We start from the raw sequence: 250,603 nt of genomic DNA on the forward strand, positions 1-250,603 counted from the left end.
GTCTTAATGCTCCACACAACTGCCCACCCTGTTGGATGTACTAAGCCCTCAGCCTTGAACCAGTTTCTGCATGCGTGTGGTAGCCCTAGAAATGTAAATGACAAAGGAAGAAAGAGAACGAAACAAACAAGATTTTCAACATATTACAAAAATGGACAGTCAAATTTTGGACCTTCCAGACGTGGCCACTTATTTTTGTCCTTCATGCCAAGATTTTCAAGAGGGCCTAGAAATTTGAGATGCCTTCATTTGCAGGTGCCCACCTTGAAGTCTCTTAGAAGGATTTGATTTTTCCCCCCCACCTTCCATAAAATCAGGCCCCTTTTAAGGCATCTGAGGCTGAGCAACCCAAACTGAAGCAGTGAAAAGTCACCATTCACTTTTGAAAACATATCCTTCTCTCTGTTCCCAGAGTGCTGCACATTTTGTCAGTTTTAAAATCCCACTAATGTTTCCGTGCTTATTTCTGCGAAACAAAACTAGTCTAACTATGGAATTAATTTGACAATTTTATTAAAACCTTGGTTTCCATTCAGTACAAAATTCTTTAGAAAATGCATATTACACTGCATAATTTCATAGGCATGGGTAAGTAGCTCCTTGAAAACTATATATATAGGATTAATAGCACACAGTTATATAAGTGGATATAGTCTTGTTAATCTCTGCAATATATACAAACTACCTTTACACATACAAATAATATATATATATATATTTATTTATTTACAGCTAATAAATAACATTCATGCTAAATCATGTGTCTTCATGTGTAGAAACTTTCCCTGCTGGGCATTCATGTGCTGCATGTATTATTAGTGCCCATACTAAAAGTATATGTGCCCTCACATATTTTCTTGCCAAAGAGGTCATCTTTCAGGAAAAGCAATGTCAACCGGGAAGACGAATCATTTTGTTTTATTACTTTGAGAGGACTTGAATGATATGCTCAATACTCCCCCAACACTTACCTTCTCTCTGCCACACTGAGCTGGGTTAAAGCATCAAATATGAGCACCTTTTGAGTTGTTGGCATATTGCACTGGGTTAGCGCTGTGTACACCTGATCTGCTAATGGTGCATTGCTTGAAAAATAACATACAGACAGGAGTAGGTTTGTGTCGGATTACTTGGCAGAAATGCCACCTTCACCATATGCTTTGCAATACATGCAAGGATTATGAAAAACTGACTACGCAATCCTAGTCTAGCTCAGTAGTTCCTCCCCAGTTTTGGATTTATGGTTTAATGAGAAAAGGCTAGGGATGGTGTCTTGGCATTAAAATAAATATACAGTGTTTATAACAAAAAAATAGCCTTCGGTTTTACTGTGCTTGTGTGTGTTATGGCCACTGTCATTCAAATGATCTCAGAGCATTGTGTTTTGTGAACTGTGCTGTCAGGTTCCTTGCATGGCCTGGTGGAGGGGGGGTGCTAAAACAGTGGGGTAAGGAGCCCAAAGTGGGTTGTGATACTGTTTCAATGGGATTGCCAAGGCTGGAGTTAGATTTGTTGGGACCCAGCACCTCACCTAAAACCTGAACCCCACCACTCAGACTTTGACTGCAGCTCTGGATGATAATGCTCCTGTTACAGGCCCCATGCTCGGGGGCTGAAGGCTTTGGCCCCCTTGCCCAGCGTGGTGGGGCTTGAGTTTTGGCTTTGCCCTGCCTCTCCCAACCCTTTTCTGCTGGCAGGGCTCAGGCTTTGGTTCCTCTCCTGGGATAATTTAGTATCAGAAGGGGATTGCATGCAATGAAATGTGATAATCTCCGGCCTACGTACCACACCTACTGCAATTTGCAACACTTCAGACTGCCTTGCTCAACACGAGGAGTCTATTTCAAAAGTATGGCCCCTTATTTTGAAATTAAAAGCAGCACATCCATGCTGCCACGCTTGTTTTTTTTTTTTTCAAAATAATGGGCCTTATTTCAAAATAGACTCCAAATGTTGACCAGGGCCATAAGGGGTAATGCTTATTTTGAAATAAATTATTTCAAAATAGTAGTGGCATGGACACGCTATTTGGATTTATTTATTTCAGGAGTTATTAACTCGATTTTAAAAACAACAAGGAGTCCTGCGGCACTTTATAGACTCACAGATATTTTGGAGCATAAGCTTTCGTGGGCAAAGATCCACTTCGTCAGATGCATCTGATGAAGCAGGTCTTTGCCCACGAAAGCTTATGCTCCAAAATATCTGTGAGTCTGTAAGGTGCCACAGGCCTTGTTGTTTTTGAAGATACAGACTAACTCAGCTACCCCTCTGCTACTAACTCGGTTTTAGTTAATTCCAAATAGTTTCCTAGTGCAGACATGGTCATGTAAAATCTTACAGGTCACTGCTTCTACCCCTATGTCCCAGACAAGTAAAAAACAGAAGACTTTGGAGCCAAGCATACGAGCAAAGGGAGGGAGACCACAACCTGTCCATTTTCATGTGTAGACAATACAGGCAAACATGAGGCTGGTCCTGCTGTGGCTCGAATGACTGAAACACTGTGTCAGAGCTCGGTTTTCACCTTGTTTTGTAGGAATGAAAATGGTTGAAAAGAGATGATGAAAATAAGCTTCTTGCAGTTTCCAGCTTGTTGCTTCTTTGGCAGCCCCTACCCTATCACAAAGTCAAAGTTTAGATTGCTTCATCTGAAAAAGAAGTGTCCCAGTCATGTTAAAAATAGCATCATAGGGCAAGGAACAGGCTTGCATCTCCAATGGCTGGAAACAGTGCAGGATGAACTATCTCACAGAGTACAGATTAACAGCTCATAGTTCAGGCTAAGTTGGTAGGCACAGGCTACGTGGTAGAGTTTACCTTAGTACAACGTTTATTATCCAGTTTTCTCTTTCCAGATTCATTTAGACCTGGGCATCTTTTGAGTCCTGGCTTTAGCAAGGGCAGGTGTGGGCTTTCCTGAATGCCAAGTACATGTGTTAAATTGGTATTGGATCATCCTAAGCTGAGGGCAGCAAAAGGTCTTGAAACTCGTTACAAATGGATGTCACCCGACCACAAAAACAGACATCTGGCCAGTTTTAGAAAAAACTTTTAAACGTCACAAATCCAGTTTAAAAAAGCCAAAATGCAGGCCTAGAAATGAGGCTCTTCAATAAATACTAGGCATTTGTTATACAGTACATTATATCAAGCAACCTTGTTACAAGGTGATCTTTTGAGGCAAAATAACTCTTAATTCTTTCTGGCAATTAAGATGTTACACTTTTGCTAGAAGCATTTTAAGGTATTGGGTTAATACGTTCTTTTATAGTTAAGTAACCACTTTGTGTGTCCTGAGACCAAGTCTCCTAGAATAGCTAAGAACAGCAGGCTAAAAGGCCAGCAGTATGGCAGCTGCTAAATATTTCAATGCTGCATTTCAGTTCTGCACACCCAACACAATGGGGATTCTTTTTTCCTCCACAGTGGAAACGTTTCATCCACTTCGTTCTTCAGAAGATTCAGGGCTTGTTGTTCCTTTGAGGGCTCTAAAAGAGAAACAGGAGCAGTTTGTAGCCCAACTTGTGGGACTGTAAAAATTGTAAGCAATGGGTACGTTAGCTGTTCAACCCTTTGATAGCTGTTGGCCACTCATTATTATACACAATCCCTCCCTCCCCCGGCTCTTCCATACTGAAGTACCTTAAATGCTTCAGAGCAAACCAGCACTGCTCGAAGCCCTGCTCTCTCCACTGTTACTCTAGCTATAAAGACTTTCCCATCCATTTCAATGCGGGTTGGACTGGTCAATGCGATCAAAAAGGACCTTAGATTCTGGGAGCCCAAGGCAGACCTGACTGGGACAAGAGTATTGGGAGCTGGAAGTTCGTATTGACTTCAGTGGGGCTTAGACCTGGAGCACAAAAGAGAGGGGCCCACCACCTGCTAAAGGAGAGGACGTGTGACCTCCCCCCATGACTCCTCCCTGCTGTGCGGACCCCATGCTCTCCCTGCCCCACTTTACCCCTCTCTCCTCCCCACTGCTCTGCTGTGGCTCCCCACACCTCCGGCCATGTTCGTCTGGTCTTTCTGGGCAGGGGTGGGGGCAGAGCTGCTCCCAGGGGTTGCCTGGCGCATTCTCGCCGCTGCCACATACTCATGGCTGGCAGACTCTCTGACTCTGCCCTTCCGCTCTCCACCCTGGCCAGCTGCTGTGGGGGACGCTTGTCCCTGTATGCCCCCAACAAGTCACCTGCACCCAGAAGCGAGGATCTGGGGCATCAGCCTGCAGAACTGAGACCTGCATAGGCAGGTGCAGCTGTGAGCCCCGAAAGGAGGTCGTGTATAACCCTTCTCAGCCCGCGGGCCGACCGCTGGCAGGTAGCTGTGGAGCCCGAAGAAAGACAGGCCTGTCTCTAAAGGAACTGCAAAGGGACCTGAATGCAGAAGCGTGCTTGCTGCCTGCCGAGTTAGAGGGCATCCCTGGTGCCCTCCCCAGCCCATCGGGCACAGGAGCCCATCTGTGAGTGCTCCAGAAATGCCTAGTGGGTGCTTAACATCTCCCCCACCTTCCTCCCGCCCCCGCTGGATCAGCAGTTCTGCAGCATGCAGGAGGTGCTGGGAAGGAGGGGAAGGAGCAGGATGGGGTGTGCTTGGGGCAGGGGACAGACTTGGGCAGGAAGATGGGGAGGAAGGGGGCAAGGGTGGAAAAGGGCAGAGTTGGGAGCTTGGGGGAAGATGTGATGTGGGGACAGAGCCTGGGGCTGTTGGGGGAGAGGGTTTAAGCATCCCTGAGGAAAGCTGGAACCTGGCACCTGAGCCCTGATGCGCCAAGTGTAGCTGTGAGCCTGGTAGGACTTTCCACCCCCTGTGCTCAGGGTTCTGCGACTGTACAGGAGAGCAGAGAACTGGGCCCAGCTCTTCAGTCCCTGAGTTACAATAACCTCTAGCAAAGTTCAGCCCCTGGCTGTTTCACGCTGAGCTTTGCGAGAGTCGGCCTGGCAATCACATGGGACACTTTTCTCACAAGATTTTGCCTTCCTGCCTCAGCCAGTCCCAGAAGCAGCCATTGATTTTTCTTCCCAGCCTTATCTGTTCACTACAGCTCTTACCCTGGGTGTCTTTTGTTGGGCTTCTCGGCGCATCGCACAAACACCACGGCCCCCTTCCCTTTCGTGAGGTGCGAAATGCCGTCACGGGAGCAGAACACCATTCTGCAGATCAAATACAAGAGTTGAAAGACAGCTGAGCTGGGACTAGTGCATTCAATGCACTGAGAGTGTAAGGGTGGGCTCGTTTGTTCCTTGAAGACATGAGAAATCAGATCAGGAAGGGCGAGAGCTGGGAGGAACTTTGTAACTGTTTTTTCTGTAATTAAAAGTAGCTTTGGCAACACTAAAACATTTCTCTGCCAATTTTGCCGAGTTTTTAGTTTCAAGCCTCCCTCACTTTGCAACAAGTTTCCATTTCAAATGTTCCTTTAATTTTACCAAATCCAAAAACATTTAAAAGTCTAAACAAAAGGTTTCCCTAAGACTAAACATTTTGTCTGACCCAAAATTTTTTTAAATGCCAACCAACTAAAAAAATCCATTTACCCAGCCCTAACTGTAACACTGATACCCTGGGTGAAAATCACAACCCTTTGTTTTTCGGCGTTACAGTAGTATCGTTGGTAAAAAAAAAAGAAATCTGTGAAATTCCAAACAGCACAACTAATTTCTGCAGAATGTAGGTACAATGAAGCATCTTTGGTAAGGTGACCATCCGTCCTGTTTTTCCCAAGACAGTCCCTTATTTAAGCTGTCTCACAGGCATCTCACCTTTTTTAAGAAAATGGGTAAATTGTCCCTTATTTTGCAGGGCTCCTGCTCCCTGGCACCCTGTATCATGGGGTGGTAGCCTCTCCTGCCAGGGAGCTCCTCCACTGGGTGGCTGCCCTGTTCCCTGAGCTCTGACCTTGTGGCAGCAGGGCCTGCTGCAGGGGAGCTCCTCTGTGGGGCAGCTGCCCCATTCCCCGGCACCCCATGGTGACAGCCTCCACTGTAGGTGAACTCTATAATGTGGCGTCTGCCTCCGCTTATGGGAGGCAGCTCCTGTTGCTAGGGAGCCCCTCCACAGCAGCTGCCTCATTCTCCAGCTTCCCATGCCCCCGAGAGGCAGCTCCTGCTTCATTTTCTGGCCGCACCCCCGGCCAGGAGGCTTTGGAACACCCCTCCCTGTCATGCCTGGTGCCTCCCCATGGGATGCTGCAGAGTCCTGTCCCTGGTGCCTCACCCTGGAGCAGCAGCTCCCATTGCCAAGCAGCCCCAACATGGGACAGCAGCCCCACCCCCACCCCTGGAGGCCAGTGTCCCATATTTGCCATAGGGCAATGCGGTCACCCTAGTCTTTGGTAAAAGCTTGTTAAAAAGCCACTGACTTGTTTCAATGCTACGCTTAGTACTTAGGCTAAAAGTGCTCGATGTACTCCATCTGCATGAGGAGTGTGGCTCCCCGCACAGAAGCCTGTTCGTGCTATAACTTGATGCACTTGAGGGTGGGTGTTTTTAAACACCTTGAGCAAGACGGTTGCGAAAGCAGTAAGGTGACATGTAGACATGTCCTTAGAGTGAAAACTCTGCATGCAGCCAAATTATCCAGTACCTGCACTACCAGGAACCTGGGTTTTGAATCGGGAAAGCAGGGAAAAATTTGGGGAAGCAGGTTTAGCAGAGGTACATAGTACTGAGACGTTTTTTAAATGGCTGTAAGAACTGGACTTCCAGCATGGATTCCTCCCTAGCAGTTTGTACGCATGAATATTCACTTGACTATTGCTTTCACTGAACATTCTTGGTTACAACCTTGCTCCCTGCCTCTTTGTGAATGAAGTTGGTTGCTAATTTCAGCCAAACCCAGCAGATGCATTTCTTGACCCAAAGCGACTTGTTGATGCTTTTTCCCATATTTGTCCAGCTCTCATTCCTGTGTATTTTGATAACCTTAGCACTGTACAGAATTCAGAGCAAGACGCCTTACACTACAAGCAATTGGACAGCTTTCGTCCTTTTTTCAGTTCTGATTTTTTGCCAACAGACTTTGAGTTGTATGAATTTTCCCATTGTTCAAAATGTGAACTGTTTACATGGAGGTATTTCTGCTTCTGAGCTACTCATGAACTCTGCTGTGGGGCTGCGGTATTCATTCACAACAATGTCACATGCTGTTGTTGCTGTGCTCCTAATTGGAGGACTCATGAGCTGTGTTCCCTGAAAGCTGAGCACTTGTGAGGCCGCCCAGGAGAGATGTAGGTGCTTCCCAGCTGATTAATAGAGCACCCACAGCCAGCAGCATATGTTTTTACTGGTGGTGCACATCCCCATATGCCTGGGTGCACATAAAAAAAGTAATTCCACTGTTGCATGGGAAAAATTAAAGGGAACCCTGCTCCCAAACAAATAACTTCCAAGAGGGCCATACCTCCCCCCTACATAAAGGAGGAAGTCTATCCTGTGCCTTGTGCATTCTTTGTGATGAAAGCATTATTTGCACAACTGCTCGAGTGAGAGGGGCTGCAAATACATCCAAGTCACTGATTCGGCAAGGCTCTTAAGCACACGCCTGACTTCAAGCTCATGAATAGTTCTGCTGAAGTCCACAGGGCTGCTCAGATCCCTGACGTTAGCCACACGGCAGAATGGGTGCTGAGTGGAATTTATAGGGCCCAAGTCCCAGAGTCTCTAGTTGCTATGTTCATACACTGCTTAAGTCAGATTTATGGGTCTTTGCATCACTAGAGCAGCACAAAACAACCCAGCGTGTCCCTGAATATCTGACCCCTGGATTTTATTCAGACAAATGCTCCTGATCACTTTCCACCCCCGTGAGGTATCCCAGGAGTGCTGACACACTGGCAACGAAATCTGAATGGCAATTTGTATCATGAGCAGTTTAAAGTGAATTACTTTTTCTGAGTTTCTCCTGCCTTCACTCTGACTCTCTGGATGTCAAAAGTGTAGGAGGTCCACCAGTCTGACCAGCTGAAAATGGATTCTTTCTCCCACTGCAATGTCAGCATGAGGAGGTCTCCAATATTGACTTCTGTGTACACCAGGAAGGAGTAGGTCTTGTTTGTGGAGATTTCAGGTCTATGGAAGGATAAAAAAGGGTTACAGCCGTGAGTAGGCATGATGGGGTGTATCAACCCCACACTGAGTCAGGGCAGGCTAGCCTGGCTCACCTGGCCAAGGAGGCTCTTGCCCTATGGCCTTGCTGAGCGTGCTCCAGCTCCAGGCTTGCTATAAAGGCCTCTGGAGCTACTCAGTTTAGGCTGGCTGCCACAGGGGAAGGAGGTGCCACAGGAGCTCCAGGAGAGGAAGCACTGACAGACCGTGCCATGGGAGCCAGTCAGCCCACAAGAGATTACTGGAGAAGCCCCAGATCAAAACAAAGAGAGGGAGTGGTCCAGGGCCCCCTACCCTCTCATCACCCACTCCGTACGGGGACTGATCCATATTGGTTGGATGCTGACCATAAGGCCATACCACTGTGAGGCTGCAGGGCAAATCAAATTAATTGACTCTGGCTACTAGGCTGCCCTACTCTGCAAAGAGGGCTTTGTATTGACTTTGGCTGCAACCATACGCTGCCCTGGAAAAGATGGAGACTCAGAACAACCCTCACCCCCGCCTTGGCAGTAGGCTTTTGTGTCTTTTCAGAGATGAGCGGGTGCGCTCTGTCTTAGGCCCTCATCCAAGGTCTACTGTAGCCAGTGGCCACCCTTCCATTGACTTGAGCTCTGGTCCTGACAACCCATCCTTACTCCCATCTCTGAGTCATATCTCTTAGTGGTTAGCTCCTATGTGTCTCCCCATGCATGTGGCTTATGACAGACCCATGACGGACCACAAAACTCCATGGAACTTTATGTGGCATTTTGTTGTCCAAGTCTTTGCCTGAGAGCATGAAATCCAGGCTCTGAAATGAGGGGGAAACCGCACCTCTCTTCTGTAGCATCAAATCCAAGCTAGCCTAGAGTAAGCAGAGCTGTCTGTGGCTTCCAACAGAGAGTGCTGCTTAAAGCCTGCTGGGACAACGAGGCCTTGAGTTTCTTTGGCTTGGAGAATTGTTGATTGCAGGGAGTCACAAGCCAGATTTGACATTTCTTGTTCTAATCTTCATTGGTTCAAAGTGGCCTTTATGGAAAGGCCTTTATGGCCTTTATGCCTCAGTATCGCTGGCCTGACAGCTGTTATCTCAACTGGACTTGAAGCAGGGAACCATGAGAGCTCAGAGCCTGCATCTCTACTGCTTGAGCTGGAGAGCCTGGCTCTGTCTACAGGTCTGTCATAGATTCATACCCTTTGTGGTTCCAGCCTATCAGGAGACATATAATACCCCGAGCAGCAGGCTGTACGTGTGCTTGTGTGGATTTCCGTGGATACTCACAGTATCAAAGCAAGGTTCTTGCTCTCATCGGTGGTGCCGTACAAAGAGACCAGGAATGGCTGGTTTGTCTTGGTCACGTTCGCCTGGCCAAAAAAATGGACCTTGACCTGGTAATGAAAGACTGGGTGGAGGGAGAAAGGGAAAGAGGAAATGCATCATCAGCAACAGACTGCACAGAGAGAGAGACATACCAGCAAGCCTGACAGCTTTGCAAAACTCTGAGCCCGACTCTGCCAGCCTGGCTCGTGCCGATGAGCATTTTATGTGAGTCACTCCACAGACACCAAGGAGACGCTCTTGTGCTCCAGATTACTTAAGAGGAGCAAGGGTGACAGAATCAAATACTTCAGGGTTATTCACCACTTGGCGTTTGAAAGGCAATAGAAATTGTTCTCTGGGGCTTCGGGTCTGACTTGGTGTCATTTCCCGGGGAAGGTTCATGCGTCTCGGTGCTGGGACTAACCCTGCACACCCAGTATTGGAAGGGTAGCCGTGTTAGTCTGGATCTGTAACAGCAATGAAGGGTATGGGTGTGCTGGGACTAACCCTGCAAACCCAGATGCAAAGAAATAGGTTTTGCTCACACAAAAAATCCCCATGAAGTTGATTGTAACTGCCCCCAAAAATTCACCACTGTACTAGGAACACCCACAGATTCCAGGCCAGCCATTCTCCCAACAATGGCAATGCCAGAGAAATCGATGGTGGCCTGGACTACAGCTTGTCCTTGATTTACTCCTTCAGCAGTGCAGCTTCTTGCTGCTCCTTACTCAGTGCTCACAGCCATAACAAGGTTCTCTGCATAGGTTACTGTCAAGGCTACTAGCTTCCCTAGTCAGCTATCTACCCTAACAGTTCATTCTGGTGCTGAAAGATTTCCGATTCTTTCCAGCAGTTTCCTTTTCAGACCAGCCACTGTGGCAATTGGGAGAAAAACATGTAGGCCTTACGATAAAAGGCGCTGCCATAGGCCTTACTGTATTGAGTTGAGTGAGTGCATCTCAGAATAAAAAACAAGCAGTCCTGTAGCACCTTACAGACTAGCACATTTATTTATTAGTTAATATGCTTCCATGAAAGCTTGTAACCTAATACATTTGTTAGTCTTTAAGGCACTACAGGACTGTGTGTTCGTGAAACTATAGACTAAGACGGCTACTCCTCTCACCACCACGCTTTGGTTTGCTTTTTGTTTTCTGGTGACAGTAAGAACTGACTTGGAAAAGAGAGAGCTGGGAAAATTCAGAATGTCAGACCATTCCAAGCAACATTACTGACTAGGCACGATAAGCGAGGTTCTTCTGCCTTTGGATGGGATCTCTTTTTACCATATTATTGCTTCAACTTCCCCATCTGCCTCTCCTTAAACTGCAGAGATCTTCAGTAGCTCAACCGCTCCTGGTGTCCATTCGCAAAGATGCAAGGTCATCATTCTCCTCCCACACAACGCAGCATGACCAAAAATCATCTTCCCCCTGTGAAGCAGCTGCCACCTACCTTTATAGGGCATCTGCGAGCGAGTCTTCAAATACATTTTGCTGTTTCTCTTGGCTCTCACTTTGTTGACCGTATAGCCCAGGTTATTGCAGCGGTTCTTCCGACAGCTCAGACACAGCCCCTTCTCGAAGGTCTCCCTGGTGTTGCAGCGATAGGCCACGTTTGGCTTGTCTTTGTACAAGAGGGAGTCGATGAAGAGGTGAATGGAGCGTTCATGAGAGCACTTCACCAGCTGGTCCACATCTTTGGAGGAAGGGAATCAGATAACTCTCACTGTGTGCTCAGGGAATAAAACCATCTATCTGAGACTGTCAAAATGCCTACAGAACACCAGTCCTATTGACATTCAGTGGGACTGATGCTCCAAAGTGGTTCATCTCCACTGGAGCTGGAGGAGTTGTCAGTAGCTTGTGTGGACGTAGGCAGGGTAGTGCTCATGAAGCCAGCTCAGTAAAAGTAGAAGCATACGTGGGACAGGTGGGTTGCTCAAGTATAGTCCCATCCAGGATGCTAGTGTAATCCATACACCTAGGGATGGGGTTTGCTATCCCATGTAGTGGCCCCTAGACCACTTACAGAGAGAGAGAGAGAGAGAGAATGAGTTCCCCCCACAGCCTTAGCTGAGAGCCAGCTGGCTTTTAGCTCAGACTCTAAAAGCTCCTGCTCTAAGTTGCAGAGGTCCCAGGTTGGAGTCTGCATGGCAGCGGTTACACTAGAGCCTTATGTGGCCAGCTAGCCCATCCCAGTGCCAACACACACCAGCTCAGTCAAAGCTGGCCTGTGTACAAACTGGGACTCACACTTCCAGTGACAGGGTAGCCCCGCCCATGGGTTCTCTTGAAAGTCCCATTCCCTGATCCAACCACGGTTCCCTCCAATTTTTTCCATCCATGTGTGGAATAAATTTTGTTCCGTGTACCGACGCACACGTGCACCACCACATGCTGCCAGCTGGAGGCACTCTGCCAATCAGCTGGGCAGCACCTGAATCTCTCTCGAGCACTCAGCTTACAGGGAGCTCTGGCCCCCACCCAATAACCCTGGGAGAGATGTTAATCTTCTCCCTCCAAACAAGCCTTACCTCCAAGGCCTTTTTCTGCAATGAGGCGCAGGGCTTCACCGAGGTTACAACCTGGCTGGAAGCCACCTCCGTTTGGGTAGATGTCAATATGTCCAACAGGCTTCTGTATCCCAATGCTGCGATCGGGAGTCCCCCGGGTGTAGGTGTGCAGGACATCAACAAAAGCAGCATCATCCGGGGAGAGGCGTGTGGTGGCTTCAGCATATTCAAAGTTAGGTCCAGCGGGATCTAAACCTTCATGGGAGTGAAAAACCCAAACCAAGGGATGAAACTGGTGCCATCTGCGTGCAGTCCCCAAGCGCTGGGAAGCCTTAGTTTAAATGGTTTTGTTTCCCTTATCACCAGAGGTGGAAAAAGTACCCAGAAAGTTACTTGAGTAAAAGTGCAGCTGCTTTCACTTCTGGGTACAGGAGTACAATAAAGATGTGATATGTGTGTGTGTGCGCATGCAGCTGTACGTTTACTCAGGCAGTTTTCTGGAGGGACACCAGTGACTTGTACTTAAGTACACTCCCCCCCCCAAGCAGCTGTACTTTTACTCAAGTAACTTTTGGAGTACTTTTTCCACCTCTGCTTGTTACCTCCTCAAATACATTAATGAACGCACACATGCATGTACGCCAAAGCATTAAACACAGGCATTAAAACTTCATTATGCAGAATATGGTGTATATGAAAGACTTGTAAAGAAATGACAGTTTAACTTGCATGTGGTTGAATCATTTATAGCTGGTGGAGGGGAAAAAGACTCTTCCCAAAATGTTTTCCCATTTTTTCAACCATTTGAAATTTTGATTTAAAAAAACCCACCAAAAACAAAATGTCAAAACTTTGAAACATTTCAACCAGTTCAACTGCTGGCACAAAAACTGCTGAGGGGGAGGACGAGCAATAAGAAAAATCATTGCGGGTGTTCCTGATTTTTTTAAAGAAATTTCAAAGCTGTATCAATTTCAAAACTGAAAAAAGTGACTTGCTCTAACAGTAAATAAAAACGTCAATTGTGGCATGTGGACAAACAACAGCCATCCATTTTTCTTACTGGGCCCTTCCCATAACCCAATGGCAAAGGCATCTAAACCAGATTGTTAAACTTGGTAGGGCAGTTCTAAGTTTTATTCAAGGGATCTGCCCCGAATGTGAACACCCAGGTTAGCCTCACCTATGTGTGAGCAACACCACTGCAGTTCTCTACCCAAGTTACTTTGTCTTCCTGGTGTGATGCTGCTAGGGGACCAGATAGCAAGTATAAAAAATTGCAAAGGGGGGGGGGAGTAACAGGCGCCAAAAGGGCTTGTCTATACTTAACGGGAGATCGACCCATTCAGGGTCAATCTTCAGGAGTTCGATCTTGAGCACCTGGTACAGATGCACGAAATCAGTCTCTCTGGGGTCAGCAGTCAACCCCTGTACTCTTCTGATCATGAGGAGTAAAGGAAGCCAGCGGGAGAAATGCTCCCATTGACCTTCCTCAGTGAGGACAGACTTTACAGCCGACTGCAGATACATTGATTCTAGCTATGCAGCTATCATAGCTAGAATTGCATCTCTGCAGTCGACTGAAAAAGAAAATCCCCAGACAGCAGGATAAAATGGGGGCATCTGGTCATCCTGTGTGTAACACTCAGATGGGGGAACATTAGGAGTTCGGGGAGCATATCCCAGGATTCTTTGCGGAGCAATGAATTGATCTGCTCTACAATTCTCTCCTAGTGAATTGTGAGCAGTTTTGTTCTGCCTTTCAGGGCGTAAGTCTGTGTGTGTTGGTGAAAGAAGGGAGAAGGGAATTGTGGGAAGGCTCCGGAGGACTATCCACACTTCAGAGATTTGACCTGTGCTCTTGCCTACAAGGTGGATGGGCCACCAACACAAGTCTATCCTGGCACTTGTGATCGAGCCAATAGAGAAGCAACCTGTGTTTAAAACAGCACAAAACTCTGCTGACACAGATTTGTGGGCAGGAGGTTGGGGGCAATATCAAAGTGAAGAGTCTGAGGGGCAAACGGGGTGTTTTCCTTGCTTTATAGGTCAAAGTCCACTCAGTGCTGTCATCGCACACAACAACAACAACAGGCCTAGCAATGCAACAATAAAAGACATAAAATGAACACACAGTCACCACTGCTGAAACCAAAGTACAATTCCCGCTAGGAGAGGAACAGGGACCCCTGGCCTCGCTTTGTGAGCCCAGAGAGAGAGAGAGGGGAGCTGGCCTTTTCTTACCAGTGATCCTGTTAATCTTCTTTTTGGTCAGACTCCCCGCAATCCCAGCAGCATGGGCACCGAGGCTGTATCCCAGCAAATGGAGATTGTTGAGTGGGTAACCGAACTGCTCCTGTGGAAGAGTTTGTTGGGGGGGGGGGGACGTTAAATTTCAAGGGTGCAAGACCAAAACAAGACGGAAAAATTATCTGTAAAAATTGCAAGTTCCTGTGAGCCTACTCAGTCCTTGGCTGAAGACTGTAGGGATTGACGTTTATTTCAGTGGAGACGGGATTAGAGGCTGTGTAGAAGATTAAGGGCAGATTTGCAGGGTTACACTAGATGGCCTTTGCAGCCCCTCGTAACTTGAAGGGACAAGGGGCAGACAGACTCCCACTGAAAGCCATGGGGATTTGGACACTTCATTCCCACTTGTGCTTTTGAATATCTTCCAAAGAAAGTTAACACTGAACAAAGCTGTCCTCAGATTTGCTGCTCGTCCGAATCACAGCCCTGTCCTGCGATCATAGCAGCATTGTTTCTGTGCCATGTTTTCTGGTGCTGTGTCCAGGCTAGGGTCACCTGTCCCTGGTGAGGGGTTCCCAGTTGGCACTTGGAAGGCTGTTCTGCAGTTTAAGAGATGTCAACGCTAAGAAATGTCTCCTGCTGTTTGTCCGAGCTCTTCCTTTTCTTATTACCGTCCCCCAGCCGCCCCACTAAAATAACAAACCCCTCTCTTCGGCCATTCAGACATTTGCAGACAACTGTCATACAAGAACAATGAACTGCTGAGTCTAAGATCTCAGTGGGCTTCAAACAAGTGTTGGAGGGATTTTCAGAAGCACATGATATTGGCCACTGATATCAGTGGGAGCAGAGCAGGCCAGCTTTTGAACTCTGAGTGTGTCTGAAGCCCCTAGGCTGAGGAGCAGAATTAACCTATGGGGATACTGAGATCTTAACCCAGCCTCCCAACTGTCTTTTGCTAGGGTTTTACTGTGTGCTGGCTAAAGGGATGTAAAAACACCCTTTTTCCTCAGTGAAGCCATCTCTAGATTATGAGACCACACAAACATGCAGAAAGGATTCCGATATTTTATGTATATAAATTCTAACGCTTCAGGCCCTAATCTGATCACTGACAGATGGGACATAGAACAAGATTCCCCTAAGGTCACGTTCCATGTTCCCTCTACCTTCTTTCCATCTGTGGGCAGAATAAATTTTATGCGCACTGAGGCAAGGGCAGAGGTGCACCGCCAATAGAAACACCAGCTGCCCCCATGGGCAGCTGTGGGTGCTCTGCTAATGTGCTGGGCATCACATGAATCTCTCCTGGGCGGCCACCCAAGCGCTCAGCTTACAGGAGCATTAGTCATGTTATTACTTAATTATCTAACTATGGAGTCACTTGCCCCTTCTCCCAATACGTTATATTGACCACCATCAAACAAGATGCAGAGCAGTAAATCAGTATTGCTCAGGGAATCGGTATGCCCCATTCTCCTTCAACCACCAGCCAACCTCTTGGACTTCATTGTGTGCTGGTGTTGCTGAGCAACTATAGAACTCAGACCTAAGTGTAAACTTAGGCACCTAACTCTAGACCATTGGTTTGCTCCAATCTCAGTTAAGAACACAAGCACGGCCATACTGGGTCAGACCAAAGGTCCATCTAGCCCAGTGTCCTGTCTGTCGACAGTGGTCAATGCCAGGTGTCCCAGAGGAAATGAACAGAAGAGGAGATCATTAAGTGATCCCTCCTCTGCCATCCATTCCCAGCTTCTGACAAACTGAGGCTATGGGCACCATTCCTGCTCATCTTGGCTAATTGCCACCGATGGACATCTCCTCCGTGAAATTATCTAGTTCTTTGTCTAAGTCTGTTTATAGTCTTGGTCTTCACAATATCCTCTAAGCAAGAAGTTCCAGAGGTTGACTGTGCAGTGTGTGTGTTTGTTTTAAACCTGCTACTCATTAATTTCATTTGCTGACCCCTAGTTCTTGTGTTATGGGAACAATTAAATGACTTATTTACTTACTCCACACCAGTCATGATTTTATAGTCCTCTGTCATATCGCTCCTTAGGAAAAGAGGAGACTAAGCTGAAAATTCCCTGTCTTTTTAATCTCCCCTCGCACAAGAGCCATTCCAAACCCCTAATCATTTTTGTTGCCCTTTTCTGAACTTTTTCCAATGCCAAGATGTCCTTTTTGAGATGAGGTGTCCATATCTGAATGCCCTATTCAAGATGCGAACGCACCATGGATTTATATAGCTGCAATAAGATATTCCCTGTCTTATTCTCTATCCCTTTTTACAATTGATTCGTACATGTTCCTCTCACCATGTGCCCTACCTTAGCTGCCTTCTTGGAAAGATATACCTAAATTCTTATAGCTTTCCCTGATAATCCTAATAATTTCCCTCCAGCCCTTTCCATTCCTCTCTGAATTACATTTGGTTCATTGGAATCTTTCCAGGATTGAAGCAACTACAAATCAACACACTGACTCTGCAGTGATCTGTCCAAATCAGTTCAGATGTACGTGTATGTGTGCAACATGGAACATGTGTCTAGTTTTCCCTCTAGCATTCAGATTAAAGCTTTGGATAGAAAAATCACACATTTTGTGAATGTCCTTTCCTCTGGAAAGAAGGCTAAACTGGCGACAGAAGCAAACTGTATTCTAACTCTGAGCACCTATACAACTCACAGAATCTAGCCCTCTGTACAAGTACTTACCTCCAACCAGTCAAGAAATATTGCTACATCCTTGCCCACCAGCTTAGTGTAGGCAGCAGATACCGGATAATGCTGCTGGGCACGACTTAACCAATCTACGACGATGACGTTAGAGTCAGGTTCTCTCTTATATAGAGCATCCACCAGCTTTGGGACCCAGCTCTCATACATCCCAGTTACCTGAAAAAAGATTTCAGGTTACTGTTTGTATTGCAGTAGCACCTGGAAGCCTCAGTGGAGGTGACAGCTGCACTTGGTTAGATGCTGCACATGCCAGGTTCACACATCATGGACCGTGCAATCTGGTTTCTTTCTGTGAAATCTGGTGTTTCGTGTGCTTCTGCCAGTAAGGTATAGATTTCAGGGGGAGAGCAGAGTTTTTCTAATTGGGGAAGCTGACCCCAGAGGGAGTCAAGATATTGCCACCCTTACTTCTGCACTGCCTTCAAAGCTGGGTGGCTGGAAGGTGGAGGATGTTGGCTGGGTGCCCAACTCTACCACCAGCCTCTTGCCAGAAGCAATGCAACAGTAAGGGTAGCAGTCCCACAACCCCCTCAATAAACCCCCCCCACCAACAACTCCTCTTTGGGTCAAGACCTCTACAATTAAAGTAGCATGAAATTTCAGAGTTAAATACCTGAAATAATGACATTTACTCTTTTAAAAATCCTACAGCTGTGAAATTGACCAAAATGGACCGTGCTTTTGGCAAGGGAGGCAAAGGGGGCAGTTGCCCCTGGGTCTGGCTTTTCAAAGGAGCCTGGAGCTCCAGCCACTGCTACTTTGGCATCCGGTGCCCAGGGCCCCTTTGAAATGCCACAGCAATGCTGCTCCATCACTCTGTGTGGCTGTGAGGCCGATTGGGAGAGCAGCACCGTGGTCCCAGCAGCCCCAAGGCTGACTACCCTTGGCCACGCCTCTTCTGCCTTTGGCTACGCCCCTTCTGGGGCATAGAGCTGGCCCCTCTTCCCACTTTGCCCATAGGGTGGCTGTTGGCTCCCTGAGATCTCTACCCATAGCGAGAAAGAGCTACCACCCACACCCCTAATCCCAGTGCTAAAGGAGCCATCCAGTGGGGGGGACATAAAACCTTTTTATTGTAAACCTACTTCTGCCATAGGCTAAAGTCTCAGAAATATGGAGCCCTGCAAATTCCCAGATATCTGCTTTATATCTGCACCCGCAAGTGTGAAAGCAGATTCCTGCGGCGCACTTTTACAGATATGGCTACCGGTACAAATTTTTCCTCTGTGCAGGACTTTGCAGAAATGCATTTCACTGGGGGCACTGAAATGCACCAGGCTTATGCAAGTAACTCATTGCAGGGCCTGACACTGTAATTGCTCTGTGGGTGGAACTCCCACTAAGGCATTGTTCTGAGTGCAGCTCAGCTGCAGGAGAAGGTTCCTCTCACCGTCCATCCGTGGATGACCACAAAGGTTTTACTGGTGTGGTTGAAGTTGCACAGTGCCAGGGTGTCAGCTTGACCAGGGACCAAGTAGCAATTGTCGTCGTCAGGTTCATTAGCTGTCCTTAGTGCGAATTTACTTTCAATCCCTTCAAAGTCTCTCTTTGTTTCAGTGGTGCTTCCTGTAGCCGAGACAGAAAATTGGGAATAGGTATCAGCATGTTCTGGTTTAGGCAGATGCGTAATAGAAAATTTAAGCATGATAGACCTAAAGAGGTCAGAAAAGCAGGTGAAATCAATTCCATCCTCCTCTACAGCCCATTTCACTGCCAGAACAATGACAGTAGCATCTGGCCAATTATAGGAGTTTATTTTCGGTGTTTACTTTCAGAGACAATATAAAACTAGTGCATCTGTAAAGCAATTAGCATTGGATCATGGAGAACTGTCCGAGGGTTTCAAAACTGGGGGTAGGGAGAGAAGATACACACATATCTCTGAGATCTGGAAGGGACCTTGGGAGGTCATTTAGTCCAGTCCCTGCCTCCTTGGCAGGACCAAGCACTATCCCTGACATCTATTTGCCCCAATACCTAAATGGCCTCCTCAAGGATTGAGCTCACAACCCAGGGTTTAGCAGGCCAATGCAGAAGTCCCTGAGTTCCTAATACACTTGATATTATTGCTGATGTCTTCCCCATAATTTCAGCTTTAATGAAAATCACTTAAACAATAACAAATTATGATTCTTCAGTAATTCACTTATTCTTTTAGGTAGCGTGGGAGTCTGGGTTTGTTCTGACAAAAAAAAAGAAAAAGAAAAAGGAGAAAAAAAAGTAAGTGAGAAGGTCAGAAGCCTGGGGATTTAAACTGAGCTAACCAAACAGTAGTCCATGTTTCAAAGCCAATATTGCGTCAGACCATCTGATAACCAACTTTCTAAGACAAAGCAGCTCTCTCTCGCTCTCTCTCTCTCTCTAGCACTGTATCCACACTAGTGAAGGAGAAAGGACATATTGGTAATGACACAGCATGTGGGATACTGTGCCTGCAAAGATCAGATCTTTCTTGGAAAAATGCCTCCGCTTTTAGAATAAAAATATAACCTGGCTTTCATTTTATAACAAGAAGGAGGAGGAAAATGAGTGCCATGTGGATTTCACACTCAGTGCAGTATAAAAATCACACACTTTTATCATAGTAATTTCCTATGTTTGGAATTGTCTCCTAAAAAACTGCAACCTTATACAGGTTGAACTTCTCTGGTTCAGCACCCTTGGGGCCTGACTGGTGCTGAAGCAGAGAATTTGCCAGTCCACAGGAGGTCAGTGTTGCCTAGCAGCATTACCAACACTTCTACTGCTTACTGGGCTCTTAGAAGACGTTCAGGGGTAAATTACAGCTAAATAACAACACAGAACGCTGAGAGCCAGGACTGGGGGTTGTAAACAAACTTTATGGGACCACAGGAAACTTGGCCACACCCTGTAAGTGGAAATCCAGCTAGCTAAAAATCATGCTTGACTATGGATGTTGCCAAGCCACAGAGTGCCAGAGCAGAGAGGGTCAAGGCCCTTTTAAAGCCCTGATGTACCCAGGCCATCCTTATTCAGCAAAACACTTCAGCTTTACTGAACAGAGATGTACCCAGGCCTGTGCGTAAATGCTTTGCTGAACGGGGGCCTTAGTTGGGAAATTCCCTTTTAGCAAATATTGATTTCTCCTTATCTGAACGCAGAGAAGCTAATACTGCTGTCAGTTCTATTTACCAGCCTGCTTACTGGCACCACGTGCAGCAGGATTTCACAGAGTTCTTGGAATATAATCATGACCAGTACAGGGAACGCAAAGATACAAAGTATGACATTTTTTGCAAGACACATGCAAAGTATGGCTGGTTTTTGTTTGCTTGCTTGTTTGATTTTTTTCCTTGACAGAAAGTTCTTTTTCTTGAAAGAAGATGTTAAGAATTTGAAACTTTTTCTTGCCTGGTGTCTATATTTTTCACTATTGTCATTCCGTGAATTTCATGTATTACATAGGTAATTTCATAGGTGCTTCACTAATTTAAAACCCAGTCTGTTGTGTTCAGTCAAATTGCCTTATTTGGCAAGGTTATTAAGCAAGTGACTAACTTTAGCCCTTGAGTAGTTGTATTAAAGTTAATGGGATTCCTTGTGTGCTTAAAGTTATAGCTGTGTTTAAAATAGCTTCTTGAACAGAAGCCTAACTTGTTAATATTTGTACGTGTCCTGAAATCCAGTGACTAGTGTTGCTGTGGGTGTTAGCATACAGCATCACAAATAAATGGGGATACAGAAGTACTAGTTGTATGGGTAAAAGCACATTCTTGCCAGTATAACTATCTACACTAGAGTGCTTGTCGCTTGGATACGGGCATTAAAAGTCAAATGCCAAACTGACACTGCAATTTCACTAAAAGTTGCTTGTGTAGATGTGGTTTTTATCTATTACTGATAAATTGCCCCATTGGGAATTTTTTGGTTTTTGCATGTACAGCTCATTCAGAACTAGACTTTTGCACCACAAATGTTAATTATCTCTCCAATCCATTACCTGTATCTGAAAATGTCCTTAGAGTAACTATGCGGTCATGTTTCTCCCTTTTTTAACCCCCTCTTCAGCCTAGGAAAAGAGAACCCCAAAGGTTGAACTGCTCTTAGTTAAACATCACTGTTTCACTTTCCCCTTGCTGACAAATCAGTAAAGCCTTACAAAGAAATAGAAGCTGCTTTCAACTCTGAAACGCACAAGCACTTCTCAAAAACTTTGCATATGTAAATTTCCTATTTTATCTAGGAAGGTAAACAAGCATACTCGACCTGCATTCCCTTTATACTCTATTTTCTTTGTACAGGTTGAACTTCCCTAATCCGGCACTCTCTTGCTTTGCAACATCCATAAACTGGCATGATCTTAGTTAGTCTGATGACCATTTGTGATGGGTGTGCTTAAGTTTCCCATGGTACCTTAAAGTTTGTTTACCGCCACCAGTCCTGGCTCTGTGTTCTGTGCAGTTATTTAGATGCACTTTACCTCTACATGTCTTTGAAGAGCTCAGCAAGCAATGGAAGCATTGGTAATGCTGCTAGATGGTACTGACCTCCCATGGTCCGGCAAATTTGTTCAGCACTGGTCAGGTTCTGAGGGTGCCGAATTATAGAGGTTTAACCTGTATTTAGCTTCCACATGGCAACTCCATACTGCATTAAGACTATTTGATAGTTATCCAAAATATAGATCGAACTTGCACCTGCTTACAAGTTCGTCCTTTCTGGAACACAGGCTATTTGTGAGTAGCTGAGAATATACCCTCTGCAACATATTTTAATGTATTCCCTCATCAACATGCTCTCTGTGATCCTGGGCTGACACAGCACTGCATGGAACCGGGGTGTCCAAACAGTTCTTGGCTGTAGCAAACTAGCCCCATTATTTTGAAAATATATTTATTGTACAAGCCAACTAGCCACACTCAGCTGGCCAAGTAGCCACCTGATGCTAGTGGCTAGTATGTTGGACACCCCAGGCATGGAATATCCCCTCATTGGTAATATACGTCCTTCCCAGAGATGCTCTTATGCTGAAGCATATATGATTATTAATGAGTTCAGCTTGCATTTCTATAATACCTTTCACTGGAGGAGCACAGGGTGCTTTGTAAACATTCATGAATCTCATAAACAACTTTATAAATAGGGACCATTTCAACCCCCCCACACCGAGCTGCAGCTGCCTCTGCACCCACATGGCCCACGTACCCATGCAAAGCGACATGCCTCTGGTGAGAGGAACTGATGAGAGGTTACGGTGTCCAGCTGAAATTGCAGGGGGAGATCTAAGCAGTCAAAACGAACAGCGATTCAGCTAAATGGCCAGCACTAGCAACCCTGTAGTTACCATAAGTGCTGGAGTCTTTTCAACGGCCACTAATATTCAGCATCTCCAGCGGCAAGGTGCATCCTTGGACTCTAGATCTTTACTTACTCAGAGCATATTAGGTATGTGTGAGTCACCAGTAATTACTTCCTGCATTACTGAGGTAGTCACGAGAGGTCTCCCTGACTTTCTTTGGCATGCAAAATCTGATTAGATCACAGCATAAGATAATTTGGCTGCATCTCACATCATAAAACTAGAATCCCCTACAATACAATTCTTTATCCCTCCTTACCATTTAGAAACTTGCATGGGTGTTGTCATTCACACACACCGGGCACACTCAGAATCACAGAAATATAGGATGCACAAGATCTCAAAAGCTTCACATCCAGCCCTCACGCCCTACTGAGACAAGACTAAGCATATCTAATTAGCCATTAGTCTTAAAAACCTCCAGTGAAGCAAATTCCCAACCTTCCTTGGTAACCTATTCCAGTACTTGACTATCCTTATAGTTAGAAAGTTGTTCCTAACTTCTACACTAAATCTCTGCTGATGAAGAGTGCTTACATACATACAGACTACACAATGCTTTTAAAATAACAGAGACTAAAAGTAGGCCCATCTAAGACATGTTATTAAACAGCCACGAACTGCAAGTTCAGAATTTAACAATTTGTCAGTTCAATCTGTGCCCTTGCAACCTGTGGAACTCCTGGCCAGAGGATGTTGTGAAAACCAGGACGTGAACAGGGTTCAAAAAAGAGCTAGATAAATTCATGGAGGATAGGGCCATCGATGGCTATTAGCCAGGGTGGGTAGGAATGGTGTCCCTCACTTCTGTCAGAAGCTGGGAATGGGTAAAAGGGGAGGGATCACTTGATGATTACCTATTCTGTTCACTCCCTCCGGGGTGCCTGGCATTGGCCGCTTTCAGAAGACAGGATCTGGGCTAAATGGACCTTTGGTCTGACCCAGTGTGATTGTTCTCATGTTGTTCTCTTGTTCAAAGGATAAAAACAGTGTATTTGTTTCATGCCAGCAGAAATTAATTTGAAATAATTACACCTTTTCCTGAAAGTATCATGGTTGTAGGGCTAAGAAAATGTCATCACATAACTTTTAGTTTAACATCTATAAATGTACTGCAAAGAAATTCAGATGTAGGCTTATAACCACTGAATTCTTACACAGAGCCAGAAAAAAATGTTGTTTTTTCTATCCATAAACTCACATCAGTTTAATTAAAGGTTGGTTTTAAAAAACAATTAGCTAAACTGCTGCACCCCCCAAGATATTATTGGTGTTCAGTGGTTTATATCAGTTTAGCTGAATTTGGCACAGAAGGGGCATAAACTGAAACTGATAGAAATTAGGTTTCAATCAAATGAAGTATCCACATAGAAATTTTCAACCAATTAAAGGTGAAAGGATGCAGCTTTGTGTTTAGACAAGGCCTGATAGTGACTAGTGACTTAAGTGCTCTTTAAACCCAAAATTATTCCATTTTCAAAAATAATATTTGCTGTGGTCCAGATTCAGCAAGGTATAAAAGCATGTATGCTGCTCCAAACACATTAATAATATCATTACAGTCAGTCTTGCAGTACCTTTCTGGTGCATATTTTAAAGCCAACACTGTTACAAAATATTATCTTCCAGCCTTCATTGTCTGTGTAGGGCTGGCAAGATGCAGTAAAAAGAAACCCAATTTTCTTGCCTTGCAATTCACTCTGGGCTTTTGATTGTACACTATTTACCTTAATACTTGTCTGAGAGCCAATTAAAATAGTGTAATCTACAATGTTTTCCTTACTTTATTTTTGAAATTAAAGGAAGCGGAAGTGTTACGAATAACAGACCCAGTGCAGACAGCATAGAAAGAACTTACTTTTCTGATACTGCCCCAACAACAGTGCACACTTATGGTTTTGTCCTGAGTCTCACAATACGGTAGTTGGTGTTTCTCTTAAAGCCCTGGGGCTGGAATAAGAAAGCTACAAGAAAATCTTCATTTTCCTTTTTTAAAAAGGTTACATTTCTAGCGCTCTTGGCTAGGGGGGGAGAAATCTAGAAAAAATGAAAGGTGTGTGCCCTGATTGCACAGCATCCATCAGCAAAATCAATATTTATTCATTTTTTTAAAGCACTCCTTGTGATTATTATATCAATCTCATGATTTTTTGAGGCTTCACTTGTGATTTTTAACCCCTGGCGATGTCAGCAGTGATAGTAAGCAGTTATTTGGCTGATGTTCAGGCCTGATGCAGTGCTCAGTGAAGCTGGTGAAAGGACTCCCACTGATTTCTAGGAATATTGAAATAAGCCCTGTGAAACTATAGAATCCATAGGAGAAGATTGAAACATTTTGCACCTGAGCCTGTTCCCAAGAGCAAAATTACTATTGTCTTTGGTGGCAGCAATGACGTGCCCTTCATTGAACAGTGTCCGTTGAGTTGAGAAGTGAATATGGAGCAATTTGAACTGCCTTGTATAGGTGCTAGTTTATAAATATAAATCATTCACTTACAAATCAATGGATATGAACTGTGGCTTAAGGAAGGAATCTCAGATAAACAAGACTCTCATCATTTGCCATGTTGTGTACACACATGTGGAAATTCAAATTGCTAGACCCTTAAAACATCATGGCCCAGCTCCACTGACCTCAACGCACAGATGCTCAAATATTTACACAAACAACAGGGAGAGTTCTGGTGAGATAACTAGTCCTACCGCTGATAAAGCACAATAGAACATCATGTATCAGTCACCTTGAATGCCCCAATTTACCCCCACTCCCTGACCAAGTAAAGGTTTGTCACTCAGCCATGTGCCGTGCCTTTGTGCAGATTGAATACAAACATCACCCTGCTTGACTGGATCGGAACGAGTGGTTAAAACAATAAAATAAAATCACCCGGTTGGTTATGACTCCACGAAACACCCCATAAGCAGCTATTGTTTTACTGACTTGGTTCATTTATCCCACTCGTGAGGCATAAACTTTATTACAAGAATCTTGCAATAAATCATATACGGACTAACGTGCTGCCCTGGCCCAGCACTCTACAGCGCTCAGCGAGACTCCCTGTGGACACAAATGTCTGCACACGTGCTGGCACAGAGCCTGTGGAATGACTGTGTCTCTCACATGCATGGGCGCACTGGTGAAGTGACATATTGGGACCACTTTCCCATCTTTAAGCAGCTGTGGAGCTTCTCCTCTACCTTGGAGGACGGTCTGCAGAGCTCAGTGGTTGTAGAACCCCAAAACACTGTCAAGAGTCACTCTTCCAGATGGTGCTAAGACGACTCAGCGCAGTGGTGGGCAATCTTCTACACGCATACTAGGGCCCTAAGGGAGTCTACCTATAGTGTCCCAAATAAGAGATTCTGCCACACATAATATACCTTGCAGGGTCCTATGACTGCACTGTGCAGTTAGTTCTGCAATATGCCATCTTGCTGGAAAGATTATCCAGCAGCAGCTCTGGCAGAGCACAGCATTTGCAAGTAATATTAAAAGCTGGGGGCCAAATGCCATTGTTTACACGTGTAAAGCTGGTGTAATTCCTTTGACTGATATGGAGTTGTGCTGGTAAAATTGACATCGACGTTTAGCCTTGTAACGATAATGTTCCCTGGAACGGCTTTGTGTTCTGTTTATTAAGGATTCAGACATTTCCCGGCACCCAGATCCTGCCTTCCCCTGCTTCTAAAACGCCCATTGACTTCGGGAGGGGTTAAAGCAGCGCTGTGTCACCCTCGTGGCCTGCTAGATAGGAGGTGTTCTCACAAGTGGTTCCCACACCTTCCATTTTTAGGGAGAACTAACGCATTAAGTAGATAGTTTTCATTGCTACAGCCACTTCCTTGCTTGGAAGCCTATGTTGGCAAGTTTACTCTGGGAGAGGAAAGACTTTTCTGTCATGTCTGTCACTAAGCTATTGTGACGGAGACTGGGGGAGGAGGGGTAGCCCAGACAGAGGAGGGTGCTGCCTTCCCAAACTGCCTCACCTGGCCCTGCCTGAGTGGCCCAGGTCTCCTCCTCCTGCCTGCTATTGCAGAGCCAAAAGCTAGGGTGGGTAGGCTAGTGCCCTCCTCCAGCTGGGGAGGGTGAGGGAACTTCTTGGTTAGGGGTCCAGCTGGCAGGCAGGGGCCTTGCTCCCAGCTCTTCTCTCTGGTGCTCCAGGAGGCTAGGGCTGTACTGGCTGCTGGAGCCCAGAGCCAGTTGTAGCTATATCACCTGTGCTGCCCCCTGGAGCTTTAAATTAGGTTTTAATTGGAGATACACATCTCCTAGGAGAGAAAGGGACCTCTGGAGGTCATCCAGGACAGTGAAGCACCATCCCTGGCATCCATTTTCCCCAATCGGCCTCCTCAAGGGTTGAGCTCATAACCCCAGGTTTAGCAGGCCAATGCTCAAACCACTGAACTAGACTTTGGCTAGTAGTATTAGCTTTGAAACTATCCCAGGCTGGGGGTGCTGCCCTGTGGCAGGGGGCAAGGGTCAGTGGCCACATTGTGTGAGGCAGGTGGTATAAAAGGCCACGGGCAGGGGCTGCCCTCTGGTGGGCACAGCAGGCGCAGGGCCATGGGCAGAAAGGCAGGGCTGTGGGCTTGCCTCCCCAAGCAGTGGGCTCACCTATGGCCCATGATGGGGGTGACATTTTTGGCTTGTGAGATGAAGGTTAGTCAACTGAAGAGCAGTACTTAACTGGCAGCACACCTCAGATGGTGCCAATCCACAGCTGGAGTTTTCTGTGAACCTTCCAACCAGCTGTTGCCTAGAAAGGACTGAGCTGTGCATGGGCAGGTGCTTAGCTCAAGTGACAAACTCCATCTTGGGACACACTTTTACACAGCGGGAACAATGGGATTCCCTCCACGTGGGCAGGAGTATAAAGAGGGCCCTGGGGGTTCCTCCGTTTTGTCTTCATTCCAGCTCATCACCTCAGAAAGACACCTGCTATGAACTGGGCTTGAAAGGACTGATTACCTAACAGCCTAAGAGCAGACGTATTCCAGAGACTTGATCAAAGACATGAGTTATTCCATCTCTGCCTGCACCAAGAATTGGTGGATATAATTTATTTCTTTTAGCAATTTTAACTCTCACCCTTTTCTTTTTTCATTTATTAATCGACTATTAGGCTACGTCTCCACTACAGCGGTCCTTCGAAAGAAGTTCTGCCATAAGAACTTTTCCGAAAACACTTCTTTCGAAAGAGCATATCCACGCGCAAAAAAGTGGATTGAAAAAATCGACTGGCACTTTCAACAGAGATGGTCCACACAGCCCCCGCTCTTTTGAAAGAATGGGCCGGGGACCAAAAGATCTGGTGCCTGGAGGTCTGTTCTTTTGGAAAAAGGGGCCCCAAGGCATGTCTACACTTTTTTTTCCCCCCGAAAGAAGTTTGGGAAAAGGCGTGGTTCCTCATCTGGGAGAGGAAGAGAGCCACTGGAAAAAGTGCTGCATTCATCTGATTCAATATCGAAAGAATGCATTTTCTGAGTAGACACTCAGTGGAATTTTTCGATAGGGCCCCGGCTTTTTCAAAAAACTCACTGGTGTAGACGTAGCCTTAGATTATTAGATTCTAAAAGATGAGCAACAGCATGCTTTGTGGGTAAGATCTGAGGTACAAGTGGACCTGGGAATGTGGCTGGGCCTTTAGGATCGGAAGAAGCTATTCTGATTTGGTGAGATTGGTTTTCATAACCTCCCATCTGTATAAGGAGGGATACTGATCATGGCACAGAAGAACCGGAGTGTCTGATGGGATTGCTTGTGAGACTTCTCGCTAGCCAGTGGCGCAAACAGAAGGGTTCTGTGTGACTGGTTTAGAGTGACTGCTATAGTGGAGCACCCCCAGTCTTGGGCTGGAAGAAGCCCTGTCTCTAAGCTGTTCACCATGAACAGAGACTCTTAGCAGTGTCCCAGAAGCCTCTTGCTTTACAATGGGTGCCCTAGAATAACCATCAGTAGACTGAGATTACCTTCAAAATAAGACTATACTCCTTTCACTGTGGCGTCACCCTAACACTCCATCCTTCCTTGTTCCTGCTTCCCTATGAAGTATGGTCAATAGTGAGAAAAAATACCAACCCAGGCCCCCAGACTGGGGCCTCGGTCATAGGTAGTTACCAATTCAGCTTCACTGGGTGGTTGCAACACCTGCGTCCAAAAGTTTTTCTAACGGCTCAGACTTTTCTAGTGCCTTTATGCCTCTCCCACCTCCGACAGGAGTCAGTTGCAAGTTTCTCTGCTTATTGAAAAATGTGCATTTTTGTGGATTAGCAAAGCAAAAATTAGTGAAATTCTACTTTTCTCTAGGTGATGTGCATGTCCATTCCATAGTGTGTGACTGACACACATCCATGGTGTGATTGTAACATTCGTCTTCAAACTTTCCTCTAATTGCCGCATCTTGGTAAAGGCCTCAGTTACAACACAAACGCTTTATTATTCCATGTTGCAACCAGTTTTTGTTTTTATATGCAATGTTCCAGCTTTACCTGTTGTGCAACTGGATGGCCCACTTGGCCCATGTGACAACACACAGCAACCAGAAGCCAGCTCCTGGGAGGTAAAGAGCAACTCCTGGCTCCTGTCACCTACAGCTGCACATGGGAGTTGCTGTTATCACTAAAGGAGCAATCAGATGCCATATTGCTCACCGAAACAACCACCCCAGAGCGCTGCTTGTTTGCAGGCCAGAACTAATTGCAAGTAGCTGTGTTTTAATGATGGAGACAACATTAGGGGCCCAATGTGGCTCTGCAGCACCCAGATGTGCTGCTCAGGGGCTGGATCCAGCTCATCAAGACCCAGATGCAAAGGTGCAAATAGTAGGGGTGCTGCAGCACCCTCAGGGTTTGCACCTGCCTTTCCCACCCCCAGGGTCGGCCCGCTGCCAGCTCCACCAGCCTTTGTGGAGTCCCTCTGGCTTTGCTACCTCTGGAGTCCCATTTCCTGCCATCCGTGGGGGCTCTGCAGCCTGCCAGCTCCTGGGTCCATCAGCCTTCAGCCTGGCTATGTTGCTAGCTGTCCCAGAACAGATTTACTGGACATCATTTGCTGGCCGAGAGAGGTGGCAACTATAGGTGTGGCCCCAGTGACAGGTGGTGGGAGGGGGATGCAGCTCAGCATCTTAAAAATAGTTTCGAGAGCCACTGCCTGTGTGCACTGCCCAGGGGCCTGATCCAGCTCTGCAGCCCCCGGTGCACTGCTCAGGGGCCTGATCCAGCTCTGCAGCAGCCAGTGCGCTGCCCAGGGCCCGATCCAGCTCTGCAGTAGCCGGTGTGCTGCCCAGGGCCCGATCCAGCTCTGTAGCCCCCAGTGTGCTGCTCAGGGGCCCGATCCAGCTCTGCAGCAGGCAGTGCGCTGCCGGGGGCCCGATCCAGCTCTGCAGCCCCCGGTGCGCTGCCCGGGGCCCCGATTCTCTCCTCTCCGGAGCCAGCCGCGCGGGAGAAGCGCAGGACCGCGCGGAGGGGGCTGGGCCCTGTGCAGCGGCCGGGGTCGCACGGGCAGCGGCGGGGGGCAGTGCGGGAGGCCCAGGCAGCCCGGCCCGCCCCAGGGCGCAGCGCCCCGGCGGAGGAAGGGGCCGAGCTGCCGCAGGGACTTCCCCGGGCTGCGCCCGCGCTGCTGACCTTGGCGCGCGTTCCAGGCATTCCGCGCCGCGCCCCGCTCCCCGCCCCCAGCGCGCCCCTCGGGCTCCCCGCCTGCGGTGCAGCCAAGCCTGGCCCCCTGCTGCCTCACGGCCTCCGCCTGCCCGCCCTACAGCCTCCCCGTGCACTGCCCGGCTCCCTCCTCTCCCCCAACCTGCTCTTGTCTGCCCCATAGCGTCCTCTGTGCATGCCCGAACCCCTCGCTGCCTGCCCCATAGCACCCCCTGTGCATGCCCCAGCCCCCTCCAGCCTGCGCAAAAGCAACCCTTGTGCATGCCCCAGCCCCCTTCTGCCTGCCCCATAGCACCCCCTGTGCATGCCCCAGCCCCACCAGCCTGCCCCATAGCAACCCCTGTGCATGCCCCAGCCCCCAGCTGCCTGCCCCACAGCAACCCCTGTGCATGCCCCAGCCCCCTTCTGCCTGCCCCAGCTCCCTCCTGCGTGCCCCATAACATTCCCTGTGCATGCCCCAGACGCCTCCTGCCTGCCCCATAGCATCCTCTGTGCATGCCCCAGCCCCCCGCTGCCTGCCCCATAGCATCCCCTGGGCGTGCCCCAACCTGCTCCTGCCTGCCCCACAGCATCCCCATGCATGACCCAGATGCCTCCTGCCTGCCCCATGGCATCCCCATGCATGCCCTGTAGTATCCCCATGCATGTCCCAGCCCCCAGCTGCCTGCCCCATAGCATCCCCTGTGCATGCCCCAACCTGCTCCTGCCTGCCCCATAGTGTCCCCGTGCATGCCCCAAATCCCTCCTGCCTGCCCCATAGCATCTCCTGTGCATGCCCCAGCCCCCTGCTGCCTGCCCCACCACCTGCCCTTGCTTGCCTCCCACACACAGTATTTCTGCCTGCTCAGAGCCTCCCCTCTGTGCGCCTCCAACCACCACTTTTGTACATGCCCTGATGCGTATCTTCCTTCCAGTGCGTGCACCCTACATCCCCCTGCATCACGCCGGTCACACAGCTGGGTGCCACCTGACGCGCCCCAGCCCCTCTGCCCCTCCTGACCCACACATCCCCAGTAGCCACCTGTGCGTGCCCCCAGCACCTACGTCTTGTCTGCACCAGGCACATTGTTACTGTGACACCCCTTCTGGCTCCACCTGTGCACGTCCCCACCAGCCCCCCCAGGCTTGTGCTCATCACCAGCAGCCCCCACCCCCGGTGACAGTCACAAACAGGCATTCAGTTGACGTTTGCCAAGAGACACTGTCCGGCACCTTCCCCTGTTTCTCTCACGCCCAGGTCTCGAACTTACTTGGGACAGTGACTTGTGTCGTGGCAGTGGCTGCACAGGGAGCTGTGAGGTAGAGAAGCCACAGGCCCAGGGCTGCCAGCAGTGCTCCCCTTGCCATCTCAGCAGATGTCTCCCTGTCCCAGTGTCCAGAGGAAATCAAGCCAGGACAGTTTGTGCAGCCTGCGGCTCCGTGCAAAGTTTCCCTGAAGTTAAGTGCAAAAAGTGCCAGCAGGTCTGCTGAAGGCGGAGGAGGAACCCCCCTTCTGTCACTGCTTCAGGCCCTTATGTGAATGGAAATATGCAAATAACCCTCACCACCTATTGGCTATAAAATCATAAGAGAGGAGGGGCCCCACACTCATTCCAAATACCAGCTCTGCCTCTCCCCTGCAAGGCGATGGGAAGCGTGAGCACGGTTCCAGAGCCAGAGTTCAGCTGCCGCTTACTATGCCTTTGCTTATACCGATTGCTGGGGGGCTTCCTGCCTGAGGACTAGCACTTTTCCCTCATGCACATTTAGTTTGCAAACGCAAACCCTGGCACAGAGCTCAGCGTCAGCTGGGGAGCTCAGTGTTTAAAACCTTCACAGTGAGATCCTCAGACTCAGGCACCCAGCACAAGAGAGGGAAACATGAGACAGCACCTAGCCAGCAGGAGAGCCTGTCCAGAGTTCGGGCTGGGCTGCAGTTTAATTTGGATTAATAATGCCCTATGTGGACAGTCTGATTCTGGAACAAGCATGGCCCTGTTCCTGTTAGCTTAGTCCACTTCCAAAGCTTTTTTTAAATCCATAAATAAAGCTCTATGTAGGTAAATGCATCTATGCACACACCCACAAATGCATTAAAAGCATGGTACGGTTGCAAAGTCTTGGCCTTGTAAATTAGGAAATGTTTAAATTGAGGCTGCCCATGAAACCATTAATCATCTTCCTTGTATGTACGTGTGCATTATGGTACCGGCTTTAATTACATGTGAGCATACCGTTTTCTCCCTCCTGCAAAAGAATCTTAGTGTGCATGAAGAGCAGGGTGAGCATTTTCTAACGTCTAGGTGCTTGACTTTGCATTCTCAAATGTAGGAGGGCTTGCGGGTGGCATTTCTTAGTGTTCTGTGTGTTTAAAAAACAAACTGGGAAAACAGAAATCCCATCACCCTCCTCCCCCTGGCCCCTCTTCTTGGGCCATGCCTTCATGCTGTTGGATAGCTCTGCTGGACTCTTGAGAACACAGTGGAGTTGGTCTCGCTCTCTTCCCGGTTCCAGTGCCTGGCACTACAGGGATTACAAGGAACATCCTGTTCAGTCCCCTGCAGTCCTTGGCCGGAGCATGCTCGTTGTAGACAGAATCTTGGGAGAATTTAGTTGTTAAACCCTAAGCAGTCTCTGCGAAAACAAAAAAGCAGTCCTGGAGCACTTTAAAGACCGTCCGTCCCACAAAAGCTCATCACCTAATCAATTATTTTGTTAGTCTTCCAAGTGCTACATGACTGCTGGTTTGTTATGGTGGCATACAGACTAATGCAGCTAACTCACTGCCACTAGTTTCACTAAGTATGTGCAAATGGAGCTGTTTCAAAGGCTTATCTAACATGGTCAAAATTGGGTGGTTTTTAACAGGAACTGCAAAAGGTGCATGCTGGCACCAGTGGCCACTCAGCAACTTGCCAAGTCCCTGCTGTAAAGCACAGGGGTGTTAGAGCTTGTTGGCAGAAGGGTTGAAAGCTTTTATTTTCATGGTGACAACTATCAGAGGGATGGCCCTGTTAGTCTGTGTCCACAAAACCAATGTGGCACCTTATAGAGTAACAGATTTAGTGGCACGTAAGCTTTTGTGGGCAAAGACCCGCTTTGTCAGAGGCATAAAAATAAATCTGTTGATCTATAGCAGCGGGTCCCAACCTTTCTGAGATGGTGACCCATTTTGACAATTTTGTGAGCCAAGGCCATTCAAAATTGGGCGGGGAAGGTTCTCCCCTGGGAAAATATCTTTGTAAATTTTAGGTTGGACAACAGGACAAAGTTCCTAACTGCCAGGGTGGTCAAACAGTGGAATAAGTTGCCTAGGGAGGTTGTGGAATCTCCATCGCTGGAGATATTTAAGAACAGGTTAGACAGATGTCTATCAGGGGTGGTTTAGACAGTGCTTGGTCCTGCCACTGGGGCAGGGGGCTGGACACGATGGCGTCTCGAGGTCCCTTCCAGTCCTAGCGCTCTATGATTAAAATGATTCCCCCCACCCCCAGGCTTAAACCCCTTGCAGTCCCAAACCGCCCCCACCCTTCTACCTCACACAGTCACCACTGCTGGCCTCCTGCCGCTCCTTTGCCAGGCTGCCACCACCTCCTCCTCCGCACGGCTCCCCCCCACACCTCCTCCCCCCTTCCCCCACCTGCAGCACAGGCAGTTCCCTGACCTGCCACGCTGAAATGGGACTCAATGGAACTGGTTTAATGGCTGTATCCCTCCTGCCAGCCGTTAAACCAATTATGCTGATTTCCATTGCAGTGTGGCAGGGCAGGGGCTGTGAGCTGAAGGAGTGAGCAGCGGCAGCAGTGAAAGCTGCAAATGGCTCTTTTGAAGAGCCACATGTGGCTTGGAGCCGTCCAGCTGGCAACCCTTAGAACATCTAATGGTGACCCATGTTTGGGTCCTGACCCAGAGGTAGGGAATCCCTGATCTATAGGTACCGCAAGGACCTCTTGTTTTTATCTTAATCTGGCCAAAACAACCCATTTGTCCCTCATCTAATTCCTGCAAACAGCTGAATTGTATTAGACACAACTCCCCCCTCCTTCCCACCCCCTGCAAAAAAAGAAGCTTGAGGTGACCTCTGGCATTGAAAATTTCAGCCCAAATGGTTAAAGCTTCGCAAAATGATAAGTAACTTAGAACCAAGCTGTTCTAATGGAAAACGTGAGAGATGAGTTGCATTGGGGATGTTAACAGCCCCTTCTAGACTAGCGAGCTGCACAGGTGCAGCCCTACCTGTTCCCAAAATAACTCCAGCAATTACCTGTGTTGGGAAGGAAGCTGTTTAATATGTTTTTAAGGTGCTTGTTATGTAGCAAACTGAAATGAAGAGGCCAAGCCCTACCCACATCGTGACCCAGCACTTCAGAGACTATCAGCAAGTGCTGCACAGAGACGGAGTCTTCTCCTGAAGAGAGTTGGTCCTTGGGTGTGTGTGCTCAGTGGCTGGCACATCTTGTAAATATCAGCCCCACAACCTAGAGCGCTGCCCCTCACAGTGGAGCACAATCTAGGATGTTACAAAGGAATGGATCGTTGGAATCAATTTCTCCCCTTTGCTGCTGCCTGGGCCCTTTTTTAGTAGAATGGAGACTCTCAAATGCCATGCAAGATCCCCTCCTGCTTACGAAATGCAAGTGGGGGGATAATACCAACTTCTCGAAATGTGAACCAACAAGTCAGCCCAATTGCCAGAAAGGCTGAAGTATGTGAGATGTGACAAAGGAAGACCACATTTCTGAACTCTAAATGGTTTGCAGTGGTGCTGGACTTACCGTGTACGTTCCCCTGGAGTGCCAGGTTTTCCCTGGAGAGACAGATACGTGGTGTCCGATTGAGAAGAATTCAGGTGTAGACCTAACTAGTCTCAGTCTAACTACGTGTTGCATTGAACCTGGGAACTTCTTAAAGGAAATGAAGTTATGGAGGAAACTCTAGCTAAAACAAACTGATTTTGAGTGCTGGCGCATGCAGTAATGGGTGGAAGGTAAATAAATTTCTCCACAATACCCACAGTGCTATTGCTAACAAGAAAGAAAGTGTGGTGAAATGGACTTGCTCAGACACTGGCACTGCAAAATGATGCTGCTAATTGCACCAAGAAACAAGCCAGCAGCAATGGCATGCTTTCCCAGGATGGGCCTGCTGCGGTCACCCCTTCTTCTGAGGTAAGCACGTCAACATCAATGGATGTAGGCCTGATTCACACCACAGGAACTGAGGGGAGGAGGAGATTCAAATTATTTTATTTCTGCTTTTGTAGATGCCCCAAGGCAGACTTAAACCTGGGACCTTTGCAGCTTAGGGCAGGCACCTCTACAGCTTGAGGTAAAAGCCACCTGGTGCTCAGCTTAGGCTGTGCAGGATACTTAGTCTTTCTCTATGAAGTGGCCTAGGCACCACAACATGGGACAGTTAACCACACATAGGTGTGCGGGTCACACTTTGGTACAACACTGACACTACCAGACCTGGAAACGTCAGGGTAAAGTTTAACAGATTGAAAGAAAGTAACACTCACTTTTTAGTATTGTCACACTTGTTTGGGAAATGTGCTGATGTCTTGTCCCCTGCTCCATTCATACACACTTTTCCATTCACTTTTTAACACGTCTCCCCACCTTTTTCAAACCAAATGAGTGAGCAGTGTGATCTTCTGCCCTTTCTCAGCTTTTCTACCTGTCTCTCCTTTTGCCCATTGAGGGAGGAGGGAGTTAAAAAAGTAAAAGAAGGAAGAAATGAGAAGAGAGTGGATTTTCCCCCTATTTCAAGACAAGTTTCAATTAAAATAATTTAAACATTTTCATTTTCAAAAACTATATTTTATTGACATCAATTTTTTTCCTGAAAATGTTCTTTTTTTATGAAATCCCATTTTGGAGGCTAAAAGATTTCCACCAGTCTGTTCCCAGTCCTGTACCGCATTTCTTTTATTGAAGCAACAGCATAAAAGTCAGATTGCTTAGAACAGGGCCTCCTGCTGCTGAGTCCTGCTTGCCAAGGAAAGAGAGACTGTAACCTTGTGATGTGCCCTGCAGAAGGAGCAGCACATTCTTGGAGCACAAAGGAAGGGATGACTTCCCATCAGCGTGCTCCTTCAGCTGTCTCCTTGATGCACAGGCAAAGAAATCTGCTCTGGCCCTTTTCTTGCTTACCCTAAATCCTAGCAAACTTGGGGTGACTGGTATATAGCGAGGGGCAGAGCCACTCCCCACCCACGTCAGTAGGGAATCTATATAGCCAAGGAATCTATTTTCCACCTTATGCTCACGTTGCTTTCCACAGCATGTTGAATGATCACAAAGGAATAACAGGCCCCCTCTTGTCCCCGTATTTCCCTACGTGCGTGATCTGACCCTGAGTAAATGGCTGCTGTAAAACTCAAATTACACATCATTCAAATTACTGCTGTGCTGCGCTGCAGTTTCTTTCAGTCATCTCCCATTGCAGCTCACATGACCTGTGTCTACATTTGAGTTTTGTCATAACTCAAGGAGCGTCTACACACATAAAGGCAGCATCTACATTTGCATTCCTTTCGAAAGAGGCATGCAAATGAGGGAAATCAAAAATGCAAATGAGATGCAGATTTACATAGCTAGCATCTCATTTGCATATTCTTTCAAAAGAGCTTCTTTTTAAAGAAGAAAAGCCTTGTAGATGCAGCTCTCTGGAGAGTAAACCCCATCTTCAAAACAACCCATCTTCCTTTTTTTATGGGAAGAAGGGTTCTTTCGAAGATGGGGTTTCCTTTCGAAAGAGCCGTGCCTACACTGCTTTTCTTCTTTCGAAAGAATATGCAAAAGAGGTGCCCGATATGTAAATCTGCACCTCATTTGCACGACTCTTTCAAAAGAGGAGTGCGAGTGTAGATGCAGCCAAAGCATTCTGTCGACAGTCTCCACAGAACCCTGCATTTGTCTCAACAGTGCTCTCCCTCGACACTCTGAGGAACAAACACACACTCAGGCGACATCTACACTAGCCCAAATCTTCGAAATGGCCATTCCCAAGATTACTAACAAGGCGCTGAAATGCATATTCAGCACCTCATTAGCATGCCGCTGGCCGCAGCACGTCAAAATTGCCGCGGCTCATGGGGGGGGGGGGGGGGGGGGGCCTGCTCCTTTTCGAAAGGACCCCGGGAACGTTGAAAACAGGGCCTGTCAGGGCGGGTTGCAGTTTCCAGCTGGTGTTGTAGGTACATGCACTCTGCCGGCAGATGCTTCTCCTGCAGCCGTAGCCATCCCCTCTTGGTGCCTGTCGCGCCCACAGCGAGACACGCTCCCCTCAGGCAGCAAGCGGCCAGCTCTGGCGTTAAAGCGGCTCACGCCCGGCTGTGGGCAAGCGTCCCCCGCTTCACAATGCCGCTGCAGCTCCGGGCTGCCAGCTCCAGCCAGCCACCGCCACCCAGCCGCCGTGCAAGGGCGCCCACGTGGCTGGGGGCGGGGGGCGGGGAGTGGGCGTGGAGGCCGAATCTCCCGTCCCATTGGCTGCCGCGCTGGGCTGGCCGGCGGGTGCCGGTCGCAGGCGGTGCTGTGGGAGGAGCGATGCCCGGGGGCGCTGCTGCAGGAGGTCGCACGCGTGCAAGGCCGGGGAGGCGCCCACGCGCAGGCGGGAGCGCAGTGACCCCCCTCGCAGGGCTTTGGCCCGGGTGCCAGCTGCGCCGGCGGTGTCTGCGCCACGGGAATTGGGCCGCTCCCGCTGCCTCTTGTCCGCTCCCCAGCGGCGTGAGGCGCGCGCGGGGCGGCCTCGCCAGGGGGGAGCTGCAGGGGCGGTGCTGGCTGCCGGGGCGGGAAGGCGGAGTTACTGCCTTGCTGAGCAGCACTCCGGGAAGATACCCCCCCCCCCCCCCCCCGCACTTCCCTTATCTCTGTGCTCTGCAGCTGCGGCCAGAGCTCAGGCGCCCTCTGCGTTTGCCGGCGGACTCTGAAGAGATCAGTGCATGGTGCAGGTCACAGTTTGAACTGCTAGTGTATTACACGCTCACACGCACACTCATGCGTCTGGCGCAGCGGGTGTTTGCCCACGAAAGCTTCTGCTCCAAAATACCTGTTAGTCTGTAAGGCGCCACAGGGCTTGTTGTTTTCCAAGATACAGAGTAACAGGGCGACCTCTAACATAAGAACATAAGAATGGCCATACTGGGTCAGACCAAAGGTCCATCAAGCCCAGCATCCCATCTGCCGACAGTGGCCAATGCCAGGTGCCCCAGAGAAGGAGAACAGAAGACAAGTGATTTATCTCCTGCCATCCATCTCCTGCCCTTGTTATGAAGGCTAGGGCACCATACTCTCTGATACTTGTCTGGTACCTCTCTGATACTTGTCGGGTAAACACAGGCCCCCTTTCCTTCACGGGCCTCTGCCTTTCTTGAACCAAGACCTCCTGGGCTGGCATTTTCTATGCTTGGTCGCAGCCCAAAGGTGTGTTTTTGGGAAGGTTTGGCTCAAGCTGACACAGCTGCTTTGGAGTTATCCAAGCACAACTGAAGCCTCCTCTGCCCCATGTTTTGAGTAAGGGAACTTCCAAACTGCACAGGTACTTCGAAGTGCCCGCGGCTACGCTGTTTCCTGGCGCTTCCAAGTTATCAACTTTGAAGTTTGCACCGGCAAAATTATGCTAATGAGGCGCTGCTTATGCAGCACAGCACCTCATTGCTATTCACTGATCAGGCTCGTTTACATGCCCCCTTTGAAGGAGAGGGCTACAGGACAATTAATATCCTCTCCACCTCTCGCCCCCTTCTTTCTGTCTTATTTGATTTGTCAGTTTTTATTTTAGTTTTTTTCTGTTTGGTCCTCTGTACTTATAAATGTCAGTCTGTATTGGAAATGAAATTGATTTGAAGAAGTGGCTCTGTCCCACGAAAACTCATCACCAAATAAATCATTTTGTTAGTCTTGAAAGTGCTACATTTCTGCTGCTTTGTTTTGTTGGAGTACAGACTAACATGGCTACCTCTCTGTTACCTTCCAGAACAGTTTATTTTGAAATAGCATCTCTTCCCTGTCTATACAGCCCCTATTCCAAACTATTTTTGTCGGAACAGGCACTATTTGTCATAGAATGAGGTTCACAGAATTCAAAATAAGCCATCTGTTATTTCAAAATTATTTTGCAATAGTGGTTTTGCTGTGTAGACACTCAGGAAGTTATTCTGGAATACAGTAAAACCCCGATTGACATGGTTTTGATTTATGCGTTACTTGGATTAACGCAAGTGGAAATCAGCAAGTGGAGTTGGCCAGGTGGTGTGGCACTCTGCCTGCTGGCTCCAGTCTCTGGCTCCCCCAGCTGGGGGAAGCTGGGGAGCAGCCATGCCACTGTGCCAGTCTGCTCCCCACCACCCCCAGCCACTTCACAGGAGCCAGGAAACGGACCAGCGCAGCAGTACAGCGCTGGTCAGTTTCCTGGCTGGAGAGAGTGGGGGGCAACTGGGAGCCTGGTGCAGCAGCGCTGATCAGTTTCCGGCTCCCCTCCACAGGCAGGAGCCAGGAAACTGACCAGTGCTGCTGCCCCTGACTCTGGCCTCCATGCCACTCATGGGAGCATGGAGCCAGGTGCAGCCAGAAGGGGAGACCCATCCCAACTTACACAAATTTTGACTTATGAGTGGTTGCCCAGGCACGCAACCTATGTGTAAGTCGCGTGTTTAGTTTAGCGGCCATTATTCTGAAATCTCTTTGCTGTGTAGACATACCGTAAGTGGGCTGACTGGACGTTCTCTGTTAGTAGTGAGTTCCAATTCAAGCATTTTAGTGATCACGCTGCAGTCACCAAATCTTTGTCAACATTGTCTTGATTTTTTAAGTCCCCAAGAGCTCAGATCTCCTACTGAGGGTTTTCAATCATCAAACGTTAAGTAACTGTGGTCTTAGGCTTATATCATAGTGCCCAACTTTACCTTCCCATACATGTGTACAGCTCTTATTGCGTGCTTGACGGCCATGGGAATTGGGCTCACATGTCCAGTGGTGGTCGTTTGTGTTTATTCATGAGCCTGAAGCTGCGTAGATGGAAAGTTGATGAATGAAAATGGCTATTCTTGCAAATTTTCCTGTTTACTCACTATCCAGTGCAGCCAAGGTAATAGCCGGACCCGTGTTCATAAAGAACCCATTCAAAGCTTCTCTAAGAGGTTTAGAATTCTGTAAAGCTGAAACTCCAGGAGCTGCGTCAGATAATAGGTATTTTTGGTAGTCTGGTTTGTGCAGCAGCTGATAACATTGTAACTCGCCATACTGTGACATAAATTTGACTAAGGAAACAGGGAAATAGTTTGGTTTGTTTCAAATTATTATTCTCGGGTGTGCGGGTGGATTTCAAGAATTTAGTTTGAGAATCGGTGGCAAGCGGGTTTTACTCTAGTTGTTCTGACATCATAAGAATTCCGGGAAAGCTGATTCTTAAGCAAGATAGATTTTTGTTTTTCAAAAGTATTTCTCCAAAAGTTTTCCAGGATCATAATCTTTATTGAATGCTCCATTGTGCCCCATTGTTCTTGGGGCTGTACAAAAATATGACCAAAAGGACAGTCTCTGGGCCAAAAAGCTTAGGAATATAAACGCAGACAAAAATGAGGAGAAAAGCTTCTCGCACTTGAATGGTTTCAAGAGGCAGAACAGGCTGACATTGTCATTAGATGTTAGACAGTTTGAAAGGCGTAGTGGTGGTGTTTTAATTTAGATGGAATAAATGAGCCCAAAGGTGTTAAAATGACTGAAGTTGTCCAGCATTAAATAGATTGTAGGCAAAGTTCAAGGACTGGTATAAAGAGCTCATAGCCTGCTTTGTATCATGGCAAATACCTGGTTTGTTTAACCTTTTATTATAGATACAGAAAGGAAGGAAAACAGTCAAAGCCTTTGAAATGTAAAATATTAAATGAGACTTGAGTGTTCTGATGCCATCGCTTGGTCCCTTTCTGGAACAAGCTGGAGAAAACATTTAAGAGGAACCCTCCTCCCCCCTTTAGTTTTTAGATGGTACTATGGATGGTAAAAATGGTCTTTTTGTGGAAAAGAAAAAAAAGGCTTGCCTATAGCCAGGCAAGGGTAGAATCACAATCTCTGACACCTCTCCATTTTTTAGATCATGGAGGGGGCAAGAGAGGCTAATTCTCCCAGGTGCTGCTGGGTGTAGCAGCAAGGGTCCCTGATTTTTTTCCATCCATGTGTGGGATAAATTTTATGTACACCAAGGCATGTGCAGATGTGAACCACCCTAGAAGCACACACTGCCAGCTATGGGCACTCTGTTAATTAGCTGGGCTGCACCTGAAGCTCTTGTGGGTGACCGCCCAAACATTCAGCTTGCAGGCAACTTAGTGGTCCACCCTGACCACCCTAATACTAGGTCAGTGGAGGAGTGGAGATAAGAGCTCCAGACTCAGCATGGGAGTCAGGCTTTCTCCTTGTCCTCTGTAGCAAAGAACTAAGGGTATGTCCAGCCCTGAAGGAAAAAAATGCACTAAAATGGAGTCACAGTGGTCCGTACAAGTTGAGAATTTCAAGGGAAAACTAGGACAGGTTGGAGATTCCCCTTCCCACTGATTTTCAATAGTTAATTGGGTTTTTGACAGTTTAGCTGTTTTGTTTTTGTTTTGTGTGTTGCATGTGTGTGTTGTGTGTGGGTGAAATGTCTGCTTTTTTCTGACAATTTCAATATTTCATTGAAAATCCCAATGTCCAAAAAACCCCAAAGTGTTCCAGTTTTAGCTGGAATAGTTCAGTTTTCGCCCCCGATGAGGAATTTACTGGCATAACAAATTGCATAGGGTGCTACTGTGCTGATTGTATTAGTCATCATCAGATTAAATTATTTGACCTGCTGCTTTCTTAATTAACATACACTTCCGTCTGCTGCACTCAAGCGCCTGGGAATGGGGAGAAATCCATTCGAGCTTACTGTGAAATCGGCAGGACCTTGGCTACACGACTGATTTATAGGCCCAGAATTATTGCACCCAGGGCCAGGCAGAGAGAAAAATTGGGACAACCTGCAGGGTGGCTAGAGATGCAGAAGAGAATTGGAGGGGTTGAGTTATCAGGGGAGATGAAGAGAGCTCATGACTCAAACATGTCTAGCTTGACCCAGGGGTGTCTCAGGACATGTATCAGAGCTAAGGCCGAGGAAGGCTGTACGCAAGAAGGGAGAGGAATTGTTTCGGGTGAAATGGAGGGACGTGACAAACTGTGATAGGACTGTCTTAATGAAGGGAAAAGAGTGGGTGATCATCAGTTTAACTCTTGGGATAGTTCAGTTTAGACCGGACGAATGCTGGATACTGTGCCTTGGGGGAGCACGTGTACATTGGCCTCTAGGAGAGTGTCAGGGTGAGGCCTCCTAGTTCTTGTCCATGTCTGTAAGAACATATGGGAGTTGTATTAGGTCAGACCAAAGATCCATCTAGCCCAATATCCTGCCTTCTGACAGTGGCTGATCCCAGCCGCAGAGAGAGGACAGAAAAAGTAATCACCAAGGCCGTGTCTACACTAGCCCCAAACTTCGAAATGGCCATGCAAATGGCCATTTCGAAGTTTACTAATGAAGCGCTGAAATACATATTCAGCGCCTCATTAGCATGCGGGCGGCCGCGGCACTTCGAAATTGACGCAGCTCCCCGCCGCGCGGCTCATCCTGACGGGGCTCCTTTTCGGAAGGACCCCGCCTACTTCGAAGTCCCCTTATTCCCATCTGCTCATAGCCATCCATGGACTTATCCTCTATGAACTTACCTACCTTTTTATGAACCCGGTTATAGTTTTGGCCTTTATAACATCCCGTGTCAATGAGTTCCACAGGTTGATGGTGCGCTGTGTGACTCAGTACTTTGTTTTCAATCAGCTCCCTATGAACATCATTTGGTGACCCCTGAGTTCTTCCTCCACAACAGTTATGATTTTGTAGCCTGTTATCCTATTCCCCTTAGTCATCTCTTGTCCATAATGAAAATTCTCTCCTCCTGTCATATTTGTTCTCCTTCTCTGTACTGGCTACAAGTCTGATAGAGGAGTTTGAGATGGGGCGATCGGCACTGCAGGCGACATTGAAGCAGTGAGCAGATCGTGGATTTAGAGTGGCACTGTGCTATTTTCTATCTTATTAGCTGGCCATTTCCTCGTGGTTCCTGACATTCAGTTAGCTTCTTGGACTGCTGCTGCACACTGAGCACTATTCACAGTGCCCCCAAGAGCTCTAAGTCAGAGTACCATAATTCTGTATGTATCATTGGAATTTCATTCTCTTATGTGCATTGATGCTCATTGATGCTGGTGAGAGGAAGAAAGCAACAGCAGCAGCCGCACCGGCAGAGCCAGGACAATTCCCTTGCCCCCACTGTGAACGCCCATGCCGTTCAAAGCTGGGACTCCTCAGCCACATGCGAGTCCAAAACCGATGAGCTTGTGCGAGCTCAAGACGTCATCGTCGGACACGACAGACTCCATATAGACACGTGCATTACAAATTTCATATGGCATTTTGTTACCCTCTCCCCCCAGTTTATGAGATCCCTTGGTAACTCTTTGCAGTCTGCATTGGCAGGAATTCTCTTGAACGAGTCTGTAGGTATGTCTACACCACCGTTATTCTGACATGACAATCCTAGGAGCCACACGATGCAACTGCTGTTTCGAAATAGCAGCTGGGTTATTTTGAAATAAATAAACCTCGTTCCAGCTGTGTCTACACGAGCCCCTTCCTTTTGGAAGGGGCATGGTAATGAGTGAGGTCGGAAGATGGTAATGAGGTGCTGCTATGATTATGCGGTGCCTCATTAGCATAATGACCGCTGCGGTGATTTGAAAGTGCTACTTTCGAATTGCGCTCTGCCCAGGTAGACAGGAGCCTTTTGAAAGGACTCCCCGGCCTTTGAAAGCCCCTTATTTCTATTTGGTTTTAGGAAGAAGGACCTTTCAAAGACTGGGAGGTCCATTCAAAAGGCCCCCACCTACACGGGCAGCGCGTGATTCGAAAGCAGCACTTTTGAATCGCCATGGCCGCCATTATACTCAAGATGTTCATTAGCATCTTCCTATCTTACCCCTTCCCATGCCCCTTCTGAAAGGAAGGGGCTAGTGTCAACGTAGCCTCCAAGCGGAATAGTGCCTATTTCGAAATAGCTATTATGAAATAGGGGCTGTGTAGACAGGATACAGCCTGTTTCGAAAGGAGCCATAGTGCATCCAATGCCTCTATTTCGAAATAGGCTCTGTTGTGTGTAGCTGCTCTGTTCTGAAATAGCTGAGAGCTATTTTGAAATGCATGTTGTGTGCAGCAGTCTTATTTCACAATAAACTATTCCGGAATTGTTCTTCCAGAATAGCTTATTTGGAAATAAGGCTGCTGTGTAGACATACTCAGTCCTCTGGAAATCTTGTCACTTCAGTCTTTACTTTTTCCTGGATCATTTATGACTATGTCAAACATCCGGGGCATGAGGGGCACCACCATTTACTGCTCTCTGTTCTGAAAACCCACTGTTTATTCCAAATCTTTGTTCCCTGCCTTCTAAGCAGTTACCAATGCGTGAGTGGAGCTTCCTTCTTGTCCCGTGACTTCTTACTTTCCTGAGAGCCTTTGGTGAGGGACCTTGTCAAAGCCATTCTGAAAGTCCAAGTCCACTGGCTCACCCTTATCCACATTTGAGGACCTTCCCTCCCCCAAAGAATTTCCCTAGGTGAGTGAGGTGCGAGTTCCTTTTACAGAGAACGTTGAGTTGTGTTTGTTCTCAACGTTGCATTGAGAGGTGACAATTCCTTTTACAGAAGTTGCATTCTGTTGCGTTCTTCCCAACGAATCGTGTCTATATATGCATTCTCTTCATTAGTATAATTTCGATCAATTTGCTTTGTACTGAAGTTCAGCTTATCAGCCTGTAAGTGCCAAGGCCAGCTCTGGAGCCTTCTAATAACAGCTGTCATGTTAGCTAGCCTCCTGTCCGCTGGCGTCATAGTGTTGCAGTTTCCTACCTGCATTCCTTCCAACTCCAGGGGTGACTCCTACCTGGTCCTGGGGACTGTTTCATTTATCAGTTTGTCCCAAACGTGCCTGGTCTGACCCCTCCGGCTGGGACAGTTCCTCAGATTCGTTACCTGAAAAACTGGCTCAGACGTGGGCCTCTCTCGCACATCCGCTGCAGAGGAGACTGATGCAAACCATTAATTTCACTTCCCCACAATGGCCTTAGTCTTGAATGCCCGGTTAGGACGTACATTGTCCCCTGGCCCCACTGATTGTTTGGCAGGTTTCCTGCTGCTTGTGCACAGCAATAACACTTGCTGTTAGGTTTTGCGTCTTTGGTGAGTTTCTCGTCCATTATTTTCCGGTTTCCGTAATTATACTTTTACACATGATTTGTCAGGGTGCCGGGGCACTCTGAGTAGGGACTGAGGAGCTTCAGCAGACCTGGGGGAGCATCCAAGGCTGGGTAGCAGAGGGCCGTAGGTATGGTTAGGGGACCGTGGCAAACAGGCCGGTGGAGGCACCTAGGGCTGGTGTAGCAGGCTGGGGTTGTGGAACTGAGGGCAGGAGTAGCAGGAGCTGTAGGAAGGCACTGAGGGGCATTGGCAGAGCTGGTGGGGAGGTGCCCAGGGCTGGTGGAGGCGGGGAAAGACTAAGGGTAGAGGCTGGTGGAGAGCCCAGGCCTGGGATAGTTGGCTGGGACTGTGAGGGACATTGCTAGGGAGTGAGGTGGGCTGCAGGTAGGCACTGAGGGGCATCAGTGGACCTGGGGTGAGGTACCCGGACTGGGCTAATGGGGGGAACCGTGTGCAGGGACAGAGATGCACTGACTGAGTTGGGGATGTGGGCAGTAGAAGGGTCCGAGGCTGAAACTGCAGGAGGCTGGTGGCCAGGCCCGAGGCATTGGATACCCACACACCCAAGCTGGGCGGCTTTCAGTTCCTTCCCTTCGCATGAAGCATCACATTGAACAATTGGCGTGAATAATCGGCAGGGGAGGGGGTTTCCAGCATCCCTGCTCAGCCCCAGCCCTTAGAGCCAGGTGCTGCATGGCTGGATGGGATGTCTTTCCCCCACACAGCGCCTGATTGAGACAGCTGTGCCCCGAGCCCCTCTAGGCCGGGAACCCCAGAGGGCTGAGGTGCTGCTAGCCCTGCGGGGCTAAGTGGACCTCTTTTGCAGAGTGGTTTGTCACAGTCCCCTGCCTGTTGGGTGTCTGAGCTGCAGGGCCCATTCCAGGAGAAGGTGGCCTCGTGGAGGGACCCCTGCTGGCTGCCGGACACCAGGCGTGTTGAGTGGGGGGAGGCCTTTCCTAATTCCCCTCTCCAGGACTACGAGTAGGCTATGGGCTCGCACAGCCACCAACCCCACCGAGCTCCAAGCTCAGCATGAGGTTTGAGTGGGCGGCAGTGCAGGGACACCCTTCCAAGCGCTGTGTGGAGTCCAGGGCCTGGGGGGCAATCGAGCAGGTTGGTACGGGCCCAGCCTGGTTGGGGGCATTCACATGAGTGTGTGTGGGGCAGGGTTGGTCAGGGTGGGGGGTGGAACTGTCTCTGTGGCCCACAGGCTGAGCCAGCTCTCTGCTTCTTCCTTGTTCTCAAGCCCAGGACTGGGCAGGCACCCCGCAGAGCATCCTGGGAGATGAGGTCCTGTCCCTGACTGACGGCTCCATCTCCACGGTGAGCAGAGGGAGCGCCAGTGTCAGGCCCCAAGCCCTGCCGCCCATGCCAACTTCTGTCTGGGCAGCCCTTTGAGGTGGGGCCCTGGCGCCAGCTTCCGAGCAGGCCCTGCCAGGGGGATGGTGTTTGGGCCGTGAGGCACTGGGGCACGGGTCTGTCTTTCCTGAGGGATGGCAGCCACATATTAAGCCTCAAAAATGCTGCCGTGACATGGGTCAGGGGCATCTGAGGTTCACTCCACCTATTAGAGATCTGTGATTGCTTCTGGTGTCCAACCCAACGCTACTTAGCGGCGTGGGAGTATTGTCTCCTGCGGAACTTCCAGGTGGCATTAGCACAGGTGGAACTGCAATAAGAAACGGGCTCAGGAAGCCCCTTGCAGGGCAGAACGACAACGGTGTTGCCAAAGTTACGAACAAAGCTACGTCCCCTCTTGTGCCAGCAAAGGGCCGTCTGACTGTACACGGGCACATATGCACGTACGAGGCCTTAGGTAGAGTCCTCCGATGCTAACTAAACTGGAGTTCAATCAAGACACCAGCTGCTACCAGTGTTCCCTGTAAGCTGAGTGCTTGGGTGGCGACCCCGGACAGTAGCAGCGTCACCCCGCCGATGAGCAGCACGTTAAGCGTGCCCACAGGCAGCCGGCTGTGTTTCTGCGAGGGAGGGGATTGCCGGCCATTCGGACGTTCTGGCACGATGGTCTGGAGCGGCAGCGTGCTCGAGGAAGCCCTGTTCCTTTTTGTTTCAGTTCCCAGCTGTAACTGCAAAGTCAAATGATTGTTCTCAGCCCTCTCGTATTGTTACGGGTGTTATTAGCGTCCCGCTGCTACGCAGCTTGGCCGAGGCGCTGAAGAGCTGCAGGACTCGAGGCTGAAGGTGCCTGTGCTTGTGCTGAGATCTCATATAGTAACTCGCGCCTCCCCCCACCCACCCACCCCTTCCACCTCATTTTTGCCTGCTAGGGACTGGGCTGCACAAGGTGTGCTGAGACCACAGTGCTCACCCCTCCTGTCTGCTGACTCAGGGTTTTGGCTGTTAGAGGCTGGAAACAATGGGACGACTCAGGCACCGAGAACTGAACGTGGCCCTTAAGTGCTGTGCTGGCTCAGGGATGGTACGCTGGAGCTAAACCAGCGTAAAGCTGCAGCGGCTCAGCAGGGCCTCAGGCCTTTTCCCCTCCATCCTCATAACAGCTGCATGTACCCTTGGCGTGCAGAGGGCGTGGTCTGACTCCTTGGCCTGTGGGGCCCCTTCTTCCACAAGCAAGAAGTAGCAGCACCAGCTGAGCACTTACGCAACCCACTGGTGCCCTACTTAAACACCCTGACGACAGGCTTTGTGTTTCCAGCATCGTCCCCAGCGAGCACCTGGGCCTGGAATGCCTGGTGCGGGCCGGACTCCACAGGCAGACCAGGGGCTTGCCAAGTGCAGCTGACAGGAGGAGGAGTGCAGGGGTCGGCACTGTGGGCCTAGACCTTCGATCCAGCGAGAGCTTTCCCTCGCTCCTAGCACGCATCACTTCAAATCGATGCAGGCCCGTGACGTCAGCCCCCTCTTGGGGAATAATGGCTGATGACACCTGTTCTCTATCAAGGGCAGATTTACCATTGGGACAGTTGCTCCCTGGCTCAAGGCCCCAGCTCCGAAGGTCCCTGTTAAATGATGGGGAGCCCAGGCATCCTTCAAGCTGTAGTTCCAGGGCCAGTTGCCTGCCTGGAGAGCCGGCCCTGGAGCATAGAAGGGACTAGTTTTCCCAGCATCCTGCTGGCCCCTAACAACAGGAAAGGAAGCTGTGAGGCATGCTGGGAACGGAGAGCTGGCTGCTACAAGGGGCTGGTGCGACTGGCGAGCAGGCGGCTTTGGCGCAGATCTCACTCTCAGGCTTGGCCTGCACTAGGGAGTTGAGGTGATTGCAAATGCAGTAGGGTCTCAACATTCACGAATGGCCTCACTTCCCTGGGTCCCAGGGCCAGGAGTGCCGGTGGTTGCCACGGCTTCCCCGGGGCCCCAGGCAGGGAGCACCTGTGCTTACCGTTTCCTGGGGCTCTTAGCCCGCCCCCTACAGTCACAAAAACCAGCACGCGCAACGGTTCTGAACACAGACCGCTGGTGCCTGTCGAGACCCTGCTGTGCACAGTTCTCTCTCGGGCAGCTGCAGAGCTGGAAGCAACTTATCTTCAATCCACTTACCCGGCCGTCCACACACAAGGTGGTGGACAGGAGACTTCCTCCCATCCACCTCCCCCGGCCCCCCGCACAACTGAGCAGTGCAGGGTTTGACTGCCCATCCAGAGAGTCAGTTTTGCGCATCTCCACTAGTGCACAAAATCAAACGCTGGAAGCCTGATCCTGACCGGGTCGATCTTTCCGGGCTGTCTACACTAGGGATGTCTACACTAAGGTTAGGGATGCTGGTGGCAAGAAGAAGAAGTCCACCCAAGAAGAGTCGGGTGGACTGAGTGGACAGTGCGTCCCTGTTTGGAGCTTAACAAAGACAAGTAAGGGAGGGAAGACTCGACTCGAAAGCCTGGCCTGCTTTAGGTAGAGTGCGAAGCACATGGGAGGGTCTACCTCTCTTTCCACAGCCCCAGAGCAGACATGGGTTATGCCTTTCCAGAGTTCTTTAATACTCAGCTAGGGAGTCTGGTCCTTGCCTTCCCCCCCGAAAAGGAGCGCACCTGTTGGCTTTGGGCGGCTGTTACAGCAGTGCTCCAGAATCAAATACTGCTGCGCTGGGATTTGTTGCAGAAGAAATGGGATAAAATTGAGCAACAAATGTGGGCATCTCCCCAGCGCTGACTGAGGCAGGAGTTTCAACCGTCATGACCAAGGTTTCTTTCTTTCTTTCTTTCTTTCTTTCTAAGTTCTTTTAAAAAGAAGACAGTGATGTTGCCTGGGTGATTTCCCCACAGAAACAAAGGGCGGAACAAAAGAACAAAGGCCCCTCGTTTTCTTCATTACGTGGGACGGTTTGACGATATGGATCCAGATCTCCTCTGCTCCCACAAACTGAAAAGCGTTCCCTTTTACTGGGTGCTGCGGGAGGGATTTGTCAGGAGTGGTCGGGTAGCCGCTGGCTGTGGAACGCTGTTGAGCTGAGCCCAGAACCATGTACAGTGACGGGTGAAATGGGGTGCGCCTGGAGACGTGCCTACAGAATGTCTGGATGAGGAAGGAGATAAATCTGTGGGGAGATTGCCAAGAAATTTCTGCTCGCTGCAGACACTGGTAAGCCCATATGGGTGCACGGCTCAGTGATAAAACCCTGGGGCCGAGGAAGTTGTGTCTAGCGTACACGCAGTCGTGCAGAGGTGCGTGATCACGATGGAAGACGTTGCTGAGCTTCAGTGCCAGAGATACCACGCCAGGCCCACACTGGGAAGGGGCTGATAATTGCTACATGGGAGCCCACAAATATGGTTGGCCTCAGGCTCACCAAAGCTTAATGCGGCCCTGTTCTGTATCAGTCTGACTCCCTGATGTGGTTTATTTTCGCTCCCCATGATCTAAAGCAAGAAGGAGGCTGTTCGGCAAGACAGTAGCACGCCCATTATTTGGCCTGTCCCAGAAATCCTTGTGTTTTGGGTTCAGAGCCAGTGCTACAAGGCGAGCTGCACCCTGGCGAGCTGGAGCAGATTCACAGCTAAAGGCCCCTACTCGGGCCCACCAACAGGGTGGGGCAAAGGGGACTTTTGCCTGGGGGCCTGGTGTTTCAAAGGGGCATGGAGCTGTGGCAGCAGCTTGAGCTCTGGCGCCCTTTGAACTGCGACAGCAGTGTTGTGCCACACAGCTGTGGGACGTGGAAGGGAGCAAAGGGCTGACTGCCCTAGGCCCCACCCTTTCCTCCTGAAGCCCCGCCCCTTCTTTCATAAGCCCCTCCCCTTTCAGGCAGGCCCACCCTTAGAACAAAGACCTTTTGGAGAACCTCTGCTCCCATGGTGCAGAGCCAGACCACCCCCTCCCCACCTTGCCCCAGGGCCCGTAGTGGTTGTCAAGCCCTGCTTCTCCCCACTACAGGCCAACACCTAAGCACTGAGGGCTATTCAGCAAAGCACTTGGAGCGTGTACAACATCTGTTCACTTAAAGTTAAGCAGCTGCTCCAGGTGAGTGCCTTGATCCAGGCTATATAGGCTCTACACAGAGTTGGGCTCCTTAAGGGATGGTCAGGGAGGAACCATGCGCTCACTCTCCCTGACTAGCACCCTCCCGTCTCTGGAGAACTTGTACTCACTAATGCCCACAGCTTTCAGAGCAGGGCTGTGCCATGGAGAGCCAGCAGCCTTGCTGCCTTTCTACCCCCAGGCTTTTCTGCGGCTCCCGGGACAGCCGAGAACCTGCTATTCCATGCAGTGTGTCCATCCCCACGTCAGCAACTTTTGGCCAGTGCTTGCAGAGTTCCTCCTCTCTGGGGGCAGAATTTGGCCATCAGTCATAGTCAAATGCACAATTAGTGAGGATCCTAATGAACACTGAAAACACGGGCAGTTGTTTCCCTTGGCAAACTAACAGGGTCCAATCAAGTGGCATGGAGAAACAATCAACTGGATGACTTGGTTATGGGCTGCTGCCCCTCCAGTGACCCTCTGAGTGGCACCTGGCAAGACCGGAGGCCCAGCTCACAAACGTATGGGAACTGAGCGCCCTAATCCCCAAGGCAACTTGAACAAGCTCAAGCCTTGCTGTTCTGCACCATGAACAGGCAACATTACTGTGACAAGGTAAACCAAGCGCCATCGTAACCCAAACACCTCGTGAGTCTGGTGTTCTGTCTCGTCTAATGTCACTGAGACCATTTAGCAAGCCATTAGTGCATCTGGTCTACAGCCTTAACTAAAGGCTCCTGCATTAAGCTCTGGGCATGCCAGGTGAATCCTGCCTGCTGACACCCAGGGTCTGTCTGCATTACACCTGCTCAGGCCAAGACTATAAGTGTTAGCTAAGAACTGAACAACTCATAGTTGTAACCTATCTTGAACCAAACTGTCTGTCTTATAAGAACTAATATAGGCAAGTGCAACACTCATCCCTAGTGCCTGCAGCTTGAGGCAAATGAGCAGTCTCGAAAATGCAAAATGGCTGCTTATTTGCATCCTAGTGGCTCATTTGCATATTCAGAGCAGAAAACAAGCAATGAAGATGTGGTTCTGCCAGCAAAAACCCCCTTTGTTGGCAGCCCCTTATCCCTGTTTTTTCCAGGGATAAGATGCTCATGACAGAGGGAGTTTTTGCCAAGAGAACCAAGTCTTCACTGCTTGTTTTCTGCTGTGAATATGCAAATGAGCCTCTTGGATATGCAAATGAGCAGTCATTTCTCATTTTCAAGACTACTCATTTGCCTCAAGCTGCTGGCACTAGGGGTGAGTGTAGCACGAGCCTTAGCGGTGAGCCTATGAAATGATTGTAAGTGGCTGCCTGCGTTGCTCTTACTGCAGTTTCTGTAGCCCATGCTTCCTGGGAAATTATGTTTGTTTTACCAGCATATTGGGCTGCATTGGTAGGAGCATTGCCAGCCGATCAAGGGAAGTGATTATTCCCCTTTATGCAGAACTGGGCTTATTTAGTCTGCAGAAGAGAGGAGTGAGGGGGGACTCGATAGAAGCTTTCTACTACAGAAAGGAGGCTCCAAAAAGATGGAGCCAGGCTATTTTTAATGGTGGCAGATGACAGAACAAGGAGAAATGGTCTCAAGTTGCAGTGCAGCAGGTCTAGGATGGATATTAGGAAAAATTATCTCACTGGGAGGGTGGTGAAGCACTGGAATGGGTTGACTAAGGGTTGTAGAATCTCCAGCTGTAGAGGTCTCCATGACCTGGCTTGACAAAGTTCTGGGTGGGACGATTTAGGTGGGGATGGCCCTGCATTGAGCAGGGGGTTGGACGAGTTGACTGCCTGGGGTCTCTACGAACTCTAATCGATGATTCTGTAATTGTAAAAGTGCCTGCTCTGAACTTGTGAAGCCAGATGAGAAGAGCGGGTCTCTACCTATCCAGGAGCATGCTCAAAAGTTACAACAAAAGCTTTGCAGATTGTCCCCTCCATCAATCGAGATGTATGGGCAGGAGGACTGGTCCCATCAGTTTGCGTGCTGGAAGAGGGACATAAAGAAAGCTAACATGGCACTGTTTCATCTCTTTGCTCTTTGGCCTTGCACTCGGGCTAGAGCTAAGGAGCAAAATGCAGCCAGTCCCTGGTCAACCTGGGATAAGCTATGAAAAAACATTCCATGCTGACCACTTAGGACATTTCCATCACGTTTTGACTCACCAATGGAAGCTCATTTGTGTACAGATGCTTGCTTGCTTTTACCTGCAAACAAGGTGCATTTCCTTTTCCCGGTTAATAAACCTTGAGCTTGTTTGTTACAGGATTGGCTCCAGGCGTTGTTTTTGGTATCAAAACAAAAAGCAGTCAAGTAGCACTTTAAAGACTAGCAAAATAGTTTATTAGGTGAGCTTTCGTGGGACAGACCCACTTCTTCAGACCATAGGCAGACCAGAACAGACTCAATATTTAAGACACAGAAAACCAAAAACAGTAAGCAAGGAGGACAAATCAGAAAAAGATAATCAAGGTGAGCAAATCAGAGAGTGGAGGGGTGGGGGGGAAGGTCAAGAATTAGATTGAGCCAAGTATGCAGACGAGCCCCTATAGTGACTCAGAAAGTTCCCATCACGATTTAAACCATGTGTTAATGTGCTGAATTAGAATATAAAAGTCAGCTCATCCACTTCTCTTTCCAAAACGGTGTGATAATTCCTCTTCAGTAACACACATACCTTTAGGTCATTGACAGAATGCCCCATTCCATTAAAATGTTGACTAACTGGTTTGTGGATCTGGAGTGTTTTGATGTCTGTTTTGTGCCCGTTGACCCTTTGTCTAAGGGAGTTAGAAGTCTGTCCAATATACAAAGCATCTGGTCATTGTTGGCACATGATGGCATATATGATGTTAGTAGAGGAGCATGAGAAAGTGCCCGTGATTCTGTGAGTAACCTGGTTAGGTCCAGTGATGGTATTTCCAGAGAAGATATGTGGACAAAGCTGGCAGCGGGCTTTGTTGCAGGGAAAGGTTCCAGGACTGGTGTTCCTGGGGTATAGACTGTGGCTGTTAGTGAGGATCCTCATGAGGTTGGGAGGTTGTCTGTAGGAGAGAACAGGCATGTCACCCAGGGCCTTCTGGAGTGTGGCATCCTGATTAAGAATAGGTTGTAGGTCTTTAATAATTCGTTGCAGTGGTCTGAGTTGGGGGCTGTAGGTGATGACCAGTGGTGTTCTGTTCTTGGCTTTTTTGGGCCGATCTTGGAGTAGCTGGTCTCTGGGTATTCGTCTGGCCCTGTCGATTTGTTTTTTTACTTCTCCTGGTGGGTAATTCAGGTTTATGAATATTTGGTAAAGTTCTTGTAGTTTTTGGTCTCTGTCAGTTGGATCAGAGCAAATGCGATTATACCTAAGAGCTTGACTGTAAGCAATGGATCTAGTCACGTGCGCAGGATGGAAACTAGAAGGGTATAGATAAGTATAGCGATCAGTAGGTTTTCGGTACAGTGTGGTACTGATCAGGCCATTCTTGATTAGTACTGTCGTGTCCAGGAAACGTATCTCTTGCGTGTTGTAATCGAGGCATAAGTTGATGGTGGGGTGTAGATTGTTAAAGTAAAGTGACCTGGAGCAAGCGATTGGTGTCTTGGACTAGCAGAAACATGAATGTTTGTGATTTTTGGTGTGACATGGCTGGCAAGCCGGATTGGCCTGCCCAAAGTAATGGCCTGGGTCACCATGGTAAGCCTGTTGTAGCAACCTAGGTGCTGGTGACATTGCATTCAAGACCCTACCCCAAGTTTGAATCATGTGTCCTGCTTTTGAGAGGCTGCCCTGAAGTGGGCGCTGTCCACCATGAATTGCTTATACAGCACAGCTGCTACATTTAAGCATGAACAGGCTGCAGTCTGCTACAGTGGAATCACACCACAAGGTTTTTGTTTTTCAATTCTGTACTGTACGTGAGCTCCGAGGACACGGCATTCAAAGGCCACCCAGGAGGTGAACATTCCATTCTGAGCTTTCCATGCTCTAGGCTAAGAACCCAAGGACACCTCTGCTGCTTTGACTGCGGCGGGGCTAAATACTGACTAAGGAAAATTGGCTTGGCAGCACAAGGCTATGTATCACTCGCAACACAGAGAACGCTGGACGGCTATTTATCTTAGATGGTTTAGACGCAACAAATCCCATCTCCTGGCAGGAGGTCGACTAAATGACCCACATTGTCCCTTCTAACCCTGTGGTTTTATGCTATGGTAAGGAGCCCATTGCCTGCTGCTCACATAAGAAGAAACAAACAAATATCCATGCCGCAGCTAGACGGTTGGCTAGGACGCTGTGGAAATGCAGGAGGGAACAACATTAATCATGTCATTAAGGAAACTAGACGGGATGCAGACCTGAGTCATTCATCCTTAGCGTACCGTTAGCGGAAAGACTCCAGTTCAGCCCAGTACAGGGTTAAACCACAGTTCAAGTCCTGAACTACCGTGTTCATTTCTTTTTCTTTATTGAAATAAAACCCTCGTGTGGAAGCAGAGACATGGTTGGTGCCTGTGTCTTTCTGCCAGGAAAGGTTGTGTTTGTCACCCAGCCTGCTCCAGCCAGCCATTACTGTGTTTATCAATGTACGTCCAGGGCACTTGGCGTGTGGGATGAGTGCTATTTGGTGGAGAAATCCAAGCAAACAGCCAAGCTGTGCCTGGCCACAAAGGAGGGGTTCCTCACACAGTCTCCTGTGACCTACCTTCAAAGCGGGAAAGGCTAACCAGACCCCACGGCCCCACTGCTGCTGGTATCATGGCAGTTGACTAGCCAGGATCAGGACAGCAGCACAAGACCCTCAATAGCCCAGGCCTTGTCTGTCTCAGAGCACATCACTGAGCCGTACAGCTGTGTTAGCTCTTCAGCAGGAGAAGGCTCCCTGGGAGCAACAGTGCGGTTTTTGGGTAGCGAGGCCCCATGTGGGAAAGACGTCCCCTCAGAATGGGCTCTGACCACCTTCCTTGAGGATGTGCCTTCGTGCTGGGACAACAGGAGCGCGGTGAATATAACTGGCATTGGCTGATGTGCAGAATGAATTAACTGTGAGCGTGCAAATGTCACTTCCATTGCAGCTTAATCCTCCGATACCCGAGTTTTGTAGGCACTCCTCTCCAAGGTACTGCAGACCTGCTTCCCCCATGGTTATTCTGGGACCTGTTCTGACTGGAGATCGCATGAATCACAAGCCCTGGCTGCCTTCAAATGTGTGTGATATGCTGATTTAATGCATGTGATCAAGTCTCCTTCTAATGGCTAGCCCCAGCAAAAGGTTTATAGATACAGCTCATTGCATGGTCTTGCATGAAGGAAAGAACAGACATCTAAATCAGTCCTGTTCTCCCCCCAGTTTCATTTCCCACAGGGGAAAGTGCCCTTTGGTCTCATAGTATATGGACTGATCAAGATTTTAACACCAGATTATAAAAGGAGACATCTGAATCAGAAATCATTTGCAAGTTTGATACCTTTTACCAGGGACTCAGCAAGGATCTCAATTATCTTACACATTACAAGGACAGTTTCCCCACCTTTGATATGCACAGGGATAGCAGACATCCCACTTAATTTACTCTTCCCAGGGCTCTCTCGCTCGCTCTCTCTCCGCTTCCGCTCCCAACTCCTTCATTTTTATTTTTTCTATTTAGCTGATTCCTCAGTCTTCTCTCAGTTCTGCTCCTGAATCTGAAGAAGTGGGTCTTGCCCATGAAAGCTCATTCCCTACTAAATAAAATTGTTAGTCTTTAAGGTGCTACAGGACTGCTTGCTTAGCTATTCAATAGCAACCTCTCTTGTGAACAGACCCAGTTTTTGAGCCGGATTGCCTGGAAAATGCCAGAGATAGGCACAAAGCACAAGGAGTTGCCACAGTAGCAACAGATGAATTTGTTCTCAATACTTTGTTATACTAAACGGCACCTTAACCTGGTCTTGCAACCCCGGTGGATGACGAAAAGCTGTCCCTAAATTGGCCTGCTGCCCTCGCTCATCTAAAGAGATCACAGAAGGCCAACTCCCATTTTGCTAGTTTCAGTCCTCCATAAAAGGCAGCTTGTGCTGCAAGAAAACAACTTCTTTCTCCAGCTGTCTGTGGGCGTTACGTGTTGTGAAATTATATTTCACCTGCAGCCAAATGAGCCAAGGCTGCAATCGCTTCAGATCTCGTAAGTTAGGTGGCGCTAGGTCTGCACAATAATTAACTGAGAGCCTCTCAGGGGAAACTGAGCTGGTGCCAAAAGCAGCCTTGTGACTGAAGCAGGTGGCACTCTGTCCCTGCGCTCTGTGAATGACCCAGCATTGCTTTCGTAGCCATGTCTTGCGGGAGGTTTGGTCTCGCAGGTGATGCAGTAAAGAAAACAAACAGACTCTTGCGTGGAGCTTTGTCGCTTGTGCTTAAATGTGGCACGTGGACGTTTGGTTCTGCAGGCTCGGATTCTCTCCCTGCTACGTCTCATTCGGGGGAGCTTTTCCAAGAGCACTCAGCACTGGCTTAGCTCTGTTCTCCTTGGAGTCAGTGAACTTTGAGGGGCAGCTGGACATCACGCACCATTTTCCCCAAAGCCTTCTAGTGCTGTTCCTCCCAGTTAAACAGCAGCAGAACGTCACTGTTACAAGGTAGATCTACACTACCGCAGTAAGTCAACTAAAGTTGCACATCTCCAGCGAGGTGAATGACATCTCTTAGCTTGACTACCTGCTTGGCTACACTGGGTGGAGTTAATGGGCGACACCCTCCCATCCCCTTACCTTACTCTCCTCCGCCAGGCCAGAGAATTGAAGTTGACCGCTGAGTCATCTGCATTTGATTAGGCAGATTTTCCATACACCTGCTGAATCGACCCCTGGTACATTGATCACCGGTGTGTCAATCCTGGCTGGAGCCTCAGACCCAAGGAGAGTTCAGCGAGGAGAACATGAGGAACCTGAGCCCCAAAAGAAAAGCAGGGATGAAGCAGTGGTGGTCAGGGACCCTGTTTGCCAAACAGAGTTGCCCCATTGGCCCACTGCTGGCGTCATTAGTTTGGACTCCCTATGGGAGCAAATAATGGTAACAAGTTGATCTCAGGACCAACATTCCCTCTAATCTCTTCCATCCATGTGCAGAATAAATTTTATGTATGTTGAGGCATGTGCGAATGTGCACCACTGGTAGGAACAAAACTCTTGGCAGTGGGTGTGCTGCTCATCAGCTGGGTGGCATTTTGGTTTCTCCTGCAGAGCTACACAAGCACCAAACACTGCTCAGGACTCCAGTGGGACTGAGCAAATAAGCCTCCTCTAGCCCCCAGTGAGGCAGCCCCAGCAGTGTGTAGCCTCTGAGACTCTAGGCTGGAGCAAGCAACAGCAAGTGTGGGTCCTGGCCCAAGAGGCAGGGCGAGACAAGCAGTCAGTTTATGGCCCATGGCTGGCACAGAGTAAACCAACAGTAGCCACACCTGGTGGCAGGGGAAATGGGGTGGGAGCAGCTGGGCCCAACCCTGCACCACTGGATTCCAACCTAGGGCCCTATGAAGCTGGGGAATTCTCTTTAAGTACTGACTTCTCCTACCAGAGGTACTCCACGATTGGGGCACCCACCAAAAGAGCAGTGGGTGGTTAGCATCCATTGGCAGCCCGTTTCCCCTTCCACCCCCCCCCACCTGACATGGCCCCACCAATCAACGCCTTCCCCTCCCTCTTAGTGCTTCCCACGCACCACAATCAGCTGTCCTGTGGCATGCAGGAGGTGCTGGGAGGGAAAGGGAAGAGCAGGCCAGGGCATGGCTCAGGGAAAAGGCGGGTGAAAGGGAGAGTGGGAGAGGGAGGAGATGGGGGGTGGGGCTCGGAGGGAGGGGATGAGGCCTGGGTGTTGGAGCAGACCAGGGGCCAGATGCAGTATTCCTTCTAATTGCTTTCCCATCCATGTGTGGAATAAATTTTATTATGTGCACTGAGGTGTGTGCAGATGTACACCACCACAAAAACACAGGTTGCCAGCTGTGGGCGCTCTGCTAATCAGCTGGGAGGCACCTGAATCTCTCCTGGGTGACCGCCCAAGTGCACAGCTTACAGGAACACTGGCGGGAAGAGGGTTGGAGCTTGGGTTTGGTGGGGGCAGGTCTGAGGCAGAGAAGGCGCTGCCTATCCCCGAAGCCTGGAGGAAGCCAGTGCCTGTCTACTACAGCCTACCATAAGGTGCCTCTCAGGCCTCTCCCCCCGGCTGGCAGCCATTCTGCATCCCCCTCAATCTCTGCAGTCATGTGCAGCACAGTCCGGCCCTGGTTCCCACCATTTCGAGCCTCTCAGCAGGACCTACAACACGTCCTTCCTCCTCTTCAGCCAGCCCAGACTGAGCCGGGCTTCCTCCCTTCATCTTTCCCTGCTACCTGGCGTAAGCGCAAGGGGGCTGAGGGGCCATGACCTCAGGCCCACAGCCATTAATGCATTCCCTTTGGCCCTGTGCATGGTTGCTATATTACAGCGCTGTGTGGTGAGGTCACTAAGCCCTTGGCAACGGCCATGTAATTAGGCTAGGTGAGGAGGCCAATTTCAGGGTCATCGTGCATTTTTACACCTGGCCCTACTGGGCTGTCTGCAAGGACTGTAAGGAGCTGAAAGGCAGCAGCGCCTGAGTTGTCGGGAGCCTTGCAATTGTTCTTCAAACTTGCCCTCTAGCCAAACCTAAGCAGCTGCCCCACAAACAAGAGAGAGAATTTTTCTTGCAGTGTGTGTGTGTGTTCTTGATACTCCGTACAACACATAAACCTAGAGCCAAATGTGGTTACTGAGGGTGGACCACAAGTAACAATCTGTGTAATTGGATTAACTTTGCCTCCGATCAACTTTCTTTTCCATCACCAGTTGTGCCTCCAGTTTGCCTGGGCTGTGTTTTCGTTAGCTGCTCAGCCCGCTTCGAAAACCAGCTGTTCGTCGCTGGTGTCCTCTGCAGGGGCAGCACACAAAAAAAATCTGAAGAGACCCAGCCCTTGAAAACAGCAGCTTCATAAAAACTGTGCCTCAGACATCCTTGGTGTTGCAAAGATAAATGGTTCTGACAGAGGGTCAAATTTGCATCTATCTAGGATTCAAAGTATGGCTTAGTGCAGTGTCCCCTCTATTTTTTTCCATCCATGGGCAGAATAAATTTTGCTGTATGCACCAAGGTATGTGTGAATGTGCACCAGCTGCAGAAATATGCTGCCAGCTATGGGCTCTCTGCTAATCATCTGGGTGACATCTGAATCTCTCCTGGGTGGCTGCCCAAGTGTCCAGCTTACAGGGAGCACTAGTCAAGCAAATGGGCCCCTGGGGATCTGAAGTCAAAAGACCTGGGCTTAATTCCTGGCTCAATCAGAGACTTCCTTCCAAGTCATACCTGTAAAATGGGAGTAGTAATCTCTACTTGACTGTCCTGGCAGGTCTATGCTACCCTGGAAGAGCACCTCCCCTCCTGCTCAAGTCGATCTCTGGGGTTCGATTCTCTGCGTCCAACAGAGACACACGAAATTGACCTCTCAGGGATCGCAGTCAACCCCTGTACTCCTTGCAAGACACCAGCAATAAGAGTGATCGATGGGAGAAACTCTCGCTCCGACCTTCCCCAGTACAGACAGACAAGTTAGCTGAGTGCAGAACGGCTGATTTTAGGTATGCAATTGCTGTAGCTAGCACTGCATATTTGAGTTGACTTTCTTCGCCTAGTGTGGACGTAGTCTTAGAGTGCAGCCAGTGAGCGCTGTACAAGTGTATCCAGAGATTCCGTGCCCCCGCCCCCCCCGAGCAGCACTTTTATTGAAGACTTTTCCCTTCTGGCTCAGTGAGGATGCTCAGAATTGTATTTGTCATGCGCGATTTGACAATGGGGTTGAAAAGATGTTAGGCATTTATTTGTGGTTTACCTTTGTGCTACTTACCTTTGTTCTCATATTTAGGATTACCTCTGCTCCCAGCTAATGGTCAAGAAAAACATAACACCTATTATTAGCAATAATAAGGCAAGTGCATATACCATGCCAAGTTCAGCTTGTGGCCATACCCAATTCTAAGTAAAGAAGACAAATGTAGATGTATGCCAACAGTGAAAGCTTTCAATGTCTGTTGGAGAAATCTCTCCATGCCACGTGTAAACGTATAATTAGCCAGGCCAAAAATGAATGTGAAGAGCAGCTAGCAAAGTGGCAATGCAATGCATGCTTTAAGTGAATCAGAAGCAGGAAGTTTGCCAAACAATCAGCGGGGCTACTGCATGATGGAGTTACTAACGGCGCACGCACGCAAGGAAAACAGGGCCCTTGCAGATAAGCTAAATGGATTCTTTGCATCAGCTTTCACTGCAGAGGATGTGAGGGAAAGTTCATGCCTGAGCCATTCTTTTTTGGGGACAAATCTGAGGACCTGTGCCAGAATGGGCTGCCAGTAGAGGAGGTTTTGGAACAAATTGTTAAATTAAACAGTATTAAGGCCCCAGGGCCGCATGGGAGTCACCCAAGAGTTATGAAAGAAATCAGATATGAAATTGCAGAACTATGGTATATAATTTATTACTTAAATCAACTTTTGTACCAGATGACCGGAGGGTAGCTAGTTTAACATTAGAGTTTTGTTTTTTGTTTTTTTTTTAAAGGCTCCTTGGAGTTGCAAAGATAACTGGCTCAGATCTTGGCAATTACAGGCTAGTAAGCCAAACTTCCATATCAGGAGAATTGGATGAAACTACAGTAAAAAATACAATATTCAGACACACAGATGAACACTGTTGGGGAAGAGGGAACATGGCTTTTGCAAAGAGAAATCGTACCTCACCCACCCTTTCCAATTCTGCAGGAGGTCAAGGGTGATTCAGTAATGTAGTGTAGTCGGACTTTCAGAAACCGTATTATAAGGTTCTTCACCAAAGGCTCAAAAGCAAAGAAAACTCTCGTGGGATAAGAGGGACGGTCTTCTCATGGAGCAGTAACTGGTTAAAAACTAGGAAACAAAGAATAGGAATAAGTCATTTTTCAAACTGGAGAGGTAAATAAAGATACAGCCATGGGATCTGTACTGGGACCAGTCCTATTCAGCCTATTCAGAAATAATCTGGAGAAAAGGTAAACAGTGAGGTGCTGGAAGTTGCAGACTATACAGAGTGGCTCAAGTTAGTTTAATCCAAAGCAGACTGTGAAGAGTTACAAAGGGATCTCACAAAAGTAGGTGACTAGGCAACAAAATGACAGATGAAATTTGATACTGATAGGTACCAATTAATGTGCATTAGACAGCATAATTGCAGTTATGCATACAAAATGAGGGGATATAAATTAGCTGTGATCTCTCATGAAAGAGATCGTGGAGTCATTGTGGATAATTTTCAAAAAGCGTCTGCCCAGCGTGCAGCGGTGGTGTTCAGAAAAGCAAATAGTCAGCCTGGAAGCATTAGAAATGGGCTAGTTAATAAGAGAGAAAATATTATAATGCCACTGTATAAATCCATGGTACGCCCACATCTTGAATCCTGTTTGCAGTTTTGCTCATCCCATCTCACAGAATTGGGGAAAGGAGAGAGAAGGGCAAAAAATGTGATTAAGGGTATCAAACAGCTTCATTATGAGAACTTAAAAAGACAGGGATTTTTTTGCCTTGGAAAACAGATTAGTAATGGGGGATATGGTAGAGGTCTATAAGAGCATGAATGATTTGGGGAAAGTGAATGTGAGCTACCCCTCGCGTAACACAAGAACTGGGGGGAGGGGAGGTCACCCAATGAAATGAATAGCAGCAGGTTGAAAACAAAAAGGGGAAGTACTTCTTCCCACACCTCACAGTCACCCTGTAGGACTCAGAGCCAAGGGGTGTCGTCAAGGCCAAAACTACAATGGGGGTCAGAAAAGAATACGCTCAGTTCACAGAAAACAGGTCCATCAATGACCATGGATGCAGCCGCGTGCTCTGTGCGTCTGAAGCCTTTGACTGCCAGAAGCTGGGGCTGGATCACTGGATGACTGGCTTGTTCTGTTCATTCCCTCTGGGGCACCTGGCATTGGCCACTGTTGGCAGACAGGACCCTGGGCCAGATGGCCCTTTGGTTAGGTCTAGGGGTGGTTGCACAGGCCAGTTGTTTGCAATACAACACAGAGAGGATGGCAGGGCTCATTGCAAAGACAGATAAGTCCAGGAACAGCTTCGGCAGCCTTCTCATACCCACACAATGTAGGTTCTCTCCGCGACCATCTGCACCCGGCCAATGCAGCTGCCCAGCAGGACCTCTGTGATTTTACGGACCACAGTATTTATTTGGTCTCTTGCACCCGGGGTTCCATACTGCACTTCTCCAGGGAATAGCTGAGATATTGGGCATGGCTGCGGCAGCCCTGGGGAAGCTTGTGAGACCCTGTGCTAGGAGCTGGGACGGACAGAGTTGCCGAAGCAGAACACCGCAGCAGTGAGAGAGTAAACAATGCCACCTGCCGGCACTGCAGGGAAGGATGAAAGGCCTTAGCAGCTGGACGCCCCAAAGGAAAGGCTGCCCGCATGCTTGTAGGTAGCGCCAGAGCATCTTACTTGCAGTGCACGTGACTGGGACGTCAGTGCTGAGTTTCCCTTGGGTGTTATTAGCTCACAGGAGCTTGGCTGGGAACGCTTCCAGGCTGGCATTAGCGGAGGTGGTAGCTACACTTACAAGCAGGCCCGCCGGAGGGGCAGGCACGCTGTGGTTTGGATGGGACTGAGAGCTGGCTGCCCCTAGCCCCTCCCCTTCCACCCAAGGCTCCACCCCTTTTGGGTGTGCAGAGCTAGCCCCGCCCCCTTGCCTGGTGTGGCAGTCAGCTCCCCCGCACAGTGGCACCAATGTAGGCATGTCACACTGGGAGGGGGGGCAGTGGTGCCAAGCAATGCTGAGGTGCCCAGGGTGAGTTTGGGGGGCGGGTGTCTAGCGCATTTGGCCTTCAGCATCCCAGGAATGCAGCACTGAGCTCCCCCCACTAGCCCCCCACAGCTGCGCGTAGCAGCTCTGCTGCACCAATCCTCAGGGGCCTGGGGCAATGCCCCCTCCTGCTGGCAGGCCTTCGGCCACGAGCGAGCAATCCTATCCACACCATAAAACCAGCTCAGCGAGCAGTGGTGGGAACACCATTTCCTGCTGGCATAGCGCTTATGCCTGCAAAATCACTGTTGCATATGTGTGTGTGTGTGTGTGTGTGTGTGTGTGTGTGTTCATACCGCCGAGCAGTTTTGCTCACAAAAATGTTAGCGTAGACATAACATGGCTCCAGCAGTGGTACTTATCTAGGCCCCCATTACTACAGCATGAGTGCTGTGTGATCGCCAACATAGCTCGTCTCACTGTCTCCTAGGAGGCATGCAGTGATCTTATCCCCATTGTACAGACAGGAAAACTGAGGCCCAGAAAGCCTAAGTATACCTCTGCACAGCTGCTGGGAGTGTGCTTCTTCATGTGGGCAGGCAGGTGCATTAAACTAGCCTGGCCACAAAAGCATGGGCTAGCAACCCTGGTATGTAGTCGAAGGCTCAGGCAGGGTTGGGCTTGGTAGCGAGCCTGAGCTACTGTCAGTGCTGGTGCAGGACCACTGCTCGTTAACGCATGTGCCTGCTCTGAGGAAGCATCCTTCCCCTTGCAGTGTCACTTCACTGCATCACCATCACATGTCCCCTAACTCCCCAGCCCCGCCCCAACTACTCCAGTCACACGACCTCAGAGAGGGCAGCAGAGCAGGGAGCTAACCTGGGTCGCCGAGCTGCTGGGCCAGTACTACTGCACCATCCTTCCCAGGCTGCTGAATGGCAAGAATAGGCAGGTTTAGACTTCGCAGCTCAGCCTTACAAAGTGCATAGGTGATGCACTGGGGTGGAAGGGGGGGGTGGTCCTTAGGCGGAGACCGAAAGTGTCTGATGGCCAAAGGCCGGACTCTGCAAACCTTTCTTGTGTGTAAACTCAGTGCTTCAGAGTTGCTACTTGCATGAGTAAAGCCAGCACATCATGCAGGTAAGTGACGACAGGCTCAGGCCTCGATTTTAGAAAGGGGACTAAGCGGAGATTTGATGAGGCGTAGAAAATAACAAAAGGCCTGGAGCTGTACAGCTGAGTAACTCTATTAGCCCTTTCACAGACCACAGGACAAATTGACTCATTTGCATGCAAGCAATAAATGTAGAATGTATAGGAGGAAGCCTTTAATAAGCTGTATCACTAAGCCAGGAAGTCACTATTCCAGGAGATCATTGAGGCAAGTCACGCAGTAATTTTTTTTTCCCCGCAAAGGCTCTCTCCGTTTATGTAAAAGCAGGTCTGGGCCTGCACAAATGGTAGGCAGGGCCAAACAGAAAAGGGGGGATTTCAAAGGCACTCAGTATTTAGTCTAGTTCTGAGGTTTTTTTTAACCACTGACTTCAACAGGAGCAGAGGGTAGGGTCTCCTGCTTCAGAACAGCTCTGAGTCCACTAGTTATGCTTAAAAAGCCAGTTCGCCACTTGACCTAGGACTGCAAAGTGTGCCTGGTGTACTGCAGGTTTGGCCGTGTTTGATAGAGGTAGGTGAAAGCTGAAGTGCAGCCAAGGTTGGCTACGTCTACACTACAGCGAGCCTTTGAAAGCAGATCTTCTGGAAGATCCCTTCTGAAAAACCCTTTTGAAAGCTCGCGTCCACACGCAAAAAGCAGATCGAAAGAGCAATCCACTCTCTCAATAGAGCGCATCCGCACAGCCCCCGCTCTTTCAAAAGAGTGGCACCTAAGGAACCCCTGAGTGCACCGCAAGAGCGCGTTTCGAGTGTAGCCGTGCTGCAGGATTTTTTGGTTAAAGGCCAGGCTTGTCCGAAAAAACTTGCTGGTGGAGCTGCAGCTGTTTTCTTGAGCCACAGGAGTTTCTGACCAGGCCAGAAATAAGTGGAGTTTTTGCCAGGTTTGAAAGCTGGCTTGCTGCTTCTCTGCAGCAGGACTTTGGCTTCACACGAGGCACCAGCGTTTTCTGTGCCTGAACTGTTTTCTGGGGGACACATTTGCCCTTGGGCTGGTATCATGTTGCCTGTAGCACAGACAATCCAGCACACGGGATCTCCTATTAGATCAGAATAAAGCTACTCAGAAAATGTATTGTCTCGAAAAATGCCGATTTTTGATGTTTTCATTTCAGAGTTTGAAGCAGGACCCATTTCTCAACAGTTTCCATTAATTTGGGGGCAGGGGCAGGTTAATCTTTTAACCAGCAACATTTCCAATTAACAGAATTATCCAGCAGCCCAAAACCAGGCATGTAGATGCTATACCAAACCTGTTGGTATCAGTGGCTCGTCTATCCTCCCAGGAAGCCATGTGAAAATGCGAAGGACCAATGATCTTTTCTGGAGGTAGGGAACTACTAAAGAACCACAGGAGGTTCAAAAAAGAGCAATGATAATGATCAAGGGCCTGCAAAAACGGTTACGTTATTCTATGATTTAAAAATGGGACTTTTAAATTACATAGAGAAATAAGCTGAACTTGATAGCACTGTATCAGATAATATATGACCTAGAGAGGACAGCTCAGGAGACTTTGTTTGTCCTGTCTGATAACACAAGAACGAAGGGCTAGACGATTAAATGAATAAAAAGAAGGCAGATTCCAAACTGATGAAAGGGGTATTGGCCCAACTGTGGAGCTCACAGCCACAGGAACTCATTGAGACCAAGAGCAAGAAAGAGTCACAGAAAGAATCGGCCACTGGCATTGATAGCATGAACACCCGGAGTTATGATTTACTACGCCAACATTTTGGAAGGGATATTAAAGCTCGTGCTTCAAGGCGAAGTCTACCTCTGCCTATTCAATCCCCTCCTGATTTCTAATGTTGGGAGCTGTTTGTCTAGGGCACCTGATGAGACTGTGCAAAGAACCTGTGTGGGGGAATGTTTCAAGTGGAAAAGCCATTGCACAGGGGCAGTTCCACTCTCTCAGCCGCAGAAGCCTGGTTCAGGTGGTATGAAAAGTCATCACGGTGGGGACCTCCTCGGCTGCAGTGGATGGCCATGCCATCTTGGGTGCCTTCTCACGCCCTTTGCTCTCCACAGAGCGTTGCAGAACTGCCTTCCTGGTCGTTGGATCTTGCTGTTGAGCTCATCCGCCAGGGCCAACTTTGCATGCTGGGATAGGCAATTCCCTGTCTCACTGCAGGTTTCAGACCTTCTGGCTACCATCACCTGGTTTAGCCCCACTGTTGGAGCAGTTTGTCAGGGGGTAGCCACTGCATGCTACAGCTTCTTGGAGCCACAGGTGAAAGGTGGGTGCCAGGTGGGGAACCGAAAGTGCACGAACTGCCCTGAAGAGATACGACAAGTCCCCACACCAGAGGTGCGACCCCCACCCCCGCGGACACAGGCTACACCAGCCTCTGCTCACCTGGGGCTGGCCACTGTCAGCGACAAGTTACTGGCTAGATGAACCTGGGGGCTGACAATTCCTGTTTCTAGCTGTCATTACCCATCCCTGGGGATGTGGCAGGCTGAGGCCATGCAGCTGTTTAACCACTTTTAAAATCGAGGATGATACGGTGGGAAAGGAATTTCTGCTTCCAAAGCCAGGCCCGGGAGCTGGCTTGTTCACTGCTGGAAGAGCCACCCCTTCGGCTCCTGGGAGAAGCTGCTGTTCTCTGGTTTTGACCTTCTATGCCCGGTGCCTCTGGGCAGCACTTTGCTCCTGCTCGTGGATTCCAGCGCATACCCTGCTGGATTGGAAGTTCAGGATTCACAGCTCAGGCCGCTGGGGGGCTGTGTCACTCCCTCAGGCCCATTGATGGGGGAGCAGGGGGTAGTTGCCCCGGACCTGGCAGGGCTGCTCTGTCTGTGCATGGCTGTGGGGTTGGGGGCTCAGTGACATGGTCTTGGTGGTGCTGAGACTCAACTACCCTTGGCCTTGCCGCGGACCTGGGCCCTCCTCCCACCTTGTCCCGGGGCCCTTCAGGGCCACGGCCGGCCCTTGGGTGTCTTGCAGTGTCTTGCTGGAGTAGCTCCCCTTTGGGCTGCTCACAAACAGCCTTCCAGCATTCAAGGCACATCCTGAGTGTGCGCGTGTGACTGCAGCCTGACAGCCCTGCTCGGGTTACGCTCTGGCTCTGACCCACCTTGGTTATCTTTACAGAGTGAGCCCAGCACACCCCAAGGGTGGATTTTCCCTAGGAAATGTCTGCTGTGGAGTGTCCACCCCTCTCCTGGCTGGTACAGACATTTAAGTGCATTACTCCTTTAAGGGACCAATACACCATTTTTACCTGCAAAGGGAGATTTTAAAGCGAGGACAAGAAACGGGGCATGAAAGTCAGACATAGTTATGAGACAAACAAAGTCACATGCCTACTTCCTTTGTCTTTTCAGGTGCCGGGACTGCAGGGCCACCAACGCAGGAGGGGTGGGGGGGTTGAGAGAAAGATGAACAAAGGAGGCAATTGCCTCTGGGTCCCTTTGAAGTGCAGTGCTGCTGCATGTGATTGGGGGCGGGGGCTGATGCCCTAAGCCCCGCCCCTCCTGTCCTTGGCCCCACCCCTTTCAGGCCACAGAACCAGCCCCCCCCGGCCCAACACACACCTTGCCCAACAGTGGCAGCTGTTGGCAGGAATGAGTGAGTGGAATAGGCATAGGAAGAGAGACAGAGTGGTGCCTGGCTGCTGCTGTTTCTCCTTTTTATAGTTTCAATCCCCCTCTTGAAAAGCATTTCCAGCTGCGAGCCTGAAGCCAAAGCGTCTCTGGGGCAGGCTATTCCCTGCTGGGGATTTTGTTTCACCTGTCTGAACTTCCTGCGTCTCCCCTTCCTGTTTGATGTCTCTGACGTCTGCGTTAATACAATGTAAGCGGAGTGCACGGTCCTTTCGCTAGGACCAGCCTGTTTGCCAACTTCTGTGTAGGCAGGGCTGTACGGTTTGCAACTTGTGTTACCACCACCACACCAGGTTAGTACTGGCAAACATCACACACGCAGCTCCCACGTATATTTCATCAGTACAAAGATGATCAGCAAATTATGAATGTGCAGATGATACCTTACAAGGCCTAGGTTGTACAATGACCACTACAGTCGTCGGTCGGGTGACCCCACGGGGATATTTGCTGTCACACACTGGCAGATTGGAAATTCAGCAAGCCCCGCTAAGCTTCCCCACCGACTTGCTGAGCGTCCTGTCTGCACCAGCTATGGGGCAGGACACGTATGGGGCAGTTCCAGAGCCCATCAAAGGCGCTCTGCCACTCAAAGGGACAGGCTGCACATATCGGTCTCTTTCTGTTCTCGGGCAGCGTGACATGCTCAGCAGTGGCAGTTACACAGCACAAGCGCTCTGCATCCTAATGACAGTCTTTGGTTTGCACAGAGATCCCGCTACACTCGCCGCCCTCTGCCTGTTGTTTCTGGATCACAGATCCGACCTGGTAACGATGGAAACCAGAGGCCGCTGCACTGAGGTTGTGCTGTGTCACTGCAGCTCACTTCGCCAGCCCGCTTTCCAGTAGAGAGCTTGCCAGCCTGCCTGGGCTTGCAGGCCCCTCTCCGCCGGGGGGGGTGGGGGTCGCGTACCCAGAGGGCGGGAGCTGGTATTCTGGGGATGCCGGTTTCTTCCAGAGAGAGACAAATCAGCAAGCTTTGGGGAAGGTTTTTCTCTGCAAATAACCACCCCACTCAAGCCCCTCACTTGTCCATCCACGTATGCCAACCAGCCACGCGTACCTGCTTCATCACAGCATCTGGAGGAGCGGGTTGACAGAGCAGCGTTCAGTGAGTCACACATCACCCACTCAGAGGTGTTACATGTGCAAGGAGCAGCCCACTTCACGGGGGTGCTGTTGGGGTCCCCTCCTGGGCCGTGTCTTGCAAGGGGTCCAAGGAGAAGCAACTAGAAGGATGAAACACAGTGAACTCTCCTGGGGAAAAGGAAGGTGCAGGGCAAGGAAAGTGAACCGACCAGAAAACGGACACACAGAGCACATGTCTGCTTCAGGGCAGAACGTAATCTTGCTGCGCTCACTCACTGAAAGTAAGGCGGGAGGGGGGTCGTAGCGGTAAGACGCCTTTTGCAAAGCATGCTGGGAATGGGAGGAGTCTGATGACTTATAAAACACTCAGAAGTCCTGTGGCCCTTTATCGACTCCCAGATCTTTTGGAGCATAAGCTTTCGTGGGCACAGACCGGCTTTGTCAGATGCCTGCGGGTCTTTGCCCAGGGAAGCTTATGCTCCAAAATAGCTGTGAGTCGATAAGGCGCCACAGGACTTCTTGTTGTTTTTGAAGACACAGACTAACTCGGCTGCCCCTCTGATACTTATAAAGCACTGGCTCTTGTAAGGCAGCCAGCGTGAGGGAACGTTGTGCTGGGCAAGGAGGGCTAGGGAGCCAGCCAGCCAGCCCCTGGTCATGGCCCACCGGCTGTGTGAAGAGAGGCTGGGGAGAAGGTGCTGGATTTGAGATGTACAGCACAAAGACTGAGGCCAGGCACCTTAAAGAGACCATGGACTGGCCCTGGGCACAGGGAGTGCTGAAAACTAAGGGGGCGAGTGCACTGAATGCTGCTGCTAGCCCTGGTTGCTGGTAACGCACTTACCACACACCTGCTGCCGTTCGCCCACGCACATAATAACATGCCCCCAACCTAGGGCTGGCGGGATGGCTGCCATCTTTGGCTGATGCCGCAGGGGGTTCGCTGAGGGCTAAAAGCCTGAGTTGCTATTGCTGGCGATGAGGCCCTCGCCCTGGGCCTGTAAGAGACTTCATCCCCGCCTCAGACGCGGGTGTAGAGGTGCCAGAGTTTTAGCTGGGGCAGGCACAGCCACATCTCTGCTTGTGTTGTGCCAGCCTGTGGCTTTGCAGGAGTCCTTGTGGGAGAGGGCGAATAGCAACAGGCCATTTTCCTCATGTCAGACCCAGCCTGGCCCAGTTCCCCAATTCATAAACTGCTCCCTAGCACAGGGGCTGCTCAGCGTTTGTCACCTCCTACCCGCTTGGGTGGCACAGCCTGAAGTGGTGCAATGGGGCCCTTGCTGCCGCCTTCCTTTTGGGCTGCTGCTGGGGTGTGCTCAGCAGATTCCCTCCCCCTGCCCCCACACACACAATCACAGTCCTCTATGTGGATGGGTGGGAGGTGACCCTTTGCTCCTCTGGGACCTACTCTGGCCCAACCTAAAGGCCAGGCTCATCCACGCAGGAAGGCCCTAGCATGGGTGAGAGGGTCATAGCAGGGGGCAGAGCCCTGGGGTACCTCTAGGTGTGTGCCACACCCTGGATTGCCTTAATCTCGTCGCCATGCATAAGTATCTCACACCAGGTGTGTGCAAAATGTCACATCACCTGCTAAAGATGAGGCCAGGGCGGGAGCCTATCGCAGGATAAGGGAGAAGGAGGCAGATCAGCTGCTGATGTAAATCAGAATTAAAGCCATTGGGGTTACACCGATTCACACCTGCTGAGGTTCTGGTCCAGCACCACTCAATTCAGGCATTCTTCATTGCAGGTTAGTAAACTGATTGTTTAATTCAATGAGCGCAGCCAAGTGACGCCCTTGTTCAAAGCCCATTAATATTTCGCGAGGCCAGACACTGCTGACATCAGTAAGGTAGGGGAGCGTGCTGTTAGCAGGCGCTTAATTCGTTCAGCGCTTCAGACGTGTATTTGCCCTCTGTCAATGATAATTAATTGCAGAAGAAGCAACAACAACAACAAGGAAAACAAAGCACAGATGGCTGTAACGGTGAAGCTATAGCTCATTCTGGATGCAGGATGCAGGAAAGCTGTTAGATGCAGCGCCTCAAAGGCGCTTAGGCAATAGGTGTTCAGCCTCAAACATCTGGGAAGATCTTGGCCTTAAGTTACTGAGGTCACTGAAGTTAAAGAGAGGCAGGCTGGTCCAATGGTGAGGGTGGTAGGCTAGGACTGGGCAGAACTGGCTTCAATGCCTTGTGGCATCACAGACAGCCTGTGGAAACTTGGAGAGGTCACTTTGCCTCTGTGTGTTCCAGGTCCACATCTGTCCAGTGGGGATAACAGCACTGCCCCCCGCCCCCGCCCGCCCAGGGATGCTGTGAGAGTGACGATAGCGAGAGGCTCAGTCGCCATGGGAACAGGGGCCAGACTCGGACCTTAGCTAACACCCTAACGTGAGGCCTCTCTGAACAGCTCGGGCTTTGCTCAAAGCAGAGCCCCAGTGCCCTATGCCGTCACACACGTCCTCCTGCCTGGCTGGAGGGAGCCAACTTTTCGGTGGACATGTTTTAATCAGAACATAATGAAGGTATTTGTCTGAATTACAATAGGTTCTGATACGCAGAACAAAGGCCCCAGCTCGATGGTAATTGAGTTGGCTTGTGTTGCCCTGAAGGGAGGAATAAAGCTTCCCAGCCTTCTGCAATACGCCAGGTCAATTTCCAGCACTGTCTGCTTTCTTCAAGCCATTGGTGGGGCTCCCAGGCCCATGCTACTGTCTAGCTTACGTGCAAAACTTCTGCTGTTTCTTCCAAACAGTGCCACCTGCCAGCCATCTGTTGGCAATACCGCCTGGCTATGGCCTCAAAGTCCGACTAGCAGTCACGGGACAGCTGGCCGCCTTGGGCCACAAGTTTGTTGGTTTGCCCCTTGGTGGGTAGCCTGTTGGCCACCCTGGCCCACTCCAGCACATACAGAAATGTTTGATGAGCTCTGTCCTGTTTAGGGCTGTGCTATTGATTTTAAGGGTGGAGGGGAGGGAAGGATGAATTGCCGTATGTCAGGGATAGGCTGGAAAAGCTTTTGTTTGCTTTCTCCGTGCTGTTCTTTTTGGGGCGAGCTACCTCTTGAAAGCTCTGCCTGGGCCAGTGAACAGAAAGCTGGACTGGGACTCAGGACGCTGGTTCTTTTCAGCACTATGCTGACTACATGCTGGCACTTCACCTCTGTGTGCCTCAGTTTCTCTCCCTGAGGCATGGCTCTCTCTATGTGTATATACATCGGCCCACACAAAATAAATAACTACAGCACTTCTCTTTCATAAAGGAGGACAGTATTGTCCCCCCAACCTTACTGATGGGGAAACTGAGGCATGGAACAGTGAAAGGACTCACACAAGGCTGTCCAGCAGGGCAGTAGCAGAGCTGGGACTAGAATCCATGTCTGCTGAGTCCCTGTCCAGGTAGTCGCTAGCCCATATGGCCTCTCCTACCAGATCACATTATTCCTTCTGGCTTTAAATCAGTGCTTCCCCGATGGCGCTCCGCAGGACCCCGGCGGTTCCAGAAAATGAAAAAAAAAGGTTCCATGGGGCAATTCCTCTGGGCTCCCTGCCCTGCCGCCACTGAACAGGAGAACTAAATGTTATTGGTTTCATGGCCGGTGGGGCGTCAGGAGGGGGCCGGCCATTAAACCAACTGAATTTAGGTCATTATTTCAGCAGTGGCAGGCCACAGAGAGCCCCTCACGCACCCTGCTACCAGAGCATCCACACTCCTCCAGTGGGCGTAGCTCAGCTCATCCCCACCAGTGGACCATGCATGCCCAGATGCATGCGCCTGCCCAGAGGTGGCTGCCCAACCAGCACCAGATGGGTTAGTCCTGGGGGCTGCTTTGGGGCTGAGAGGTTAAGCCTGGGAATGTGGGGGGTTGGGTTTGGGGCTGAGAAAGATTAAACCTGGGAGGGTGGGGGCAGGTTTTCAGCACGGGGGTAAAGATTGGGGCCAGGGGGTATCTTTGGGGGCTGAGGTGGGTAAAGCCTGGAGATGGGGATGGCTTTGGGGCCCATGGAGGGTAGCGCCTCATAATGGGGCTCTGCAAAAATCTTTTAAGTTTAAAAGGGTTCTGAGGCCAAATAAAATTGGCAAACACTGCCTTAAATGTAGGACTAATTCTTGCTTCCGTCTATCACTGACAGCCCTTTCGTTGCAGATATTCCTCTTAGAACCTGCTCTTGGGAGGCATCTCTTGCTGCTACTGTAATGCAAATAGCCGGTAACTCAGCTGTTACCTGCACATAACCTTATGCCAGCTCCACTGATCATTTTACCACCGTGTGTGTTTGATAGTTCATGCCACGTGGGAAATAAAAAAGGTTTGAGTCTGGTGCAAGCATTGGACCTTGAGAAAAGTAACAAGACGTGGGTTGACACTGAGTGTCACATTTCCCAACTAGTCCCCACCACCACCACCCCGCTCCTCTGTAAATCTTTAATAATCCAAACTGAATTTTCCCGCTTTGACCGCAGAACGGGAGAAAGTACAGGAACCCCAACCCCAGCTACACCAGAAAAACCTGACAACAGCAAAGCAAGAGAAAACACTATTTTGCAGCACCCCCAGCCATTCAAACTGGGAAGAGACCACGTCTTGCTAATCCAGCAGTAAGCCCAATTCCATTTGCCTGAGGTCTCCTTTGTAACATAGGAGCAACAAGAAGAAGCAGCCAGCCCTGAAGCTGTTTTCTTCATCTCTCTCTGCCAGGGACTTTAGTGAGGCTTCAATAAAAATTGAATAGTCTTTTGTATCAACCCTCGCTTGGCTGTCTCCAAGGTTGTAACTGGGGGGATAGGGGATGAAGAAGGATGCTAGCATCTCTTCCAGTGAGAGCCTCCAGAATCGGAGCCTTCATGGTTGTGCGGGTTGGTGGGAAGCCTGAGAATGTGGTAGATGGATGTGGTGACTCTTTCCTGCCCCCAAGATGACAACCCAGCCGTTCGGAGCTGACTGCTGAAACATTACCCGTTTCCCTGCTCAGAAAAGCAGGGAAGAGAGAAAGTATCACAGCTTGAAGGGCTGCCCAAGCCCCTTTAAGGGGTGTCTCATGTTGGTGCCATGACTGGTGGAGTGCATTAGTAGGAGCATTCCTAGCAGATCTAGGGAAGTGTTTATTCCTCTTTATTCAACACTGGTGAGACCACGGCTGGAATAGTGCATCAAATCCTGGGGCCCCCATTACAGAAAGGAGGAAGATGCATTGGACAGAGTCCAGCGAAGGGCAACAAAAATGATTAGGAAGCTGGAGCACATGACTTATGAAGAGCTGTTGAGGAATTTAGGCTTATTTAGTCTACAGAAGAGAAGAGCAAGGGGGAGATTTACTAGCAGCCTTCAACAACCTGAAGTGGGATTAGAGAGATGCTTTTTTCAGTGGTGACAGGTGACAGAATGATGAGCAATGGTCTCAAGTTGCAGAGGGAGAAGTCTAGGTTGGATGTTAGGAAAACTATTCAACCAGGAGGGTGATGAAGGCTGGAATGGGTTGTCCAGACAGGGGGTGGCATCTCCATCCCTAAGGGCTTTTAAAGACCCAGCTTGACAAAGCCCTGACTGGGATGATTTAGCTGGGACTGGTCCTGCTTTGAGCAGAGGGTTGGACTTGATGACCTCATACAGTCTCTTCCAACCTTATGAATCTATGAGTGGGAACTGGGAAATAGAATCCAACCCCAACAAGCCGAACAGACAATCCAAGCCTACCGAGGAGGAACCATGCTCGTGGAATCTGGCCGAGGTATTCAAGACTGGATGTCTCTTTAGAAGATATTCTTTAGCCAAGCACACCTTATTGGGCTCTGCAGGAGGATAATGGAAACGTAACTGCCCTGTGCTTTGCAGGAGTCTAATGACGTGATCGAACGGTTCCTGCTGGCCTTAAAACCTAGGAAGCTAGGAAAAGCAGGAAGGGATTGGTTTGCCTGTGGAGCTTGGTAGAGTCCCACCACAACCAGTGACTCCTTTGGCTATTCCCCTTAGGCTCTTTCAGTCTCGTCAGGGGATTGCTGAGTCCTACAACGCCATGGCGTTTGTGTAGGTTTCATTCCTTGGGGCCCTTCTTTTCTGGAGCACCGAGAGCTTTGGCTGCAGTTCCACTCATTGGCTTTAATTCTAATGCACTTTTTGCGCCTCTGTTCTTGGAGGAGCAGGAGCTCATTCTGGCTCGAGCCCCAGAGCACGAAGGAAAGGACACCTTCAGCTAATTTACATCTAAGCGAGCATTTGTCAGAGCACAAAATAAAGGGCTTACTGTGCAAAATGGCTGCGGCAGCAGCACTAATCAATACGTGTTTGATGGATTGCCTGCCAGGAATCTCTCAGGCACCTCAATTCCGCGGCTCGGCTTTTGCTTGCTCACTGCTTAACAAAATAAATAGCGATGAGGCAAGGTATTTCGCTTAACGCTGCAGCTCAGGATCAGAGCTGTTTAAAATGCAGTGTGGGTTCCACACCCCCTCTTACTTATGTGCAAAGAATATTGAATTCTGAGTTTTTCAGTGGTGCAGACATAGGGCGTGAATGTTAACTACTTCACAAGGGGCTACCCTTTCTTCAGGATCAAGACATACACTCAAAATAGGTGGCCTCTATTTTTTTTTTCTTTTTTTGTTAGTTCCCCCTGAAACAGAAACCCTGTCCTGGAAGAAAGAATTAAGATTTTATGTGAAGCAACTGGCATTAACTTGGAGTTCCACATCCTTGTCTTTCTTCTCTGACATACAGTGTGGCAGAACTCACCCCCTCTGCTCCTGAGCAGAGCCAGCTGTTAATTGGCGTGAACGCCAAGGCATACCGGAAGTTCGCAGCTCCCAGCTCGGTCAGGTCTCCACCTGCAGATCTCAAATGGGCCAGTCTCCTGGTAGGGCTTGTGTCCCATTGGGAAAACAAGGGAGCTGTTGGGCGTGCCCGTGGGGGAGGTGAGCTCTTCGGACAAGCTGGCTCTGACTGCACTGCTGAACACTTCCGAAGACGGCTCATAGACTAATGACAGGGCAGACTTAAAAGCAGGGGATGCATAGCAACAAAACGCCACAGTTTCTCCCTCAAATATCATCCGGTTCCATTGGGCCGCCCCTTCTCCTCCGGAATACCCCACAACAGAGCTCAGAGAATCACACAGGAAATGAGCAGTGCCGGGGGGCTCATTTCCCTGTGGGGAATGAAATCTCCCGGAGCATCTGTTTTAGTGCGACTTAGGCTGTTAATTTGCAATGGACTCACTCACACGGGTGCGAAAGAGCCTTCGCAGCTGCCAGGTGAGGCTCACTGGGGCCCTCCCTTGTTCTCAGTCACGCTGTCCTCCTGTCCCGATTCTGCCCCAGCCACCCCACAAAGTCACGGCTCCCATGCCGTCTCCTCTGGCTGCGTCATAGAAGCAGAGAACCCCCGGGCTGGAAGAGACCTCGGGAGACGAGTTCACACCTATACCAGGGCACGCTCCTGTTCTGTGTAGACGAGAACGAGCCAGCGCTGATTCATTCTCACCGTTCCCACGCACTCCATTTTGCCCGGCCCATTCAGAATTGAACCCTTGAGAAGTTAGGATTGCCAGCTGTAAAGACGTAGCTGATTGGTGGGGTGAGGTTTTTCTCGCTGCTGTGTTTGACCTTGTGCGAGGCTGATTCTTCTGTATCATTTCTCTCCTTTTCATTGCCACCGCAGGCCCCGGGGCAAAAAAGGAGGCGGGGAGCTGGCTTCATGCCCCCGGAAAGGGCGGGGGCAATGGATGAAGGGCAGGGCCAAAAGGAGGAAGGGGCGGGCCAAGTGTAGTCCCCTTTCGTGCGGCCAGGATCATAGCACTGAGCCACCTCTGCAGTCACATGGAGAAGTGGAGCAGTGCTACCAGCACTTGAAAGGGCCTGGAGCCCTGGGTCCCCTTGAAAGGCCAGGCCGTGGGGGCAGCTGCCTTCTTTGCCCCCACTGTAAGCTGGACTTCATGTAAGCCAGCTTCTTCTTTGCCATCACTCACCTCTTCACGTGAGACACGTCCGTCTATAGCATCACTCTTCTGTATGCTGTCAGGAAACCGTGACGATGCTCCAGCCCTTACCTCACATTTCCATTCTTTGTCCTCACCGAAAGCTGCTCAGTCCTTGGTAATAGGACCGCCATGGCTTCCATTTCACTCCTCAATTTCGTCACTCTCAACCGCCCAATGCCTGGTCCATGGTGTTCAGTTTCAGATATTTCCCCATCAGATTTTCCCCTTACTGAAAACAAGATTGAAGTTGAGCTTTTTGCTTTAGAAGAAGCTGCTGAAGGCTTCTTTTATTTTCTATGGTGGAAAACAGACATCAACAGGGAGAGAAAAACGTTTATGTTCCACAGGCTTAGAAAGTCATCAGATGTTAGTGTTACACTGCTAGACAGAGATTCAGAAGCATCTTATTAAGGACATCCTTTTCTGGTTGCTCCTTATTTTTAGTCTTAAAAGACAAATATACCTTTACAATTACACAATAAAACAACATTTGCAATATCTCAGTTGCGTTTGCACTTCATTCTTATATCTCATTGACTGACCGGCGATGCCCCACCCCTGATGTGCCTATGAGGCACACTGATAACATTCTAGGAGGTTCAAGGAAAATGTAGCTCTCAGAAAGTCTAGAAGGGCCCCCCAGATTCTACAACGCTCCAGAATAGTTGTGAAGATTAGAGAAAAAATGAATCCACACACGGAACACCTGGAACATTTCATTTCCAACACGCTCTTTTCCCTGCGGCTGCTAACAGAAATACTCCAGCACTCTCCCATGCCCCCTAAAGGAAGCAAAGCAACTTGCCCAAGGTCACACAGCAGATAAGTGGCAAAGCCGGGAATAGCACGTAGCTTTCCTGATACCCAGACTGGTGCTCAAGGCACTAGGTGCTAGTAAGAGCTACAGCAGCTTGCTGAATATTTCCTTTTTCACATATGTCAGCCTCTCACCCAACGCAGCCGTGACGACACCATCTGTCGCTCTCTGGTCTGCTTTATACCATACAGCTGCTTGCCGCCTAGAGAAGAGCTCAACTGTGGATGTTTTAGCAGAAACGTCACTTGCTGCGGGCGTGATCTTTGCAGCCATTGAGGCCGTCTGGCCAGACCAGCACAAGGTGCTGCAGGGTGCCAGCTCAGAATTCATCATGAGCTGTCAAGCAGAACTGCAAAGGGAAGAGCAGCTCTGGGGGCACATTTCTAGACCGTGAGAAATAGCCCTAAGTCCGGGGAGCAGGAGCAGAGGGGAATCCCCTGTATAGCTCCTCAGACACCAGTGACTGGAACAGCTGCAGAGGGAGGCGTGGGGAGGTGGGGGATGAGCCAGTGGAAAACAGGACTTTGGAGGGAAGTTGGAATCGGGAATGGGGATTTGGAAGAAACCAAATCTGGAGGAGATGTGAGCCTGAGCAACCGGAATCAAATAGAATCAGCGCTTTTCTGGTGAAGAAAGAGGAGCTGGTACTCAGCCGGCTCCTCCCCAGCAAATCCCAGTCCTGGCTCTCGGTGTTCGGTGCTGTTATTTAGCTGTATTGTACCCCTACATGTTGTCTAAGAGCCCAGTGAGCAGTAGATGTGTCGGTAATGTGCTAGACAATATTTAATATGGAGATATACCTACCTGCCTCAAAGAGCGGGAAGAGACCTTCAGAGGTCATCATGTCCAGACGCCGGCCCTCACAGCAGGACCTGTTACCAGCCCTAGTAGATTATTTTACATCTATTTGCCCTAGACCGCTAAATTGCCCCCTCCAGGATTGAACTCACAACCCTGGGGTTAACAGGCCAATGCCCAAACCACTGAGCTATCCCAGCAAAATTTGGTTGAGTGGCCCCCAGTCAGGTCCTAAGGGTGCTGGATGAGAGAGGTTTAACCTGTGGTGATAAGCAAAGCACAATAATTGATTCCTACCCCTACCACATTGTGACCCTATGACTCTGCTAGCAAGGAGCCAGAAATACCAGGAGCTAAAATAATTTAAAGTTTCCTCATATCTGTCCCAGACCTTGGCACGAAGGATAAAAATGAGGCCAGACTTTTACCTTAAGGTCTCAGACAGGCATTTGGGCCAATGGATACTTGCTGGAGAAAGACAGAAGAAAGATTACACTTCAGTTGGAGGGGATCTGAATGGACGAAGCGGAGAAAGAACTATTCATCGTCGAGCTACCGACAGAAAAAACAGTTACTCACTTTCTCGTAACTGTTGTTCTTTGAGCTGTGTTGCTCTTGCCCATTCCTATGAGGTGGCAAGTACTGCAGGCACAGTCATTAGAAGGATTTTTCCTGCTTAGCAGAGCCTGTTGGGTTGGCTGTGGAGGCCCTGGAGTGGCACCTTCATGTCATTTGATATAGGTCCCTGCCAACTAATGTTCCTCCTTGTCATTTCCATCCCTGTGTGGAATAAATTTTGTGTGCATTGAGGTATGTGTGAATGTGCACCATCAGTAGAAACAAAAGTCACCATGAGCATGAGACTCACCAGCTGGGGGGCATCTGAATCTCTCCCGAGCAGCTGCACAAGCAAACTGCTTACAGGGAACACTGCTGGTAATGCAGAGCCTCCTTGATGCCTGCTTGCTGGCTACACCAACAGAGAGGAAGGCGGGTGGGTAATGGAATGGACATGAACCACATGCCCTGAAGAACATCAGTTACGAGAAGGCAACTAACAGGTTCTTTTTTTCTTCACATAGAATGCTAGGACTGGGTGGGACCTTGAGAAGTCATCGAGTCCAGCCCCCTGCTCTCCTGGCAGGGCCAGGTACTGTCTAGACCATCCCTGTTAGACATTTACCTAACTTGTTCTTAAATAGCTCCAGAGATGGAGATGCCACAACCTCCCTTGGCAACTTATTCCAGTGTTTGACCACCCTGACAATTCGGCACTTTTTCCTAATGTCCAACCTAAACCTCCCTGGCTGCAGTTTAAGCCCATTGCTTCTTGTTCTATCCTCAGCGGCCAAGAAGAACAATAGCCAATGAGCTGATGCCCAAGCTCTAGGTGGTAGGCTCAGCATTATGGTGCCTGAGCACTACTCTGCCAAACTCTCCATCACCATGGGTGCGCGGGATGATGGTGTAATGAGCTGAACATGTTCAACGAGAACCAAGTTGCTACCCTGCATATTGCTTCTGTTGGTGCCTGGGCCTGGAATGAGGCCTGGCCTTTGTGGAGTGTGGCCATGAGTGCTGGGATTTTGGCCGGCCCATAGCATGTGCAGTTGCTGGACATGATCCCGGAAGATGCGCTTGGTGAGGAGACCAGGGGCCTTTTCATCCATTCTGCCACTGCCACAAGCAACTTCCTGACGGGCTTAGTGTGCTCAATGCAGAAGTTTAGTATCTGCAGGTGGCCAGTGACCACAGCCTCAGCTTGGGGCTACTGGCCTGAGGCTTAGGATAGACAGCTGTGACTGTGTCTAATCTGCAGCTGTAGCCGTTCCAGATCCTTATGGAACTGGCCGACCAGCGGGTTGGGGAAGACGGAGCAGCCAGACGCTCCCGTACGAGAGGGCAGCAGGATGTGCTTTTCCAGAGGACGCTACCAGGCCTTGTTGTTCCAAGTGCAGAAGGTTATTCTAGGAGGAGAAGCGTAGGCACCTGTAGTCGGGGCAACACGTGGAGGGGCACATGTCCCCGAATGCCATGGGTTGGAGGGTCCAGGAGCTGACCAGGCACCTGGGCACCGTGGCGAGACTAGCCGTGGAGGGGGCCTGACACCCGCAGCAGGGGTCTGGTCCTCCAGCACTCGGCGGAAGCAGCCCAGGAAGTGGAGCAACACCGCCCCAGCTTGCTCTGCTCTCTCGGGGGAGGGGGCGGGACTGCTCCCACCCTCACCAGTGGGAAGTGGCGCGAAGCAGCTGGGGGAGCAGAGAGAGCTGGACCTGCATGGCTCAGCGTTGCTCTGCTGGACCTGCACTGCTCTCCACTGCTGCTGGTGCATGAGAGGGGGCTGTCCTCCGGCTGCACACCCAGCCCCTCTGGGCTGCATGGGGTGGGGGAAAAGGAGTGGTGGGGGGAGGAGCCAGGGGAGAGGATGGAGCAGACAGGAAGGGCTTATTTTAGTCCTTCCCCAGCCTGTGGGGTTATGATATTAGGAGGAATTCTGGGTCAATGTGAGGGAGCCAATCTTGGGCAAATCACGTAAAACTGGGCCAATTACAGCCCTGGGTGGATTTTCCTTCTCAACAAGGCAAAGCAAACCAGCCACAACAGTACCTCTGCCAGCCCCACTGGCCAGCCAGAAGCTACCCAAGCAAACCCACAGATTCCCCAGCTGCTCCTAATGCCCCAGCCAGCAGCCCTCCTGCTCAGGTGAGGGGCTATGAAAGCCTTTTTCATCAAATCCCCACAGATTCTTACGGCCCCCCAAAGGGTCTAGTCACATCCTCAGGCCAACGTATACTTAGATCTTACCCAAAACAGCAGGCTGTGCCAAACCTTTGGACTCGAACATCTAGAGGTTTATTAAGAAAGAACAGGGCGAGGGAGAAATTGGTGACAGTGATACATTACATGCATAGATTACAGCTGTTGATGCAGGATACAGCTGATGGGATATACTGCTTTCTTGAGAGGCTCTGAAAATTAATCCTTCTGACATGATGGGCCCCGGTCCGCACAGGCTTAATTCATGAGGATGGAGAACAAAGCTGGCCTGCCAGGGCCATCTTATAGCTTGCCAAGTGGTGGGAAAAAATTCCTTACTTCTTCCATAGGCAATGGTGTATCACCTGGCCAGGTAGCTTGCTGCAGCATTCTGCCATTGGCTGCATCCCAGATAACAAGTCCCAGATTCCTGAGATGTGTATTTGATGTCTCAGTTTTTGTCTGCCATCCTGGCTGGGAGCAGACCACGCCCTCCATTGGGAACCCTCTGCTCTAAAACATTTCTAATACAGCTCGGGGGCCAATGTCTGTAACTTGACAAACAAACATGGCACAGATATACAAGTAGCATAACCAGATTCGGGGCATTACCAGCTTGCGTTAGACACCTCACTTGGCTCAAGATTTGATGCAAACTAGGACAATGGTCATAGAAATGGTTTCATAATTATTTAAAAAAACCCAGTAATGTCACAGGGATGTCATGTGGCCACTGCCTGCCCCCCTCGTATCACCCTTCACCAGTCGCCCCCGCCTGTCGTGGAGAAGTGTGATGCTAATCACACCGGCAAGTAAACCTTTTCCACTTTGTTAGACAAAGGGCCCTAGTGGAGGGTTTCCTGCTGCCTAGGAAGACCTTCCTTTCCCATTCCAAAAACAGGCACTCCATGTGGGTCAGCCTTGAAGATTTCAGGCCATGAGGTGAAGAGACAGGAGGGCTGGGTGGCGAAGCTGACTGTGGTCCTGAGAGAGCAGGGCCAGGAGGAGTGGCAACGTGATTGGGGCATTCACGAACAGCTCCAGGAGGATGATGTGACAGCGATGTCAAGACCACACTGCTGTCACCGGACTGATCTCTGCAGACGTTGTGTAGGACTGCATGCACGGGAGGGCTTGGGAGAAGGGCATACAACAGGCAGCCTCCCGGGGGGGCGGGGGGGTGGAGCACGAATGTGTTTGTGGCTGAGCCTGGGCTGTGGTTCTCAAAGGAGAACACTGGGCACTTTCTCTTGCCCTGGGCGGCCAAGAGATTGACCTGGGGGACCCCCCCCCACCTTTAGAAGGTAGAATGTACGACGTTCCGCTGGATGGACCACTCGTATGCATGGAAGGGTCTGCTGAGGGGTGTTCTGGACTTCTGGCATATGTGACACCTCCGGGTGGATGGAGTAGGCTGTGCAGAAGCCCCATGGCTGGAGAGCTGCCCTGCATAAGGAGGAGGAATACGCCCCACCCTGTTTGTTGATGTATAACATGGCAGTGGTGTTGTCCATCATAACTGCCATGCCCTGGCCTTGCCTCTGGGTCTGGAAGGTTTGCCATGCCCTGGAGCTCAAGGTGGAAGGGGACTGGGGAAAGCCCAGCTCCCAAACCTGATCTGTCACTATATCCACGAACTAGTCTACTAAGAACTCAATTACAGCTACCAGAAAGTTTGCTAAGGGAAGCACTCACTAGCCAAGCAACCGCCGTTCCAACAACTGTCACTGGCGGTAAGCAGGTGCTGGGTCTTCAGGGATTTAAGCCAGTGCCATTAAGGCACCACTCCAGGGGGCTCCACCGCTGACCCGATGGGAGCTGTGAGGTGGAAAAAAACCTTCCAATGACCTTGCATGCGATGTGCACCACTAATTGGAATCAATCTGAGCAACCACTGGATGAAAAATCAGACCTCTTAGCAATTGGACCTGTCACAATGCTCTCTGGGGCCCTTTTCCAAATACATCCTCCTAGGACTGAAGGAACAGCTCAAAACAAATGGGGGGCTATGTCCAGACCTGGCACATGGATGAACCTGGACCTAATCATTCACCGAGTCAGATTCTCAGCTGGTACCAACTGGTGCCGCTTCACTGACTTTTAGGTCCTTCATCTGACTTCGCTGGAGTCCGGGCTTCTAAGGCCATAGGTTTGTTTTTGTTTTTGAACGACTTCGACATACATGACTCAGGAGATGGAAATTCAGGTTGATATTTAAAGCTGTCAATTTCAAGCCATTAGACAGCCTTCATGAGTCAGACACCACGCCTTGGCTTCATCACAGTCGTGATGCAAAGCCAAGCACACATGCACGTGAAGCCAGCCCCAAAAGCTTGTATAGGAGGCCACGAGATGTTGCTTGCAAATCCAGCAGATTAATAGTTATTGCTAGTTAATGGATATGGATGAATGTGCAGACAGGTCCCTGACCGGGAGAGTTTATAATCGAAACACTGCAGGGGAGATTTGCCAAAGCACCCAAGGTGGCCTAACTCAGCTCCCAGCAAAATCAAACCCACAGATTTCAGTGGGAAGAGGAGGCTAACGAAGGCCTTTCATCTGAGAAGGGCGCTGTACTGTCTAGCTTTAGAGATGGGCCAAGTGCCAAGGCAGTTCTGAGACGGCGGAGTGTGGAGACAGGTGAATGGTCCAAGCCTGGGGTGTCGAGGCTGGTCTCTTCCAGTCAGATGCTAGGACCAGAGCCTCTTCCCTTGCCAGGCACAAAGAAATCGATTCTCAGCGCTCCGTGTGCCATTCCACTCTCCCGCCCAACACTGAGGGTGAAGGCAGCAGGATCATAGAATCCTAGGGCTGGAAGGGACCTCAGGAGGTCATCTAGTCCAGCCCCCTGCCCAAAGGGGCCTGACCTACACCAGTGCAGTCAGGGAACTTAAAACGACTGAGGTAAAGGAATAACGTGAAAACGCGCCACACCCCTGTGAGACACCCCCCCACCCCGAAGTAAAGTACCTTAGGCTCTTATATGTTAAGCTCGCTCTGATGTAGACCAGGCCCGTGACACAGGTCTATAGTGATATAAGCACCTTGCTCAGAGGGCGTGAAAAATCTACCCCGAGTGACGCGGTTTTACCAGCCTAACCCCTGGTGTAGACAGCGCTGCGTGGAGAGGCGCTCTCCTGCCAACATTGCTACTGCTTCTTGGGGAGGTGGAGTAGTTATACTGATGGGAGGAGCTTGCCCATTGGCACAGTAATGCTGCAGGTGACCACAAACCTGTACAGCAGGGCTAGGCCACCAGCAGGGCTGTAAAAGTTCCTTCACTTCAGTGGGACACAGCAGCCCACAGGGGTCCCTCCTGCAGCCCCATGTCTGCCCCCCCTTCCTATGCATCCAGAGCCCCACACTTCACTATTCTTCCCCCCCCCCCCCACCAGCACTTCCAGAGCATATGACTGGATCACTTGAATCGCTCTGTGTCCGCCCCTCTCTGGAATCCTGCGACTCAGCTGTTCACAGCGTTCCAGCTCCGGGAGGGAGGCGGAGGAATGGGAAGGGACTGCAGATCAGGCACTTCGTGGTGCCAACAGAAGTGTTAGGAGAGAAAGGGAAATGTGGGGCTTCAGTGCCCCCCTGTGCGAAAGGCATGCGGGGGGAGGGAGGCAGCTGGGGGGTCTATGGCCATTGCTTGCTCACTGCTGCTGTAGAGTGAAGCTTAAGTGAACTCAGGCCACTTTGCTTCTGAGTTAAAGTATTCACACCGGGGCTTATCGGGCTTTAACATTACGCCGCTTGTTAATCTGTCTTAACTTTCCTGGGCTACTCGCTGTAGATAAGCCCAAGGAAAAAAAAACAAGGGCAAAGATGAACAAGCTACATGCACCCATTGCAGAGCAACTGCTGCCAACCCTGAGGGGCAGGTAGATCCCTTGAGAACAAAGCAGCTCTCCTATGTTTTCATGGGGGTGGATAAGAAGCCTTCCTAAAAGGATTGCTGGAAGTGTCACATTGCAGGCAGTGTTACTATAGCTGTGGAGGTCCCTGGTTAAGAGAGAGACAAGCTGGTAGAGTACAACATTCTGGGGTGCAAACGAGACCAGTGGGGGGCTGGGTCACCTGTGCCCTACAATATGAGGTGCCCCACAATGCTTTGTTGCCCTAGCTACCAACCTGACCCCCTCACAAACAGCTAACCAGCCTGCATGTCTCCCACTGTGTGTGCATAGCCCCAGCCTAGAGCAGCTGCTGTGACCTCAGCAGGCTGTCAAGAACATACCAGTCACCCTCTGGCTTTCAAGTTACTATGTGCAGGGGGACACCAGCCCAGTCCCAGTTCTTACCTGTAAAATGCATTATGCACTGTTCATCCCTTTCCTGCATAGGCCAGATATGTTGGGGGTGGGGATCAAAATAATACAGTCTTCTACCTTAGATGGAGCTCACAACACTGGATTGGTTTTGATTAAAGAATAAAATTAGTACACTTAACTACTAAGAAGTAGGTGGTGAGTGAGTACAAATTATGAGGCATGATAGTCAGAAATGGTTACAAGAAAAGTAAAGCTATAAAGTTTCCGAAACAAACTAAGACCCCATAAGAGGCAAAGGCCCTTACCAAATGTTCCTAGTTAACGCTGCCGCTGACCGAGCTCTCGGGACAGGCTCGGCTCTCAAAGGCCAGTGGCAGAAAGACAGAGATGAGTGTGGAAGAGGAACCTGGGGTGTCTTTGCCCCTCATTTTATAGCTCAGTCATCACCTTCCAGGCTCATCTTTTGAAAGCGTTGTGCTGGCTTCCTTTGAGGAAGAAGACCGAGAGGTCAAGTAGGGAGCGATCACTTTGTGAAAAGCACCCCCCCGGCTGTATGGCAGTCTCCTCCTGGACACCTGTTCCCTCTGTGGTGCGAGGTAGACCCTGGCACACATCTATCTCAAGTGTGCCAGGCTGCAGCCCCTCTTCCGGCTCCTTCAGAACCTCTTGTTGAGGTTGTGGCTGCACTTTGCCCCACACCTTCTCATCCTCGCACACCCCATCTGTGGCCCCACTAAGTTGCGGGACCTCCTCATCAGCCTCCTCCTGGCTACAGCTAAGGTGGCCATCTATAACACCAGGGAGAGGAGGCTGGCCGAGGGCGGGGCGTGTCTGCGACTGTGGGGCCTATTTCTGTTCCGCCCTCCGAGCATGAATCCAGGCAAAGTTCCTCTGGGCAGCATCCACTGGCTCCCTCGACACCTTCGAGGAGCAGTGGGCATTGTCTGGGGTTCTCTGCTCAGTATCCCCCTTTGGCTCCTTCCTTTTGACCTTCACACCCGTCCCTGTTCTTTTTTCAGTTGTCCCCCATACTTACTTGGGCACCATGTTATTTTAATGGATTTCCCTCCCCCCACACACAAGGGGGATTGGTCCCAGTAGGAACTGAAGGGGTGGTTTTGTCCTTTATCATTTTCCTGTGTGATGTCATTTGAGACTTATTTTTTCTAGTGAGTGGTTTCACCCACATAGCTGCCATTGGGGTATTCAGTGGACTGGATGAGATGAAATGTATCTTGTGATAGGGATGTGTAGGACTCATGGTTCCTAAAAGGTGGTTTATGTGTGTGGGGGTTGGGGGAGAAGGGGTTTGATCATTGTAGCAGTGGAGATTTATGTCTGCAGGTTTTGCATCTGTTCTTCTGGTGGGTCTGGTGCTGCTGTGAGTTGGTGTGTCCTGGTCTGTGGGGGACATGGTTCTGTTGATGAGTTGGCGAGATTGTGGGGCTGTTGGAAGGCCAAAGGAGGGATTCGGGAACCACTTCTTTTACTATGGTGTCCCCATGCATATGGGCTGTACATGTTTCAGATTCCAGAGGGAGGCAGCAGGTGACGGGCTCTGTGGTCAGTGAGGAAGTTATCTCTGGACTGAAGCAGGTTCTCTCAAGGTATTTGTCCCAAATAACAGAGTACAGACCTGAAGTATGACTGGAGGAGGAGTTAATGGGCCTCTTTGCCTGGAACAAATGCTTGAAATACGTGTGAACTACTTAAGCCAAACAATCTGTTCCATCTCGCAACCCATGTACCTTTCCCCAGCCTAGAGAAGAGTCCTGTATTGCTCAAAAGCTCATCTCTCTCACCCACAGACGTTGGCCTGATAAAAGATTTACCTCACTCCTCTGTCTCTAGCCGCTTCCACCAGCAGATTGACTATCAAGCTGTTGTCTTACAGATGTCCCCTCATCCCCCTTCCCCACCCAGTGCTGGGGTTTCTCAGCCGCTGTTGTGTAGGCCTGGTGTGGGCCTCTCTACAGCTCAACCCCTCATGGTGGTTTACATGTTCACTATGTGCCTGTTCACAGAAGTGGGTTGTTTAGCTCAGCAGCAGCCTTGCTGGGTTTGAATCCAAAGCTCAGAGGTTCTGTCCCTTCAGCTGCCCCAACGGGGACATTTTTCCACTCAGCCTGAAGAGAAATTACAGAAACGCAGCAACGAAAACTCAGCCCCCGAGCGGTTTCGCTCTACCTGCACTTCAGTCCCCAGCCTCTTTCTGCCCACACAGCCTAATCAGCCTGCCACAGAGCCTGGCTCCCCGCCGGCCGGAATTGGATTCTGCCAGCTTGTCCTTAAGAGCAGCTGTGCACGGGCGCTCCAGAGAAAGAGCGTTTCTCTCTTTTTTTTGTTTTTGTTTTTGTTTTTGTTTTCTGTTTTTCAGAAACACTTACAAGCGCTAAGTGCCACCCACTCCTCAGGAATCTCAGTTGCCTGAGAAACATGACGTGGGCATTGCTGTGGTAACTGACGTTCGCTTCTTCGCCTGCCTCCTATCGGCTCAAGCCCCCTCACACCAGTCCCAACCCACTGCCCAAGCTGGCGGGTTAGGCTGGGCCCTCCCCTCTGGAGCACTCCTCTCTCCCTTCAGGAAAATCCCTGGGGAAGTGGCTGAGGGAGGACAGCAGCTAGACCTGACCGAGCTGGCCCAGCTACTCTGGTATCAGGGCAGCACGGAGCTCAGCCTTTGAGAGCAGACAGATGGGAATCCTTTCCAGGAACCATGGGCATCATGGCACTTAGGATCTGCAGGCTTATTAGACCGACAGCAATATTCTCTGCGCCTGCTCACGGCAGCTGCACTGCTCTCCGTCAAGGGCTGGCTCTACACCACATTTCCAGGTAGAGCTGTCAGCTGCTTTCCCAGTGCTTTCTCTAGGTAGGCATAGCTAGAACTGCTCTGCCAGGCAAATGGGTGCTCTTTGCACCATTGCTGAACAATGGAATTTGTTCAGGTGTTCTTAAAAATAGCCACCGTCCAGCAGAGACCAAGTATGCACAAGCTTAGCTGCCACGGTGAATGAATCCCACTAGCACAGCAGGTCTGAGCTTTCAGGGGAGATTGATAGTTGTTTTCTGGAGATGACATGTTTTTGCAGGCTTTGAGATTTACTTATTTATTTTTTTAAGATGGTATCTGCAGCTATTCTGATTGCACAGACTTCCACATAAACCGTTTCACATTACGGTGACAATGCTCAGCTCACTCTCCCAGACAACACTGCTCAGCTGCTTCTAATGTGGCTTAACATGAATGGCCAACAAAAGGCACCTGCCTGACCCTAGATCTGCCCTGCCAATTTTCAAAGCCCGGCTGCAGAACATGGAGGTGTCAAAATAGGGTGAGAAGAATGTTTACAACGCGAAGTGGTAGGTAACTTTCCAAGCAGAATGGCTGATCTCCCCTCCCAGCCCACCATGAAAAGCCCTTTTTATTTCCCCTGGGCTAGCATGCTGGTTTTTTCCAGATCTTAACTGCATAACTTGTTTGGTGGCCTGCCATGCTTGCCATTTCCAGTACTGTAGTGTTGAATTTTCTCTCCTCCAGACTCAATGCATTCTCATTGGAATGAGTCGTTTTTCTTGCTGTCTCTCCCCCGCCCCAGCCCCGAAGAGGACTGTTGTGAGAAAGACATGAAAAGTCATTCTTCTGCTCTACTCTTCACAGATCAGCCCTCAACTGGAGTACTGTGTCCAGTTCTGGGCCCCACATTTCAGGAAATGTGAAAAATCTGGAAAAGGTGGAAAGATCAACCAAAATGATGAAAGGGCTAGAAAATATGACCCATGAGATTAAGAAGAACGGGGTTTGTTTAGTTTGGAAAAGAGAAGACTGAGAGGGGACCTGATAGCATTCAAGTACCTGAAAGGGTGTGACAAGGAGGAGGGAGATGCCAGGCCAAGAAGCAACGGGCTTAAATTGCAGCAAGCAAGGTTTAGGTTGGACATTAGGAAACATTCCAAATGGTCAGAGTGGTTAAACACTGGTGTAAATTGCCTCAGGAGGTTGTAGAATCTCCATCATTGGACATGTTCAAGAACAGGTTAGATAAATATGTAACACGGATGATTTAGACGGTCCTGGTCCTGCCGTGAGGGTGGGGAGGCTGGACTTGCTGTCCTTTTCAGGTCCCTTCCAGTTCCAGTGTTCTGTGATTTCAAGAGGAAGTGTAGCATGCCGAGCAATATTTCTGATTTCTCTCCGAATCCTCCAGCATTCTCCCCAGTGGATTTTTAACTCCTCCGCCACAGAGGCTGCACTTCCAAACCCAAGCATACTAACATACTCATGTACTTCTGCATGTGCCTGACCTACATGTCCAAATATACCCTGATTTAAGCTAGCAGAGGCACATTACTAGCTACATGTGTTTCCAGACGTCAGCTTACATGTACCCGGTTGTGTACTTTTGTCATTCTGCGAGGAGCATACACAAGCACTTACACATATGCCCTGTAAACTGGAGTTGTAATGCCACTGTACTTGTGGTCACCCCTTCTAAGCTCTTGCACAATCTGCACACTTCCCCCTAAGCTCCATTATTGGTTGTCCTAAGGCATGCTCCATTTCTGATCACCAAAACCTTACTGGTGCTTGAGTTTCTCTGTTGAGAGATGGTCATCTTGTTATTGAGGCCTTCTCCCCATGCAAAGCAGCAATAGCAAGGATTTCAGCGCTAAGGAGAAAGACTACTATGGAGCTTTTCGCAAATAGGAGAGCTCCACCCTAGTTGAGAAGCTGAAGCAAAACCCATGAAAGTCAATGGCAGTCACTCCATTAATGGTAGTGTACCTTAGCTTAGGCTGGAAAGGAGGTCAGCAGTAATTCTTCCAATAACTGCAAAGAAACACGACAATGACCGTGACTCTTACCAGCAGCCATCCAAACTTCACAATATCTCAAACAACTGTTTCCATCGTTGAGTGGCTAGATGAGGACATACTATTACACAGCTCCATGCCAGGTTGGCCTGTGTGCCTCTAGGGGTATGGCTAGGTTCAAGAGATAGGTCAGCAAAAGATATGCAAACAGCGCAAAATATTTGCATGTCTCCTGCTGATAGTTCTGTCGGGAGAGGCTTCATGACATTTGGCCCGTCTACAGGGAGCCATATGTTGGGAAAGCCCCCACTGCTGACACTTACCTTCTGCCTCATGGAATGAGGATGACTGGGACATCAGCAGAGGGCTCCTGAAGTGGCAGGCATCTTTTGGGTGACCTCTGGTCTCCCAACAGAAGCCTGCAATCTAGACATAGCCTATGTGGGTGGTATGCTGATTCCATTAGAGATTTAAGTTCTTTGGGGCATGGACCACCTCTTTGTCCTGTGTTTGTACAGCTCCTAGCACAATGGAATGTTGGGCCATAACTATGGCTCCTGGGTGATATAATACACAATAACACATAAACGACAACAAGGGTTTAGATGTAGGCGTACACTCACCTTCATGCTCAGACGATTGCCCCCGTCACTGGATTCTTCACATATGGGCTGACCAGATTTGGAGCAGCTGTGGTTCTCATGCAGCAGTGGCTTTGGGTTTTTCACCTGCTCTTTTCCAACCTCTCTTGCTGCAGTGTGTCTTAGGACCCTGCCAGGGAACATATACCTGTCTGTCTTCTGGTTTGCAGGTGACAGCAGCTGCTTTGGACATTTTGGTTTGATGTAATGCATTGTGAAACATGGGCTTTGATTAAGGGCTGAAAGGGGACAGAAGAAAAATGCTCCTCAGTGAAGCCTGTGTCATCGGGAAAAGCTAAACGGAAGGAGTTGTCAATAGCACGGACAGTAGCATTCAAAGGTGAGTAGAGTACTTCCAGAACAGCTAAAACATTCACCTGTGCATATGGGAGGCACTTAATAAATCTTGACTACGGGCCCGTCGTATTTGGTCCTTTATACAAGAAGAAATTAACACACCATGTGCTAGAATTAATGATTACTTATTTTCAAATTGTCAGCTCCTCCCTGACTGGCAATACCGCAGCAGAGCCCGGTTGTCCTCGATCCAGAGCGTTAAGGGTGGTCCCCAGATAATGTGGACATCCAGGTATTGGCACTGTAATACTTAACAGAGTTGTAGACTTTAAGGCAGAGATGGCAACCTAGGCTGGTGAGAGGGCCACACAAGTGGCTCTCCTTCATCTCAAGTGGGTGAAGAGGAAGGGCATGGCTCTCACCGTCAACGCTGGGTGCAATCAGCACGCACCTCCCCTCACGTGCCAGTGCTTTATGTGAGTGTCACTTGAGGTGTACGAGTAGGAAAAACCACCACAGACAGAATCCAGTGGAATCTGGCAACCCTGTCTCTGTACAATGGTAAACAAGATATCTCATGGGCCCAATGGGCCTCAGGCTGCACACCACCGCTCCTTAGGCTTGACCTCCGGTATGTGACCAGACCCCAACACCACCCAGCACCAGCATGCTAAACCCAACAACCGAACTGAGACCAAACCAGTCCCCAGACCACCAGAGACTAGACTTTTATGTGCCACAGGCAAAGAATAGGAGGAAGTGAGGTTCACCAGGATCTGAGGCTCCTGCAATGGCAACGCCATGATTAAGTGAGATGTACCCAGATAAGCCTGGCACATGACCTGCACCTACACACTGCAGAGAAAGGCCCCCACCCTCCCCACCTCCTCAATGTCACTGCCAGCCTGACCTGGGAGAAACTTCTTCTCTGCCCCATATAGGATGGTTAGACTCTTGGCACGTGAGCAAGAACCAAGCACCTGAGACAGAACTCTCTGGGCCACCTTAGACTCCTGGCCGGCCCTCCCCACCCTCTCACCCCGGGCTCTGGCCATCCCTGATGCTTCAGAGGAAAGACAGAAAAGTCCCCTTCCCCCAGAGCATGAGCTTTACCAAGGTAAGACATAAACTGGAAAAAAGGCCCAGGGTGAGCTCTACCTTCTAGCATCACGAGCATTTACTCTCTCTCCCGCAGCTGATGGAAGTCGTTTGCGCACACAGCTCCTCTTGGGTGACTGTTCCAGAGCATCACCCCTCTGATGGTTAGAAACCTTACATCCAGCCTGAATTTGTTCACGGCCGGTTCCTGTCGGTTTGTTCTCATATCAACCTCTTCCTTCAGCTTAAGCTTTCACCTCTGGGATAGCTATGCCACTAATGTATTTATAGAGAGCAAACAGATCTTCTGCTTTTTGCTAGACCAAACAAGCCAAGCTCTTCCAGTCTCATGAAATAGGACTTCCACTCCCCTGATCTTCCAAGTAGCTCTTCTCATTTAAATTAACCTCTTCCAGTTTAAACTAATCTTTCTTTAACATGGGTGAACAAGATTGTACATGTTATGCCAGATGAGGTCTTCCCCATGCCTTATATAATGGCTTTAGTGCTTCTCTCTCTCAAATGGGCACATCACACCTACTACCTCCAATGAATACATCTTCAGCAGGTGGACGATTGACCTGGTCAGAGTTGATCTTCTGGGATTAGTTGATTCTAGCTACTCAATTGCTGTAGCTAGAATTGTCTCATGACAATCAGTTCTAGTGTACCAATGGCCTAAGATTGTATTTCTCTTCTGCACAGCTTCATCACACTGGCAGCTCAGAGTCAACCCCCACACACCCAGGTCTGTCGCCTCCTCAGTTGCTTCCAGCTGAGGAGCGCCCCCCTCTCCCCCCAGCATGTAGCAGAAAATCTTGTAATTAGACACTAAGTGCCTGATCTCGCAATTTGTGCTATTGAATTTCATGCCCCTTCTGTCACTCTTGTCTTTGTGGTTCTCCAGATCTTCCCATACCCTAGTCCAATCCTGCTCTGTACTGACACCACCTCGCAGCTTTCTATCAGCACATTTCATTAGCACACTCCAGTTTCTGTGTTGAGGCCATTATTCCAAAGACTGATTAAGAGGGGTCCTGCTTGTCTAAATCCAAGTGCCGCATCTCTCACTTGAGAGAATTGCTGCAAGGAATAAAACAATAACCCACCAACATGGGCCAACGTGCAAAGAAATCTTGTTATGACAGCGCTGTGTGGGTGCTGTTTGAAAAAGGACGGGTGGTTTTTATTATTGCCTCGGCACATTTCAAACGTCCCGAATTTTAAGATTCCTCTATGCTTCCCGCACTGTTTGGGCCCCCTGCGTGCTCTGTGCCGACTCCATGCTCGCGTATGTCCTCCCTGTGTTACATCTGCATGTCCCACCACACCCTGGGACCTCCCCGCTTCTTCCCCCTAGGAGATTCTCCCATTCCATGACCTGGCAGCACAATTCCACCCTCCCTCCATGTGTTCTGGAGTCCCCTAACCTCAGCCCACGCCCCTCCCAGTTTCTTAGCCCCTCCAGCCTTTGTCCCTCTGGGTTTGCTCCTTGCCCCCTTCCCCAGGCTCTCAACTTCTGCCCAACAGCAGCAGGTGCGTGGAGCCAGCAGCTACGCAATGTACTGTGTGCCACTTATCACTTTCCAAGGACGAGGTAGGGAGGGCTGACAAGCCCAGCCGTTAGCTGCACGCTCCTTTGGACATTAGAATGCAGTATGCATGGAGCAGGGCCACCTGAATGGAGTGAGGCCCGGGCGTGGCCTGTGAATACAGAGGTTGCTGCTGCTAAATGGGCAAGAACAGAGGGCATCTTCCTCCACGTCAGACGCCTTCTTAGCTCATCCGCTGGCTACAACAGGCAGTTGAGACCGTCACCTCTTTGGGCCAAGGAGCGGGCTCTATAGCACCTGCTACAATGGGGCTCTGACCTGGCTGAGACCTCTAAGTGCTAGCGTCAGTGGGGTCGACAGGCACCGCAGGCCCCAGGGCAAGGTGTGGGTGGGGCCAGCCCTGTGCCCTGGAGGGGGCGGGGGGCCTCCGGAAGAAGGGGGCAGGGCCTCAGGGGAAGGGGTGGAGCCTCGGGGAAGTGGGCAGGTCCTTGGGAGGAAGGGGAGGGGCTGAGGCCAGTCAGCTCTTAGCACCGCCCAGGAAATGGTGCTGGCCCCCCCAGTGCTCCCAGTGGCAATTTAAGAGGCCCGGGGCTCCAGCCGTTGCCACTGTCACAGTAGCAGCAACAGCAACTGGGAGCTCCAGCTCCCTTTGAATTGTCAGGCCCAGCGCAATTGTCCTCAGCGGCGGCCTGGCTGGTGCAATACACATAGTAAAGCCACACAGCTTAATGAAAGCGCAGGCAAGGCCAGCAGCTGAAATACATTTGGTTTATTTCTTTCTAAAGTTTGTACATATACATATATCATATACACGTGTGAAACCCGTCACTGCTGAGTTTGGTTTCAGCCACAAAAGAATCATCCAGCAGGCTGCAGTCCCATGGGTGCCCCACAGCACGACGATCCCGCCGGATAAAACACAGAGGGACAAGAGTTATAATCGTCAACGCGTACACAAGAGAGAACTATATCTCACAGTTTCAATACATCAGAGGCAAATTATTTGTCTGCTTACTCCAGCAATGCTCAAGGAGAGGGAACTACTTATAGAAGGTCACCTCGAAGGAAAAACAACGCCATGTAAACTTTATTTCAAAAAATATTATTTCGGGGACAGTCTATCCCCACGAGTCCTTCCCCGGGGAGACAGGACATTCTGTAAGTGCCTTCATCTAACAGCAAGTAACGATCATTCGAGTACCTGTCACACAGACTTAAGCAGGACACCCAGGGGCATCCCACGGTACCGTAAGAAAACAGCGAGGGCCCCGACTCAGGACAGCAGCTCTAGCTGGGGGTGCACGTGATTAAGTCCCATGGATCTCAGTGGTACTTAAGCACTTGCTGAAATGCTTTCGTGATCTGAGACTCAACCAGGTCTGCACATCTCGAGCTCTTTGACCACAGAGAGGTTGTTCCCGGCCTCTGTATAGTCCCATACAGAGCAATTTACCCCCGGCGGGCTGAGCCAGCGTGGACTTTGACCAAGGGCCAGAGCAGCAGGAGTTAGTCAGTGAAGGGCTGGGGAGAACGTCAGCGCTGCTCCCTCTCAGCGCGGCCCTCCAGAGAGCAGTGGGAATTAGGGATGTAAAATCCTGTTTATTGGTTAACCGGTTCCAAGCGGGGAGGGGCGGCTGGGGAGGAGAGGCCCTCCTGCCACGGCCATGTCCACGGGCTGCTGTAGTGGCCACACTCAGGGCGCACCGGGAACTGGGGCTGCTCCAGCCCCACCTAAGTGCTCCTGCCCATGACACTGCTGTGGGCGTAGGCACTCGAGCATGGCCAGAGCAGCCTCTGCCCATGGCGGGGGGGGGGGGGGGCCACGCCAGCCCACCTAGGCTGCAGCAGCTTCCCCAGCGACTCGCCCCCCCCCACCTCCCCCCGGGCTGCCGCAGACGGGGCTGGTCGGCTCTGGCTGGAGTGTTCCCGTCCACTGCGGCCCTGAGGGCTGGAGCGCCCCCTGTCCAGGGTGGGCGAGGGGCTGTTCCGCCCCATACCTGTTAGCCAGTTCAACTCTAACATGCCTAGCGGGAACGGACTGCACAACGTCCCATGTAAACAACCCCCCTGGGGTCTCAACAGCGGAAGGAAAACGAGTGAGATTGCAAAGGGAAGGTTCCTGGACTAGCAAAGAGCACAGGAGGTTACCGCTGAGCTGTACCCGGGGGTTCTCGCGGCCCGGCCCTGCTTGTCACTGGCCGCCGCGGAGCACTATGACGAGAAGCTCTGAGCTACATGCAGGAGGGAGTGTAGCTGCGCAGGGGCGGCACTCCTGATGGGTGTTCCCTGACATGCGGGGGCAGTAGGCTGCCACGGAAAGGTCACATGCCCACACGAGCAGCCCACGGTAAGGCCTGAGAACTCACCGCAAGGTCTCAGGTGTAACCGCACGGGAATGTGGGGTAAGGGGAAACTCCCCAATGGCAATCGCTGCAGGAGGCTGCCGAGCCACCCTCTGCCACCACATTGGGGCAGATGCCAAAGAAACATCAGGACACTGATATGGGGAGCCAGGATCGTGGTCGGTCCGACCAAAGTCGATGGGATCTTCCCGTGATTATATCCTGGCCTGCAGTCTATGCCACTAAGTTTTCACTCCTCCTGAGGTCCCTTCCTGCCCTATGATTCTATGCAAGTTTTCTCACGCTGCTCCAGCACTTAGGCCTGTCTTCACTGAGCATGCTCACGTGCTTAAAGTTAAGCACATGCTTAAAGTTAAACACGTGCTTAAGTGCTTTGTCACTCACGGCAGAATCTATTCCTACTTCCCCATCCCGCTGCCACTGGCTTCACCTGGGTCGCTCTAATATTGTACAAATTGCAACACTGACATTGATATCATTCTGCAGACTCAACAGGTTTTCTGCCTGTGTATTTAATTGGACTACAATCCCTCGACTGTTGCATCCTTTCCCAAGGAAACCTCGGGGCATCACGCAAAATGCTCACAGCGGCCTCTTCTTGTAACTTGCCAACCCCATGGATTCTTGCGCATATTTTTTGCAGTTGCAAAAGAACATCCTGACCACGCCTGGAAAACCACGACGACCCGGGCTAATGTTTGCAAAAGTGCCTCAGTTCCCTCAATGCTGCAGTCCCGTAATATTTAACTTCCCGAGAGAGGAAGGCGTTTTTGAAAATGTTGCCACACATGGATTATTCACAAAACAAGGCCCAGGTTTCTTTAAACAGCGGGACCCTTACATTAGGCTCTCCCGCAGGTAACAGTGAAAGTGCTCAGTAATGGTCTAACTTCGGTCCCTCTGAAGACAATGGATGACCAACTGCAGCAGAGTTAGCCCATGTGGAGTGCTTTGTACAATCCCACCCCATCATTGCTCTTTATTCTCCCAAATAAAATATTTTCAAGTGTCCTGAGCACCCACAACTTCTGCAGAACATAGAGCGGCAAGGCCAGATTAAGAAAAACACTACATCTGCAAAAGCATTTAGGAACTGTTTAACTGGCTAATCCAATCACTGTCCTGCTGTTTATAGCTGTCAGAACTGTCTGGTCAAAAAACAAAGAGCCAGAAAAGAATACCCTTTGTAGTGTTTGATCACAGAAGCTATACAATGCATAAGAACCGCACGCGCATACACACACACACACTGCTTAAACACACTCAGCAGATACTGTACAGTCACTTAAACTTTGTGAGATAAGCAGTAACCTCAACACTTTACAGCTGCCACGAAATTCTTGTTCTGTATCCAGGACACTGGATTTCATCAAGTTACACGGTGCCACCAGATCCGCCCCACAAGATGTACTAATTACAAGGGAACACACACACGCACGCACGCACACACACACACACAAATGGTCGCATTTCTAGACGACAGGTTTTTGGAAGTTTATTGGACTGTGGCTGGGCTTTTCAAAAGTAGGCAAGTGACTCTGGATGAAAATCAGGGAGGCTTGGGCTTAAGCCCCTTTCCAAGACTCTCCTGACTTTTAAAGCGATGCAGGCTGGATTTCAAGACTCAACCTTTTTTTCAGCAGGTGGTGTCATCAGATGAAGGCACCAAGTCAAATGAAATTCCCATAACTAGGCTGGCTGCTGTGATGACGCACCTGGGATTCATTTGGCCCACTGGGGAACTGAAAATCACACCCGCGCTTCTGAAATGTGCCCAATAAAAGGCCTGGTTCATCTCCCCCTTACAGAAGCAGTAAAACCACTCTGTCTCCAGAGAGCTACTATTAATTAGCAATGGACTAAGCGAGAGGAGAATGCTACCCTTTTTCTTCATCTATTACACCCTTAGAACATAATTAAGCCTCATGTTGCCAACCCCACGCTTCCTACGTTGCACAACTTAAAATGTTGTTCTATCTGCCAACTTCTCCACAGACGTCGAAGAGCAGATGCTATGGGGGTGTGTGTGTGATTATTAATAATTTTATATTTTTTATAAAATATACTAACTTTACAGGTGGGATTTTCGAAAGCACACTGTGTTGGTCTGTGCCGGCTTACACAGTCTCTTTGGAGCGTTTCCACCTACTCCATCAACTAATCTATGGTGTGTTATTATAAATAATCAAATCTAAACCTCAGTGCCGTCAACAAAACAAATGAACATGTTACATTTTATGGCACAGGAGCCTTACTTCTTTCATTATTTATTCCTCAGCTAATGAGCAACGTTCAATCATTTGCAATACAAGTCAGAATCATATGCCTGCAAGATTTCTCCACTCCACTTTTCCCTTGTTCTTATTAACTCACGGCACTGGATGAGAAGTGCTCTAGTGTGTTCAAAAAGAGCCTGGGAATTATAAAACTGCTTGCTTATGTAGCACTTTTCACCAGTTGATCTCAAAGCATTTCACACAGGAGGTCCCTGTTGCACAGCAGGGGAAACTGAGGCATTGTGCAGTGAAGTGACTTGCCCAAGGTCACCTGGCAGACCAGTGGCAGAGCTGGATCTTGAGTCTATATCCAGGGCCCTTTCCAGTAGGCCACAAATTGCTACTTAGCATAGTTACAGTAGCTCTGGCTCCTGTTTCAAATACTCTAAGGACTTCAAGGCAAAAGGGAAGGTAGCAAGAAGCATGAATGGGCAGAAGCAACATTTGCCATGAATGAGAAGTAGCCATGGAAACGACTTCTTTTCTTCTCTAGTTTTCTTCATATTCCCACGGGGAGTGGCTGCGAGAGCTGAGCAAGCCTAGGAGCGTGAGAGGCAGGATTCCCAGGTGAGCCCAGACCACATGCCTCAGAATGGTGCTAGGAGAACCACCAGGAGATGCAGGTGCCAAGCTGCAGGGGTAACACTGGGCAAATGCTGATGTGGGCAGCAGCCCAGTAGGGGTCGCTGCTGGGCAAGTCACTGATGCTCAGAAGAAGAGCCCCAAGAATTCTGGATCTGACAACCTGGCTGATCTGTCCTTCGGCACCAGCTTCTCTCTTTAGATGGGCCTGGGCGTCCCATGCATGCTGGTTCCTGGAAGTTGCAACGTGCCTCTCTGCTTCCTCACCAGATATAACCTCCAAGCCCCCTTGACCGCCTGGGTACCGCCTGCCCCAGGAAAGGGCGAGGCCTGGGGACGAGAAACCAGGGGAAACGCCTTGTTTGCTCTGACTCTGGAATGAGGGTGCAGGATGGCTTGATCTGTGTGGTGTATAGGGCGAGCCTGTACCCTGGAGCCTGGGACTCACTCACTCTCCTGGATGGGAGTGTGATGGAAAACGCAGCATTGCACTGCAGAGAGAATGAGTCCGCCCCCCCGGGCTCCAAAGGGGAGTTCCTCAACTTCACCAGCACCAGCCTGGGGCCTCCCCACGCAGCAGGTCCTCATGTGGAGGGATGTTAAACAGACCAGTCAGGAACATTGCACCACTGGCAGGAGAGCAGCAGAACCAGCCCCTGGTGGATGATGGACTGAGGCAGAGGATGTGTGCACCATGATGGGCGAAGAGGAGAAGCCAAGAGACCTTAACCCTGGTAGAGTCCATGGAAACGCAAGAGATGTAAAGAGTGAACACGGAGCCTCTGCTGCTCTGGAGAGAAAAGCTTCTTCCCCTTCTAAGTGTCACTCGCCTGTGCAAAATCCCAGAGGTTTAGCAAAGGCCTTTGAGGCTTTTGCTCTCTCGGGCCTGAATCCCAAGGCCCCTTGTGTGACGCTGACACGGCGCTCATCAAAGGGGCGAGAGGCCCGTAATGGCTCGCACTACGGGCACTCGAGGAGAAACGGTGAGTCGCCTGCTCAGTGCAACCTTGTATTGCCCTGGGGACACATGGACCACATGCACTGCTGCTCCAAGGACGAGGACCCCGGTGGTCCTGGGAAAATCCTTTTCACAATCTCCAAATTCTCAAGAGTCCATGACTCCGAGTTTCAATGAAAACAGTGTCCACAACTCAGCCACATTACCCCCCACCTACTGATGGTAACGGAGCAAACAATGTACAAACCAGTTGGCCTGGATGGAGGTTGGCCACTTCCCCTCAGCCCCCAGCCCACACACACACAACAGCCCAGGGAGTCTCTGTCACCACCTACTGCCTCATCCCCTGCACCAAACCCCAGAGGCCGCTCCGTTTGCATCGCAGGATTTGGGTCCTGGGATAAGATTTTGCCCCTTTGGCGGCTGTGGGTTGTGAGGGGCAGTTTGTGAACTGAGGAGGGAGCCCGAGGCAAGGGCTGGTTTTGCTTCTCTGTCCTTGTCCCCCACAAAGCTGGAGGGTGGGAAGTTCAGCTCCAAGGGGCGATGGAGCAGCACCCGTTCCCTGAAGCCGAGCCTGCCGCTTGGGTGCGAGGCGGGAGGGAAAGGGCTGTTCTGAGGTTGGATGGGTGGAGGAAGAGGAGGGACAGGCACCTCCACAGGAAGCAGATACCCAGCTTCCCACAGAGGCATAATGACCATGGGAGACTCTTCAGCCGTCTGCTGGCCAACAGGCCCCAGCAGGTGCCCCCTCCCTGGTTCAGAGCGGCTAGTCTAGCCCGTGGAGCGTAGCCCCTGAGCTGCCCAGCCCCACTCCCAACGCCATCGCTCAGCGACCCCACTGACGTCCAGGACAGACAGGCCTGAACTACGGCATCAGGATTAGAGCCTGCGGGAGAGAAGCCTGCGCGAAACTCGCGTGGGGGCAACAGGTCCTGCACGTGCAGAAACACAGTGTGGGAGACCCTCTAAAGGGGCAAGAGCCGACCCAAAGTGGACGGACAGCCTGGCACCTCTCTGCAGGGAGCAAGGTAGCCCCTCGGAGGGGAGCGCAAAGGGTTAAACAGGATTGTTCTGAGCACAAAGCACATCCCAAAGCCCCTGCATGAGGCTGACACTCTCAGCCACGGCTGCCAGGAGCTCTGAGCAACGGGTTGCCGTCGGAAGGCGACTTCCCGGTCAGATCCAATTTCGACCTTGGGCTGATTCACCCCTTCTCTGGGCCAGCGCTCTAAAGCCATGGCAACTACCCCGGCTGTCACATCACCCCACCGGGGGAGCGTATCCTCATGTGATTCAGGTAAAGCCACCACGCTGCTTTCTGTGCCACGTCCTCTCCCTGCGGCCAGCACAAGGGAAATGCTTGGGAAGGCGTTGTGTCGCCAGAGGCTCCCCACGCCCTAGTGATTCCTGGTAATCTCCCCTCAGAACCTATGCAGCTGGTGTAATTTACAGCAGCCTCTAGGCTGCTCTAACTTGCACCAGGAGCCCAGCCCGGCACACAGTGGGCCAAGAGAAGAGAAACACATAAGTGGGTTTAAAAAGTCAGCTTTGCACTCTTCTCCCTCTTGAGCTGCCATGGTTCTTGCTCGCACCCTGGGGCTTGGACACCTATACTGTGTAATCACACATTTATCTTCTCTTTGAAAAGGGGCTGGAAAGCAGGGCACTTGGAAAATGTGCAACACATCCCAGGCGAGATTCTTGGGAGGGCCGGGTTTGCGTGAAATGACACACCACCAGTCAACGCTTCAATACGGATTTCCACCTTCTCAGAACCTGCCCACCCTCTCTGCTACACTGGAACATTAAAAACAAACCGAGCTGCAATATCAGGCAGTCCTCTGACCCTGCTTAGGGAGGTCTGTGGAGTTTTGACCCTGACATCAGCGGCAGCAGGATCTGCCTTTGTGTCTTCTCTGTACTTGTCTCAGCAAAACCCACTGAAGGGCGTGGCGACAGGCCAGCTGTAAAGGGACACAGCCCGGAGTGGGAATTTCACACAATACTGGAGCCTCACAAGTTCACTCATCTGCACGCCTCAGAACTCTCGCAAAAAGCAGGTGGAGCTCCGTGGCACTTTAACAGCTGACAACTGCAAGGAAACCCCATTCTACTAAGACAGGAGAAGTAATGCAAAATCTACAGCAATCCATTTACAAGTGCACTCTGGAGTAGCGTAATAAATATTTAAAACTAAACCGTGTTCAAAAAATAAATAAAAGGCATTTTGAGATTCCCTTGTCTTTGACTTTTCAAACAGCTTGAAATTCACTCATCTGCTAGGAGTTCCCCAGCGGAGAGCACCAATTAGCCAGCTTCTGCTGCGCAGACTGACAAACCCATCGTAGGGGAAAACTTCAGCGCGTGACTGGGTGATCAACAATTCAAATACCATCCAAGGCCAGCCAGGATCTCTCCAAAGCCAGGGCAAACATTTGCAGAGGTCACTGCTTTGCCTTTTAAACCACCGCACTCGATGTAAACGTAACATGCGCGTGGATACCTTGCGTCAGGGTTGGAGTAGAGCCGCACGGCCTTGGGAGTGGAGCAGGAATTAAACTGGGACTCCTCTGGACTGTTCCTGGGAGGAACTGATGTGAAATGATCGCATGACGCAAGGCCATCTCCCTGTGTAATTACATTCAGGAGTCCCGGTATTCCCGCTCTCTCAGTACAACGCAATCCCACGCTCAATGCCTGTAAAAAAAATGACTGCTGCACCATGAACTGCTGCAGGATGGCTAGGCCCAGTAGTCCAGAACAGTTTAATGTCTACAACCAATCAGTCCCTGGCCTCTTTGTTGGGCTTCTCTGCTGTGTGCTTTCTGCAGTGAGGGTCTTGGTGACGTAAGCACCTGCTCCGGAAGGAACTGGACTTGAGATGCCTGGACGTTTCTTCTAGACCACCGACTGCAGCGTAGATTGCCCTGGGCTGTCCTTGTGTATTCAGGACCAGATCCCCCAGATAAGTGGTGCTGTCGTAGGCACAAGCTGGGTGGGTGGGCACTGGGAAGAAGCTAAGGTGCATCATACTCACTTTCTTGCTTGTCAAATGGTGGCCCTTGGGGTGAGTACAGACAATCTCAGGGCTGCTTTAACTGATGCCTGGATGTCTGCAGCCCGAAAGGGCCATTCCAGCAGCTGGGAAAAGCGGAGGGATACAGATTTCCTGGCCAAGTCCCTTTTTCCCCCACTATTGCATTAAGCCCCAGAGTCACCAGGAGGTCTGTTCCGACATGCCCTTCCAAAATACCTGTCAGGAATTCAAGGGGTAGTTTCGGAGGGTTCTTTTCCAAAGAGAAGAGGAGAACACCTCTGCCGAGAGCAGAGACGCTGCGGGATACCTGTGCCTACCAGAAATAAATCAAAATTCTGCAGGGAAACTGCAGCTGCACAATGCCTGTTAAGACGCTATAGAACAGCAATGCAAGAGCGCATTGTTGAGAAATACTGTACAGGGGATTTCCTATCACACACAGGCAACATTCACTTTAAGCTGAGCACTGGGCAGCCGCCCAGAAGAAATTCAAACCTCACCCAGCTGATTAGCAAAGCGCCCACAACGGGCAGTGTGTGCTTCTCCTGGTGGTGCACATACGCACATGCCTCGGTGCACAGAACAAAATTTATTCTGCCCATGGATGGGGAAAAAAAAAATCAGCGGGGACTCTGTGCGTAGCCAGCAGCTGCCATCTACAACAGCCTATTGCTTAATGAGATGGAAGAGTAAAATTCATTGTGACTGAGTCAATCAGCAAGAGAGACGTGGCTTTGCACATCCGCCCTCGCTTCCCCACAGAATTGTCACTTGAAAAAAAACCTGATTCTAATTCTGTCTGCCCAGCATTCCCAGAGACTTTCATTCTTTAGTCCCTTGGCATGTGTAGGTCCAGCGTTAATCCAGTACCCTACCTGTTTATACGGCTCCCATCACTGTAGTACCAGTACCAGCATGTTTCACATCACTGGAGGACCTGCAGTGTCAGAATGTAACTAACCTCCTGCAGGGATCTGTCAGCTCCATCTTTGCAACTGTGCTATAATGCATTTCTCATCCCTGCAGCTAGCATTCATTACGCTGCAGGGCTCGTCCAGTTACTTTTCCCACTGCAACAAGAAAGGTCACAGGTGACTTGAGATGAAACTCACGCGCCAATGGGAGAGGCTAGAAGGGGGAGGAGACGTGAAATAAATCAACAAGTCCTACTCCCACCCCTTTAAAAAAAAAAGAGGTGCTTCAATGGCTAGATGATAAATTAACAAGGCAAAGCAAATCAGGAGCAAAGGCGGCTCCTACAATCTGTACAGAAACAACCAAACATACAATAGGAAATGTCACTACCACCCCATTCAGGCTGACGCACTGATTTGTTTTTCTCAATGACAGGCTAGCAAAGGGACATTTGGACCAATGGTGTTTGCTGCATGGCTGTTTCTCCAGCTGTCCGGGCTGTCTAAGTGACCTTCTGCTTGATGCTGGGTGTTTCCGGTCTGTGGTCCTTCCTCTCGGAGACGTTTCGCTTCACCTTGACGCTTACTGGAGACTCCTGATTTAACGAGGGGCTCGAATGGGATTTCTTCAGTCCTGGCCCATCGTTTTCGCTGCTGCTCAGCAGCTCCTTTCCCCCTTCTTTCAGCAGGGCGATGTAAATCTCATAGCGAATTTTCTGGAAAAGGAACAAAGGAATGGATCAGGTGGTGTGAACTTCTCCAGACTCTGATGGGCAGGAAATCCACATGGGTATTCTGATGGACCCCTTGAAATCTAGGAGTCTAATATGCACGGGGACAACAGTGCCTAATATAAAGTCCTCCCCCATGCACATCTTTGCTTGGTACCTGATTGCCCTCAGCCAGTAAGAATGCAGGGAGGTTTGCGTAACTGATGATGGCAGTTTCTGACATGCTGAGCTGTACCTTACATGTGTGCCCTAAAGCCCTACTCCACCAGCAGAGCTAATTACATGGGACTCCTCTTGCCACATGTATACCTACGGCTCAGCAGTCCACAGCAGTGGCTTTCAACCTCTCTTCATTTGTTGATCCTGTGGTCTATGAAGAAAGGCTGAAAGCATTGGGCTTGTTCAGTTTGGAAAAGAGAAGATTAAGGGGGGACGCGATAGGGTTTCCAGGTATCTAAAAGGGCGTCATAAGGAGGAGGGAGAAAACTTGTTCTTCTTGGCCTCTGAGGATAGAACAAGAAGCAATGGGCTTAAACTGCAGCAAGGGAGGTTTAGGTTCGACACTAGGAAAAAGTTCCGAACTGTCAGGGTGGTCAAACACTGGAATAAATTGCCCAGGGAGGTTGTGGAATCTCCATCACTGGAGATATTTAAGAACAGGTTAGATAAGTGTCTATCAGGGATGGTTTAGATAGTACTTGGTCCTGCCATTGGGGCAGGGGGCTGGACTCGATGGCCTCTCAAGGTCCCTTCCTGTCCTGGTATTCTACGATTCTATCCCTAAAAAGATTTCACCTGTAGCTATGGAGCCCTTTGGGAATGTTAGGGATGGTCTGTAGCATGGTTCCCTCTGATTTTTCCACAGAATAAATTTTGTTATGTGCACCCAGACGTGCACCACCCTAGAAACATATGCTGCCAACTGTGGGCTCACTTTATATCAGCTGGGAGCATGTGACTCTCTCCTGGGTGGCCGCCTGAGCACTCAGCTTACAGGGAACGCTGGTCTGTAGACTTACAAGGGGCTGCAGCCCGTCTTCCTTGTGAGCTGTGTGCTTCTGCGGCCACTCAGAAGAGATTCAAATGTTGCCCAGCTGATTATCAGAGCGCCTGCAGCACGACTGGTGGTGCACATTTTCACATGCATCAGTGCACATCACAAAATTTATTCTGCACATGGAAGGGAAAGACCAGAGGGAACTTTGGCTGCCTCGCATAGGTTGAAAACCATTGGTCCAAAGGGACCAGTGAAATCCTTCTGCTTAGCTGGGCCAATGTCCTCAGAGCTTTTCAAATTTCTGTGGCCACAACTAAACTGGCCACCGTGGACTCTGCTCTCCGTATCCCAGCCCGCGTGATCCTAGCTAGGAAAACACTGATTCGCACTGCATGCACAGAATCACACAGCAAAGCAGGTGGGTGGGACAACCATCATCCTTCTACACCGCAGCTCTACCCTCCTTGGCCTCCATGAGGGCATTCTGCGAGCCCAGTGTTCAGAAACTGGGCCGCACAGAGAAGAGCTAATCAATAATCCCCATGATGGGGACCCCAAGCTGATCATCTGAGGTCTGCCAGTCTCTGCTCCCTGTCCAGGCAGCAACATTTCTATGTACAGCAGAAGTGACCAGTCCTAGTCTGATCAGTGTCCAGATTAATGTGTTTCCCTTTGTTCCACAGCAGCTCTTGCTTTGCAAGTCACAACACACAAGGCCACAGCAATCACCGGGCATGAACAGGAATTCGCCGGCAGGTGTTCAGCAAAGTTAGCCAGCATGGCTGGTGATGGGAAAGCAGCAAGCTATCCCTCCTCATAGCAGGAACTATAAAGGTGATCACGTGCTTCCCTTGATTATTAATCCACTTTTCTCAGTAATAAAACAATCTCTAAATTACTATGCGCCTGAACGGGCAACGAGGTTTAAAGAGAATTGTCTGGATTTGTGATAAAATGCAAGCAATGAGAATAATGATTTGACTGCCAAAGAGTAAAAATTGCTGGAACTGCTTTGAGGAGGACAAAAGAAGATGAGAGAACGTGACCAGGCTTCCAAAAAGTCCTTTGAGAAACAGAATGTCACTGAGAATGATCACAAAAGAAATCCACTTTACAGTGGAACTCAGAAAGAACAGCCTGCTCAGTTCCATATCGGGAGGTCCGGCTCACTGCTGCAGAGACAAATGAATGAAAGAGGTATCGTGTGCTGCTGAACCAAGGTGAGCCAGTGAGCAGTATTCTGATGACGCACTGTGGAACAAAGGGGTCAGGTTGGCGAGAGGAGGAAATTGTTATTGCCACAAATGCTGGTTCATCGTTAACATTTAACACTACGGAGAACTGCATTAGCTCTGTGTGGTTTAAGATAAACACAGTTTGGGTCACAAACCTAGGCCAATGTTAACCACAGAAATAAAACCCCGGGCTGCATTCCTGCCCTGATTTAAGTCAATGGGAATGTAGCCAATGACTTCAACAGGGCCAGGATCCCACTGCTGCTTGTCTGACTTCTGTCTCAGTGTAAGACATGTATAATAAAGGCTCTCTTTAAAGGTAAACTGTCTACCAGCTCTCTTTTACTGCAATGAGAAGACGGATCCTCAGCTCATGGAAGTAATTAATGTCATTCATTAAAAAAGCCATGTGAGGAAACCTTATCCAGAAAACAAGAATGGTAAAGATGCAAAGGAAAATATTTAGCAGTCTAAAATATCGCAACTTCTCTCTGCCACTTGTGCATAAGGCTTACAAGGCAGTGTTTTCCGTCACAAAGCACACCCTCCTCTGATGCCTGTCCACTGCATCATTCAAAGCCAAAGCCAGTCCAGTCCGTAGCACTGGGGAAACGGCTTTCTTAGCAGTACTGATTTTTGCAGAGAGCACCATGGGGAAAATGCAGGCTGCTGACGGGAAAGAAATTACAAGAGCTGAAGAGAAGAGGAATCTGGACCTCTCCTCCCCTCCTCGGTCAGTTCAGTCACTCCATCACCTTTGCTCCCAAGGATGGAAAAGCCAGAGGAAGATTTTGGCTGCTGGTTTTTCACAGTGATCCCATCCTTGCCACGGCCCACCCCCAATTCTGTGTGTTTTGCGACATCTGGGACAAGCATGAAAACAGCACAGCTTCGCATATTAGCAGGTTAGAAACACCTTCCTCAAGCAGCGGAAGTAGGTGGGATCTCAGAGCAATTTACACAGGCACCTCCACAGCTCACTCATCTCTATTCGTTCGGCAGGATTCAGTTTTCAGTTGAGGTTCTCGCTAAGAAAGAGGCCATTATATGTTGTTATCACAGGGTGGCTGGTCCCCGCAGTTAGACTAGCCAGTTAAGAATGGCCGTAACACAGCCGGGCTTGCAAAAGGCTGCAAGTAGGCTGCAGAGGAGGTAGAGATGAGACAGGCAGAGCCCCAGGAGGGAAGCCACACTGGAGCAGAGCCAGTGCCTGCAGTGAGTCCCAGGAACAAGGTGCTGGGGGCCCAGGGAAGCAGCCCCACCAGAGGGGAGCAGAGCTGGCTGAGGCCAGGAAGCCTGCAGGAGCCAGAGGATGAGAGATTGGAGAGGGATGGCCATGGGACCTCTGACTGAGCACTGAGCTAAGACTGCGTTCTGCCTGTCTGATCACCTCCGTTATGATAATCAACCTCCCTGGGGAGCCGGGCATGAAGCTACATGCTTGGGAGCCGGGGCGAAGCAAAAGCCCTGGTGACAGTTATCTAGACGTGAGCTGGGCCGTCTGTGACGTGCACGGAGGTACGTGACTGTGTCCCTCCGCGCCTTGCTGCTAAAACGTGCTAAATATAAACAGGTGCGGAATGGGGACAAGGAATCTTCCCAAGCCAGAAACACACAGAAGCTCGATTCTCATGACTGCAGTCTGGTCTTCAACACCACAGCCACTGCCTGCCTCTTATCTTCTTCCCTTCCTGCTTTACCTGGTGGTCCCCTGTGCACAGGCCCAAGAGTTTGGATGTGCCGCTACTAAGTTCAGAAGGGCTGTGTCTCCTCTGCTTCCTTCCAGACACACGCATGAATGATTATTACTGTTATTTATATTACAGCAGCCCCCAGGAGTCCCACTTAAGATTGGTGTTGCACTGAACTAGGTTCTCAGCCTGCCCAGGGGGAGCTCATAATTTAAAGAGACAGGAAAGACACAGCGGGGGAAGGAAACATCGTTATTCCTCTTTGTACAGACTGGGCACTTTGGCACAGAGGGGCTAGGTGACTCGCCCAAGGTCACACGGGAAGTATGTGTCAGAGTCAAGAACCGAATTCCAAACTCTTGCGACTCTCCTGCTTGATGAGGTCACAGATGGCTGAAGTCAAAATCTAAAACTGTGTCAAACGCTTGCATCATTCCCAGGCGCAGGGGAAGCTGGGAGTGTAACGACCAACTAGTTTTCATTACATTTGCCATACTAACTGCTTGTCTCGGTCCAGCTGTGAAGTAAGTGTTAAGGAGAGGTAATGTGGGAGGGAGATTCTTGCAGGTATTTACCCACAACCAAAAACCAGAAAGCCCATTTGCCCCATTGGTAACACAGACAGACACACTCTTACTGGCTTCAGGGGTTTGGTAAACACTACGGTAACATTGTTCCTCTTCTGAGTTCTATAGGCAGCACCTGTTTTCGAGAGCTGTGCCCCAGAGAGATCCCTAGCCAGACCTACCGAGTGCTGTCCCCAGACGTACCTCAAACTCCAGATAGTGGTCTTTCAGCTTGTAGTCATCTACTTCCTTGCCCTTCAGTTTCTTGTCTGGCGGGTAGGAGCGGTGCTCGGTGAGCTCGGTGCAGATCTGCTTCAGCTTAGCCTCGTGCGATTTCAGCTGCTCGTCCTTCAGAAACAAATCAGTCAGGGGAGCGTCAGAAGCCCGACGACGCAGGAAGCGAAAAGAAGAAAAAGGCCCCTGCTCCACCCTACGCTGAGCGGCGACTTCTGGCGAGTTGCATAAAAGGCAAATTGTCGCATCTTTAAGCACATGGCTGCGGGCAGGCTGCTGAGGGGGCAAGGGGCGGTTGTCCCAGAGCCCCGCATTACAAAGGGGCCCAAAGCATCAGACACCGAGGCTCCTATTTCAGGAGCGCCAAGCCCCTTTCAAACGCGGACGTTGCCACTCTGCGCGGCTCTCAGACAAGGGGGTGTGGGGGAACAGTGTTGGAGTCTGAGCAGCTCTATGGGCTGACTGCTGCAGGCCCTGCCCCTTTGGGGCACAAAGCCAGCCCCCACCCCCACGCCACTTGCCCTGGGGCCCAGAGAGGCTGTGGGCCCCGCTAGCTCCCTGCAGCTCCCTTGCAGGCCTCCAGAAGAAAAGGCCAGATGCATGTAAGGTCTACAGCACCTCGCACTGCCTCGGACACAAGAGAGAATCGACTCCTCCTCCTCCAGGAGCAGGAGAAGGAAGGGATTTGCTGGCTGCAGCGCACTGCTGAAAATCCAGCCCGAGCACCTTACTAACCCACATGCTAAATTCAGCCTGGGCGATAGTGTTAGTACACGTAAGGGCAGAGTGCGCCCTGCCCCCACCTCACCTACCATCACTGCAATCCGGAAGCCGTTCTTTTGGAGGTGGGGTTGGTACCATGTTAGACTCCCTCCATCAGTCTGTGGCAGCCAGCTGATCAGAGCTCTGCCCTGGGCGAGGATGTTCTCTCCTCCCCTGAAGGCTAATTTCCTTGGGTTAAACTTCACTCCCCAACAGAGCTGCAGGGGGTGAGGACTTAGCCTATGGAGAACAAGGAACATTGCCTTTGTCTCCCAGAGGTGACTGGTGCCTGCAGGAGGAGGGGGTGCAAGCAGGGCCACCCACGTGGCAAGGAAGGGCTATTTGGGGGCAGCGTACTTCCTGAGTCACCTATGAATAGTAGCAGAGATGGAACCGTGCTAGTCTATAAACTATCAAAACAAAAAGCAGCCAAGTAGCACTTTAAAGACTTGCATAATAAGCTTTCGTGGGACAGACCCACTTCTTCAGACCATAGCCAGACCAGAACAGTCTGTTCTGAAGAAGTGGGTCTGTCCCACAAAAGCTCACCTAATAAATTATTGTCCTAGTCTTTAAAGTGCTACTTGACTGCTTTTTGTTCTGAGTCACCTATGTTTGCCACAGTCACCCTAAAACACCTCCAGCCCTCCAGTCCAGCTGGGCAGAAAATGGCTCTCTCCTGCAACTCCCAGGAAAGGCTCACTCTCCTTCCCCACGTGCCGGGGCTGGCAACCCACACAGCAAGAAGAGCCAGTTTTTTCCCCAGTTCGGTAAAAAACTCAGCAGTTCAAGAACCGCAAGGCATGTGAATACAGGATGGTCCTTAACAAATAATGTCAAACCAGACTTCTTGTAACCCCTATCTGAGAACAGCGCACGCACAATGATTTGTGATGTGCTACATGTTTGCCGCAGGACGTTCACCAACTTTGTACATATTCTATTTCCTCGCACTTTACATGTGTGTTTGTACCACTGTATCCCTGACTTCCACTCCCGAACCTTCTCTCTCTTTGAAGGATGCTCGGGGGAGTTATCCAGCGTTTTGAGATCACTCACTGTTTGCTATTTAGATTTGAGTTGTTCATTTCCTGGACTTCACCATTCATCGAAAATAATCAAGAGGGTTTTTTTGGCGGTGGTATTGTTGGTTTGGGGTTTTGGTTTTTTTTTTTTTTCGAACTTTGCATTTATAGCATCGGGAGCTGCAAAGGCGTCCTTACAGAGCTGCAGGTTGCAGACCCCTGAATGCCTGCGTCTCGTAGGTCATGCAGGGCGTACTGAGTGGTCTTATTTCTGACCATGGGTTGGCCTGGGCTTTAAATTCAACTCTGTACTTTAATGTTACCCCTCAGCCCACTGCAGGAAAGTGCAGCAATGGTGAAATCGCATCTTTAGCTGACCATACAGCACCTGCTAGACTGGCTCAGGCCCAAAGGCCATCTAGGCTACGTCTACACGTGAAGCCGACATCGAAGTAGCTTATTTCGATGTAGCGACATCGAAATAGGCTATTTCAATGAATAACGTCTACACGTCCTCCAGGGCTGGCAACGTCGACGTTCAACATCGACGTTGCGCAGCACCACATCGAAATAGGCGCTGCGAGGGAACGTCTACACGCCACAGTAGCACACATAGAAATAAGGGTGCCAGGCACAGCTGCAGACAGGGTCACAGGGCGGACTCAACAGCAAGCCGCTCCCTTAAAGGGCCCCTCCCAGACACAGTTGCACTAAACAACACAAGGTCCACAGAGCCGACAACTGGTTGCAGACCCTGTGCATGCAGCATGGATCCCCAGCTGCAGCAGCAGCAGCCAGAAGCCCTGGGCTAAGGGCTGCTGCACACGATGACCATAGAGCCCCACAGGGGCTGGAGAGAGAGCGTCTCTCAACCCCTCAGCTGATGGGTGCCATGGAGGACCCCGCTATTTCGATGTTGCGGGACGCGGATCGTCTACACGTGCCCTACTTCGACATTCAACTTCGAAGTCGGGCGCTATTCCCATCCCCTCATGGGGTTAGCGGCTTCGACGTCTCACCGCCTAACGTCGATTTCAACTTCGAAATAGCGCCCAACACGTGTAGCCGTGACGGGCGCTATTTCGAAGTTGGCGCCGCTACTCCGAAGTCGCCGGCACGTGTAGACGCGGCTCTAGTCTAGCAGGCTCTTTCTGACAGTGGCCAACATCAGACCCTCCAGAGAAAAGAGCCAGGAGCCTGCAGAAGAGACATCAGATCCCACCCTGACCTCTAACAGATCGGCTGAAGCCCTGAAGTACGAGGTTTGATGTCCCTTCCAAAGCATTTCTCGTTCATTCCACCAGCCCAGGACATTCAGGACCAAAAAAGGGATAGAAAACTACATGGAGAATTTTATATTGCCTCTATATAAACCCATGGTGGGCCCACTTCTTGATTATCATGTGCAGATGCGGTCACCTCATCTCAAAAAAGGTACCTGGGCATTGCCAAAGGTTTGGAAGAGGGCAAAAGGAAAAAAAAAAAAGATTAGGAATTTGGAACCGGTGTCGTATGAAGAGAGATTAAAAAGACTGGCACTTTTCAGCTTAGAAAAGAGGGGACTGAGGGGGTATACGAGAGAGGTCTATAAAACCATGACTGGTGTGGAAAAAGTGCATAAGGAAAAGTTATTTACAGTAGAGGCTCAACATTTGTGAGGGTTCCGTGTTGGGAACCCTTGTGAACGTTGAATTTTTGTGACTACGGCCCGTGCTCCCAGCCTGGGGGATGCGACCGCTCCAGGCGCTCGTGAATAACTGAATTTGCGAACGGTGGGTTCATGAATATTGAGAATCTACTGGACTTGTTCCCATGGCATAAGAAGTGGAGGTCACCAACTGAAATTAATGGGCAGCAGGTTTAAAACTAATAAAAGGAAGTTCTTCTTCGCACAGGACATAGTAGATTGGGCTGTGGAACTCCTGGCCAGAGGAGCTTGTGCAGACCAGGACTTTAACAGGGTTTAACAAAGAGCTGGATAAATTCCTGGGGCTGGGTCCATCAATGGCTGTTAGCCAGGACGAGTAGGAATGGTGCCCTCAGCCTCTGTTTGTCAGAGGCTAGAAATGGATGACGGGGAGGGATCACTCAATGATTACCTGCTCTGTCCACTCCCTCGGGGGCATCTGGCTTTGACCTCTGCTGCAAGGCAGGATCCTGGGCTAGACGGACCTTTGGTCGACCCAGTGTGGCCTTTCTCATGTTATTACTCTTAATATCTTTATGAGCCGCCAATCCTTTTTCCGATCTAGCTAAACTCTTGCCCTCGACAGCTTCCAGGGCAGTGAGTTCCACAGCATAATTACACAGGTCAAAAACCAATCTGAACCCGCCACCTTTTAGTTCCCCTTGTTCTTGTGTTGTGAGAGGGGAAGAAAACAAGCTCTTCCTCTGCCTTCCATAGAGCATTCCTTACTGACTTCCGTTACACCCCTGTTACCAGCAAACTAGCGGATGTCGGCACTGGAGGTGAACTTGGCGAAATGACTTAATTCTGCCTCGCCTCCTCCTGCTCTCCTCTTTCAGCGTGGGTCTGACCCTGCAGCTGCTCACGTCAACGACAACAGCTACATTGATCTTACCCTGAGCAGGCACATGGCCTTTGAAGCAATTGCTGCAGTGGTCATTTTGATTCAGCCCACATGCGCTAACCTCAGAAGAGGCTGAGCCGTCACATTTCACCTTCTGCAGAAGCAGCCTGCTAACTACCTTGCGCAAAAGCAGGCCGGCGTCCGCTTGTCTTGGAATGAATCTGCTTTGAAAAACTTCACCATCTAACTCGGCTCATTCTGCAGCTTGTGTCGCCCTTTCACCAGGACGCACACCGCAGGGGTTTGCTGGTTCGGTGTTATCCCTGGGAACATGGGAACCAGGAAGCTAGGAAACTGTGTGCTAAATGGAATGATATCCCAGACACAGGGACTTACGGGAACCACAAGTCGTGGCAGAGCTGCAGTGAAAAAACCCCCCAGCAAAGGAGTGCAGTTTGTATTAATGGAAGGCGAAACCCTAGAACAAGACAAGTGCTGTTACTCCTGTGTAAGGCACTTGTTAGACTTCCACCGAAACTACAGCACAAAGTTCTGAGCTCCAGGGCGCTGGAGGAATGATAGTGGCAGAAGGTGGCTGCAAGGGATGGCAGCAAAAATGTCACGTGCTTTGAAGAACCTACGCGGGGAGGAAAGGCCCAGTGAGCTGAGAAGCCCTGAAAGCAGCAGTCAGCATGGTACAAAGGCTTTTCAGCTTAGGAAAAGGAGTACAAGTTCAGAGAGATTTCTGTGCCCTTGGACAAATGAGCCTGAACTACGGCTGACACATCCCACCCTTCACAGTCCCAAACAAATTACATCAAGTCCCCATCCTCTCCTACCTTTAACTCTGCAAAGATGTCTGGTCCTGCACATAGCACAAGGAGACAGCCCCCTTTAGACGAAGGTGCTAGCAAGACTCTTTTCACACAGACTCTATTATTTATTGCAAAAAATAACACAGCTCCGAGCTTTCAGCAGAAGCCTCCGAGCTTATCTCTGGCTGAAGCACTCTCTACCTTGGGAGACAGGCGCACGGCAGTAAGAGCTCACCTGAGATAACTTTGTTGTGGTGGCCGGCAGCAGTGGCCGGCTGAACTTCTTCTGAGAGCCAATAGCTGCCGGAAAGGGGGGAGCAGAGAAGACAGCCGCCACGCAATTGATTTTGTTGATCCACGCCTGCATTTCTTCAGGACTCCTGCAGGAGAAAGATGGTGAACAATCAGGACACGGGTGGACTCGGTGTCTCCTCCCGCTTCCTCCCTGCTGTTGGCTTTATCCTCGTAGGGACACACGAACTGCCATGTTCGATCAGTCCCACCAGCCGTCTTCCTCTGTGTGGCTAGTATCAGAAGTCTCAAAGGCCAGCACGCAGAGGAAGTTTCTTCCTAACTGCTTCAGGGAGACGTCGGCTTATGTTTGGAAACATACACTCGGATGAAGGCCATAATGCTCTCACCCCACAAGTTGCATCCTTAATGGCTTCCCTTCAACCACACACGTGGCTGGACCATCAGCTTGATTGGTAAGTCCCCTTTCACAGAAAACTACTGAGCTGCCCAGTACATGAGCACTGACTATTTCCCCACTGAGTTCAACCTCAGGAATGGCCTTTGTCCAAGCTTCTACTTCGCCTGCCCAAGACACAGACTCCTGCCTTTGAGCCCACTTTTCCAATCCCTCTCCCCACTTCCTGCTGAGCAGTTCTCTCCGCGCCTCTCGGCCACACTGCCCTGTAAAGCGCCGAGTTTACTGCCGTGCTGGGCCCTGTAGCAAAGAACTCGCAGTTAAAGGCTATAACGTGCTATTCAGAGTAGCACAGATAGTGCTGCTGATTGAGGAATTAATAATATATGGAGATATACATCTCACAGAGCTGGAGGGGACCTTGGGAGGTCTTTGAATCCAGTCCCCTCTGCTCTTGGCAGGAACAAGCCCCACCACTTTTTAAATGTGCTTCCCCTAGATAGCCTCCTCAAGGATTGAGCTTATAACTGTGGGTTTAGCAGGTCAATGCTCAAACCACTGAGCTACCCCTGCCTGCTGAAATGATGCTGGTGATACAGGGAGCAGCTAAGCAAAGTGCATAGGCCAGTATAAAATCCAGACTGGAGCAAAGCTCATGTATGCAATGAAAGGTGCCTCTTTTCCACCTCCTCCAGCTATGCCCTGACCCTGCAACGACTTTCGCGCACGCTTAACTTTAAGCATCGTGCGTAGTCCCACTGAAGTCACCACGCAGATGGACAAGCTTAAATCTTGGCAAGATCCTGGCAGAAAAGGTGTGAAAATCAATCCCCAGGAGGGCATAGCCATTATCAAACCAGGGCTCTGGGTGGGATCCCACCTGTATAGCAATCAACACAGCGAGAGAGACTGGAGATCCTCTCTGTGCCCAGCAGCGATGTTAACGGTTAACCCGAAACAGAGGAGACTTACCGGCTGTGGCTACCCAGTGAGGGCGGGAGCAGCCCCCTGCCCATGGTGAGTGGGAGCTGCTCCAGCCACGGGGAGCTCGCTGCAGGCGGGGAGCACTTCAGTGTGGCCATAGCAACCCTAGTCCATGGCAACCCCAGGAGGGCTGTGGGTGGGGGCTCCCCAGCCTGGCCAGAGCAGCCCCTGCGCACTGTGGAGGGGGGAATCCATTCCAGCCCAGCTGTGCTGCAGCTTCTCCCCCCCCGCCAGCTTTAATCAGTTCCCCAGTTAAGTTTAATGCTTAAATAAACAAACAGGATTTTCCACCCCTCCTGCCCCGTGCTCCCAGCCACACCTTGCTGCTTCTCTACCCAGCGGGAGAAAGGAGCCTCCAGCCCAGGCCCTAGGTGCATTCTCGGGGCTCCTCTACACGTCGGTGCAGGGCAGACTTGGGCTGTGTGCTTTCTAGGGGGCTCTGACAGCCCCAAGCAGACCCGTCCGGTGCACCACAGCAGGCAGCTACCGGCATGTCTCAGAGCTCTGTCTGAAATGGGACCACAGCAGCATGAACTAGGTCAAGTGCACCAGGCCGGTCTACCCAGGGCTGGGTAAGTGCAACACGGTGGAGCATCCCCCCGCTCCACAGTCCGCACTGCAACCCGGCACAGACAAGCCCTCTGAACGTGCTTACGCTCCTGCAAGCTGCGGGCTTAAGAATGGGCTTCAATTTCGGTCGCATCTCCTGGTGCAGCAGGACTCTGCGAACAGGCCGAGACGGCACAAAAGTATCAAAGCAAAGCCAGTCGGACGGTCAAGGCTTTGTGCTACGAGGGGCAGGTACGGTTGTTACGGGGTGAGCAAATACGAAGCTGGAACGCTGTACGGTGTTGGCTGTCTGTGCTCCTGGGGCTATAAAATCCATCAGACAACTTAAGGACTGGCAGATGGTCTAGTTCAAGGTGCGTGCTAGGGCCCTGATGTGCATTCTGCTTCTTGCAGGTGGACTCCCGCGCCCTTACGAAGCTGCCCAGGCCTAGGGCTCTGTGCGGCAGCTCTAACACCGAAGATCCGGTCTCAAGCAGAACAGCTTTTTTACGGCCTGAAAGGACCCTACAATAATCTTTTCTGACTGCCTGTCTAACCCGGGCCACTGAATTGCATCCAGTAACTCCTGACTTGAGCCCGGTAACGTGTTTTACTAACATACACCTTCCTGGAAGGCCTCCGGTCCTGATTTTAGAAGAAAAGGCATGGAGAACTCACCACTGCCTTCCCTCAGTACTTTGTTCCAGTTGTCACACACCATTGCTGCTACACCACTGCGCTCAGTTGCCATTTGAACTTCTCCGACTTTCATTTCCGGCCACTGGTTCTCAGAAAGTCTTTCTCTGCTCGTTCAGTCCTTGCTATCCCCACCCCCCAAGAAAGTACTCTCACATCCTCATCAAGTCACCTCTTTCCCATCCTTCTGATAAACTAAACAGGCTGAGTTCCTGGAGAGTCCCACCTCCCTCACCTGCCTCCACTCCCAGAGGAAGCAATCACACCCTCCAACCCCCCGACCCCACCCCAAAAAACCTCAGTGTGAATGGAACGTACTGGGCTTGGAAAAGCAGAACCCTCCAGTCAGCTGTTTTGAGCTTTAGAACATTCGGCCTCTTCTCATAGTCTGTGGCCTTTGATGCCAAAGCATGGTGTACGCTAACTGCGTTTTTCAGATCCTCCTCAGACAAAGCCTTTTCGGGTTTATATTCATCCTGCAGTAATTAAAATGAAAAGACAGTACAAGTTATTTCAGATTGCTCATCTCTTCCTTGAGCCGAACGAAGGCAATATCGTCTTGCTCCATAAAGGGCCATCAACAACAATCACAAAAATACCAATTTAGCTTCATCTGTTCTAAAAAAGTCTCCATTTTCTTCTCTTACAACACTACCTTGTAAGACTCTTGAACACCTCTGCAAGGAAGTGAATGACTTCCACTGCCTTGCCAACAAGAAGAGGGAAAAACAGTGAGCGTCGCTAAGAAGATAAATACATCCTTGGAGGCTAAATTCTTCAGTGTTCTTCGGTCACAGCCCAAAAACTGACTTTGGATCTCACGCAGTGTCAAACCGCAATCAAGCCCCTGGCGTGAATCAAAATATTGCATTGCAAACGCAATCCAAGACACAGCAGGGCTGGAAAGTGAAGCAACAAAGTCACCTGTCGACCAGGGCTCGGGCACACTCATGAAGTAACAAGTGAAAGCGGCACGGCCAGCCAAAACCACGTCGAGGGACAAGTCATCCCCCGGCAATCCGGCAGCGGTGTAAGTTTACACACAGATGCTTAATGAGAAGCTGCAAATAGCACTTAACCTCTGTCCACCTCTAACCTATGACCACATGATGTCCACGGAATCACAGAACACTAGAACTGGAAGGGACCCCGAGAGGTCCTCACAGCAGGACCAACCACTGTCCAGACCATTCCTGGTAGACATTTATCTAACTTGCTCTTAAATCTCTCCAGTGATGGAGATTCCACAACCATCCTAGGCAATTTATTCCAAAGCTTAGCCACCCCTTAGGAATTTTTTCCTAATGTCCAGCCTAAATCTCCCTTGCTGCAGTGCAAGTCCATGGCTTCTCAGCTTACTCTTAGAGGTTAAGGAGAACAATTTTTCTCCCTCCTCCTTGCAACACCTTTCAGGTACCTAAACACCATTTTGTGAGCTCTCAGTCTTCTCTGGTAAATTATGTTGATCAAAACTGATCAGCCTTGATACCAGACATGCCACGTTACACCTCTTGGTGCTCTGCCCCATGACGGGGATTGAATGTTTCCGGGGGAAGACTAAGCTTGGCGATTATCAAACACCACGGAGCTCGGGTCCCCTCAGGCAGAGCTAGAGTAAACACACCTGCTCCAGGAACGGCAATGTAGGCCCAGCAAAGCGTTAAACGGAGGCCGTGCAGAAGGAACCGGAGCGTCCGCACTAGAGCAGATCCTCAAGGGGCGTGTGTGTGTGTAAATTGGTGACACGGCAAGGAGCTAGCCAATGCAATACGAGTAAGCCTACAGACCAGTCCTAAGGCCACGCTGCAGACAGAGCTAATTACACTGCTGCCACGCATGGAATTCGAGTTTTCCTCGACTCATCGCCTTGGGCTTGTTCAGTGTCTCAGCAACGACACTGTTCCAGTTTCATCAGAATTCCCCCAGCTGGCTCATGCAGCTTGGATGCCCGATCCTCACGCTGGCGGTGTAGTGAGCGCACCACGTCCCCAAGCTGATCCTCACTGATCTCTGAGCACAGGACAGAGCCATTCCATCGGCCAAGCAGCGTCAAGGGGCAACTGCGCTGGTTTGTCCCCAGAGGCTCAGATGATCCAGCTGGTTTCCTCCAACACAGGATCAGGATCAATGCAGTAACAGGTCTGGTTGGTCTTTATAACCATTTGCTTTCTAAAACTCACGCATGGGCCTGCAAGCCTCCGCCCTTGCCTGCCAGCCACAGAAATGCTATGGTTCTGCTAAGACCAGCAGCAGAGAAAATAAGAGGGCAGGAGATGGGCCCAAAAGGACCCCTCTGAAGCTAACCAAATGTGGCGTAAGGTGCGTGCGCACTCCTGTGCTGTGGCCAGGCAGGAAGGTGGAGATGGAGAATGCTTTGCGGAGACAGGCAAGCTTGGCTAAACCTGAAGCATGCAGTGGATTGGCTCTCTCTCAAGAAACTGTCACTGGATGTTAATGATCACGCCAGCCACTGCCACGTCTCACACGCCCCTCCCCCTTTCCTTCCTCTTCTTGGGAACGACCACTGAGAAATTAACTCCAGCACTACCTGACTCCCTCCAGTATCCCCCTCCCAAAGCGGATTCCCTCCTGGACAGGCATGGAGAGAGAAGGATCCCTTTTTACTAATGGACAGAAGTCAAACCCTCATGTGAACCCTCCAAGATCAGCTGGCGGCTGACACCGTCACTGGTTACGGGCCTCTGTTCACATCCCTGAAAGCCCCGGCACGGATCCCTGGAATCTCTTTACACCATTTTACTTTGCTACTTTCAGACAAAGCCTTGTGATGACAAATCAAACTCTCCCCACCCTCAAAGGCCCTCAGTCCCGTAGGACCGGTATGAGATGCTGAAGGACCCTGTGTTTGCATAACACCCAGCCGCGCGTTACTTTCAAACGTGCTCAGTACAGCTCCCCTGATGGTCCAGGAATGGAAGTAAAGTCGGCTGGTTCAAACCCAACGCCAGTCATGCTGAGGCAGTGCAAGATGAGCATTTTGCAGAAGGTCTGGCCTCACCATCCCCTTTTAATGTAGTGTCTACCTGAGCGTCCTAATGACCTCAGACCTCCTTGGACTTCCAGGCGTGTAGCCAGAAATGCCTCTTCCACCTTCGCTGACTGTGCACAATCACTAAAAATATCCTTTTCTTCAAAGGCTCTCGTAACTCTCCAAGTGCTGCTACTTAGAAAAAGCCTCTGTCCTTCCAACATTTTTCATCTCATGTCAACGTTTTTTTTCTTTTTTGGCTACGTTGGAAAATGGTCTTTGCAAAGTTACACCCGGAATATCCTAAAACCCCTAGCGTTGTAAAGGTGCAAACTAGCATCACAGAACTAGTACCACTGCAAACAAAACCCAATCCAAATAAACCAGTAGGGCTTGCTTTGCTGCACCGTTTGTCGAGAAACAATTTTTTATTGCATGAAAGCCAGCCCAAGCTCGCGTTCTTCCCTTATACCACAGGATCAGAGAACACTAAAACTGGAAGGGACCTCAAGAGGTCATCAAGTCCAGTCCCCTGCCCTCATGATAGGACCAGGTACCATCTAGATCATCCCTGACAGGTGTTTATCTAATCTGCTCTTAACTATGTCCAATGATGGAGATTCCTCAGCCATGGCTCATTTCCGATCAGCCTAATGATAAGACATTGTGACTGTTTCTTGTTCCGCTGGCTTTTGGTCATGTTACATCCTCAGAGGGTAGGAAATCAACAAGTGCCGGAAGATTTCCGTGGACAGGACAGCCATTAGAAGTGTGTCAATTTTCTGATCTTATATAATAATCTTGTGCGGACGTATTGAGCCGGCGAATTGCAAGTGTTTCAGCTAAGCCCCTCTGGCAGCCTGGCTGCCCAATGACTCAGAAAGCAGCTTTCTCAAATCACTCATTTAATAATGGAATAGGCAGAACAGCAGTTAGCACTGGAGCTGTTCCAGTCAGTATGTAGCCATAAGCTCTCATTCTGCTCATGCCTATACAAGCGTAAACTTGGCGTTGCACCGTTACCAACCCTTCGATACCACACAATGGGTGTCTTTAAAAAGGCACATGGATAGCAGACCATGTGAGAGCAGAATCAGGCCCATACCCCACCTCTGGAAGATGCTACAGCTACTAATTATTATTACTGCAGTAGAGTAATAGAGCAGTAGTGGGCAGTAGTTTTCGGTGGCGGCCGATCCAAGATTTTGGTAAGTGGTCAAGGGCCCCACTTTCCTATGGAGAGGGTGTGGGGTGGAGGCCGTGTGCAGAAGGAGCTGGGAAGGGGGCTGGAGTGCAGGAGAGGGTGTGCGGTGAGAGAGGGAGGTTGGGTGAAGGAGGGGGTTGCGACCGGGGGCAGGGGTCTGGGTGCAGGAGAGGATTCTGGCCTGGGGGAGGGAGTTGGGGTGCAGGAGGGGCTGGCTACCCAGAGGCAGGGTCTGGCTGAGAGGCGCTCACCTCAGCAGCTCCTGGCCAGCAGCTCTCTCAGGGAAGCAGCAGCTACTGGTGAAGGGATTCCAGAGGGTCACTGGCCAGGTGCCCTGCCCCAGCCCCTCCTCACCCAGGCCCACCTCCTCCCCTACTCTGCCCCGCCAGCCTCATCCCTGCCCGCCTCTTCCTGCAGAAGCAGCATGGGGCTGACAATGAGCATGGTGGCGTGGAAGCATATGACCCCCTGAGTACCCTCTCCGTGTTCCCCCTCCTGCCCGTCCCCCCAGGTGAGCTTCCAGACTTTTTAGCATGTGGCTCTCTGCGCTGAGGGGGAAGTCTTTGTGTGCTGGCCCCACCCCCCACAACATCTCTCAGCTCCTATTGGCTGGAAACCGGCCAATGGGAGCAGAGAGATTTTGCTGGGAGGGGGCAGCGAGTGACGCCTCTCCCCTCCCCCCTGCGGCGTGGAGAGCCACAGGGAGCTGCTGGCCACTTTGAGCGGTGTTGCTCCATGTGGGGGGCACGGCAGAATGAAAAGCTTAGTGGGGCAGATCTTGTCCACCCCGTCTTGGACTCCATGCAGGCCACGATTAAGGATCTAGCTTCTGACATGCACCATGGCCTTGGAGGTCTCACGCAGGGATCTGAAGGAGGAGAAGGTAGAGGCCTCCCGTGTCAGTTTCGGACAGAAGGTCCAAACACGTGGGCACCGGGGGAGGCCGCACAGAGACGTGCGTGTGACGAAGAAGCAGACGATATTTGCTTCGCTGGTCGGGCAGAACGTGTGACGCACCGAAAGACAGCAGCGGGCGAGCGGAGATGGGCAGACTTCAGAGGGAGAGACACGGTCAGAGTGATGGGCAGGGAGAGGATCCCAGGGACTGGAGATGGGCGCTCTGACAGGAGAAGCCTGGGATTCCCTGTGGTAGCCCCCTCCGAGCAAGCGCTCTCTTTTACCTTTTGCAAGTATAGCACTGTTCCCTTCAGCACAGCGTAGAAGGTTTTCCAGCCACGCTTCCCTCTGGGAGCTAAAGAGAAAACAAAATAAAGGCAATCCATTTAACTCAAATCCGTTTTACTCTTTGTCTAGGCAACAGCAAACCTCCATTCATTCTGCCTTCCACCTCTCTTACGTTCTGCTTTTCAAAGGGGAGTGTCACTGGCCAGGCTGCTGGCTTTGCAGCTAGGGCCAGGGGCAAACAAAAGAGGCCAAGATTACAAGCCAGGCCTTGGCCAGCAGGCAATGGAGCTTGTCCAGAAAACAGCCCCAGTTCTGAGGCCCGTCCAAGTCCGCAAGCCTGGCTATATGAGTTTCAGAAGCAGGAGTGGGAGCTGCATAGAATTACAGAATCATAGAATGCTAGGACTGGAGGGGACCTCGAGAGGTTATCGAGCCCAGCCCCCTACCCTCCTGGCAGGACCAAGTACTGTCCAGACCATCCCTGTAAGACATTTATCTAACCTGTTCTTAACTATCTCCAGAGATGGAGATTCCACCACCTCCCTTGGCAATTTATTCCACTGTTTGACCACCCTGACAGTTAGGAACTTTTTCCTCATGTCCAACCTAAACTTCCCTTGCTGCAGTTTAAGCCCATTCCTCCTTGTCCTATCCTCAGAGGCCAAAAAGAACAAGTTTTCTCCCTCCTCCTTATGACACCCTTTTAGATACCTGAAAACCGCTCTCATGTCCCCCTTTAATCTTCTTTTTTCCAAACTAAACAAGCCCAATTCTTTCAGCCTTTCTCCATAGCTCATGTTCTCTAGACCTTTGATCATCTTGTTGCTCTTTTCCGGATCCTTTCCAATTCCTCCACATCTTTCTTGAAATGTGGTGCCCAGAACTGGACACAATACTCCAACTGGGGCCTAACCAGCGCAGAGTAGAGCGGAAGAATGACTTCTCCTTCTTGCTCACCACACACGTGTTAATGCATCCCAGAATCATGTTTGCTCTTTTTGCAACAGCACCACACTGTTGACCCATATTTAACTTGTGGTCCACTATAACCCCTAGATCCCTACCCGCCATACTCCTTCCTAGACAGTTGCTTCCCAATTGTGTATGTGTGAAACTGACTGTTCCCTCCTAAGTGGAGCACTTTGCATTTATCTTTATTAAACTTCATCGTGTTTACTTCAGACCATTTCTCCAATTTGTCCAGATCATTTTGAATTATGACCCTACCCTTCAAAGCAGTTGCAACCCCTCCTAGCTTTGTATCATCTGCAAACTTAATAAGCCTACTTTCTATGCCAATATCTAAATTGTTGATGAAGATATTGAACAGAACTGGTCCCAATACAGGCCCCTGCGGAACCCTCCCTCCCAGTGGACCATCCCTTCCCATTTTACACAGCATAGTCTGAGCTCTGTGCAGTCATGACCAATTACAGTGCTGCTCAGTAGGGGGTGGCAAACCCAAGCATCCCCTCTTCTTGTGCTAGCCACAAGGAAACCAGGCTCAAGTTTTCAGCTGCTTCCCCCATCCCCACTTCCTAGCAGGACAGAAAATGGGGGAAGACACCTCAAATCCCAGGCAAACGCGATAGGAAGCTGGCGTTAAGGACCACACCAGGGAAAACACCATGAACTTGCAATTATCCCCAAGCCAGGGAATTTGGAGTTGAAGTAACACCACAAAGACACTCAAAATGCACACTTGGTTGATGCACAGAGCTTAAGGCTGCAAGAGACCATTCGATCAGCCAGTCTGACCTCTGACATACCACGGACAATTAAACTCCCCCCCCCTTCCTTGCTGATAAGCCTGATCATTTGTATTTGATGAAAGCACAAACTCCGATTAGCTAAAGCACCTTTTCAGGGAAGACATCTGGTCTTGAGAGGAAAACATCAAGAGACGGAGATGTCACCGCCTCCCTTGGGAGCTTGTTCCAGTGGATAATTGCCGTCTTGGTTAAAAGTCTATTTGCTAAGGGGACTTTGTCTGATTTTAGCTGCCAATAAACAACTCGTTAGTACCTGGTATTATCTCCAATAAACTGCATGAGGACCATGACACCTCATAGATTAACACATTTTTGAAGTATAAGCTTTCATGGGCAAAGACCCGCTTCGTCAGACGCATCTGAAGAAGAGGGTCTTTGCCCACAAAAGCTTATGCTCCAAAATATGTTTTAGTCTATAAGGTGCCACAGGACTTCTCATTGTTATTTGCAGATCCAGACTAACGCGGCTACCCCTCTGATACTTGTATGAGGACTGTCACCTTCTTAAGGTTCCTCTAGAATCTCAACTTGGTGTTGTAGTCCATGAGAAAAATAAACACGGAAAACTCTCTTCAAAAATTAGTTTAATATTACCTGGGATCACAAAACCTAGGGGAAAAATTTCCAGAGTTGAGTGATTTAGGAGACAAAGTCTCACTGATTTTTATTGGGATTTTGGCTCCTAAATCATGTAGACAACTTTGAAAAATTTGTCCGAAATGCCTTAATCATATATATTGTAGCATCCTTCAGTCTACGTAGACTATGGATCACGCCCTTTGTGTTCCATTTCGGATTATCATTTGCGGCGTCGACTGTGACTGTGAAGGCCCACACGAGACTGACAGTCCTTGCTGCATCTGTTGCATGTGTAATGGGTGTCTGGCAGGTCCTTACTGTGCTTTCTGTGGGCTCGCTTCTCCTCTGCTAGCTGTCTGATCCTCATCTCACCCTTCTGAAGGCCCTTGTGTATATATATATGGTTACTGCAGAAACTTTAACCTTCAGTCCAATATGCAACTGTTATTGTTCTGATTAAGCAAACAGCATGACAAAAGCAACCATATGATTCTGTTTTCAAACTATCCAACAGGAGCGGACACCCCTAGCAAACTTGTAGTGAGATGCTGGTAAAATAATTCAAAGCCACTGCTCAGAACCTGTTTAGAACATGACATTTAAACAATGAAGTGGCCTATTAGTTGAAAAGAATCAGGTTTCTTTGACTTCAATAGCACCTGAATGAGGTCTCTTTGGGGAGCCCACACTGAAAATGTTGATCTGTTAAGTTTCGGTCGTGAGACATCCTAATATACAGGGTAGCAACCTTCAGATACCGATGCACAATTTAAAAAAAATAGTAGCAGGCATTCATAGCTGAATTCATACTGTCTAATTTTGTTTCCAGCATTTATCCCAGCAACTGTAATCTGAGCTAACACTATAGATACATGAACAACAATCGGGAAAACACATATGTTCTCAGCCGTCACCGTAGTTTTCAACAGTATAAAAACTTCATGTGTATAAATGGATGCCTTCCCCGCAAATACTTCCACATTGAGTCCTCCAGAAGAGAGTTATGTCAATGAGGAACCATGGAATTAAAAGCCAGAAAAGTAAAAAAACATAATTGCACATTTATTATGAATAAGGAGCCAGGAACACCAAACACCACCCTATTCCTGAATGGATGCAAGATCTAATCTGAACAAGAGCGTTACACATCATTAAGAAGGAATGACCTACCACATTACAGGGTTATTCTGGAAGGCCAGTGATATTCTCAGAGCTGGACCAACTGGTGGATTCTAAGGCCAGGTCTACCCTTGGGGATAAGTTCAAATTAAAATACGCACTTCCAGCTATGTTAATTGTGTACCTGAAATTGATGTACTTTGATTCAAACTTTGGTGCTGTGCCCACAGCAGGAGGTGGACAGGAGAAATGTCCCATCGACTTCCCTTACTCCTTGTAAGTACCATTAATGCATTACTTTACTGGGCATGGAATAGTCCTCAAAACAGCTCATGAGTGCTCTATTCTGCTGTGATAATCAACCCACTTTGGGGTTTTTTATGGCTTCAACAGCCTGGATGGAGCAGGACTGTCAATGGGCACAGGCCTTCCCACTAGCAGGTGCAGAGATTACCCAAGAGATAAAACAATAAACATAAAAGATGCTCACTCCTTTTTCCATCCATATCTGCATGGATCTTCCGAGCCAGAAATCCAGTTTTATACACAGCAGCATTGGGATCATGAGGAATGTCCAGGAAGGGGTTATTGGAATGGCCAATCCGGGTGGTGGCCTTTGAATGAGGTCCATTATCCTTCTCATCAGTACTATCCGAGTGAGATTTTTTTTTCTCCTCCTCGTCTCTAAAACCAGACAAACACAGCAAAGGTCAGGTGAAAAACCCAGCACCCAGCTCCATTACCCAGCAAGGCTTCATCTCATTAAGTCCTGCACATGCTTTATTTCCCAGGATTTTCCCTCTCTCAAGCAAGTTATTCTTATCAGCCTTTTTTTATTATGGGTTTGATAAAAAAAAAAACACTGAAGACAGTAGGACACGTCCCATTTGCTTACATAGATTTTGGATCAAGGAAGTACTCAAGCTCAGCCCTATCTTGAAGCATTTTGACAAGAAGATCCATTTTCTACTGACAAAACTAGGTGGAACATTTTCAGCCAGCTCCATTTGTAAATAACCCACAGCTGGCAAGCTCTTACAGAAGTCACTGAGGCCTTGTCTACCCTACAAGATGGATCGAGCCACTGGCCATCAATTTATCAGGTCTGCTGTAGACATGATAAGTCAATTTCCAAGCTCACTCCCATTGACTCTGCCAAAACTAGACGAGTCGCCAGTGTCTATGGGAGCAGCCCCACTGACACTGTGGTAAGTACGTTGACTTCAGCTACGCTATTTGCATTGCTTGAAGTAGGTTGATGGTGGCGGTAAGTGTAGACAAGACCTCAGTGAGAAATGCAGGGTGAAGCCCTTGCTTTGGAAGAGACTGCTTCTCCCCTCTTCCCCTTCGAGGAGATACAGAGAAAGCAATCCCATCCACGATAAACGGACTGGCTTAGCAAAGAAAAGACAGAAATGTTTAAAACCTTTGTATGCATGAGGCCCCGTTCTGGAGATCTTTACCCCTGCTAATATCCTCACCCCTGAGCTCCAGCCTCTCCCTTGACAAAGCAACACAATCTTCCAGGACACTGGGCCCATGATGAGGGGGAGTAACAGGAGAGCGCTGTTCTCAACCCAGTCTGGAACAGCGGCAAACAGGAAGACTCTGAGAACTGGAGTGTGAAGGAGGCAGTTCTTGTGGAGGAGGCGATCTCCAGACTGCATGTGGAGGAGGATCACACAAATGCAAGTACAAGGCAGATTTCAGAAAGGACTTGCAACACTGGTTGACAAAACCAGGCATTTTAGCATTATTACTAATTATACCTAATAACAATTATTAATTATACCAAATAACAATAACTAATAATAATTTGTACTACCATAGCGCCTAGTAGCACAGGGTCCCATTGTAGCAGGCACTGTTACAATTCTCAACAACAAATGTAGAACATTTAATGTGGGGATTTTCCTTTTCCCAAAAGCGTTCTCCGCCACAGTCTCATTTTCCCCTTCCCTCTGGTTGGGTCAGTTTTTCTGTAGACTCTGGACTACAAAAGGAATCCCGAGACTCCCATCTTATTAAAGGTAAGAGTCATCTCGCCAGCAGATCTAAGTGGGCCAGGACCTCATCATCAACAAAGTAGTCAAGCCCAACCCTATCTTGAAGCATTTTGACAAAAAGAGCCATTTTCTACTGACCTACACAGCCCTCTCACCTACAAAACCCTGCTTGCCCAAAGGCCTCACAGATACTGATCATCTGAATGCAGACTGGGGTTTTGTTAGCGTCTTCTCCAGTGAACAAATGTTCAAGCATGTATACTGGGTCTCCATTCGCCTTATTCTACACTCTACTTCTTACTTCTGCCTGCTTCCAAGGGGGAGCAAAGCTACTCCTTACCAACAAGGGGAAAACGCTGACCCCCAGCTCCATCTAAATGTTACACAAACGAAGCACATTTCACTGCCTAGAATGGATCAAATCTTACTCAGCGTCCTCTGCTGGGGAGCTGGTAAGGATCTGTCTAGTTTTAAGGGCCGAGGGGACTGTTATGACCACCTTGTCTGACCTCCCACAAAGCACCATCCATGGGAATCATCCCCACCTCGCCTAACAACTTACTATTGACGTCAGGCAGTGATGGCAGGTTTTTAACTTCCAAACACAAATGTGCACACACCAGAAACTCCTGGGGACCCAAAGGGGAATTCAAGTCAGTAGAAGGATGGAAAGTTACACACACACATCCCTCGCTATACAAGCACAATTGGTTCCCACATTTCTGCTCGTTGGAAAAAAACTGGTAAGAGAGACACTAAATTCCCATTAAAATACCTGTAAAAGTCTCTGGTTCGTTCCAAAGTGCTTGTAACTCAGGGAAGAAGCAGCAGCATGTGGTGCTGCTTTTGGAAGGCAAGTGAACCTTGGGTTGGACGGATGCGTTAAACGCTGGGGGCAGTTTGGGGCCATGAGTTGGAAGGAGGGTTAAAACCTGGTGGTGGGTTGGATCCATGAAGCAGGGGAGGAAGGGGAGGTTAAGGCTGCGGCAGGTCCCCGGGGAGGACGGAGGGGTTCAGGTTGCTGCAGGTTGGGGCTGTGGGGCAGGCAGGGGGTTCAGACTGAGGCGGGTTGGGGCCACGGGGCTGGCGGTGGGTGTCAGGCTGCGGCAGGTTGGGTCTGCAGGGTGCAGGGTAAAGCTCGTATTAGTGGGGAGAGTTCACTCATGTCGTAAACAAAAGTAGGTATATATGTCCCTCGTTTAAGCGAGTACTCCTAAGTGAAGTACTTGTTTAAGGAGGGAACAGTGTACTAGTTATTGGGCTAAATTTATCCCAGGTGCAACTCTACTGACACCACTGGAGTTACCCCAAGGAGGAACGGCCTGGAATCCCAGCTCCATTCCACGCAATGGGCGATTTGCAATGAAGGCAAGATTCCAGCCATTGTCTTTGCCACATTTCTGTCGCTTCCCCTGCCCTAAAAACCAAGGCTGCAGATAGCCCCGGCACAATTAGAGCACCTCAGTTCAAGAAGCATGAGGCAGAGACTATACAGTCGGATTATCTTCCATTTCCCTCACTGCTTTAACCACAGACCAAACCTTGCACGCAGCTAGAGGAGATCTGGACACGTGTGTACACAAGTGTAGATTGTGGAAGAGTAGAAGGAAGAAGGGAGAAGACAAAGAACCATCAATTAGATTTACTGGTACCTTCCTTTTCCTCACTGCACTGCCTATCTCATTCGATCCTGCTGACTGGTACTTCACACAGGAGGAACTGAGGAGCGGCTAGAATAAGGAGAGACATTTTCCTGACAGTGGTCTTCTCTGAAAAGTGACCGTAAGATGTAGGATTTATTGGCTCTTCAGGACTTCCAGATCAGTGGGGTATATGTTACAAATCACAAGATATGGGTCATCTTAACAGCCAATGGTGCAGTCAGCAGGCGCCTCTGACACTACGCGAGACAGGATGCATTCCCAGAGCTGCACTTACTCCGCCCTGCTGAGAGAAGTGCAGCAAAAGGCTTTTGCTGCTCAGCAATGCGTCCGTGACTTTTGCACACACGGGGGAGTGGCTGTGTTGTGCTTTTCTGTCTACGGGATCAATACTGAAATTTATGGAAGCCTTTCCATGAATGTCTGTGGGATTCGGATCCTGCCCTGTGGCTGTACTGTAAACAGCAGCGTGGACAGCAAGCCTTTTAGGATGACGACAGGTCTAGCCAGCAACAAGTGATAAAGAATGAGATGAGGCTCATGTAGCAGCCCTCCGTATATCATCTATCCTTATCTCACTGTGCTCTGTCCCAGGTCTTCAATTCACCATGTAACAACTGCTGTCAAAGCTCAGAAACCCTTGTTTAGCCCTTGGGAACAAACGCTATTTTCAGCTATCAAAGGTACTACATCCAGATTAACACCCTTTCTTCACGATCAGAGCTCCACTGAGAGAGCAGACCTGTGGCATTTACTCAGGAGAGGCTCCTCAGATCTACCGCCCTTGAGTCTGGCAGGTGTTAATTACCCAGATCTAGTCAGGTAATGCTCACAGAAACAAGACCAGCGGCTCACCATAATGGCCGTATGCTTCCAGATGATTGGCTACATGGACACTTATAACCTGCCCACCTTCCCCACTATTCCAAGTAAAGCAGATTCTTGGATGAATGCAGGGAGCGAAATGTTGACGTGTGACCCCCCCGCTGGGAACACAAGGGCACAAGTAGGATGCCAGAAGCCCCAGTGGACAGCTTACCCAAGGAGGCAGATCTTGCCTACTGAGGGTTGGGCATGTCTACACTAGTTAAGGAAAAGTGAATGCTGAGGTTCTATCTTCTGGAGCGCCATTTCACGCACGTGCAAAACAGCATGTTCCAGGATCAATGTCAAACCCAGAACTCCTTGCGAACCGCAAGGATTAAGGAATGTCGGTGGGAGGAGGGATCCTGTCGATATTCTGTCATGAAGACAGTAACCAATGTTGACGGCTGCAAAACTGATTTTAGGTATGCAATTGGTGTAACTAAAATTGCACAGCTGCCGTTGACATTCCCGGTCAGTATGGATGTAGGCTTGGTCTATACTAGGCAGGTAAGTCAACTGCAGATACGCAATTCTAGATACAGCAATTGCGTAGCTAGAATCGACTTGTCTACAATTGACCTTCCTGGCTGTCCTCACTGAGGAAAGTGGACGGGAGAGCTTCTCCCATCAACCTCCCGTACTCCTCACTAACGGAGTTGACTGCCCACCCCTGATAGGTCGATTTCAGGTCTGATACCACGTGCATGAAATTGAACACCAGAAGATCGACCCTGAGAAGGTCAATCTTCAGGTGATACAGACATGGCCTGAGGGTGGACAGATGTGGGGCCAGGTAGGCTACCCCTCAAAGAGACACAGCTACCTGGGGTGCAATCCTTTTCTTCAACCCCAAAATCCACTGTTCAGCATAGGGCCCAGTCTAAGTCTGGTGCATCCCTTTCCTGTTGGCAGATTCATCCCACCAAGAAAACAAGTAAGGGGAAATGATAATGTGGCTGTGGCTGGAAACAGAAGTTGTCTCTTGTGCTTAGCACTGCTCTCTTGAAGTGTTAGCTTGTCAAAAGCAAATGAGAGTCTGGAGAATAGAGTGGCCTCTTCTGAATTAAGTCTCTTTAACATTAGGGTGTTCAATTCTCCACAGTTCATTCAAAGACAGCACTAGAAAACAAGCCCAGAGCAGGAAACTCTATCCAAGACTCGTGTTTCTATTCAGTAGTTCCAACACAATGAGCCGCAAAATAAAGGAAGAAACTCAACATCTGTTTTATTTATGTACTCATAGAACAAACAGAGGATTTATATTTCTGTCTTTTGAAGCTGAAGTTTCCTACTAAATTAAATGGCTCCTTCCTTGCAGATATGGCCACTTTGTATCATTAACAACTTTCCTTACTGAAGGAGAAGGGGAGTTGGAAAAGGACTTTTGCTAAAGGAAGAGCAAATCCAATGTCTGAGTCTCAGGGACCAAGAAAAAGGCTCCAGAGTCTATTCATGTGTGTAGGAAAGTGATTACCATGCCAGGGACTGATTTTAAGCTCACACATTCTGCACAATATACTTACACTGCCCAGTCAAGCTTCTCATTCTTGATCGAATTGTAGAGTGCCTTCAAAAAGAAAGAGACAAGAGGGAATTACTTTTCAGACTCTCATGTATATTTCAAGGTGCCAGTGGAAAATGTCCGACTACCACTAGGAAGTGAGATGCCACTGAAGAAGAAGGAGTATTAGCCATACACAGCATCTCTTTGATTTGAGCCTGAGGAAGAACACTGGTCAAGGTCAGACAAGAACTTTCAGAATACGGTGTCTGTGCTTTCAACAATTCTCCAGGAGCAGTCACAGCAGATACTGGTTTTGCGTAAAGTTTTGGTTTTGAAACATCACACAAGCCGATGAAGTACAAGAAATTTTAAGACTGCAGCACTGCATCTGGCCTTATTGAAATCACCTGAAGTTTTGCCATTGACTTCAGTTAAACCAGGCTTTCACCTTCTGCGTTTATTTAGAGATCTGTAGCACAATAACTCACCTGTGGCACACACCAAAAAATCACTTTTTCATATCCAGCATTCTGTTATTCAGAACTTTCAAATAACCAGAATTTTAGCCTAAGTAAATTTTAGTTATTTTTTCCTTAAGTACAGTATAGTGAAAGAAAATACAAACCAGTACAACAAATACAGCATAAGTTTACAGTGTACAGTACTCCTGGTGTTGGTAAATAAAGTACTCCACGTACATTTTTGTTTCTTAATAGCTAATCTTGCTTTTCTTCAGTGTTATGCAATATTTTATTAGCCAGAGTAGTTGACTATCCAGTAATCTCAGTGGTTTGAGCATTGGCCTGCTAAACCCAGTGTTGTGAGCTCAATCCTTGAAGAGGCCACTCAGGTATCTGAGGCAAATAGATTTTAAAAAAACGTCAGGGATGGTGCTTTGTCCTGCCAAGAGGGCAGGGGACTGGACTTGGTGACCTCCAAAGGACCCTTCCAGCTCTATGAGACGTGTATCTCCATTTATTTGTATTTAACCTCCCAGGCCTGTTGGGTATCAAAGAGTTTACTGTAAAATGCCCATGTCTTGCACATTTCAGGATAACAGCCTATTATTGCTGTAGTACTCAGGGCCAGTATCTCTTGCTTGGAAATTCCCAATTCTTTTGGTGCTAATGGCCCCTTGTGGCATAGTTTTACAAAGTGGTGGCCTGCAAGGGAACCTGAGCTCCTGTGGACATCAGACAGATGACATGAGCTGATAAAGCAGGGTGAAGACCACATTGGCCAGGCGAGTCTGATCATGTCTCCCTCACTTGGCAGACCCATATAGTAGACCTGAACCTGCTAATAGCTAATGGCGTAACTCCTTTAATTCACGTGGCCAAGCCCTGTGCTTTTGGTCGTGAAATGCCCCAGGTTCTAGCACAGTATATACCCCACACTTGAGATCTTTACACACCTGTCATGTAACATGCCAGCAGGCCTGTCTGCAGGTCTAAAGGCTTTAAAGAGCAGCCGCAGGCCTCAGAGAGCAAGAGTGAAAACTTCCATCCCTGTATTACAACCAAGCTCCCATCCCTGTGTTACAGCCTGTTACAGCCTTAAACCTCACAAGCATAAACACCAGATAGCCACATGAGCCCTGCCACCTGCATTTCGACATGGGAACCTCAGAAACCAGTAACCATGGCATCCGTGGCTTCAGCCCTGTGAGAATGTTAAAAGTGGCACTGAGCCAGTATGTGCACACCTGGTAAACAGCTAAGGGATAAAAACGTGGGAAGCCGCCCCTAGCTGAGTTTCAATGGGGACTCTCTGCCTCAGGAGTCTTAGTCATTCCCCCCAGCTGGAGCAACGTCCGCTGTGGCACTGATGTGAGACGCTTTGGGACTGGAACTCCCCGTGGCAGAGAAGGGACGTAAGCTTGCCAAAACTCCTCTTGTCTGGTCATATACATTCCTGTGCTGCTTTACTTGCTTATGTGTACCTTGTGAATAACTTGCAGTAGCTTGAATAGTAACAGAGAAAGCCGTGCTAGTCTACATACTATCAAAACAAAAAAGCAGTCCAGTGGCACTTTAAAGATTAACAAAATAATTTATTAGGGGATGAGCTTTCGTGGGACAGACCCACTTCTCCAGATCTGAAGAAGTGGGTCTGTCCCGCGAAAGCTCACTACCTAATAAATTATTTTGTTAGTCTTTAAAGTGCTACTGGACTGCCTTTTTGTTTTGTAGTAGCTCGGAGTAGGTAAGGTTTATCCCTAATCGGCTCTGTGTTGAAGCAAATCCCGTAATTCTGTTGGCCTTGGACTTGAGAGTTGACTACACGCAAGCAGACATTACTCCACCTATCAGCTCATTCCTAAATACACCACCCCCTTCGCAAATTTGTTAACGTCTGGAAGAGGCAGGACTTGAAACAAGACAGACATTGTACACATGGTTACCAAAATATAACACACCACTTTTGAGCAAATATGGACATCACTAGCTAAAGGTATGTAACAGTGGCAAAATATCTCTAAGTCTGTAAGGTGCCACAGGACTTCTTCTTGTTCTCGAAGATACAGACTAACATGGCTACCTCTGTGAGACTTGTGGCATCCTTGACACCCAATTCATATATGTACACCAATAAATTCCTCCTGACCAGCACCTCGCTGTCCCAAAACACAAATCTCTTGCAATTAGAGCTGCATGAACAAAGATATTTTGATTTACTAACAAATCCCAAACCACCAAAACAAGACTGCGTTGAACTGAAAACAAAATGTTTCAAAATTTTCAGCAAACTAAAAAAACCAAAAAGAAAACTCTGGTCAAACAAAAGATTTTTTTCAATCCAAAACGAACTTGCAATTTGAGCATTTCTTGGATTTTTAAAAACTTTTAAAATAAAATTAAAGGAGGTATCAAAATAAAAAGTTGCTTCAAATGGGGAGGGAAAAAGCCAAGGTTCCTTTTTGGCATTGCTGAAATGAAACATTTCAATTATTTTGGATTTTTTTTCCCCTGGGATCAAAACAGTTTGGCAAAATTGATGCAAATTCACAAAAAGGTTCTCATCAAATCTGCACTTTCTGCCAAAAACGTGGCCTGGCCCTATCAAAGACAATAAAGTCTGACCCACAATCTTATCCACCCATCACACAACTCACAACCCCACAGCTCTGGTTTTCCAGCGAAAGCCAGCAGGAAGTCTGAGAAGTCACACACAGCCCCAAGAGCTCTGTTGAAGCCCTCCGCTTGAGTCGTACAAAAGTCATGAGAACTTTGGCCATCGATTCAACCACATGCAACCAGGTCTAACACAGACGCTCTTCTGATTCAAATCTCTTCCAATCTCCTACACAACTGCGTAGCATTCTTAGCACCTGCCAGCCACCATGCCAAATAATTCCTTGCACCTACAATGTGACGGGTAACATTGACGAAAAGGCTAGTGGGTGCACGCACTATGCCAGACGCAGCAACGCGACAGACTTACATTCAGTTCCCCGGGGACGGAGGGGGCTTTCCAACACCCTATGTGGGGATAACATCTTCAGGGCTGTTCTAACTCAAACTGACTAGAGAGAGCCTCCATGGGCCATTCTGCCCACCCAGAATTGCCAGCATGCAGCCTTTCCTGCCCAACACGCTGTGGGTCACAGCTACTATACTGTGGGAGCACGGCCAGGCCTGAATGCCACAGGGCCACGGTATGTTTATTTTCTCTCTTTAAAAAGAGCATAAAATGATGTGCCTGAGATTAAAGCAGCAATTGCTAGTGTTGCAACGAAGCATCACACATACTGCTGTGATAGGCCACCACAAAGAGGCACTGAGTGACATCCAGGGCTCCTCTGGAGGGTCCCCAGACACTCATGTAGGATAATGCAGACTCTGCTCTAAACTGTTTACATGTTCTATTGACACTGATCAGCAGCAGTTCCCAGAGCATGCTGGCAGCGTGCCCACGCCAGGGCTCCACAGAACTCACGAACGAAGGCCAAACTATTAGAAAGAGGTCAGGGAAAGGGGATTATTTACTTAGCTCCAAGACACCACAAGCGGGTTTAACCAAACATAGGTAGGAGAAGGGGAAAGGGAACCAGGTTAACTCCGATAAGATGGTGCAGTTATAAATGAATTGGATCCAGGTTCCTTTTATCAGGACAGCATGATGGCCAGAGACGCCTCCAGCTGGGGCTGTGAGATACTTTCCATTGTAAGCCCATTTTTAGTTTCTTATAACTTTGCTGAAGTTCAGTTGTTCAGACTGGTGTTTCCCTGTTTGCTCTCAAGATCGGCTTGTGAGGGGGATGGGAGACTAAGAGGGAGAAGTTTCAGTTAAACCCACTCAACTGTCTCCAAGAACAAGGTCAGGGAAAAACCGATTGTTGGGTCAATGACAACTTTTTGGCCAGTTGCTTCCCTGAAGCACTCTAACACCCCCACAAAACAAACCAGCAGTCCAGTAGCACTTTAAAGACCAACAAAATAATTTATTAGGTGATGAGCTTTCGTGGGACAGATCTGAGGAAGTGGGTCTGTCCCACGAAAGCTCATCACCTAATAAATTATTTTATTAGTGTTTAAAGTGCTACTGGACTGCTGGTTTGTTTTGATAGCATATAGACTAGCACGGCTCTCTCTCTGTTAGCACCCCTACAGTTGGAGGTAGGGACTGGAAATTTGGCAAAAGAATGGCCCTGGAATCAAGGAGGTGCCTTTTGCTATCACTTTGGAAATCCAGGGTCAAGTTAAATGGTTATTTACACCCACTCCATATGACTAATTACAGGGTTGCTGCTAAAAACCTCTGGTGGCCGAGCTGCACTGGGTACATTCCAGCCCAGCTGAGCTTCCAACGCAGTGGGGACAAACCCAGAGCTGCAGCTGGGGAAAGCACCAGCAACTACCCTCCCAAGGCAGGAAGCTGCTTGAGGTTGGGACTAGCAGGGGACAAGAGTTTCAGTCTCAGCTCTTCCACTGATGGACATTAATTAAGTGCATTTTCCGCCTGATGATGGGTTGACACACCTAATTTAACAGGGTAGTGGGCCTCACGCCCCCCAAGTCCTATGATGGTCGTGGGATGGAACAAAGAACCTCACCCAAAAATAGTGATCTCTCCCCAAGAGAGAGATTATTTACACCATGGACAGGAACTCACCCCTAGTTCCTTTCCCCTCTTGCTGTTCCAGAGAGGATGCTCTTTTAGCGAGAGCACTAGCTTGGCCTGGAGGAGATCTGGGGTCAAACCCTGCTCTACCACAAGCAGCCTGTGTGACCGTGGGCCAGTTATTGTCCATCTGTGCCTCAGTTCCCCATCTGTCAAACAGGGATAGCAGTGCTGCCATGCCTTAAAGCTGTGCTGTGAAGACAAATACATTAAACATTGTGATGTGAAAAAAAAATTGAGCAGTGAAGTAACTTCTGCCCCTCCATGGCCCTAGCAGGGAGGCAGCAGAGAAGGGAAGCAACATTGCCCAGTGGGTAGGGATCTAGGCTAGGACTGAGCAGAATTGGGTTCTAGTCCTTGCTCTGCTACCGACCTGTTCTGTGAACTTGGGCAACACACTTCACTTCAGTTACTCCAAAGGCTTGAAGAGGGATAGGCATGATCCAGTCTGTCTTTCCCATTTAGCTCAATGATTGTTTCCTGCTTGGGTTTGTATAGGGACTGGCACAACAGTGCCCCAAACTTGTATTGTGCCTCTACGTGCTACTTCAATTCAAACCACAAAAGACAGGTCAGGATTCCCCCAGTGCTGCTTACATTGGCAGCAAATAATTCAGGACCCTGTTCCCTGCACCCGCACAGCAGCGGGCAGATGCCTCCTTGTTCTTCTAAGTCACCCTGCTGCACAGCAGGTCTGGGACGCTCACCCTCCCCACGCCACAACATTCAATAGATCAAATGCGGGCCCAGTACAATCAATCACACAAAACCCCAACAAATTCACAGCAATAACAGTCAGATGAAGCATTTGCTCAGCGTGTGAAGGCCGCTTCAGTGGCTGGGGCCATGGTGTAGCACATGGGAGAGCTGGGTTCTTTTCAGCTGGCCTGCACACCCACTGCATAAGCCTGTAAGAGTCTAGGCTGTCCTTTGCCCACTGGGCACATCCCCTTCCACAGGAGCACAAAGCATCCATTAATGAATGGGAGACGCTCGCATACTACAGTGAGGTAGCTAGAGAGGTTCCTTTAATCTCCATTCATTACAAGGGTCATTCTTAAAAAGTTCCCACGAGGCCATGTGCAAAGGTACCACAGTATCTGAGGCATTCACCAGGGAATCAAATAACTACAGAATATTGAGGCAACAAACCAATTTTCAGGGTAAACTACAGATTTACATGTGTCACACAAGGTGCCATTAACCGAGCAGAAGCTAAGGGTGCCTCTCCCATCCTCACTCACGGGGCCTGCTGCTTTGCATTGGTCCAGGGCCACGAGGCAGCTGTAATCCCATTTTAGGGTGTACCATCTCAGGCCTTGCGAGATCCCTTAATGCCGCAAAACCCCCTCTGAATATCTGAAAGCCTGTGGCAGACCAGCTCATACAGCCTCCGGGCCAGCACTGCCATCTTATGGTAACTCTCCAAGGCCGTGGCTCCCAGAGCGACACAATTAAGCCCTTAATAAAATCAAGGGAACACAACCAGATGCGTAACCTGGGGGGTAACTAACCAGAGGTTCCACAGGGACATGGTGCCAGCTGGCAGTTCGCTAAACATAAGGTTGGTTTTTATCAAATCGAACCTAAGCTCTCAGAGGTACCTTCGGGGTACTTGACAACAAAAGCATTTCTGTTCCGTCTTCGTTCGCATTCAGCCGACAAAATTACAGCTCCTCAGCTGCACAGATGGGAAAAGGTGGGTCTTGGCAAATTCACCAGGAACCAGCTAAGCTGGAGGACTAAACCTGGATCCTTTCAGGTGCTCCAGTCCCTGAGTCCTGCTAATAACTACGCTACCTCCTTGGCTCTCGCAGGTGGTAGAGAGAGAACTCTCTGTTCCTTTCTCACCCTCCAGAGCCTTGGGGTTTCTGAAAAGGGAGAGGGTCAAATCTATCCTAGGTCTTCCCCCATAGCCCTCCCCTCCTCCATCCAAATACAATTGGGCCCCTCCCAGAAGCTTGCTTCCCTGTGTCCCCTTCACTCCAGACCCGTCTCTGTTGCTGCTCTGTGCTTGTTCAAGCAGCAGCTGAGGTCTGAGGTTAACACCCTTGCAGGTGATTGGTTCGTAATGGCTGGCACATAGGGATAACAGCCATGAACCCAGCTGAAACCCTAATCCCCCGCTAACGTCACGGCTGTTATTTGCCAAAGCTCTGCGCAGCAGCAGACATATGGAAGTGGGCTGTCTGCAGACTCAGGAACTTGGTGCTGTCAGCTTATATTTAGTTCCTAATTTGGCAAGAATTTTTTTTTTTAATTGGAAGGTTAAGTTCTAAAGAAATCAGTATCCTTGCTCCCCTCTTTCCCCACCACCACCCCCAATAAGTGGCAGGGAAAACTTCACAAAGGGTGTTTCAGTCCATCTCACTTGCACGCTGAAAGCCACCTGGAGGAATGGAACGAAAGGGGTCTGTGTATTTTCAAAGGTGTTCCGTGCTGGCCCCATTCTGCTCCTTCAGATATCAGAAGCAGAACACGCAGAGCCGCTGACAACGACTCCCTGTTTATAAAGTCTGTCTACACGGTATTTTAATGAGTGAAGTCACATTATTATGACAACTGCCACGAAACTCCTGAAGGCACCTAAAATAGAAGTCACCACCCATCGGCTGATTCTATCCTCCTTCCCCAAAATGCTTGTGCGTAAGAGTCCCCGAGTCACCGGAGCGACGTGCTCCAAACAACGTCTACGTCCGCAAACCTGGGGCGAGGCGAGGAGACTGGCCCAGGACACGAAACGAACGCGCCACCGAACAGCACCGCAGTGACGTGGTCCAGCAGGACGTTAGTTAGCCGGATGCTCTCATACCATGGGTGTGGCCAAGTTTCCCGTGGTCCTATGAAGTTTGCTTCCAGCCACTAGTGCTGACTCTCGGTGCTCTGTGCTGTTATTTAGCTGTAATTTGCCCCTAAATGTCTTCTAAGAGCTCGGTAAGCCACAGAAGGGTTGGTAATGTGCTAAACGCTATTGACCTCCTGTGGTTCAGCAAAATTCTCTCCTTCGGTGCCGGTCAGGTCCCGAGGGTGCCGGAATGGAGAGGTTCAACCTGGAAGTCGCTACTGCCGTCCCCTGTCAAGGCTGGCCAATAGGAACCGAGTGCTAAACTGGCTCTGCTGGGTAACTCCCCCACCCCCACCCCAGCCTTCCTGCCCACCTACTGCTCGCAACCACAGCAGTTACAGCAAAAAGGAACAGCTGTCCTGTGTGTTTCCCTGCCTCTCCCCAGCTTCCGAGCACATGGGAGCTGCACTGCTTTGCCCTCGCAGTTCTTGTCACAGCTTTCAAGCAAGAGAGGGACCATTCTGCAGCTGGCCTTTCGCTCTGCCAGGGCGCGCCCACCTTGTCCTCGCTGGTGCTACGAGCCAACCTGCCTGTGTGCCAACCGCATGCCCAACCAGGGAAGAGCTGTTCCCCACCAGTGGTCCCTGTGAGCTGTGTGCTTGTGTGACCTCGCAGCCAGGGATGAAAGCAAGTTAGAATTTCTAACAGGCCCTGTCGAATTGCAACCCAGGTTGCTGCCAGCTCTTTACATAGGTCCCTGCTCAGCCAGCTCTTGCATCAGGGCACGGCGCCTGCACTCAGGAGAGATTCAAATGCTGCCCAGCTGATTGGCAGCGCCCCCACAGCTAGGTTTGTTTCTCCTGGTGGCGCCCATCAGCACGTGCGTCGGTGCACATAATAAAATCATTCCGCATGGAGATGGAAAAGATCAGAGAGAACATCGTTCCCCGCCCCCCCCCGACTCCTGCTAGCTGGAGGAGGTCCGTCCACCCCCAACAAATCAGCTGGAGGAGACTGCAGGTCGGAGGAGACACCCACCCCTGGGGCGAGGCGGAAGGAAGGATGGCTGTGAAAGGGGGGGAAGGGCACAGGGAGCTTGGGTGGGTTTGGTGTGTGGGTGGAGGGGGGACAGCGTGAGCTTGATAAGGAGTTTGCGAGAGGGGGAGAACACTTTACCCAGGGGATTCTGGGAGGGAGTTTCCAGTTTTCAAAAACGGGCCTCAGAATGCAGACGCCACCACCCACCGCAGCAGCGATGGGCGACGGAATGCGGCTGAGCTCCCCAGAGCTGCAGGCGACATGCTGAGCAGGGGACCTTTACTTTGTCATCTCCACACGTCAGCCTAGCTAGAGAGAGCCGTCCCGCTCCTGCCCGAGCTTGTCATCAACAGGGCCGTTAAGGGCGGCCCCGGCAGGACACAGCTGGCAGGCTAGCTGCACAGAAGGCGAAAGACGGGCTCCGGAACGAGGCTGCATGGGCAGAGCAGACTTCAAAAACCCCCGTGGAGCATTGCACCGCTCGTGCGCCTTTGCAGGCAGGACGGGCTGGACTGCAAAGCACCTCACTCAGGCAGTCTGGAGGAAAGGCTGCCGGCCATGCTGGGCCACACAGGAGGTTCTGAGGTTGCGTTTCCCTCAACCCCACCCACTTGGACCCATGTCTCCAGAGGCGATCAAGATGCGTCAACCTGCTGCGCCATCTCTGCATGCCAGCCCGCTGGCCAGCAGCTCGGAAAGCTGCAGCTGCACTTAGCCGTATTTCAGCAGCTAGTGTGCGCATCTCCGGCCTTGTTTGGCAGCAGCTGAACGGGAGTCAGGAGAGCTGGGTTCTGCTCCTATCTGTCTCACGGAGCACGACTCATGACCTCGCTCTGCTCATTTCTTCCTGATATAAAACACTAGTCCCCTTTGCAAACTCCTTGGAGGTCCCAAAGGGGGTGTGCGAGTACAAAGTGCCACGCAAGGAGTTTGTGGCTGGAGGGGCAAGGAGGGACTAACACAACAGACGCACTCCCCCCAGCCAACGGATTAGAGACAACGTCCAGCCCCGGGTTGGCTGTGGCCGTCACCTCACAGGACCTGAGGTTTTTGTTCCAGAATGGGTGATGTGCCCGAGGGCTGCGAGCAGGTCTAGGAGGAGAAGGGAACAGAGGGCAATAGCTGCAGTGATACCGAAAAAGGAAACAGACTATAGGCTCAGACTGAACACAGAGAGAGAATTTACGTACACCCAGGACTGGGATTCTCTTGTGCCAGGCACTGCGACAAGCGCACATCATCCGACTTCCACTTATCCTTTACACGCCTCATATTTCCACTCCCTTTACCTGGTGGTGGCTGCACAGACAGGCCTTCAAAGGGCTTCCCTGTAAAAGGGACTCCAGTCCACAGCGAGAGACAGTCCTTTTCCCCATGCGCGAACACACCACACTGACCCACCAGACTACAGCTGGGAGGGGAACCATGGGAGATTTGCCCAAGGTCATATAGACAATCAGTAGCGGAGCCAGGAACAGAACAGTGGCTCCCAATGCAGTGAGCCCAGCCCCAGACCATGCTGCCTCCCGGATAACGACAGTCTCCAGATACGAAGGAGGATTCTAGGAAAAGATAAAAGAAACGTCTTCAGAGCCTGCGCACCCTTCTGCTCCATTTTATTTGGCTCTGTCTCTCCTGTTTGGACTGTGATCTTTGGTGGGCAGGCACAGGTCTTCCTACAGGTCTGTAAAGCACCCAGAACGCTTTTGGACGCTATATAGATAATAACGAGACGAGAGACATGCAGCTCAATTTTCAAAAAAGGAAAATATAATAGAAATAAAAAAATGCATCAGCCAACCAAACCGTCCAAAGGCAAACAAACAGGATGTTGCCCATTCTGGCTCTCAGAGGCAAGCACCGTGGATGAAGAATCCTATTAGTGTTAATGAGAATTCCACATGCTGTGGTTATTACTTATAGTATAGTAATACCTACAGGCGCCGACCGTAATCCAAGACCCAATGTGCTAGGAGCTGTTTACATACCTAGTAAGGGATGACTCCAGCCCGAGAGCCTACAACTTAAACAGACAGGAGAGACAGAGGGAAGAGAGGGGAAACTGAGGCACAGAAGGGTGAAGAGAATGGCTCAAGGTTACACAGCAGGTCAGAGGCCGAGGCAAGAATATAAGGTCCCCTGAGTCTCCATCCAGCGACCCACCCAGCAAACCACGAGTCCTCCCTACGCATGTGCATGGAGTAGCTTTATGCAAATGAATCGTCCCAGTGAATTCACTCAAATTACTCCCACACCAAGACATAATTACATGCAAAATGTTTGCGGAATCTGGGCCGTGAAGTGCTTGAAGGTCTATTCCTTACTCAGTCGCTTGTCAGAGAGGGAGACGGAATAGCCAGAGAAATAGCTGCCAGGGACAGCTTCCATATATTTAATCTTGCCTCACCGTCATGGGAACTGCAGTAGCTTGCCTCTTCCAGACGTACACTCTACGATTCTGTGACACTACACCAGCAATCTCCAGGAAGCCCTACCATGTTATCTCCTTGTACCAACCATGGTCACGTTGCGTTAGTTACGCTGAACACAGGTCCTTCCCAAAAGCAATTTTACTGGAATTGTGAAGTAAAACCTTTGAAAAAGTTTGCCTGGCTCCCGGGCTAAGAGCGTGAGGTCTTCACTGAACACCACACAGAGGATAAACCATGGGTATGTAACCTGGACAAAGCAAAGAGCATCTGCGGAGAGAACGGATGGTTTCTTCTGGACACTGCTTCAGGAGAGCCTGCAGAAATGTAACTTCTGCACGGATGTGCCTGGGGTTTGAACAACCAGATGCAGTAGGTCTCTGGCATTAAAGGAAATGCAGGGCTGCGTGTGTGTTTCAAACCACCCTGGCCTTACCGTGCTTTAACATTCCGGAGTGAGTAGCTACTAGATGTTTGTGTTATAATCTGCGTGTGGTAGAAGGGAAGGCAGAGGGGAACTGGTTAACCATGTAAAGCATCTCACTCATACAGGGCCAGATGCTGCGAGGTGCTGGGGTGGTGCGGAGCACCAGCCCCCACTGGTGGTGCCCAGCACGTGAGAATGGCAACACACAGAGCAGTAGAATGAGGCAAGCGCCAACCTGCATACAATGTGTGTTTGCCTACAAACAGCAGCACCCAAGCTCTGCCACCTCAGAGCACACTCAGCCCAGCTCCCAGAGCAGCTGCTTATATCCGTGTTAAGCAAACAACAAAAAATACATCCCTACAACTGTGCAGTGGAGCCCTCCCAATAAATATTGCATGGGGCTGTTGAATCATGCGGCGCAAGTGGGATGAGATTTTTATCTAACTCCCACATCGACAAAAGCGGAGCCTTTTAAAGAGGGGAGGGGGAATCAGAGTTTAAAGAAATCCATGTGACTAATTCTCTAGAAATTAAAATTTCCACACCAGCGAGATTCTGCGAATGCAGGCAGCTCTCCCGGGAGCAGAGCTCCCATTAGCATTCCAGCTAGCAAGTTTTCAGTGTTTACTGTTGCATCAAGCTTCAAGCCAGGGCACCCTTCTTAAATCTGAGCTATAGCAACCAACCCTCTTTACCTTCTGTATCTTCTGAAACCAACAGCTCTCTCCTGATTTCACAGTAATTCTGTCATCGCTAGAGACAACCCAGAGCCCTTCCCTTCTCCCCAGACCATCCGTACAAAATTTTCTCCCAATTCACAGCGGACGGAGATATCGTGCATTGTTTTTACCTTGCTGTCTTTAGCAGAAAACTCAGAAGAGTTGGAGATTTTCATAGACTTTGACCGGTGGGACTGTTGCCAGAGCGAGTCTTCTCGGGAGTACTTCACGGAACCTGTGGCTCTCACTCGGACCTTGCTGGTGCTCTGCACGCTATTAACTCCAATCATTTCCAAGAGTGAGGGTGTGGGGGAAAGGAGAGAGAACGGCCCGTCCCAGACCAGGGCAGGGTAGTAAGGCTGCAGACCAATCTGTAAGGACTGTCTGTGGAACCTAAGCTGCAGCGATCAGTGTTTGCTTAAAATGCACCCAGCTGTCTCCTTCAGCATCTTCAACTACACTGTTTGGAGCCAGCCTGATTGTTCCAAGCACTGCTCACGTCATCAGCCCTGAAAAAAAGACAGAAACTCCACCCCTGCTCTCCTTCCTTCTTCAGCATCCACTCCCCCTCCCCAGACATGCACTGCCACAGGCAAAAACACCAAGCGGTGGCTCCCAGCTCCTGGAACAAATGGCTACAGGCCAAGCAAAGCAATTCATTCTCAATTCCGAGAGCAGCCCCTTCATTCCTGTGATGTCAGGCCTCCCTCATTAATGTTTTCACTGAAATAAAGACCCCACAAATAAAAGCCTTCGGTAACCTGTCAGGCACTGGGTTTCACGAGTGAAAAAAGCTGATGGATTCCAGCACAGCACAAAACCAATCCCAGAGCTGCAGAAAAATAAAGACACCCCCGATGCTCTCTGCCCTTTATGGGCAGTAATAACGCTTAGTGCCTCTCACAACACTGTGACGCAAGTACAGTAAACTCTTTCATATCCAGCATTGCCGGGACTGGGAGGTTGCTGGATATTCAAACATACTGGATAATAGAGAGGAGTACCTAGCAATGCAGAACACTAAAGAAAAAGAAGATTAGATATTAAGAAACAAAACAGTGTGCAGAGTTCTTTATTTGCCAACAACAGTAGTACTGTACACTGTAAACTCATCCTCTGTTTGCTGTATTTACTTGCACTGTATTTACGTTCACCGTACTTATGGAACACAGAACTAAATGGTTAAAATGTCGGTTATCTGTCAGTTCCAGATGATAGAATGCTGGAGATGGAAGAGTTTCCTGTCCTGCCAGGTGCCCTCCCGGGGGTAAAATTGAGGGGAGGGAAGGGCAAGGGATTGTCCAAGGGCACCCAGTCAATCAGTGGCAGAGGTGGGAATAGGTGCCCAAGGCCGGAGTCTCCCCTTGGCAGTGAAGGACATACAGACAAAGGAAACATTCCTGCTCCCTGTCAGGCCAGCACACTCACTCTGGTCACCAACCTGAGGGCAATTTGCAGCCCCCGCACAAATCCAGGCACCACTCCACTCAGACCCCACCAGGAGGGCTTAAGTGATCTGCAGCCCTTATGTCAGCCTCTATGCAGCAGCAAATGTCACCCAATCAGTGAGTGCGGTTCCAGACCGGGTGGATGCTCCCAGCCCGGGAGAGGAGCTGGTTAGCGAAGTGCTGCAAAAGCACCATCATTTCTGGCTTCCGGAGACCCAGAACGCAGCAGATTGCACATCACCATAGCAACCAGCTCGGGGCGAGCGCTCTCTGCTATGCATGGCACAGAGGTAGTGGCAGCTGCTGAAACAGGATGGAACAGGTAGGCAGCCAGTACAGGCAGGGAAGAGGAGCAGATGATGGCAACACAGCCCTGAAGCCAGGTGAGATGGTACCCACATGAACAGCAATGAACGACAGCTGATGCAAGGCCCAGCTGCCCTAGGCTGAGCATGCAAACACACCAGGGCCTGCCTGTTGTACTGCTGTCCTCTGTGATGGCCTTTACCCACCGTGATACACACACTGGCTGTCAAGCAGTTGCAGATCCATAGTGTCCAAGGCCAGAGCTAATTAAATCATCTAGTCTGATCCCCTGCACTATGCAGGCCAGACAACCTCACCAGTGAGATTCCCTCAGGAGCAGGAAAATCCTCAGGTGGCAGAGAGCTGGGTTAGCTGGCCATGTGAGACGCTTTCAGCCGGGGAGCATCCAGACAGCATTGCTGTGCTCAGGCTAGGCCAAGGGTTCTTAGGAAGTGCTGATCGCTCCGGTAGATTGGACACTTCTGACACAGGAAATAAACAAATCAGGCCTGTATGCAGTTCCTGCCTTCCATCCTGCGCCTGAAGAGGTGTCACCAGGTTCCAACAGACAGCACTGGTACCGTCAGCATACCAGCAGCACGATGGGCGCACCAGACTTCTGCTACAACAGCCATAGGTCCATTCTGCTTGCTGGCAAAATCTCCCCCGTCATGGCCACCAGCCAGGTCTGTTCACTCCCACGTGCCCTGGCTGGAAACAGTGGAAATCACCACGGCCGTGGACACTGCTAAGCCTTCCTTACTTGTTAGCACCTGCCTTCTTCATGGGGTGTTAAGGATTTGTCTAAAACACACTTTCCGTTAGGAAAGGCATCTTTTCCACTTGCTGGGGTGCCCCTGAGAAATGAGTAAGGCTTGGTCAGCACGAGAGCATTAAGTCAATTGCAGATATGCAAATCTAGCTATGGCAGCTGTGTAGCTATAACTGAGGACTACAATCAACTGACCCGGCCATCTAACATGGAGGGAAGTCAACAGGAGAAACTCTCCCGTCGACCACCCTTACCCCTCCGGATATTGAGGAGTACAGGGGTCGACTGTTGACCTCTGACAGTTTGATTTTGCACATTTCTACCAGGTGCATGAAATCAAACCCTGGAAAATCGACCCTGGCCAGGAAAATCTTCCCAGTAGCGTAGACGCACCCTACGTCACCTCACACTGTATTCTGTAATGCCAGGCTCACAGCAGAGAGGGCATACAGCTTTCCTTATGCTCACTCCTCTTTAATCTCCAAAAGAGACCTACCTACAAAGGTATACCCCTGTAATGTGCCATATGAACAACAGCCATTGCCCTGCTTCCCGTCCCCCACGTACGTTAGCAGCAGCCTAATAGTTCAGAGATTAAAATATGCATCAGACTATTGATTTATGCTTGCAGATATTTTGCCATCTGACTCTATCACGGACTGACTGCGGAAATCTGTCGTATGATGCAGCAAACTTCCCCTCAAAGAGCTCCAGGCAGGTCAGAGAGACAGAACGTGGCTCAGTTAAAAAGATCCTTCAAGGAAAGAAAAGTCCGTGGGACAGATCTACTGCTGGTATAAAACTGGTGACGCCGGTGGAGCTAGAAAGGCTCCGGTCCTGTCTCTGGAGGCTGTAAAGCATCACCTCTGGAAATCAGGCCCTAGCAGTCTCTGTTTGGGCACCCAAACTGGGAAGGCGCTTTTAAAAATTTTGGTCCAAATGTCACCACCTTGCTGTTTTCATAATTCCGCCCTAAGGCCTGTGCCACGATGCCTACAGATTTCCAGCACGCCACACAGCCTAGGCAGGGGGCAAACTGAGCCCTGGGCTCACTGTACAGTGATTTGCTGCCTTTCCTGATATCATCCACCTGCATTCTGTCATCACCTAGATTGTGGGGTCCTCAGGGCAGGGAGAACCATCTATACAGCATGTCACACTGTTGGGCTCGGATTCCTGATTGGTGCTGCCAGGTGCAACTGCTGTGTAAATAAAAAACAGTAGAAGGAAGAAATTAACGAGCATGGACCTGGAAACTCTGGGGAGATGCAATTAATGCAATTTATTTTAGTTCAAAATATCAGATGGTGATGTGAGCACGAAAGCCCTACCTGATGGTACTGGAAGACACATTCAACATGGGCTTTGTGATGCATGATCAGTGGCCTGGTTTACGCCACTGAGTTAGGCTGATGTAAAGCAGTTGCTAACCCTAAACTAACTCATGCCTCACCGGTCGACCAGAATTCTTCAATAGGATCGACAAGCAAGTGGAAATCCAGTGGACTTGTATTTCCAGAAAGCCTGTGACAAGGCTCCTCACCAAAGGCTCTTAACCAAAGCAAGCAGTCATGGGGTAAGAGGGAAGGTCCTCGCATGGACTGATAATTGGTTAAAAGATAGGAAACAAAGGGTAAGAATAAATGGTCAGTTTTCAGAATGGAGAGGTAACTAATGGTGTCCCACAGGGGTTCGTACTGAAACCGACCCGTTTCAATATATTCATGAATGACCTCGAGAAAGGGGTAAACAGGGAGGTGGCAAAATTTGCAGATGATACTAAACTGCTTAAGACAGTTAAGTCCAAAGCAGATTGCGAAGAGATTCAAAAGTATTTCACAAAACTAGGTGACCGGGCAACCAAATGGCAGATGAATTTTAATGTTGATAAATGAAAAAGTAATGCCCATTAGAAAACATAATCCCAACAATATGTTTAAAATAATGGTGACTAAATTAGCAGTTACCACTCAAGAAAGAGATCTTGGAGTAGTTGTGGATAGTTCTCTGAAAACATCCATTCAGTGTGCAGCAGCAGTCAAAAAAGCAAATACAATTAAAAGGGGGATAGAGAATAAGACTTAGGCTACACTACCCTGGAAGATCGACCCAGTCAGGGTCAATCATCTAGTGTTCAATTTCGTGCATCTAGTAAGGACAAGTGAAATCAACTTCTCAGGGGTCACAGTTGACCCCTCACTCGCCGCACAACATGAGGAATAAGGGAGGTCAATGGGAGAAACTTCCTGTTGATCTTCCCCAGTAGAGATGGCCAAGTTAGCCAAACACAGATATGTGAATTCTAGCTATGCAACTGCTGTAGCTAGAATTGTGTATCTGTGGTCAACTTCCCTTGCCTAGTGTAGATGTAGCCATACAATATTTTATTGGCTCTGCGTCAATAACTGGACTGAATATCAACAAGGAGAAGACCAAGACAATGAGGATCAACAAGTCCAACACCACCACTATTGCACTGGGAGGGGATGACCTGAAAGATGAGGAGCAGTTTTCCTACTTGGGGAGTATTATGAGCAGAGACGGAGGAACAGACTATGATATCAATGCCAGAACAGGGAAAGCAACAGCTGCATTTAAGACTCTTCTTGCCATACGGAGATCGCGAAAAATCTGCGAAGACGAAACTGTGGATTGTCAACACAAACGTGAAGTGTGCTCTTGTATGCATGCAAGTCCTGGCATACTAAAATGTCTTCAAATCACAAGCTACAGACATTCATAAACAGATGCCTGAGGTACACCCTTCAGATAAATGACAAGACTTGGTCACAAAGGAGGAGCTTTGGAACACAGAATGACAAGAACCACTTGACGTTCAAATCAAAAGAAGAAAGTGGGGATGGCCAGGCCACAGTCTCAGAAAGCCACCATCCAACAGAGTCCATCAAGCTCTCACATGGAACCTGCAAGGAAATGCAAAAGAGGAAGACACTGGACAACATGGAGAAGATCTACTGCGATTGAAGGACAAAAACTGGGGTACTCCTGGGGTCAACAAGAAGTTTTGTCCCAAGACAGAGTGAAGTGAAGGAGACTTGTAGATGGCCCATGCAGCACCCAGAGCACAAGGGTTTAAGTCACGTCTATACCAATTCATGGTGCACCCACCACTGGAATACAGATGTGGTCACCTCATCTCAAAAAAGATAGTTCAGCATTGGAAAAAGTTCAGAAATGGTCAAAAAATTATTAGGGGTATGGAATAGCCGCTATATGAGGAGAGATTAATATGACTGGGAATTTTCAGCTTAGAAAAGAGAAGACTGAGGGGAATATGACAGAGGTCTATAAAATCATGACTGGTATGGAGAAAGTAAATAAGGAAAAGTTATTTACTTTTTCCCATAACACAAGAGCTAGGAAATTAATAGGTAGCAGGTTTAAAACAAACAAAAGGAAGTGTTTCTTCAAGCAATGCATGATCAACCTGTAGAACTCCTTGCTAGATGAGGCTGTGAAGACCAGGACTTTAACAGGATTTTATAAAGAGCTAGATAAATTCATGGAAGACAGGTCCCTCAATTGCTATTAGCCAGGATGGGTAGGAATGGTGTCCCTAGCCTCTATTAACCAGAAGCTGGGAATGGGCAACAGGAGATGGATCACTTGGTGATTACCCATTCTGTTCACTCCATCTGGGGCACCTGGCATTGGCCACTGTCAGCACACAGTAAAACTGGGCTAGATAGACCTTCGGTCTGACCCATATGGCTGTTCTTACGCTCTCTGGCCATACTGGGCTCCACGCTGACAGGTAGGTCGGTGCAAATGCTCCTGGTGAGGGTGCACAGTCCAGCAGAAGTAGCTAGTGTGGACAATCCAAACCGATTTAATAACTGCAGTGGCTGTAGAATGACATAATTTAAGTTGACTTCATTTTTTAATGTCGACTTGGCCAAAGCATCTCCTATTATTTGAAAAAGAGTTTTACTATCTATGAAAGGCTAAGACCCCACTGAGCACCGCTCAGGCCTGACACTAGTGACAACAAGTAGACGGTTGTTAAAAAAAATCCCAACCCACTCCCTGAGACCAAATGCAGCATAACTGTTAGGACACCGAAAAAACCAACAATATTAAGTAACAGAGACGTGGCCGCGTGAGTCTGTACTCCAACAAAGCAAAACAGCAGAAATGTAGCACTTTAAAGACTACCAAAACGATTTACTCGGTGATGAGCTTTCGTGGGACAGACCCACTTCATCAGACATTAAGTGAATCTGTGTATTCACCAGAGGAAAACCTTCCTCCCTCTTAAACAAAGAGAATCCACAATCCAAACAGACGCAGTTCAAGTGGGTTCTATGGCATTAATGAAGAATATATAATTTATCTCTTCTTAAACATAGCCACTAAAAGGTGATCAGCAATCAGATGTCTTCAGAGAGCTGATATTACAGAGATATTTAATACAATGATTTCTGAGGTCTGTTGACCAGTCAGGTTAACAACCTCAATTAAATCTTAATGTCTCGGTCGACCACGTACACAGCCGTCACGGATACCTGACCACAACTACTTTTGTCTTCTACACGCCCAAGCAGTCAGGTAAAGGCAAAGATGAAGAGATGGTGTAACAGGATATCAGCATGTTTCATGCATGGTGGGAGGAGGATGGATATCCATCGAGCTTCCTGATGTTATCTAGCTATGCCGTCTTCATACTAGCCGTCTAATCTCTGTTGACCACAACACACTATACAAGACAAGACATTCACAGAAATGCTGGGACTAATCCTATCCCCACAGAAGTCTAGAACAAAACTTCTGCATGGGAGAGTCAAGAATGCTGTGTTCGCCTCAATTAGAACGGAGGATGTACAGGTATCGGACCTCAATGAAGATTCCCACAGGTCCACAGAGCTGTCTCTGAGCCCACTGATGCCCTGTGCTTTACATCAGTGAATGGATTTAAGTCAGCATAGTAGTATGGGAGTGAGAATCAGGCCTTATCCTTCAACCTTCTATTTTTTTTCCTTTTTGCTGGGGGAAGAAGGGAAGACAGAGGGAGACACTCCATCTCAAGCCAAAATAAGTCGTGGCTGAAATGAAGCATCATGTTATTAATCATGGGGACTGCTAAGGGAACGAAAAACTCCTTTGCAGCAACTGCAATTTCAGGGATACCAAAGAAATGCTGCAAAAATCACTCTGCACATCCCCCTTACCACTGCTAGAAACAGAACTGGGGAATGAGGACACTTCACTTTCCCGCCAGACTCTTCCCTCAGCCCATGCTACCGTCATACTGGGGGCCACACTCTGTTTTATTTAAACCAAAACAGGGAAAACCTGCAAGGGAACTGGCTCCAGTTGCTACAGGACTGATTTTAATAACTGCAGTCTCTTCGGTCCCCTGCCCACACAGACAAATAGAGTTATGCATTAACTGAGATTTCCATTTGCAAATTATCAACATACCCATTTAACATCCAAAAACGTTATTTGGTTAGCAATCAAGTGGCCAAATGGCAATGAAAAGGTGACATACCACTGAACCCATCCATCAAAAAAAGCCCCGGAGGCGAGAGCGGGGCTGGTGTCAGAATTCACTGATGAATCACACATCTACATAAACACGGGGAAAAATCTCTCTGCCTACTTCAGGGACAACCTTGACTCTGCACCTGCAACAGATGCTCCCCACATCGATAAAGCCTGATCAGCCCGGATGAGACGCTCCTCACGCAGCCTTCACTCAGCTGTGCACTTACGAGTGTGTACGCCAGCCCCTGATTCACACAGCTGAGCCCAAGCCAAGAAATCAAGGCTACTCGAACAAAGGCCTGGGCTGTATGTGGGTGTCCTGCATTGCATTCGGAGCTCTGCCTCCTACAAGGCGCAGCACGGGAAGGAAGACAAAGCCCAGGGAGCAAAGATAGTCTGTGGTTTAAGTTAGAGCAGCTCAGAGCAAATAACATTAGGCAGCTGTACAGTGATCTCACCAGGGCTGCCTGGAGACTGCTCAGGATGCCCAGTGGAGCTCCTGGCCAGGGACACATCCCTCTGCCACGCTCCTCCCTCTTCCTGGCCCTGCCTCCAGCATACTCCCCAAACCCTGGGCCTGTGGAAGTGGCATGGGGCAGTGATGTCAGATCTATACTGCTCCAGTGCTTGGAGAACTTTACCCCAGCCCCTGCAGCTCCTCATGGCTCCCACGTTCCAGCGAGGCCAGAACCAGCCCCTTCGGGCACGTCTCCACTGCACTCTAAGCCCAAGCTCTGACCCTGTTTGAGCCCAAGCCCTGCGTCCGTCCACACACGGACTGTCTGACTCAGGTCAGCGAGCACATACAACCCTACTTTGGTGTGAGCCAGAGCCAGGGCTGTTCATTCTGCAGTGGGGGCGCAGTTCCAGCTGCAGGCTCAAGTCAGAAGGTCTGCACAATGGGCTTTTGAGCACAGCTGTGAGACCCGGGTCCAGCACCTTTAAACACAGCACTGCAATGCAGTCTGGACATGCTAGCACAGGCTGAGAAACACCGAGTCCAGAAGCCCAGGTCTCCACAGCTCTGGGCTTAGAATGCAGAGCGGACGCCCGCTTCGTGCAATGGTAGGCTGGCTACCTGCGGCCCATCAGGCATCCACATGTGGTCCAGGAGGCATTTTCTTGTCTGTTGCCCATGGCTGCCAGATTCCACTGGTTTCCATCTGCCTAGTTTCCCTAGTTTCCTAAAGCAACAAGCACCTGAAGCGCCCAGGGAGCGAGCTGCAAGCAGGATGCACACAACATTGTGAGAGCCACGCGCTCCCTCTGCAGTCAAACTGCTGCAATGGTTCCGGCGGTGCGCCCTGCAAATTCAAGGTAAACAACCGCAGCGAACACAACTCCATGATCCTGGGAGATCGTCTTGGTTACGGCAATCTTCGGGCCCACTGAGAGGGAGGAGGGCCACTCATTAGCCTAGGTTGCCCATTGCTACGTTAGTATTTACTACACTCATCCCTCGCTATACGAGCACAACTGGTTCCTAACTTTTTGCTCGTAGGCGAACGCTCGGAAGAGGGACACTAAATTCCTATTAACATACGTGTAAAAGACTCTGATTGGTTCCTAGTGCTGGGAGTGGCAGCAGGTGGAGCTGCTTTTGAAAAGTAAGTGAACCCGGGGTTGGGAGGGGGTTAAAGGCTGGGGGCAGTTTGGGGCCATGAGTGGGAGGGAGGGTTAAAACCTTTTGGTGGCTCAGGTGGAGGAGGTGGCGGCTTGCTCCTCCTGGCTGCACCAGAGGTACCTGTGGGGGATGCGGGGGGTTTGGAACGGAACAGGATATGGGGGGTGTTGGGAGCAGGCAAGGGGAGCTGTGTGGGGAGCTGTGGGCTGGAGGAATGTTGGGACTGGGCGGGGGCTGCGGATTTCCTCACCCCCACCGCCAGGGACCCCACAGGCTGGCTGGGCTCCAGCAGCCGGGCTGCCACTCTCACCAACCCGCACCCCCCTGCCCCCGCGCCAGGGACCCTGCGGCTTGAGTGGAGCCAGTCACGGGGCAGCCGGACTCTCGCTGCGTGCCCCGCCCCCACCAGTTGGAGCAGAGCCAGCTGCAGGGCTGCTGGTCTCTCTGCCCCCCACTGGGGACCCAGCGGCTAGCTCGTATTAGCAGGGCAAGTGCACCCATCTACGAACATTGGTAAGTATCTCTCTCCCCCGTTTTAATGAGTACTTGTAAGTAAAGTGCTCGTTAAATGAGGGACGAGTGTACTTAGTATTTACTAATCTCTTATTAATACCTTACCCTCGGGTAATAGGATCTTGAAAGAAAAGTCAGTGTTCTGTTTCACATCAAGCACCAAAGAAAAACATCCACATTCACACTGCAACACGATGTTCTTGCCTGAAAGGCAAAGAGTCTGTGTCGGTTACAGAGAGTGTCCCAATGTCATTCTAAAAGCACGATGCCTAACGGAGGCCTTACCCGAAAGTAATTCTGGAAACCAACTGAAACTGAGTTTTTGAAAAATACGGTATGCATTATATTTCTACTCCCCCTTTCCCTGAGCTGCAGTACAGAACTTAGATTTCTAGCAGATCAGGGGGTGGAAGATCAAAGAATGTTTTTCAGAATTTATTTTCTTCCCACGTGGAGGTGGGAGTAATATGTCAGAAGGACCGAAATGTATGTGTGGCATTGTATTAGAGATTTCCCGACTCTGACGGAGCCAAGGCTTGTGATTTTAAAGTCACAGTCCTCGCCATTTCTGAACAGTACTGCATCTATTTTTCAAACTGACAATCTTGACGATTTAGAGGCTAGATGGAAAGCTCAGTACTTACGTGTTCATCTTCCAGAGCTGCTAAACATTTCAGTTAATGAGTCAGATTTTAACTTGACAGCTTTTATTAATTTAACAGGACGAACAAACTGATTGTTCCTACTTTAAAGAGTCCATTCTTTTCAATGAACTGCCCACAGACAATACATTATGGAGACTTTGCCTTCGTGGATGAAAACAAAGCCCCAAACAATCTCTCAGAGACTGGTACTAAACTACACAGCTGCTGCTAACCCTGGAGTCTCAAGCGACTTGCCCTCATTCCCTGCCACCTGGATGTCTGCGTAAAAATCGGGGCCCTGTTTTACTAGGTACTGTATACACCTGCAGGGATAAAGAGTTTCTTCCCCGCAGAGTTCACAGCATCATTAGCTAAAGATGCAGACCAGCACAGAGGGATGAAGGCCACGCCACTGGTACAGTCAGGAAGAAAGCCCATGTCTTCCAGTTCCCAGGCCAATGCTCTATCCACCCTGAAGCGCAGAAGAAGAGCGCATATGTTTCCAAACACCCATTAAAGGGTCTGTCTCTGGAGTGCTTTGTCACGGTTCAAAAAAGCATCATCTCCCTCTATTCAGAGGCATAACGCTGGCATGCAGAACCAGACTTCTGCTGCTAGCTCGTGTTGATTTCCCAGACAAAACACTAGGGCTTATCTGTCTTTGGAGAAGGATACAGATATTAAGAGTTTTCTGCTTACGTGGTTTGACTCAAAAGCCTGGAATCCAGAAATAAAGCACGGTAGTAGAACTTTTCATTATGTCCCAATCATCCACCTTAACAATAACACGACACCGACAAGGCTAATACACAGTATCTCTTAATGCCCCTTCTCATGTCTGTGTTCCAGCAGGTGTACAGCTTTACTGGGTGGAAAGGTATCAGAATCTCACTGACTAGAGAAGCTAATTAGCAGTGCATGTCCATTATAACAATCCACGTCATATTCACAGTTCTGCATGATAAACAGGTTTGCCTTAACTGGCTTTGGCACCTAACAGGTAATCCACAACGCTCATAACCACGAGCAATGGGGAAAAGAGATTAATCCCACAGGAGCACTGGTAACAGAATGTGGGCAGAATTAAGGAGGTCTGGGTGACCTCTGTGACTGGGCTTGAGCCAGGTTAATCTGTTAGGGGAATGGGCAGAACTAGGGTTACCGTATTTGACCTTTCAAAAAAGAGGACCTTCCTGAGAGGGAGCGTGTCTGTATTAGTATCTAACCGCTATACTATAATACTAGAGCACATTATTGCAACGTGAGTTGGTCGATACTGATACAGATACACTCCCTCTCAGAGGCATCTTCTCTTGTATATAGTAACCCTAGGCAGCACATGGCTGTGTGGGATGATGCTTGTATGCAGAGAGATGCCTTTACGCTGCATTTCCTGGGCTCTGTGGTTTTCCGTTTGGCATTACCTTGATAACCTGAATGGTTTGGGCCAAGTGGGTTTTTTTTCATATTTAAATACATTAGAAAGGGCTCCAGACAACAGCTTGCAAATTTCACCCCTACTGAGGAAAATACTAAAACAGACTGCAGCAAGGCTGCCTTCCTTTTTCCCCTTTTGTTGTGTGTGTGTGTGTGTGTGTGTGTGTGTGTGTGTGTGTGTGTGTGTGTGTGTGTGTGTGTGTGTGTGTGTGTCAGGTTTTTTGTGTGTGTGTGTGTGTGTGTGTCAGGTTTTTTGTTTTTATTTTGTTTCGATTTGGGTTCTTTTGGTAAAACAGTCTCTAAATTCTTGATCCCACATTGAACAGACTTCTATATATATATTTTTTAATGTCCATGCTTTTGCTATCCCCATTTGCAAGACCATATCGATAAAAGCACTCAAGGGATTAATACCATCAATCAGTGGTGCATAGCCTTTCCCTGCTGTCCCCTCCCCAGGAATCCCTTCTCACTCCCCTTTCCATTCTGCGGCAGCGGGGCGGTTACAACCCCTTAGGGGAGAACCCATGCTGTACACAAATGAAAAGGTGTGCGGAGGACACAAAGGAAAGCAATTAATGAGCACACATCAGCGGGATCAGCATGATTTCCTCTGGGTAAATGAGGAACAACTAAGCTACTTTAAATTCGCCCCCTATTTCCATTAGGCATCTGAAATGACTGGACTGGAACAAACAGGATGCCGGGAATCTCTTTCTAATCAAGAGTTTGCTTTGGAGGTGTAGGGGGTGGGGAGAACTCACACTAGACAGAAAGGCAAGAGGCAAACAGAAGTAAACCCCAAACTAACTGCAAAAGACTAACAACAAGATGAGATACACACTGCCTTACAGCTTCCATCGACTCCAAAGAGTCAGATTAAGGATTCATATCAGAAACTAAGGTTCAGATTTTCAAGAAGTCAGAACCTACAAGCTCCCATGCAAAAATGTGGCCCCTTTGCTGAGGTGCCTCTGTGGGAGATGAGCAGGTGCTCAAAATGGCTTTGAAAATTGGGCCTTACGTGTCCTAATCTTCAAGTTGGATTTGACTCCTGCCCCCATGGGACGTTTCCTAAGGAGAGTTCTAACCAGCTAGTCTGTACCACCATACATTGTCCTCTCCTTTTGGTACAGTCACCCTAGCGCACAGGACTCTAACCTCCCATCAGCACCTGCCAGTCATACAACAAGCCTGTAGCAACTCCACAACCAGGCCATCTGCTAAACTCAGGGTTGTGAGTTCAATCCTTGAGGGGGCCAGTTAGGGGTCTGGGGCAAATAGATTATACAAATCTGTCAGGGCTGGTGAGAGGCCCTGCTGTGAATGCAGGGGACTGGACTCAATGACCTCTGAAGGTCCCTTCCAGCCCCATGAGACAGGCAGGTAGATCTCCATTCTGTATGCACTGGGGAAACATCACTGCCCTGGCCAGCCTGCTGGGGGACAGCCCGCTTCAGGACTCCCGTAGTAAGACGGAGCGTTGCAGCTTTGTCCTTCACCAACTCAGGAGTAACTCACTAGCAACACAGGGCCGCGGCTCTCGAGGGATGCTGTACCTATGAGGCCAAAGCAAGCAAGGACTGCACGGTGCCCTTCAGGCAGGGGTGGGTGACCTTGGCTCAGTACTGGAGCGTTCTTGCTGAACACTAAAACAACAGTGCCCACCACTGCAGTGAGCCCTGGGGTGAGGGGGGCAACTCTGCTCCCAGAAGGGGTGAGGACAAAGGCAGAAAGGGCAGGGCCAGGACAGTCAGCCCTCAGCACCACCTGGACTGTGGTGCTGGGCCTGCTGCTTGATAGCCATGGGCAGCTGGAGCTCTGGGACCCACTGGATCACTGGGCCTGTGAGCAACTGCCCCCATCAACAGGCCTGCATTAAAGAGCCTTAATGGGATGAGGCTTCCTGGCTGCAGCTAACCTGAAGGGGCTGGAGCAGGTAGTGGGGGACTGCAGTATGGCCAGAGCAGCCCTGGTCCATGGGGGCCTCAGAAGCACCATGGGCAGGAGATGCTTCAGCCCCACCACAGCAGCCCCCAGCTGGGGTGAGGGGCAGCTCCCTTGTTTAATACGATAACCAGTAAACTACTGAAGCAGGATTTTACATTCCTGGCCAGAACTCCTGCCTGATAAGCCAGGGACTCCCACCCAGCTGCTCCCACATCAAGCCCTGTATCTTGGGATGGTGTCGTGTGCTCCAGTTAGCGGGTCCGAAAGGAGCCAGAAAACACCAGGGCTATTCACTCGACTACCCTCTGACGACAAGCCTAATAATCAATGCTACCAAAACATCTGTGCGCGTGCACCAGACAGGTCACAGACGTACAATGCCAGGCAGGAGGTCGTGGCCTCTCTCTTCCCCAGGCATTGAGGCACTCGTGATGTATCGCCAGTCTGAAAGGTTCTCCTCCTTTGAGTTGTTGCCGGGAGCTCGCTATGCGGGGGCAGCTTGCTCATTCCCTCCCAGCGACCACCTCGCTGCTGCCGATACATCCTGTGCTCGACCTGGTTGTTTACAAGCGTGACGAACTGCACTTTATAGCTATTCTAACGTCCTGGTCCCTACACTAAACGGCTCTGCCTCTGTACCGACGGTGTTTTCGCTGAGTGCTTTGCCCTGGCTGTGGCGAACGCTTTTCTGGCTGGTGAACTTTTGAATGTCTCTGACTGGAAATTTCCCGCACAGCATGTTGTTTTGCGCTGCTTGTAGGCATACTCGGCCGCACTGCCTCAGCCGCTGGAAGCCACCTTTCTGCTTTAGGCCCTGTCTGCGTGCGTAGATCGCCCAGACTTTACCCAGGCCTCATCACAGGCTTGTACTTCAGTCAAGACAGGGCCGTGCAGGCTCCCCCACAGATGGGAACACAGGATATTCTCACATGTGCAACTTTTCCTTTTCAAATCTTATTAGTTTACTGCCCTTGAATTTGACAGGTCAACTCTACTCCGGATTATGCCCTTTGGAAATCTGAGCCATTTGCCAGAATGAGCAGGGCTAATATTTTGCCTTCCATTTCCTCTAACTCTCCTCTTTTCTAAATTAAAAGAGTGCTGATCGTTCCGCTCTCCCCTTTGTGAGGCAAGAACAGCCCCTTGTACACTACATCCCACAGCTCACCCTAATGGTCCTGCTAGAACCCTTTGCCAGACCTGGGACATCTTTCTGGAGCTGTGGTGACCCGGCGGTACCTCTGGTGAGGATGCAGAGAACCACTGATTTAGTGAAGATCCAAATATTTGCTGGGTCATGCCCCGATCACGTCTCACGGCATAAGGCTGGACATCATGTTCACTTTGTGAATACCTAGAACCTTCCAAAGACATACAGGGCTCACCCATGCCAGTCAAAGTCCACAAGAACTCTAGTGAAGTCAAAGGGGTCATACAGTGTAGAGGCAGTGTGGGCTACAGAAGAATAGGGCAGGCCCTGAAGTAAATTACATCTATTATCTAGCCCAGCAGTTCTCAACTCTTCTGTAGAGACCACCCTGCCCCAACCCCTTTAGTTTGAGACCGGCTCTCAATTTTCTCCTGCTCATTCACTTTCAGTGGCCCCTGGTGAATTTCATCTGCCTCCTTGTTGCCTAATTTCTCAATTTTACTGTTAGGTTCCTCAATCCCCAACCCTCCCCCAAACCCAGAAACACTCGCTCGTACAGTAACTAACCCGAATTCCAGCCGTATTTGCTGTGACAAGCCTCCAGTGCAGCTGGCTCCCCTGGGTTCTTCCGCTGATTGAAAATCTGCCGCGGGTCCCCCGGTGTAAATTTACAAAGCTGTCTGATTCCAGATTTGCTTTAGAAGTGAACAAGGCAGCTCCACGAGGCTATATAGATACAGTCGTCGCTGACCTTTCATATGCCTTGCAGGGCTTTATTAGGCTTTCAAGGAGCAAAGAATTTTTCTACAAAAATGTACTATTTGAAGGAGCTGAAAGTGAAACACTGCCATCAGGACCTGTCTGATCAGAGACTGATACAACCCAAAATCCCTGGTGTGGCTGGCACATGTAAGGTCAGAATCAAAGGCTGGGATTTAAAAAAACACGCTCCAGTGCCAAAAAAAATTCAAACTCTGCTTCGATTTAACAGGCCTCGGGTTTCCCTCTCTTACACCAGTTAACACCACAGATGTCAGTCGAGTTCTTCCTGATTTATATCTGTGCAAAGGAGGGGGGAATCAGGCCCTAGGGCCTGAGTGTAAACAAGACGGAGTAGCTGGATCTCTGTTTCTATAGTGTATTAGTAACTGATGGCAGCTTCACGGGGTGTGTGACAGGCAGTTTTACTGCAGCTAGGGTGGAATAAAAAGCAAGCCAATCATCTCTCCTTGCCAGTGAAGTATTGATTGGACAAATACTGCAATCCAATCCCCCAGGGAACCAAGCTTTTAATCTCACTTAGGTAGGCTTACTTGCCTCTCCGGTTTTCAATATTAAAGAAAATAACCTCAGATCTGACAAAGCGGGGTGGGGGAATAGATCACAGACAGAGATATCAGAGTGAAGCTGTATTCATTCAGAGCCAGCAAATTTGCAGGAAGACACATGGCGCTGGAGTTCTGAGCTGGATTTCTCATTTCAAATTCCAGCAAGAATAAAATCGGCGCTCCTGGAGTGGTATCAAAGACGCCGAGCCCTGAGCAGAAAGCTCCGTGCTATACAAGCAAGCACCGGCATCAGACGAGAAACCTGCTAAAACAAAGAGATGGCTCTTGCGAGAGGAGAGGGAGTCAGGGTCTCACAGCCGACCGAGATCGTCTGAAGCTGATAAGGAAGAGAGGATTATAAGCTCCCGGCCCACTCTACTTCATACAAACCGGCAAGCTTGGTGCCAGCACACCAAAACTGTGCTACTTCAAAGCCACACAAAGTAAATGCACTGAGCCAGTGGCCCTGAAATCGATGGGATGGAGTGAACAAACCCGGAGGACAGAGTTCACCTTCCCTTGGCCTTTGGTTGTTTCAGATACCAGGCAGGAGAACAGTACCTGCAGCTCTTCACTAACCATGGCTCTCCCTGGCCAGAGCAATTCAGACACCACTTGCGGCATCCGTCAGGACCCCCTTGCCTGAGAACTAGCTGGTTTCTGAGGATTTAAGTGATTTTCTCTCTCCCTAAAGCCCACAAGCCTACAACAAAGCAAAGTACGAACCTTAGCCCACCCCCGTGTAACAGAAATGCCTCTCTTGCCAGGGAGAAAGAATTGGGACGCGCAGAGGTCTGGTTCTCTCCCTAACCCCCGCGGTCCTGCATTTCACTTGGGACCTAACCCAAAACCCTCTGAAGACAATGGGAATCTCTCCACTGACTTCAGTAGACTTTGCGTCAGGTACAACAATATTTCACATTTTCCCATTCCTGAACTATTCATGAACTCAAGCTGTGGGCGTCTTGTTCGCCGGTACATTTTCTGCTGTGACATCGGGCCACTTTGTGGACTCGGTACAAGGCGAACAGGCACGGCGAAGTCAAGGACGCCTGAACAGGCACTGGTTTTCGGGGGTTCCAAATGGACGCTGAATTTGCTTTCTTTCTAAGTGGGACAGTTGAAAAACACCTGGCTGAATGAAGGCCTCTGGGTCTGATTTGAATTTCTAAGCATAAAGCCTGTTGGGGGGATGCTAAGAGATTGGTTGCAGAACACCAGTAAGACAGCTACTGAAAAACAATGCTGCTGCTTTTCGGTACATTCAGATTTCCTAATTAAAACAACAAGAGAAAACCTCAGCTGGGCTAGAGCAAATCTCAGCCGAACTGCAGATCAGGCAACAGTAGCTCTAAAAGCCACTTTTCTGCCTCTTCTCCTTGGATCCTGGGGCGGGGGCAGGGTGGGTGTTTGAAATTAGCCATCCACACAAATGAGAGCATCTGGCAGAAACTGAGACAATGCAGGGACTGATGGAGAGTCGTGCATTCCGGCCATGCCTTCTTTAGCCTCCAAAACAATGGGCTCCAAGCCCTATTCTGGGATAGTTTGGGCTGGCCCAGAGCCAGCTATGCCAGGCTTATAGCTATAGGTAGCTTTAAAGTCAGTGCTAAAGGGCCTTCATAGCAAATCTAGGACAACGAAGACAGTTCTAACGGCAGAAGATAATGGCAGGATGATAAATCTGCCTTTCCTATGCTAAACAGGCTATTTAAAGGCAGCACTTGAGTACTGGTCAATAAGGACCGTTAGTCATTCTGCAAAGGGATCCCCCGATGCCTCTCCACGGCAGTAGTAGAAATGAATTGACCTTTCAGCCGTGCTTCAGTATTAACAATCCAGGCCCAGGTTTTCAGTTTTTCCAGACGGGAGCTTAAATTTAGGCAATGGAGCCAGATGTACAAGAGCAACCACAAAAATGTAAAGGCCTACAACCCTGCACTATGTACTAGGCAACGTTCCCTGTGAGCTGAGTGCTTGGGCGGCCGCCCCAGAGAGAGACACATACCGCCCAGCTGATTAGCGCCCACAGAATTTATTCTGCACATGGATGGACACTATTCGAGAGAACACTGGGGCTGCACCTTGCATTTCACTTGGGACCTAACCCAAAACCCTCTGAAGACAATGGGAATCTCTCCACTGACTTCAGCAGACTTTGCGTCAGGTACAACAAGATTTTGCATTTTCCCATTCCTGAACTATTCATGAACTTGAGTGTATACGCTTGTCTCCCTTCACACAGCCTGATGTATCAAGCCAACAACCAGACAAAGGAAAAGAACTATTTCCCACTATTAGCGCTATGAAAATGAGATGCAGCCATCTCGGGCTTTCTGCCGTTATTCAGATTTAAAGACGTGCCTAACATCTATGCACCAACCCTGAAGAAAAGCAGTACAATGCATTCTAATCTGGAATGATTGCTTCTGCTTCAATGCGAAAGCCGCCAAGCGCCTCTTCCCAAGCGCTATAGAAAACTTTTATAATACGCAATTCAGGGTTCCCTCTTCACATATTCAGTTGCAATAACCGGCCGGCTTTGTGCCTGTTCTTATCATTACAAAGCACGCACAGACTGGGCCACACCTTTGTCTCTTTTTTATTAAAAACTCTCAGAGTCTAATGCACATGCTTACCTTTGTGTACTGCAAAGGTCCTCAGCGGACTTTGCAGGAGTGAATATTTTTGTGTACTATGGGAGCAGAGGAAAAGAAAAGCCAGTTCACCACCATCATGACTGACCACCAGGAATCCAATATGCACTGAGGTCTTTTTAACTGGGACTCAGGAGCCAGACAGTGAAGGCAAAACCAAATCTCTTATTTTAAAGCCACCCACTAAATTCATCCCTTACCTTCAGCAATCCCCTTGGGAAATCTTTGCCTTCGTTCATCCCCTGGAGGTTGGCAATGAACTCTTGGCAGGTCATCTTTTTTCCGATATTCTGGAAGACACCGCAAGATACATTATGGAAACATACAATGGGTGCTGCTCTTCAGCGACGGCTAGGCCTAAGTCAGGGGCCTGCAACCAAAATAGCAAGAAGAGCCCATTCTTTTCCAATCTGGTAAAAAACTCAGTTATGCAAGAGCCTCAATGCATGTGAACACGAGATGGTCCTTAATAAATACCATCAAACCAGACATTTGGTAACCCCTGTTTTTAAGAACAGTGCACACACAATGATTTGTGATGCGCTACATGTTTACTGCAGAACGTTCACAAACTCTGTACATATTCTGTTTCCTTGCACTTTACATGTGTGTTTGTACCACTGTCTTCCTGACTTCCACTCCCGAACCGTCTCTCTCTGGAAGACACTGGGGGAGCCATCCAACGTTTTGAGATCACCCATCATCTGCTATTTAGATCTGAATTGTTCATTTTTGGGCTTTCAGACATTCACCGGTGATTGAAAATACTCAGGAGGCTTTTTTTTTTTACTTTGTAATTCTAGCGTCAGGAGCCACAGAGAAGTCCTGAAAGAGCTGCATGCGGCTCCGGAACTGCAGATTGCAGACCCCTGGCCTAAGTCAACCGAGTCTGGGTGGGTAGCATCTCCTTCTTTCGTTGGTTCCCCAGCAGGTCAGGTGGAGAAGCATTCCCAGAATCACACAGACATCAGTGCAAGCGTGCCTGTGTGGCCGCAACTGGAAAGTCCCCTGCAAACGTGTATTAATAGCCCGGCCTCCCATTCAAACAATGGGTGTTATGTGGTACCTAACTAAAAAACCTTATCATGAGGATGGAGATGGTGGTGGTGTTTCCTAGCAGTTGCACGGTGTTCTTCAGCCACAGCTCTCCGAGCCTTTAACACAGAATAGGGCTGTGTTCACAGAACTTTAAGATCTGACTTTGTACAAAGCTGGAGCCCTGTTGCCAAAGCTGCAGGCCGGAAGCAGGCTAGCTGGGAAAAACGTCTTCCACCAGGCTGACAAAAACCCCTGTACTGGAAAATAAAGCCCTGAATTACACCTGCTTGGAACCCCAACTTCTAGTGATTCCCCGAGGTTGGGGCTGCACTGGCGTTTCTAATCCATTCTTTCAGTTTATACAGGTTGCACCTCTCTAGTCCAGCACCCTCCAGACCTGACTGGTGCTGAACTAGGGAATTTGCCAGACTCTGGGGGGTCAATATTGTCTAGCACATTACCAACACGTCCACTGCTTCCTAGGCTTTTAGAAGACGTTTAAGGGTAAATTACAGCTAAATGACAGCACAGAACACAGAGCCTGGACTGGAGGCTGGAAACAAACCGTATGGGGCCACGGTGGGAAACTTGGCCACACCTATGGTAAGTGGTCATCTGGCTTACTCAAATCATGCCTGATTACGGATGCTGCTGGAAAAGAGAGTGCCAGACTAGAGGGGTTCAACCTGTTGTCTCATTTGCACGCAGGTGATCAGCCCCAGTGTTTGATCACCTAAGTTAGCCTGGCCATGCTGTGAGCAGCAACACTGCGAAGCCCCCAGCAAGTCACGGTGCTGCAATCTGCTCGGTGCTCTCTGGGCGGAGCCTAGGACTCCGAGGGCTGCAGAAAGCTGAGCCATCCTGGTGTTCTTCCCCAGTGAGCTGCATCCATCCAGGCACAAGGGGGACTCGTGGGAAGATGCTGGATCACTCACTGCTGAGGGGGCAGGTTACCAGCCTGGGTTAAAGACGCTCTAGCCTATAGCCCAGATGAACCAGCCAGCCTGGACTGATGAGGGGGCTGCATGTGTGGACAGGTGCTGGGTTAGGGACATGTGAGAAAGAACCCAGGGTAACTCTGCTATGCAGACAGACCCTGACAGATTCAGGGAGCTCCAACCACTATACAAGTTACGGACAGGGTTCCCTGTAAGTGGCCGCCCAGCTGAGATTCAGGTGCTGCTCAGCTGGTAAGCAGAGTGCCCCCAGCCACCAGCATGTTTGTAGGGTGGTGTACACCCTCATGCGCCTGGGCGCGCCCAACAAAATTTATTCTTCTCATGAGTGGAAAAAATTGGCAGGAACTCTGTTATGGACATTAAGGGTTTTGGTGCCTGTTACTTCTCACCAGAGCACAAACGCAGGGAAGGGAGAGGAGCGGATGGAGCCATGACTGCACCCCCATCGCGCCAGCCAGACACGCTGACCCAACGAGGCACTGCTGCACTCTACCCCTGTACAAGCCAGCAATCTGTCGCGCCCCACTTCTCGCAGAGCAAAGGGTCGACCAGGATGGAACTGTGCCATCAGAGAGATGTCCCTGGCCTACACCGCCCCACAGCCTGGCCCGAACTCCTGTTTTCATTAAGCTTCCAAAACTGTACACATCAGACCCTTGAAGTGTGCAATTCATTTCCCCACCTGAAGTGGGTCTTGCTGCCCATAATAACCACCTAGCTCCCTCTGAGATACTCTTTTCCAGCCAGTACATGGAAAGAGTCTGACCTGCAGCAACACAAGCACAAATAAAGGGGGTTCAGTAGCTCTATTCCTTCACTTCTTTAGCAAGCGTGACTGCACAGCAGAGTCGGGCCGCCTGGTTGGTGCATTACAATACAGAGAGAAAAACAGGCGCCCAAGAGGCAGCGTTCAAACTGATTAACACTTAACTTACCACCTCCAAGGAAAATCCAAAACAGAAACAGAAGATTAGAAGAGGCCGAGGAAGGAGGAGGAGGAAAGAGAACTGGGCGCAGGGGTCTGTTATTTATTGTGGCGGCTGCTCTGTGACACCATGGCAATAACCACCCACTGCAGAAATCTGCAAAGTTACACGGTCTTACAACTAACCAAATGATCTTCGCCTCAGCACCAGCGTCGAGGGAGGGAGAATCTCCAGCTAAACGGGGTGCTAAAGAAACGGGCAACTCCGGGGCAGGGGTCCGCATCTTTATTCATGGTTAGTACTACCTTATTCCCTGGGATGTGCCATCAACTGCAATGAGACCCTGAGCAGTAGGGGCCTGTGCTTAACATGAGAGGGTGGCAGCGTGGGGCCCTCTGGGAGTAGAGTTTATTTGTATTTTCTTCTCCCTGACAAAACCTGCAGGCTGACATCTGCAAAGCCGTTGAGAACCGTTGCCCTCCTCCTGCCCATGAAAACGAACGCGACATGGCTGCCCAAGTCCCTTCCACACCTCTGGAAGTCTTAGCTGCCACTTCTCGAAGTCGCTTGGACACAAACTGAAGTACAACAGGCAGCCCCCTTTCTGGGAAGAGCCACGTCCCCCCAGCTCCAGCTGGAATTGCCCCTGCCTTTGAGAACCCAGTGTGCGGTGCTTTAATGCAGGCCTCCTGGCACTGTAACTACCTTTTCTCAAATACAGATTAGAACTACAGCCTCAAACCAGTTTTTGCTGGTGCTCCTCCATTCACCCCACTTCTCAGCCTCGGAGCCCAGAGTCTCCCTCCTCTGGGATGGCTGCGGTACAGTCTGCATGCTTGGGTTAAGTTTAACCTGCAGGGCCCAGCGGCTGTCTGGAACGGTCTCCCAGCACAAGGGTAACTCGTGCAAACGCCAGTCGTTTTTTGCCACCTGGTGGTCACGAGCGGAATGGCACTGAACACAAAGGGGCTGGAAATTGTGGCTAGGCTCTCTCGCGCTCTTACAGTTGTCAGGGAGTCTCACCCTCCCTACCCTGTCAGAGCTGGCCCGTTTGTGCACCAACAGGGCACAAGCAGACACCTGCCCCAGGAGGCTGCATGGCCACAGAGCGAGACCACCCGAGAGAGCGAGGGATGGAGTCTGCTGCACCCGAGCACCGGGACTGCAGCGGCATGCAAGGCCGCGGGCAAGCAAAGCCGCCCATTCGCCTTGTGCAGCCAGCGGCGGCCCTGTTCCAAAGGAGGCGTGCCAGGCACAACACGGAGCCCCTACAGGGCTGGGCCGCAGCGAGTGCCACTTCCTAACAGCTCAGGTTTGAGGGGCGTGGGAACGAGGGCACTCACATGGCCGTGCAGGTCGGTGTTCAGCAGCATCACGGCACACGTGAGGCAATGGACTCCATCTGGGAAAGAAACAGAGCAAATGTTACGCACGAACAGGGCCGCCAGACAGCCGGGGTGGCACCGGAGCACGTGGTTCTCAGGGTGGCGGTGGGGGGTCTTTGCTGCTCATATAAAACAATCTCCCTCCGATCAGGAGGGTCCCGATAACACTGGGACCCGGTAACACGAACTCCCCCTGCCCAGGACGGCGTATTGGAGAGCACCATGGGTTGCAAGAGGACTGTTCCTCTCCAGCTGAAAGTGCCTGTAGGGGAAATCTGCTCATCCAAACGGCACAGGACAATGCCGGGAAATCCAAGCAAAGTCACTGGGCAGAGCTCCGTTTATCTCCTCTGATCCCCTGAGCAAACTGTCTTGCTGCTTCGAGGACAAGGCCGAGGAGATCTGAAACCACACTCGCTGGCTGCCCAGCTTGGCTCAGCACACCAGAGGGAATCGCTTCTTTCTTTTTTCCCTTGTCAGAGTGGAACAGAAAGAATAAATACGCTGCCCCCTGCCTGGGAGCCCCCTGGCCTCTCAGCCCGGGGATGTTACAGCCCCTCTCGGTCAGTATGTCTGGTCTTCTACAAACACAGCCCTGAATGACCGGGTAACTGACTATTTGCCCCAGAGACCCCGGGTTTCCTGCACATGCCGGGCAGTGGTGTGACAGTCCTGATAACATTGGGATGAGGGGTCCCTCTGACTGCAGGACCCCAGCCTCGTAGGCTGCAGAAGCTGCAAGTTGCAGGGGCACCAGCTCTGGTTGCTTCAGGACAGGAGAGCCCATGGAAAAGAATTTGTGGGTGCTCAGCAGCTACTGGCAACCAGCTGCTCTCCAGCCGTGCAAGAGCCTCCCATCTGCCAGCGTCTGTGCTGACCACTCCTCCTGCTATCCGCCAGCACCTGGCCCATGATAAACTCCTCCCTCTTCCTCCCAGAGCCTCCCGCCGGCCGCAGTCAGCCGTTCGCTGGTGAGGAGTGGGACAGAACTAGGAAGAGGAGAGGCAGGGGTGGAGAGGGACTAGGAAAGGGCGCCTGGGGGGGAGGGCTTGGGAGAAGGGGAGGGGTGGGGGCATGGCCCGAGTGGAACAGGGCTGGAGCAAGGGGGTGGGCGAAGGTGGGGCCTGAGGCAGAGCAGGGGTGGGAACAGGTGGAACTGGGATGGGGTTTGGAGGAAGAGATCGGGGTGGGTGGGGCCTGGGGCACAGAGGGGGGACTGGGTACCAGGAATCCCTCTATTTTTTTCCATGCCTGGGTGGAATAAATTTTGTTATGTGTACCACCCACAGAAACAGGCTGCTGGCTGGGGGCAGCGCTGGGAGCTCTGATAATCAGCTGGGCGGCACCTCAATCTCCCCTGGGCGGCCCACCCAAGTGCTCAAACACTGCAGGGCACCCCCAGGGCCCAAAAGAAGCTGCAGCCTGTGGCACGTTGTGTGGTCAGAGCAGCAGGGATCCCGAGGACGAGGTTCTTTCCCAGCACTGAACTAGGCGCCGTTAAAAAATGAGTTCTGTCTCTGGCTCAGCCACTGGCTGATCATGGGGCATCGGGAAAGTCACGCAGGCCAACATCTGCAAAAGCAGCTTCCTAATTATGAGTTTCCTCATTTTCTGGGCCATCTGGGGCCAGCTCCTCCGACGTGCCGATGGCCCAGTGACCCAGCTGAAGTCGACCGGAGGCGGGGGTGCTCGCAAGCCCCCCGTGTCTCTCACTGCTCACCCCACACCAGTCAGCACTTGAAAATACCGGCCTTCATCTCCCTCCGCGCCTCAGTCCCGCCCTCTGTAAAGCGGGAGGTCGTAACCCCAGGGAGCCGTGAAGCCACACTCGTCGCTCCCGACCGAGCAGTCACTGAGGAACATCATAAAAAATGAGGAAATTAGCAATTCCATGTTCTGCGGGAGGTCTGGGTGGTGCACGGTGCAGAAGGCACTGAACTGTATGAATGGTCCATCCAAGCGCAGGCTTCTATGGAAAGAAACTGTCATGTTGAAGCCAGTGGGACTGTCTATGTGCTGAACCCTTTTGCAGGATTACGCCCGAAGAGGCTACGTCTATGCTTAAGGCCTCCCCTTTGCAGCGGGGGGACGTGCAAGGAGCTTTGCCCCAGGGAAAAGCAGGTTGTGTCCACACTGCGGTGCTAGCTATGTAGAGTGGCGGGTGAAAGACTCTAGCAGAGGGGAAGCAACACAGAAAGGGTTCAGCTGCTCCCTGCTGCCAGAGCCTTTCACCGCAGCGAGGACAGGCTCTCACAGGCAGGGGAGGCCGTTCCCCACGACCGGAGCTGTTCTCGGAGGTGGAGCCAGGCTCAGCAGCAGAAAGCAGCAGTGGAGACCAGGAGGGGTGGCTAGGGCTAACAGAGATTGTGTAAGGTGTGTATTTGGTACATATTCACTTCCTTCAGGTGGGTCTTCACTGGCTTAATCTGTGCTTCGCCTCTACACGGCTATTTATACCCAGGCTGGGGGCTGCGTGTGTACTTGAAGCCAAAAGAATCAGACGGAGAGTAAGCTCTTTGAGGCAGGAACCATCTTTTCCAAGGTGTCTGTACAGCACAGTACAATCCAGACACGTCTGCCTGGGTGCTGCAGTCGTATTCAATGAAACAACAGCCACTTCCACCACCACAACCGTGTCTACACCAGCACAAGTCTTCGAAATGGCCATTTCAAAGATCACTAACGAGGCGTTGAAATGCACGTTCATTCGCATGCCGCCGGCTGCGGCTCTTCAAAATTGCTGCGTTTAGTTCCCGCACAGCTCGTCCAGTCGGGGTCCTTTTCGAAAAGACCCCTCCAGCTTCGAAATCCCGATTCCCATCTCGAACCGCGGCAATGTCGAAGAGCCGATGCCGGCGGCATGCTATTGAGGTGCTGGATATGCATTTCAGCGCCTTATTAGTAATCTTCAAAATGGCCATTTGCACGGCCATTGCAAAGATTTGCCCTAGTGTAGACCTAGCCCACCAGTAAGTATAATTTCCATCCATCCAGGGTTTTCATGTGTGGTCACCCAATACAGATATGCAGGTTACACATGTTTCTCTGCGGAAGCCTGCGCTGCCATTCGCTAAGAAATCTGAGCACAAAACTGCAAACAAGTAGTGAATTCAAACCACTCCACTCTCTTCCATCCCTGTGCATCCACTTAAGAGGATCATGGCTCCCCGAGGGCTGGAACTGAGTATCAGAAACTGCTCCTCTATTTAAAGTACCTACTGCTTCTACTGGACACAAAATAATCCCCCTCAGTCAGAGTCTGAAAAGAAAAGTATCCTGCTGATACAAGTCAACCGTGGGATGCTGTTGCTTGAAAAAAAATGTAAAGAAAGCAAATATGATACTGGGATGCATTAACAGGAGTGTTGAGAGCAAGACACAGGAACTTATTCTTCCACTCTACTCAGCGCTCATTAGGCTTCAATTGGAGTATTGTGTCCAGTTCTGGGAACCACATTTCAGGAAAGATGTGGAGTAACTAGACAAGAACCAGAGAAGAGCACACCGGGGAGAGTAAGTGGCCAGGGAGAGATAAGCAGGGAGTGGACAGACGCTAAGTTCCATGCTCTTAATGCTCCATCTAGAAAAGCTGAACTTATGCTGCACTCTTTCCTGACTGAGGCAAATCACTTCTCCAGAACTGTCACAACCCCTTCGGTGGTTCCCTTCTGAGGCGCTCCAGCTGCCCGTAGAGAGCCGAGCCAAAAGGCACCATCAGATCAGGGTGAGGAGAAACATTTATTTTAGATTCCACAATTTACTCCCCAAGCGTCATGGAGGAAAATCCCAATTTAGTACAGAGTCAGCTAACATAGATTGAATCCTCATTCCCGCTATCCCCAATTCTTGACTCTAACCAATGTCTTCTTTCTTCTGTGTCGTGTACAGTTGGTTATCCATCTTCTCCCCGCAACTTTTAGCATATTTGTGGCTAAAATCATCCTGTTAGCTGCGATTAAGTGGGGTCTGAAATACATTTTTCCACTGTCTTCCTTTTCATGCCATCTATCTTTTAAGACTTGCATATGATCTTCTGTCACTGGCATTTTTAGGTCTAATTCTCTGTTGGTGCAAGTATCGAATTCAATAGCGTTAGGTCAGAATGTCCTTCTGTTTTGGAACAATTTTCCTTCTTGGTTTTGTCTTTCCAAAATTTAAAAATTACTTGGGGGTGCTGCAGAGGAAGTTGCCTGCTAACCGATGTTAGGTGTGAAGTAAGAACAGGAAGGACGCGCCCACCTTTAAGCACTTATGTAGCCAGGCTGAAGTCAGGGAACTACTCCTGTACTTAGGCGAGTTTAAATACCTTGCTGAACTGAGGCCAATAGGAGTGAGATTGCCTTGCCTCTGTGGGTAGCACTACTCTAGGAAGGATAAATTGGAGGACTATCTTCTCACGGTTAGCAATTTCTCATTTTCCATAAACAGGCCATTTGCATGAACCTACTTGTCTTCTGTCAGACAGGGAATATTTCTGGCAGGAGCCACACAGGTTACAGCCCAGAGAGAAAGAACAAAGAGAAAGCAGACGCAAAATTACCTTGAGTGGAAACGGTGTTCGGGTTACACTGATAGTATCTGTTGGAAAAGTGGATCAGTACTCTCTCTCTCTCCTGAGTTTCTCCGATCAGCGAAAAGGCTTTAAAGAAACTCCTAAAAGAAGTTTAAAGATAGCTTAAATTAAAAAAGCAAATCTCTGCCGACTTGGCAATGCCCTGATAACACATCACAGCCAGGGATAAATGCCTTCAACTCAAAAATTTGTTCCCACGAGTCTTCTAAGGGACGAAAGCCCAACTAGATAACTATTCCCTTGGTATTTAAGATGAATTATTCAATCGAGGGAAAAGGCAAATTACTGATGGTCTGAACAGTGGGAATAAATGTACAGATACAAAATTATATTAAAAATTTTCTGCTTGTATTTTGAGGATTTTTAGATAAAACTGTGCAAGGGATTAAAACAAAAGAAGAGCACTTACTCCAACTTAGCAAAGTGCTTAAACTCAAGCTTAATTTAGGCACAAATCATCCTGTAGTCATCAAAGAGGTAAATCCATACTTAAGAGCATTGGGAGACTGGGTCACAGCACTCAGCACATTCCAGGACTGAGCTCCTGGAAACTACACTTACCAAAAGTTTGGTTTTGATTTTTTAATGGACACTTGTAACCAAATCTCCATAGTTTTGTATTAATATTAAGAACGACCAGCTACAGTAATTCATACTTGGTACCAGCTGTTAAAATTTTCCTTTAAATCTCTCTCCTTCACAATTATTCCTATTTAGCTGCTAGGACACTTCTACCACCGCAAGCAGACTGTTGCCACTCAGCAAGGATGTTTCCCTTCCTAAGTATAACCAGCATCAGTATTAAAGGGAAAGGCCCAATTCTGATTTTTGTAAAAGGAACCAGAAAGTTAAAACGCCAGGGCCGGAGTTTCAAAAGGCTGCTGAGCACCCATATACAGAAGGGCTCAGCACCCAGTGGCTTCCACTATTCTAACCAGTCTTAGATGCCAACAAGATTTCAAAAGAGCTCAGTGTCTGAGCTTGCAGTGCATCTGGGGAGCCTGAATGCCAAGCCTGGCTAGCTAAAAAGGCTTGGCACATTTCATGATTCAGCTGTCAAATTCCCTCATTCCTCTGAGTCATCACACTTCTGCACTGGCTCAATCACCTCTTTCCTATTGACTTTTAAAGGATCACAGCTTGGCCAAGATGCTACTGTTTGTTCCCCCAGATCTCCAGAATGTGCATGAAGATCGCCAAATATGACAGCCTGCACCTCTCTTTTCACCCCTTTCATACAAAGCACGCCTCACGAAGCATCATTTGGAAACTGCCTGGAGGGAGGGAGAGCTCAGTGTGGTCTGACAGCTGGTCTGCTAAATGCAGGGTTGTGAGCTCAGTCCTTGCAGGGCCCATTTAGGGGCCTGGGGTAAATAGATGGAAAAAAAAAATCTGTCAGGGATGGTGATCAGGCCTGCCATGAGGGCAGGGAGCTGGACTCAATGAGCCCTGAAGGTCCCTTCCCGCTCTGAGATAGATGTATCTCCATATATTTATTTTAACTCATAACTGCCCAGGTGCAATAGGTATAGTAGCATCGTATGCAAAGTTACGAACATCTATTGTACAACATTACGGTGTAACAAGACGGTCAGGGATGCAGCCCCAGCTCTGGGTGTCCCTAACCCTCTGGCTGCGAGACGCCAGGAGAAAAAGACAGAGGTGTCTCACTCCAACTGCCCTGGTCTGTATGCTCCCTCGGAAGCTCTGGCACTGGCCCCTGGCAAAGATACAACACCAGGCTAGAGAGACCATTGGTCTGATCCAGTGCAGCTGATCTTATGTCATTACACGCTCAAATTACAAACTGAAAGAACTGTAACTAATCTCCCCTTGGACCCCATTCTCAATTCCTTGGATTCCCTGGGATAATTTTATCTGCTGACTCAGAGGTGTCACCGTATTAGTCGGTAGCTTCACAAATAACAAGCAGTCCTGTGGCACCATTGAAACTAACATTTATTAGGTCTTGAGCTCTCATGGGTAAGACCCATTTCTTCAGATGATCGGAGTCGAAAAAAAATAGAATCCAAGGTTTACATAGCAGGGAGGGAGGAGGCATAAAGGGGGTTACATGGCATTAGTAGGACCAGTTGATGAAGCTAATTAAGTGGGATGTGTCCCATTCCTGCAAACACCAAAGGTGGGGAAATTGTCCTTGTAAGACACAAGATAGTTGAGATCTCTGTTAAGGCAGAGGTTAAATGCATCAAATTTGCAAATGAATTCCAATGCAAATGTCTCCCCCTGTAATCTTAGGATAAAACCATTTTGGAGAAGAATGGCTATTTTGACATCCATCACTGAACGTCCAGGCAGGTTAAAGTGTGCGCCTGCAGGATTATGTGTATTCCAATTCCTGATATCAGATTTACATCCATCCTTTGGCACAGAGACTATCCAGTTTCTCCAAAGTACATGGCAGAGGGGCAGAGGATGGCATATATCACATTCGTGGATGTGTAGGTGTATGAACCTCTGATGGTATGTTTGATTTGGATAGGTCCTGTGATGGTGATGCTTCTATAGATATGTGGACAGAATTGGCCTGTTCTTTAAACTCTGCCTTACCAGAGATCTCACCTACCGCAAACCCTTGAGTTACGCAGGGGTTGTGTTCCTGCAACCCCTGCATAACTCAAATTTTCGTGCAAGTTGAGGGGAGACAGGAACCAGGCTGCATCCTGGTTCCTGGCTCCCCTGGGCTTGCAGGAGGCAGGAACCAGGGGGCAGCCTGGTTCTCCCTGCCACTTGCAGGACTGCAAAACTGACCAGCACATGACTGGTCAGTGTCCCAGGTCCTGCCAGTGCAGGGGAGCTGGGAACCAGGCTGCTGCTTGGTTCCCAGCTCCCCACTCCATGCAGAAACTAGGAAGCTGACCAGCCATGAGCTGATCAGTTTCCCGGGTCCCACAAGCCCAGGGGAGAGGGGAACCAGGCTGCAGCTCATGGCTGATCAGCTTCCTGTGTCCCACAAGCAGCACTGGGAGCCCAGCAACTTCTCAGCCATGGGGCAGCAGGGGACCCCTGCCCAGGGACGCCACAGCTGGCTCTGCTGTCCGGGCTGCTCAGCTGGCTTCCACACCCCCCCATACCCCTGCTTGTGCGAACGCGAGATACACACATTCCGAATGCATGTATCTCAGGGAATTACTGTATTTTATGCATTAAAAGGGCAATCTCCCCACCTTCGATATTTGCAGGAATGCAACATATCCCACTTAATTAGCATCACCAGCTGGTTCTATTAGTGACTCCCCCTTGATCTTCCCCCTTCCCTTCCCGGTATATAAACCCTGGATTCTATTTTTTAACGACTGCAATCATCTGAAGAAGTGGGTCTTCCCCACGAAGCTCATGACCTAATACATTTGTTAGTCTCTAAGGTGCTACAGGACTGCTTGTTATTATCTACTAAGACCACATGAAAGGAACAAAAGGTTTGGACGTGAACATGTACCTGAGGGAGTGATCCAGCGTCATACCCGTGAAATCGAAAAACTTCAGGTATTCTTCAGCCACAAGTCTGCTGAACTCATTGCTTTAAAAAAATAAACAAATAGAAACAGTGATTTAAAAGCAAATTTCCAACTGCTTTTGTTTACTGAGCAAAATCAACCACGTGAATCACAATTGCGTGAAATGCCCCATACTTTTTACCCAAGTGCTTTGCCACATCCGAGCGCTTGAATCGGTCCAGTTGGTAGAGACGCTTTGCCAACCTCCTGGCTGCTTCCAAATTGCTGTTGGTGCCATTGCTAAGCTCTTTCCTATGGTTTTTGGAGCCATCTCTCTCCAGCAGTTCATTGCTACCCATGGCGGCCGTGGAGTCCAAGAGTGAGCTTTTCAGCCCAGCAGTGTTACACGACAGAGAAAATAGGAATGGGAGAAAAAAAGAATAAAACATCATTAACTTTTCAAGAAGGGTTCGCTTCCTAACAGACAGGGAGGCGATTCACTGGCCAGGTTGCAAGGTCTGATGAACTCCGCACAACGGAAGAACGGTTCAGAATGGACGGATCTGTTTAGTAACGGCCACGGTGTTTTGTTGTTCACGCTGACTTTTCAGAACACAACTCTGCACAGCATGCACTTGACGTGCTCACACTGGTGAATCGAAAGGAGTTTCCAGAATGAGCGATTTCTCGGTTTTGGGCCATTATCCAAGATTAACTCACCTGCAACCCTGTCGTGAACTACTGGGATTTACAATGGCTCACCCATGCAAGCTACCTACTTCACCCATCTCAGGCTGCCCCATGCACCCGAGCTCAGCACCCTCTCCTAGACCCAAACTGGCCTCCCACGCCGCAGGAGCCACTGTGGACCTCAGCAGAATTCACACAGGCGCTGCAGCTCCTGAAGCACTCCCAGCCGAATGTTACAAGGTGCAGAGGGAGGTAAAGATGGGAAGGGGAGCAGGAAACAAGATGAGGGGTTTGAGGTGCCGGGGAAGCTACAGTACAGCAGGGAGCCGACTCTCAAAGGCGGCCTGGAGGCCGCAAGAATCTATCTGCTACAGCTCTTCCTGCTCCAGGTACTCTGCGGCTCTGAGACTCGGCAACGCAAGGCCAAAGCACCTTACGAAGCACAGGGGGATCCACCAGCTCTGCCGCCCCTGCCTTTCCTAAATCCCCTTGCGGCCAGTGGTGTGTTAGCCAATACACACATTGACACCTACTGCGCTCTACCCGCATAGGAACTGTGTGTGATATTCTAAGTGGTAGCCCACAGTTTTATACAGCAGAGCCCCATGTTTCACGAGGGTTGTGCTCCTGACCACCCTCGCGGAACTCAAATGCTGCACAAGTCAGGGGGAAACGGGAACCAGGCAGGAGCCTGCTTCCCAACTCCCTGCCGCTCTGGGCGCCAGGCGCGGCTTCCCCCGGCTTCCCCCGGCTGGGAGAGTCGTGTTGGCAGGCAGCCGGTGGTGTGGCTTCTCCCAGCTGGGGGAAGCCGGGGAGAAGCTGCACCCCTGCGGCTGTCTGTCTCCCAGCTCCCCGCAGCTGGGGGAAGCCGGGGAGAAGCTGCACCCCTGCGGCTGTCTGTCTCCCAGCTCCCCGCAGCTGGGGGAAGCCGGGGAGAAGCCTCAGCGGCGTGGTAGTCCGTCTGCCTGGCTTTCCCCAGCTGGGGGAGTGGTGTGGGCAGGCAGCCACAGCAGAATGACTTCTCCCTGGCTTCCCCTAGCTGGGGGAGCCAGGGGCTGGAGCAGGAAGCTGGAGGAGGAGCTGTGCTCCCATTAGCCCCTAGCCCCCTTCCCATTTTTCCCGTTATCAAAGTACATTCACTCCGTGTAACCAAAAGAGAGCTGAGGAAGGCACCGCCCCCAGCAGCACACTGAGGCGCTCTTTGAACCCACGTGATGGCTTTTAGTGATGGGAAGAATTGTGTAACCCGGGAACGCACACTACAAACACGGCCAGCTGAAATGCAGATCTCTGAAGCACACCTTCAGTGTAAGGGGAGGCTGCCGGGAGACCGGAGTTTTTCCTGGAAGATGGGTATGTATGACCCCTTCTCCCAGTGTCTGGCTTTGGTTTTAGACCATGAATTTGGCTATCTTCACTTATTTGGTCTGTTGAACATTTTTTAGGAATGAATCAAGAACACACTCAAACAACTGGCTGCACCTTTCAGTCAACAAGCCCAGAACTGAGATGTCTTTTTCCGTGTGCTGAAACTCCAATGCTTTGCCAGAGAGAGCCCCGAACTGACTGGCCATCTCAGGTTCCTCAGACTGGGGAAGCCAGTGTGAATCCTGATCAGCCCCACACAGAGACCCAGGGCAGGATCAAGGGGAAGGGTCTCGCTGTTATCTCTGTCCCAAGGCCAGGAACCAAAATGTCCTCCAGGACCTCCTCCTCCATCGAAGCCCTGGGCTCAAGTCCAGCACTAGACTGGTGGGTTCTATGGACAATCCAGGCCCACTGATAGCACAAAATCCTCCTCAGCGCCAGAGAATCTTGCTCACCAGGACCCCAGAGCTCAGCTGCCAGACCTGGGGCCCTCCTGGCTGGGAGAGGGCAGCGGTCCTTCCTACGGAGATTTCCTGCCCTAGGACTGGGGACCACAGGGGTCTCTTGGGCATGGATAAGCAGGTCAGCTGGCCACCCCTTGGAAACTCCAACCCTGAGTCTGTCTGGTGGCCCCCCTGAGCAGGGCGAAGTACTGGGTGGTATATGGAAGAGAAATGGGCAGGAGAGGCAAGTACCTGCAGGATGGAGACAACAGAGAGGCAGAAGGCAGCTGGAGAAATGGAGGGAAGAGCATGCGAGATGGAAGAACATGGGAAAGACTGAGAATACATGGGACCTTGAAGGAACCAGAGGCTCAGCAGCTGGCCACACGGCTATCCCTGTGCACTGGTTGGGGGGCCCACCCTGGCTTGAGCCTCCCACACTAAAGATCCTGAGCTCAATGGGACTGGCACATGTTGCTACGACGGGGCTCCTACAGCTGTGCCCTGCCTCCGGATCAGAGGTGCAGTGCGACGTACAATGGGAGCAGGTACAATGGAGCCAAGGTATGAAACACTCCACAGGCAGATGGTTAGGTCTGGTGGGAAGCCCAGACTCTGTGCTCTGACGCCTCACTATGATCTCCGTACAATGCCCAGTCCAGAGACCTACCCTCAGCGGCGTCTTTCCAACACCAACGCCTCAGAGCTCAGATTCTCCTTTGTCTCTGGCCAAAGCCTCTTTGACACAGGCCTTCCACAACTCCTAGTCAACAAATACACACCCCCTCGCACAGAAAAAGTACACCGAGATTCCACGTAGAATGGGTCAACACGACCGACGTCACAAGCATGGTACAGACAGGAGCTGAGATGGACTATTTGACCTCTCAAGGGCCCTTCCAGCCCAAGAAGCTGTGACTCCGAGCTTTGTGCTTTACATAAATGGCTGGAAGCCCTGTAGCAGAAGGTGGTACAGCAGGTGACAACACAGAGACTAACTGATCTGCCGGACCCTATACCGACAGACTAGCTATGTATTAAAACGGCCACTAATCTTCCATTAACTCTTCAGAAATGGATCCTTAATATAAAGTATGACCTAAAAAACGTTGCTGAGCTGAAGTTTCCCACCCCACAAACCATTCCCAACACACAACATTCCCTGCTAGGAGGGCTGAGAATTGCAGCTTTCATCTCATGTTACAGCATTCATTGCCTTCACTGCAGAAAAGGGCAGTGGCTCTCCTCAGAAGTGGTCTTTTTTAAACAACTCCACCACTTCCTTCCAGCTCCATTACAGCAGGATCATATAAACACAGAGTGACACTTCCAGTAACCCACTCAAACTGAGATTTTTTTCAAAGCACCCAAGGAAAATAAGCCCTGAACTGCCACTGCAGTTACTGGGAATGTATTTATGTTGATTTAAATAATAAAGTCGCCTCTAAAAGGTTCTCTATGCCTGAATGCACGAACGTTACTAAAACGTAACCCTGGCAGCACTGACTCCAGAAGTTCACTAGATAGCCCTCTGCAACACAAAAACTCACCTTTCTACTCCTTCACCTTGCTTACCTTAAGGGCACGCAGCAAAGTGTTGTGGGCAAGACTCAAGAAGTCATTCTTCCACTATATTCTGCACTGATTAGGCCTCAACTGGGGTATTGTGTCCAATTCCGGGCACCACATTTTAAGAAAGATTTGGAGAAACTGGACAAGGTCCCAAGAAGAGCAACAAGAATGGTTAAAGATCTAGAGAACATGAGCTATGAGGGAAGAGTGAAAGAACGGGGCTTGTTTGGTTTAGAAAAGAGAAGACTGAGAGGGGACATGATGATAGTGATTTACAAGTATCTTAAAGGGAGTTACAAGGAGGAGGAAGAAAAATTATTTCCCTTAGCCTGCAATGATAGAACAAGCAATGGGCTTAAGATGCAGCAAGCGAGTTTGAGGTTGGACACTGGGAAAAGCTTCCTAACTGTCAGGGTGGTTAAACATGAGAATAAATTGCTTGGGTACGTTGTGTAATCTCCACCATTGGAGATATTTAAGAGCGGGTTAGATAGACATCTATCAGGGATGTTCTAGATGGTCCTGCCGTAAGGGCAGAGAAAGAGAGTCAATGACCTCTCAAGAGGTCCCCTACAGTTCTTGTGTTCTATGATCTCAGTGGGAAGCAGACCTGCAGCTCTCTCCAAAAGCCCTATCCCTCTCTGCTGCACGCCTCTGCAGCACCCAAATCTGAGCTATTTCAGACGAGGTGGGAGGAGTAAGATAACACGCTTACGGTGCCACGCACACTCCTGCCTGAGCCATGGCATGTCAACTTCCATGCAGCCCCTGAGTTTGTTACACAGGATGCGACAGCCACAGAAATGGTGAATTTTGAGTAAAACCCATGGAACCTTGGAAACATCTTGCAAAAATGCACTTGATTCGGCCCTGGCGAACGACTGGAGTTGGAAGCCTGGGCACTAGGTCACAACAGCAATCAGGTTTGGCGGGTCTGCCTCTCCACTGATGGAGACAAAGGGATGGATGAGCCAGAACTGTGTCTTTGTGCACCAGGTTGCAACACCCAAAACAGAGTCCAGCTAGGAGCCCCTGAGGAGTGGTGAATGGCAGGTGGGCTCACTTTCCAAGACTCCCCCTTCCCAGGCCAACCTTTCAGCACTCCCACTGTCCTGTTATGTCAGTGTAGAGCAAACCATAATATTTGGTGAACTTACTGTAACTTATCTTCTTTTTTCAGCATCTCTGCCATGAAATTTGCTAAAAATTTCAGTGCAAAGCCACAGCCTTAACTACCACCAGTAAAACACAGCCCTGTTCCCCTATGTGTTCCTTATTACAGGCAATATTTACAACCCTGGACTGTCTCCAGCCCAGACAGAAAACATCTGCAACTTCAAGTCAGACACAAGAACCAATGCGACCACAAGCTGTGACCATTTAGATGGAAATGCCAGCAACTCCCATACAGTGATCTATATTCCACAGCAACTTCCGGCAGAGAACTTCAGAAATGAAATCGAGAAGGAGAAAAACATTTGTTTCTTGTGCTCTTGGAAGCTTGCGAAAGGAATGGTCTTAGGGGGGGTTTCACTAGTCTGACTTCCCACGTCTAAAATGAAGTCCAAGCTGGGTGTTGCATTCGCAAAAGCGACAACTCAAAGCAGCTATTTGATTCAGCTGCCTTTCAGTTCTTCTTAAAACTAAGCAGTTGCATACAGATAGGAACAGGGCAAACAGGGTGAGTCCTAAATTTAGCCTTCACATAAAAGAGGCTAAAACTTGACAATGCAGGTTGAACCTTTCTAGTCTGGCACCTTCCAGGCCAGACCAGCGCTTGGATAATGGGAAATCAATATTGTCTGGCAGCATTACCAACACTTCCACTGCTTACTGGGCTCTGAGAAGACACTTAGGGGTAAATTACAGCTAAATAACAGCACAGAACACTGAGAGCCAGGACCGGGGGCTGTGAACAAACTTTACGGGACCGAGGGAAACTTGGCCACAAACATGATAAGTGGTCATTTGGCGAACTAAAATCATGGCAGATAAAGGCTGTTGCTGGATAAGAGAGTGCCGGACTAGAGCGGTTCAACCTGTACTAGAGATTGAGATTTTAATGCTCAGTTCTCATTAGAAATTAAAGCATGTCCAAGTCACGTAAGCAGCTTTAAAAATATAAAGCCCCAACATACAGAACATCTTGCGTAATCATTGTTGTCTAGATGTGTAATGAGTTTTTATTTAATTCGTCCCTAATCACTTTGTTGACAATGATGCTAACAGCCAATTAGAGCCCACCGGGATGGTGGCTTATGTGGACCCCTATTGATTAAGAATGAGATGACCTTGGGTGAGGATTCACATCTGTCATATAAACATGAAAACTCTTGTGCCTGCCAGCTCTGCTGGCGATGTGATAAAAACAAAAACTTGCCGCATGGTATAAGCCAGATGGGCGTGCACTGGAGTTTATTCAGTCCCTAGAGCTTAAGACCAAGAGGGACTACAAGGATACTCTTATGTGGCCTCCTGTGTATCGCAGGCCACAGACTTTATTAATCCAGTGATTCTTGCTAAATTAATCACAGGGAGCAGGCAGCACTCCTTGAACTCCCGGTCACAGACAAGCACAGCACTCGTAAACCACCAGCTAACTACTTCTGTCTCCTGGTAAAGTTTCACGTCTCTTCTGTCCGTTTTGGTCCAGCATTTTCAGACTCTTATCTGGATATTCGGATGACCTCTGCTATAATACGCAACCAAAAATTAAAACAATATGATGAATAATAGCTGCAGCCGTAAATTCAGTGCATGGCACCAACAATGACCAGATCCCTGATGGTCTCACCTCCAATAAATACAGATTTAAAACATCGCCATGATGAGATGAAACAGCTGTGCAGGAACCCTAAAACAGTCAATGCACTTGTCTATATTTAGTCTGCGGGGAGGGGGCAGTAGATGTTCTGGAGATCGATCTTCCACGGTTTGATTTAGCAGGTCTAGTCAGGACTCACTAAATTGAAGGCTGAGGGCATCTCCATCGACCCTGCAGTTGCAAGGAGTAAGGGAAATCAGCAGCAGAGTTTCTCCTGTCGACCTCCTGCTGTGGGGATGGAACAGAAAATCAATGTAAAATACATCAACTCCAGCTACGACTGGCATAGTTGGAGTTGTGTACCTCACATCGATTTGCTCCCCTTGCGTAGACCCGGCCTATAATGTTTACCACATCTACATTACTATTAATGACTGACACTGTGCTCACACCTAGAAGCCAAAGAGATCACAGCACGGGTGTGCTGACTCCTGCACACACATAAGTCAATGCCATTCCCAGCCCTAAACAGCTCACAGTCTAAAAGACCACGTGCACAATGGGTGAGACGCACCCACCAGGCAGGAGGAGGGTGATGGGACGAGGGCCGCAGAGTGTGTTAGCACAGTTTAGTTATGTGTGCATTTCTCAAGCAAGCAGGAACAGCACCCACCGCCTGTCCCTTGTCTGGCCATCGTCAGCTTAATGTGTGCATTAAGGCAGACGCCTTTGACTTAGTCTCATTTGGCCATGCATGGAGCTCTTCCCCAGGGACTGTTGCACCCAGAAGAGAGTGCACAGAATTCAGGGAAAGTTAGGGCAAGATGGGGCTGATGTCTGTCTATGAGTTATATCGTTGGAAGAGGGTTGGTAATTACACCCGTTTCCTCTATTCTTAAAGAACCATACGCTACCGTAACAGCAGCATTATTTACAGCCAAGATAAGGCAGCATCTGTCAGCCAAGGCCATTCCAGCAAGGAGAGCTGTGATCAGAAATAAAAGGGGAAACATCCTGGTCCAATTATGTCCCTGGCAAAAAACTCCCATCAAATTCAACAGGCGAAGGATTGCCCCAGGGGCCTGACCTGCATTGATGTACCGAGCAGATTTTTCAACAGGCCTTCCGTGTTGGTCTTTATTGTTATTTTTACAAAGAACGCAGCTCACTGCACCAACATGCTGACTGATAGTGGTCTGATCCGCCGTTAATGTATCTGTCCTACAACGGCGCCCGAGGGCCGAGAGCGGAGACTGGCACCCCATTCCGCAGGCGATGTGAGCGGCCCAACCATCATGTCCATTGGAGGTGGGCCGCTGCCCCAGGCCCTGTGCTTTTGGGGGCTGTGCAGCAGCTGCCCCAGATATGCTATGGATGGGATGGGGGAGGTAGGGACAGGCAGAAGGGGGTTGCCTTGCTCTGGGCCCCACCCCCATACTCACTACATGGCATCAGCCATCTCCGCTGTGCCTTCCTGGCCCACCGAGCCCCCTTCTCCAGCCTCTGCTTCCCATGGAGCAGCGTGATTCAGCGGGCTGGGAGGATGTGGCCCAGAGGAGTAGGGCAGAGGGGGAAGGGCCCAGAGGAGGGGCTCCTGCTGCCATCTGCCCCTGCAGCTCATGCCCTGCCCAGGCAACCTCTGGCCAGACTGGTCGGGGAGGGAGATGGGGTGAGTGCAGAATGGGGAAGGAGCGGACCCATGGCACAGGGGGTTGCCCGAGGCCCTGAACCTAGGGCCCCGGGCGAGGGGTTGCCCAGATTCTCTCACTCTAACACACACACACACACACACTCAGGACAGAGCCGGCAGGTGGACTCTTCCACTGCTATGGACTTAACCCTGCTCTTACTGAAGTCACCGCTGACCTGGCTGGGAACAGAGCTAGCCCAAAAGTTCTGGCTATTGAAAAACTCCCACCCTGCCCGTGCAGTCACTGATTAAAAGAGGCAAGCCTTGCCTAAGGAGTTCATGGTTTAAGGGAAGTTAATATTCAACTGGGGACAGACACCCTGAAACCTTCCAACATTTTGTTGTGCTCAGAGAATTCCTTCCTTCCATCGCGTTAGGCAAGCGGAAACAACAGGTGCGAGAGGGCTGCGGCACGGCTGCGGAAGAAATATCCCTTCCGGATACAAGTTCCAGCATCTTTAGAACATGACCAGTCACTGCTTATGATAAGTGATTGACAGCCTAGAGGGCTGCCAAACCCACACAATAGATCTCCAGACTGATTAGGAAGCTGGTTCTGCCTGTCCTACAGCTCATTAGAAACTCATGTCAAATACCGATTTACCTGGTCAATTAGCTTCTATTACAGGCTCTCCCCAGGAAAATTTCCCTTTCTTGGCAGGCCGTTAACTGTCCTACTTTGCTCTAAAGGGCTGAACATGCTCTGAAGTCCTACTTACAAAGATCTCTGCACGGATGGGCTTTAAAGTAGATCCATATTCTCTGAGAACCACAGCAGCACTCGCCTGCCACTGCAGATCACTAGTACAGTATCAATGAATATATGAATGGAGGAAATCTACGGACCAAAGACTCTGTGAAATGCTGCCGAAAAGCCACTAAAAATACCATGCTCCCAGACTTGGCACACTATGACCTATCACTTGAGCAAGAAGATTTCAGACTCAAGTCGTCTTGAGGAAGGAAAAAAGGTTCAGCTGCTTAACATAACCACCAGCTGTTTATGACCATCCCCCCTTATCTCGCTCCTTTTGCTTCCACTGAAGAAAAACTCACTGACTGTAAATAGGAGTGACCAGGTAAAATGTCAGACAATTGGATTTCTAGGAGTCATGGAATGCAGCAAATCCAAGTTCTCCCCTGCTAGGATCATAGTAGTAGAACAGCAAGACCATCCACCCACAAGGACAGCATTTGAGTCTCCGGGTAGCCAGCACCTCCCACTGCTACACTGATATCACAGCCAACTGTAGCCTCAAGGACAAGCAGCAGTCACACATTTTGCTGAAAATATTGTGGACCTGATTCTTAAATTGACCCCCAACAGCCCTTCGCACTGCCTTGACAACGTAAAAGACCTGAAAGGCATTATAAATGTATGCCCACTTTACGGACCCTTCATGCTGCTAGATCAGTGGAAAGGGGCCTTAAGCGCACTTTAAAATCAGCCCCCTTCTGATTTGGCTGGTCTGCTGTAGTCCTTTCCTGAAGTTATTTATCAAGGAGAGAAAATTTTCAAATGTTAAAAAGAAAAACCCCCATCATACTTATGCAAACTGGATCTGTACTCACAGAGGGCCAGACATTCCTCTGATGTAAACTCGCATAGCTCCTTGGTCTTAAACGAGATGTGACCAGTCCACCTCTCAATGAGATCGGAAATAGACAAAAAAGACAAAAAGGGGGGAAAACCCACCATTAAATCCCAGTTACCTCCGTTAGAATGTGCTCAGCCCCTAACTTTCCATGCATGGGACAGCTTTCTAGCCCATCTGTTCAGCAAACACTCCTTTCACTGGGAACTTCTGGCATGCCTTGCAGCTTCCGAGAGCAGTACAAATACGGAGCACTAGTCCTGCCAGGTATTTCCCTGCAACGCTTTAATATAGCTTCCTCGGGGGCAAGAATCAAAACCTGAAAGACATTTAACTTCTTCCCCTGCCCTTCCTGGTTCCCCACAACTTCTCTCCAGCAGACCTGCTTCAAAAGCCCACAATACAATGAAGTCATATATGACCCCTCGCTGGCCTTAAAGTTTAACTGTTTGGAGACTGGCCCTGAAAGCTCATGTGAACAGTGCAGCTGTTGTGGCTTCATTCTCTCGCAGGCATCTAGGAAAAGGGGTGCTTAAAATACAGCGAGTACAGGAATAAAAATACAGTGCTTATTCCTGTCTTTAAAGTGCCAGCTCTCAAAGGTGCGAACACACACGCGTAAGCTCATTTCCAGCTTTATCTCATAATTCTGCATTGAAACCAACTCTCCTCCTGTTCACAACTGATACAGCAGCCAGGGGCTCTGCCAAGTGGTTTAAAAGCTATGTGCATTGTATTAGCTATCCATGGTGCACCTTGTCACGAAAACAAGCCACCATTCATATGCTGCTCCCTGCAATTGTTTCCTTCTGTCTCTTCTCCACGCAGGCAGCTGAGAAATGCAGAGTTAACTAGCAAGAATGCAGCAGTGCTTGACTGGCAGCCAGACACGACCAATGGATGAGGACAGATTGCAGTCTGCGCCAGGTACTCAGCAGGCCCTAAAACAAAGCAACTCTGTGGAGCTTAGTGAATGGAGGTCTGACAGTGTAGGCCACACCCCGAAAAAACATTGATTTTTGTCAGGGCTCTGACAACACAGCCCAGCTGAGCACCTGACCACCGATGCTCTGAAGGGAAGAGGTGTGATCGGTTTTCTGCTCAGCTGCTGCATTGTGGGGTTATGGTTGTTTTGCCAGCTCCTAGAGTTTTAGTTGCGTGTTTTGCTCTGGGAGGGGGCTGGGAACAGCAGTCCCTCTGGAGCCTGCTTTTCCGCTTTTCTTATTTTATATGTCACTGCTGATTGAGGAAGTATAAGCAGTTTCACAAACCCACAACATCCCACATGCACGAGAAATACAGTATTAGCCGGGATGAAAGTCGGAGTCAACCCTTTTTTGTGTTGAGAAACGTTGCGTACCAGTGCGATTTTTCCTCTTCCCCACCCACACTTCACCCCAGGCCCTGTGTCCACTCCGCCCCCTTCCCAAAGTCCCTCCTCCCCTGCACCACGTCCGGCCCTCGTTTCCCACCCCCCAAGAAGCCGTCCCCCACCGGTGGGATGCAGAGTGTTCCAATGCACCAATCCCACGTCTCTGTCCAGTCCCTGAGTTTTAATGTCTATCCGAGTTATGAATTAAGCTCCTGGGGAAAACAACAGGGAGTCCTGGGACACCTTAAAGACTAACGATTTTTTAAGGCCAGGGTGGGGAACCTACCCCAGCGGCATGAGCCAGCACTGGTGATCCAGCCATGCAGGGCACGCTGGATGGAGTGCTAATGTGGGCTCCCCATTGCGCGGTCAAGGGGAGCCCCGAGCCTTGCAGGCCTTATCAAGGCAGGCTGCTGGCCACATCCAGCCTGCGAGTTCCAGCTGACATGGGGGGAGGGGGAGGAAGAGGCTTTGCGAGCGGCCGGGTAGTGCTTCCTGCAGGCACTGCCCCCACCTTTCCCATTGGCTCAATCACGGCCAATGAGAGTGGCATGGGGCGGTGCCTGTAGGGAGCGCTTCTCTGCAGTGCACAGAGCCGCACAGAGTCACCTACGCCCCACTCCAGGAGCCATGCCAAGAAGGTGCCCCCATCCCCTGCCCCTACCCCCAGCTTCCTCCTACACCCTCCTTCCCACCCAGATCCCCCCTTTCCTGTACCCACTTCCTGCCTAGACCTCCCACCCTGCACTCTCACTCCCCAGCCTGCTTCTGCAACTTCCCTCCTGCCCAGATACCACACGCCTACCCCAAGCCCCCTCCCAGGCAGCCCCCTCCCGCATACCAAACTCCTCATTTTGGCCCCATCTCAGAGCCTAGGGGGACCCCCAAAATCCACCGGCCCTGAGCCTCAGTACCTCAGCTTCAGGGGAGGGTCTGTTTTTCCTGCTCGTCAGTTTCAGTGCCACATCTGTGAAGAGTTTTTATTTTTTTTCCTTTGTCACATGGGGGCCAAGTCGGTGGTGGTTGTTTTGGGGGCGGGGAGGTTGCTTACTTTCGTGCGGACATCAACTGATTTTTCTGTGGGTCAATGGCCCCCGACTCAAAAAAGTTCCCCACCCCTCTCCTAGCGCATCAGCTTTTGTGGGCTGCACCTCACTTTGTCAGATGCAGGCATACAGGAAATCAAAAGCTTAGGCCCAAATGTTGCGTCTCTAAGGTGCCCCAGGACTCCTCCTTGAGTTTGCTGAAAAAGACACTAACACGACTACCTCTCTGAAACTTACGCGTGCAGGGTTATTCTACATCTGAGTCACCGTTCTCAGTCTGCACAAATCCTTCTCGAGAGGAGCCTGTCTGCCACCTGCTAACCTTCTCTTTTTCGCCTGTGACTGCAGCGGTTTTAAAGGCCACTTTACCTTCTGTGGCCTCTTAGAATGCACTGACTATTTATGCCACGCAACAGTAAACTCTTTTATATCCTGCAGCTCCAGGCCCGGGAGGTTGCCGGATATTCAAATATTCTGGATAACAGAGAGGAGTACCTAGCAATGCATGACACAAAAGCAAAAGAAGATTAGATACTGTGGCAGATCACAGTCTGCAGCTGACAGGTGCCTGAGGGAAGGGGGAACATTTTGGTTTTGTAGGAACCCCTTTTTGTTCCCTTGGTTAAGTTCCCAGAGAGTGCAGCCTTGCAGCTGCATAGGGAGCTGGGGCTCATCAAGGGTCAGCCAGCATCAGGCTGAAGTGGAAGCACCAGGGACTAACAAAGTCCTTCAGGCTTTTCTGTAAAGGGCTTTCCCCAGGCAGCAGAAGGAGAGGAGTGTGGTGCCCAGCACGAATGAGGCTGGAGGTGCGGAGAGTGGAGACCAGACCCCAGACCACACCAGACCAGACCCGAGCATAGCACAGTGGCATGGTACTGGGGAAAGGTCTCAGGTGGTGGTGGTGGTGCGGTGAAAAGGTCCAGGGAAAGAGAGCTGTCATGGAGTAGGTGCAAAAAGCTCCACTGGCTCCCTCCCTGCCTAGTGTCCCTGGACTGGAGTCCAGGGCAGTGGGTGGGACTGGACTCTTCCCCCCCACCCCCCATCTCTCCCTGGTAGGGCTGACCAACTGGGGTAGGGATGGAGCAGCTCGAGGCAGGAGGAGAAGGGAACCTCCTCCACCCCAAATTCGACTGGCCTATGATGAACATGGCTTGGTAAAGGGAGACCCTTGCCTTCAGGAAGTTCCAGGGCAACAGGGGAGTCCCTGAGTCTTGGAGACCCAGCCGCCTGTAAGCACAGGAACCTTTAGGGATGGTCGAGGGGTCTGTCACAATATTAAGTAACAAAAATGTATGCAGAGTACTTTATTTGCCAAAAACAGTAGCACTGTACACTGTAAACTTATCCTGTGTTTGCTGTATTTATTTGTATTTACTTCACCACACTGTACTTACGGAAAATGTATCTACAATTTACATATGGTTCAAATGCCGGTTTTTTGAAAGTTCTGGGTGATGGAATGCCAGATACAGAAGAGTTTACTGTATTTGCCATTAGTTATGATACCCTGAGTACCTTTCCAAGACCTGAAGATCTTGGTGTCCCAAGAGTTTGTCTCTCTCACCAACAGAAGGTATTCCAGTAACAGCTACTGCCCCACCCACCTGGTCACTTTGAGCCTGGTCCACACTACATTCGGTCGATATAAGGCACCTTAATGCTGAGCTAACTCTGTAAGTGTCTACACTAAAATGTTGCTCCCACTGATGGAACTCACTTACTACATCAACTTAACTCCAAACCAGGTCAGTGCAGTGTCAGTTGGTAGGCAGCACTTACTTCAACTGTTGCTGCCTCTCAAACAGTCCCACAATGCCCTGTGAGGACAGTGAAATCGGTACAATCGCTCCTGCTGAAGATGCACAGTGTCACCACAAGGAGCGCAGTGTGGATGTGTAAAACTGATTCTTTTACCATGTGGGTGCATGTTGATGTAATTTAGGTCAACTTAATTTTGTAGGGAAGACTTGTCCTCTCAACTTGATGGTAGGCATTTGATGTGTTAATTTTCCATAGCAACAACTTCACATTTCTTGAAACCATTCTGACCAGTGAGACGCAACCAACAGCCTTGCAGCTACTAGACTGAAAAATGCAGGCTGGAATTTTCAGATGAGCGCTGACTCAGGAGCCCATCTCCACACCTTCGGGGGGCTCTCCAGACCAGGGGAACCATCAGCAGGGTGGTTTATGGGTGATTTCTGTTCTCTCTCTCTCTCTCTGCCACCTGAGCATGGCGAAGGAAGGGGAGTGAGGTCAAAAGTCCAGCCAGTGTTGCCTGATGCTTCTCTAAACAAAACGGGATGAGCTCATTTCTTAACTGTGGATGCTTCATCCCCTGCGCTTTTATGGTAAAGATTTGAAAACCTGCTAGTGCTTCCTGAAAACACAAATACTTTAGAAAGCAAGCAAAGAAGTTGCATTTGGTGTTCTCTTCAAAGCTGTTAGGAACCATTTTTCTCTTCAGTTTAAGGGGAAAACTCTGAGAACCCCCACCCCCCCCCAAAAAAAAAATCACACATGCAAATTCATGCTAAGGAGAACCTGCTGCATTCTGGGAGCTTTGTTGTAGATTGTTGCAGAGAACCTTGAGGTTTGCTTTTTTATAAAACGGGGTGATAGCAATATTTTAAATTCTGTGGGTCTAAATTAAAGCAGCTAGATAAAAATGACCTGGTTTTCTGCAAGCCTGAGTACCGGAATTCCTGTGAAGATAACGGCAGCTGCTGGTTGCTTAACACTTTTGAAAACCACGTAGTCTCTTCCACACCTAATTATGGATTTAAGAGTCCAACATCAGGAAATTGTGACCCAAATCTTCACATTCTGAGATCAACCTCCACCACTTGGAAACCTTCAAAAAGATCCCGGAACAGGAGCCATGTTTTTCTTCTCACCCCAAAGGTAAATCTAATGAGAACAAGGGCAGAGTGTTTTTAAAAACAGTATCTAATAGAAACTAGCAGCCCCTGGTTCAACAATACAGGAAACACAGAGAAGTTGAGAAAGGCACCAGCCGGACCTACCAGGAGTCATGCTCCATTGTCCTGCATTTTGGAGAGGCATTTACACTGGATGATGCAAAATGACACCAAATCAGAACGGTGGCCTTTTGCTCCCCGTTTGCACTGGTGCAAGCCACTACAGAACGGCCGAGCAATGGGGAGTCGGACATGATGTCTGGGTTACTGCAGTAAAGGCACGTGCCTTGTCTAACCTCATCGATCTCAGAGCTCGCACACCCTGCCACGCAGGAGTGACAGGGAGACAATGTGCCACCTTGCAGCTCTGACTAAACAAAAGCCTCCATCTTGACTTCAGCACGCCTGCCTGTCGCAGGGAAACGATAGTTGCACAGACCGACCGGCTCTAGCAGGAGAGAGAGCGCTCGGCTGTTCAAACCCACAGGACGTACACGACTCTCTTTCCCCAGGAATACAAGCAGCACCCAGGCCTGGTCCCACTGCAGCACTCCCCTCTTCCAGCCAGCAAGAAGCAGCCTCAGCAAAACCAGCGGGAGAACTGAACTGCACATGTGAAGAGAGGACTCCTTTTAAAAACAAGCACATCTCTATGTCACAGCGGCTCCGCAGAACTCCGGCACAAGAGCCTGCAAGCAGGCTGATTTCGGCACAGGCAAGTGCCCCTTTCCCGGCCCCCAGCTGGGATCCTGCAGGCCATTGTCACAGTGCGCCTGCTCTCCTGCCACACACAGTTTGTGCGAGGACTTACGGACATAGGCCAGGTCAGCAGCTGATAGGCTGGCAGGGGAGAAACACCCAGAAACAAAGGCGCCTACAGGAACTTGTAGCCTGAAAGGTTCTAATCGTGTTTATTATTTATTCAAAGCCACGTGACTGGCCTTCGCACAGCAGTATTGCTCCTTCATACAGTGCTCCTACGAGCTGTACTGCAGACAGGGAGGCTCCTCTTCTGCATGTTCCTTAAAAGACTGGGTTAAATTAATACAATGCATTACGCTCAGACTGATCGGCCACTCGATAGTCATATCCCGCAGCCCCGGAACCGGGAGGTTGCCGGATGTTCAAATATTCTGGATAATAGAGAGTTATAGATTGTGTTTGTTTTTTGGGGATCCTTCTACACCTAGCAATGCAGAACGCTAAAGAACAACAAGATTAGATGTTAAGGAACAAATAAAAATGTATGCAGAGTACTTTGTTTGCCAACAAAAGTAATATTGTACACTGTAAATGTAACCTACACGTGTGGTTCACTGTCCCCTGTAGTGGTACCTAGACCATGTCACAGAGACAGAATACGTGTCCTCTACAGCCTAAGCTGAGAGCCAGCTGGCCTCTAGCTGTAAAGGTGCTTATGCTAAGCTCCAGAGGTCCCAGAGTGGAGTCTGCCTGTGGGCAGTTACATAAACTTATACTGTATTTCTCTATATTTACTTTCGCTATACTGTACTTGTGGAAAATGTAACTAACATTTACGTATGGTTAAAATGCCGGTTATTTGAGAGTTCTGGATAATAGAATGCCGGATATGAAAGAATTTACTGTATCCAGATCCTGATTCTCCGCTGGGCTATGGTCCCTTTGCACAGCCAGCCAGCATGTCATAAAAGGGCATCGGAGAGAACGTGAAAACCCGGCCTTTTGTGTCTATCCATCAAAGCACACGAGATGGTTTCATTCCGCCTTTGCAAAGATCAGGAGCAGAAGAAAATGTCAATCAGCTGCTTCCCCTTTCTTTAAAGCACAAAACTGTTTTCAGTTTGATCGTGGAACTCATTAACCCTTCCAGGCCAAGCCAGTGCCTTTTGCATATTGATTAGATGTAAAGAACCAGCTGTCTTGCACGATCTGTTGCTCCACATGCCAGGACCGGCATCTGGAAAGGTTTCTCTCACACTCTCCCTCCCAAATCTGTTTCACTGGATCTGGAGAGAGAGTACATCATCCCAGGTGGTTATAGATTGTGTTTGTTTTTTGGGGATCCTTCTTCCTGACTGTTCTCACCCCCCTAATAACCCCAGCACCTCTCTCCCTTTCCCCACAACAGTAAGAACAGCTCAGCCCTGACTTTCACACCTCCTCGACCCCATTTAAAAGTCAGAATCTCATCCCTGAAACTCAATTTTTATGCATCAGCCCTGCAAATTCTTTAAGCCTGGTGGTTGTCTCACTGAATGCAGTGAAACTGATCAGTACCTTTAGCCTTGGCCTGAATACAGATCTTAACTGGCTTATGCATTATAAAGGCAATTTCCCCACCTCTGATAGTCGCAGGAATGAGACACATCCAACTTGATTTGCTTCATTAACAGGTCCTGCTAGTGACAGGTAACTCCCCGGACCCCCTGTTATATAAACCCTGGTTTCTGTTTTTCCATTCCATTTCCATGTGAAGAACTGGGTTTTACTCACTAAAGCTCATCACCTAATAAATCTGTTAGTCTCTACGGTGTCACAGGACTGCTGGCTATTTGTGAAGCTACAGACTAACATGGCAACCCCGCGGAGACCTTTTATCAAGCCCCTGTGTAAATCCATAAAGGACTGGGCTCAGCCTGCTCTCTGAGTGGACCAGAACACCTGCGTGGACCCTCCTTCTGGTGACCACCCTCTGAATAACGGCACCAGGAGGATCAGCCAGACAACAAGCTTTAGAGAGCCTCACTGGAGCTACATGAAACAATGGAAACACACCAGGAATGCAACCTTGGGCCCACTGCCGGCAATGGTAAGGCTCCAATTAAATTCAATCAGGCCTGGATTTCACCCTTTATCTGCAACAATATACAGCACACAGTGGCACCTAGTGACTGCCTGGTATGCTGCGTGTAAGTCTCTCATTACAATGCCTACCTCCTGTTTGGGAATATGGACAGACTAGTGAAGGATCTCATGATAGGAAACAGCCAAAGAATTAGGGAAACACGGAAGCTGGCAAAACAATGTATTTTTTCCAAATCTCCTGGTCAAACCATTTTAACTGAAAATTTCCCATAAAATTTAACCTGAGGCATGGGAAATTTCAGCCCAAATAAAAGTTTGGCAAAAGTAATTAGTAAACACAAACAAGGTCTCTAGAGTGGGAAGTACTGGGCAACTCATCGACAGAAGTTGCTTACTGCTCGAAAAAATGTTCAGAAACCAGTTAAGATTGGTTAGGAGGAATATCCACCCAGACAGACCATTAAGAACAAAGAAATACAAATGTAACACACCTTTACACCCACATGTGCCCTTCAGCACTCTGACAGCTTCCACTCCTCTGTAAAAACACACACTTACATGTGCAGTAACACATCATATACGGCACGTTCCTTACCATTCAACTATGACGCATAATTGTAACTCTGACCTCAGCAACATTACCATACGTGTCTGGAGGTTTTTAAATGAGGAGGTTTGGAACAGAGCAGGATAAGAACCATCTGGCGTTCAAATCAAGAGAAGAAAGTGGGGACGGCTAGGTCACACTCTCAGAAAACCGTCATTAAATGTGATCCGTCAAGCTCTCAGATGGAACCCACAAGGAAAACACAAAAGCGGAAGACCTTAGACTACATGGAGAGGATCTACGGAGACTGAAGAACAACAACTCGGGTACTCCCAGAGTCAGCTGGAAGTTTTGTCCTGAGACAGAGTGAAGTGGAGGAGACTTGTAGATGTCTTATTCTCCACCCGGAGTACCAGGGTTTAGTCAAGTATGTCAAGTCATTGTTTGTTTTTAATTATCGTTATTTTAATTAGGTTAGTGCTCTGGTGTTCTGGGTATTGGTCACACCATACTGGATGTCTAGAGTGAGACAGCTCACTTCTTCCTGTACCTAGTTTGAGGTGGGTTTGTGTTTCCTTGCCAACAAAGTGCTCCAGCTTCTGATGTTGTGAAGACAACACAACTTCACAGCTGTACCAGTTACCTTTCACCTATTTTTTTTTAAAGGAAGTGGTGGGAGAGAAAATGAACGAGAAATGCCTCTGTAAATACAACATAATAGTTGCAAACTTAAAACAAACTCAAGAAGGGCAAAGTTAAGGCTTGCATAGCAACGTTCTCCTCCTTTCCATCTTCCAAGCAACAAAGGCAAAATTTCCCAAAGAATCTAAGTGCCTGAGGACCCATGTTCCACTGATTGATTTCAGAGAGACAGCTGAAGGACACAGCAAAGGACACTCCGGCCTGTGCCAGCTGAGTCAGGCATGCAGGACTCAGCTGGTGGGGTCTTTGGTTGCTATGTAGACTTCCCGGCTGCCACTGCCTTCCACATGAACTTGTGCCTGGCCTGTGTCAGCTGACTCGGGCTCACTGGACTGGAAAATCACAGCATATGCATCTGCCTGCACTCTAAGACCCCCACGAGAGGGGCAGGTCTGGAGCCCAGCTTCCAGTGTGAGCCCCAATACACAGGCTACACTTTCACTGACTCTCAGACTGAGCCCAAGTCAGCCAGCCTGGGTCAGTTGTGGATCTTTCCCTGCAGCGTTCATGGACCCGGAGAGCCTGCCTGAGTATTCCGCAATCCCAGAGGCAACTTCCTTTGCCTCCAGACAGCCAAGTGTGGGCACCATTCAAGTTTTCCCACAATGCACCATGAAGAAAAGGTTAGAGCAGCCACATTTTGGGAGGGCACTAGGCAGCCTGAGATATGGGTGACTGGGCTCAGGCCCACATAATGCAACATGGATGCTGGAGCTCCAGGCTGGGAGCCGGGGTTCCCTCCATTTTTCTCCATTCATGGGCAGAATAAATTTTGTTATGTGCACCAAGGCATGAGCCCATGTGCACCACCAAATAGACACACACGCTGCCGACTGTGGATGCTGTGGGCATTCTGTCAATCAGCTGGGTAGCATCTCAGCCTCTCCTGGGCAGCTGCCCAACTGCTCATCTTATAGGGAACACTGGTTGGGATCCAGGGCTCAACAATTCCCACCCTGGAGTACACAAGGGTAGACGCTCAAGCTGCAGCCACAGTACCCACAGTCTGCTAACCTGAGTACTACGAATCCTGAATTGCCATGCAGTGTAAACACACCCTGAAGGGCCAGGCTGCTTATTTCCCGGGCAAGTCCTTTCTAGTCACTGGCTGCTAGGAGCTGCAGTAATGTAACTGCTTCCCACAAGGATCTGCCCATTCCCCTTGCCTTTCTGCTGCCGTGTCTTGGGGTCATTCCACTGACCGGCATTTCCGTGGCATTAAGGGCTGCCGGTTTTGGGCTCTATACAGGTATCTGGACTCTTCCTGTCTGCAGCACAGCCGATACTGCTCTGTGCCTATTTGTGCCACAACCAGGCAAGCTCATACCAGCCCAGCCTTTCCTGGTCTCTCTGTTTCTCAAGGAACAAAAAGCAGGATGTGCCTCCTGCTATCTCAGGCCTGCCCTGGGTGACAACTGCACCCCCTGCTCAGGCTGCTAGACGTCTATCTGCTTCTGGTCCCATCTCTTCACTTTGGGTGGCAGAGCCTTTTAAAACCCTTTGCGGATGGCCCGTCAGCTATCAGAGCTTCCCTCATCGGGAGCCATTTGTAGCTTCCTCTATAAACCAAGTGGCTTGTTCTCTGCATTGCTGCCGCCCTTGGTGCACCCCTCTAAGCACAGGGCCTCCTGCTGCTGTTGATAGGCTGGCAGGTTGAGAATAATTTGAGTTTAATGCTTCTGTGTCTGACTTGCCTCTTTCCTTTCCTCCCCTCTCCGACCCTGCACTCGGCAGCCTCCAATCCAGAGCAGTGTGGGATCATCACTGACCAGACTGGCGTTCCAAAACCAGGTACCTGCTTGTAAATACACAACCTCCTCTTGTGTTTTCTCCATCATTCTTCTCCAGTTCGGCCTGCTTGTCTCTCTCCTCACCTAGCAGGCACCATGGCACACTTTCGTCCAGGTAAATATGTTATTAGCTACTCTGCTCTTGCACCGTGTCTACCAGAGAAGTAAACTGCCTTTGACTACCTGTGGGAAACTGAGCACTTCTGCATGAAATCCTGACCCAAATGAACTCAATGGCAACACTCCACTTAACTGCAAGGAGGCCAGGAGTTCACACCCGATCTTTAACTGTCCACCCCGACTTCACCATTCAGAACAAGGGAGTTTTACAAGCCTCTGATAAAATTACTGCTTCTGAAATCCAACTCAGTTGGGGATTATTTTAGCCAAAGGGCTCATTGGCAATCTGACACCCACCATCTTGAGATGTCATATTACAGCCTCTCAACTGGCAAGCACAGAGAGAGCACAGCTAGGCCTGCCAGTAGTGTGGAATCTGTTCATTTCTGCAGCAAAGCAAACCTTTCTTTCCCTTTGTTTTACAGCACGCAGACAGACTCGCTGTTCAGAAACGCTCAGCAGTAAGAACGCTACAGTGCATTCTGAGATAGCGCTGCAGAAGCAAATGCCCATTTAAAAAAAGGTTTTTTTGTTTTGGTTACCTGTCCAAATGAGTAACCTCTGTGACATCTGTTCTGAAGAGGGTGCCACTTACATCCCTTAGTCCACTGGAGGTCTCTCCGCCATGACTCTTGATCTCACCGTTGGTGGGAAGCTTACCAACATCTCGCTGTCCCGATGCCACAACTCTTTCTAAGAACTGGCTGCCTTCCTTCATACGCTGCTGGATCATCGGAGTGAGAGGCATTTCAAAACTGAAGTAGCTATCGGGTTCCGAGTATAAAGTCTCCAGTGATTCTGCACTGTAATATAAAGACGCATTGTCTAGAATGTTTTCAAACTGTGAGCTGTACACATCAATGGAGACTTCTGCATGCCTTTGTCCAAGGCCATCTTCATATCCTCCCTTGGCAGCATCTTCCTCCTCCATGATCCTAGGAATAAACCAAAAAAGAGTCATTTTCACTTCTGTCTGATTAGAACCATTGAGTAAATCTGCTTCTTTTCCCTGCGAGTGAGTCACACTCGTATAAAGCGCCGGAACGGTCTCGACTCCCAGTTACTTGCATAAAAGGCAGGAGGGATACTTTGGTTTCTGTGCTGTGCTGCAGTACTAGCTGGGCTGGGCTAGAGCTCTGAGGCAGGAGGAAATTATGTTCTGGGAGAAAGAAAAGAATAATGATGTTGGCTAAGAAACAACATCAGCTTGTTGCACTCAGACCAAGAGTACTAGTCACAAATTCAGAGCATCTACTCTCCCCCACACCCCCGCTTCACGGCACCTCCACTGACTGCAACACAAAAGGAATGACAGCAGATAAAATGCTTCACCAGAAGCTTAGGTCTATACTGATCCAGACACAATCCCAGGGCAGTGCCAGGGCCTGACGAGGGAAAACTAATACAAATCTCTATTTGTTGCAACCTAATACTCTAATGCAACACAGAGGAATCGCAGGTAAACACTCAGCAAACATCCAACTACCTACAAGTTGAAACTCCCTTATCCTGCACTCTGTTGTCCAGCAACATCCTTCATCTGGCCAGAGAATGGATGTTGTTGGACCAGAGGGCAGCCACAGGATCCCACCCAGGGAATCCTGGCAGCCCTATGGCAGGAAGCTGGCTGGGGTGCAGAGCGCTGCTGACAGCCACAGCCCCACAGCGGGGAGCCGGCTGGGGTGGGGAGCCCAGCTAGCAGCCCCCTGCCTGGCCAGTGAACCCAGCAGTCCCACTGCAGGGAGATGGATGGGCGTTGAGCCCCACCAGCAGCAGCCTTGCAGACCCAGGGGCCCCTACTGCACAGAGGGGAGCCTGACAGCTCTGGTGGGAAGCCCTGCAGAAGTGGGAGCAACGCCCCCGCCACCCCGAGGCAGCTGGCCTGACCTCCCTCATCCGCAAATTCCCTCCTCCAGGACCACTCAGGTCCCAAGGGTGCCAGACGACGGACGTACAAGCTGCTGTACCAAAATCAAAGTGGAAACCGCAGGATTGTTCAGCCTTCTGCAGACGCCCATAACAGGGTCCCAAACCTCCCCCCCGGAGAGCTCTCACCTCTTTTAAGTCAGAGAGGGAAGAGGTACTCAAGAAATCGAAGGCAACCAACCAAGGTTGTTGGGTCTTCATCTGACTTCTAGCAAGCCCGTCCTCCTTCCCTCGGATTTCCTGGCCTCGGGTATCTTTGAGTTAGGGGCATAACCCTCAGCAGCCCTGGCGTAACAGTCTCACAATGGCCTAGGTGATTTAGGAGCCTGTCTCACTGAAAGCCCATAGGGCTCAGGGTAAGTCTTTAAGTCACTTTTGAAAATGGAACTTAGGTGCTCAGGGAAGTGTTACCCTTGGTCCTCCAGGAGGTAACTTAGCTCTAGGGTGAGATGGTCTTCTTCTGTCACGTTAACCTCTGACAGAGCAGCCAGCAGACTCCTTACCAGAGAGCCCACTAATATTTTCCATCCAGGGGTGGGATATATTTTGTTTTGTGCACCCAGGCACGTGCACCACCGAACGACACATGCTGCCTTCTGTGGGCACTCGGCTAATCAGGTCAGCAGCACCTGAGTCTCTCCTGGGCAGCCGGCCAAGCGCTCAGCTTACAGGGAACACAGCTCCTTAAGATTACGGTGTCCCACTCCTTCCTCTCACAGCCCATGACCAAGCCTGCTCGTCACTTACATGCGAATGGGCTCGGAGGGTGAACCAGGGCTCGGTCGGGACTCAGGAGGGACAGGATCCATCCCTCTGATGGAAGGGTGACGGCTGTGAGATGTGACTCACTGCGCCACTGGCGACGGCGCTGAGCTGGGCAGTGTTTTTCATGCAGCAATGACAGGCCTGACCGCTGGGCGCTGCCTGTAGCGGAGGCTCGGCTGTGTGCCAGCTGCTCAGGATGAGGAGAGAGGAAAGTGGGTTGTGGGTGGCGGAAGAGAGATCTTTTGTGGTTAATCAGGAAATTATGAGAGCCTGTAAATGGGGTATTGGAAGAAGTAACTCCTTATTCCTGTGTGTTTCTAAGGGCTCTGTTGCTCCCACAGTCAGCCAGGCTTGGAGGAGAAGCCCCCTACTATGTTAACAGGCATTGGCGCCAACAGCTGCCCAGCACGTTGCAGTGTTGACACGTTACCTTCTGCCCAGCCCCGTGCAGTGTCCCACTTCTCTGCAGAACTCAATTCCTGGGCACCAGCCCCTAGGACAGGGGGCAGGAACCCCACGGCGTGCATCTTGCTGAGGCCCCAAGGCAGAACCCAATCCACAGCTCCTGGCTGGGAACACAGCCAATGGGGGCTGCTGGGGCAGATGCCGGCCCACTCCGCCAAGGGGCAGGGTGTGGCGGCTGCTTCTGGGAGCAGCACCGAGCGAGGGCGGGCAAGCAGTGACACCTGCCTTAGCCCCACAGCACCACCAAATGGCAGCTGGCTGAAGACCGCACCCTGAACACCCTTCTGTATCCCAAACCCTGTCCCTGGTCCGAAGCCCCTGCCAAACCCACTTCCAACCCTGAGCCCTCTCTTGCACCCAAACTCCCTCCCAGAGCCTGCACCCCCAACCCCTTTTCCCAGCCCCACACCAGAGCCCCTCCCTCAGCTGCAGCCCACATCTCAGCCCCTTGCCCCAGCCTCGAGCCCCCTTCCTGCATGCCAAATGCCTCCTCCCAAGCCCCAGAACTCTTGCCACTTTCTTCAGCAGTTCAGTGGTTAGGGCACTGGCCTTATAAGCCTGGGGCTGCAAGTTCCAGCCCTGCTGGGGCTCAAATCTATTTCACGGTAACAGCCTCCCAGGGGCAGCCTGGAGAAAGGTCTCTTGAGGACAACGTAGATGGTCCCAGGCCGACTTGATGACCTCTCAAGGTCACTTCCAGTCCTATGTTTCTGTTCTGTAGCCTCCAGCCCCAGTGTGGAGCCCCATCCTGAATCACAGAGCCTACAATGATGCCCCAAACTGCCAAGCCCAGCCCCACCCTCCACAGGACATTGTGTGGCCCCAACTGAATTCAGAGGCCCCTGAGAGAAAAAAAGGCCCCCCCCGCCCTATGGTATCCTATTCCCTGATGCTTAGACTGCCCCATCTTCCTGACCCTCTCCCCCCATGACAAACCGCACCCCAGGACCTGCTCCCTGTGTTGCTTTTGGACAGCCCAAGCTCATACCCAAGACCTGCTCACAGCGCATGCAACAAGCCCAGGCAGAGCTCTTACCTGCAGCACCGCACAGGGGCCAGGTTCTCCAGCTATACCCCCGGCCCCGGCCCTGCTCCAGTTCCTCTGGGGCACAAACTCGCCCCCCCCAGCCCCTCCTCTGACTCTCAGGGTAGGGCAGGCAAGGAAGGGGCCAGTCAGGGGAGGGAGGGAGCACAGGATCCCCAGTGGTGGGAAGGAGGAGGGAGGGGAGGCCAGTGCGGTGGGAAAGGGACACCAGTCTCCAGGGGCGGGGAGAGGGGGGGCGCACAGGGCTGTGCCCTGAGGAGGGGCTGGGAGTGTGGGAGGGGCTGCTGGGCGGAGCAGTCCCTGGGGCAAGGATCATGAGGGCGGGGGAGCTGAAGTCAGGTGAAGGACTGGGAGCAGCTCCACAGGCTTGGGGCTCTGGTGGCCCTCAGAGGAGCAGGGAACACCTGTCCCTTTCCCTGGGATCAGACCAAAGAGAGACCCTTCTGCTCCAGAGCCCATGGGTCTGCAACATAATACAATAGGTTTGAGTTTCTTTGTCTTCTAGTTTCTGAGCCTTCAGGATGGTCTTGGAACACATTTCTAAGCTTTTCTTCACAACCAGGAGGGCTTACAACTAACTTTTTGTTTTAAAATGGCAGCTGAGATTCTCACATGTTAACATGGCTCCCAGATGTGAGGCTTTAGGCAATCCAGCAAAAACCCTGAGACTTATGATACTATCACAAGAATAAGCAACAGTGTGGAGCTGTTCCACTGGGAAATGGTGGTGAATTCTAAGAGGATTCGAAGTAAACAAAAAACGGGCTCAAGAGGTGACCCTTTCAAAAACCACCTGCATCTGGCCCAAGACCGGAATATGCGCGCAGGTTCACAGGGAGGCCCTACTCTCATTCATCAAGAGGGACACAAACACTTGTGAAGAGAACAGGAGACAATGTGAATAAGGAGCAAACATTTACGACCATTTTATATATCGAATATGTCAATGCCACTCTTCTCTTGCAGTGTGTAGGAGTAGGGTGGTACCCCTTTAAATAACCTGTGAGCCTTCTGGTAGCACTCACTGCGTTCTGTGTTTAAAACCCTGCCAGAAAAGCAGTAGGTATGTGGCTACGCATTGCCCAGTGGGTATATTTAGCCAACCAAGTGCCGGCATTCCCAGCGGTTGCCCAGGTGAGATTCAGGTGCTGCCCAGCTGATTAGCACAGGGCCCACAGCCACCTACAGCGGGCAGCGTGTGTTACTGCTGGTGGTACACAGCCATGCATGCCTTGGTGCTCATAACAAAATTTATTCTACCCATGGAGACAAAAAGTTAGAAGGAACAATGCCCAGAGCACATACAGGTTTCTTCACATTGTCCTTCTTGTATAAGCAGCAAACCACAGAATTCCCCTTCAGTGTTATTGTGCCAAACTTGGAGACTAAATTCAAACACAAAAAGTGGGGAACACAGGCATTTTGGTCCTGCTGCAGTGTAACCCTCAACTCCACATTAGCTGTGCAATCCCTACAGTCATCTCCATAACATTCCAGATAGGAGGCAAATCATATCATCAATCATGTGCATAACAGCCACTTGCACAGTGAGCTAGGCCTGGCCCACACGGGGGAATGAATTCCCAGCCCCAAAGAACATTCTTACCTTTCACTGTCTGTGTCTAGCACATGGTTCTTTTCTTCAGCAAGTTCTTCCTTCACAAAGACCTTCTCCTCCCCGCCTTCAGTTAGCAAAGCTGGAGAAAAGGACTCTGAGCCAACTCCTGCTTTGAAATCGGCCTGGGCTTCGTTCCGAACGCTCTCAGACAAAGTGACTAAACCAGAAGACACCGGGGCGGACATGGAGTGGTTTGATGCCTTGGAGAACTTCTTTGCTACAGGCACAGTCCTTTGTAAGTCTGCACTGGCCTCTAGCACTGAATGTTTCACTCCTTTCTGCTCCTCTGCTTTCTGTATCCATAAAATCTCCACCCCTTGAAATTCGACATGTTTGCTCACAGCTGCCTCTTTCGATAGCCTCCTCCCAGGACCCATTTGCATTTCTCCTGGACTGTACATTGAAAATTCCTTCTCAAAATCCGACCATCCCTCCCCCAGAATACTGGTAATGCCCCCAACTTTGCTGTCTGCCTCCAGGGCTGGCACAGATGGTCTGTGACAGCTTGTCTCCTTCACTATGGGGACTTCCTCGCTTTTATTACTGATGGCTTGCGAGGACTCTGACTGCATTTCTCCAGTTACTGCTGCAGCCAGATCTTTTTCTAGGATCAAATACAATTCCTCCTCAGCTCTGACTTCAGATGGAAGAGGCATGTCTGAGGGTTTTTCTTGGCCTTCTGGAACCAATTCTCTGGCTGCCTGTATGCCTCGGCTGCCAATATTCCCTTCTTTTTCCATCTGCTGCTCTGAACAAAGAGACGTGTTCGCTCCCTTCTGTAATTTCGCAGCTTCTAGCTCCGGAGAAATTTTCATAATCCCGGTCTGTGTATCCACAAACAGCAAAGTTCTTTCTTTTGATGGCAGCCGCTGCACCTCAGGGCCAGGTTTCTGCACATCTGCATGAGTGCCACTCGCAAGAAGAGCAGGCAACTGGTCATCTTCCCTTCTTTCGGGACTGCATGCGACAGCCTCCGCCAGAAACTCAGAGGAAGTCCTCAAGGCTTCTGGCCCTGGCTCCATAGTGCCATACTCCGGAAACTCATTGGTGACGTTAGGTGGGAGCAGAGTGCTGCCTCCATGTCCGCCTGTGGAAAAGAAAGAGAATGTGTTATCTACAGACTACATCTTGTTAAGGATATTTATACCAGCCCCAGTGATCTGCTACCACATTGGCTGTATTGCTTCTGCAAGCCCACTGCAGAAAAATGTTATTGGACGAAGTTCTTTTACTGGACAAAGTTCTTTTTGAACGCTACATTTGAGTTTTGGGGAAGCATATTTATGGAAGCTAGCACTGCCCAAATTAAGAACGCCAGAAATGTTTGCTGGGCTTCACAGGGACCCAATAAGACGGCCCATGTATAGCATGGGGGACATGCCAGATGAGAGAACTGAAGAAAGCAGGTATCCGGAGGTTTAACACCCCTCCACAATGTGTGCACTGAATTGGGTTTTCATGCATTCACGTTACTGTCATTTTCTCTTTATAGCTCTTCTGAAGAGCACTGGCATGTAAAGCAACTGGTTAGATCCCACACATCCCACAACAGAGACAAACAAAACTGGAAACACTAGAAAGATTCCAATGGGCTGATTACAAGGTCACTAATAAACTCTGACGCTGTGGCACTACACGCTGGGCTCTACAGACCGTCTGGAACCAGAGGCTGAATTGCAGGGACACGTGGACATTTATTGCCACACTTCACAGCTTCCTAGTAAAAGATCAGATCCAGTGCCACACAAGAAGGCTGGTTGTTTTCACTCTTGTTTTTCAAGCTGATGAAAACAAAGCAACTGAGAGAACTGACAGCCTGGTTTTCAAAAGAGCTAAGCACCCAGCAGCTCCCATTGTTCTCGGCCTACACTACTTCAACTGTTCCCAATGGGAACTGCTGGGTGTTACACACAGGACTCTCTGTTCTGGTCTGGCTATGGTCTGAAGAAGTGGGTCTGTCCCACGAAAGCTCACCTAATAAACTATTTTGCTGGTCTTTAAAGTGCTACTTGACTGCTTTTTGTTTTGATAGGGTATAGACTAGCACGGCTCCCTCTCTGTTACTACAGGACTCTCTTGGGCACTTCAGTTAGGTGCCTATGTCAAGGCTGAGCTCTTCTGGAAAAATCTGGCCTTGAGTACTTGTTTAGTCATTCAGGGGAAAAAAAAAGAAAGAAAGATGAGCTGTTTTCCATCCCTGTTGAATTGTTCTTATTATTACAACACTGAAATGGGCTGAGATCAACATCAAAACATCCCCTTGCCTCACTCCCTTCTGAACTGTGCCTGAAGAATACATCTGGAGTTGGCTGTGGACCTACATCTCATAAATTTCAACAAATGGGGCCCATAACGGCCATGCGGCCCTAAAGGAAGTGAAATGCTCTTGTACAGACAGCTATGGAGAGCTAGAGGTTGTTTACTTTATCCTTGAGATTCAAAAAAAAAAAAAAAACTCATCGGGATGTTATTAACTGCCCCCCCCCCCCCGTCTTCCACAGAGTCCCCCCATGTCCTTAGCAGAACACCAGGGCCACACACTGCATGTAACCCTAGCACTAAAGAACGATCAAAGGGAAATTTTAAACGTGGGCTAGGCAGGGGCTGAGCGAGCTTTTTAAGCTGCTTGTTCTTCAGCAAAGGTTTTCAAATGCACAGGAGTGAAAGAAGGCCCGACACCCCATGGAGCAGAGGCTGAACATCACCTAAGCCACAGCATTTACCGACTGCTCCCTCAGCACACGGACAGGCCAAGTTTTAAATGAGGAACGGCTTAGAAAGAGAGTCCTGTGAGGATACAAAATTTGTATCTGCTCCCTACCCACCATATGCAAAAATGGTCTGCGGCTACCTGCATCCGATATAAAGCTCCCCTCCACAGAGGGCAGGGATGTACTTGCAAGTAAAGCTGTGTGTCTGTCTCTGATTTTGTGACACCCCTGACTTCTGCAGCCAATCAGGCAGCGCCTGGGCTAGCCGTGCTGGACGTTGGTGGGACAGTTTGGGTATGGAAGGCGGCTCACGGCTGGGGCAGGGGAGTGGAGCATCACTTACCATAAAGGGGCTACTTGGATGTGTCTGGCATGTCCCTGCAGCTCCTATGGAGGGGGAAGCCTAGGGAGGTTCCTCCACACCTTGCCACACCCAGACTCTACCCCTGCTGCTCCCATTCATTGTCGTTCCCAGCCAATGGCAGCTGCAGAGCCAGAACCTGTGGCAGGGACAGCGAGAAAAGGAGATCCATCCCTCCCACCCGTCTTCCCTCCGGTGTCCCCTGGAAGCTGAGCGCTTGGGCAGGTACCCGGGAGAGATTCAGGTGCCACCCAGCTGATGGGCAGACCATCCACAGCCTCCCACAGTGAACATGTGTTTCTATTGGCAGTGCGCATCGGCACAGGCCTTGGTGCACATAACAAAATTCATTCTGTCCATGGATGGAAAAAAAACCAGAGGGACCACTGCTTCCCTCCCTCTAGCAGCTGCTGGGACATGCCAGCTGCTTCTGTGGAGCGGGGCAGAGCCAGTCTAGGGGCGGGAGCCTGCCAGCCCTGCCAACCCTCCCCGCGCCAGGCCACACATCACTGCCCTACCCCTTCTCCACAGCTCCAGCAAGGGGTGCAGGACACACGTCACCACCATCCCTCCCCGCAGGACTCGCGCCACCCCATGGCCGCCACCCGCAACACCTGCAGCCCGTGACAAGTTTTAGCTGTGGTACAAGTCACGGACCTGGCTTTCACTAAAAACAGCCTTGACTAAAACGTAGCCTTACTTACCAGGAGTCCCGTACTTAAATATTTTTGCCTAAGTGCCTTGAAATGGACACGGCTGCTTCTCATATGCTAAAGCACTGCTTGGGAAATGCATTTGTAGAAGCTGCCAGAATGCTTCCAACACGCCTTCAGCTTTGCCTCTGGGAGTTTCCCAAGCTCACTGATTAAATGCTGACCGTAGCAGGTATGTGAGAGGGACAATCAGGGACCATATTTTAAACCTAAAACCTTTGCAAGGGCTTTGTCCATCTCAAAGGTTGAAGCAATCCTAGACAAACAGGGCAGAGCTTAGTTTTCAGGCAGTGCACGTAACACACAGCTGTGAGCTTCCCCACACACCCCATCTGACAAGGCAGCTGGTTGGCAAAGCAGTAAATAACTCACAGAAAGTTTCTGATGTTTTCATTTTTCTCATTGACTCCATGAGCAACCCAATTCCCTAGCAAACCCAAAGCCGCCAGGCCTGCTGTAATTAATAGAACATCCACGGTGCATGCACAGGAGCACAGGAGAGCTTCAATAAATTAATATATGGAGATACACATCTCACGGCGCTGGAAGGGACCTTGGGAGGTCCTTGAGTCCAGTCCCCTGCCCTCTTGGCAGGACCAAGCACCATCACCCTCCACCTCCTTTTTGTTTCAAATCTATTTGCCCCAGCTCTCTAAAGGATTGAGTTCACAGTCCTGGGTTCAGCAAGCCAATGCTCAAACCACTGAGCTATTCCTGAGAATGAGTTTTTAGAAGGTGCATGAGGTTAAAGCAAAACCGAGATTGCAGCAGAAGTTCAAGGTCTTATTTTCCTTTACACTCTGCTCACTTTGATGTCTCTTTGCACCGGCAGCATGGTAAAGGAGCACTACTAAAAAGGAGAATCCAGCCCTTTACCGGAGTTGCAGGGAAAAACAGCAAAGTCATTATCTTAAACTCATTTCAATCTAAAACGCTGCTAAAGGAAACGCATGGAATAAACAATCAAAGCAATAACCTTTTCTGATATGACCTACAGGACTGACTTGCACAGTCAGCTTTACAGGGGTCTCTATTCCCCATAGAGACATATCCTGGGAGGTTGACTAGTGATCACCTGTTCTTAAAAGGCTCGCATCAATGCTTGCAGAGTGCATGCTTTATTTCAGGTAGCCATGTGTAAAGAAGCTCCGAGTTCTTTAAGAGAAACCCCTCCCCTCTTCCCATCCAACACAGCCTGTGTCTTGCCCCCATCCCCCAACATGACTGCATTACAACCAAGGCTAGAAAAGGAACCTCAGAATCAGGTGCTCCTCTGAAGATAAGCAGAAAAATAAACACTGAAAGGATACACTCTGGCAGGTAACACCAATTTCTACTTTCCATTTAAGGGTGTGTCTTATGACTAACACAAAATGAAAAGGCTGGAAGCTAAAACAGCAACAGAGGTGAAGGGCAGGAAAGCTTAGAACCGGGCACATATCTCCTGAGAGCAGCTGGCACTTTTTTGATGCTTAGAGATTTAAATAATCCATTACTTCATCTACACTGGTATAAAGATGATATTTCATATGTAAGTAATCAGCCATTCCCTTTCAATCTCACACAGGAGCTTGATCATGGCATAATAAAGGCTAGGAAGTAAAAAGATAAAATACAATCAACACACATCACAAATACAGAAAGACATTTTGCACAGGAACATTTTTCAAAAATGTCTCTCTCTCTACTAGCTAGCTAGATAAATATATATTTATTTGAACAGTCTTCCTACTCACAGAGATTACTGTAGCTCCAGCAGTTACCCATTGGTCAATGAACACGCACAGATCATCAGTTTATCTATAATGATACATGCTAATTCAATTGCTGCTGTTCTAGTCAACTGGAATCAAAAGAGTTTCAAATTTCCTGGCAGCCCGCTGCCCTGCATTGCACAGGGAGATGTAAATGGCAGCATTCTGAGCATTATGAAACTGACGAGCGAACTGTAGTCTCATTCACTCCACTGCAGAAGCTAAAAAGTCCACCTTGGCAGCTTACAGAAAATAGCTCCGCTAGGGAGTTTCTGTAGTTGGGAAGATTATTTCCGGGGAGATATTTATGTTTAGCAGGAGTTGGTATTATTATAATCAGATTCATCAGCACAGAAGAATCAAGAGTACAGAGGCAGTTCTGAGAGTACAGCCTTGTAAAACCAGAGGCACAATAGCATTTTTGCATTATAGTCATCTCCCCTGTTGCAACAATGACTGTACATAAAAAGGCAGGTTTTCTTATATTTTAATTGCCTCTAAGCCTCTGTGTTGCTCATCATTAGCTATGTTTAAATTGAAAAGATATGAAATATGCTACCTTGCTTTTTTCAGACTGAAGCAAGAGAAAATCTGTTTGGAGAGGGGAAGTATCATTGTTGATATAGGGTACTTGTGTAAATCACTGAACAACAAACTGCAGGCGCTGTGGAATTTTCTTACCGATTTAACCATCCCAAAGGCACCAAACCTCCCTGGAGTGTCATTTTAAGGTGCCTCTAATAATACCGCACTAAGCTGTTTGGTTTTATCAAGTGTAGCTCATATCATACAGAAATGCAACTGGCTCAGGCAATCAGACAGGAGGGATATCTACAATTACCAATAGGTGGGTTTTTTTTCCTGCCATTCTTTAGTTTCTAAATGACGCAACTCCCTGTGCCTTGACTGTTTCTGACAGGCGGATAGCCTTTATTCGCCAAAATACAGGGATTTACGTCATCATTCTACAACTGTCCCATAAAAGTACAGCAAATATCCAAATCTCTCTCTTTTCATTGGCTACAGTGACCTTCCTGCTCTGCCTGGCACCTCCATTCAGGATTTTCAAGCTGTCTGCTAGCCACACAGATATGGCCTGAGCATTACACACCCTTTAGCTGAAGCCAAGAAACCTTCAGTGGTTCACAAACTTTTCAGCATCACGCCCCTCTTTTGATATTTGAGAACCACTCAGCCCCCTACCTCTTCTTTACCATCATCCAAGCCCCTTTCAACAAAAAATTCAATTTGTAATTTAAAATAAAACGCAAAAACTTGATATAAAATGTTACTTAAAATTAAAAATAAGCACAAATGTTTTTTCTTGGCTTCTCTCGGGTGCCTGGTGCAGCCTCAGCGGGCCAGCTGCCTGAGCCCCATGCCAGCCGCCCACCTGCCAAAGCCCTGCACTGCCAGAGCTGCCTGCCTAGCCAACCAAGACCAGTGCTGCCACGGCCAGTCGTCTGCCCGCCCACCCACCAACCACCCATGCCCTGCAAGACATGGGCCAGCCGCCCAAGCCACCTGCCCAAGCCCCACGCTGTCGGGGCCAGCCGCCCGCCTGCCAGCCTCAGCTGCCTGAGCCCTGCGCTGCTGGGGCCAGCCACCCACCGAAGCTGCTCCCTTCCCCCCAAGCCAGGCACCACCAGCCCCCCTGCTCTTACCCCATCACCATCCCCCTCCTCCGAGCCAGCCACCCCCAGCCTTCCATCTAACCCCATCCTCCTCCACCCCTGCAACCCACACTCACTCACCTTTGCAGAGGCAGCTAGCTGCACGTGGTCCTTCGCCAGCTGCCTGCTTTTTATAGCGGATGCACTGGGTCGTCCAAGTAAAATGGCAGTGGCTGAGAGCCAGAAGCAAAGACCGGCTCTTTCTTCAGGTGCGGGAATGATGTGGGGGGGCACTGTGTGGCATTGCATCCCCCATGGAATTTCTTCATGCCTACCCTGGAGGGCCACACCCCCCAGTGTGGGAAACCATGCTCCAGGAGATACATGAAGGAGAGAGAAGGAAAGGACTGGGAGATATATGAAAGGGAAATTGTTTTAAAAGAAGGGGTGGAAAGAGACAGCCAAGAGGAAGGAAGTGGGGCCAGAAGTTCCTGCTCTCGCCATTGTGACCAACTCTTACGATGTCATGACAAACTCCCAATAATATTTTTTTAAACTCCCAGCATCTGGACTCCAACGGCCATGTCAGAATACTAGCACTCATTTAAAAAACCAAAACTTTCTAGCTTGAAAATGTGAACCCTAGCAAGTTTAAAAAAATCAGGGAGCAACTGAAAAGAACACAAGGTTTATTCTTCAAGTCTCATGGTCTTTTGGGTCCTGACCTAGACACTTGGAGGTGGCGATACTGCACAACTGAACCTTAAACTCCATCTTTTCAAACACAACCAGTGCCTCCAAAGAGCTAGGACTGTTGTGAAGTCTATCGTGCAATTAAAAAGTGTTAAAAACTAAAAAATCCTTGCACAAGAGCACCTCACAGGCTAGAGAGAAGATGCTGTCCTTCCACACCAGCTCAGACACCTGCTTGCACCAATGCCCTTGCAACAAGACAAAGTTCACCAATATCCCCCAGCACATCCTGGGAGAATTCAACACAAAGGGTTATTAATCACATACGGTGGTAGTGGCCACAGATGGCCTATGTGCAAGATGGCTCAGTCCCCAGGGTCATTACCTTGAAAGCTACAACGGTAGAACAGAGCAGCTGTTAGCACAGGCTGAAATGAGTTCACCGAACATGGATGGATGGAAAAAACAACTGAGCTCAGAATCCCAAAGTACCAGTTCGCACAATGTTACCGCCAGTCTAACAGTATTCGGTGTTTCTTCTTAAAGCCCCAGCTCCTGGAGTCAAGTAATTACATGAGACTCTCATCTTCCATTTTTAAAAAGTTAATAGCCACAGTTTTGCAATATAAATCTGACCCCTAAAGACTCAAAAACCAGAAAGCACATAAAAATGCAAATTTATTTCTTTTAAATCTCATTAACTGGGTGGGATCTGACTTTGGCTTGTGCTTTTTCAAAAAGTGGGGGTCAGTGAAAGTGTCTTAAAACCCAGCTGCTAGCTATCATATTGAATTTTTGGAAAACCAACCCCATGTAATTGCTGTCATTGGCGTTCCCAGGGCCTCGGTGGGGACAAGCGAGGGTTGAGGGGTAAGGACTGTACTACATTTCTTAATATAGCACTCATACTCAATGCTTGAAGGACACCCAAGTTAAACACAGAGAATCTACAGACTTCTAAGAAGGGCTTTTACTGGCAATGTGCATCTAAAGGAAATGATCTTATTCCCCACCTCTGAATTCAGCGACAAACTTCGGATCTTTGCAGCTGTCCAAATGAAATCACACACCAAAATGTTCAGATGTATATTATTTTCAGACTTGGGATCAGTCAGCCACTTCCCAAAACATTAGAGGCACTGAATCCTGAATCTTTATTTTACGCACTTGAAATAAGACTAAAACAGGAGCCCAATGGCTGCCTGTATTTTGGGACGTAAACTAAGAAGAGACATGGCTGGTAAAGCTGCAGCTGGCTATTAAGCAGCCAATTTTCACCAGGGTTCTCCACCGAACAAGTTTCTCCACATGAGGCTGCAGTGTAAGAAAAAGGAGGGCTACAACAGAGAGAAGATGATCTTGTGATGAAGGCACTGGCTTGTGACCCAAGAAATGTTGGTTCTTTTCCTGGTTATGCCACAAATTTCCATGTTATGTCAGCCCCCCACTTCAGATGTCCATTATACAACAGCGTTTAATAGCATGACCACAAGCTATTTTTCCCACAGGGTACTCTGGGGCTCGGACTGGGTTGCACAGCAACGTTCCCTGGAAGCTGAGCAGCCACCCAGGCAAGATTCCAAAGCCGTCCAGCTGATTTTGACTTATTTTCCAGGAGTTTTTTATCAAAATAAAACAGGGGGCAGCGTGTGTTTCTACTGGTGTCCAAATCTGCACACGCCTTGATGCACATAAAATGTATTCCTCCCCATGCATGGAAAACATTAGAGGGAACACTGCTGTGCAGTAAAGGAGACCGTTGTCTGCAGGGACACCCCCCTCCCCATCCTTATTTGTTGCAAAGGTCCGAAGTCTGCAGTGGGGGAAGCAAGGGATTACAGGATGAGGAAGGACAGATCTGTGATTGAGGCAGCTGAATGCTGCCCTGGGGGAATCCAATTCCATCCTTGTCTCTGCTGGAGTTCCTCTGTGAGCCTGGGGGAGATTCCCAAACTGTGTTCTGAAGAACAGTGGTGTTCCACAGCATGTGGATAGGTGTTCTCTGAAAAAAAATTTAGGCTAATGATTTTTTCCTCCTAAAATATTAAATATGAAATTTTGGGTATATCAAAAATCCTAAGGTATTTGAATAGTATTTAGTTTGCAGGTATATTCGTATTTACAATGCATTCATAAAAGTATAACTGTTATGGGACTCAGGCCGAAACAACCAGTTTGGATTGTTTCAGCATGAGTTGTGTTCAGAGAAATCACGTGATGCTGCACCTAATATGAGGATCCATCCCTCCAGCATCATTCCCAATATTAAACAGATTTGTGATCAAAAGATGCAAAAACATTCTTTCCATTAAAAAACTGTCAAATTTGACTTATTTTCCAGGAGTTTTTTATAAAAATAAATTTATAAGAAACCAAAATTTAGAAGGATTTTCCATACCTAACTTGTTTTACATTTCTTTTTCATAAAAATGTTTTTAAGCTTTAAGGACAGATGGTTCTTTTTTGAACATTATCCTTTCTATTTTTGTACAAAAAGCGACACTAACCAGCCTTCTTTCAGCTGTTATAGTGATGTTTGTTTTGCGGTTGTACTTAATTTTTAAACTTAATTACACGGTTGCTAACCATCCTCCTCTCAGAAGGACCCTAGCCGTTCATTCAGATGATTTGCTCTTGTTCTTTTTTGATCTTTGTAAAATAAAATATGTATAAGAAAACTAACTCTCTAAAATCAGCTTTTGAGCATTACATGCGACTATGTTTCTATAAAAACAGATGCATCTGATGAAGCGGGTCTTTGCCCACGAAAGCTTACGGTCCAAAATATGTTAGTCTATAAGGTGCCACAGGACTACTTCTTGTTTTTACAGAAAAATAGTTACACGAAATGCTCAAAAGTTGATTTAAAAGAGTTACGAGCAAATCATCTGAATGAACAACTAAGGTCCTTCTGAGAGGAGGGGATTCATCTGATGAAGCGGGTCTTTGCCCATGAAAGTTTATGCTCCAAAATATCTGTGAGTCTATAAGGTGCCACAGGACTTTTTGTTGTTTTTGAAGATACTTGGCTTACTTGGCTACCTCTCTGATATTTTTCTATATTCAACCATCCACTCACACACACACAATCAGCATGTGTGTGTTCCGTCAATATATTCCATGCTTAGAAGTGTTCCATGGCCAAATTACTTCGGGAAACGCTGCCACAGGGTTATGGGTGGGGCCAGAAATGAGAGTTTAAGGGGCCTCTGGGCTGGGGTGCAGGTGGGGTGAGGGCTCTGACCAGGGGTGTGGACTCTGGGAATGAGGGGTTTGGGAGCTCTGGGCTGGAGCCAATGGGGGTTGGACTGGAGGAGCAGACTCAGACCTGGGCAGAGGGTTGGGGTGCAGGAAGGGGTACAGGCTCTGGCGCAGCGTTCCCTGCAAGCTATGCGCTTGTGTGGTCACTTGGGAGAGAATCAAAAGCTGCCCAGGTTTTGTGTTTCTGTTTGTGGTGCGCACCCGCACCTGCCTCGGTGCACGTAAAAAATGTAGTCTGTAGATGGGCGGAAGAAGTCCACCCCACACGTGGGGGGAAGATTAGAAAGAGCGCTGCTCTGGGATGGGGTCAGGGATAGGACTGGGGTTGGCGTATGGGAGGAGATTAGAGGTGCTGGCTCCAGGAAGGAGTTTGGGTATGGGAGGGGGTTGAGGCTCTGGCCAGGCGGTACTTATCTCAGCTGGCTCCCAGCTGGCAGTACAGTGGGGCTTAGGTAGGCTCCCTACTGCCCTGGCTCCAGCCTACTTCTGGAAGCGGCCAGCATGTCCATCACCTTGGCAGAGGTGCAGCCATGCAGCTCTATGTGGTCCACACTGCCCTGCCGGCACCCGCCAGCACCGCCCCTGCAGCACCCATTGGCTGCCATTCCTGGCCAACGGGAGCTGCAAACCCAGTGCTGTGGCAGCACACAAAGCTTCCTTGATCACTGCTCCACCTAGGGGCCGTAGGGACATGCCAGAGAGCAGGCACTCAGCTCCAGCCACGCTGGGAGGTGTCAAGGCTTCTGGCCCATGGTGCGGAGCCTTGTCACAGACCAGATAAAATGAAGCCCTGGACCAGAGATTCCCCACCCCGGTCTAAGATGTGGTTATCTCCTTCAGAGAAAGCGGCTGCAGGTTCTTTAACAACGCTAACTGCCCTGTTGGCTGGTTTATATCAGATTGTTTTGTAAGAGGGAGCTAGAAACCATCTAGCTCAGAGGTGGCCAAACTGTGGCCCTCCAGCTTCATGCGGCTCTTTGCGCCATTAAATGTGGCTCCTCCTCAGAGTCGCGTGGCGGGAGTCCTGTTCGCTGCTCTGTGCGTGTGCCCCTCTGCTGGTGGGAGAAGCACGTGGCAGCGGTCGTGGCTCCGGTGAGTTGCCATCATCTATTTAGAGCAGAGGGGGCTGGGGGTGCCCTGCTCTGGGGAGGGGTGGCAGATTGGGTTAGTGCAGGGGGCTGGGGGTGCCCAGCTCTGGGGAGGGGTGGCGGATTGGGTTAGCGTGGGGGGGCTGGGGCTGCCCAGCTCTGGGGATGGGTGGCGGATTGGATTAGTGCAGGGGGCTGGGGGTGCCCAGCTCTGGGGAGGGGTGGCGGATTGGGTTAGCGTGGGGGGGCTGGGGCTGCCCAGCTCTGGGGATGGGTGGCGGATTGGATTAGTGCAGGGGGCTGGGGGTGCCCAGCTCTGGGGAGGGGTGGCGGATTGGGTTAGCGTGGGGGGGCTGGGGCTGCCCAGCTCTGGGGATGGGTGGCGGATTGGATTAGTGCAGGGGGCTGGGGGTGCCCAGCTCTGGGGAGGGGTGGCAGATTGGGATAGCGCAGGGGGCTGGGGGTGCCCAGCTCTGGGGAGGGGTGGTGGATTGGGAGCAGCCCCGGGAGTGGAAAGAATGAGAAGTGAAGAGGTCCCAGCTGAGCGGGTTTTCAGATGAAGTGGGAAGTACAAAAGAGGGAGGTAAGGAGAGGGGAGCCAGGTAGGACTTAGAGGAGGCAGTACAGGGAACCTAAGGGATAGGCAGGCAGGGAAGCAGGTGATAAGGAAAGAATAAAGCAAGGACTAAGGCTGAGGACAACCTTAGTGATGTAAGGAGGATGTGGAAGGGAGGGTCAGGGCAAGGGGAGAGGTGGTAAAACTGCTGAGAGAAGTGGAAGTAGGAGACAAGAAGGAAAGAGGAAATTATGGGTATGTCTTCACTACCCAGAACATCGACCAGTCAGGGTCAATCCTCCAGGGTTCGATTTCGTGTGCCTGGTACAGATGCACAAAATTGACCTCTCAGGGGTCAGCAGAGTTTCTCCCGTCAAGCTCCCTGTGTGAAGACGACCATGTAAGTCAACTGCTGAGAAGGTGATTCTAGCTACACAGTTGCTGCAGGTGGACTTGTGTATCTACAATCGACTTTAATACCTACTGTAGACCTGACCTATGTGGAGAAGGGCATTAAGTCAAGCGACACAGAGGAAAAGTGCAGAGAGAGACACAGATTAATGAGACCAGCACAGTGCCTGGCCAAATGGGTGAGTGAAGCAGTCTGATATTTTCTTTACAGAAGGCAACCAGAATTGCCACAAGTGGACAGTCTGGGGCTACAGAAAGGACTGAGCTTGTAAAAACAATGGAAACAATGCAGTATGTCTTCACATAACATGAGCTTAGGTGCACACAGCAAGTGTTATCATTGGTGCGATCAAGGCTCAGGAGGCTTGGCCGTGTAGAAATACAGGCTCCAATTCTTGTGTAATTGGTAGTGCATGGCAGCGTAATGTTGCCCAGAGGATAACGAACCCTTGAACTGTAAGTCTGGCTCATCAAGCGTTTGTAATGCATGTCTTTTCCCCTGGCGATAAAGGCCGCAAGAATTTGCATAACAACTGTACAGCTCAGAGGAAAGCCTTCTAAGGTGGTTGATGATTGGCAAGATGAAAGTGTTCAGCTGGGGTAAGGCTGCCAAAGAATCAACATATGTCAGAATAAAGGCTGTTCTGGTGGCCTAACATTTTGGCTCCTTGTGCTACTTAATGGTAATTATTAAATTTCCTGGCTCTCTCATTTCTTTTAAAAACAAACAAAAACATTTTGTAGGGATTTTTGGTTTTACCTTCAAGTTGCTGAGATGTACCTTTTTATTTTATTTTTTAACAAATGCATTGAAACTACAACGGAAGAGGAAAAAGCATGCTTCTCTGATGTGCCTAAATCTAACGAGTGAGAACATTTACCGATCACTTATCTGATTTCCACCAACACTTACATGCTCAAGGTATCCGGAACCGCTTAAAATAAGTGACTTTTCAACTGCTGATTAGACTCAGGAAGTGTCTTGCATAGTCCCATTTTGTTTTGCTTTTGAAAAGTTTTCTTGGAAGCCAAAGGGATGGTAAGGAAAGAACCAAGGCTGCATGAGGACAAGGACCCAGCAGAGTTGTGGGTACTGATAATTGACCACTGTTGCCACAAGCTTTGCTGCTATGGACCAAGAGGAAGTGAACTCCTTTCTGGTGTTAACAGCATGACTGTCCACTCACCCCCTACGTCCCAGACAGCTTCCTGCTCTGGGAAATGCATTTGGAAAGAACTGGTATGGGGGAAAGGAAGACGGAGGAGACAGCTTTGGGCAGTCACTGAGCTACTGTGAAAAGTTTTCAAGTTGTGTTTTTAAAGCCTCTTAGAAAGAGCACTCTGAAAAGAATTAGACTTTATGAGCTTTAAACAAGACAGGGAGGAGAAAATTTGTTTTTTTTTTCTTGACTTTACAAGTATGCCTATTTGCATGCTTCAGCAGGACTGGGTAAGATATCATTTGCCTACAGTCTGTTTTATCCTTCTGGCCTTCAACTAGCACCCATTTTCTAAGCTGTGGCAAAACATGCTGAATCATATTCCACTTACAGACATCTTCTCTAAAGTGTTTTGTTACACTTCTGGACAGGCATCCCTCTTGGTCGCAGCTAATTACCCCCACCCCGCCCTCTTTTTCCCCCTCACTCTCCCTTTTCAGACTGGCTCACAGACAAGGATTTGCTTTTTACCATCCAACAATAGACAGATTTAAGGAACAGTTGGTTCGACATCATGCGTATTCTCTGAAGCTCCAGGAACACACAACCCGGAACTGGGTGCCGAAGTCATTGACTTATTCAGCAACTCAAAAGTTTTCCCACATTTTAACAAGACTAACAAAAGACAAATGAACAGAATGCCCATCTCCAGTTAAGCTAAGTTTGGCTTTGTTTCTGCAAGTTATTAGCAACATATGGCTAGAAAGCTGTCTTCATTTACTTAAACAACATCTGCTTTCCATCCCTGACCTCCTCCTGCTTTCCCAGTGCCTCAGCCCTTGCTTGGGTGTAATTTCATACTAGTCTGGCATGTCCAAGTTTTCAAAAACCGAAGAAACAGCCTGCAAGTTTGCCCTGCTTTTTTTCAACAGGCTTTCAAAAGGGTAGTGGAGCAGCTCCCCCAGGCACATTGTTTCTTCCCAAATGACCCCAAAAGTGGTACTTGCTTAAACAGAAATGCCAGATCAATGCTGCCTCTGCCGCTGGTGAGCGGCCTGTGTAAGTTCATAGTCATGCTTTGGCAAGGCAGTATGTGAGATGGAGAGAGAATGAAAGACAAAATTATTTTTCATCAGTCACTCTTCTTCAGTTAAGGAAAACTCAGGTCCATTTTTCTCCCCCCATAAAGACTAGGAGAGCCATGGAATACATGAAATTAGCCACTGGTTTATTAGTATCTTTTCTTTACTCACATGGTCCACTTTTGCCGGTACTGGTACATTCAGGTCTGGCAACATTTTTAGAGAATTGAATTCTAAAGAACTAGAAGAATTACCCAGTGTTGCTCGGGTTCTTAACTATTAATTTTTGGTTTTTTGGAAAATAAAATGGAACTGTTCATGCTTCAGTTAAATCACTGCTTTGCAGTGGAGGGTGTGAGGAGCTTCCGTATGAGGCTGCCCTGAGAAAAGAGGAACACCCCCGCCCCCTCTCACCACGGCAGCCTGGGGCCAGATGAGGAGTGCCTCTGCATGGCTGCTGTAGCTTCAGCAGGCACAGCCAGGGGAGGATGTATGTCCCCTAGCTGGGGTAGGTCCAGGCTCGGAAGGTGGGGGCACACCCCCACCAGCCAGCACCTTTCGTCTGCCTGGTGAGCTTCAGCCCTCCCCTCCCCCACCACCCACTCTACAAGGGTCCTGGAGGGTGAGAGGCTCAAGGCTGCGCAGTCCTGGACAGGCAAGGAAGTGGGAAGGGGGGACCAGCCCTGTTCACCTCTTTTCTATATGGTTTTATGAGAAGCAGTCCCATTCCAGGCACATCCCATTTTCCTGGCACCACCAGACATTCAAGCTACGATAACAGGAAGCTGTACTGTACACCAAATTTGATGGTTCCACCTTCCACTATGTAGGAGTTCTTGACAGACAGAGTCTTTCAAATATGTAGTAGGAGGACATAAAATTGAATATGAGAGATGGCTTCTGAACTAAAACAAACAAAAAATTAACTCATTTATACTTGACTTTTGCCAACAACTCTGCAAAGTAGAATGAATCCAGGTAGGATAAGGAGGAACAGATTTGGGTGTACAGTCCTCCAGAGCAGTGCGTTTCGGTTTTGGACTGAGCTGAGGGCAGGAAATACAGAGTTGTACCAAAGTAAGAGTTTTTTTGAGATATAGTCTGACTAGTACCTTAAACCAGGCAGGTTAAAACACAGACCCACCGACGGGATGCAGAAAGATGTTGACGAAATGATGTGCAGCTAACTGCCTATACAGTAAACACACCTCCACTTATTGAATCACACTGGGTGCAAATGGTAACCAAGCATTATCATATTTGGACATTTATTACCACAGAACTCTTTTAAACCACTCTCAGTAGGCAACCGCCCAATGGATTACCATAGCAAATCTTCCATTTATTAATAGCTGTTGGACGACTGGTAATTTCTCACTGGTAGAAAGGTTGGTGGGAGTGAGGAATGGCTCTGAAAAATACAGGCAGTCATTCCTGTTTTTGAAGAGCGAACAGGTCACCTGTATACACAGCCCAGAAGAGGGAGGACAAACAGATACTTTGATGGTTAGTAACTATTTATTCAACACACTGGCCCCAGAAAGCCATTGACTATATTTCACAAATTCTTTGAGCGTTAGCACGTCTGATGACTTGCTTTGATTTGCTAGCAAGTTAGAAGGCTCTCTTTTACGATGTGCCCCGAAATGTTGGGCATGCTTTACTACTGTGCTGTGGCCTAACCATACACTAAACAAGAGGTGAGTTTGCAATGATTCGTGCTGCACTTTGGTAGCGTGTTTGGTGACGTTCTGTGAAGTTGTTTACATTTCCTAAACAAGTTTAAAAATTGGGCTTGCTGGATTCCCTGAACAAAGCAAAGTTAAAACTCAAGGAAGGTCCTTCAAGAAATTCCTTATCATCTGGACTTTCACTCGGTTCATTTCATTCTAACATCCGCCTCAAAATCTGTTCCTGAACACTCTTGCACAGTTCTGGTGATAAAAGAATCCTCCTTTAACAAGAACAGCATCCTAAAGACATATTGCCTAGCAGTTTGAGCACTGGCCTTATAAACCCAGGGCTATGAGTTCAACCCTTGCAAGGGCCAATTTAGGGTTTGGAGGGCGAACTGTTTTGCTTTTTTTTTAAATTAAAAAAAAAAAAATCTGTCAGGCCTGGTGATAGGTCCTGCTGTGAGTGCAGGGGACTGGACCTGATGACCTCAGAAAGTCCCTTCCAGCACTATGAGATAGGTATATCTCCATACCCTGACTAGGAATATTTAAACTTACCAAGATGCAAAAAGTAACTTCTCCTCCGACTACCTTTCACTCCTGAAATAAAGGCAAGGACCTGTTGGCTGGGTCTACACTACAAAAATAACTTTGAAGTTGCTTATTTTGAAGTGCAACTTTGATGTAGAGCATCTACACACACCCTACTTTGAAGTTAAACCTCAAAGGCAGGCACTACTCCATTCCTGGGAATAGAGTAAGGACTTGGAAGTTGGGCTAACGTAACTTCGAAGGAAGGGAAAATGCGTGTAGACTCTCTGCTGGCTACTTCAATGCAGTGCCTAACTTCGAAGTTAGTTCCTATGTAGACGCACCCATAGTGGTCCAAAGAACGGACAGAAACAAGCACCTCCATGGGAGTTCTTTCGTCTGCTTGGCCCACGGCAAGCTGGGGAGGAGGTGAACGTTCTTAATGACAAGCAGGAAGAAGAACTGGGGCTCACCCATAGGTACTACTACTTGCTGCTGCTTTGACAAAATAAAACTGTGAGTAGAGTTTTCCCAGTACAAATAGAATATAAAGTTGAGCCCGAGTGTTTATCTAAAATAGCTCAGTTCGATCTTAGGTAATTGCAGCTCCGGATCTAGAATCATCCAAAACCATTTTAAGCTTCCGTGCAGCGAGCAGCAGGAGAATTGGCAAGGGTTTGATTCATACGGTGTCAGAAAGCGTGGCTAAAATGATTCAGATTGTCCAGCTGGCAGAAGCTGGAGCTGTATAGACTCCTGGAGAACTCCTGACCGTGTCTGGCACACACCTTCCTGCCATCATGTGGCAGCGTCCCCATTCACACAGAGCGGTGCTACTCGCTACAGGACTGCAATCACATCGGTGCTGACAGAAAGGATCCCATTTTCACATAGGGCAAGGCACCTGTGCACTGCAAAGTGTGACAACATGCACTTAGAAGCGTGTTTACACTAGTGCAGGGTCCAGGAGCTGCAGTGTAACTGATCATCAGGCTCTGTATGTCCTTCCAGCTGTGCAAAAAGCACTTACCCGTTTCCGAAGGTTTCTCTGTTTCTGACCCACCAGACAGGAATTCATATCTGGCCTCGGCGACACTCGGGGAATGAGCCAATGCATCGTTAACCCAAACAAGCGCTTCTGCCTGTAGCGTCAAAACAAAAACAGAGATACTCTTTCAATCAGAAGGTGGACTGTTAATACCAAGCTAGTCAGCATATTATCAGATGGGGGGGGGGTTCAAAATCACTGTGCACAAGGTGAGCCCTACTGCCACTGAAGCCAAAGGCAGCAGACAGGCCAGTACCGAGCACTTTTGAGAGTTCCATCTCTAAGGTGCGTCTACACTAGGAACTAACTTTAACATTAGCTTCGGCGTTAGGCACTACATTAAAGTAGCCAGCAGAGAATCTACACACCTTTCCCCCTTATTTCTAAGTTAACTTTGAAGTAGGGAGCCCAGTTGCGAAGTCCTTACTCCATGCCCAGGAATGGAGGAGTGCCCTATCTCGAAATGTAACTTCGAAGTCGGGTGTGTGTAGATGCTCAGCTTCCAAGTTACTTTGAAGTTATTTTTGTGGTGTGGACATGGCCTCAGTCTTACACTCACGATGTTCAGTGATTTTGGGCCCCCAACTTGCAGCACCTTAAAGGGGCTTAGTTGACAGAGGATGGCTACTCAGCAAAGTTAGTGACCCCTATCAAAGGACCTTGGCCTGTACAGTATATAGAGCTTTTGGGCTTGAGGTTACTGTAGGAACAAAGACTGAAAGACTCCCAGTTTTAAAATTCCCTTTAAAAACTACCACTCAGTCAGAGAATTTGTCAAGATGAATTCTGCAGCACTAAAAAAGCCAGTACCTTCTACACTAGGTGATAATTCTTTGTAGTCAATGTTGGGCACTCGGTTCCCTCAGTCAAGTGGGACCGTGCATATGAAAGATTTACAAGCAACAACAGAAGAGCGAAATGATCAACTACAGTAAGTTTTGCTCCCAAATCACCTCTCCACTTTGGGAGCATTACAGCCTGGAAGACTTCGAAACAGAAGGTTCACAGTAAGAAAAGGCAGGACTAAGAGAGACAGGATCCTACCCAGACAGGACCCATATTGAACTGTGCGTACACAGAGTCACTGCACAATGCAGAGGCTTTAATCCGCTTTTAGCGGGAACCAAGACACAGTCAACAGATGAACTGAAGAATTTCAGACCCAAACGCCTTTGGGTGACTGTGATTTCATTCATCAGCTAGATCCTTTATAGGCATATGCAAACTGATCCACTGAATCCTGCTTTCATGCCAGCAAACAAGAGTTTTTGACTCTACCATGCCACACTGCCAGGAAAGAATAAGCAGCCTCCAACAAGAGCCAGAAATTCCTGTCATTTTAATTCACAGGTTAAGCTTTACGAAAACAGGTGCCTAAAATTAGACTGGAAGCCTCCTTCAGATACCTAAAAAAAGCTGAGTGCTCAACATTCTTGGAAGCAACGTGGCCACTTACTCAGGTGCCTAAGTATAGACTTAGGCCACAGTTCTCATTCGCACTTAAATATACCCTGACTTTCAGGCCTCTTTGGTACTGCTCTGGCATTATAAAGGGGCTTTCGCATAAATGAGGTTCAGGTCCTTAGGAACCTAACTTTAAATACCCATTTTAAAAGAGCTGAGCTAGAAATAGTGCAGTTTTAACACCACAGGAAGGTAGCTGCCATTTCAACTGTCTCCAAAGAGAGACTGTGCTGTACCAAAGAACTGAACTGGAGCTATTGGATGCTGAGAGTTAAGATTCCTAATTTCTATTCCCAGGTTTGCCATTAACTCTAGGGCTGATCCATAACCTGCTGAAATCACAAGGTCTCAGAAGCCAAGAGTTTAGAAGCATTCAGAAGAGGCCCAGACATTCACAGGGAACATTCCGAGCTGCATTAGTAAGGATTAAAAACCAAATACAACTTTGAAAGTGATATAAACCCTCATACCTCAGGGCACAAGCCAACCCCGCAGCTGGAGGTTAGGAAGCAACCTGCCTCGTAAGCAAGTTATGATATTTTTAAAATCATATTGAGCTCTTAGTCTTGTGGCAGTGAGGTGGTCCCACCTACTGAATTACCGACTCCGTTTCTGCAGCATCTCGTGCTTGGGCTTGATAAACACGCCATGCTATTTGAAAGCGTACAGAAAGCATGGCTCTCTCCCACGTCACCCAGACCCCTGTTCTCATTCAGTAGCTTGAGGGCTGCAGGTGTAATCCACACACCTATGTGTGGTTAACTGTCCCATGTAGTGGTATCCAGACCACGTCACAAAGCAAGAATAAGTGTCTTCTACAGCTTAAGGCAAAAGCCAGTCAGCCCTTAGCTCAAGCTGCAGGGGCACCTGCACTAAGGTCCCAGGTTCAAGCCTACCTAAGGGCAGTTACACAAGTAGTAACGTGATTTGCTTATTTTCTTAACATCGCTCAATAGTTCATATAAAAGTTCCCTATGCACTTGGATATGCAGTTCAGTCATTAACATTCAGTCCAATGCAAAGACCTCTCACTAAGGTTTCAGTGGTACATTCAGTCCTTAATGTTGGTCTTTAGCAATGCTCCAAGGCAGTGCATCTCGATGTGGTTTAACATGAAGGCAGTAGTAGATTTTTAAAAGACGCTCAATAGCCTCTAGGACAGCTATTTTATGTAACCATTTATTTTATTTAATCTGAACTAGGCGGCTGAATCAGTCTTTAGGTATCTAAGTGGTAGCTGGTATCACTTTAGGTATCTAAGGGATAGGTATCTAAGTGGTACCTACTATCATTTCAGGTGTCTAAGTCGTACCTGAGCCCAGAGCACCAGGGCCTCACCAGGTCTCACAGTGGAAGCTCTTGGTTGTGCACTTCAAGAGTCAGGCCACTAGACATCTGTCCATAAACTTAAAGCCCCCCATTCGACCACCTCAGCCAGAACACTCTGGTACAGGATGAAACTCTCTAGTGCTGATCTAGTCCAGCACCATCAGGACCTGACTGGTGCTGATCCAGAGATTTGCCAGAGCACAGGAGGTCAATATTGTCTAGCAGCATTACCAACATTTCCACTGCTTGTTGGGCTCTTAGAAGACACTTACGGGTAAATTACAGCTAAATAACAGCATAGAACACTGAGAGCCAGGACTGGTGGATGTAAATAAACTTTATAGGACCACAGGAAACTTGGCCACACACATGATAAGTGGTCGTCCAGCTCACTAAAATCATGCGGGACCCGAGATGTTGCCAGACCTGAGTGTGCCAGACTAGAGCGGTTCAGCCAGTATCATACTCGTAATGACAGCCACTAGGGCGAAACCATTTCTAAACAGACGAGTCAGACTGACGGCTGCTGAGCTACTGGATGTCAGAGTCCCTTCTGTGGCAGATATCGGAGGGGTAGCCGTGTTAGTCTGGATCTGTAACAGCAACGAAGGGTCCTGTGGCACCTTATAGACTAACAGAAAAGTTTTGGAAGAGCTTCTGCGGCAGAGTGACTTCTGGAGGAGCAGCTTTGACTGGAACAAGGGGCTCGTTTAAACCAGACTCAAAAAAATCCCCCTGCCACTATCAGAGTCAGATTCACAAGGAGAAGAGTCCAAGGGAAGGAAGAGGGCCAGATCAGCTGACATAACTGTTGCTTAGTTAATATCCCCTCCCCTCCAGACCAGTCACATCAACTGGCCCCCACTGCATATATGTTGCCCACACTTTTCATGCGCACTCCATGCCTCACTGCCACCCCTCTCCTGGCCAGCTTCCCTGCACAGAGCTGGCTGCAGCTCTCTACCTGCAGGGGGAGCGAAGTGCCAGCAGATCTGGTTCAGATACTGGTGCAAGAGCTGGTCCCGCCTCAGCAAGAGCAGAGAAGCAATGGCCACCCAGCTGCCTACCCCGGTAGGCCCCGGCACCCCTCCCTTGCTATGGAGCAAGGCCGAATTTGAGCGAGTAGTATTACAACCTGGTTCGTGGGCATTGCATCGGTGCTCAAACACCTCCCCTTCGAGAACGCAGCTTCCCCCATGCATAAAAAAGGGTTTTTTGTCCTTTTTGGGCATCATCACTTTTTCTCGGGGGCTGGAGCCAGCAGCTGAACGCCAGACAGGCAGAAGGTGCAGAGGACCCTGGCTCTTAGCAACCTCGAGTATGTGACAAGGCAGCAGAGGAGTTGGGCCTTGTTCCAGGTGGATTCCACCTTGGAAGCAAAGGGAGAGCCCCAGAGATGAATACAACCCTGAATGCAACAGACTGGTCAGATGCAAGAGAGCTTCCAGCAGTTCAGAGGAGTTACTGGGGTCAGGAGCAGAACAGCCAGCACCATGGTGGGGTGTGTGAGGAAGACCACCGTGGTACACATCTTGTAGAGCTGGAAGGGACCTCAGGATGTCATCTAGTCCAGTTGCCTGCCCTCTTGGCAGGACCAAGCACCATCTCTTTTTTAATCTATTTGTCCCAGATCCCTAAAAGGGCCCCCTCAAGGACTGAGCTCAAAACCCTGGGGTTAGCAGGCCAGTGTTCAAACCACCAAGCTATCCCTGTCCCCAGTGCAGTCCTTCTGACTGCACTCCACCTGGCTCCAGGGCTCAAATAATCCCTGCTTCCCCTGGGCCTCCATGCAGCTTGGGAAGCCCACGTTCATGGCAGTTGGTGAAAGACCATGCAGCCCAAGGGTAATGTAACTGATGCCAATTAACAGGGGCTTGCGGAAAAAAGATGTGAAACTAACAAGGTATTTTGTGAACCTAAGAGTTCCCACAGCAGCTTCCTGGTTGGGTCTGGAAATAGTCATTTTATTAGAGAAACACAAAGATTCTTCCTGTTCACTGTAATAAAACGATAGCCCGAGTAGAACAAAATCGTCCTATAAATCCTGGTATTTGCTCAGTGCGGAGAGTGGCAATTATTGTCTCTATGACCACTTGTCAGCTGCTGCTAGTTGAGGATAAACCAACTCCCCACCTGGGCATTTAACAGTAAAAAGGAAGCAGAGCACCACTTCAGCAGCAGCAGATCAGATCAGGCCTTCTTTTAAACAGCTGGTTCATGACTGAAACTCTTCTGAGAAACCAGGTCAAATGTCCCAGAGGCCTCGTATGCACGTCCGATCACTTAATCCCCTAATCAGACGTTGCCTACACATTCTGATGACTTGGCTTTGTAGCCCCATCCTACCAGAGTGCAAAGAGCACTCGACTTGTGCAAGTCTGGAGCTGATGAGGTTGGTGAGGCGGCAGTGACTCGAAATGCAACAAAGTGGGATGTGGGGAGTGTTTCCTACTGTCCTGTGGCAATGCCATGAGAGTGCCTCAGTTTCCCTAGGCACCGTATCAGTGCATAGTTGGTGATGAGAGTTTGGCGTGATGACCTGGGACATGTACGCAATGACCCTCCATGCCCTTCGTAACCTAGACAACCAGATGACACCTTTCCCCTCCCCACCTCTTCTGGCGAAAAAGGACCAAGGCAGGAGAAGGCTCCTGGCTGATTTGAATTTTGAAACCAGGATAATCTCTTTTCAGGCCAAGGGCTGCCTCTTTTGAGCTTCTATAGAAAAGCTAGATACCATTGCACGACCTCCCACTGACCCTCAGTTCACCAGCCTAACAGCACATAACCTCTCGAGCTGGGAGTTTAGAGCCCCAGTGTGGAGTTAGTTATGTACGAGATGTCCTTGAACTTTCTCTATCATCAACTTGGTCTGCTCCTGACCATCAACACTATGACACAGTCATGTGCACTCAGCTTTAAAACCCATCACTGGCTCTCTGGGACAATACCTAGAATCCTATGGGGATACACAATCTGTATCCACAAAATGAGGGGCAGCTATCCACACTGACATCTGCAGCTGCAAATACTCACAGGGATAAAGCGACTACCTGCAAATCTGTAGGGTTCTCAACACAAAATTTGTATCTGCATCCATGTCTGCAAAAATGAACCAGTGATTTCTGCAGTTATATGTTTGCATGCAGATACCCATGGATTTAAAGCAGATATCGGCAGATTGACAGGGCTGTACCCATCTCCTTTCTGTGCTGACCTCACCTTTTCAGCCCTGGGTGTCAAAGTGCCTTCCTTCTGTGGATGAAAAGGCAGGTACACCCTGCCCCATCAGACAATGCCTCCGTCACTGAGATTCACTCACGTGCGGCTTCCAGGTTGATCACGTCAACTCCCTGTGATTGGGAATAAATACACTAAGCCTAAAGCTGCAGACCAGCACAGCAATCCTGGCTTGGCAACAGGACATCACTTCACTGCACTTCTCACCATGTGGACTCATCACAAGGGCTCACCTTGAACACCCTACATTTCCCTGGCCCATGCTATGTCAGAAAGCACCTCTTGCTCTGGTATTGCATCTTTATTCCACAAGAGTTGCTCTCCTTGCAACTTACTCAAAAATATGCCATTCCTTTCCCAAGGAGGCACAATTAACCACAGATCTCAGCACTCAGAGCTAGATGAAAGTCCACCTTTCTAGCTGCAAGAGCAACAGGAGAAAAGCTTGCACAAGATCTTCCCTTTCTGTCAGCCTCCTGGAAAGGAAGGAGAAAACTAGTTTTCTTGCTCGATTGTGTTCAATTTGCAGGCAGCTATGAGTGATAGGTGCCTGGTAAGAACCTAGTAGTTGATTATGGTCACTTAAATCACTGGAGCTGTATTTGTTAGTGATGACGTGTCTGATATTAAGTCTCACAAACCTATCCAAAGAGTTTCTATAGCAAGACTAGAAACTGAAGCCCATCAAACAAATGCACCAGACACATACAGAGTACCAAGCTCTTACCCCGACAGTGACAGAGATAGTGGAAATCCTAACTGAGCCCATTTCCTCAAGCACTGCATAGGAAAAAAGATTTGGGCCATATGAATAATGCAGGAGATGTGTCTTCTGAATCTCCATTAAAAGTTAAGTGATCCCAACAAAGTGCAACTGCCTATCTATAGCCAGATCCTCAGTTGTTGTTACTCAATGGTGAATAGTCACAGAGAGGTAGCCCTGTTAGTCTGTATCTTCACAAAGCAAAAAAGCAGTCCTGGAGCACTTTAAAGACTAACAAAAAATTTCCAGATCTGAAGAAATGGGTCTGTCCCACGAAAGCTCATCACCCAATAAACCATTTTATTAGTCTTTAAGGTGCTCCAGGACTGCTTTTTTGCTTTGTGAAGACACAGACTAACACCGCAACCTCTTGGACTACCGAACCCTGTGCAACTTCATTCACTCTTTTACATTTTTCGCTACACTTTGAAGCAGAATCTTAATTTTACAGACTGGCAACCTAGTAAACAACTAGTTTTATGGATCACAGTTCCCTGACAGGGAGAAAAACTCAGAATGAAAGTGATGTTGATGAAGAACAAGTTGACTTCTCTGCACGTTCTGATGCCATCAGTGCACTGGAAATCACTTTTCAGTGGTCTGAAGAACAAGACGGGGGGAAAAGCACTGAAGTCCTTACTGCAATGTATGCAGCATACCTGTTGTTCTGAGGTGGTCACTTCTATAACCTTTATGAAAACCTAAGACCCCAGTTAGTTCAGAAAATAGGAGTTCAGGGTGATGCACTGTGTATAAAGGCCCATTAGGGTATAGCTGAAGTTACTAGAAGAGCACCAGTTATCTGTTGCTCTCCCACACTGCTTCAGTCAGGTTTTACCTCAAACAAAGCTCAGCTCTCCAGCAGGCATCCTGTGGGGTTACGCTGTTTACAGTGACAAGCATCCTTCTGCAGCTAGGAGACACTGAGCAACAAGTTGTTGATTGCTCCCAAGCCTCTACATGGCCCCAGCAATAGGTTTAATGCAAGAGAACAGCATGACCAACAAATAAAATAGTCCCTGCAGCAGAGTACACTGCTTGCTGTGTGCACGAAGCAATAGGTGAAGACTAGGTGACACTAGCAGGAGGTCGGGGAAGTTTAACTCCCCTGCGAGTTTATCAAAACACAAATGGGCGAGGTGGGGAGAGTTGTTTCTTTTCTTTTGGCAAGACACTGACCTACAGAGCACAAACAACAAGCCGTCCTGCAGCACCTTCAAGACTAGCAAACGTATTAGGTCCAGAGCTTTCTTGGATTGGCGCAGATAGTTAGAACCCAGGGTTTATACAGGTCGCTAACCTGAGCCTGATCCCATTTCCCGGGCCCCGGTGGGAGCGCTGCCTGGGTAATAAGGAGACCGGATCGCTCGCCGACATTGCATCCAAAGCGAAGCGAGGTTACCAACGTGCACTGACGGGCTAGCCCGGCCCACAGAACCGGGGTCGGCGCGTGCAGCCCCGCCCCAAAGAGCCCGGGCCGGCGGCTGAGATCTGCTGCCAGGAGCCCGATTCCGGCTGCTCAGCCCCGCTCTGCCGAGCGCAGGGGGCACGACCCTGACCCTGCCGGGACGAGCGCGGAGCAGCGCTGGGGCACTGGGGCTCCGGCGGGGAACGCCCCGGGACGCGCCGCGGAACGGGGCGCTCGGCGCTGCACGCCCCGCGGAAGTTGCGCGGGAACCCGAGGGTGCGCCGCGCCGCTGCATTCCGCTCCGCAGCCCGGCCGGGCGCGCGGCAGCGCCTTACCCCGCCAGCGCCGCCGTCCATGGTCCATCGCCCGCCGCGCGGGGCCCTGGGCCCAGGCAGCCGGGGCCGCGGCGCGCGCAGCCAAGCTTGCCCGGGAGCCGGCTCGCGACCGAGCCTTCCCCCGGCGTCTGGGCATGTGCGAGCCGGCCGCGGCGGCTCCCCGGCGCGCATGCGCCGAAGGGTCAAGGCGCGAGAGCCCCCCCCCCACCCCTCCGGGGAGCCGCGCGCGACGGGAGCGCACCTGCTGCAGGGCTCGCGCGCCGGGAGCCGACGCGGCGCCGGGCAGCGTATGGCTCCGCCCCCCACCCCCAGGAGCCTGTGCAACCCAAAGCGCAGGGGCCCCGCCCCTGGAGCTGGCTTCCCGCCATAGGTGCTGCCATCGGGGCGCTGCAGCAGCACGCCCGGCTTGCAGCGGCTTCCCGTTTGGTTCAATGGCTCTCAGCACCCCACCCCCTGCACAATGAACATTGTTCCAGCCCCACCGCCCAAAGCTCCTCCCCGGCTAGCGGGAGGCTGCGCCCTTGGGGGCTGTCAAACTGGGGGGGCGGACCCCCCCATAAGCTGTAGGCTTGGCGGCCGCTCCGGAGAAATTCAAATGCCGCCCGGCGGCTTAGCAGAGCGCCCGCGGCTGTATTTGTGTCCCCGGGTGGTGCACATTGGCGCCTGTCTTCGTGCAGGTCATAACCGTTTTTCTGCACAGGTTGGGGGAGAGATCAGAAGAAGGGTCACAACCCTGTTTTAGTGCGGTGGTCAGGGCTGGTGCTAGACTTGCTGGAGCACAAGGCAATGGGCTCAGATTGCAGATCACCTCCTTGGGACCAAAGCCCATAGGCTTCAGTTTTGGGCCTTTACTGTAGCCTCCTGACCCACCTGGGGCAGCCGGGGGGCGTGGGGCGGGACTCAGGCTTGGGTCCCTCCTCCCAAGGTCAGGGAGTAATTTGTGTTGGGGCGGGGGGAGGGGAGAGTCATGGGGGATGAAGTTGGAGAAAGGCTGCTGTGCCGTGTAGCTGTACTGTGCCTTCTGGCGGCTGTCAGCATCCAGGACAAAACGGGTGTGTGTGCTTTTGGGTTTATCTCCCAGGAGTGAGCTGTGCAATCTTCCAGAAGTAGGTAAAGCAGCAATCCATGAGCAGGAGTAGCCCTGCACAGATGCCAGTTTACACCCGCTGATATAAGTCTGTGTTTGCAGAACCTTAGGGCTTCCCTAGCAACCGGAGCAGAATGTGAACCCAGTACCCTGTGCCAACAGCTCCTCAGGTGCCGTTGTACCAACCCTGCCCCTACTCACTGAGATAGGTGCCAAGTTCACTGACGCCTGGACAGGAGATGCAGACAGCTGTGCACAGGAGGTGGAGACGCCTGGCGGCGAGACAGCCGTGCCACAGGAACGGCCAGTGCTGGGCACTGGCTCCTGGGGGCAGCAGCTTCATGTTCTGCTCCAGTTTCCAGGAGTGCCTTGTAGTTCTGTGGATATCAGTTTATATCTGCAGCTGCAGGTGTACATTTACTTGCATATGATGAAGTGGATCTTTGTCCACCAAAGCTTACGCTCCAATAAATCTGGTGCCACAGGACTTCTCATTGTTTTTGTGGATACAGACTAACACAGCTACCCCTCTGATAGGTACCCATTTGTATCCATGTACAGCTATACCAGTGAGGAAAAAGCACAAACAACTCAAATTCACTCTTGGCTGTGCAATAAGGAATTTCAGGATTTCAGAAAGCACCGTAATTAAAAATGCAGAGATTGTGTGTGTCCATAGGCATGTGGCATTTAAGGGGAGTTGTTTTTCAGAAACACCTAATGGCTACAGGAGCACAAGTGCCATCATTTTGTGCCCCTAACTCCCATAGATTGCTTTAAAAAACCTCCATCCAAAATAATGCCCCTACAACCCATCTCGATGAAGTCACTTTGCTTTGAGTTTGAGCAGTGAAATATAAAGGGTTTTTCAATACTGCTGGACTGGAGTGTCCAGAAATTAATCTGATGCATTTGAGGTTCTCTTATTTGCTGCTGGGTTTCTGAAACATAAAGGCAACCCCAGGGTAAAATGGCAAGATTTCTCTGTACCCATTAGTTCTGGTGACTTGTTTGTAAATTAAAGCTGAGATTATATAAGACTGATGGGCCTGCAAGAGCAGGGTGGTAGGGGCAAGGAGGCATTAAGAAAAACAAGTATCATGGCTTTCCTGGAAGGTGGCTACAATAGCTGTCATTGATAACCTGGATTAAGCAGGGCATTAATTTAATTACACCCATTATTTCTGTACACTACAGTACACATTGTTTTAGCAGGACTCAAGTAATTCACTGCTGGGGTTCATGCTGAGCCCAAGCATAATAATAGGCTAGTGAATGAAGTTGTTTTCAGTTAATTCAATATTTTTCCCCTTGTACTTCTGTGATTTTTCACATCATTTTTCAGTTCCTGAAACTTAACCAATTTTCAGCAGTGCATTTTGGTTGCAACCATTTGCAAAGCTGGCAATAGCATAGGCTCTGAAGCAAAACAGTTCACCTGGGGGCTGAACCAGCACTTGTTTATAGTCTAAGCCTGATCAAGTTTACGTCTGACAAAGTGCAATAATGCAGAGTAGGGGCTCGCTCATGCCAGGCCAGCACTGGATAGTGACAGGCATTGCTGGAAACCAAGCTGGCTCACTAGTGGGTTAGTACAGGTTAAACCTCTCTCTCCTCTCACACCCTCGGAACCTGACCGGTGCTGGACAAGAGAATTTGCCAAACGATGGGAAGTCACTATTGTCTAGCAGCATTACCAACACTTTCACAGGTTATTGGGCACTTAGAAGACATTTAGGGGTAAATCAGAGCTAAATAACAGCATCAAACACTGAAAGCCAGGGCTGATGGCTGGAAACAAACTTTATGGGACCACTGGAAACTTGGCAGCATCCATGGTAAGTGGACATCTGGATAGCTAAAATCCTGCTGAACGACAGCTGTTGCCGGACCAGAGAATGCCAGATTAGAAAAGTTCAACCTGTACCTATGTTCTTCTCTCAGCTTTGTAGCATACATTGCCCGCATTGGTTGCCTGGCTCAGCAGCAGAGGAACCTACCCGCTTCCTGTCACTCCGAAATTGGTGCACACCATTAATCCCAAAAATGGAGGAAGGTTTGCTCAAATAGCTCCACTCCTGTCTAAGAGGACCTGGGAGGTATTCACTCTGCAGATGACACCCACTCCTTCTCCCTCCCCTGTTGGAGGGAACGAATAACCCAGGACTTTGCGCACCCAGCTCTGACCTGGTCCAGATCGGACCAAGATAGCCTGGTGGATGGTAGATGCAACTGGAAGAGTTCCAGAAAATGGTATTGCCCTTACATGCAATAGCCATTTGTAACACAGGTGCGCAGCTCAAGCATGGTAGTAGGCCCTTGGTGGCCAGGGAGGAGCTATGGATCTGCACCGGCTAAGAGGAGTGGGGCCTTTCCCACGGCAGTGCAGATCTTGCCTCAGCTAGCCAGGCCTTTGGGACTAGCTTTCTGGAGTGTGCTGTGCACATGTGGGAGGCCATTCAGGAACAGAGGTGCCTGAAGTCTGGGGCTGTGTGCTAGTGGAGCACCAAGCCACGAGAATGTAACTAAGGCTGCAGAGTCAGCACTGGCTGCTAGGACAGTCCATACGCAATCTGAGGTCATGGTTGTAACCCGCAAAGACCTAAATGCATGGGGATCTGGTTACATGACAGCTCACCACCCTCCCTGGCCTGCAGAGACCCTGAAGTAGAAGACCACTCTTGAGTGGACTGGTTGACTGATGGATCTCAAACTGTAATTGTGAATGTGGGGACATCATGGGGATGAGATATGGGGGAGGTTTCTAGCGAGGTTTCATGAGGATTGTTCTCTTCTCCAAGCCACTCAATATTTACTTCAATGCTCTAGAACTGGGGTTCTCACACTTCCCTTGCTGACAACAAAGTAGCTCCATCACCCAAGGTGGGTTTCTCTGCTCCTCTTGGGCCTAGACGGACTCTCTCCAGCTTAGCCGTGCTCAATGCTGCAGGCATCATTCCATCCAGACCTTGCCCATCTCATCCCAAGCATTCCACTTCATGCTGAGGATTCTCCTCCCCCTCCTCCCGGCTCACTGCCCCACCATCCGCCAGAGAGATGAGAAAAGTGATTCCCTGGGCTGAGGAAAGAAAAATCAGAAAGTGGCATGGCGAAGAAAGGTGGGGCAGAACCCTTCCTAGAGGTCAGAACCAGTTCTACCTCCACCTCTCCCGCAAACACGGGGTGCCAAAGAACATAAGAATGGCCACACTGGATCAGACCAGAGGTCTGTCTACCTCGGTATCCTGTCTTTTGGCAGCAGCCAATGCCAGATGCCCCAGAGAGAGTGAGCCGAACAGGGAATCATCAGTAGCCCCAGAGGGATAGCTGGGTTAGTCTGTAGCTTCACAAATAACAAGCAGTCCTGTAGCACCTTGGAGACTAATGAATTTATTAGGTCATGAGCTTTTCTGGGTCAGACCCAGGAAAGCTCATAACCTAATCAATGCATTAGTCTCTGAGGGGCTACAGGACTGCTACGTAATCATCAAGTGGTCCAGCCCCTGTTGCCCATTCTCAGCTTCCACCAAACAGAGGCTTGGGACACCTTCCCTGCCTATCCTGGCTAATAGCCACTGATGGAACTGTCCTTCATGAATGTATCTAGTTCTTTTTAACATTGTTATTGTCTTGACCTTCTCAACATCCTCTGGCAAGGACTTCCACAGGTTGACTGTCCAATGTGTAAAGAAATATTTCCTTTTCTTTGTTTTAAACCTGAGATCCATCCATTTCACTTGGTGGCCCCTAGTTCTTATGTTGTGAGAAGTCAGTGCCTTCTTTATTCACTTTCTCCACACCAGTCATGATTTCATAGCCTTCTCTCAGAACTCCCTTTAGTGTCCTCTTTTCCAGGCTGAAAACTCCCACTCTTATTAATCTCCAATCCACTCACTAGGAGAGAAAACTACAGCTAGAAGCTAGTGAACGAGGATGGGAAGCCATGAATGATGCATTCCAAGAGGACTTCACGCCTGCTGGGAGCAATCCTGACCTGTGAGAAATGAAGCAGAACTGCAGGAGTCCAGGGCCTCCTGGATATGCCAGCTACTACCTTTACTGGCCAATTCCTCATCTGTGCAGGTGCCGGTCAAGATCTTCTTTTCATCTGAAACTTCTTCCCCTCATTCCACCTGTGAGACCAAGCTGGATTTCGGACTGGAAGTACTGCTCAGGACAAAAATAGGTGCGACCAGGCTTGTTCCGAGTCTTGGCAATACTCTGTGCACAAAATATTCCACAATTTGAACTCATCTGTCTTCTGGTGAGGGGTACATATGGACATGGAATCCAAACAGAGGTGCCCAAAGAGCCCCTGTGGGAGACTGTCGAGGATCTGCATGCCCTGTGGCCTTGCTGACATAGGAAAGGCATTGGTGGTGTGCCCCTTGCTTACTGTCAATCTCCAACGTCCTCCCCATGGATGGAGTAAGTTCCCCCTCTCTCCTTCCCTCTCCATCTGGGTAACAAGTTGAGGCTTCTGATCTCTCCTAGAAGAAAACATCACAGCTGTTCAAAGAAAGGGGCGTAGGGGGGGTGGATTCCAGAGCCTAGACCGGAGTCGGTAACTTTTCTGAGGCAGAGCGCTGAAATTTGACCTTTTCTACAGTCCAAGTGCCGTGATACTTTTTAAAGTCACTAAGGCTGTGTCTACACGAGCTCCCAGCTTTGAAGGGAGGACGGTAAGTAGGGTGGCAGGAGATTGTGAGGAGTAAGGGGACTTTGATGTTGCCCAGGCACTTTGAAGTACCGGTGGGTTAGCCGTGGATACACGCAAGCCGGCACGTCGAAGTTTAACGCTTCGGAGTTGCCGCGGGGGAGAATTAGCTTAATGAAGTGCTACATATGCACCGCAGCACTTCATTAATAATCTCCAGACACCCTCCTTACCATGCTCCCTTCAAAGTTGGGAGCTAGTGTAGACACAGCTTAACAGTCCTACTTACAACAGCTTCATTAATAAATAAATGAAGATGAAGAGCTTCACAGTCCAGGGGGTGGTTGGTAGCAGTAGCTGGTCTTTTGTTAATCCACAGGTGTCCTGGCTTTGAGCAAGATCCTGGCTGCAGGGGGGAGGAAGGACTGGGCTGAGCTCCGGCATCACTTACCGATGCAAATCAGCTTGTGTGTCGCTCCTGGCACTAGAAGATTTTTATTTCCATATTTGAAAATTAAAAAGGAATCAAAATCTGCAGGGGGTCCGGGGTGGGGGCTGATAAGTAGAGATGCTCCCATTGGCTCAGAGTTAAGGTTTCAGTGGTGTGATGGGATCAGCTCATCTCTCTGCTCCCCAAGCATAACTAGCCAAGCGGTCCCAAATGACAGCTGATTCTAGGTGCCGGCTTGCTGCGCCTACTCACAGCTGCAGCTGAGTGGGAGGGACGGACGCCCTGCATGGCTGGCAAGTGGGCTCAGGTTGCCGGTGCTTCAAAAAGACTTCTGTGAAGTACAAACTTTCCAGCAAAACCTTGTTGGATGGTATGGAGGACCCCTCTGTATGTGGCCTCAATGCAGAACTAGCAGGCCACAGCTGAGGCTGGCAGAAAACTTGGAGAGCCCAACCCTTCTAAAACATCTGCCCAGAGCGGGTAACACACAGCATGACTTTCCCCGGCTCTTTGGATTGTGATGTTCGTGCTGCACAGGGGCTCCAGGACAGCCGAACACAATGCATCGTCGCTGCCATCTATACCACTCACACTGTTGGCCTCCCCAGAGTCTTTGTCCTCGGAGGCTCACTGCGAAAGCAGCTCTGAACGTGCGATGCGTTCGGCACACTGAGCACAGCACGGGGCGAGGTGCCCGACTCAGGATTTCTGTCCGCAGATGCTGGCTTGCAGAGCAAGCAGGGGCCGTTTCAGGTGGCACGCCAGAAAGACGGAAACATGGGGAGGGTTGACGCAAAGGGGTGGATGGCAGGAGGTTGTCTACCTTCCCAGAATGCCTTGGGCCAGTTCTGTGTTCCCACAGTGCGCGGTGACAAAAGCCCACGCCAGGCAGGGTGGGATGCCTACCCACGTTGCTTTGTTCTTCTGTTGACAGGGGAAGTAAACGTGTGTCCACAACATGTCACCAGAGGGTGGCAGTGTAAACTTGCTTTGGCGACACTTTTTGTCTAGTGAGGCGCGTCGACTTGTGGCCACTGTGTAGCCATAGCCTGGGACACGTCTTTCTTTCCTGACAACACCCATCGGGGGGGGGACCCCTCTGGTCCCTGCAGCCCTGGGCCCAACCTGCTTCCCCACCTGCAGCTGGCTCCTGGCGCCGATCCCTGCATGCCGTGCCAGGCTCAGCACCCTGCTGCAGCTGCATTCACAGCTGGAGAGCAGGGCCTTGGGGCCATTTGTTCAGAGAGTCATTCCTCTCAGGTCAGCACCTGCAGTCTCCCTCTAGGTCAGGAGCCAGTGTCTGCAAAATCTGGGGCTCCTTCCAGCCTGATCCAGAGCCTCTAGTGGCCACTGCTAATCAGACCTTGACCCCATGCACTCGGGGAGAGACGCCCCAGTCCTGGCCTCTCTCCTTAGGAGAGAAAGCTACAGAACAAACAAGCCAGAGGCTATTCAGGAGAAACGTGTCCCCTGCTGACAGACAGGGTTGCAGGCAGCCAGGATTTCATCTGCCCCCCGCTTCCCTTTTAGCTTCAGGGACTCCATCTAGGTCCCCTTCAAAGCGCCCTCTAATTTCTTCCACCCATGTATGGAATAAATTTTGTTGTATGTATCCTGGCATGAGTAAATGTGCACCACCAGGTGAAACATGCTGCAGGCTGAGCTAATCAGCGGAATGGCATTTGAATCTCTCCCGGGAGGCTGCCCAAGCACACAGCTGACAGGCAGCACTGGTCCCCTTCTCCAGGGGCTGCTGGAATTGCCTTACCACCATCCCTGCTGCTCTAAGAAGAAAGGTGGAGGCCAATGCTAACATGGTGGCATTCTTTAGCATACCCTTTAAATCTTCCCCATGGGAGACAGGACCAGCTACCAGAGGCCTATGTCAGTTGTGGTTACAGCAGTATCCCAGTCCTGGCCAAGTTTGCTAAGACATCTTCATGTCCTGCTCCAAGCCACTTGCAGGGGACTGGTCCACAGAATGTGTGGGGGTTCTGATTGTTTGGCCACGCGCTGAGAGCAATGACAGGATATTATTGCATTGGTTCTGCTGCGGGCTCTGTATTTTTGATGATGAACTTTAGCGCTGGTAGTAAAATGTCAGGAGATGCTTCCACTCAACTCTCTCTAGTGCTGGTTTCTTAGGAAGGCCACATCATCCAAACATGGGAGCACCTCTGCTTCCAGGTGCTCTAGCAGCAGGAGAGGTTATAACAGCACTGGAGAGATGGAGGCAAATGGAGATCTCCATGTGTTACGCTGTACAAAGCTACACACCCCTGGGAGCGGGAGGTAAATAAAAGCCTTTTAGAGTCTAGTTTGTTAAACAAAAGCCACTTTCATAATATCCTTACAAGAAAGCATTGCCTGAGCCTTCCTCCCAAGCCCCAGGCTCTGCAATTCAAGGGGGCGCAGGGTTCCCAGAGGGTGTTGCTACTCCGGCGACAGCAGCGGATAGAGCCTGGGCACTTCAAAACGCGGACAGAGCACTGTGTGGCTCTCAGGGCTGGAGGCAGCCCTGCAGTGCTCCAGGCAGTGCTGGGGTAGAAGGTCCAGCATTGTGCTCTGAGAAGTACAGGCAGCTGTCTGCCCCCAGCCTTGCCCCTTCTGCCAAGGCCCTACTCCTTCCAGGCTACGATAGGCCTCCACTGAACTAACGTGTTCCAGGCAAAAAGCAACAGCCTCTTGCCATGGGCTATGGGATGCAGGAAAGGTCACGAACACAGCAGCAGGGTGTCGACCAATGTTCCCTCTAATTCTTTCCTTTACAGGGCAGAATGAGTTTTGTTATCTATACTCTGTCACAAGGGATGTGCACCACCAATAAACACACATGCAGCCGGTTGCGGGTAGCTGTGGGTGCTCTGCTGATCCAAATGGTTCCTGGGTGGTCCTCTGCCGGTACACCCCACGTTATATTTTCTGTTCAGAGGGAACTAAAAGTGTTCAGATATTGTGTGTACCACAAGTGGCACATTTTTGTGCTACATCCCCTTTGCGTTGGCATTGGCATGGGGGTACTCTCTTGCAAAGAGCCGGGGTGGTGATTTTGCTGTCTACTTGCAATGGGTGGTTGCAAGCTATTCAAGAGGGATTAAGATTGCATCTCAAGCACAAAGCTGGCAGAATATGGCATCATTTGGCCTCAACTCTCTTTTGGCGAGGGAAATGGTTGTTGGTCCAGAGTTTTTGTTTGTGTCTCAACAATCAGCGCTCGGGCCCCATAAATAACCTACATGACTTTGCTGGGATAATCACCCCTTTGCTTCTTTCTCCATAACAGACGGATACATCTCAGCGATCCAGAGCTGGAACAGTGACAGTCAAGATCAGGCAGGTGAGGAATGAGATACAGCGAGGCTGTCTGGCGGAATCTTGCCTATTGCATGTTATGCTAGGCCCGGTTCCAGCCGGACCTCCGACTCTCCTGCTTTTGTGAACACAATCAGAAATGCTGTACTCCCCATTTTATTTCACCAGGGAGGGTGTAGGTGCGGATGGCTGAGGGCTTGCTGATGAGCCATGGCAGTTTTCAAAGGGTGGAGTTAACGTGGCCACCATGACCAGCAGCATTAGAGGTCCTGCAATGCAGTACTGATGCTGAAGCCCGAGCTCCGCCCCCCCAGCTGGGCAGAGAGATTCTGGCCCCGCCCTCCTTCCTGACTCATGCCAGAAAGGGGTTGCAGAGCAATGATCTGAGAACCACTGAGCTACATATAAACTTTCACCGCATTAAGCCACCACCAGTTTGAATCTACCCTGGGCTAATGGTGATCCATGGTCCTGGTACACTTGTGTGGCTGTTCCAGTGTTGCCCAGTGGATTAGGAGAAAGCCCACAGGTAGGTTTGTGTTTCTACTTGTGGTGCACACACACACATATCTCGGCACATGTAACAAAGCTTATTCTGCACATGGGTGGAAAAAATCACCACATGTCTGGAAAAGATTACAGGGGCCGGTGGTGGTGATTAGAAATTGGTGCTTGTCTGAGTGATGGGAGTTGATTGCTGTTCAGCTTCAGCACCCAGCACTGGGGTCAGTGTTTCTCAGCAGAGGAGCCTTGGGCAAGCTGAGCTGAGGAAGCATGGCAAAGCCTGCAGCTGTCGTGGTCGGCTGTTCGCTCCAAGGACTTTGCCCCAGCGCCTGGCGAGGCTGCTTGTGCTCCCAAGTCTGCACCTTCTTCGGCAAATTCCATCCTTGAGCTCAAATGGTAGAGGCCTGCCTGTGCTTTGGAGCTACACAGCTCCCAGGGTCAGCCTGTGCTGAGGATCCAATCAGGTGACCACTGCACATCTACGAATGGGTAATTCCTTTCCAGGTGGAGGGCGATTGCCAATGCAAACAATAGAAAAGGCACCAGAGATGACCCAGTACGGCCGTTCTTATAGTCTTATGCTAAAGGATTCCCTGGGCCTTTCACTGCCCGCACAGCCAGAATGGCATTGTTGGCCCTTTTCAACCAGAGCAGCCAGCTGGGGCGCTGTGGTGTTTCCAGGCAGGAGCAGGAGTCTTTTCTGTTCTGTCTGCAGAAGGAATCCAGTAGCGGGAAACAGCTTCTTTGGCTCACAGCACCAAGGGCCCAGGTCTAGCCTGTGCCTTGGCTTCCAAACCCCTTCTCAGGTTTCCTGTAGGGGCAGCCTCCTGGCTTTTAGGTGTTCCTTCAGTCTGTCTTCTTGTCCGACTGCTGGCTCTGTAACGTCTCATCCCACACTCAAACCAACCCTCAGGCAAAGCTCCTGGGACACATATACCTGTTGTCTTAGGTGGGGCCCTGCTTACAGTCCTGCTAATTGCAGGTAACACATCTACCCAGCTCCATGAGGGTTTCTCTCAACCCATGACAATGCCACCCGCCCCCCAGCTCCTAACAGCTTTCCCTTTCAGGCACAACCCATGGCCACTGAAGTCAATGGAAAGGGTTTACATCATCTTAAATAACAATGGGGTTGAACCCTAAGGCAGGAGGTCTATGTACATTCATCCATGGAACTTGCACTCCTGATTAACCTTTTCATTTACGCATGATGCATTTAACCACACTGAAAAGTCTGGGAATTCCTGAATTCTGTGTTTTCTCACTGTAATGTGCCTGGATTTCTTTAACTATGGATTTCCTGTGTTTATCGTGCTTGGTTTGGAGATAGCTACAATATTGCTATAATTCCCATCCATAGCCCCAGTTACAGGTATCTTGATTCACACCCTTGTACTCTGGGTAGAGCATAGGTCGTCTACAAGTCTCCTTCACATCACTCTGTCTTGGGACAAAACTTCTAGCTGACTCCAGGAGTATCTCAGTTGTCCTTCAATCTCAGTAGCTCTTCACGTTGTCTGAGGTCTTCCTCTCTTGCATTTTCCATGCAGGTCCCATTGGAGAGCTTGACGGACTATGCTGGATGATGGTATCTGCTCAAACTGAATCGCACCTTACCATAGGTTTTCTTGTCTGGGAATTTCCTGAGCTAAGATTACAGGTTTCATACACAAACACCAACCAAAATCCCCAAGAGAGTGATACTGCTAATGATTTAAAAACAGATCGTATGAACCTGAAGCTGTCACTTTTAAGGGCAAATTGACAAGAACACCAATGATGCTGGAGCACACTGGCCAGTTGAACTGTGTCTGTCACTGCTTTGCAACCCCAGCGTTGTAGCAGTGATTAGGGCCCTTAATTTTCAAAATGGCTTATTGTGTGGAGGTCTGAGTCAGTCAGACCAGTGCGTTGTGACAGGGCATCTGGATGTACCCAATCTCTGAACCCTAACACCTTGCTGGACACTAAAAATCACGACTTGAGCAGAGGCTCTGGATTTATGGCATAATACAACAATGTGTAACCCTCTAACAACCCCCACCTCCTCTCCTTCCTCCCTAGGATGGTTTCACTTTGCTTGCTCCCTTGAAATGTGCATTAGCGACTCATTCTAAACAAGATGAAACAGCTTCCTGTACAAATATCGCCAGCGGGCCTCCAAACAGCCAAAAGCACACAGGGTGGTCATTCTGCACCTGCTCAGCCTGTTAGTGAACAACTCCTTGCTGCTGTCAAGGCTCTCCATGAATGGGTTCATGAGCCACACCACTAAGGGGCAGACAGGCTCTCCAAGGATCACAATGGGCATTTCCACTTCTCCCACGGTGATCTTCTGGTGCAGGAGGGAAGTCCCAGTTTGCAGTTTCCTGAACAGGCCAGTGTGTGTTATGCACTTTTCTGGATCGGCCAGTGTTAATGTCTGTGAAATGCCCTCAGTGATCTGCAAGGACCTGCAGAACCTTGGAGAAATGCCCCTTGCAGTTAACATACTCAGAAGCTCAGTGTTCTGGTCCCAGAACTGGAATGTGCGTTCTATCTATCGCAATTTGGGAAGCCCATCCGTGCAAAGCCATCCACAACTTCATGCACGTTGCCCAGCGTCACAGTCTTTCAGAGCAGGGCCCTGAACATTTCCATCAGCACCAATCCAACAGTCGACAATCTCACTTCACGCTGGTTGGATGTATCTAGCCAGAGTACCCAGTTTCCACCGTATGATGGCCTCGCACTCCTCCACAGGCAGAGCAGCTCTCATTCACGGGTCCGGGTGCCACAGGTTGCAGATGAGCTCATCACACAGTCCCAAGGAAAATCCTATGACCACTGCAGCAGCTTTTCCTTGTTGCTTTGCAGCTGCAGGAGTAACTTGACTGCCACGGGTGATGTGTTTGTGAGGCCTAGCAGCATTTTTCTCAACAGCTGGGCAGCCGTTCCCAGAGCCCGAGGAGGTAGAGCTCAGCGCAGCACGGAAGTCGTTGAAAGATGGCGCCAAATGCAGATGGAAGCACAGGGGTTGCTGGGATGCGAAGTGATGCACCAGGCCAGGACCCTGGATGCCCCCCGGCAGCCCAGAAACCTCTGTGCCAGAGAGGTGCGCTGTGGGGTAGCTGCCCAGAAAGCAGTGCTCCAAAAGGCACTGCAACTGTAGTCAGATTAATGCACCGATGGGTGACAGCAGGGCCATCCCAAGGAGGAGCAGGGCCTGGGGTACCCCCCAGTGTTTCAGGCATCGGGCCCCAGGGCGACCCCGCCTCTTCCCCATTCTGCCCCAGCCTTGCCCCCCTCACCTCATCCCCAACCACCCAGGCCAGGGATTACCTGGGGCAGGTTCCCCCTCCCCCGGCCTCCCAGCCCACTGAGCCCTGCTTTTCCATCGGTGGCGGGGAGCAGAGGCCACAGCCTGCTGCGGCAGAGAAGCGGGGCCGGGTGGGCTGGCAGGCCAGGGTGTGGCAGAGCAGGCGGCGAGTGTGTGGGGAGGCAGCCCCCTGCTGCTTCTGCCACTCACCCCCCACTGCTGCATGGTCTCTTTTGCCCTCCCGTCCATCCACAGCAGGGGCCCAAAAGCCACCACAGGGCCCCCAAAAGCCCAAGCCTGGGGTGGCCGCCTCCCTTGGCCTTATGGGCTGGACAGCTCTGGGGGACAGTATGGACACGAATAGCGTTTTCACTGCTGGGCTCTGGGAGCAGTGCCAGCACCTGGCCTGAGGACATTCCCCAGAGCTGACGCGGAGCTCTGGGTAAGCTGGAAAGCTCCTCTCTCCAGCAAACATGGTTTGGTACAAGACACGTCGCTACCTCAGTTACACAGCTTCATGGCCCCTCCCCAGTCACAGCTGTAATTAGTCAGCTGTTGGGTTACAATAGCTGGGCAGGATGATGACCCTGCTAAAAGCCTCGGCAATCCTGGAGGGAGCACAAGCCTTTTTTTGGGGTTTATATGTCATCCATTCCCGTTTAAGCTTCCCCCAGCCGAGTCTCTGCTGGCAACGGAGTCAAGGACGCCTTGGCAGGAAGGATATTTACTACCAGTGGTTGTGGTAGCAATTGGACGTGAGCCCTGGGGTTTTGCCAACTATCAAAATGGCTGTGAGTGATTTTGCTTTGCTATGTGAAGTCTTTATGTCAGTGGCAAATGCAGCCATACTGACAGCATCTGCCCCCTCTGCTGTGTGGGGCAGGGGCCTATTCCAGCTATGCGAGAAAAAGGCCCTGGTTGGAAGCGGATAAAGAAAGATGCTATGAACTGGGGGAGAAACACGGGCAGACTACACCCACAAATAACTAAACCGCTAGTTGCAGCTCCATTTACGCAAGTATTCAAGAAATCCCCACACACCCTACTTCTGCAGAGCACTTTTGTAAGTGCTTCGCTTCAAGTGCTTGAATCCCACTGAAGTCACTGGCCATAACTTATGTTCGCTCCATGACAAAGATCCTAAGCACCCGATCCAGGAAATACACAGAAAGAGCCAAGAAAAAAGAAATGGGTGGATATGTCTCCCAGGGCCTGATCCTGCACACTCTAATTTTTGCAAGAAGTCTGAACTTCAGAAGTAGTTTCTTGGAGTAGCTTTCCTGAATAGGATTTACTCATGCAGCTAAGGGATTGTTCTCGCCCCACGTTGTTGTGTGTGGGGCGTATAACTAGAGCTTTGGGTTCCAGCTTCTATGTCAGCACATTATAAATAAATGAAGAGTTGCTAGATACTGACATGAACTTTTCACAATCTATGTATCTTACATGAGGCATCTTTACTTCTCTCAGGTACATTCCAAATTAAGGTTACACTGTCCAAGGGCTTGTTGGATGCCTTAAACCCGAAGCAGAAATTGTCCCTCTATTTTTGACATCCATGTGCTGGATAAATTTTGTTCTGTGCACTGAGGCATGGGTGGATGTGCACCACCAGTAGCAACACAGGCTGCTGGCTCTGGCGCTCTGCTAAGCAGCTGGGCAGCATTTGAATTGTAGGTTACAGGGAGTGCTGCTAAGCAGTTCTAAACAAGGAACTGCATGAAAATTGTCTAGCACACAGCATGAATGTTAAGTAGCTCAGGTGACAGCACATACTTAGAGAAGTGCACGCTCAGCAAATGCCAGAGCAGAAGGAGCTTGAGGCTGGAGCCATCGGCTACTGGTTCTGAGAATGCAACTAAAAATAAACCCCCAAGATCAACTGGCACCTTAGTGTTTGTTGGGGTCCCAGCCACTATGTGTGGTTTCATCTGCCCAAAGCAGCCCAGGGTACCGGACACGGTCAATGTACAAAGAGCTTGCAAACACCCAATGCAAGTCAGGGCTCCTCTCCTGCAGGCTGCTTGCTGCATCCAGCTGGGGGCCAGACAATCAATTGCCAGCAAGATCCTTCCCACATGCCTCCACCCACCAAGCCTTCTGGTGATACGGGGAAAGAGGGACACTGCACCAGAAGTGACTGGGCCATTGGGTGAGATTCTCTGGCCTGTGCTAGGCTGGAGTCCAGACAAGATCAGCATAACTGGCCCCTCCACACTTCAACTCTGTGAATCTGTAGTTGGGAAACGTGGCTGTGGCTGTAGCAGAATCGCCCACTTAAGGCACAAATGCTTGATGTTCTGATAAGGGTATCATTGATTAATACACACTGATCTAGCTGACACTTGCTTTAGGCAGCCAGTAGAATGGTCCTGCACTGTTTCTCTATTGTACTGAAATTACACAGTACACCAATGAATCACCTTGTATTAGACCTGCCAAGCCCCAGGCGTTTTCTTCGATGAAAATCCCACATTGGCCCATTGCTGTTTCAATAAACTGATTGGAGAGATCAGTCAACTCTCCCTATCTGATGGCAGGTGCAGTTTCTCACACAGATTTCAGCCCGTTTGGGCACCTTCCTTTTGTAGCACCCAGAGGTACTGAGCTCTCATCCGGGGTGAGTGAAGTCTCTGTTCTACAGCCTCAGCAGAGGCCCAGCTGGCCTTTAGTTCACATGGTAGAGCGCAGGGCTTTAGGCCCTATGCTTGCAGGTTCTGTCCCTGATGCTGGCAACCTGGGTCTGTTGGCATGTTGCTTTCTTCATGGCAAAGGGGGAGTGTGGCAGTTAGGCAGCCAGTGAGACATGTTGATGCCAGATACAGTAGCTGCTATTCTGTCATCTACTACAGAGCCAACAGCCCCACGTGTTCTGCTTACAAAAGTTGTAATGTCAACAGGCTCCATTCGGAATTGAACCTGTGACCTCCAGAACTGCACTCATGAGCCTCTAGAGCACAAGCTAAACACCTGCAGATTCTCAGCCAAGGCAACAGAACAGACTCCTTCACCCTGTAATTAGGCTGCAGGACACTACGCTGCACCCCTGGGGTGTGTGGGTCACGTGGCACTGAAGGAGACTTTACAGACAGTGAGGGCTGAGCTAGATCGGGCACTGCCAGGACAGGCGCAGTTGCTTGTAACTGTTGGGTCTGAAGCCATCAAAGTCTTGTGTAAAGATGATGAGATGATCTACCAGCTGAAGAGTCCCCAGATGGACTGGAGTCACTTGTACAGGATGGCCGTCCTCACATCCAATGATACGGCAGTAACAAACTAGACAGATGAGGGGACAGTTTGCCTCACTGGGGTGGACTGGAGAATGAATGTCACCCTGAAGATCAGTGGGACAGATGCCTTTCCCAGACCAGAGCACGCTGTAGTCAATAAGGTACAGAATAACACAAACTACTCTTCTCATGATTATTTACACTGGGACAGTTCCAAATAATACCATGTGCTTTCTAAACACAGGGAAAGTCCGTTCCTGTCTCTATCAGCTCACAATTTAAGATGAGCAATAATTTGAACAAGGACTAGTTTGTTAGCCGTAGAACTGCAAGAGATGGAGCTTTATTAGACGTTCTGTAAGGCTCGGACGCCAGGCTGAGGCTCTTCTATTTCTCTCTGTTACAGCCCCACAACAACCCCCCATACCACCTGGCTTCTCCCCGCTTCCTCATCAGCCAGACTCAATATACCAAAGCCAAAACCTGAATCCAGATTTCTTGGGCTGTGTCCATTGCCCTAACCTCAGAGTACCTTTCCTCTCTCATCCTGGCAGTCTGAAAGGAGCACTGAGTAAGGAAAATGTTTTGGCAAAGTGTATGAGCAGCGGTTTTGTTCTGTGTACATTGTCCTGGTGAGTCTGTCGAATGAGAGACTGGTTTTCTGAAGCAGGCAGGGTGAGAGCCATTCACAGTTACTCCACAAACTCACAAGTTACACAGTAATAGAATTCAAAGAATGTATATTCTTTGCTGTCAATAAATTTCCTTTGTGAGTCAGATTCACCTCCAAACTCTGGAATAGCTTTCTGGGCTAGAATAACACCAAACCCCTTGGAATTCTACCGGCTGTAAGTAGGAATTCTACCTGCTTTTTTGGTTGGTTGGTTTTTTTTGTTTCCCAGCAGAGTGAAGAAATGCTGGTTCCTGAAGGACAGCTCCTTGGAAAATACCAAGGCTGCTGCCTCAAGTTTATGGACGGTGAAAGAATTCTGAAGATCACAATTGGACTGGACTGGTACAAATGCACCTTTGTGAATCCCTCTGGAGTCTGTGCAGATTCAAATGAGAACGTGTTTGTTGCAAATGAAGGACACAACTGCATAGTGATGTTTAACCCTGATGCAGCCCTGATTGCTTCAGTAGTAACTCAAGATCTAGAGGGCTCTCGTGAGCTTTTGCTGACAAAGGAGGGGCTCCTGGCAGCAGCCATCATCACAGTATAAAGCTCCACAGCTATGGATGAGAGTAGGTGAATGCCTTAGCTCAGCAATTGAACCTGTCTCAGTAAACATCTTTGGACTTAGTGGATAAAACAGAAATGTAAAAATCTTGGTTAACATGGGATGGAATAACAATCCCTGGGCTACTTCCACTAGACAGAATAAAAACATTCTAGATTTATGAAAGGAAGGAACAGTGGTTAGGACTTGGCTCCAGGCACTCCTCAATTGTAATCTCAGTTCTGCTCCTCGTTTACCGCACAGTCTTGGGCAAACCAGAACCTTATATCATGTCACAGTTCTTGCACCTGATAAATAGAATTCATGCTTCTTTCATATCGACCTCACCATAGCGTGGTGCTGAAGAGTAGATATGTGGATCTGCAATGTAAGTGCTAGCTGTTATTGTTATGAGCTAATCCAGAATTCAGAGGCTGTTTAGAGTGTATGCATGCCAGGTTTGTTTTTCTTTAGATCTACTGTTTAGTCATTGTTGGTAAATATTGACATTTGAAGAGCTAACAAAATGCTAGATTCTGTTCATTTGTCTCATGCTAGAAGAATATGAGTTTACTATTTGTCAGTTTTCCAGATGTTATCTGGACTCTCTGGAAGGTAGGGTTAGTCTGTACGTGGCTGCTGAATTGCGACTCTGAAAACATTTGTATTCAGGGCTCTTTGTTTTTCTGTATTGGATATGCAGCAGGAATCATTAACGTGTCTCGTCTCACTGCAGTGTTTCCACCAACTCAAAATGTGTTCTAAAAAATCTATGTACTCTACCTTCCTGCCTTCTGTTTTTGTCCAAAGTCTCCTCTTCAAGTTTCCATCTGGATTTAGTTTCTTCCAAATATAAAGTATCTTGGTTTGTCTTTATTTAAGAAGGGGGAATGTTAACTATGGGAGGGAGGGAGGTCATCTCTTCACAAACAGAGAAGATCACAATCAGTATTTTAAGGACTTCTCTTCCTTGCTTCAGAATTGCAAAGGAACCATGATGATGTTCTCACTTCAAGAACTAACAAAGGCTGATAACACCAATATGTTAAAAACTCCCATGATTTACTCAGATCTAATTTATCAGTGTGTAAATAAGTGTAAGGAGGTATACAATGACACAGGTTGTATGTCAAGAGGTCTGAAGGGAGGATCAGAGCAGGAGGATGTAAGCAAATATTGTCGGGGGAATCTGCTTCTGAAGGGAGCTGACCAAAGGCCAATGCACCACCTGAGCTGTCACTCATACACTCCCTTAGGGTACGTCTACACGTCAAGCAGGACATATAATTCCCAGTTTGAGGAGACATACCTGCACTAGCTCTGATCAATTTAGAATGCTAAAAACAGAACTACCTGAGCAGCAAGAGGGACTAAGCCACTGCAAGTGCGTGACTGTCCGAGATGCCAGGCAAGCACTGGTGG

At 49.6% G+C, this 250,603-nt stretch overlaps 2 protein-coding genes across 7 annotated transcripts; both read right to left on the reverse strand.

Moving 5' to 3' along the window:
- Window positions 1-502: 502 nt before the first annotated feature.
- LPL (lipoprotein lipase) lies at window positions 503-31,381 on the reverse strand. Its single transcript, XM_074994602.1, has 10 exons — window positions 31,147-31,381; window positions 18,314-18,489; window positions 16,900-17,079; window positions 14,174-14,285; window positions 11,951-12,184; window positions 10,870-11,112; window positions 9,373-9,493; window positions 7,890-8,072; window positions 5,055-5,156; window positions 503-3,491 (listed from the first exon to the last, which is right to left on the reverse strand). The coding sequence occupies exons 1-10, from the start codon at window positions 31,241-31,243 to the stop codon at window positions 3,440-3,442; spliced, it is 1,500 nt and encodes a 499-aa protein (XP_074850703.1). The 5' UTR covers window positions 31,244-31,381; the 3' UTR covers window positions 503-3,439.
- Window positions 31,382-95,085: 63,704 nt separating this feature from the next.
- Window positions 95,086-231,557, reverse strand: PSD3 (pleckstrin and Sec7 domain containing 3). Of its 6 annotated transcripts, XM_074994603.1 has the most exons (16): window positions 231,423-231,557; window positions 222,866-222,977; window positions 204,214-205,312; window positions 198,949-199,341; window positions 177,195-177,383; window positions 177,002-177,082; window positions 173,509-173,621; window positions 168,927-168,985; window positions 164,861-164,950; window positions 132,818-132,861; window positions 127,251-127,444; window positions 123,287-123,357; window positions 118,231-118,388; window positions 115,270-115,414; window positions 109,872-110,015; window positions 95,086-105,163 (listed from the first exon to the last, which is right to left on the reverse strand). In XM_074994603.1, the coding sequence occupies exons 1-16, from the start codon at window positions 231,441-231,443 to the stop codon at window positions 104,951-104,953; spliced, it is 3,126 nt and encodes a 1,041-aa protein (XP_074850704.1). In that variant the 5' UTR covers window positions 231,444-231,557; the 3' UTR covers window positions 95,086-104,950. The 6 variants fall into 6 exon arrangements, 4 of the variants coding, with proteins under 4 accessions (XP_074850704.1, XP_074850707.1, XP_074850706.1 ...); XM_074994606.1 differs by lacking the exons at window positions 198,949-199,341; window positions 204,214-205,312; window positions 222,866-222,977; window positions 231,423-231,557 and having other exon boundaries at window positions 177,202-177,255; XR_012645609.1 differs by lacking the exons at window positions 95,086-105,163; window positions 109,872-110,015; window positions 115,270-115,414; ... (1 more) ...; window positions 123,287-123,357; window positions 127,251-127,444 and adding an exon at window positions 146,765-147,934.
- Between the last annotated feature and the right edge of the window lie 19,046 nt (window positions 231,558-250,603).

Source organism: Carettochelys insculpta, chromosome 5 (genome assembly GCF_033958435.1).
Source record: "Carettochelys insculpta isolate YL-2023 chromosome 5, ASM3395843v1, whole genome shotgun sequence".
Lineage (NCBI taxonomy): Eukaryota > Metazoa > Chordata > Testudines > Carettochelyidae > Carettochelys > Carettochelys insculpta.

Coding starts and splice junctions, on each gene's coding strand:
- LPL (XM_074994602.1), bottom strand. CDS start 31,243: ATGGCAAGGGGAGCACTGCTGGCAGCCCTGGGCCTGTGGCTTCTCTAC. Junction 5,157..7,889: donor GCAGGAGAAACTCAGAAAAA/GTAATTCACTTT, acceptor TTTGATCTGCAG/AATGGTGTTCTGCTCCCGTG. Junction 3,492..5,054: donor CCCAACAAAAGACACCCAGG/GTAAGAGCTGTA, acceptor TTTCTCTTTTAG/AGCCCTCAAAGGAACAACAA.
- PSD3 (XM_074994603.1), bottom strand. CDS start 231,443: ATGGACGGCGGCGCTGGCGGG. Junction 199,342..204,213: donor CTAGACACAGACAGTGAAAG/GTAAGAATGTTC, acceptor GTTTATTCCTAG/GATCATGGAGGAGGAAGATG. Junction 105,164..109,871: donor ACCACTATCTGGAGTTTGAG/GTACGTCTGGGG, acceptor TTCCTTTTCCAG/AAAATTCGCTATGAGATTTA.